This window comes from Trichomycterus rosablanca, chromosome 13 (assembly GCF_030014385.1).
Source record: "Trichomycterus rosablanca isolate fTriRos1 chromosome 13, fTriRos1.hap1, whole genome shotgun sequence".
NCBI classification, from domain to species: Eukaryota; Metazoa; Chordata; class Actinopteri; order Siluriformes; family Trichomycteridae; genus Trichomycterus; species Trichomycterus rosablanca.
In genome coordinates this window covers 32,587,119-32,838,412 of record NC_086000.1, presented here as the reverse complement: position 1 = coordinate 32,838,412, position 251,294 = coordinate 32,587,119, and the positions used below count along the sequence as shown (strand labels likewise).

The 251,294-nt window shown below is 40.7% G+C and overlaps 2 protein-coding genes and 1 non-coding gene across 5 annotated transcripts; 2 read left to right on the top strand and 1 right to left on the bottom strand.

The window, feature by feature from the left end:
* Positions 1-27,088: 27,088 nt before the first annotated feature.
* On the bottom strand, positions 27,089-181,166 carry efcab11 (EF-hand calcium binding domain 11). Its single transcript, XM_063007266.1, has 6 exons — positions 181,078-181,166; positions 176,630-176,725; positions 176,396-176,444; positions 159,614-159,715; positions 140,796-140,886; positions 27,089-27,646 (listed from the first exon to the last, which is right to left on the bottom strand). The coding sequence occupies exons 1-6, from the start codon at positions 181,153-181,155 to the stop codon at positions 27,565-27,567; spliced, it is 498 nt and encodes a 165-aa protein (XP_062863336.1). The 5' UTR covers positions 181,156-181,166; the 3' UTR covers positions 27,089-27,564.
* On the top strand, positions 178,559-178,631 carry trnak-uuu (transfer RNA lysine (anticodon UUU)). The gene has a single exon. It is a non-coding gene; the product is annotated as a tRNA-Lys (tRNA).
* Positions 181,167-183,113: 1,947 nt separating the features above from the next.
* On the top strand, positions 183,114-241,674 carry tdp1 (tyrosyl-DNA phosphodiesterase 1). Of its 3 annotated transcripts, none has more exons than XM_063007024.1 (17): positions 183,114-183,130; positions 186,478-187,090; positions 187,228-187,271; positions 188,436-188,491; positions 189,713-189,809; positions 190,099-190,133; positions 194,305-194,397; positions 199,488-199,658; positions 199,741-199,819; positions 201,558-201,743; positions 203,892-203,940; positions 204,325-204,391; positions 205,805-205,912; positions 213,326-213,428; positions 229,480-229,585; positions 238,539-238,607; positions 241,364-241,674. In XM_063007024.1, the coding sequence occupies exons 1-17, from the start codon at positions 183,128-183,130 to the stop codon at positions 241,435-241,437; spliced, it is 1,953 nt and encodes a 650-aa protein (XP_062863094.1). In that variant the 5' UTR covers positions 183,114-183,127; the 3' UTR covers positions 241,438-241,674. The 3 variants fall into 3 exon arrangements, with proteins under 3 accessions (XP_062863094.1, XP_062863095.1, XP_062863096.1); XM_063007025.1 differs by lacking the exon at positions 183,114-183,130 and adding an exon at positions 184,063-184,236; XM_063007026.1 differs by lacking the exons at positions 183,114-183,130; positions 238,539-238,607.
* Positions 241,675-251,294: the final 9,620 nt, after the last annotated feature.

The following is a 251,294-nucleotide window of genomic DNA, read 5'->3' as shown; positions in this document are numbered from 1 at the left end:
CTTATGTGCAAACTGATGGCACTTTTGGGGGTGGACAGGTGGATGATGCACACATGCCCTGCTGTTTACATGATGTTTAAGAAAACAGGATTCGCAGGACGCTGCCCACAGGGCGCTGTTGGCTGGATATATTTTTGGTTGGTGGACTATTCTCAGTCCATCAGTGACAGTGAGGTGTTAAACTCCATCAGCGCTGCTGTGTCTTATCCACTCAAACCAGCACAACACACACTAACACACCACCACCATGTCAGTGTCACTGCAGTGCTGAGAATGACCTGCCACCCAAATAATACCTGCTCTGTGATGGTTCTGTGGGGGTCCTGACCATTAAAGAACAGCATGAAAGGGGGCTAACAAAGCATGCAGAGAAACAGATGGACTACAGTCAGTAATTGTAGAACTACAAAGTGCTTCTACATGGTAAGTGGAGCTGATAAAATGGACAGTGAGTGTAGAGACAAGGAGGTGGTCATAATGTTATTCCTGTTCGGTGTATCTCAACTCCATGAACTCTAGGTAAGCATCCACATCCAGCAAGCACAAGGATGCGGCTTCACATGTGTGGGAAGAACATGTGCTAGCCTGTAGATATTCTTACCAAGCATAGCCGTCATGTAGTAGGCAGAGGTCACCTGAGTGCACAGACAGAATTAATGATATCTAAATAAAAAATAGAAAAAAATCTAAATCAATAAATAAAGTATAAACCTTTACTTTTACTTTTAAAGTCCCGCATGGTTTTCCTTTCACCAACCTGTCAGAACTTTTTTATATCCAGAGTCGATTCTCGCATCCAGAACCTCGGGCACTGAACTACTGATCTGTCCCCCACACCACACTCACGTCTGTGAGTGGCAGGTTGGACAAAGAAACAGCACTCAAACTCTGAGTGCTGAGAAATTTTCTGCCCCAATTCGTCGAGTACTGATGAATTAAAATCAAAACTCTGAGGTTTTTCCACTTTGATTTAAAGTATCAGTGGGTTTTGTGGACTACACAAATAAAGCATCTGTAAGCATCTTAATACACTCATTAAACACTTTAATATGTTCACCTATCTGGTACGTACATTTGTTATTTTATAAGCTACACCTACCATACATAAACTTGTGTGTAAACAATATGAAAGGGACCTTATTCTGAGCTCCACAATTACACTAACATTGAAATGGGGGCGGCACGGTGGCTCAGTGGGTAGCACTGTAGCTTCACAGCAAGAAGGTCCTGGGTTCGATCCACAGGTGGGGTGGGCCGGGTCCTTTCTGTGTGGAGTTTGCATGTGTCTGTGTGGGTTTCCTCTGGGAGCTCCGGTTTCCCAGAGCAAGTGAGGTGAATTGAAGATACAAAATTGTCCATGACTGTGTTTGACATTAAACTTGTGAACCTTGATGAATCTTGTGTAACTAGAACGAGTAACTACCGTTTCTGTCATGAATGTAACCAAAAGAGTGTAAACCATGTTTATGTGTTGATTGGGTATGAGTGATTTAGGTGCAGCAGTGTTGTTGGGATTTTGAAATAGTGTTTAAACTTACTGGCTTTTTTACTGGGGACACACATTCTGTTAAAACCTGTTAGTCGTAGGTGTATGGTTAGACTAGAGCTATAATCTTTTATCAATGGACACGTTTTGATTGCAGGATGCACATGGCTTTATATTATTGATTGTAGCAATGAGTTGTTTAACAATCCCAACAACACTGCTGCACCTGCTGCACTTATACAACACACAGTAATGTCATTACCACAATAGTGTCATAGCATTTCTGAAAATAGTCTACCACCCAAATAGTATGTGGTAGTGGTGGTGGTGGTGGTGTGTGTGGGGGAAAGGGGGGGTCCTTTGGGTTTCTGCCAAAATTGCTAAAATTGTTTGATATTTGGAACTGTATATAATACCCTCCACCCCTCTGATTAATTTCTAATTAATTTAATCTACAGAGACACTGAAAGCACATGCACAACTTTTCACAGACACTAAACAGAGGTGTAGAATTAAACCTGTGGCCCCAAGATCCATGTTGCTGTGCAACACCTTCTACATCAGCTTTGTCATCAAGTTCCCCCATGCATCAGTGAGTAGATAAATGTGCTAGATATAAATAGTAGCATGTCAACTGATCCTTAAATTTTTTTTGTTATTTGACAAATTGCTGACAAATTACACTTCACTCTGTACAGAGCGGCGAAATCACTGTACAGACTACAGCACACGTTTGATTGATATTATTAGATACACCGATCAGCCATAACATTAAAACCATCTCCTTGTTTCTACACTCACTGTCCATTTTATCAGCTCCACTTACCATATAGAAGCACTTTGTAGTTCTACAATTACTGACAGTAGTCCATCTGTTTCTCTACAAGCTTTGTTATCCCCCCTTTCACCCTGTTCTTCAATGGTCAGGACTCTCCCAGGACCACTACAGAGCAGGTATTATTTAGGTGGAGGATCATTCTCAGCACTGCAGTGACACTGACATGGTGGTGGTGTGTTAGTGTGTGTTGTGCTGGTATGAGTGGATCAGACACAGCAGTGCTTCTGGAGTTTTTAGACACCTCACTGTCACCTTTGAACTGAGAATAGTCCACCAACCAAAAATATCCAGCCCACAGCGCCTCGTTGGCAGTGGCCTGTGACCACTCTAGAAGATGACCAACTCAAACATCATCAATAGATGAGCGATCGTCTCCGACTTTAAATCTACAAAGTGGACCAACTAGGTAGGAGTGTCTAAAAGAGTGGACAGTGAGTGGACACTGTATTTAAAAACTCCAGCAGCGCTGCTGTGTCTGATCCACTCATACCAGCACAACACACACTAACACACCACCACCATGTCAGTGTCACTGCAGTGCTGAGAATGATCCACCACCTAAATAATACCTGCTCTGTGGTGGTCCTGTGGGGGTCCTGACCATTGAAGAACAGAGTGAAAGCAGGCTAAAAAGGTATGTAGAGAAACAGATGGACTACAGTTAGTAATTGTAGAACTATAAAGGGCTTCTATATAGTAAGTGGAGCTGGTAAAATGGACAGTGAGTATAGAAACAAGGAGGTGGTTTTAATGTTATGGCTGATCAGTGTATATATTTTTAAAAGGGGCTGTGACAAAAGTTTCTTTCAGGTCCTGTCAAACAGAGCCTTCATTCATTCATTGTGGTAGGAGATCAGCAAGGATTGTTGCGGCTGATCTTTGCGGTACACACTCAGATAAACAAGTCTGTCTTAGCATGTCCTAAACAGTTCATCTATTTGTCTTTGTCACCACTTAGTCAACTTCAGTAAGTAGAGTAAGCTGGTTAATCTTGACGTCCAGCTGGAACATGGACGGTGGTAATTAGTGGGCTCCGGTGCCATGAATCACAAACCAGTAGACAGAGCTCAGAGGGGACAGACAGGCCAAATCAATCTGCACTGGCGTCCCATTCGTAGGGCCATGTAGTGGAATTAATATAATTGACCTTTGGCAGAAAACTGACAACATGCTAAAGTGCTGAGCAGCGGCCGAGTCACACATCATTAGAGCTGACTGGTACCGCCGCGGTGCCTTGTTTATCTCAATGACATTACAATGTATGAACCCATTTTCAAAAGACAAATTGTGTGCAAAACACAAGTCCACACCACCACACTAGTTCAATATTTATGCTAAATGACATTTAGCACGGCACTGGTATTGGATGCCACCTTTTTAAATCAGTGTGTCAAATTTGTGTCAAAGCTCAGAGAACAGTACTTAAAAATACATAGTTGCAACCAAGTTTGCTGAACAGTTAATGGAATAGGCATAATGACTTTGAAAAGTTTGGGGCTGGTAAATAGGGGATGTCCAGTCTTATCAGCAGCTTTGGGCTATCAATCGAAAGGTTGAGATTTTGAATCCCAGCTCTGCCATGTAGGGACAGTTCGGTCCTTGAGCAAGGCCCTTAACTCTCTCTGCTCCAGGAGCGCCGTACAATGGCTGACCCTGTGCTCAGACCCAGCTTCCAAACTAACTGGGATATGCAAGAAAAAAATTTTTTACCCTACACCTGTATATGTATATAAGACAAATAAAGGCATTCTATTCTAATTTCGCTGCAGGTTTTTGTACCAACCAGGCAGAAGTAACACCTAATGCAACTAAGCAGCTATTTGAAGACTAAGACCAAGTAATTAATTCAAGTGTAGATCATGCCTGGTTGATATGAACATCTGGACACATCTGGACACTATCTGACCGTTGTGCCCCTCCTGCACTGTGTGTACTCCTGACCTATAGAAATGGCTTTAAGCCGGTTTTAGGTAAAATAAAACACTGTTCCATTAAAATCCATGGTCAGAGTGTTTCATAATCCTAATCCTGATCTCTTAATTAAAATGTAAAAGCTTTAATACACACTACAACCAAAATTATGTTGTTGCTTGATCAAACGTGCTTAAAATCACATTCCAATATGATTGGCAACGATGTGTGCCCCCCCCCCCCCCATTGAAACTATAACAGTTTCCACTCTTTTGTGAAGACCTACTATTTTATTTTAGTGTTAGTGAAAATTTTTGTCAAATGAGTCAAGAATGTGAGGTCAAGCGCTGTAGTTAAAAAAACTTGCTCCGACTTGCAGTCGTTGTTTTAATTCATTACCGAGGTGCATGGGCTTTAAGGTCAGGAACAAACTTGTAAACCAGGTCCTTTGTGTGCATAAAAACATAATAACAGAAAAGGACCTTCCTCAAACTGTTTCTACAAAGTTGGCAGCATTTTATATTTATATGTCTTTTTGTCAATCATACCATTAATCGTATAATTGTACATATAAAAATCACTCATCTTTTAGGCACTGAGACACACCCATGCAATGACAGATTTTGGCTTTTGAATGTTTAGCTGCTAACATTTATGGATTATGGCTTTTTGTTATTGGCACAGAAAACTTAATCTTCTTTCTTCCTAAAAACAAACTGAAACATGGAACCAAGAATTAAATTATTTGAAATCTTGCATTGAAAAAAATGTTTTGAACTGAACGGTATTCTCACAAAGTAGTGAGCCACAATCCATTGTTGCTTGCAAAAAATGAGCATTTGGTGGATCCTGTTACAAACCCAAATCAGAAAAAGTTGGGACAGTATGGAAAATGCTAATAAAATAAAAACACAGTGTTCCTTACATTTACTTTGACTTTTATTTGATTGCAGACAGTTTGATCCCAAGACATTTCATTTGTTAATAAACATCCATTCCTGCATTTTAGGCCTACAACACATTTAAAAAAAAGTTGGAACGGGGGCAATTTAGGATTAGTAATGAGGTGAAAACACTAAATAATGATGTGATTCCAATCAGGTGATATCAACAGGTGATTGTAATCATGCTTTGTTACAAAAACAGCATCCAGGTAAGGCTGAGTCTTTGATGAGCAAAGATGATCAGAGGATCCAGTTTGTCAACAAATGCATGAGAAAATTATTCAAATGTTTAAAAACAATGTACCTCTAAAAAGATTGGAAGGAATTTGCATATTTCTCCCTCTACAGTGCAAAATATCACCAAACGATTCAAGAAATCGGGAGGAATTTCAGTGCGTAAAAGCCAAGGACACAAGCTTAAGCTGAACACCCGTAATCTTTGATCCCTCAGATGGCACTGCATCAAGAACCGCCACTCAACAATATCTGATATAACCACATGGGTGAGGGATTACTTTGGCAAACCTTTGTCAAGCTCTACAATACAGAGTTACATGCACTAATGCCACTTAAAACTTTACTGTGCAAAAAGAAACCTTATGTTAACCATGTCCAGAAGCAGCGTCGACTTCTCTGGGCTTGGAGGCATCTAGGATGGACCATCACACAGTGGAATCGTGTATTGTGGTCAAATGAATCAGCATTCCAGGTCTTGTTTGGAAAAAAAATGGATGGCGTGTTCTCTGGGCAAAAGACGAAAATGACCATCCAGACTGCTATCAGCAAAGTCCAAAAGCCAGGCTCTGTCATGGTATGGGGTTGTGTCAGTGCCCTTGGCAAAGGTCATTTACACTTCTGTGATGGCAGCATTAATGCAGAAAAGTACATTGAGATCTTAGAACTTGAGAATTATGGGGAGTCTTCACACACCTTTGGGCATAAAGATTATTTTACTTAGAAATGAACTTTTAAGTCAAAAAAGGTACAACAGCATTTAATTTACTTTATTGAGATTAAAGGTTCAGTAATTTACCTTTATATTTTAAAATAGTTACAAAAAAAGCCACATGACACCCATGTATAAATGTCACTCCACCGACAAGCCAACGTACGTTTTTAGTTCTTCCAGTTTTAAGCGTGTGAGTACAAGAGCTATTTTAGCCCAAAGAAAATACAGTGTCAGAAAATAGCAACACATCCGTTAGATGAGAAGACATGAAGTCACAACAACCCTGATATAAATCAAACGCTACAGTACAACAAAAGTCAAGGCGGTTTACTGGAGACTGAAATACTAGAGGAACAGTGTGTCCTTGAGCCAGCATGAATGAACACACTTACTGTGTGAATGAACGCGCGGTGTGAAATAATGAATGAGCCGCATGGATCTGATGAATAGACCTTTACCTTCAGTGTGCAAATTACACCTCAGCCTCTTCAAACACACAGCAGCAAAAGTGCCTTAAATAAAATGCTTTAACCAGTTCTTTTTTTATTCTACCTGTAATTATGTACGGATGCTTGAAAAAGCAAGCAGCACCTTTTAATGTGCCGGGAGTATTAAAACCAGCACTAAGAGGCTCTTCAGAGGTCGTCGGTGCCATTTACTCAGGCTAACTCTAATACTGTAACATGGATTTCAACAGGTTGTGCTCTGTTTGCACATATAATTAGAGCTCTGTGAGTGAACTCTCAAGAAATGACAAAGAAGGAAAGAAAAACCTGGTGTGTGTGTGTGTGTGTGTGTGTGTGTGTGTGTGTAAAGGCTGAAGTATGCATCCTTAGAAATATGTCCAAAAAAGAATGCTTGGGTGATTCTGCTAAGTTAGCCCACTGTTCCTGAAATCTGTGTATCTGAGAGGTGCACTTGTCATTCAAATAATCATGGGCCTTTCAGTAAAAGACATCACCTTGATGGCAGCATGTGTCTCACTAATATCTCAATATATGCCTCTGTGTCAATCATAACTTCAAACATATACAAGTCACTTATGTCGAGGGCGCTGAGACACACCCATGCCACGACAGATTTTGGCTTGTGCATGTTTAGCTGATAATAGTTATGGATAGTGGCTTTTTGGCTTTGGCATTTAATCGGCTTTTTTCTGAATACAAACTGAAACACAGTAGTAAAAATGGTAAATTATTAAATTATTTATTAAATGGTAATATTAAATTAATGGTGAATCTTGCATTGAAAAATGTTTTGAACTGATTGACAGTATTCTCACAAAGTGGCACAAAGAAGTGAGCCACAACCCATCATTGCTTGCAAAAAAAATACGCCTTTGGTGAATCCTTTTATATCCAATTATGATTCCCTAAACTGCTACCACGGAATAAAATAGAATAGAATGCCTTTATTTGTCATATATACATATACAGGTGTACAGTACAACAAAATTCTATCTTCGCATATCCCAGCTTGTTTGGAAGCTGAGGTCAGAGCGCAAGGTCAGCCATTGTATGCCGCCCCTGGAGCAGACAGGGTTAAGGGCCTTTCTTAAGGACCCAACAGTGGCTGCATGGCAGATATGGGATTTGAACTCTCAACCTTTCAAAGCTCTACTCACTAGGCTACTACTGTCCCATTCACCTGCTTAACTTTTACTCTTTTACTCTTACTTAACATAACTCTTAATTTACCCCTGTCCCAACTTACACATGACTGTGCTGCAGACATATAGACTTACATTTAGACTTACAAAATTCAGTTAAGTGGGTTAGTCAAAACATCAAAGTCATTTCAGTTTTAATAGAAGTTCAAGAAAATTAACAGAGCACTTTCAGTGCCGGTGCCAAACCCAGACACAAATAGTAGGGTTGAGTCAGGAAGGTCACCCAATGTAAAAACTGTAAACAATTCTGGGATGAAGACTAGATCCACTGTGGTGACGCCTAAAAATATGCCAGAGCAACCGAAAAAAACATTAAGCATGTCAGAAAACAGTCCAAAATGAATCTTGGCAAGCATTCTTATGCCTAGTTCACACTACACGATTTTTGGCCAGATTTCGCTCGGCGACCGGTCGGCGCTTGATTTTCCGGGTCGGGAGCAACTCAGCGTTCGCTCGGCGATCAAAACTCGGCTCTCAGTCGCTAAGTGTGAACTATCCAACAACTCGACCCGACCGGCTCGCCGACCGCTCGGCGACTGGATCGAGTTTTCTAGCAAGCCAGATATCTGATCTCAGATGTACGACTGGAAATGAGTGACATGTCGAACAGCCAATGAGAACGCAGGATACAGTGCGAGGGGAAATGCAGGAGAGGATATAGTTTATATCAGGATACACCGGCACACACACGTTTTACAGTATTTCTGATTTGATCCTCTACAAAACATAACACCCACGCTGCATTACAAAATTATTAATTAACCTCCAACTTACTACAGAACGATCTATACTGTTTGTGTTGCCAAATCCACTCAGATTCATTTATTTTCCTCTTTGATTTTACGCTGCACATCAGCTCACAAACTTTGATCACTCGCTACTTGTTGACGTGCATTTTTGGACGTGGTATCATTAAACCATTAGTCACTTCTCGCGTTTGTTCTCGTGACTAAACGTAGTTTGGGAGACCAGAGAAGCTCACCCGCGATTCCAGTTGGTGATGGATCGTGTAGTGTGAAACCCCCTATCGCCGATCAGTCGTGTAGTGTGAAATATACACTGACTGAAAGACTCCCGAGTGCAAGAGATTCAGTCGTGTAGTGTGAACTGTACAGCGACCTGACGACTGGGAAAGTCGTGTAGTGTGAACTTGGCATTAGCTGTCCATCAAAGTAAATACACAGTGGTAATGAGTGAAATGAAAATTTACTGAAACCACAAGCGGGTCCAAACAACAAACAGTATTAGCAAGAACAAAATAAATGGAAACAGTTCCTTATGAGGCAGCACAGCTCAGTGGGTAGCACTGTCGCCTCACAGCAAGAAGGTCCTGGGTTCGAGGTGGGGCGGTTCGGGTACTTTCTGTGTGGAGTTTGCATGTTCTTCCCGTGTCTGTGTGGGTTTCCTCCAGGAGCTCCGGTTTCCTCCCACAGTCCAAAAACATGCAGTCAAGTTAATTGGAGACAGTGAATTGCCCTCTAGGTGAATGTGTGTGTGTGTGTGTGTGTGTCTGCCCTGTGATGGACTGGCGCCCCGTCCAGTGTGTTACTGTGTGCCTTGCGCTCATTAAAAAGCTGGGATTGGCTCCAGCCCCCCCGCGACCCTAATTGGATAAGCGGTTAAGTGAGTGAGTGAGTTCCTTATGAGTATGAGATAGTGTTGCCTTTAAAATGTGATTGACTTCTCATAATGAAGCAGCTTACCAGAACCTGCAGCTGAAAAGGCTTCCATATCATAACACCACTTCCTTACAGTGACGTATTAGGGCCACTGTAAAAAAATAGTTTTAAGTTTTGTTTATGAGAATAAAGAGAAGCGTGGGTCTCAGTACCTGGATCGGTCTCCAATGCACGTTACTGTGGTTATCCAATAACTCACGATTATTTTGGGGTGGTTGTTTGTATTGTACGCCTCCATATACATGACATGACGACTAAACCGTCAATGCAACCATTTATTGCGATGCCATACGGCTTTAGTTTATCGATACGAAAGTATAACTTTACCAAATCATGAACATCCCTCATTTAACACAAGAAGGTTATATGGCCGTAATATTTCCACTTTAATCTCAAAATCATTTCAACTTTATTCTCGAAATCGGAACTTAAAAAAAATAAATTATTTAAAGTGGCCCTAATACGCCGTCGTACTTCCTTTATACTGAACGGTGGTAAAGATACACTGACTTCGTCAGACAGTAGTTGTCATTTTTTGTCTTGTTTTTTGAGGTTTTTAATTTTTTTAATGACAAGCCATCCATGCATGACATGATTTTAGGCCTTACAGGTCCTTCCTTTCTAGAAACTTCATTTTTGGAAACCTATATTAAACATATATATTTAATTATATCAGAATTTTACTTTTGTGCACAATATGACTAGAAATTTAATTTATAAAAGGTTAAGTAAAAAAAAAAAAAATCTTGGACATTTCATTTCAATCTGATCGACCGCTTTATCCTGGACCGAGATGCGGCAGGTTCTCTTAAGACTAGTGACTGAGGAGGAACCTCAAAAGGCTAACAGAGAAGGACACCATGTCCCCATTCTGCATTGTTATATTACAAAGAGGCTTCGCAGTGCCACCTCATTAAAAGTGACTTTAAGGAGTAATTGCCTCATTAATGCAACTTCAAAGACTAATCAGCAGTAAATTTCCAACTGACTGATGACTAGTGTGCCGTTTACCTTGGGCACACATTAGTCTAATTGATTCATCATACAAGAAGTTGGATCATCCGTGCTAAATTAATGGTTTTCAATCAGTGATTTTCATCAATAATTCTATCAGTTGAGGATGTCACTGTGGCACAGCGGGTAGAGAACTGGGTTTCTTAGAGAACTGGGTGTGAACCTAACCATCCGTCAATGGCTAAAGAATTTCACATGTACTTCTATGGTCTGTAACAAGTTTCTTTAATTTTCTCCTAAGCTAGTCAGAAAATATGCAAGGACAGTATAGAAACTAATAATAATAAAATAAAAATAACAGGAGTATTACAGAGAACTTTTTAAATTTGGTGTTTGCTAAAAGGTAGATAAGATTATTGTGCAACCTGTTAAAAAAATAAACTTCATTTAAAATATTACCTAAATTATTGGGTCGGTTTTTATTGATGCTTTGTTTGTTTGTTTATTAGGATTTTAACATCGTGTTTTACACTTTGGTTACATTCATGACAGGACAGGTAGTTCACACAAGATTATATCGAACACAGTCATGTACAATTTTGTATCTCCAGTTTACCTGACTGACTGTCTTTATACTGTGGGAGGAAACCGGAGCTCCCAGAGTAAACCCACGCAGACAGGGGGAGAACATGCAAACTCCACACAGCCCCCCTGGGGATCAAACCCAGGACCTTCTTGCTGTGAGGCGACAGTGCTACCTACTGATTACACATTTTCAATTATGAAATTCAAAGAGGTATTGCATTGTTCCCACACCAGTAAGAATTTTAACCCAGCAGTCATACAAACAGTCATGCCCACATTTATTTTTTAATACCATTTGAAAATCTCAGCAGTGCTATCGGGTAACCAGGTCTCTACACAGACATAATTGGCTATGTCTGGGTGGAGGGTTGGATGAAGTCCTGAAATGGATTGGTGCCCTGTTCAGGGTATTCATGCCTTGTGTCCAGTGTTTCCTGGTGAAATCGGACCTGTCACAATCCTGACCAGTATAAATTGGTTAATGAAAATGAAATGAAAAATGAAAACATTTACAAAATGACAAAAAGATTTTGATGGTAACATGAATTATTATTAGATTCTTATGTTGCTTTAAATAATAAAGAGGCACAAATGCCTAAACCACTAGGTGAAATGCACCAAGAGACTAGGGCATTATTAGTACAATTCATTAATGTACAGCGATCATCATAAACAATATATAATAGCAATTCATAAAAGCTTCAAGACAAAATTAACAGTAAACCTATATTTCCCCTATTAAACCCAAAACACGGTAAAAGATGAATTATTATAGTTGTGGTAAATATGCACCTGGTGGTGTGAACTTAGGGCAGCATAGTTTCATTAGTGTGTAAATCAATTCATAGAGGTTCCAGTGAAATCCTTTCCATTACATTCTAGTTCCTGGGTGACTGTAAGCTTAAGGCTGAAACAAGAAGAAACATATCTATAAATTATGTTTAATAAGCTCCCCATAGAAAGATCAATAGCTCACAGGACCCCAAAACCTGCCGCCAGAGTTCACATTCGTCAGTGACAACCGGTCTCTGAGTAACATTTGCTCGGAGGGGATATTTTTATAAAATGCTGTAGATGGTGGAAAAGTGGGCAAACAAGGAAAACGTAGGCTCCCATTTATAAGTTAGCGATATCTTGCTCGTGCATTAATCATGACCAAACGTTTTCCACTTGTTTTATGTAGGTGGTTCCAGAGCAATTGAAAATAATCGTTACCTAAGAGAACATACTTTTTTTTCTGTTTTATTTATGCATTTTCTACCATTTTCTCCCAAATTAGCGTAGTCAATTTGTCTTCCGCTGCTGGGGGATCCCTGACTGCAGTGGAGGTGGGTATATTGCTGCTAACGCCTTCTCCGACCAGCGCTCAGCCCTTAGAGGAAACCTTTGTCACCCATGCAGTCTGTACAGGTGCCTTTCTATCTGCTAATCAGGGTCCTTACATAGCGTTTGAAGACCCCACCCACATAGTTCGGTCATCCCGCTCTAGCAGAAACGTGTCTGCTGCAGGCACTGCCAATTATGCCTGCTAGATGCTAGTTCAGAATCTCGGCGCTGGTGTGCTAGCAGAATATCCCGCTGCACCACCTGGGCGCCTAGGAGAACGTACTTTGAGCAATATTTCAGATCTTAGTTCTGTTTAGATGTAAAATTTGAGGAGCTTAAAAAATGAAAAGTTTTTTCCAGTAGAACTGTCACTCATGAGCACAGTAAACATTTCCATGAGCTACAAGAGCGATAGTTTAAGTCACAGGACATGTCATTTTAACTTCAAGTTGCAGTAACCCAGCAGAACTCTCTAATCACGGAAACTGAGCTGAACTGTGACTGACAAATTTTGTTGTATATTATTTTCACTTACCAATGTCTTCCCACGGTGAGGGATAATAAACATTGGGTTGATGGTAGTTACTCGCTGATAACAGTCAGTATGGTCTTTTTGTTTTTACACAGAAAACTCAATGTCAACGTGTTCACCGAAAAAAGAGCTGATACAAGAACTCTTCTGACCACAGCACACATTTCCTCTGTTTTTTAGTCCATCTGTAATAATACTTGGTGGTGTTTCTGAATAGAATTGAAGTTTGGCTTACTTTTTGTGTCATAGATTTGTAGGTTTATTTTTATAATTATTCCTCTTTGCTAATGGTTTACTGCTTTATTGTTCTAAACATATAAATGTTCATTTGTATTTTACTCATGAAAATCATTCAATAATGTTTGTTTATTAGAATTTTAAGGTCATGTTTTACACCAGGGGTGGGCAAAATTTTCCAAGGGGCCACATAAGCAACTGTTACTGTTGTGGAGGGCCGGACCAACAGGGTGAATTTCATTCTGCTCAATATTAATAACATTTCTTTTTATTGCCTACATTTTACAGTTCTGATAAGCTGTTACTGCTAAAAGTAAATGTTACAACCAGAAAAAAAAGCAGGCTGAGTAAAAAAATCAACATTATTTCACTATTTAATTAACTTTCTTGAAAACAAATGTGAACAAAAATGTGCATTAACTTTACACAAAGTGCTACTGCTGTTTGAAGATCACAAAGCTGATCTTAACTGCTCCAGTCCTGGATGTGTAAAACTTTATAAAGTCTGTGTTGGTTTGCAGTTTAGTTAGTAAAGCTTTAGTTAGTGTATTAGATGGTGTACAAAGTTCTTGTATTTCTCTGTGTTTAGTACCGTAACGGCGATATAAACCCTAGATTTAAATCGTGATCTCTAAACAGCTTTACACTGGACTTTTGAAGTTCATGTCTCGTTAAAAACTCTATCTGACTGCCTCTGTCAGTCGCGCTCAGTTCTGTTCGCCGACACGTTGCGGTGAAGCTGGATACACTCGTCTTGCACACACGTAAATCAAGACTTATGTAAATGTAAAGAAATAGCGCTCCCGTCAAAATAAAAACAATCCTGTTATATGGCATGTGTGATGTACATTTATTTACGTCTGATTTTTAATTGTCACTGTCCTCATGCGGGCCGGTTGGGGATGGCTCGCGGGCCGGATGTGGCTAATATACATGTGTTTGGACTGTGAGAGGAAACCCACATAGACACGGGGAGAACATGCAAACTCCACACAGAAAGAACCCAGATTGCTCCACATAGGAATCAAACCCAGGACCTTCTCACTGTGAGGTAACAGTGTTACCCACTGAGCCACTGTGAAGCCCTAAATCATTCCACAAACAAGAGTATATTTACCCACATGGTTCTGCTCCCCTTAAGTTTTTCTTATTCACATTATTTATGTTCCTGCTGTAAATTCAGGCAGTGGTCAACCTCACTGGTCCCCGGTTAGCTGGACACATTTCTAATCTTCTCAACACCCTTTAAACAGAGCCACTTTACACAGCTCAGTCTGACTGAGGACAGAGAACAGAAAGACTCTCTCGCTCGGCAGATGGGACGCTCTGTAGCAATGCTGCGTATCTGCGAGCAGGTAGAGCAGAGAGCAAGGTCCCTCATTTGTATCTGTCAGGTCTGATTAATGATATTTCATACTCTCCATGTTCTCCTTTTCTTGTCTGTGCTTCTCTTTCTCTTCCTCTCTTTATCCACCTGCTCAGTGCAGCAGTGAGCATGCATGCTGAGAATAACTTTATTTAGTAGGGCAGAACAAACGAGCAAGAAAACACAAACAGGCACAAACGCAGCAGCTTCGTGTTCTTACACGTTCTACATACTGTCCTGAACCTTATAGTAAACATATACTTTAAGTTGCCAGTTTATTAGGTACAATACATAAAGAATATACACTGATTAGGCATAACATTATGACCACCTTCCTAATATTGTGTTGGTCCCCCTTTTGCTGCCAAAACAGCCCTGCAACTGGGATGCCCTGTGTATTCTGACACCTTTCTATCAGAACCAGCATTAACTTCTTCAGCAATTTGAGTTACAGTAGCTTGTCTGTTGGATCGGACCACATGGACCAGCCTTCGCTCCCCACGTGCATCAATGAGCCTTGGCTGCCCATGAACCTGTCTCCGGTTTACCACTGTTCCATCCTTGGACCACTTTTGATAGATACTGACCACTGCAGATCGGGAACACCACACAAGAGCTGCAGTTTTGGAGATGCTCTGACCCAGTCGTCTAGCCATCACAATTTTGCCCTTGTCAAACTCGCTCAAATCCTCACACTTGCTGATTTTTCCTGCTTCTAACATCAACTTTGAGGATAAAATGTTCACTTGCTGCCTAATATATCCCCCCCACTAACAGGTGCCATGATGAAGAGATAATCAGTGTTATTCACTTCACCTGTCAGTGGTCATAATGTTATGCCTAATTGGTGTAAGGCCAAAATAATTTATCTCTCCTAATTAGTGGGTTTAAGTGTTTCAGCCACACACATTACTAACAGGTGTATATAATCAATTATATAAAATAAATGTTATGCATCCAACTTGGCAACAGTTTGTAGAAGACCCTTCCTGTTCCTGCATGACTGTACTCATGTGCACAAAACAAGGTGCATAAAGACAGAGCTTGGCAGGTTTTGTGTGGAAAAATTCCTGCGGTCTGCACAGAGTCCTGACTAGAACCCCAGTGAACACCTTTGGTATTAAATGGATCATAATCGTGACCCAAGTTTTCTCTTAAATAATCAAATGTTGTGTCATTAGCGTCATTTTGTCCTTTTCAGGGTCATAGTAGGTCCAGGTTCCCTGATAACATTGGGTACAAGGCAGGAATACACAGAGGACAGGGCTACACATCAGTATATTATTTATTTATTAGGATTTTATCGTCATGTTTTACACACCTTGGTTACATTCATGACAGGACAGGTTACACAAGATTCATCAGTTCACAAGTTTAATATCAAACACAATCATGGACAGTTTTGTATCTCTAATTAACCTGACTGCATGTCTTTGGACTGTGGGAGGAAACCAGAGCTCCCGGGGGAAACCCACGCAGACAAGGGGAGAACATGCAAACTCCACACAGAAAGGACCAAGACCACTCCACCTAGGAATCGAACCCAAAACCCACTTTAGTATATATATATATATATATACTGTATATATTACAGTGTCTACAATCCTCAGTACACCTTCTTTGTTTTGGATGAGATTATTGTAGACTAGTTAGCTAAAGCAATACTGTGGATTATGAATGAGTTTACAAGCTTTGGGTACCAAAGAATTAAGACATTTAATTATTATTCTCCATTTTGTACGTGGAGGCAACAATATTGTAGCACATCTGTTATGCATTTGTCGGTCCCTCCCTAACTCATCCATCAGTGGAAAGAACACAGTTACCATGACTGCTGACCAGACAGAACCTGTGTGATGGATCATTTTCAGTACTGACGCTGACATTGTAGTGCCAGTGTAGTGTCTTTGACTGGTATGACTTTATTAGGTTCAGAAGAGTTGCCTGATTTTTAAACACTTGCCACTTGTACCTTGTTGATGCGATCTGTAGGTGGGCAGTAAGAGCACTGGTAGCCAGTCTGTGAGCTGCAAAGGAGAATTAGCAAAATGTGTTTTTAGCTGAGCTTAGCCTTTTCTCAAGATAAAAGAAATATGTACATAGAGTGTTCACAAGATATAATTCCTGAACCCCACAGCTTCAATAATGTTCATAATTTAATTCAATTTAAAATATATTTGTCACATACCCAGTTACAACCTGCAGTGAAATTTAAACCAGGACCAACTATATATATATATATATATATATACATACAGTGTATCACAAAAGTGAGTACACCCCTCACATTTCTGCAGATATTTAAGTATATCTTTTCATGGGACAACACTGACAAAATGACACTTTGACACAATGAAAAGTAGTCTGTGTGCAGCTTATATAACAGTGTAAATTTATTCTTCCCTCAAAATAACTCAATATACAGCCATTAATGTCTAAACCACCGGCAACAAAAGTGAGTACACCCCTTAGTGAAAGTTCATGAAGTGTCAATATTTTGTGTGGCCACCATTATTTCCCAGAACTGCCTTAACTCTCCTGGGCATGGAGTTTACCAGAGCTTCACAGGTTGCCACTGGAATGCTTTTCCACTCCTCCATGACGACATCACGGAGCTGGCGGATATTCGAGACTTTGCGCTCCTCCACCTTCCGCTTGAGGATGCCCCAAAGATGTTCTATTGGGTTTAGGTCTGGAGACATGCTTGGCCAGTCCATCACCTTTACCCTCAGCCTCTTCAATAAAGCAGTGGTCGTCTTAGAGGTGTGTTTGGGGTCATTATCATGCTGGAACACTGCCCTGCGACCCAGTTTCCGGAGGGAGGGGATCATGCTCTGCTTCAGTATTTCACAGTACATATTGGAGTTCATGTGTCCCTCAATGAAATGTAACTCCCCAACACCTGCTGCACTCATGCAGCCCCAGACCATGGCATTCCCACCACCATGCTTGACTGTAGGCATGACACACTTATCTTTGTACTCCTCACCTGATTGCCGCCACACATGCTTGAGACCATCTGAACCAAACAAATTAATCTTGGTCTCATCAGACCATAGGACATGGTTCCAGTAATCCATGTCCTTTGTTGACATGTCTTCAGCAAACTGTTTGCGGGCTTTCTTGTGTAGAGACTTCAGAAGAGGCTTCCTTCTGGGGTGACAGCCATGCAGACCAATTTGATGTAGTGTGCGGCGTATGGTCTGAGCACTGACAGGCTGACCCCCCACCTTTTCAATCTCTGCAGCAATGCTGACAGCACTCCTGCGCCTATCTTTCAAAGACAGCAGTTTGTCAGGATGTGACGCTGAGCACGTGTACTCAGCTTCTTTGGACGACCAACGGTCTGTTCTGAGTGGACCCTGCTCTTTTAAAACGCTGGATGATCTTGGCCACTGTGCTGCAGCTCAGTTTCAGGGTGTTGGCAATCTTCTTGTAGCCTTGGCCATCTTCATGTAGTGCAACAATTCGTCTTTTAAGATCCTCAGAGAGTTCTTTGCCATGAGGTGCCATGTTGGAATTTTCAGTGACCAGTATGAGAGAGTGTGAGAGCTGTACTACTAAATTGAACACACCTGCTCCCTATGCACACCTGAGACCTAGTAACACTAACAAATCACATGACATTTTGGAGGGAAAATGACAAGCAGTGCTCAATTTGGACATTTAGGGGTGTAGTCTCTTAGGGGTGTACTCACTTTTGTTGCCGGTGGTTTAGACATTAATGGCTGTATATTGAGTTATTTTGAGGAAAGAATAAATTTACACTGTTATATAAGCTGCACACAGACTACTTTTCATTGTGTCAAAGTGTCATTTTGTCAGTGTTGTCCCATGAAAAGATATACTTAAATATCTGCAGAAATGTGAGGGGTGTACTCACTTTTGTGATACACTGTATATACAGTGTATCACAAAAGTGAGTATACCCCTCACATTTCTGCAAATATTTCATTATATCTTTTCATGGGACAACACTATAGACATGAAACTTGGATATAACTTAGAGTAGTCAGTGTACAGCTTGTATAGCAGTGTAGATTTACTGTCTTCTGAAAATAACTCAACACACAGCCATTAATGTCTAAATAGCTGGCAACATAAGTGAGTACACCCCACAGTGAACATGTCCAAATTGTGCCCAAATGTGTCGTTGTCCCTCCCTGGTGTCATGTGTCAAGGTCCCAGGTGTAAATGGGGAGCAGGGCTGTTAAATTTGGTGTTTTGGGTACAATTCTCTCATACTGGCCACTGGATATTCAACATGGCACCTCATGGCAAAGAACTCTCTGAGGATGTGAGAAATAGAATTGTTGCTCTCCACAAAGATGGCCTGGGCTATAAGAAGATAGCTAACACCCTGAAACTGAGCTACAGCATGGTGGCCAAGGTCATACAGCGGTTTTCCAGGACAGGTTCCACTCGGAACAGGCTTCGCCAGGGTCGACCAAAGAAGTTGAGTCCACGTGTTCGGCGTCATATCCAGAGGTTGGCTTTAAAAAATAGACACATGAGTGCTGCCAGCATTGCTGCAGAGGTTGAACACGTGGGAGGTCAGCCTGTCAGTGCTCAGACCATACACCGCACACTGCATCAACTCGGTCTGCATGGTCGTCATCCCAGAAGGAAGCTGACGCACAAGAAAGCCCGCAAACAGTTTGCTGAAGACAAGCAGTCCAAGAACATGGATTACTGGAATGCCCTGTGGTCTGACGAGACCAAGATATACTTGTTTGGCTCAGATGGTGTCCAGCATGTGTGGCGGCGCCCTGGTGAGAAGTACCAAGACAACTGTAACTAGCCTACAGTCAAGCATGGTGGTGGTAGCATCATGGTCTTGGGCTGCATGAGTGTTGCTGGCACTGGGGAGCTGCAGTTCACTGAGGGAAACATGAATTCCAACATGTACTGTGACATTCTGAAACAGAGCATGATCCCCTCCCTTCGAAAACTGGGCCTCATGGCAGTTTTCCAACAGGATAACGACCCCAAACACAACCTCCAAGAGTACAACTGCCTTGCTGAGGAAGCTGAAGGTAAAGGTGATGGACTAAACCCAATTGAGCACCTGTGGCGCATCCTCAAGTGGAAGGTGGAGGAGTTCAAGGTGTCTAACATCCACCAGCTCCGTGATGTCATCATGGAGGAGTGGAAGAGGATTCCAGTAGCAACCTGTGCAGCTCTGGTGAATTCCATGCCCAGGAGGGTTAAGGCAGTGCTGGATAATAATGGTGGTCACACAAAATATTGACACATTTGGGCACAATTTGGACATGTTCACTGTGGGGTGTACTCACTTATGTTGCCAGCTATTTAGACATTAATGGCTGTGTGTTGAGTTATTTTCAGAAGACAGTAAATCTACACTGCTATACAAGCTGTACACTGACTACTCTAAGTTATATCCAAGTTTTATTTCTATAGTGTTGTCCCATGAAAAGATATAATAAAATATTTGCAGAAATGTGAGGGGTGGCTGGCTATGTCTGACTCACTTTTGTGATATACTGTATATAATGAGTAGATAAATAATAAAGGAAATAGATAAAAGAAATGTGCAAGTAACATCAAAACAGTTACATTAGTAAAGTCTTAAGATTGGTGTGGTGTGCATGACCCTCATGAGAAGTCTAAAGACCTGAGAAAGAAGCTCTTATTATCATAAGTACAGTATCATAAGTACAGTTTCATAAGTACAGTATTGTATACAGTATAAATTGCTTATGCTGGTTTTTAAATCTTTACATGCCCTCGCACCCTCTTATCTTGGTAGTCTATTTAAGTATCATTCTCCAGCTCGGCCTCTTCGCTCTTCAAACTTGTTTCTGCTCAAAGTTCCTCCCTTGAAGCTGCGTACCCTTGGTGACAGGGCATTCAGTGTCGCTGGTCCCGAGCTGTGGAAGAGTCTCCTTTTTGAATTGCATGCTTGTTTGTCTGCAGCCTTGTTCAAAACTCGTCTCAAAATCCATCTTTCCCATCTGGCTTTTGGGTGACACAGAACTGTGCTATGTGTATTGTGTATTTCAGTGTCTGTAAATGTTTACTCTTACTTTTATTTGTACTTTTATTTTTCTTTATTTTTATTGTACAGTGCCCGTCGGTGTCTTGAAAGGTGCTTTTTAAATGAAATTGTATTACCATATTTATCAGCTTAGATTTGGCAACCCTGATCAGAGTGACTCTGCCTTTAAAGTTGCGCTTAAAGGAATTTAGATTCAAATGTAACTGAGTCCCCAGTTGCTAAAAATAGATCTGTGACATGTTACAGCTCTTCTCTCTCCAAAAGCTCTGATAACTTACTAATTATACCTCTGACTTCATGAAGTAGCAAAATCTGAAATCTCCATAAGGAAGCTAAAATCAGGCTTGGGTTGGATGTTCCAAAAAGATGATCCAAACACGTCTTGTAATCCATACAAAGATTTAACTGATTGGGCATCTATACAAACATGACTGGCTATGTCTGACAGAAGGGGGGTGACCAAAGCCCTTTGATGTATTGGCACCCTGTCCAGGATAATGCGGTTGATGAAAATGAAATGACAAGGAATGTTTTCATTGTTTATTTTTTTTCTAGAATAAATGTATTTCTATTAAAGACTCAATTTACTAAATTTTTATTTAATGTGAGTAATTTTATGAACGACAAAATTTTTTATGACATTATTTACCAAGGGTGCCATTCATTCTGGAGCTGCCTGTACACCAATCAGCCGTAACATTAAAACCACCTCCTTGTTTCTACACTCACTGTCCATTTTATCAGCTCCACTTACCATATAGAAGCACTTTGTAGTTCTACAATTACTGACTGTAATCCATCTGTTTCTCTACATACCTTTTTTAGCCTGCTTTCACCCTGTTCTTCAATGGCCAGGACCCCCAAAGGACCACCACAGAGCAGGTATTATTTAGGTGGTGGATCATTCTCAGCACTGCTGTGACACTGACATAGTGGTGGTGAGTGGATCAGACACAGCAGTGCTGCTGGAGTTTTTAAATACTGTGTACACCCACTGTCCACTCTATTAGACACTCCTACCTAGTTGGTCCACCTTGTAGCTGTAAAGTCAGAGACGATCACTCATCTATTGCTGCTGTTTGAGTTGGTCATCTTCTAGACCTTCATCAGTGGTCACAGGACGCTGCCCATGGGGCGCTGTTGGCTAGATGTTTTTGGTTGGTGGACTATTCTCAGGCCAGCATGGACAGTGAGGTGTTTAAAAACTCCAGCAGCGCTGCTGTGTCTGATCCACTCATACCAGCACAACACACACTAACACACCACCACCATGTCAGTGTCACTGCAGTGCTGAGAATGATCCACCACCCAAATAATACCTGCTCTGTAGTGGTCCTGTGGGGGTCCTGACCATTGAAGAACAGCATGAAAGGGGGCTAACAAAGCATGTAGAGAAACAGATGGACTACAGTCAGTAATTGTAAAACTACAAAGTGCTTCTATAAGGTAAGTGGAGCTGATAAAATGGACAGTGAGTATAGAAACAAGGAGGTGGTTTTAATGTTATGGCTGATCAGTGTATATGGTAGGTTTACCTGCTAAAGCAGCAGCTCTGCTTAGTTATCTAACCCTGATAAAGTTTTTCTACTGCTGATTCATCAAACCTTGCTTTAACACACGCACACACGCGCACACACACGCACACACACGCACACACACTGCTGTTATGAGAACATACGTGGGCTCTCATGTTGCTGCAGTAGCTATAAAGCCTCCTCTGTTTACCGCAGTGAAAACAATTTCATTTCTCTGTGTGCGATTGTTCTGATGAATAAATGAGTCCTGGTCACTCTGGATCTGGTCAGTCACTGTCAGCTGCGGCATTATTTAATTCACTGTCACTTCACAGCAAGATTAAGTAAAAAGCTTCAGTGACAGAAAAAGGGCACGATGAAACCCGCACTACACCTTCACCAGGCTCGCTCAGACAGCAGATACACTGCTTTATTTTGTTGCTTTTCATTTTATTGTCAGGGCTTAAATTGAACCAGCATTGCAATATAATCCTGCGTTCTTTCGCCTACGGGGTTTGGCCTCGAGCATTACTCACGCAGTTCCACTTACACACACACCACACACACTACACATCAATTAAATAGCAGGATTAACTTAATTAGCTTCAAAGAGGAAGGTAAAGATTAAACCAGTGCACTCTTGATCATTTCTGAACGAGAGACCATTTTTGAAATGAGCTGTGTGTGGATTAAACACGTATTTGATTAAAACTATTTGATTATTTCTCCTACGAGTCTCCGAGCCCCCGACGGATGAGGACTCAGGACTGATTACAAAAACAAATTAATTTTTATTCAGATGGGAGTGCGGTAAATCTCAGCAACAAAAAAAAGACAAACAAACAAGTATTTACAGTCCTGTAATCATGTGTAACAAGAGTCACATAAAATCCCCTGGAAGAGCATGCACAGGCTTTTTAATGCCGTTTTGTGCAAAACTCATTAAAAATGCAATCTGATCCCAGTGCTCAGGTGTAAAAGCAACCCTCATGCTTCTCAGGTTTAAATGGTTTTAGTGAGGAGGATTAGAAGACATTCAGCCCTCGACACGCTGCCTAATGGGTTCGAAGTGACTAAACAGCAGGTACACGGGAGCGCCCAGTAAATACAGTAAGAGCGGGAACAATACGACCCACGCTCATCTGCTTCCTGATCCGCTCATCTCCGCTATAAATCCGCGAGTAAGCAGTGCACTAGTCAGGCTCGTGAATTAGACCTAACAGGACTGGGTTTATCCTTAATGCAGCCTGTAAGACAACTGGACAATAGAAACGTGCAACTCCCTATTACACAGCACAGCCTCACACTGAGTGGATCGATAAAAAACATCAAAGCTCATCATCAAACTCTCAGGCGCTGAAGTTAGCCTGGTTTTCAATAGAGAGGACCAGAGTGCGCCCACTAATACCTGACCACCATCTTTCAGGGAGTGAGCAGGGGCAGACTATCCTAGCAACGGCTTAAAAATATCTGGAAACTGAAACGCACTAAATTGGGATGAATAGTGTCCTAAAACCGAAATCCTTTTCAAACAAGCATGTCTGTCCGTCCGTCCGTCCGTCCGTCCGTCCGTCTATCTATCTATCTATCTATCTATCTATCTATCTATCTATCTATCTATCTATCTATCTATCTATCTATCAGTCTACCTATCTGTCTGTCTGTCATCTATCATCTATCATGTCTGTCTATCTGTCTGTCTATCTATCTATCAGTCTGTCTGTCTGTCTATCTATCTGTATATCTGTCTGTCTTTCTGTCTGTCATCTATCATCTATCATGTCTATCTATCATCTGTTTGTCTGTCTATCATCTATGTTTGTCTGTCTGTCTATCTATCTCTGTCTGTCTGCCTGTGTATCTATCAATCTATCTGTCTGTCCATCCGTCAGTCCATTTGTCTGTCCATCCATCTATCTGTCTGTCTATCTATGTACGTATCTATGTCTGTCTGTCTATCTATCATCTCTGTCTGTCTGTCTGTCTATCTATCTATCATCTCTGTCTGTCTGTCTGTCTGTCTGTCTATCTGTCTGCGTGTGTATCTGTCTATCTAGCTGTCCATCCATCTATCTATCTGTCTGTCTATGTATGTCTATCTATCTATCTATCTATCTGTCTGTCTGTCTGTCTGTCCGTCCGTCCGTCTATGTATGTATGTCTATCTATCTATCTATCTATCTATCTATCTATCTATCTATCTATCTATCTATCTATCTATCTATCTATCTATCTATCATTTAGATTTAGATTTTAAAAAGAAATGTATTAGGTTGGCGCTACGTGCTAAACCTCCCCCCAGTGCCCCAGTTTCTTGTGCGTCCCTTTGAATTGCCTATCTAAAATTAAACAGAAATGTGTGCGGCACGGTGGCTTGGTGGGTAGCACTGTCGCCTCACAGCAAGAAGGTCCTGGGTTCGATTTAAAAATGAAGCGATGTGGGTCCTTTCTGTGTGGAGTTTGCATGTTCTCCCTTTGTCTGTGTGGGTTTTCTCCAGGTGTTCAGGTTTCCTCCAACAAGTCTAAAGACATGCAGTCAGGTTAATTGGAGCACTTAATTGCTTTAATGTTTGAATGTGTGTGTGTGTGCTCTTTGATAGACTGGCGACCTGTATGGGGTGTTTCCTAATTTTTGCCCAGTGAATAAGACCTGCTGTGACGCTAAATAGGATAAATTGGTGGCAAAACAGACAAAAAGTGAAAGAATGAACAAAATATAATAATTTTATTTCATTTTTATGATTTACCACTAGTCAGGGACACAGTGGGTCCGGTTTCAGATCTGATCTCAGTGTTCAAGTGTAAAAGCAACCATCATGCTTTTCAGGTTCAAATGGTTTTTGTGAGGAGGATTAGAAGACATTCAGCCCTCGACATGCTGCGTAATGGGTTTGAAGTGACTAAACAGCAGGTACACAGGAGCGTAACACAGTAAGAGCAAGAACAATACGACCCACGCTCATCTGCTTCCTGATCCGCTCATCTCCGCTGTAAACCCGCGAGTAAGCAGTGCACCAGTCAGGCTCGTGAATTAGACCTGGCAGGACTGGGTTTATCCTTAATGCAGCCTGCAAGACAACTGGACAATATTTACCACTAGTCAGGGTCACAATGGGTCCCCCCAGACGAGTCACCAGGGGACAGCCAATCATGTATATATGTAGACAGGTCGATAGCACAGCTAGGAATACAAACTTAGGACCCTAGTAGTAGTGAGCTAGTGTAATATATTATTTTGGAGTTTTTTTATTATCATACTGGGAGAAGATCCAGTACCGTTGGCAGGTAAATACAGGGATATTGTAGGTGTGAAGAAAAGCTGATACATACCTCTGTACAACACCTACTAATGTCAGTGATTTAAAATATTAATAAGATGAAGAGATCTCAGGAGGAAGTTGTTATGAAGGTTAAGTTTCCTGGACACGTTTCTCTTAAATAATGTTACTACAGGGCTTCTGTAATGATTCTAACATCAGCAATTGGGCTACGTGCACATAATACATGTAGACTGTTATACACACTATACTAAAAAGTGTACAGAAGTATTGGACACCCCTTCAAATTATTAACTTTATATGTTTTAGTCACAGCAGTTGTTAACAGTTGTAATAAATCAGCTATTTAAAGTAAATTATATGCATCTAACTTTGCAGCAACAGTTTAGGGAAGGCCCCTTTCTGTTCCAGCATGACTGAACTCCTGTGCACAAAGCAAGCTTTATAAAGACATGAAGAAAAGCTTGGTTTAAAGAAACTCCAGAATTCTGCACCTCAGCCCCAGTTAATAGCTTTAGAATGAACTGGAACATCAACTGAGGGTTTCCTGACCAACATTAGTGCCCAGCCGTACAAACTGTCTTTTGACTAAATGGGCACAAATTCTTACAGACATACTTCAAAGCATTGTGAGAAGCCTTCTGTTTATAGCTGTAAAGATCACATAGAGGTAACTCTATTTAATACCATTTGTTTTTGAAATGTGATGTTGGGCAAGCTCATGGTCAGGTGCCCAGATACTTTCACCCATACAGTGTATGTACGTATGTAGAAACTGTTTTCACACTCCTAAAAACAGAAGTACTGAAATGCATCTTTCTTGTCGTTGAGAGGGTACATTAAACGGTACAATATTTTACTAAACTCACATAATGTACATAATACCAGTTATAGCACACAACTGGCTTTTGTTAGTTCCTTAGGTAAGATATACACCCTAGAGTTCAAGGTACCAATAGATACCGCTGAGATTGGAACCCAGATCACGGTGGTTTGGCTAGCATAATAGACTGCTGCGACACCTGAACGCCAATAATCTATATTTTTAATTTCATTTGTATGTTTTACCACCGCTTTAAGCTGGTCAGTGGGTGGGTCACTGTGGGTCTGTTTTTTTCTAGTATAACTGGGCTCAATGCAGTAAGACACTAAGACAGGACGCCAATCCATCATGGGGTCTAAAACACCCCCCTCTCAGACATAGCCAAACATGTGACATAGCGCCACTGGGGAATCAAACCCTGGATGACAGCGGTAGTGGGCTTGTGTAATTTACTGCAGCACCACCCAAGCACCCACCAATAACTAATAATAATAATAATAATAATAATAATAATAATAATAATAATAATAATAAGGAACAACAGTTTTTTTTAATAAAGAGAAAATGTCTTTGTCTTATAGTGCAACCAGGATGTTTAGCATAGTGAGTGAGGTGACATTTATGACCCGGTTCGTTGGCTCTGATTTTTAATATAATAATAATAATAATAATAATAATAATCATAATAAACAACAGTTACAACAGTTATTTTAATAAACGGAAATTTTCATTGTCTTATAGTGCAACCAGGATGTTTAGCATAGTGAGTCAGGTGACATTTATGACCCAGTTCGTTGGATAAAATTTTTATATAATAATAATAATAATAATAATATTATGGAACAACAGTTATTTTAATAAAGAGACTCATAGTGCAATCAGGATTTTTAGCAAAGTGAGGTGACATTTATGACCCAGTTCGTTGGCTCTGATTTTAATATAATAATAATAATAATAATAATGATAATGATGAACAACAGTTTTTAGTCATTTTAATAAACAGAAATTTTCTTTGTCTTATAGTGCAATCAGGATTTTTTGCAAAGTGACCCAGTTTGTTGGCTCTGATTTTTTTTTACCCAGACATGCCCACAACCCAGTGACATTCTCTTTCCAGGACCAGTACCAGTGCTTTCTGGTGACAGTTACAGAATGATAATGTGGAAACACCTCAGAAATGTATTTTACAAAACCACCATGTTTACTACCATGTCTTACTATACAAAGAATAGCTAGAATGGCCCTTTGCATTGATTGATTGGGTAAGAGGGCGCTGACAAATATCCATAGCTAAAGAGCTACAGTCAGTATTTGTATACACAAAAGAATGCAGGTACAAGCTACCAGAGGTGTAAATAACAAAACAGTAAATCTATGAATATTTACTGGCTTCAGATGAACATAAGCTCCTACTGCTTATTTCCACAGACTTTCCATTTCCTCACAGCACCTCAGCTGTTGGCCTGCGCAAAACTGATAATGTCTTCAAAGTCCTTGAAGCTAATATGTCCATCCCAGTCGTGGTCGACATGTCTGTCAGGAAAAAAAAAAAAAACAGAAAATTATAAATGGCAAAAAGGGGGAATCTCAATTATAATGAGCAAAGCGTTTTTATATTCAGGCTTCTGGCGCAGACAAAGAACCACATTCAGTCCTGTAGGCAAGAGCGTAATCTTGTTAGTTGATGGATCTTAAGTGCTAGTGCAGAGTAGCCTGGGACACAATGGGACAGCCAGAATGCCACCAATAAATAATCCCCAGCAGAACACTGTATTGAAGGCTGTATTGAGTGACTGTTGATGACTGATATTAACTCAAAGAGAAAACAGGAAAACCAATAAACATGTCAATTTTCTTAAATTCAGGATGGCATTTTGTCTTTAAATTAGATGCAGGTCATCTTCATTAGTAGCACTCTCACAAATTCAAACCATATACATAACCAAAATGTCCGTAAACAAACAGCGGGCACTTACTTTTGGGTTTTAAACATGACTTACAGGACCATTCACTCCCGCTGGTGCTGTATCAGGTAATATATTAAAAAGGGTCACATTTAGAATCAGAAGTTACATGTAATAAAAGGGACATTTGGGGATTTGGGATTTTTTTAAACCCCACTACCGGCCACTGTTGGGTCTCTGGGCAAGGCCCCTGAACCTCAATCGTCAGTATATTATATTAATTAATTAATTTATTAGGATTTTAGTGTCATGTTTTACACACTTTGATTACATTCATGACAGGACAGGTAATTACTGGTTACACAAGATTCATCAGTTCAAGTTTTTAATATTAAACACAGTCATGGACAATTTTGTATCTCCAATTCACCTCACTTGCACGTCTTTGAATTGTGGGAGGAACCCCATGCAGACATGGGGAGAACATGCAAACTCCACACAGAAAGGACCTGGAATTAAAACCCAGGACCTTCTTGCTGTGAGGTGACAGTGCTACCCACCGAGCCACCGTTATGCCCCACTATATTATACTGTCACAATTGTAACTTCATGGATAAAAATGCCAAATGTAAAAAGCAAATAAAACTAGAGCTGACTGACATTCAGCTTTTTTGTTGGTGATCTGACAACAAATAATCAGTCTGTTTGTGGAAAGACTTCTTCCAGATCCTTTACTCTTTTAGAAAAACGAGTGTGTCTGTGGAAGAAAGAGTAAGGTCAGGCATTGTTGTTCAGTTAAAAGGCCTGGCTTGCGATCAGTGTTCCAATAATTTCCTAATGTGTTCATGGCTCTGTGCCGTACCTCTACACCAAACTAACACACTAAACCTTTGCTTTGTGCACATGGGCATAATAATTCTGGAATAGAAAGGACCTTTTCCAAACTGGTATTAAATACTGGAAGTATAGCATGTAATTTATATCATTTATTTCATCCGCCTGGTGTGGCAGTGGATGTACAGTAGCTGACATACATGAACTCAATATTTTGGTATGGGGTTGGTCTATATATTTTTGGCCATACAGTGTACATCCTGACAGATGGTAAGTAGTGCTCCTACACTCCTACTGAGGCATTAAGTTGCTCTGTAAAGCAATAAGTGGGGTCAGTTTGATTGAACCAAGTGAGCCAGTGCTTGACTTAATTCACATCCTGATGGAGGTCAGGTTCAGCTGACTGAGCCTTTTATCAGGATGAAAGGTGATGACATGGAGAGGGAAAGGAACCCCAGGAGCAGGGTGCAGTTTTATCATTTTCTCTCTGCACGTCCTGGATGTAGGTTAAAAGGTCAGTCAACAGTAGTACACTGCTGAACATTAACAGGAAATGCTCACGTCTCAAAGACCTCCCATCAGAGTTTCTAATTTTAGTCTTAATAAAAGCCCCAATGTTGCACATACAGCTCAGGCCTCAGTGGATTCACAGATCCAATAAACACTCTCCAATATTAAATACATTCATGGCAATTGGCAGATGCTTTTATCCAGAGTGATTTACACAACTTGGGGCCTTGGGGCTCAAACCAGTGACCTTATGATTACTAGTCCAGTAGCATATGTGCTGAGCTACCACAATAAGGCTAATAGATTAAATTGGACATTGTAATCAATGCACTTTGAAGAAGACTGTACAGCTGGGTGATCATCACATGCAAAAGTAATATATTAATTGGGGTTTTTCACTAAAAGGGCCAAACATATGGTGACATCCCAATTCAAAACCATGGGCATTTAAACAGAGTCATCATAGCACAAACACCAATTTATCTTCTATGATTGATTATCTACACCTATATATATATATATATATATAAAGTGTATCACAAAAGTGAGTACACCCCTCACATTTCTGCAAATATTTCATTATATCTTTTCATGGGACAACACTATAGACATGAAACTTGGATATAACTTAGAGTAGTCAGTGTACAATTTGTATAGCAGTGTAGATTTACTGTCTTCTGAAAATAACTCAACACACAGCCATTAATGTCTAAATAGCTGCAACATAAGTGAGTACACCCCACAGTGAACATGTCCAAATTGTGCCCAAATGTGTCGTTGTCCCTCCCTGGTGTCATGTGTCAAGGTCCCAGGTGTAAATGGGGAGCAGGGCTGTTAAATTTGGTGTTTTGGGTACAATTCTCTCATACTGGCCACTGGATATTCAACATGGCACCTCATGGCAAAAAACTCTCTGAGGATGTGAGAAATAGAATTGTTGCTCTCCACAAAGATGGCCTGGGCTATAAGAAGATTGCTAACACCCTGAAACTGAGCTACAGCATGGTGGCCAAGGTCATACAGTGGTTTTCCAGGACAGGTTCCACTCGGAACAGGCTTCGCCAGGGTCGACCAAAGAAGTTGAGTCCACGTGTTCGACGTCATATCCAGAGGTTGGCTTTAAAAAATAGACACATGAGTGCTGCCAGCATTGCTGCAGAGGTTGAAGACGTGGGAGGTCAGCCTGTCAGTGCTCAGACCATACGCCGCACACTGCATCAACTCGGTCTGCATGGTCGTCATCCCAGAAGGAAGCTGACGCACAAGAAAGCCAGCAAACAGTTTGCTGAAGACAAGCAGTCCAAGAACATGGATTACTGGAATGCCCTGTGGTCTGACGAGACCAAGATAAACTTGTTTGGCTCAGATGGTGTCCAGCATGTGTGGCGGCGCCCTGGTGAGAAGTACCAAGACAACTGTATCTTGCCTACAGTCAAGCATGGTGGTGGTAGCATCATGGTCTTGGGCTGCATGAGTGTTGCTGGCACTGGGGAGCTGCAGTTCATTGAGGGAAACATGAATTCCAACATGTACAGTGACATTCTGAAACAGAGCATGATCCCCTCCCTTCGAAAACTGGGCCTCATGGCAGTTTTCCAACAGGATAACGACCCCAAACACAACCTCCAAGATGACAACTGCCTTGCTGAGGAAGCTGAAGGTAAAGGTGATGGACTAAACCCAATTGAGCACCTGTGGCGCATCCTCATGTGGAAGGTGGAGGAGTTCAAGGTGTCTAACATCCACCAGCTCCGTGATGTCATCATGGAGGAGTGGAAGAGGATTCCAGTAGCAACCTGTGCAGCTCTGGTGAATTCCATGCCCAGGAGGGTTAAGGCAGTGCTGGATAATAATGGTGGTCACACAAAATATTGACACTTTGGGCACAATTTGGACATGTTCACTGTGGGGTGTACTCACTTATGTTGCCAGCCATTTAGACATTAATGGCTGTGTGTTGAGTTATTTTCAGAAGACAGTAAATCTACACTGCTATACAAGCTGTACACTGACTACTCTAAGTTATATCCAAGTTTTATTTCTATAGTGTTGTCCCATAAAAAGATATAATAAAATATTTGCAGAAATGTGAGGGGTGTACTCACTTTTGTGATACACTGTATATATACTGTATATATATAGGCATAACATTATGACCTCCTTGTTTCTATACTCAATGTCAATTTCATCAGCTCCACTTACCATATAGAAGCACTTTGAAGTTCTACAATTACTGAATGTAGTCCATCGGTTTCTCTACATACGTTTTTAACCTGCTTTCACCCTGTTCTTCAATGGTCAGGACCCCCACAGGACCACCACAGAGCAGATATTATTTGGGTGGTGGATCATTCTCAGCACTGCAGTGACACTGATATGGTGGTGGTGTGTTAGTGTATGTTGTGCTGGTATGAGTGTATAAGACACAGCAGCGCTGCTGGAGTTTTTAAACACCTCACTGTCACTGCTGGACTGAGAATTGTCCACCACCCAAAAATATCCAGCCAACAGCGCCCCTTGGGCAGCGTCCTGTGACAACTGATGAAGGTCTAGAAGATGACCAACTCAAACAGCAGCAATAGATGAGCGATCGTCTCTGACTTTACATCTACAAGATGGACCAACTAGGTAGGAGTGTCTAATAGAGTGGACAGTGAGTGGATATGGTATTCATAGTGCTGCTGTGTCTGATCCACTCATACCAGCACAACACACACTAACATGACACAACCATGTCAGTGTCACTGCAGTGCTGAGAATGATCCACACCTAAATAATACCTGCTCTGTGGTGGTCCTGTGGGGGTCCTGATGGACTACAGTCAGTAATTGTAGAACTATAAAGTGCTTCTATATGGTACGTGTAGCTGATAAAATGGACAGTGATATATATAAAGTAGGCTGAAAATGTAGTTCTGTTCTGTGTTATGAAAGAATCCCTAAAACCAATTATAGAAGCAATTATCCAAATGATTCCCAAGAGACTGAAAATTTAATTCCAGCCACATCTGTGGTCCAAAGTTCAGCAGAAAGTTGGTTCTGCTATCTGGGTGGGAAGAATGGCATTCAGGTATCCCGACTCTGTCAGAATAGCACTAGCCAATCGCTGTTATCTGAAAGGCATGATTACAGAAGGGAGGTGTAATACACTCCTCCAAGACCAGTAATCTGCATGTGCTTACATGTGCTGTTGTCTCAGGAGTAAGCTGTTGTGTATCAGGTGGGTAGAAGTGAGTAGGATCTGGCAGTGACTAAACTGGGAGCAATAACAAATTGTCTTCATCAGGTGTGTAAAACAAAGAGAGTAAAATTGAACATCCAGGCAGGAAGGTTCTTAATCAGAAGGGTAAGAAGAAACCTAATGGCCCCTCTAAACAAGCTCAAAAGGTCCTGTGAGATCTCTGCCATAACACTTTATTTCACACAAAGCATAGAGGGTCCTGAAAGCCAATTGATTGGCCAAATCATGTAGAAGAAGAATCCCTTTGTCATATTTACATATACAGACAATTCTTTCTTCACGTATCCCAGCTTGTTTGGAAGCTGGGATCAAAGCACAGGGTCAGCCTTCATATGGCACCTCTGGAGCAGAGAGGGTTAAGGGCCTTGCTCAAGGGCCCAACAGTGGCTGCATGACAGAGCTGGGATTCAAACTCAAAAGTCCAAAGCTCTACCTACTAGGCTACTATTGTCTGACAATGTAGAACTTGATCATGAATTTTTTTCTGGATTTCCTTTTGGATACCCCCCCTTTATCTCCCAGTGTAGTCATATCCAATTCCCCATTGTGAATACACTGCTGCTTACACAACTCCCAAACTGATCAAGGAGAGCCAGATCACCACACACCCCCTCTGACACGTGTTCAATCTGCAGCCGGTTCTTATCATCTGCCAGTTTTGGGTTCCCACACAGAGCTGTGTTGCGAACGCAGAGCCACGCTAAGCTCCATGTGACCCCAACCACACGACACACACACTCATGGAACAGCCTGGACCAGACCGGCAGTAGGAAGAGTAGCAGGAAGGCAGCAGAAATGTCTATGTTATCCAATTCTCAAATATTATTATGTCCTGTCTGAGTGAAATAAGCCATCAGTGAAAATCCCCATCTGCTGTTCCCAGGTTACTTTGATGTTTACTGATGCGTGTGTGTAATGTACAGAATGTGTTACTAATATAGACCTAATTACAGTCAGAGGATATGTTGCAATACACTGATGAGCACAAACATTAGGACCATTTACCTAATATGCTGTCAAAACAGCTCTGACTCCACAAAACATCTGGAGGAGTCCTGTAGTATCTGAAACCAGCAGGTCATTCAGTCTCTGTACAAGATTTAATATCCCTGACCATGTCATCCACTTTTTTTTTCCTAATGTTTTGGTTTATCTGTGGTTATTATAGATTACTTATGTGTACAATCAAAGGGCAGAATATTTTAGACAAGTACTTGTGAATTAATGGAATGAATGAAGCAGTTCAGTGTCATAAACACACCAGGGTATTCCAATTAATTAAAATTAAAAAACACAAATAATTAATGTTAAAATTCATCTATGGGGTTCAAATCTCAACAGTGCTATCAGCCAGTCAGAGGTTTACACAGGCACGATTAGCTATGTCTGCGGAAAAGAGCTGATGGCCAAACAGCCTAGCCATCGGAAACTTTTTAATGCGCTCTTAGTGCCCATCCCAATCCTGGATAAAATAAGGAGGGTTGGGTCAGGAAAAGCATCCGGTGTAAAAACTGTGCCAAATCAGGTAGGTCTGGCACCACCTGTAAAAACTGGCTGCAGGACAGAAATGAACCTCGGACAGAGAGGCAGCTCACTGGAGGATAGAGAACACTCACTCGATTACTCCCTCACTCACACATAGGACCAATTTAAAGCTAATTTATCTTCTGCATGTATGTGGAATGAGGGAGAAAATCTGAGTACACAGAAAAACCTCTGCATACAAGAAGAGAACATGCAAAACTTTTGAATCAAATTCCCCAGGACCCATGTTGCTGTGTGGATAAAATCTACCAGGTGTGTCACTATGCTGCCCCTGTGTTGTATCTGGAAAGGCCATTTGGAGTTATTTTGGGGGAAAAATGCTTGAAAATATATCAAACAGTCCACTGGGCATTTAAAAGCAGCCAAATCAGTCCTGCTCAGAGTCTAAATCTGAAGGCAAACCATGCACCTGGCAACCCTATATGGAGTGCTGGAAGGATAAGACCCATACTTTGTTTTTCTGCTAGTTATACCTTTTAGTTTAACTTAATTTTGTGTATGTATGATTTGTGTAAATTCTATTCATTCAAATTAATCTCCCTGCTGAGTCTGGTTCCTCACAAGGTATCTTCCTGTACTTTTAAGGGAGTTTTTTCTTGCCACTGTCACCCTTGGTTTGCTCAACAGGGGTTTTAGGTCTGTCGTTCCTGGATTTTGTAAAGTTGCTTTGAGACTATGTTGGCAGCATGTTGGCTCAATAGATAGCACTGTCGCCTTACAGCAAGAAGGCTTTGGGTTCGATCCCCAGGTTTGGGTCCTTTCTGTTTGAAGTTTGCATGTTCTCCCCGTGTCTCTGTGGGTTTCCTCCGGGAGCTCTGGTTTCTTCCCACAGTCCAAAGACGTGCAAGTGAGGTGAATTGGAGATACGAAATTGTCCATAATTGTACTGATGAATCTTGTGTAACCAGTAACTACCGTTCCTGTCATGAATGTAACCAAAGTGTAAAACATGATGTTAAAATCCTAATAAGTAAATAACATGAGACAATGTCCATTGTAAAAACGTTATACAAATAAATTTGATTTGATTTTGAAGAGATTAGATAACTAATATAATAACTTCCAAATACATTATTTTCACTTCGAACATACATATTCTGGACATTCGTATTCTGTTGCTGTCCAGTCATGTCTGATTTCAGAGCTGTAGGCGAGTTGATCCACTATCAGAACCTACCACACACTCCCACAGCCATTTCTGTGTGGAGCAGATGCTCAATTACTTTGTCATTGAGCGTGGATGAACAAGCCGATAAAGATGATTCACAAACAAACTGAATTGCATCAGCGTAGGGAAAAGGGTGCGTTCGAGAGCTCTGGCTTTCACTCAGTGCACACTTCCTGCTCAGATGAAATTGAATTGGCCATTTCATAGCGGGAGTGGAATCTCCTATTTCCTGCTCATTGGATCTTCCTCCCTGTTGAGCCTTTTACTGCCAAATAGTATCACGCACGTTTGAGAGCATCACGCCGCACCATCTGATAAGAGCGTTCCTGTAATCAGAACACACTGGACACTTTAACTAATGGCAGAATCAACGTGGATAAAAGCTGCTTTAAAAACTCCCTCCTGTGGGTGAAGATTAGACAGGAGAAAAAACGTAGATGAAGATATTTGTCAGCAGGTTGTGTGTTTTCTTCTCTCGTTCTCTCACTAGGTGATTTCTTCATTATTGCGAGCAGCAGACTGATCGAGTGCACACACACCAGATGTGAGGAAAATTTGCTAGCAACATGGAGGAAAATTAAAACAACATTAAGTATCCAGCAAGTGGAAAATCACGCTTTCCTGTTCCGTGCTGGTGACTCTCGCTCAAATGGAAGTGTGCTACCGGTCTAATTAGATTCTAATGCTGTCCTCCCCATGGAGGAGGACCAGTGAGAAATCTTGCGTACCCCCTTTTCAGAGCCCTTACACCTCTCCAGTGCTCTCTCAGAAGATGCATAACGTACCAGGCTGTGCGACAGACCTGGCACAACTGACGCACAGTCATTAACAAACTGGCATGAAATCTAGATTAAAGAGAGCAGATACTCGACTGACTGTTTATCAGGTACATCAGTGTACCAGTTTGTCCTTTGATATGCACAATTTGGCAACAAACCCAGAGCGACTCGACCAGGATAAAACAGTTATTGTAAATAAATGAATAGCCACATTAATATAACTGCAAACTATATAGCTTGAAATATGTGAAAATTCGAACACTAGATTGTTGGACACCCCCACTTCTTTGTACAAGATTTTTAAGTGTGTCTGTGGGAATTTGTAAATATTCAGTCAAAAAAGCATCTTTTTTCCCCAAAAGTGTTTAACAGGGTTGTAGGCAACTGGAGTTCCTCTATGCCAAACTCATCTAAGCCTAACCATGTCTTTGTATAACTTGTATAACACCTGTTAACAATCAGTGTTACTCAATAATTAGTCTACTTAGCTGTGCCTGTCTATTTACAATGTACATACACTGATCAGCCATAACATTAAAACCACCTCCTTGTTTCTACACACACTGTCTATTTTATCAGCTCCACTTACCATATAGAAGCACTTTGTAGTTCTACTTACCATTACTGATGGTAGTCCATCTGTTTCTCTGCATGCTTTGTTAGCCCCCTTTCATGCTGTTCTTCAACAGTCAGGACCCCTACAGCACCACCACAGAACAGGTATTATTTAGGTGGTGGATCATTCTCAGCACTACAGTGACTGACATGGTGGTGGTGTGTTAGTGTGTGTTGTGCTGGTATGAGTGGATCAGACACAGCAATGCTCACTGTCCCTGCTGGACTGAGAATAGTCCACCAACCAAAAATATATCCAGCCAACAGCACCCCGTGGGCAGCGTCCTGTGACCACTGATGAAGGTCTAGAAGATGACCAACTCAAACAGCAGCAATAGATGAGCGATCGTCTCTGACTTTACATCTACAAGGTGGACCAACTAGGTAGGAGTGTCTAATAGAGTGGACAGTGAGTGGACACGGTATTTAAAAACTCCAGCAGTGCTGCTGTGTCTGATCCACTCATACCAGCACAATTTACACTAACACACCACCACCATGTCAGTGTCACAGCAGTGCTGAGAATGATCCACCACCCAAATAATACCTGCTCTGTGGTGGTCCTGTGGGGATCCTGACCATTGAAGAGCAAGGGGAAAGCAGGTTAAAAAGGTATGTAGAGAAACAGATGGGCTACAGTCAGTAATTGTAATTGTAGTAAACTTCAAAGTGCTCCTATATGGTAAGTGGAGCTGATAAAATTAACAGTGAGTGTAGAAACAAGGAGGTGGTTTTAATGTTGTGGCTGATCAGTGTATATGGTAGATCATTTTAGATTAAATTATTGGGACCCTTGGTAGAAAAAAATAGGACTAACATCTTTATGAGACAACCTGGACTGTTTATGTAATTTCCTGTCTGAGTTGCAGCATTCCTGACAGGGACACCAAAGCTGGTTCCCAGGATGCTCAGTGCTAAGGCTTTGTCAAGCCTTTTTTTTTTTATCATTTTGAGGCATAACACCAGTAGACTGGCAACTCAGTGTGGTCAGACGTCTGAAGAGAACCGTGCACCCAGAAACAATTACAGTAATGGTGACCGCTTCACATAATTCAGCGTTTGACTGACTGGTCTGATATTAACGTTGAGGCAACACGTCAAGCAGCCTGGAAAGTTATCAGATCAGTAAAAGTGCTGGAGGGACTTTGCTGTCCCCACTGTCTTTACCATGCTGAGTAAAAACACACAAAGAACCGACTCTTCAGGCTATGCTTGGTCTGATACCCTGCCAGACATTATGATGGCACTGTCATTCAAAACACCACCACGGCGTTAACTGTTTACCAATAAAAAACACAGGCCAGACAGTCAGTGGTTCCTGTCGGAAAGCATTTGTATGGGTTGTAGCAGGCTGTCCTGCTAGGGAAGGTGATGTAACTGGTAAACATGCATCAAATATAGTGAGAGGATCTTGTATTATACTTGTCTGCAGACGCCGACTGCACTAACTGAGTTAAATAAGGGGAAGAGTAGCTGAGAAGAGTTTTGTAAATAAACATGAACCAGTGGATATTACGACGCATATGCAGAGGTCATTTATCCAGGGAATACAGCAAACAATGATGTGTTTTATTAAGAGCATTGGTGGCAAATCAAATAGCTGAATGATAAAAAGCATCAAGCTTGTGAAGGGTGGTTTTGCAGGGATATCTGTAGATCGTGTCACCATGGTCAAACCATGGTATGTTTTATGTACGTTTTAACAATCGTTCGTTTAGCAGCAGGAGTAACAGAGGAATGTTAATTAATATTAATATAAGTTTATTAATATAAAGAAAATGCCATTTTCCTAGGTATTTGTGAACTGTAACCTGCTCCAGAATAAAACCACCCTAGGTGGTAATGTTAGCCTTGGCTGAATTTAAAAATAGATTAAGGCTAGTAAAGACCTGCTGAATTTGGAGGAAGATATCCTGCAACATATGTAGCACAGCCTCAGGAGAAGAACCAGAAACATACAAGATCAGCATGTGAGAGTCTATGAAAGGCTTTGCCAACCTGAAAAATATAAAAAAAATACAATAAAAAAGAATAGGACCAAGTATTGAACTTTGGGGGACACACAAAGACATGTTCCCACTGCCATGGTGCCAGTGCTGGTGCCAAGATCCCAAATAGTTTGATAGTTTTATGCTGCAAAACCTTTATGATCTGAAACCAGCAAACCTGCGATGCAAGCAGCTAATGGGGGGTGAGGGGGTGTCTTTCCTGCTATTTACATATAAAAGCAAGAACAGCGCAGCACAAACAGCAGTAATGAATCATTATTGGTATGCAGAAAAAAACAAAAGCATTACTTGCAATCTGGTCCTCATGAGAAATACAAGATAAACAGGATAAGAAATAGTGCAGCTACATAAACCTGATGTGTGTAACCACATGAAATATGCAGAAAATGCTCATGCACATGAATAGAAATCACAGAAAGTGCCCACTGAGGTCACATAATTTGACGGTCACAGATGTTGGTGCAACACTCTGTGTAATAACTGTACACAATCACAGATAAAGCAAACAAAGCACTTGTCTTTTCTCTTGGATGTAATTTATGTTCATGACAATCAATTAGTGCCAGACACAGACACTAAAAAAGTTGATTCTGAACCCTCAGCAGAAAAATTTAGGGCAAGCCGTAGCCTAGTGTTTAAGGTACTGGACTAGTAATCAAAAGGTCACTGGTTCAAGTCCCACCACTGCCAGGTTGCTGCTGTTGAGCCCTTGAGCAAGGCCCTTAACCCTTAATTGCTTAGATTGTATACTGTAACTGTAATGTAAGTTGCTTTGGATAAAGGCGTCTGCTAAAAATGTGTGTTCCAGCATGTTGTTCTGACTTCTGTTTTTTGATGATGGAACGCCCACATCCACATACGCAAACTTTGGGCTCTCAAACTGGAGTAAACATGGGCCTGTACCACCACCAGCACTGTGTTGGTAAAAAAGAGGTCACATTGAGGGGCTGAGAAGCAACAAAACCACTTTTGGGCTGGTTGTGCCATTGTTTTCTATGGAGTGTGGTGCTATTTGCCGCATTGTGGAGTTTGCTGCGATTTTTTAACAACATGAACTTTTTTTTGTTCGTAGAGACACACCCTAAGAGCACTCTTTCCTCATCTCTGTGTAGGCACCTCTAATCAGCCAGCAGAGGTCGTAATTGCACCAGTCTGACATAGAGACCCATATCCGGCTTAGTCCCGCCCATCTGAACAACAGGCCAATCGCTGTTCATGTGACCGCTCAGCCTCAGCCGGCAAGGCAGAGCTGAGATTCGATACGATGTATTCGAGATCCCAGCTCTGGTTGCAGCGTGTGTTTTTACCGCTGCGCCACCTGAGCGGCAAGACATGGACTTCTAAGTATTTTACTGACGTCAGATGTAAAGCTGTTTAAGGATCACAATTTAAATCTAGGTTTAAATCGCCATTACGGTACTAAACACTGAGAAATACAATAGTAATTTAACAGCTTATCAGAACTGTACAATTTACTGCATTTTATCACAGAGATACAACTAATATTGAGCAGAATGAAGTTCACCCTATTAGTCCGGCCCTCCACAACAGTCCCAGTTTCTTAAGTGGCCCCTTGGAAAAGTGAATTGCCCACCTCTGGTTTAATCAAAGGAGAAGATCTACAGAGTCAAAAGCTTTCAGTGTATGGTTCAGTGTAGAAGTCATTCACAACTTTTATAATAGCGGTCATACAACTATAGCCTTAACAAAAACCAGAATGAGCATTAGAAAATTGTTTATACACATTTAAAAAAATGTAAAATGTAATAATAAATTAATATCACTATCATACAGACCTGTCGTCAGACGGTGTGTACTGTCATACCTCCAAGCCATAGAGAAAACTGTATCTGTGTAACAGATCCAACGACCCAGTAAAATCGTAAAATTATGACACCTGAAGTGTGTAATCGTTGTTGTTTCACATAACGCTGTAAAGAAGAAACTGGAACCTGAGTAAAGAGAACTGCAGGAACACCAGCCTACTTAGACAAGCAGCATTTCTGCTGGGACAAGAATCACCATGCAAGCGTGAATAAGAGGGAATAAGATTGGGCAACATGTCTCCAGAAAAATGTGTTGGACAACCCTAACTGAGATAAATATTGCCCGGCCGATGTACTGCTCTCATTTCTCTGTGCCAGAATTCGACTTGGGAGGACGCAGTGGTCTTCCCGGGAGACGCAGCCTGGTAATGACATCATCAGTGTGCACCAGAGGCACAGCTATATTAATCTGAGAGCTGCTCGGCACTTTTTTCTGCTTTTTATTTATTTTTTTTCCAGTATGGAGCACTGGGAAAAGAGGAATGGCAGAACGTAAGCGCTACTCTGTCATTGTCAGGAAAAGCTCACTAATACTGACTCTGCAGAAAAGTGCAAAAATATATGCTCTGCTGGTTTTATTCTGCTGGCACTGCCTCTGCACTAACACTGTTTTTACACACAGTCCAAATGTTTAGGTCAGTAACCAGAATCAGTTCTGAGCTTGTTTTAAGAATGGTGTTATCACTGTAGATTTATTAACACAGAAACAATCCGTCCAAACCCTGAACTAACTGAGTGGTTTATATTCATCAACTTTATCCTGGTCAGGAAACACTGGACACAAGGCAGGAATACCCTGGACATGGTGCCAATCCATCGCAGGGCTTTGTCTGTCCCCCCAAGACACAGCTAATCACTGCTGTGTGAACGACCAGCCAGTGGTGTACTAGCGTAATAGACCCCTGTGCCACCTGAGCACCATCATGGCAGGAATTAAGGAGTGTACAGAAAATCTTTAGAAGATAGGATAAACAAGGTAAACCAATGTATTATTTTTATCACTGGTAATGGAGACGCTCAGGTAGCCCAGGGATAAACTGCACTAGCTCACCTCTGTGTGAATTTGGGGTTGGAATCCCTAGCGGTGCTATCAGTCGGTTAGGCGTGTACATACAAACAAGATTTGCTGTGTCTGAGGGGGTTGATGGACAGTGAGGATCCACTGCAGTGATAAAAAATTAAATCACTGGTAATTAAATCAACGCATTGCGGCATTTTGTCAACCATTTGGATCAAGACTTTTAGTCGAAGTTGCACTCTTACATAATAATTATTCACTTTTATTTATTTTATTTTATTTATATTATTAAAGATTTCCAGGGTGGCTTAGTAGTGCACCAGGTAGTGTGTGTCGCACAGCCTCAGCGTTCAGCTGGTGTAGGTTCTGAACTATTTCCCTCATGCCTGGATGGGTTAATTACTACAGTTTAGGCAGACATTCCAAGTTGCAAAAACTCATTTCAGGGAGGTACCCCCGGACCCGGACCTCGACCCCCCAAGCCCAAAAAAAAAAAAAAGATATGGGTAATAAACTTTTAGAACTTTAGAACTTTTAGGAGCTGCTAACTGAGCTACTAATCTAACTGTTCGCATCACAAACACATTAATGTGTACTACATAGTGCACTAGATAGTGTGAAAGATAATAGATTTATGTTTCTTACATAATGCTTTAGGTAGCGTATTAGTTAACGGATTTAGGTTCCCTACATAGTGCACTAAATTGTATATCAGATAACGGATTTATGTTCCCTACATAGTGCACTAGATTGTATATTAGACAATTGATTTATGTTCCCTATTAGTGCACTAGACAGTATATTAGACAAATGATTTATGTTCCCTACACAGTGCGCTAGATTGTATATCAGATAACGGATTTAATACACGATCAGGGAAAAAATTCTGTCGCCTGCGTGCGTGCGTGCGTGTGTGTGTGTGCACTCTTGGCCGCTCGTTCTAGATTCCAGGAGATTTTATCTGACTTGCGGGCATCAGGGAGCCGCTATGTATATACGGGAGACTCCCGGAACTTCCCGGAGACTTGGAATGTCTGGTTTAGGGTACCAATAGGGTAACTGGCTACTCTAAATTGTCTCTCAAATTGTAGGTAAGTAGGTAACTGCATCCACAAAATTGGTTGGGAATTTTCCAAACTAATTTACCTGAGTCGTGTTTTTAGCTGCTTTAGACTTTGACATCTTGGAAATTTTGAATAACTGATTGCTAACTGAATTGCTGTATGATTGCTAGGACCACCTCATAGTGCAAATTAACCAGTAAATGTAAAACACTTGAACGCTATGCAAATGAAAATGTAAAATCACTAAACACAAACCTTCAGTTTTAAATTTCACAGCAAATTGCTTATTATATGGGAAAAGGCTCATTTCAAGGTCCGTGGCGCGATTTTAACACCCATGAATTAGGCATTTATATTTATAAGGTATAAAATTAGGGAAAATCTATTTCTGTCTCTTTTTTGATCTTCAGAAGCGTGTCTGAAAAGGAGCATAAACCAAGCAAATGGCGTGTGAGGTTTATAGGTCTTGCATATGGTGCCATGGCATGGGGACCCCACAAGCAATCAGAGCCCATCACTCAGATGAAAGCGTTCCTCTCCGGCAGGTTGAGAGGCAGTGGGAGAGCAATCGCGTTACTGAGCCGTGCTCTGATTGTGTCTTAATTGGGGCGCTTTACTGGTCTCAGAGCGCTTCTGCTTTTCATTCTCCCCCATCCTTCCGGGAGAGCAGAGCGAACTGCAGCCCTAGTGCTCTGTGTTCTCACCGCTGATCGATGGAGATCTGCCTCGCCGCGGGAGAGATGTTACGGCTACAGCCTCCTTTTTAGATTAACTAAATCACTTCCATTAAAAGCAGAACGGCGCGCTGTCATGGCAACCACTGTAAGCATTGATGGGAGTTGTGAAATGTGCAGCAGAAAGCGCTTCTCTGCCTCCAGCACCCAGACGGGATATTGATGCCGATGTAATGGGTGGCTGGCTTTCGCTTGCCTGAGCTACCTGCTGAGCCTACAAACAAGATCACGGTTAGGCTGGGACGCATGCCACGGGCGTCCATACATCTAATCCCACTGCATACACACTAAATCCCAAAGCTGCTTAAATACACACACCATTACACTCGTCTGTTGTTACGCAGGGTTCTTTTCTTTAAATACAGAGCAAGTCAACAAACGGCATGATTGGTGCTCTGGGTTACGGCTGCACTGTGCTTTTGAAATGCTGTTGGACACCAGCCCAAACCGGACGTCAAAAAGCGATAAGATTTTATGGTTTAACACAACTGTAAGAGGTTCCCACTGTTCATCAAACAAAAGAGGCAGGTAGCCAACACGCCATAGCAATCTAAATAAAAAGCATAATTTCCGAGTACATTTTCTATATACATAAGGTAAATAAACAGCTCAACATGATTTACTAAACCCGCAATCTATAAATACACTATACAACCAAAAAATACGTGGACACCACTTATTATTATTCAGTTCTTTATTGGTTTTTTTTTCCATTCCATTTCACCCAATTCAGTCATGGCCAATTGGAACTTATCTCTCTTTCGTTAATGCCGCCACCCCCACCCCTAATCAAGGTAGGCCATGGCTGTCAGGCGCTCTCTCCAACACATGTACACCACACAGTATCCACGATCAGCTATCCCCAATGCAGGCCACTGTAGACTGGTCAGCAAAGAGCAGCACTTGCCGCAGAAACTCGTTATCTCTCAGTCATTTGTTCAGCCATTGTCCCTCCCCCTACAGACACACAGCCAATAAGTGGTCTGTGCAGGCGCCTGGTCAGCTGATAGCAAAGCTTACATTAAATATCAAGACCACAGTTCTTACACCTATTGCTCTTCTATTGGTCAGCATACCCGACGGCACTGTTCTTACTTCCATTGCTCTTCTATTGGTCAGCATACCCGACATCACAGTTCTTACACCCATTGCTCTTATATTGGTCAGCATACCTGACAGCACAGTTCTCATGTCTATTGCTCTTCTATTGGTCAGCATACATGACGGAACAGTTCTTACTCCTATTGCTCTTCTATTGGTCAGCATACCTGACATCACAGATCTTACACCCATTGCTCTTCTATTGGTCAGCATACCTGACATCACAGTTCTTACACCCATTGCTCTTCTATTGGTCAGCATACCTGACATCACAGTTCTTATACCCATTGCTCTTCTATTGGTCAGCATACCTGACAGCACAGTTCTCATGTCTGTTGCTCTTCTATTGGTCAGCATACATGAAGGAACAGTTCTTACTCCAATTGCTCTTCTATTGGTCAGCATACCTGACATCACAGTTCTTACACCCATTGCTCTTTTATTGGTCAGCATACCTGACAGCACAGTTCTCATGTCTATTGCTCTTCTATTGGTCAGCATACCTGACATCACAATTCTTACGCCCATTGCTCTTCTATTGGTCAGCATACCTGACATCACAGTTCTTACACCCATTGCTCTTCTATTGGTCAGCATACCTGACATCACAGTTCTTACGCCCATTGCTCTTCTATTGGTCAGCATACATGACGGAACAGTTCTTACACCCATTGCTTTTCTATTGGTCAGCATACCTGACATCACAGTTCTTACACCCATTGCTCTTCTATTGGTCAGCATACATGACGGAACAGTTCTCACACCCATTGCTCTTCTATTGGTCAGCATACCTGATCACACAGTTCTTACACCCATTGCTCTTCTAGGCTGTTCAGAGCACACCCCAGACAGCCAATTCTGTGTAGATGCCCGACCAGGCAGTAGGTGTTGCAGTTGTAGCAGCAACATGCACCACAAGGATCATTCTGGTCAGCATTGCTCTTCTATTGGTCAGCATACCTGACATCACAATTCTTACCCCTATTGGTCCTCTATTGGTCAGCATACCTGACATCACAATTCTTACGTCTATTGCGCCTTTATTGGTCAGCGTACCTGATCACCCAATTCTTACACCCATTGCTCTTCTATTGGTCAGCATACGTCAACATGTCACCACTCTCAAAGGCCTTCCCTCCCTTAGTTGAACACCTACAGCCTACAGTACCCATTTACCACCTTCTGAGGCTGGTGTCGAGTCTAAGTGGCGGTAGGCTAGCGTAATAAAATGCTGAACCACCCAAGTGCTCTTAGAGATGGTTTGATTTGTTGATGAGTTTGGTGTGAAGAAATTCCAGTGACTGATTATAACCCAGTTAAAACTCTTTGGAATCAATGAAACCTTCTCATCCAGCATCAGTGCCTGACCTTACTGGAGGCTGTTATAGCTACAAAGGGAGAGAGCATGTTTTGGAAATGGCATGTTCAACAAGGTCATGGTCAGATGTCCACATATTATTAATCTTCTCACAAACTAACCAATTAGTGCAAAGGTGGGTGGATTTTCAGATGCATCTGGTTCAAAAAGTGAGATTTAAGAGTTGCCTTCCCCCATACAACATTCCTTGCTCACTGTCTATAACTATCTTATACATTTCTGTTTAAAAGGTGTAGCCCCCACCACCACCACCACCACCACCACAGTGTCCAAGCAATATTTGAGAACCCCCCCCCCCCCCACACACACACACACCCACACACAAACACAGGCTATAAGGGGGGTTGTTGCGGATGCCAGGGCGTGACCCTCTGTACACTATACTGTGGTCTAGCAGGTGAAAAGAAGCGGTTGGTGGCAGAAGTGGGAGCAAGGATGTAACTGAATATAGAATTAACAGAAATTGGCTGATTAATGTTGTTTTATTTTATTTTATTTATTATTTTTTTTCTCCCTCTTTAGCGCATCCAATTTCTGCCTGTCAATCATCCTCTCTCTGATGCTGGTCCCTGCTCCTGATTGGGGAGGACAAGGCTGCTCCACGCCCCCTCTGACACGTGCACAGCAATCGAACATCTTATCGCCTACACTTGACGAGTGCAGTGCAGTACATCGCTGTGTATGGAGAGCCACACCCTCTACTGCACTCCTTTCCTATCTCTGTGCGGGCGCCACCAACTAGCCAGCAGAGGTTGTAATCGCACTAGTCTGGGAGAGAGTCCCCATCCGGCTTAATCCCGCCCCTTATCTGAACAACAGGCCAGTCGTTGTTCATGTTGCCGCTCAGCCTCAGCCGGCAAGGCAGAGCCGAGATTCGATACGATGTATTCGAGATCTCATCTCTGGTGAACAGCGTGTGTTTTACCGCTGCACCACCTGAGCTATTTAATTTTTTAGAAAAATTTAAACCAATTACTCTTTTACAATACCATCTTTCCACATAATGGACAATATTATATTTATTTATTTAATTTTTGGACAAAGAGGTGAGTGTATCAATTGTTTTGCCACACAAATTGCCGTGACCTGCACGTCCCTGACAGGAGTACGTAAACTTTTGAACAGCATGAATGGAAAAAGCAGAGAAATGCTGAAGGCTAAAAGAGGAAAAAGTGCTACACTGAAAGCCTGACACTTTCTCAGCACAAAGCCACAAACGCGCAGCTTGCAGTTATAAATTAGAATGTGCTTACGGGAAGGAAAGATTGATGACTACACGGTGCGCATCTCATGACTCTATGACTCTCCTGCTTAGTTATTAAGGGATTGCAGTGACTTCTCACATCTGCAGCCTTCCAAGTTACTGAGGAAGCAGGTTTGTAAAGGGAATTAAAAGAGATGTCTGGGAGACGTCTTCGAGAAACCTTAGGGCTGATCGGAGGATGAGGCACATTTCGCAGGTGGTAAATGGATTTTCTAACTGGCAAAGAGAGCCGTGCTGGTTGAACTAAACAAAGTGGGCGCGTTTCTTCCGAGGCTAAGGATGTCAGATAAATGTTTACCCAACACTCTTAACAGCAGAAGTCACAGAATGGAAAAGAATTCATTTGTTTAAACACTGTTCTCACTCAATAAAGCCGTACAGACTCACACGTCGTCCCAAGTTACTGACTGTAACTGGAATTGTTGTCATCTTATGAAAACTCTGTGTTTTAACCCTCTCCTCAATTCCTGTTGCAGTGACACTGATATTTATCTTAACATGTCCAGTTCAGCTCATGATATGGACTAGCTCAAGCCAGAGATGTAAAAAACAACAACGGATTAGCAACTGTATTTTGCTCTTTTATTTAGTGCCTTTACTTTCCTAGTCATTGTGCAAATAAATGTAATTTCCGTAACAAGAAGGTACCAGTTAAAAACTTAAACTGAAACGTTTTATTTTCATTGCAAAACAAAAGCGCGCGATAAATCACGACACAGCGGCCAAAATCCAAAACACAGCAAAAAAATCATAACCACTGCTTACCTTAGCTTCTGTTTTTCCAGATGCTATTAAATTTATAAGCGTGTGTCCCATTAGGAATATAATGCGTTATTTTCGAAATGTGTGCTTTTAATTAAAAACCTCCAAACTTTTCTCAGTTGTGAAGTAAAACACGAACTCATTAGAAAGCCGATCCGGCGTTTCATTGACACGTCATCTGTGTGACGCAAATTAAATAAATGAAAATAACAGCATTTCTTACTAACAATTAAAATCAGAAGGTCTGATTTGTTCAGAAAGCGCTCTTTCAACCATTAGCGCCAATTCTGTAGGAGCGTTTCATTTACCCCAGTTGTTCCTGTGAAGTGCACTACGTAGGGTATTCTACCATTTTATGATGAGTCACAAGAAGAGGCTATATATAATTATATATAATTGTCACACGTAACTAATGTTAACACATGCTGACGCTAGGGACTCTTGTTGTTTACGAGTCATGAGTCGAGTCCAAGTCATTTGAAACGATTCCGAGTCAATTCTGAAGTTGCTTACATGCGACTCGGACTCAAGTCCCCATCTCTGGCTCAAGCTGATCAAGCTATTCACTTTCTATCCTACCTTACTAAGTGACTCAGTAGGAAGCTAAATTTGCCCTACCATCAATTTCTGCTTTTCTGAACAAACATGATTTTCATACAGTTACCACACATTATCATGCAGGTACCACAGACAGGACATAGAACTAGAGGAAGAACTAGAAAGTTTGATCATATTAGTCATGTACTCTCCTCTCTACACTGGCTGCCAATTAAATTCTGCATTAATTACAAAATACTTTTACTAACCTATAAAGCGTGACATGGTCTGGCTCCACAGTATCTGAGTAAACTTACTGAGCACTACAACCCAGCACGTTCACAAAGTCCAGTCTCAATGTTCAAGTCTAGTTTAAAAACATATTCATTTATTCAGGCTTTTAATTAGTCCTTCAAAACCAGGGCTGTGTGGCTCCAGTCCTGGGGGTCTGAGGTCTGGGCAGTCTGGTGCTTTGTCAGATTTGTTGGCCACTACATGTTGGCTTCTGGCTGTGCCTGATTTCTGACCCCAAGGTCCGTAACTGCCCACCCCAATTATAGACAAAGACGCAGAGCTTGGGGGTTCTAAGTCATTGAAACCTGTGGTGATCAAAGATGTTAAGTTGCTGTCGTTCTGTCTCTCCTCTCCGATCACTCAGGTTTGATGACGATGGGGGAGGTGGGCGATGACGTCCAGTGAAAGCCTTCATCACTGAGCTCTCTATTTTAGTTACGCTGTAATAATAAGGAGTGCCGGAGTCTCATGCTTCTCTCTGCAAAATTTACATTTTACTTTTAATAACTTCACAATTTAAGTACATTTTCTGTTGTTTTACAACAAGGTGGTTCTGATGGAAACCTGTTTACCCCACCCAAGGTTGAAGCCTGCAAGTCGAGACTGCTGTGCCAACAATGCTGCTCCTGCTAGATATGAAGGGAAAATGGCGTGTTTGCACTGAAAATGTTCAGAACGCACTACAGACTACTAGACTGAATAATGAAGAACTTCAATTGTTTACATTATTATTATTATTTTTGCTAGTTATAACTTTTTGGGCTATACATATAATTTCAACTTGACTTGACATAACCATCATGTCTGCAGATAGATGCCCATCCGGCTGATAGCACAGATGGGGATTTGAACCCTGAATACCATCACTAGTGGGGTAGCACGATTTACCGCTGTGTCACCTGAGCGCCATCCCTCAATACGTAATAAAAAAGAATGAGAGTGTGATGCATGACATAATTAAGCAGCCGACATAATGCCTTGTAGCATGCTAATCAGGCCTGGTTAACTTCTGAACAACTATAACTGTAAAGGTTCATTATTGGGGCTCAGATGGCAATGGGAAGCTGGTAATGTGTCATGTGAGGTGTACACCAAGAAAACAGGCCAAAACAGTCGAGCATCACAGTGAAGGGGTCACATGACTTTGCTTTGCACTTCTCAAGCCTGAACAACAAAGCTTCTAATAACACGCATGTCCACAAGACCAGCAGCTTCTCTGACAGCCAAGGACTTATTCAGTCTACGGCGTGTGCAGCTCGTACTGATACCACTGCTCCTGAATGGTGCCATGCCAGCATTGTTCTTCTTCTGGCTCGGAACACAGAGCTGCAAAGGAAACAAAATCCAGCCTCCTGGAGCAATCAATCTTTTTTATCTCCCTGAAGGGATGCCACCTGCTGCTTCATACGAAAAAGCAGAATGTTTGGCAGATGAGCAAGCATTCCTCAGGACCAGGGATTCTCAGTAGTGTATTGTATATATTTTTTAAATAATTCTGCACACAGCAGGTACCAGTGTGACGGTGCAAAAGCTGGACTAATAGACCTAATCACTGAGGAAAAGTCTTAGCACAGGTTCTGGTTAATTTCATTTAACCAGTAAAAGATGAGATCCTATATCCACTAATCCAGGGTTTTTCAAACTTCTTTTCAATCAACTCAAATTTTTTCCATGATTTTTATCACGACCCAGGCAAAACAAACAAAACAAAAACGAAACACAAAACGAAATATACTTCATTAATGAAAATGGTGACAATCTGGTCCCACTGTGGTTAACAAGGTGTAACGTAAAGCCTCCACAAGGTTTCTTCTTTTCATGTTTATGTGATGTTAAAATGTATTTATGTAATTACTATAATTATTTTTTCTTTGCAACCCATTTTTTCTTTGCACCCAAGGGTCGCGACCTAGTGTTTGAAAAACCTGCACTAATCCACTAGGTGACAAGGATCTTGATGACTTGACTTGATCTTTCCTTTCAGTCTTAAAATACACAGAAGACCCAAACAACTAATTAAAGATTGTAATAACTGCAAGTCCCATCAGTCCTGACCATCCCCACATCACTTGATTCCCCCACACCTGGAGCTCATCCCATACTGCTATAACTGTATAGGACTGCTATAAATAACTCTTGGTACAGCATTGCACCTGATCCATGTGTTCTTACTCCTCCTTGATCTATTGTTTTCTTAATTTCCTAGTGTTTTCCTTATCTTAATATTCTGTAGTTTGTATTGTGTGTATCTCTGTTTTTGTACATTTGTACATTTTGTACATGTTTTTGTACAGTTAAGCCTGTATTAAGAGTTTTTGTTAGCAGTTAACTTAGGTAGTTAGCTTTCCTATTAGCATAGCATGGAGCTTAGTAATTAGTGTCTGTTAGTTCAGCCCTAGTATTCCTACTAGTTTAGTGATGTATTCTATTTATGTTTCTCATTTTCTCCAATGATTCATTTATATACTTGGTTTTAGCATAGTGGTAAGCATTTCTTAGTTCAGTGTTTAGTCTGTATTACTTTTAGTCTCTCCTTCCTTGTTCAAGCGATTTCAGAGTGTTTTAATATTCGTCGCTATAGCAGTCGCAGTGTTTTCAATAGTTACATGATGGTGGGTTTATTGTGCTTGGTGTGTGTATTGTATTTATTTATTTTTTGTAAAACTAGTGTTTGATAACCTGTTTTCAAGTGTTTTATTCTTACAAAGGTTTTCGATTGACAAGACGTTACACAATATGTTTAGCACTTTTAAATACACTCGCTAAGCTGGATTTCTGTTCATCTTATATAAAACATCAGAGATCATATGAACAAGAGTCGTGTGATTTTGACTCGAGGTAAACCTACTCTAAAACTTTATGCCACATAGATGTTTCAATAACAGTTTTGGTTGTTTTAACTTTGGTTATTTTAAGCACTGTGTATTGAAGTCTTTACTGTTGTTTCTTTGTAGCAACTCTCAAGAAAGGCTGAATCTTAAACTAATCCCTAATGCCATCAGTGCACTATATTCTCTACAGTAAATACAACAATGTGGCTGAGTTTAGTTCTTCTGGCTTTTAGGATTCATTTTCTTCAGTGTTAATAAAAACAAAGATAAAGTAAAGCAATATGAATACCATGTTGTTATACTCTCTTCCATTCATATTTCAACCAAAGCGCTGTCTGTACCTATAACATCTTTAATGATAAAAATACTTGATTGAAGTAATCTGTAATGTATTACAGTGGTACCTTGAAACTCAACGTCAATTGGTTCTGGGAGTGATGTTGAGTTTAAAAGATGTTGAGTTTCAAGGTATTTTTTCCATAAGGATGTTTGGGAAACCTGTTAATGTGTTCCATGGTCCCATGGACTTGCATATATATTTTAGGCTTATGTAAATTAATGAGGTTGTTTTTGTCACTTATACACTAAAAATAACACAAATATAATATAATATAGAAACACTGAAATAAAAAGCTGATTCTTACAATTTCTCAGAACCCTAAACTATAACACAAGTTTAAAAGTGAAACAGTGAGGAAAATCGATAAACAGATAAACACAGACACACGTGGAGCTTTCAGAGTGAATCTGACGGTTATTCCACACAAATGCAGATTCGTCTCATATTCACACTTTGATGATGTTTTATCGCACCGCTCAAGCCAAACGCTGAACAAAGAGGCTGTTCATTGTTAATTTGAAATTAAATTAATAAATACATTTAAAAAACAGAACAAATGTAAAATGTGTAGTATATTACTTATATTGCTTAGAGTCTGTAATATATATATATAAATTTTTTTTTATTTATTTAAATCCACTGATTTAGCCGAATGCTTCTGACACAAACCACCTTATTTTCTATCTGGGCTTGGAGCTGGCACTGAGAGCGCACTGACAAGTGCACCTCACAATGTCTAGGCTGTTCAGCTACCCCCCCCCCCCCCCCCCTGCTTAAAACATAGCCAATTATCTATGTGTAAAAATCTAAGTACACAATTTTCGAACCCCAGATCTCAGCTGTACAAATCTACGTTTGTGTGGAATAACCGTCAAATCCAGACCAAAAGCTCCACATGTACCTGTGTTTATCTGGATTTTCCTCCTGTTTCACTTTTAAACTTGTGTTACAGTTCGGGGTTCTGAGAAAAGCTTAATGTGACTTAATGTATTGAAAAAACGACATAGAAACACTAAACCTCTCTTAATTATTACTGCTCATAAGTGTCTCCACTAATGACAATTCTCGCTTGTTGTTTAAGTACAATAAGTCACGTTAAGCTTTGTGCACCGCCACACTCCTTAGGAAATAACATGTGGCGATTTTGCCACTTCTCATGTGAATGCACCTTTACTGAACGGAATACGGTATTCCAAGTTCAAGTATCTCCGTGATTAAGAAGCATAAGGAAACAATAAAGAAGTAAAGGTAAGTGCAGCTTTTACTGTATGTTTTTTAATTGTATTTTAGTGTTTTTATATTATATTTGTGTCAAAAACAACCCCATTATTTTACATTAGCCAAAAATATATGCAGTTCCATGGACCATGGGACACATTAACAGGTTTTCCAAACATACTTATGGGAAAAAATACCTTGAAACTCAACGTCTTTTAAACTTGACGCCAACAGGGCAACCCACCTGGACAAGGTGCTAACCCAGGGGCTCGGCCATCACCTTCATCCTCCTCAGACATAGCCAACCATGTACATATGTGGGTGTCCAGCTGGCCAATGTGGTAGGCTAGTGTAATAGACCACTGTGCCACCCGAGTGCCCCTATTTGGAGTCGCTTCTTCTGAACTGGTAGCTACGAAACATTTGGTTTTGGACTATGGGAGGAAACCAGGGCTTCTGGAGAAAACACACATAGACATGGGGAGAACATGCAAACTCCGCACAGAAAGGAGTTGTTGTGAGGTAACAGTGCTACCCACCAAGCCACCTGGCTGATTAACTACATTTAAAATAAAGAGAAAATTGTTGTAATTGTTGGCAAAGCTACAGTATATCTCATCAAAGAACAAGTTCATTAGATGCTTCATCCACTAGAGCTGGGGATTTATAGCTCTGGCAATCCGTAAATCAGCAAATCTAATATAAAAAGCACAGTCCTCACACCTAGAAATGCCGCATGGTCAAAATCAAGCGTGGAAAAAAAATGATAGCACTAGTAAAAATGCTAATACCCCAGAGGCGAGGACAGGTGTTCCATATCAGGTCTCAGCGTTGGGCAGAGATGAGAACTCCTGAGCAGAATTGAGGTAACATATGAGGAAGCCATGCTGGGGATGAAATGACCCCATCTATCGATAAGGTAAGAATGGTACCTCGCTACACACACCGCTCTGTTTGCGGATTAGTGGGAGCGGGGCTCTCCTGCCTGAGCCGGGCTGGTGGGCCGGTGGGCTGATGGGACGTCGCCGGGGTTCTTCGCTGCTTTCATTAACACTCCATCTCGTTCACCTGAGGGGAGCCGAAATATGAAATCGAATATAAAAATATAAAAAGCAGAGAGGAGAGCGAATCTCAGAGAGTGGCTCAGACGTAGGTGGAATCTCTCGGGCGGCGGGGCGGCATCGGGCACGTCCAAAACTAGGGACATGTGTTCTTTTCCGAACACAAGGATTCTTTAAGTGAGACTCGTTTCAGTGAAACACTCCAATGGGTTTTTCAGTTGCATATTAAGATCACATGCATTACAGCATTTTCCTAAGCCAGCTGTATTTCAGCTGGAAAATGCTGTAATGCATGTGATCTTAATATGCAACTGAAACACCACTGGAACACCAGGAGAACATGGAAACTCCACACAGAAATGACCTGGGAATCGAACCCATGACCTTCTTGCTGGGTTCTTGTCAAATGTTCCTCTGCGCTTTGTGGCTGATAAGGTGCTTTGTTTTGGTATCTCGAATTTGCCTGAGCCCCCATTTCTTCTGTCACATACGGCTGGATGTGAGCCCTTCATGTTTAAAGGAAGCCCACTGAGAGACGTCCCGTGCATTTCTGTCAGGATCAATGAGAATGTAGGGTGCTGCTGGGAATTTGTTATTTTAATTCGATTTCTCTTTGTTGTCTGGATGCTAACTGAAAGATGTCATTGTAACAGCGCACCAGACTTGAAATATAGAGTGGATTCAGAAAGTATGGATTGAGGTGAGTGAGTCGAACCTTAGTACAGTTGTCCGTCCGACCACACTGGGCATCCAGGCAAGAATGACCTTGGTCAGGGGGCGACCTGAGTTCGAATCTCAGCTCTGTTACCTCTAGCAGGCACAACTGGCATTGCCTGCAGCAGACAAAATTGCCCACTAGTCTGTTAGGTGGGAAAGACAACTAATAATTGAGCGGGGTCTTCAAACACTGTGTAGGGACCCTGGTTAGCAGCCCGAGGCGCCTGTACAGAAGTGGAGGAGCATGGAGATACAAATGTTCCTCTGCTTTTTTGATTCTTTACTGAGCCCCTATTTCTTCTGTCACATACGGCTGGATGTGAGCCCTTCATGTTTAAAGGAAGCCTACTGAGAGACGTCACATGAATTTCTGTCAGGATCAATGAGCATTTAGGCAAAAATGACCTTGGTCAAAGAGGTAAAAAACCAACAATCACTCCAAAAGAGCTCTAAAAGTCCTGTACAGTGACATTTGTATGGTAAAACATAGTGGTGGTAGCATCATGCCATGGGAGTGCTTGTCAGCAGGGACAAGGAGACTGGTAAGAATTAAATGCTGGATAAATGCAGTCATATACAAGACATATACTAGTGTGGATGCAAACTCAGACTGGGGTAACAGTTTGCTTTTCGACAGCCAAAACAAGAATGTTTGAGTGGCTCAGACAAAGCCCAGATTTAAACCTTGTTGAACATTCATGAAAAGATCGGATGATGGCAGTTTACATATACGTTTGTCATCCAGTCTGATGGAGCGACCTACGGTACCGAGACAGTACACCTGAGGGTTGAGGGCCTTGCCATCAGCAGGGCCATCAGCAACCTGGCAGTGGTGGGTCTTGAACCAGTGACTATTTGATTACTAATCCAGCACCTTAACCACTAGGCTACAACTGCCTATTACCTAGATTAAAGATTATAAACTCAAATCTCTGCAAAGAATGATGGGATAAACCGCCCAAATCCAGGTGTGGAGATGGTAGAGATGCTTGTACAGATGTAACTAAGATGACTAGATGGTCTGTTAATACTGCCATAGAGACTGCTTAAAAGTATTAAAGGTAATAAAGGGTCTGAATACTTTTGTGAGTACGAGATTTGAGAATTTGATCTTTAATCTACTGTAGGTAACTGGCAGTTGTAGCCCAATGGTTAAAGTGCTGGATTAGTAATCAAAAATTCACTGGTTCAAGCCTTGAGCAAAGCCCTTAACCCTTAATTGCTTAGAATGTGTACTGTCACGGTACTGTAAGTCACTCTGGAAAAAGGAGTCTGCTAAGTGTTAAAAATGTAAAAAAAAGTGGTAATTAATAATGGTTAATTGATTGAAATGATGGCAGCACGGTGGCTCGGTGGGTAGCACTGTCACCTCACAGCAAGACGGTTCTGAGTTCGATCCCCAGGCGGGGCGGTCCGGGTCCTTTCTGTGTGGAGTTTGCATGTTCTCCCCGTGTCTGCATGGGTTTCCTCCGGGAGCTCCGGTTTCCTCCCACAGTCCAAAAACATGCAGTCAAAGTTATTTGGAGACACTGAATTGCCCTATAGATGAATGGGAGTGTGTGTATAAGTGTCTGCCCTGTGATGGACTGACGCCCCATCCAGGGTGTTACTGTGTGCCCTGCGCCTATTGAAAAGCTGGGATAGGCTTCAGCACCCCCCAAGTGACCCTAATTGGATAAGCGGTTAAGAAAGTGAGTGACTGAGTGATTAAAATGATGGACTGATGGGTAACTATCAATTATGTCCATTTAAAATCAAATACACAACACACACACACACATAAAGTACTTAAAGAACATAAAGAATATTGTTTCAACAATGATACATCATTTCTACTATTACTGTCACTAACAAACTCAGAGAACTGAATTAGGCTGCGTCCTTTAAAGGTCCACTGAGAGCCTGCCAACAGTGGGCCGCAGGAAGTCTTGCGGGAACTCTACAGTGGACACATCATGTTGAACATCATCTCCGAGCTGTTTCTTTCTCTAAAGCTGGTGGCATTTTTAATTTACGCCATTGTCTGCGCACATTCACACGGGCTGTTCTGTCCTCCCTTTTCAAACTCGGCCTCAAAAAGTCAACAAACGCTGGGGAGGAAATTTAAATGTGGAGCAGTGCAGTAAATGTCATGAACAATGTGAGTCTTTGAGATCAGTGATGTGAGTGCAGGGGTTGTCAGAGATGAAGGCTGGCGACGCTTTGAGATAAGCATGCCCTTCAACCCATGGGGCTCCGCACATGACCACGAGGAAGGTGTGCAATCCAGAGAGAACATGACACATTAAAAGTCATCACAGTAAAAGTTTCAAAGTTACGAAAAAGATGGAAATATTTTATATTCTTTTCATTTTATTAAAGAATATAATTTAAAGAATTAATTTAGCACAGCCAATCTTCTGCTGCTGGGGATCCCAACGGCATCCAAGAAGGGTGTATATTCGTCGACGTGTGCGCAGTCCACCAATCCCTACTTATTCTCCCATACTTTGGTGGATTTGCATGTAAGGTCAACTTTGCGTATGGAGAGCCACGCCCCGATCTCTGTGTCCCTCCACTTTCTGTACAGTCGCCCTGGGCAACCAAGGTCCTTACACAGCGTTGATAACCCCACCCCTTAGTTCGGTCGTTTCTACCCAGCAGACTGGAAGCCAATTTTGTGTGCTGCAGGCATTAGCCAATTATGCCTGCAATAAGGCGCCCAGCCGACCGGTAGCAGAGTCGAGATTCTAACCTGGGAGCCCAGAATCTCAGCGCTGGTGTGCTAGCGGATTATCCTGTCGCACTAGGTCCGGATCCACCAGGAAACCAGGAATACCCTGGACAGAGTGCCAATCACAGGGCTTTGACCATCCTCCTTTTCCTCAGACATAGTTAATAATTTCTGTGTAGACGCCTGGCTGGCAGATAGCACAGCTGACCCAGATCTCAGCAGTGGTGGAATGGCACAACAGAATGCTGTGACACCCGAGTGCCCAAGTGGAAATATTATTAATGTAAAAACATTCCTTCAGAAGTCCTTTGATAAAAAAAACAAGTGAGCCCTTTTTTAGTTTTCTTTCCCATTTATGTTCCAGACAGGCCTTAAACAGCCCTTCACTTTACCACAATCTTTACTGCTCACAACTAAAAACATGGCAGACCTCCATGCTAAACAGCACTACTTGTTATAATAGGCCCAGATGTAAGCATTAAATTTGGGCCCTACTTACTTTACCTCTTCTAATTCTAATTCTGTAATGTTTTTCCACCTGACACTCCCACAGTCACATTATTTTATTACCTGCTGGCCTGTATGGAAAGTAATACTATCAATCAAACACTGCTTACAATTACCCAGCATTCATGGCAGAAAACAAGCAATCAATTCATTTACCCAGACACAAATGAATGGATTTACACCTTCTGCACTTTCAGGTGTGGCCAAAAATATCAGGATCCCTCCAACCTCTTATAAAAGGAAGAAAAAAACACAATTCCTCTATATTAAGTTGAAGTGTCAGAAGTTTACTGAATCCATTATTCTTTATTTTCCATAAGTTTTGATTTACGACTGAAGATATTTTAAATATTAAAACAAAGAAAAATGGCATGGACAAAAATATTGCCACCCTTAATACACAAAATGGCCAAAAGTATTTGAACACCTGAGCATGAACTTGTTGAACGTCCTATTTCTAAAACAAATGTTATTAAAACACAGTGACCTCTATGTGATCTTTTCAGCTATAACAACAGCCGCTCTTCTGAGGAGGCTTCTTACAAGATGTTGAAGTATGTCTGTGGAAATTTGTGCCTTTTCAGCCAAAAGAGCATTTTTATCGCTGGGCACTGATATTGCTCAAGAAAGTTTCTTTAAACCACCAAAACATCTGGCCAGTGGTGGTCGTATGGGGTTCATCTTCAACAGACAAAAAAGGGACAAAGTAACATATGGGCTACAGTCAGTTATTGTATACCCATGGAGTTTATCTACACAGTGAGTGTAGCTTATAAAACAATGAATAAGGCCGCTCAGGTGGCGCAGCGGTAAAAACACGCTAGCACACCAGAGGGGGATTTGGAATGCATCGTATCAAATCTCAGCTCTGCCATCCGGCTGGGCTGGGTGGCCACATGAACAACGATTGGCTGTTGTTCACAGTGGAATGAGCTGGACCAGGGTTCCTCATAACTGGTGCAATTGCGACCTCTGCTGGCTGATTGATGGCGCCTGCACAGAGTTGGGGAATAATGCTAATCAGGGTGTGGCTCTCCATGCACAAGGCTGATCCGCCTATGAACTTGCTTCGTGTAGGTAAAAAGAGGCAGTCGGTACTGCGCATGTGTCGGAGGGGGCATGTGTCAGTTGCAAAGCTCCTCAGTCAGCAGTGGAGGGTTGTAAAATAGAGGTGAAGCGTAATGCAATCAGGGTGATTGGATAAGACTAGATTAGGAGAGGAAATTGGGGGAAAAAACAACTAATAAATGTATGTACCTGACAGGTGTACCTAATAAACTGCTTAATAAGTCTTGGGATTTTAATGATTGTTCCTTTTCAGCAACTTAAAGATTTAAATATACATTTGTAAATACCTCATTTAAACATTTTTATAATTGTATTGTGGAATTTCCAAATATATACATAAAAGGACATAGAATATGAATTCAGTGTTGTATTTAGTTCAGTAATGTCATGTAAAATCTGGTTGTGCAGTTCTTCTCACAGGTCACACAGATTTTGTGAGTCACGCCGCACAGTAAAATTTTGTGCTGGCCGCATTACCTATAGCACAAATAAATATATATCCTGAGCCGTGCTCCCCTGAGGGTCGTGTCTCTGTACTCAGCAATCTGTGCTGGGACATTATTACAGGTCAAGGCTGCATTTTATTCTTGGTTAGGGCAGTTTATTTTATTTTTGGCTGGTTTTACTTCCCATTTGGTGTTGTTACTATGAGGATGTTAGACTTAATAATAATAAGTTAAATTTATAAAGTGCCTGTCTTATACCCAGAGTCACTTTACATACAAATCACAAAAAATGACAGAGGAGGAGGAAAGAAGTGCTGAGAGAAAAAAATGTTTTTTAGATGAGTTTTAAAAGAATAACATGTAGAGCAGAGGCGAAGAGTTTGTGGTAATGCGTTCCATAGCTTTGGTGCCACAACGCTGAATGATCTGCCACCAACAGTAACTAATCTGAATTTTAAAACTGACAAAAGACCACTATCTGAGGACCTAAGAGAATGCAGGAGAATAGGGGTGTAAAAGCTCTGATGAATACGAGGAATCTTCAAAAAGTTTCTGCACTTTTATATTTTGATTATAAGCGGTGAGGGTGGGAGGAGAAGTAATCGGACGCTAATAGTCCGGATTTAGCGCCATCTGATTTCCACATTTTTGGACGCTTAAAGAAGCTTAATGAGGAAGAAGTTTTTCATGTGATGATGAAAAGCAGCGCTCCATCAGTGGCTACACGTTCAACCAAAAACATTTTTGCTGATGGCATTAAGAAGTTGGTACGACACTGGAAAAATGCATGGGAAGGTGATTATGTAGAAAAGTGATGTCATTTGTTCTTTAAATTTTTAATAGATAGAGTTTTAAAAAATGCAGAAACTTTTTGAAGAACCCTCCTAGACTGGGGCAAGACCATTGAGGGATTTGTATGTAAGCAGTAGAATATGAAGTGGGACAGGTAGCGAGTAAAGGTGATAAAAAATTAGATTTATAACAGGTGATAATGGCCAGAATTTAAAGCTTTGATTGGATCAAATGTCACAGGCATTCAGTATGGGTCTTTGGCCTTGCCTTTTATTCACAGAGATTGTCCTGGATATGAAGCTTTTAGTAATATTATAAACTGTAGATGGTGAAATGTGTTAATTCCTTGCAGTTGTTCATTAAGAAACAATGTTCTTAAACTGGGCGGCACAATGGCTTGGTGGGTAGCACTGTTTCGAGGGGTTCGATCCCCAGGCGGGGTGGTCCTGGTCCTTTCTGTGAGGAGTTTGCATGTTCTCCCTGTGTCTGTGTGGGTTTCCTCCGGGAGCTCCGGTTTCTTTCCACAGCCCAAAAAACACGCAGTCAGGATAATTGAAGACACTGAATTGCCCTATAGGTGAATGGGTGTATGTGTGTGTGTGTGTGTCTGCCCTACGATAGACTGGCGCCCCGTCCAGGGTGTTACTGTGTGCCTTTGCACCCATTAAAAAGCTGGAATAGGCTCCAGCACCCCCCGCGACCCTGATTGGATAAGTGGTTAGGAAAGTAAGTGTGAGTGAGTGAGTGAGTGAGTGAGAGTGAGTGTTCTTAAACTGTTAAACTGTTGGACTATTTACACATGCAGTTCTTTTGCCAGATGGTGAACGATGATGCATCCTTTCTCATAATCAAATGGGCCTAGCGGTTAAGATACTGAACTAGAAACCAGAAGGACGCTGGTTCAAGCCCCATCACTGCCAGATTGCTGTTGTTACTGTCACAGTACTGTAAGTTGCTTTGGATAAAGGTCTCTGCAAATTGCAGCAAATAAAATGTAAAATGCTCTTGCTATGTCCTGGTCTTAAATGGCTTATTTTTCAATCTTTTGGGAATGTGTTATACACATGAATTTATGAATTACCATATATTTGCAAAAATCAGTAAAGTTAACTAGATAAAATGTAACATGTTTTTAATTACCAGGAAATATGGTTTTCAAATCACACATTTTATTTGCATTTTTTATTTGAATCCACTGTTTAAACCTTTTTGGTATTAAGGTTTGCACTAAATAAAGGGAAACAGTAACAATGCTCAATGTGTAATATGAGCTTGTTTAATAAAAAGAAAATCTTAAATATTCACTTTAATTATTATTAAGAATTATTTAGACCACAGTTTACAAAAAAAGGGTTGGAAAAATAAATAATATCTTTAGTTAATAAGAAGCAAAACATACTGTCCAATCCTGCTCCTAAAGTTGAAAGCTAAGCATGAGTCCGGTTCTCATCGTCTCTCGTCTCTGAAGACTGATGGTAATGAGGTACAATGGGGGTACAACCCACAGACTTATAGCCTATATTAGAGCACTGAAATGCCTCTTTATGTTTACAGAGTCAGCTACCGTGTGATTTCTTTAAGTGTTTCTATAAAGTAGATAAATGCAAAAGATACATTCGTCAGTACCTGCCAGTGAAACACCAGCGAGATAATCTCTTTTCCAATCACTTAAGAGAAACGACTAAAGTAAATGACTCTGAGCTTGCTCTTGATAAAAGGAGAAAATAAGGAGCCGGGCTCTGTAGCCATACTCTATTCTCTCCCAACAAGTCAAGTGTAATCTCGTTTAATGGCAAGTGGATGCATTACATCTTATTATAATGGCCCTCCAAAAAAGTGCGCCTGCATTTTGTTGGGTTCTGGTCCAGCACCATTAAAAAAAATCCAGGACAACTTGAGCCTTTAACAGAAAAAAAAGAGTATTGGATAAAAATCAAAGCCATGCTGGAGTGTCCTTGAAGTAAAGACAAAAGACAAACTTTAAAAAGAGAGTAAAGAGGACCTAAGACCCCCTAGAGAGTAGCATCAAGCCCTTCATGTATCTGGGTGAACATCAGACACGTCTTCTGGCTGGTGTCCCCCCAATAACACATGGCACTTCTTTTAAAGTCAAACAGAAAGGGCAGATAAACATACACAGCCGTACATAAAAGGGATTCGAGTTGTCCTGGTTTGATACTATTTTTAAACAAGGACAAGTGTGGTGACAAATATTTACACATTAGAAATCACAGTCGCTTTAACAAGTCATGAATAAAAGGGGAAGAGTGGAGGCAGGAAGTGGAGGAAATGCCACGGCGGGATACATCCCCACTCCACTATAGCAGTATAAGAGATGCCGTGACAACTCTTTCAAAGACGACTCCAGTGTGCTCGGTGCGGGTGTGTCGTGGAGAAGAGCCGAGTTATTCTGACAGGTGGGGTTCAGAGGAGGTGAGCTTATAGAAAACAGAAAACGAGATTTCGATGGCATTTTTCTTCTGCAGTGTCACATTTTTCTGAGAGAAACGACATATTTGGGTGGAAGTGATGGAAGGTGTGGCTTTGGTTTTATCTGTGAGGATTTCAATACAGAAGACTGTGATGCTGTTAACCAGTTATTTACATAGCATGCATTAAAGCCTAGACTGCATATACACTGATCAGCCATAACATTAAAACCACCTCCTTGTTTCTACACTCACTGTCCATTTTATCAGCTCCACTTACCATATAGAAGCACTTTGTAGTTTCTACAATGACTGACTGTAGTCCATCTGTTTCTCTGCATGGTCAGGACCCCCACAGGACCACCACAGATCAGGTATTATTTAGGTGGTGGATCATTCTCAGCACTGCAGTGACACTGACATGGTGATGGTGTGTTAGTGTGTGTTGTGCTGGTATGAGTGGATCAGACACAGCAGTGCTGCTGGAGTTTTTAAATACCGTGACCACTCACTGTCCACTCTATTAGACACTCCTACCTAGTTGGTCCACCTTGTAGATGTAAGGTCAGAGACGATCGCTCATCTATTGCTGCTGTTTGAGTTGGTCATCTTCTAGACCTTCATCAGTGGTCACAGGACGCTGCCCATGGGGTGCTGTTGGCTGGATATATTTTTGGTTGCTGGACTATTCTCAATCCAGCAGTGACAGTGAGGTGTTTAAAAACTCCATCAGCATTGCTGTCACTGCAGTGCTGAGAATGATCCACCACCTAAATAATATCTGCTCTGTGGTGGTCCTGTGGGGGTCCTGACCATTGAAGAACAGCATGAAAGGGGGCTAACAAAGCATGCAGAGCAACAGATGGACTACAGTCAGTAATTGTAGAACTACAGAGTGCTTCTATATGGTAAGTGGAGCTGATAAAATGGACAGTGAGTGTAGAAACAAGGAGGTGGTTTTAATGGTATGGCTGATCAGTGTATACTACATGGACAAAAGTAATAAGATATCCCTTTTATTTATTTTATTTGTGTTTCAGCCATGACAATTGCTAACAGCTTTAATAAATCATTTATATGCTTCTAACTTTGCAGCACCAGTTTAGGGAAGGTCCTTTCCTGTTCCAGCATGACTGTGTCCCTGTGCACAAAGCAGGTTTAATAAAGACATGATGAAAGGCTTGGTTTAAAGAAACTTCAGTGTCCTGCACAGAGCTCTGATCTTAGTCCTACTGAACAGCCTTGGAATGGACTAGAACATCAGTTGAGGCTTTCTTGACCAAGCATCAGTGGCCAACCATACACATGCTATTTTAATAGAATAGAATGTCGTTGTCATATATACATACAGTATACAGTTGTACAGTACAATGAAATTCTTTTTTCGCATATCTCAGCTTTTTTGGAAGCTGGGATCAAAGCACAGGGTCAGTCATTGCACGATGCCCCTGGAGCCGAGAGGGTTAAGGACCTTGCTCAAGGACCCAACAGTGGCTGCATGGCAGAGATGTGATTGAAACTCTCAACCTTTTCATTGACAGCCAAAAGCTCTACCCACTAGGCTACCACTGTTCCCAAATGTGTACAAATTCCCAAAGACATCTTGTGAGAAGCCTTCTCAGCTGGACAGCCTGTTATAGCTGGACAGATCACATGAAGGTCACTCTATGTTAATAGAATTTGTTTTCAAATGGGGTGTCCAACAAGCTCATGTACAGGTGTCTAAATACTGTTGGCCATTTAGTGTTTTATGTACAGTCTTTGCATCAGATCCACAAAAGAGAATACATACTTTTCCTCTAACATTGGCGCTTTCCATCAGATCCATCAAACCAGAGCTACCATTGTGCACCAACCAGCAAGTGTACCCACGGTAGTTAAAAGACAAGTTTTATTTTGATAGTTATTAATTATACTTAGCACGGTTATACGCACGGGGAGGTTTTCAACTTCTTCTGTAAGATGATTGAGGTACCAGCTTTAAAGCCACAAGTCAACAGGTGGGGGTGGGAGGGGGGGGGGGCCTGGGGAGAGGTTCAACACACTTTTGTGGAAGATAACAGATCCAAAATAAATTCTAGAGTCTTCTAAGAATTAAAAAACTTAATATAGTATTAGTATTATAAAACTGGAAAAAGAGAGTAACCACATTTTGAACACAACACTCTCACAAACATCTTTGGCTGGGCGTCCACAAGTGCTCTCTGGGCGCCAACGATTGGCGTTTCTCTCTTTCACAACAGAATGATGTCTGCTGATGACGGACATCTGTGAACTCACGGATACAGCATGGCGCTGCTCTACGAGTGAGTTCAGCTGCCTTATAATGCCACATAACCAACAGATGCTAGTGCAATGTTACGAAGCAGCTGAAGACTCATATGAGAGCAGTTTAGTTCATTCTGTATTCATGAGCCCAGTGTAGTTCTTCCCCCTCCAGATGGGCAGCAGTCATGCAACAGAAGAAGAAATACAGGCGGGTGTCCAGAAAGGTTTTACTGAGGTTTTGGGCTACCCAGACATATCAGACCAAATTTAATGAAGCTTGGTATAGATTCTACATTCCTCTTGAACTGTACTAAAGAAATAAGACACCATTCTATATTCTATGACTATATTTTCTCAGTTGGGGGTAATGATGGTGGATGAAGAGTGATACGTCCTAAATCTCCTATAGGTCTTTAATTGGGATAGGATGTTGTGACTGAGGCTATAGCTAGGGCTCTACTCTAATGATGTCCGTGTTTTGACATGCCCCCATTTGTGTCCACATAATTGAGTCGTGTTTTTAGCTGCATTAGACTTCGACATCTTGAACATTGACTAACCGATTGCTGGTGTAACCGAGCGTCTTTAGTTTGCTGAGTTTATAAAGAAAAAATAAACTGTACATAGACAAACTATCTGGAGCATACTACTTTACTGATGATCACGTGTGTAGAAAATCACACTTTTCCATTGATTATGGAATCCACAATGGGACAAAATGCACTCAATATGTAAACACATACATTAAACATTGTCAGCAGACTACACCACAGAAAAGTCTGTTATGTCAGCAGTCCCCAATGTTTTTTGCACCAAACCGGATTCATATAGGATATAACTTGACGAACCGGCGTGGGCGAGAGGATTTAAAATAAAATTATACAACAAGCATAATAAAAACACAAAGTGCATCACAAAACTATTTACCAATGATGGAAAATCAGTGGGAACCCCTGAGCTTTTTTTTTTTTTTGCTGCAATGAGACGCTCCCACCTAGGGGTGATAGGAGACAATAACACCCAAAGTGTGTTCCATATGTCCAGTCTACTCTGTAACTTTGTTTTGGTTGCTGTCACTATAGAAAATCCCGCTTCACAAAGATAGGATGTTGGAAATGGAAGCAGTGTTTTCATTGCTTTTGTAGCGACCTCTCATTATTTATTCTTTCTGTGTGGCCCAGTAGTTAATGACACACGGACCAGTACCGGTCTGTGGCCCGGTGGTTGGGGACCACTGTGTTACACTAACGTAATTGCTGTATAATTGCTAGGACCGCCTCTTATTGCATATTGCGCCTCTTGCATACGCTACACAAATGAAAAAAGTTGAATCACTAAATACAGACCTTAAATTCTGAATTTCACAGCAAATTGTATATTACACAAGAAATGGCTCATTTCATGGACCGTGGCACGATTTTTATGGTCGTGAATTAGGTATGGCCTTAACTATAGCACATAATTTACATTATTTTCACCCAATTGCACCCAATTCAGTCATGTGCCAAGTGGAAATGATCTCTCCTGCCTCTGCCACCACTCCCATTTTTGATGGAGGTGAGGCGAGGCTGTCACGTGTCCCCTTCGACATGTGCTCTTCAAATCACTTCTTTTTACCTTCCAGGGGCGGGGTCTCAGAGAGCGCATTATTGCATGTGGAGAGCAACGTACTGCCATCCATGATCAGCCCTTGACTAGTCAGAAGATGCTGCACTTACACCAGTGACAAGAAACCCTGCTCAGCCATTGTCACACCCCTACAGACACACAGCTAATCGTGTGTCGTTGTAGGTGCTCGGCGGCTGGGAGCAGCACCGTGGGCTAGTACATTTATCACTATATCACCCAAGTACTCTTTTTTTTATATATTTTTATATATTGTTTGTATTTCACATTTCAGTGGTCCCTTGTGACACATTATTTATAAAAGAGAGATAACTTGTACCGGATAGCAATGTTCCATTTTAATAATAATATTTCTTATTATTTATAGCTTCCTTTTCTCTGCTGGTACAAGTGAATCTCGAACCATGCCAGCAAAATGCCGCACACAGCATAAAAAGTCACTAGACCCCAACAAGCACCAGCCAGTTGTGCAGTGCAGTCTCTATAACTAAAGCTTCCACCATGATGTAACAAATAAACCCTCGTTAAATCACTTAGATCTTATTTATTCTTGATATCTTGATCCAAAATCAAGGTCACCTTGATCTTTCTTTTCTTTATTAATGTAGTTTTTAACCTGTATCTGTGAGCATGTCACTGGTTGGTGAAAAAAAGTGACTTCTCTGCACCTCTCCCAATCCATAACAGGGGTGGTACAAGCACCAAGAAATTGGAGAATGAGTAACAGAAATAGGTATTTACATTACATTTACAGCATTAAGCAGATGCTTTTATCCAAAGCAACGTACATATCTGTGACAGTGTATTGTCTAAGCAATTGAGGGTTAAGGGCCTTGCTCAGGAGCCCAACAGTGACAACCTGGCAGTGGTGGGGCTTGAACCAGCGACCTTTTGATTACTAGTCCAGTACCTAAACCACTAAGCTACAACTGCCCCTTTTATAGGCTGAATGTAATATTTGCTTTTTACACATTTTTACTTTATAACATGTTTTACTACCATTTTTTCCTGGTCAGGGTCACACCGGGGGGCCTGTTTTTTTTCTGGAATCACTGGGCACAATGCAGTAACAGTCCCCAGACAGAGCCAATCATGGCTGCATGTAGACGCCCAACTCACCAATAGCATGGCTGAGCTTCAAACCCTGGGCCACACGCCACACAAGCATCAAGTGTACACAAAAAATAACAAATAATTTAACATAAATGATATTCTGCTAGCACACCAGCACCGAGATTCTGAACTCCTCGGTTCAAAACTCGGTGTTGACACTGGTCGGCTGGGCCCCATCTGGCGGGCATAATTGGCAGTGCCTGCAGCAGATACTAACTAGCCACCGTATCTGCAGGGTGGGGGCCGGACTATGTGTGGGTGGGTGGGTCTTCATATGCTGTGTAAGGACCCTGATTGGCAGAAGAGAGGCCTGTGCAGAATGCAGGGGTGAGAAGAGGAGGGCTGTGCACGTGTCGGAAAAGGCGTGTACAGCGACGTGCTCTCCTCGGATGCAATCTGGTATCTCTCAGCAGCGGAAGACAAAACTGAGTGCGCTAAATCAGGAGGAAAATATATATATATATATATATAAAAAAAATAAAAAAAAATAAATAAATAAATAAACAAACAAATCCATGAATGTGTAATTTTGCACCCACATGTACTCAGCATGATTCTAGGTATTAAACCTACAAGCAATATTGAATTAAACATTTAAAAAATAAAACTTGGCATGTCAGGTTACGACTGAGAATCAGAGCAACAAACACTGATGGTGGAAACGCTAAACATTCCAATCAAACCTCAGTCCTGTGTTATCCACAGCCTTCTCTAACATATTCACATTTTCAACACAAATAAGAATCCAGACATGGCAGAGAGGGGGTAAACATGCCCTGCTAGAGAAAAAAACACAGCTGATTGAGCCCTTGTCTTATCTGATTACAGGTTTTATATATCAGCCATGAGAGCGAGACCGGCTAGCAACTCTGCTCCGAGATGCAAAAGCTGTGAAATCCTGCACTGCAATTCATTCATTAGCATGCTAATTACACCCATTCACAAACCAAAATACCCAGAAATATCCAAAGCCGTGTCAAGCCGCAACAGAGAGCAAAAATCCATCTACTACGCCTCTCGGAGGTAAACTGCTGGAGGCTTCTTCGGGTCAGATTTGGGACTCAATTACAAACATCCGAACTGGATTTAAATGAGCTGCTGAACGCTGTGGAAACGACTCTGATCGTTTGATTAGCGCTCTGTGTAAATGATGTTGATACTTGGATAGGATTTGTCAAATTTCTGCTGATAACAACATCTAAATAGCAGGCTGCATTTTTGGATCTTGTCCATGTTTGTATTTGAGAGCAATTCAGCTAAATAAGAAACATCGTTATCAGAATGTTTACTGATGTATTTGACATCAGCCAGGATCAAACGACTGTTGCTGATGCTGTCATAGCCATCCAGGATCTAGAGTCCAGTGTTATACTGTTTTTTCCTATACTATAAAAAGTAACACTGAGCAATCTTAGGCAATTGTGAGTCCATGTTTACAAAATGAAGCGTCATCTCTTCTATTGTTTGTTTGTTTGTTTATTAGGATTTTAACGTCATGTTTTACACTTTGGCTACATTTATGACAGGACAGATAGTTACGCACCACACACGGTTCATCACTACACAAGGTTATATCAAACACAGTCTTGGACAATTTAGTGTGTCAAATTCACCTCACTTGCATGTCTTTGGACTGTGGGAGGAAACCGGAGCACCCTGAGGAAACCCACACGGACACGGGGAGAACATGCAAACTCCACACAGAAAGGACCCGGACCACCCCACCTGGGGATCGAACCCAGGACCTTCTTGCTGTGAAGCAACAGTGTTACCCACTGAGCCACCCTCATCTCTTCTGTTAAATATGGTAGCATTGTATTATGAGGATGCATTTAAGCAACAGAGACAGACAATAAAGCAAAAAGGAATAGTGTCCAGAATTGAGAGATCTTAGATGAAACTCTGCCAGGAAGCTCAAACTGGAAAGAAAGCGTGTCTTTCATCAAGGTGATGACCCAAAGCACACTGCCAAAACAACACTGGAGTGGTCTGTGATGAAGAGCAATTCATTTTATTGACTCAAGCAAGGTCTTGATCCCCTGTGGCTACAACAGCCTCCACACTTCTGGTAAGACTTTCCGAAAGAATTTGAAGTGTGCACGTGGGAATTTCTAGCCTTTCAGTGCATTTGTGATAAAAAAAAAAAACCTCAGCTGTCCTCATGAACATTGCTTCGTGCACAGGAGCACAGTCATGCTGGGAAATAAAAGGGCCTTTCCTAAAGTGTAGCCAAAAAGTTGGAAGCATAATATTTACACTTAATGCACCTGTTAGCCATGGGTGTGGCTAAAACTCACTATATAGGGGGGTTGTTCACATACACCAATCAGGCATAAGATTAACTGACCAACTTCCTAATATTGTGTTGGTCCCCCTTTTGCTGCCAAAACAGCCCTGCAACTGTGCTGCACTGTGTATTCTGACACCTTTCTATCAGAACCAGCATTAACTTCTTCAGCAGTTTGAGCTACAGTAGCTCGTCTGTTGGATTGGACCACACGGGCCAGCCTTCGCTCCACAAGTGCATCAATAAGCCTTGCCCATGACCCTGTCGCCGGTTTACCACTGTTCCTTCCTTGGACCACTTTTGATAGATACTGACCACTGCAGACCGGAAACACCCCACAAGAGCTGCAGTTTTGGCCATTGTCAAATTCGCTCGCCCATTTTTTCTCCTTCTAACACGTCAACTTTGAGGATAAAATGTTCACTTGCTGCCTAATATATCCCACCCACTAATCAGTGTTATTCACTTCACCTGTCAGTGGTCATAATGTTATGCCTGGTTGGTGTATGTCTACATTTTTATATGTACAACTTTATTTAAAACACTGTGGTGATGATGAGAAGGAGGAAGACATGTCTGCTCTTTTAAACTGTAGGAGGCAGCACTCTTTATTCAGTTGCTTTTGAAGCACCAACAAAAGGCTAGATCTAAATACACTGACTACTCCCACTATGCTCAAACCAGCACAGAACGGGTACACGCCACCAAACACAAAAGCACATCTGAAAACGTTAACTTACAATTTTTATCTCCCGATTTTTAGCACGTTCAATTTTTACCCAATTGCATTATGCTTCCTCTCTACTGGTGCTGACCCCCGGCCCTGATCGAGGAAAGCAAACTGACACACGCCCCGTCCGACACGTGAGCAGTAGCCGACTGCATCTTTTCACCTGCACCAGCCGAGTTCATATGCGAATCAGCCTTGTGCACGGAGAGCCGCACCCTGATCAGCACCATTCCTCTACTCTGTGCAGACGCCATCAATCAGCCAGCAGAGGTCATAACTGCATCAGTTCTGAGGTCGCTCTCTGGCTCCCTAACCCTGTATGAACAACAGCCAAACGTTGTTCATATAGCCGCCCAGCCCAGCCGGATGGCAGAGCTGAGATTCGATATGGTGTAAGTTAGATAGTCTGAATGTAATTTCAGTGTTTGTAAGGCTGTGCATCACTACTCTGAACCAGCCTGTGAAAGCTCATCTGTAAGGTTAGTTAACTTTAGATAATCACACCAATACTACAGTCAGCCATGCATGATATTATAATGTTCCTTATAACACCATTCGTTTATCACCCCTGTGTGAAGGTAAAATGATCAGCCGAGAATACACACAGCTTCAATATTCCTCATATCAGTCCCTCATAACACTAAATCTGTATCCGTTTGACAGGCTGCTTAGCTGTGCACATCCTGTACTAGGAGATTTAAATGCCTGGTTTTCTGCTAGTATCCCCACATTCGAGCTCCTCCTGCTATTCTTCGGTCATCATTAGGAGACGGAGAGAGCGGGCACTGCTACTGTTTTAGCGGATTACCTCAAATTGATCATGACACATGCAATGCAAGGTGCGCAGTGCATGATCCTGCCTTCCAGAAGCATTGCCTTCAGGCACACAGCGTGTTCAAAGGCTTCTGATTAGAAAGTAAGTGATGGTGACATGGGCTGCCTGTTCCGCTGGATGAGACTATGCTTATGAGAGCTCAGGGAGGCTTACTTTCTAAACCACAGAGACACTACAAAGCGAATTGAGGGCTTTAAAATCCGCAATTAATTAAAGTCATAAAACTCAAATGCAAAACCCAATTCGAAAAAAAAAGATTCCCTAATGTACATTCATCAAACTACGATTTTCTAAATCATTTCTCATTTAACTAAAGCTGTGCATTAATGCAAAAACCCTCTCCACTAAAATCCAGTAAAGAACAAACAAAAGACAAAAAAAACTGTTTGTTTACAGCTCGGCAGCACAGAAGCTTTACAGACGGCCCGGGTCCTTCCCCTTTTTGTTCTTATTTTTGGCTTCATATTACAGTTTAAGCACACTGTGGCCTGAAAAAGAGATTTAAAAAGAAAATATGTAGCAGGGCAGCCATGGCTTAGCGGGAGGGCTTTAGCATGGACACAGAGATGCATAATCCTCTGTTGCCAGGCCAAAGAAAGCAGACAAATATCACAGGCTGTTAGCTGCTTCAAAATGTGAAGCCTCCATCAGTAAAGTCACTATATCCAGTCAGCCTCCACAAACTCCCCTTTTTATTTTTGTACACTTTAATTGTTTAAAATCTTTAAATTCAACATAAGGTCAGGATGCCTTAATTAAAGATTTAACCTTTATACACCCAATAAAAATGTGCCTACTCTCAGAAATCCGAATAAATTACTCAAAGCCAGTTTATAAACAGATACAAGGAGGACACACTTTGCGTTATTGATCGTATGGGCCAGCAGCAATGGCATATAGATAAATAAGTAGGAAGTTGCCCCAAATGCCAGCCATGCTGGGTAAAAGATTTCAACGACATTTCGGTCCGGGTCAGCGGGGGACAGAAAAAAAGTTCAGATTACCAGTAATTGCTCACTTACTTACCCAAATAACCAATTCACTAAGTGTAATTGATAATTGGGATGAAGGTTTGATTCCTGGAGCTCTGCTGAATCTAAAAATCACCTAAACAAAACCTAATGATTTAAAGTAAGTAAAATATCATAACAAGCAGCACATTATGCAGCAATTAAAAGATATTCAGGTGGACATAAAAAGAAAATGATTAAATTATTAGTGTGAAAAGAGGTGCTCGGGTGGCACAGCGGTCTATTATGCTAACCCACCAGCGCTGAGATCTCGGTTCGGCTGACTGAATGAGGTGCCTCAATGTTAGCAACTTTACTCAAACCGAGATCTCAGCGCTGAGGTCTCAGTTCGAGTTTCAGCAATGAGACATGGTATTCTGGTATATGGTATATAACAGAATACTGTGGTATACAGAGACATGGTATTTCTGTCTTGTGCCCAGGGATTCCTAGTGGAGCCGGACTTGCCGTGGCCCTGGTCAGGATACATTTACAATTTCGGCATTTAGCAGATGCTCTTATCAAAAGCGGAAGAAGTTCGTTCCACCATTTGGGTGCCAGAACAGAGAAGAGCCTTGATATGTTTGGGAACGATTAAAATGAAATGAGGAAAGGGCTACCAAACCACAGTGAGAGCCATTATCTCCAAATGAATACAACCGGAAACGGTACAGAAATTCTAAAATTCATCTGGGTGTGCATTACCGACTTATGTACAAAAGTCACAAAACAAAATGATATCCACTGGATACCATTAAAAGTTGTAATGCAAAAGCAATGGCTAACCAGCAGGAACATGAAGGCTTGACTTAAACACTTTGACATTTTAACTTTTTGGAGGAAATAAGTCCTGTTATGCACTTTAGGCTGCTAGGATCCAGGGTTTGAATTCCCACAGGTGATACTGGCTGGTTGAGCATCTACACACAGACATGATGTATTTAATGTACAATGTAAATTTACTTAAGCAGAGTGTAAAAAATGAATTTAATTTTTTTTAATGTAAATAATTTTTGTGATTTTACTACTCCTATTTTTTCTCTACTGCTGCTACTCTATTGGAGAGATGCCATTCGAAATTTAATTGTACCTGTGTATAGTGACAATGGGTGTGTTCGAAAACCTAGTGCACTCTCTACATACACAGCATTTTACGTCATCCTGTGCACGCTCCCGAGAAGGAGGCTGTTTCAAAACCAAACCGAGTTATTTTCAAAAGTAAATAAATTATTATTGATTTTTAATGTGTATAAACTTGTACAAGTGTATTTAGTTGCAAGTTGGGGTTTGTCAGGGACAGTTTAACCGTTTTTGGTACGCGGAGGGAGATTTATTTGTTATTTGACACGCTAGCGCATTGTGCCACCTCATCCCACTGGTTTGAATGACATGATGCTAACTGTGTTATCGCTGTCTACGTAGTGCGTTTGAATAACCTGCCTTATGAGTCGATGACTTATTAGAACTCTACTGACAATCTCTACTGAGGCAGCTGCCTATGTAGACAGTAAGACAGCAAGGCAGTTCCCTATAGGTTTTCGAACACACCCAATAAAGATTCTATTCTATTCTATTCTATTCTATTATATTCTATTTGATTGCCTATGTCTGAGGAAGGGGGTGGTTAAGGCCCCATGAAGAATTGGCTTCCTGTCCAGAATGTGTGACTACATTGCATCCAATGATTTCGGGAAAGCTGGGCCAACTGGGATCCTGACCACGAAAAAGTGGTGAATATGAAAGAATTTAGTAGGACAAGTCTGCAAAAAATAAAGAAAACGAGGAGAAGGACAGATACTTTTTTCCCAGCAGTATACTACCAGCTCCATTAGGCTGAAGGAGGCACATCTGTGGCAGAGCCCTAATCACTTCAGCAGAGGTTGCTTGTGCCGTTCTGAACTTGATTATAAGATCAGGAGCATTGTGAGATGGTAATCATTTAATCCTCTCAGAACACACAGGAGCCTGATTTCTCCAGCGCTCCACAATTTCCCCTTAATGCATGCAGGACGAAACCAAGCACAGAAAACAATTTAAAGATAGAAGTAGAATATGCATATGATGTCTGCTCTGAAAATAAACATTTTATTTTAAACACGCATCAGGCTGTTATTTGTTTTTGATGAATATGAGCAAGGCATTTTCTTTCATAGAAGAAAATCCTCTGCTAACTCAGAACAGAAAATAATAAGGAACTAAAATAGCAAACAGAGCATACATTGGAGCAATGACAGTTGGGCAGTTATAACCGAGCAGTTAATGTACTGGACTAGTAATCAGAAGATCACTGACTTAAGCCCTACTACTGCCAGGTTGCCACTGTTGGGCCATTAAGCAAGGTCCTCAACCCTTCATTGCTTAGATTATATACTGTCACAGTACTGTAAGTCACTTTGGATAAAAGCGTCTGTTAGACACTGAAATATAAAGTATTGATCAAAATGTAAACCAAGATTCTGAATTCCACGGTTCAAAACTCGGCATTGCCACCGGTCGACTGGGCGCCATCTGGCGGGCATAATTGGCAGTGCCTGCAGCAGATACTAATTGGCCACAATATCTGCTAGGGTGGGACGACCGGACTATGTGTGGGTGGGGTCTTCACATGCTGTGTAAGGACCCTGATTGGTGAAGGAGACGCATGTGAGACGCCTGTGTGTCGGAAGCGACATGAGCAGTGACGTGCTCTCCTCGGATGCAATCGGGTATCCCTTAGCAGCAAAAGACAAAATTGACTGTGCTAAATCAGGAGAAAATGGGAAAAAATGCATTAAAAAAAATGTGAACTTGGACCACTCAAGAATATTCTAATGTTATTATTGTTTTGTCTCTGTTAGGTAAAAAAAGTGGTTGGCAACTGCTCATGTGTTGGTGGTTGTGTGTGTGTGTGTGTGTGTGTGTGAGTGTTAGATACAGTCCTCCTCAATCAAGGGAGGTCTGCATCAGTGGAGAAAACATAACTGGGTCATTACAACTACATTGAGAGAAGAAAATAATGCATAAACATTAAAATAAAAAAGTTATAGATATCCTGTTTGGCGAATTTTAGACCTTTCTTCAAATGATAACATCCGAGTTATAAGACCTCTATCAAACTGCCAGTAGGTATGCTCACATTGGGATTTCAGTTAGTCTTGTAGCCAAACACTTCAATGGAAAGACATTCAGCATTTGCAAAGTGAACACAGATAAAAATACAAAGTGAAGGAGTAAGTACGAAAAGAACTTGTGAAGAGACCACAGCTCAAACTAAATGGTAAATGTATAATAAGATACCAAGGGTTACCATGGCAGGGAACATAGAGCCATACATAAAGGGAACATAGAGACACGCAGAGAGCAATGCCTACAATCATCTAGACAATAGGGGCAGACTGCTTTAAAGAGGAGGAAAAGCAATCAGAGGCATTCACCAGACCTGCAGAAAACAGCCATACATGACAGAAACCTACAAATTGACCAACGTAGATTGTGAAAAGCATTTTTTGACCATAAAGGATGAAAAACTGCTCTTAAAGAGATATGGTCCAACCTAAGAGAGTGTCGGGTGAAATGTTACCATAGTGCCAGTTAGAAGCAGCCAATGAAAGAATAAGGTTTATCTACAATCACTCCAAGTTCCTACCAAACTCACTAGGTACCAAATCTATTATTCTTAATTTCTCTGCTGTGTATATACCTAAAACTGATAATTGTATATCAAAATATGTTTTTATCATTTCGTATCATTTACTCAGGACCATGTACTGGCCAACACTACACTTGTCTTGGTCCTGCCCCCCTCAATTACTTTTAGATTAGAAATGTCTCTTGTATTTATTGTACTGTTCTTTTTTATCTGTGTTTATTGTGTTGTTTGCACTTTTGTTGTGTTGCACCATGGTCCTGGAGGACCATCGTTTGGTTTCTTGTACTTGTATATAGCTGAAATGACAATAAAGCTATGCATTTTCTCCCCTTTTTCTCCCTTTTAGCGCGTCCAATTGCCCGATTGCGTCATGCTTCCTCTCCACCAATGCCGATCCCTGCTCTGATTGAGGAGAACAAAGCTAACCTACACCCCCTCCGACACGTAGGCAGCAGCTGTATGCATCTTGTCACCTACACTTTGACGAGTGCACTGTGTACGGAGAGACACACCCTGACAGCACTCTTTCCTTGTCTCTGTGCAGGCACCATCAATCAGCCAGCAGAGGTCGTAGTTGCATTAGTTATGAGAGAAGCCCTTTCTGGCTTTTTAATATCTCACCCCTATCTGAACAACAGGCCAATCATTCTCACTGTGGCCGCTCAGCCCAGCCGGCAGGCAGAGCTGAGATTCGATACGATGTATTCGAGATCCCAGCTCTGGTGTTTTTCTGGTGTGTTTTACCGCTGCGCCACCTGAGCGGCTTACAATAAAGCCTCTTGACTTGACTCTTGAAACTCAATGAGGACAAAAGAAACATTTTGAGACAATAATGAAAGAGAAGTAGGAAGTGTGCAGTAGGAAGTGCTAGAACTGAGGGTCTGTCTCAAAACCTAGTGAGCTTTCTACATACACAGCATTTTATGTCATCCTCAGTGCCGAAGAGGGCTGCCTCAATTCTTAGATGCCTCAAAATTATGCCTGCTTAGATGCCTTAGTCTGACCATTTTTGACTGAATAACGAGGGAGAACCCAATGCTACCTCAACAATGAAGGCAATCCCAGAATTCAGTGCAGCACAACCTTTCTCACAAAAAAATTTAAATATGACAAATGGAAACTTACAAATGTAAGTAATTCATAAACATTTTTAATTTTCATAAATGTGTACAAGTGTAATTTATTGAAAATCTTGGGCTTGTCAATAATAACGTAACAGTTTTAGAGAGAGATGTTAGCTGGCATGCTAGTGGGCTGTGTTGCCTCAGTCTATTGGTTTGAATGGCCTGAGGCTAAATGTGTTAGCTTTGTAAGCTAAAACACAATCACTGTTTAATAAAGTTTGATGTCTGTTAGAATCCTCTCTATTTAGGCAGCTGCTGAGGTAGGCACTAGGCAGCAAGGCAGCTCACTAGGTTTTGAGACAGAGCCTAGGAAAAGAACTCAATCAACATCAAACCTAACAAATCATCCACCCAGGTGTCAGAGGTTTATGATTTTATTGAGAAGGCCATGAAAAGATCTGCTAAGGGCTTCATGGAACTCCACTTCTCCACACCAGAAATTCATAGCAGTGTAACGTGTTGCGAGTGGCTGAGGAAGAGGGTCGTCTCATGAGCTGCTGAATGTGGCTTAGAGTAAGAAACTCCATAAGAGGTGGTTACAATGCTTCATCAATCAACTCAATACACATCAAACAGTTTCAACCCATATCACAACTAAATGTGGAGGAGAAAGCTTTTATCTTATGCCTAGTGATTCCTGGAAAACTGGACCCAGTGTGATCCTGACCAGGATAAACTTGTAAAACATGAAAATAAAATGAATATTTCAATGTTAACATACACTGATCAGCCATAACATTAAAACCACCTCCTTGTTTCTACTGTACATTCACTTCATTTTATCAGCTCCACTTACCATATAGAAGCACTTTGCAGTTCTACAATTACTGACTGTAGTCCATCTATTTCTCTGCATACTTTTTAACCCCACAGGACCACCACAGAGCAGGTATTATTTGGGTGGTGGATCATTCTCAGCACTGCAGTGACACTGACATGGTGGTGGTGTGTTAGTGTGTGTTGTGCTGGTATGAGTGGATCAGACACAGCAGCGCTGCTGGAGTTTTGGAGACCTTCATCAGTGGTCACAAGACACTGCACATGGGGCACTGCTGGATGGATATTTTTGGTTGGTGGACTATTCTCAGTCCAGCAGTGACAGTGAGGTGTTTAAAAACTCCAGCAGCGCTGCTGTGTCTGATCCACTCGTACCAGCACAACACACATTAACACACCACCACCATGTCAGTGTCACTGCAGTGCTGAGAATGATCCACCACCCAAATAATACCTACTTTATGGTGGTCCTTGAAGAGTCCTGACCATTGAAGAACAGCATGAAAGGGGGCTAACAAAGCATGCAGAGAAACAGATGGACTACAGTCAGTAATTGTAGAACTACAAAGTTCTTTTGTATGATAAGTAGAGCTGATAATATGAACTGTGAGTGTAAAAACAAGAAGGTGGTTTTAAATGTTAATGATGTCTGGGTTCGATTCCTAGATGGAGCAGTCCAGGTCCTTTCCGTGTGGAGTTTGCATGTTCTCCCCATGTCTGCGTGGGTTTCCTCCGGGTGCTCCGGTTTCCTCCCACAGTCCAAAAACGTGCAAGTGAGGTGAATTAGAGATACAAAATTGTCCAAGAATGTGTTTGACATTAAATATTTAAACTGATGAATCTTGTGTAACCAGTAACTACCTGTCCTGTCATGAATGTAACTAAAGACTGTGGAACATGACGTTAAAATTCTAATAAACAAATAAATATGATGTCTGTGCCTGAAGAAACATTTCTATTACAGTTTTTCTTGATCATAATGAGCGTTTAAAAAATTTGAATCATTTTTACAATACGGTTTGCAAGCCAGTCAGGAACAGATTGTGCTCTATTTGCAGACGCAGAGCGGTATATTCTTTATAACACTCAGCACCATGCGGTCCCGGTGACTGGTCGAAAAAGTAGCACTTTACACTGAGAGCCCATCTGCTCCTGTGCAAAATAACACAATGGGGGAGAGCGAAGTCGTGAAAAACACACATACACCAAGCATGAGCTCTGACCACCACGCTGTCAGGAAAAAAGGATGACTCGAGAATGTGTCCAAGCTACTCAGTGCCTAAAGGCCATTTTTAAAATTCTGTGTGGAAAATCTGTCCCTCCTGCCATGAGAGCAGTTAATGACGTCTGTGTGTACCTGAGGACCTTGAAACTGAAGTCTAATTGCTCCCAACATCCAGATCTGAGCCTGGAAGCCCATACGTGCCATTTTCAGGTGGGACAGAATCCTAATACTCTCCGACAGCTCCATCAGCCTGTCAGTAGAGTGCTGCACGTAACCCACACTCTTTTAGTCTCGGCCTACCACCGTGAGGAACTCCGTTAGTTTCAAAGACCCGTCAGAGAAGAAGGAAGTCTGTTCAGAGTCTGCTCCGAGCGAGGGAAAGACAGGTAGTTAAAAAGAGTGAAGCAGTTGAAGAGCAGTGCTTCTCCTCCCAAGTTAGGAGTACAACCAAAATGTCAACAGCAGATAAACACAAGCGATGTTTGTTTCTGCTCAACCTGAACTCAAGCACTTCAGATCGAAGTGAAACAATCTCCTGCTTTTTTGTTTACCGTCTCCCAGCAGGAGGTCTGTGGCATAGTCATGATGCTCTCGCTTCCTCTGCAAAATGTGAAGAGCCGGTCTAGTCGACACCACAGAAATGGAAAACGAACTGTCTGTGCTTCATGATAACCTGTGCCCTTGCTCAAGGCGCTCTCACTGAAGAATCTGCCTCAGATCTCACCGTAGTAAGTTCAGCTGATAGGGAGGCTTGTGTGGCACCATACCAGGTCAACAATCGCAAAAAAAGAAATCACATCCCTTAAAATGACAGTTTAATGAATAATTTCACCCTTACTGCAAATGTAGTCGCTCAGTATAGACATGTTTGGTGACTGATGTTTGCTTCTGTAGGTCTGAACTGGATCTAAAAGGCTTATGTATAAATGTAAATACATAAATACAGTACAGGTGCTCCTCCACAAGCTGAAAATACCGTAAATTGAAAACAGTACTACGGTAGCCTAACCATTGACAGATCGTAACTAAATTATTGAGATCAGCCAAAACCACCTCCTGCTTTCTACATTCACTGTCCATTTTATCAGCTCAGCTTACCATATAGAAGTACTTACAGACTGTAGTCCATCTGTTTCTTTGCATACTTTGTTAGCCCCCATTCACCCTATCCTTAAGTGGTCAGAACCCTCACAGGACCACCACACAGCCGGGATTATTTGGGTGGTGGATCATTCTCAGCACTGCAGTGACATTGACATGATGGTGGTATGTTGGGGTGTTTTGTGTTGGTACGAGTGGATCAGACACAGCAGTGCTGCTGGAGTTCAGTGTCTGTCAGCAGGCAGCACCTGATGGATTCTCTCTTTTTCTAAATAAATCTGTAAATATATGTCATGAGAAACGATTTCAGATCCTCATACCAAATCTGATATTACACAAAATAAACTTGAGAAAAAAACACAACATACTCTGGAAAATGAATCATATTTATTTCCCAAACAAATGTTTCCAACTGCCTGATACTTAATTAACCAGTTTACCAAATCGATAAGCCAGTTTAGCAAACGGAGCACATCCAGGCTTGATTTTAGCCTCGTACAACCTCAAATCAGAAAAAGTTGGGAAGGTATGGACAATGCCCCAAATTAGAAGAAAAATGCATTTTATTTACATTTACTTTGACTTTTATTTCATTGCAGACAGTTTGAAACCAAAATATTTTATGTTTGGTCTGGTCAACTTCATTTCATTTATTAATTTCACATTCCAAAAATGTTGGAATGGGGGCAATTTAGAGCTAGTAATAAGGTAAAAATATATAAATAATGATGTGATTTCAAACAGGTGACGTCAGCACGTGTACAAATACTGGACTGGTCTGTCTGCAGCCCTGTCCTGTGTGGAGAATTTTGAAATAAAAAATGTGACAATGACAACCCCGTACTATTACACACCTTAAGACGTGTTTGCAGAAAGAATGGAACAAAACGTTTCATCAGTACCATCCGTGTCGAAATGTCTTTTCATTCTTGTGAGAAGGAATGGCAACATTACCAAGTGGTAAATGCTTTACCGTCTCAACTTTTTTTTGGAATGTTTTGCAGGCCTGAAATGCAGGAATAGATGTATATTAACAAATAAAATGAAGTTGATCAAAAATCTTGGGTTTATACTGTCTGCAGTAAAATAAAAGTCAAAGTTAATGTAATAAACACTGGTTTTTTTAATTTGCATTTTTTATACTGTCCCAATTTTTTTTCTGATTTGGGGTTGTAGAATATAAATCTTCATCAGCTTAACGTCTGCTAAAATAATTTTATATTTAATCTACATTTAAATAAAATGTAGGAACTTTATAGATTTTGTTGTTGTTTTGAATATTTAGATTTATTTTAGTTCATGTAGCTACATGCAAGAATTTTGTTGTTTTTGACGTTAGAATTTGTGCTTCTAGGGTTTTTTTCATGCTGCAAACTGAGATTGATTTGTCACATTCTTCTTAAGTTATTGTCACTGATAACACATGATCCGCTGTAACATCCTCAGCAAATATTTCCTCAGTCTATTACAAGAAGACAGTTGTCTAAGCTGATGAAACTCTGTTAGAACAAAACATATATAGGTACAAAAGAAAGGGTTTTTAAGCTCGAGGGCACATCGGCCTCCACCTCTGAGATCTGGGTTCAAATCTCAGTGGTGGCATCTGCAGGTTGGGCATCTACACAGACATTATTGGCTATGTCTGGAGGGGGTGGATTGGCACCTTGTCCAGGGTATCCCTGCCTTGCGCCCAGTGTTTTCTGTTGGAATCAGACCTGCTGCGAACCTGGCCATGATGGAATAATACACTCAATATGTAAACACACACATTAAACACTACCAGCACACTACACCACAGAAAAGTCTCTTACATCAGCAATCCTCCGGCAATTCAGTTAGCAATCGTTAGTCAAAATGTTCAAGATGTCAATTAAGTGTAAAACAGCTAACAACATGACTTGGGTAACTGGGTTTGGAAAACTCCCAAACAATTCTGTGGACGCAGAGGGGAGTTAAAACACGGACGAGAATTTTCATCTTTGAGACAGAACATAAAGCCTTGCACCGTTGCTGGACGTTCTAGGTTTACATTTAACTATTAAGGTAGCTGTGCTGTGTTTTGTAGCTTCAATTTATTCTATGATCTAATTTATGAGTGTAATTTATTGACTGCCGTGAAAATAATTTATTGACTGCTCTTTTCTTTAAAAATCCATGAAATGTGTGATTTTTGAAAAACGAGGTCTGTGAAATTAAGCACATTTTAGGGCCCTAGCTATTTGTGATGCCCATGTGGTTGGATGCAGCACCACTGGTTCTTCTGCTTCTGTTAACAAACCACGACGACCATGCCCTACTCGCATGAACACACACACACATCCCTTCCACAGGGGCCAACATCTTTATTATCACAACTCAGCAGCTTACTGTTTCCATGGTTCTGTGAGATGGATTAATCACACCATTTAATGTGTTTACTTCTTGCTGTCCAGAAGGCAGAGCCGGGCATGCTTTAACTGGTTTGGTGCACTCTTTAATTGGCATTAGATGGGGTTTGTTGTGAAATGACCCTTGAGTGAGGTGCACCCACAAAGGTGTCTGAGCCTTGAGGTGCTGCCTCACCCGAGTTCCTCCTTTCGTAAACCTCCTCCGTGGATGTGCTAAATTAAATCCCTCCAAACAGCAAGAGTGATAGAATGTCATATCTACAAATGGCTGGACTTCTGTTTCCAAGACAACGGGCTGAGAAGGACCACTGAGCGTGTGGAGGAGAGACCGCTGCTAAACATTTTCCTTTACACTTGCCTTGAAGGGAACTAGGGCTGGGTGTGCACCTTCAAATCACCTTGAAAGAGCAATCAGAAGAGCTGTCATACATGCACATAGGGAGACCCCCACATCCACCCACAGGTTCACTGAACAAGGACGTTCACACTGAGGTCCTGTGCTGACTCCATGACTGGGGGGGGGGTGAAAAAGTAATTGCCCCTCTAATTCCATCGTATGTATTTTTGTTACACCAAATAATTTCAGATTAATTAAGAAAGCATTATAGAGCACAAGACCACTGAAACCAGTAAGACCACTGAGACCACTAAAACCACTGAGACCACTAAAACCACTGAGACCACTCAAACCACTGAGACCACCACTGAGACCACTAAAACCACTGAGACCACTAACATCACCGAGACCACTAAAACCACTGAGACCACTCAAACCACTGAGACCACTAAAACCACTGAGACCACTCAAACCACTGAGACCACCACTGAGACCACTAAAACCACTGAGACCATTAAAATGACCGAGACCACTAAAACCACTGAGACCACTCAAACCACTGAGACCACTGAAACCAGTAAGACCACTGAGACCACTGAAACCACTAAGACCACTGAAACCACTGAGACCAATAACAACACAGAGACCACTGAAACCACTGAGACCAATAAAACCACTGAGATCACTCAAACCACTGAGACTACTGAGACCACTAAAACCATTAAAAACACTGAGACCACTAAAACCACTGAAACCAGTAAGAACAAAGAGGCCACTGAAACCACTAAAACCACTGAAACCAGTAAGAACAAAGAGGCCACTGAAACCACTAAAACCACTGAAACCAGTAAGAACAAAGAGGCCACTGAAACCACTAAAACCACTGAGACCACTCAAACCAATGAGACCAATAACAACACAGAGACCACTGAAACCAGTAAGAACAAAGAGGCCACTAAGGCCACTGAAACCACTGAGACCAGTAAGACCACTGAAACTAGTGAAGCCGGTAAAACCACTGAGACTACTTAGAACACAGGGACCACTTAGAACCAGGATACCAGTGAGATCACTGATACCAGTAGGAACACTGCTACCACTGAGACCAGTGAGACCACTGACACTCACACACTTATTTACTCACTCACTCACTCACACATTGACTCACATTGTCATTCCATCATTCACTCACTCGTGTATTTACTTACACACTCTGACACACTTTTTCAGTTATTTACTCACTCACTCACGTTATGGTGCAAACTAAGAGATGAATTCAGTAACGGCCTGACAGCTCTGAGATCTGAGAATCTGTGAGCTTTTAAACATGTATAAAAAACAGATCTGCTTGGATATTGCACCATTCAATTTCTAGTTCGTAACTAAAAGAAAAATAAGGTGCCATGTCTAAGAACAACTTTGACTTTCCTTGGCTCATGTTTAATTTATATGTGTAAAGCTGCCCTTACTGGTGTAGAGCCAGAGAAATGTAATCCGGTCAAAGTCATTTTTCTTCCAACAACTCCCAGAACAGTCTGCAGCAGGATTGTAAGCACGGTTTTAAACCATCCTGTACTTATGTAGCTCATTTAAAAGTCAGTCTGCTATTCTCAGTCGGCCTGTTCTGCTAGTCTTAACTAGATGCTGTTCTGAGAGCACAATGTAGCTTTACCCTAACATGAATCTTTCAGATATGGGGCAGCGTACGTAGGGCTTTATGAAACCTGTGATCTGGAAAGCACAGACAGAATAGCAGATTGGACCGAATAAAACAAGGATTTCAGAAATAATCACACATATGCATGACATTTGGTCATTTGGGGAAGAAGATTTCTTTAACAGATGCATCATGTCAAGTCAAGTCAAATTTATTTGTATAGAGCTTTTTACAATAGACATTGCCTCAAAGAAACTTTACAGAAACCGGGACCGATAGACCAAAAACCCCTGTTGAGCAAGCTGAGGGCGACAGTAGCAAATAAAAACTGCCTTAAAATTACAGGAATGAACCCTGAGAGGAACCAGACTCAGCAGGGACCTCCGTCCTCCTTGGGTAAAATCAATTCAGATGGATTAATTCAGGCATGTATTTATCATGTTGTTCCACCCTAATCACTTGTTCACTGTGTAGAATTAGTGTTTGTTTGTTTATTAGGATTTTAATGTCATGTTTTACGCTTTGGTTACATTCATGACAGAAACGGTGGTTACTCATTACACAAGATTCAGTTCACAAGGTTATATCGAACACAGTCACGGACAATTTTGTATCTCCAATTCACCTCACTTGCATATCTTTGGACTGTGGGAGGAAACCGGAGCACCCGGAGGAAACCACACAGAAAGGACTCCACACAGAAAGGACCCAGACCACCCCACCTGGGGATCGAACCCAGGACCTTCTTGCTGTGAGGTGACAGTGCTACCCACTTAGCCACCGTGCGCCCCTGTAGAATTAGTGTAAATGGAAGAGTGGCCCACTGAGTTTACACTAAGAGTACGCGGCACGGTGGCCCAGTGGGTAGCACTGTAGCCTCACAGCAAGAAGGTCCTGGGTTTAATTCCTAGGTGGAGTAGTCCAGGTCCTTTCTGTGTGGTGTTTGCATGTTCTCCTCGTGTTTGCATGGGTTTCCTCTGAGAGCTTCAGTTTCCTCCAACAGTCCAAAGACGTGCAAGTGAGGTGAATTGGAGATACAAAATTGTCCATGACTGTGTTTGACATTAAAAGACATTAAAAGAATCTTGTGTAACTAATAACTACCTGTCCAGTCATGAATGTAACTAAAGTGTGTAAAACATGATGTTACAAATCCTAATAAATAAATAAACACTAGAGGTAAGTGATCAATCCCCAAATTGAAAGTGAGTCTCTGTTGATACTTACAGCGCAGTACCAATATGACAGTAAAGCGCTGAGGATTACTGAGTAAATGAATGAATTGAAATCATTTTAAAACTATCACCACCAGACACGTTCTTTAATGTACCTGATTGATTCTGACGTCTCATGCTGTTTCCAAACCACAAAGCTAAAAATGCTTCATAAAAAAAAAAAAAAAGCAAAAAGATAACACAAAACAATCCTGATAAATTCATTGCTATTATTCGTTTTATGAATGAACAATAGAACAGTCAAATGACTCTCAACCATTGAATCAGTCATTCTGATTAATAATAAACAGAGCTACACACTCAGGCCCAATAAAAAACTGATCATCACTGTTGTGGACAAAATGTGGACACCTCTCATTATTATTATCATTATTATTATTATTATCATTATTATTATTAGGTTCGGTAGATTCAGCCACATGCTTTGCTAGCATAGTATAAAACTAATTATTTACTAATTTATTTCAATTCGGGCTTCACAGTGGCTCAGTGGGTAGCACTGCCACCTCACAGCAAGAAGGTCCTGGGTTCGATTCCCCGATGAAGCGGTATGGCTCCTTTCTGTATGCATGTCCTCCCAGTGTCTGTGTGGGTTTTCTCCGGGAGCTCCGGTTTACTCCCACAGTACAAAGACGTGCAGGTGAGGTGAAAATCCTGATAAATAAATTAATAAATTTTATCTCCATCCACCGCTTTATCCTGGTCAGGATCACTGTGGGTCTGGTTCCACTGGAAAACACTGAGTCCAAGGAAGAAATAGCATAGACAAGGTGCAAATTTATCACAGGGCTTCTCCCCCCTTCTTCCCCAGCCAATAATGTCTGAGTAGATGCCTAGCCAGCTAAAAGCACAGTTGAGATTCAAACCCGGGCTAATTTAATTGACCACACACCTGAGCACCTTACTGCTAAGATTTAAGGTTTATAATGCAAAATAGATCACTAAACCACCTTAGCACTCAAAATTAAAAAATGAAATCTTTCTGGCAATAGTTTGGGAAAGTCCTTTTCTGCATTCCTGCATAACTGTGCCCATGGGCACAAACACAGAGTTTGACAAGTTTAATGTAAAGGACCTCCAGTGTCCTGCTCAGAGCCCTGACTTTAACTGTACTGAAATGTTTTAAAATGAATTAGAAGGTCGGTTCCTTCACTGAAGCTTGCCTATAATTAAGGCTGTTTAGTCTGAGGGAAGAATTATTATTAGTATTAAGTGCTGTCAAGTAAATCCCAAATCCTGGCAACCTTATGGATGGTGTTTCTCCAGAACATCCTGTCTAATGTTTGGATCTTCAGGCTTCCTAATGGCTCGTCCATTGTTCCTCTAATTGCATCCATTCATCTTGTTGCTGACTTTTCTCACTTCTTGTTTTAAAACCCCTTGAAGCATTATTGTCTTTTCCAATGTGTTTGTTGTTCTTGTAATGTGTCCAAATTAACAGAGCTTCAGTTTGGTTATCTGGACTAGTAGTGAGAGGTTTGGTTTGATTTGGTCCAGGATCCATCTGTTTGTCTTCTTTGTCATCCAAAACTTTTTGCCAGCACCAAAGTTTAAAGGTAGTGATATTCTTCCTGTCTGGCTTTTTACCGCCCAGCTTTTACGTCTATAAAGAACCACAGAGAAGACCACAGTCTGGATAATCTTAGGTCCCTTCATTCAGTCTGAGTTCTATTTCCTGAATGACCAAGTAAAAGCGAAAGCTGTCCACCACTTGGATATCTTCTCCATGAATGGTAGAGTGAGTGGTGTTTTCTTTTGTTGAGACTTTTGTCTTCATCACATCATGAGGAGTCAGAAAATCAAAGCTTCTCCCACTTTGTTTTAAAAATATTTAAATGGGAAAAATATCACACACTGGCTGTGTCCGAAATCACATCCTTCCATACTGAACAGTACGTGAAAGCAGATAGTGGGTAGTGTGTCCGAATATGTAGTATTCATTAAACAGTACACGAAAAGTACCCAAATGACCTACTGCATGGGCAGTCATGTTTGAGTATGCAAACACAGCACACTGCAGTCTGATAATCTATCCCATAATTAAACTGGAGCTTTGAAGGCATTGAAAGTGGAAGAAGAAAGATGGTGGGAAGCAAAGAGTCGAAGCAAGACTAATACAATTTTTATAATATCATAAAGTAATACCACTGGTCCAACTAAAATTATAATAAAAAATTTTATAATTACACATTTAAAGTCATTTTTCAGGACCTACATTTTATTGTTGTGCATTTTGCGAAAATAAAAAATTATATTGAGCAAAATAAAATGCACTGAATGCATTGTGTTAATACAACTCTTCCTAGGTAAGTCAGAAATACACCATATGGTCAAAAGTATGTGGACATCTTATAATAGGCTCTTTGGATGTCCCATTCCAAAATCAAGGGCATTAATAAAGAGACCCCCCATCTAAAACAGTCTCAAGTCTTATGAAAAGTCCTGAACAATATTTTGGAGTGTGTCTGCAGAAATGTGTGCCTATTCAATCAAAAGAGCATTTGTAGGGTCAGCAATAGATGGGTTAAGGTCAGGGCTCTGCACCGGCCACAGGAGTTACTCCACATTAAACTTTTAACTTTGTGCACAGCATATAGTCAGGAAAAAGGAAAGGGACTTCCCCAAACTTTAATCAGGAAGTTGGAAACATAATATATTTTATATAATTGCATGTAGGTGCTCAGATTTGTTTCGCTAGCCCAGATTCAGGTTAGCGTTCTACTGGCTGACGGGCATGTACACAGACTTGGTGTTTCTGCCTTGCGTCCAGTGTTTCCTGGCAGAACCAGACCCATCGTGACCCTGACCAGGATAAAACCGTTGATGAAAATAAATAAATTAACAAATATATATATATATATATACTGTATATACTGTATATACACTGATCAGCCATAACATTAAAACCACCTCCTTGTTTCTACACTCACTGTCCATTTTATCAGCTCCACTTACCATATAAAAGAACTTTGTAGTTCTACAATTATTGACTGTAGTCCATCTGTTTCTCTACATACCTTTTAGCCTGCTTTCACCTTGTTCTTTAATGGTCAGGACCAACACAGAGCAGGTATTATTTGAGTGGTGGATCATTCTCAGCACTGCAGTGACACTGACATGGTGGTGGCGTGTTAGTGTGTGTTGTGCTGGTATGAGTGGATCAGACACAGCAGCGCTGCTGGAGTTCTTAAATACCGTGTCTACTCACTGTCCACTCTATTAGACTCTCCTACCTAGTTGGTCCACCTTGTAGATGTAAAGTCAGAGACGATCGCTCATCTATTGCTGCTCTTTGAGTTGATCATCTTCTAGACCTTCATCAGTGGTCACAGGCTGCCTACGTGGCGCCGTTGGCTGGATATTTTTGGTTGGTGGACTATTCCTCAATCCAGCAGTGACAGTGAGGTGTTTAAAAACTCCATCAGTGCTGCTGTGTCTGATCCACTCATACCAGCACAACACACATTAACACACCACCACCATGTCAGTGTCACTGCAGTGCTGAGAATGAGCAACCGCCTAAATAATACCTGCTCTGTGGTGGTCCTGTGGGGGTCCTGACCATTGAAGAACAGCACAAAAGGGGGCTAACAAAGCATGCAGAGAAACAGATGGACTACAGTCAGTAATTGTAGAACTACAAAGTGCTTCTATATGGTGAGTGGAGCTAATAAAATGGACAGTGTACTGAATATATGTATTCAATAATTAAAGGCGTGTCAAAATACTTCTGGCCATAAAGTGTATGTTGTTTAGGTGTGTATTAGTTATTAGTTACCTATCAAATATTGCTGAATCTTTAAAAGCTTTACAGTTTTGTGGGCTATGATTTGCAAAAGGTTAGAAACCTTTGAGATAGACCAGTGTGATTAATGTGACTGGTGTATCATGATTATCAGATTAATTATCAGTGTTGATTAAAATATTGCCATGTGATTTCTATCACAGTTTTCCACAAAAATCTGAGGTTTTTTTTCTCTAATGTCTTTCTCCTCAGGGGTAAGTCAGACTCAAGCTTACCCAATCTGTGTCAGACACTCTCCCTTTAATCCCAAGTGCAGAGGAGTTAATGGCCTGTGGCTTTAAGCAGACCCTACATGTGGAGGATGTTTAATAATAAAAAGGTGAAAGCGAAAAGGCTGATGAGAGAAAGCTCTTCCTGAAGTTCCCTGGAGTCCACGCTCCCCGACAGCCAATCACAAGACAGGATCCTACAGCTCGGGGCATGGACTCTCTTAAAGAAATGCTCTGCTTTGTCAGCTCCCGGCTATATCTTACCAAAGACCTCCTGAAGCTAAAGCAGCCCGTCCAGCAGCAGCTCTCATCCCATCGTTTCATCCAGCACGTTGGAGTAAAATAAAGAAGGAAAGGAGAAAACTACAGTTACACTGAACTCCTCTCTGCACTGTGGTCAAAAGCTGGTGACTGAGCTTTGCTCTGCAGCTCTTTGTATCATTTTATGAGTTGTGTAATTGGGACAGTGGTAGGCTAGTGGGTCGAGCTTTGGGCTATTAACTGAAAGGTTGAGAGTTCGAATCCCGGCTCTGCCATGCAGCCACTGTTGGGCCCTTGAGCAAGGCCCTTAACCCTCTCTGCTCCAGGGGCACCATACAATGGCCGACCCTGCACTCTGACACCAGCTTTCAATCAAGCATGGATATGCAAAAAAAGAATTTCGTTGTATTGTACATCCGTATATGTACACTGATTAGGCATAACATTATGACCACCTTCCTAATATTGTGTTGGTCTCCCTTTTACTGTCAAAACAGCCCTGACCCTGAAGGTGTGCTGTAGTATCTGGCACCATGATGTTAGCAGCAGATCCTTTAACTCCTGTAAGATGTGAGGTGGGGCCTCCATGGATCAGACTTGTTTGTTCAGCACATCCCACAGATGCTCAATTGGATTGAGATCTGGGGAATTTGGGGGCCAACTCAACAAAACTTGTTGTGCTCCTCAGACCATTTCTGATCATTCATGTGGATGTTACTTTGACACGTACCACCTACTTAAGCATTGTTATTCCTGTTGCATAATGTTATGCCTATTGTTATGCCAAAGTTTCCCAGCAGAACGTTGCCCAAAGCATCACACTGTGGTCATAATGTTATGCCTGGTCGGTGTATCCTAACAGGTTTAACTGAGGATTGATTTGTGTTAGCTCTGGTAGTCAAACAGTTTAAAATCCCTTCTAAAGGATAAACATATATTCTAATTGACTGATGTAAAACCAGCAGCATTGTCTCACAATGATTTTCAATATTCCAGTCTCTGTGTGTTTGTGTTCTGTGTGCACTTGCGGTCCTGGAGGAACGTTCTCGTTTCGTTTTAACATGTACTTGTTTAGAGCTGAAATGACACTAAAGCCTCTTGAATATTAAATCTAGAATGGCAACAGGTTAAAGCACAGACTGTGCCCACCATCCGTCTACACAAACGTGTTGGGCTATGTCCGGGGGTTGGCCTAAGCCCTGCGATGGATTGGCACACTGTCTAAGGTATTCCTGCCTTGAGGTCGAGTGTTTCCCAAGAGAACCAGATCCACTGCAACCCTGACCAGAAAAATGCGGTTGCTAAAAATGATACAAAAAAACAGAGCAGCTGCTAATGATGCCCTGTTCACTTACACTTACCATCCAAATATATTTTTACTGATACAATTAAGTACACAGTTTTGATCTACAAATCAAACCCTTTTTTTTCCTTTTACTCAATCAGTTCATCCTGGTCAGGGTCGTGGTGGGTTTGGTGGTTTTCCTAAAAAAACATTTAGGTTAAGAGGGGGAGTCGTGGCCGAACCGGCTAACCATTGGGAGATGCATGTCAGTGCGCTCTCAGTGTCGGTCCCAAGCCCGGATAAGATAAGGAGGTCTAATTTGCATGGTTGCGCCTCACTACTGAATCCAAAGGGAATAGAACCAAGGTAGAACAATACTGTGGCTAGAAAAGCACTAACAAAAAGGGGACAATCACAAATAAATACAGTGCTCAAAATAACAGACACAAAGCACAAAGCCATCAGAAAGCCAGACCGGATGCATCCCAGTATCACAGTTTCACAGAAAAAAAGCAGGTTTGCCAGACAGAGAAACTGTCAAACCTAAGAGGTGGAAGAACTTCCACTTGGAGCAAATTAATGCTCACAAGGCACAAGCAGTTAAAAGGAACCAATACATCAATCATCCGCGCTGTCATACCCCCTCTGCCAGCCCCATATTGCATGGTTGCTTGTTCATGTTTTAATATTTAATTAAAACAGCGGAATTTTAATTTGGAGAAACAAATCAACCCCCACACGTGTATACAAAGAAAATTCAATAAAAAAGAATTGTGGTCTGGCAACATCCAAGAAGGCAGCAGATGATTTTTACATCTGATTTAGGAGTGAATTTGGTTTAAAACCATCAATAACCTTAGTAGGTAGGTAGATAGATGGATGGATGGATGGGTTGGGCTGGGTTGGGTGGATGGATGGATGATGGATGGATGGATGATGGATGGATGGATGGATGGGTTGGGCTGGGTTGGGTGGATGGATGGATGGATGATGGATGGATGGATGGATGGATGATGGATGGGTTGGGTGGATGGATGGATGATGGATGGATGGGTTGGGTGGATGGATGGATGGATGGATGATGGATGAATGGTTGGATGGTTTGGGTGGATGGATGGATGGATGGATGATGGATGAATGGTTGGATGGGTGGGTTGGGTGGATGGATGGATGGACGGATGGATGGACGGACAGACGAATGGGTTGGGTGGATGGATGGATGATGGATGGATGGATGGATGGATGAATGGTTGGATGGGTGGGTTGGGTGGATGGACGGACAGACGAATGGGTTGGGTGGATGGATGGATGATGGATGGATGGATGTGATGGGTTGGGTGGATGGATGGATGGGTTGGGTTGGGTTGGGTTGGGTGGATGGATGGATGGATGGATGGGTTGGGTTGGGTTGGGTTGGGTGGATGGATGGATAGATAATAGGTAGTAGAAGAGATCTCTGTATATTAGATAGTAGCACATATCTCTGCATATTTCCTGCTTTTTGAGCATTCCTTCATAATTTGCATAAATACAAGAGAGAGATGCACAACTTGCATCTTGCAACGTACATGGTGTGTTAACTTTGCCTTTAGGCTCTCGTGCCAGTTCCACACAAATCAAGCAAATGTTTTTCAAGCATAACAAGGCCAAATAAAATCTTTGTGCATCTAGACCTCAGTGTGTTTTATTACATGAGCTTTTTTGTGGTTATGTTGGGGATGCACACGAAGCATTAAATGAGCACTTTTTGTTTTCTCAGCATTTAAATCTGATGAGTCACTTGGTTTACCGCTTTAAATGTTGGTGTCTCTAGGAGGGAGGATTTATGACCCTAAGATTGTCGTGCTTGTGAATTTTGTTTTTAGGTACACAACAACACTAAACAAATATTATTGAAAATGACATCTCCGACATTTAGCTTACACTTTTATCCAAGGTGACCTACAATTGTTACCAAATGCAATGCAAGCATTTATTTACTTATTTATTAGGATTTTAACGTCATGTTTTTTTTCTTTTTCTTTTGTTTTGTTTTTTAATGCATTTTCTCCCTATTTTCCTCCTGATTTAGCAGACTCAATTTTGTCTTCCGCTGCTGAGAGTTACCTGATTGCATCCGAGGAGAGTATGTCACTGTACCCGCCTGTTCCGACACGTGCACAGCCCTCCTCTTCTTGCCCCTGCATTCTGCACAGGCGTTTCTTCCGCTAATCAGGGTCCTTACACAGTGTATGAAGACCCACCCACTCACACATAGTCCGGCCCCCACCCAGAAGATACGTTGGCTAATTAGTATCTGCTGCAGGCACTGCCAATTGTGCTCGCCAGATGGCGCCCAGCCGACCGGTGGCAACGCCGAGTTTCGAACCGGAACTGGTGTGCTAGCGGAATATCCCGCTGTGCCACCTGGGCGCCTTTAACGTCATGTTTTACACAATTTGGTTACATTCATGACAGGACAGGTAGTTATCTGTTACACAAGATTTATCAGTTAAACTTTTTTTAAAGCACAGTCATCTCCAGTTCACCTCCTTGCACGTCTTTGGACTGTGTGAGGAAACCAGAGCTCCAGGAGGAAACCCACACAGACACGGGAAGAACATGCAAACTCCACACAGAAATTACCTGAACCGCTCCACCTGGGAATTAAACCCAGGACCTTCTTGCTGTGAGGTGACAATGCTACCCACCGAGCCACAGTGCCACCCTAATGCAAGCAATTGAGGGTTAAACACTGGCAGTCAGGCAGCAGCTTTCTGATCACTAGTCCAGTGCCTAAACCACAAAGCTACCACTGTCTTCAGTCCTACTAATTGCTTCAAGGGTCTAACCATGAAAAAAATTTGTGCCAAAACTCAGTTCTGGCACTCAAACATCACAGGCAGCTCATTAATAATACATAACTTTAATAATTAATAACAATAATAACTTGTGTACTCCAACAACATAAAAATGCATTGCTTTTTAACTCAACATCAGCAGTACAAATTACCATCAGAGAATTTGGAGTACAACAGAATCCAAAACCATGTCTGATACATGAGCTGATGCATATGGGTAAAAACATTAAAGCTCATAAATCTGCAAGTAAGCAGCCAAACCAATAATGTGAAACAGTTCTTGTAATAACCAGCAAAGCAAACTTTACTTTCTGACCCGAGACCATTTGTAATATTTGGGTATTCTATTTTAAAAATGTAGCGTCTGTTAAATGCCAGTATCATTACTGAAGCTGCAGATGCACTAGATGGCCAAAAGTGTGTAACACTGTCGTCATTAATATAGAGTCACTTCCAACCTGCAGCTTTAGAAGCCACCACTTATCTGTAAAGACTTTCCACAAGGTAAAAAGCATCTGACAAGCCTTTACGAGGTCAAGTACTGATGCTCATCAATGATCCAGTTCATCTATTAATTCATTTATTGTCTGTTTTAGGGAGAACATGCAAACTCCACACTGAAAGGACTGAAAAGGAATCAAACCCAGGTCCTATCCGCCTATCAACGATCAAATTCATCCAAAAGGTGTCGAGTGTGGTTCAGGGCTTTGTGCAAGTCACTGTTTCTCAGTGTGTATGTGTGTATGTGTGTGTGTGTGTGTGTGTGTGTACACGTGGGCACAATCATGCTAAAAAAAAAAGGAAAGAGCCAAACTTCAGCAACAAAATTAGAAGCATTTAACTTTTTAATATAACTGATTTTATACTTCTTTTAGTTGTGGGTGGCACTGGCACTAAGTAATTAGAAGGGGTGTCCACTTACTTCTGGACATATAATGTATTTTGGTCAGCTAAGGCCCTACCTAATTCACGGCCATGAAAATTGCATTACGGACCATAAAATTTGCAGCGAAATTCAACATTTAAGGTTTGTGTTTAGAAATTGAATGTGGCGTTCAAGTGTCTCATGTTTACTGGTTAATTTGCACTATGAGGTGGTCCTAGCAATCCTACAGCAATTCAGTTAGCAATCAGTTAGTCAAAAATATCCAAGATGTCGAAGTGTCAAGCAGCTAAAAACACGACTCAGGTAAGGACAAGTATTTCTGTATTTGAGATGGAGCCTCACACCATCGCTGCTATTCTAGGTTTACATTCAGCTATTAAGGTAGCTGTGTTGTGTATTGTGGCTTCCATTGATTCAATCATTTAATGTATGAGTGTTATTTAATGACCAGTGAAATGTGGCACTTTATTTTAAAAATCTGTGAAATATGTGATTTTTGAAAAATGAGGTCTGTGAACTTAAGCACATTTTCCCATGAATTTAGTAGGGCTCTAGTTATAGTATTAGATATATTTCAATAAAATCACATCATGAACTGTAGCTGAGCGCTTGTGTTTTTGTTAGGGTGGGAGGTGAGGCTGGAGGGTTAGCAAGGTTTGAGTTCTTTAGAGTAAAGATGAATGATTAGCAGTTTCTAACAACCTTAACGGCACACTGGGCACTGAAGTTTGAGTCCAGACTGTTCTGAAATAAACAATGAACATACAGTATATACAGCAGAGATAAAAAAAAAAAAAGCTCCTTTGTCCCTTTATATGGAAATTGAAGTAAAAAAAAATCCTGCAAAAGTTCACAGGTAGGTCACGCGGTCCTGCGGTGAACAGAAATAAAAAACCAAGAATAAAACAAAAGATGAAAAAGAAAAAAAAACCTCGGTCCTCAGTCACACTGCTTGATCTGGAGAGGCTTTTTCTGGCTGTGTAAGTTTACCAAGGATAAAATAAAACCTTTGGAAAGTAAAAGTTGCTGTAAGGACTTTTTACTGTACCGTCCCTGTGTTAGAAAGTTGGATTTAAGACTAAGTAACTAAATTAATACAGAAAAAGTATTTGGACACCACATTTACATTTTCAGCAGATGCCTTTATCTAAAGTGACTTACAACTGAGAGTATACATTGCAAGCAATTGAGGGTTGACCTAATTAACCGCTGAGCTACTCCTGCCCTTCACATACACCAATCAGGCATAACATTATGACCACCTTCCTAACTGACTGCTCTGCGGCTGTGCAGCCCCATACGCAACAAACTGTGATGCACTGTGTATCTGTCACCTTTCTATCAGAACCAGCATTAACTTCTTCAGCAATATGAGCTACAGTAGCTCGTCTGTTGGATCGGACCACACGGACCAGCCTTCGCACCCACGTGCATCAATGAGCCTCGGCCGCCCATGACCCCGTCACCGGTTTACCACTGTTATTTTCTTAGACCACTTTTGATACTGACCACTGCAGACCGGGAACACCCCACAAGAGCTGCAGTTTTGGAGATGCTCTGAGCCAGTCATCTAGCCATTACAATTTGGCCCTTGTCAAACTCGCTCAAATCCTTACGCTCGCCCATTTTTCCTGCCTCTAACATCAACTTTGAGGATAAAATGTTCACTTGCTACATAATATATCCCACCCACTAACAGGTGCTATGATGAAGAGATAATCAGTGTTATTCACTTCACCTGGCAGTGGTCATAATGTTATGCCTGATCGGTGTATAGTACCAGGTTTCACATTTACATCACATTGCAATTGCACCATTTGGCTAAAACTTATGCAAGCAATTTCAAGTTCAAGCAATTAAGGGTTAAGGGCCATGCTCAATGGGACCAACTATGTCAACTTGGCAGTGGTGGGGCTTGAACCGGTAACCTTCTGATTACTTAACCAGTAAATCAACCACTGAGTCAGCACTGCCCCACAAATATAACATCAGTACTTTGTTGCAAAGTCGATAGAAGAGGTGCTATCGGCTGGCCGGGCCTCTGCACAGACACAATTAAAAACCCTCCAATAGATTGGCACCATGTTCACGGTGTGTTCATGCCTTGCACCCAGTGATTTAGAAAGAAACAGGACTTGCCACCACACCAGGATGATGCTATTTATGAAAAGTCCCAAATCATCTTTAATTTATGGTATAATTTCAGGTTATGAGGGTCCTTCCAGTGCTGTAAGGTACGCTAGCTCACTACTGCTAAGATCCATGGTTTGAATCTCAGAGGTGCTATCAGCCAGTCAGGCTCATGCATGGTCATTGGGAGGTGCAGTTGTCATTGTGTTCTCAGTGCTGGTCCCACGCCCGGATAGAAATAAAATGGTTGCGTCAGAAAGGGAATGCGGCCTAAAAACAATGCCAAGCCTGGTATGCAGACCAAATCTGCTGTTGCATGGGAGAATGTATGGGAGAATAATGAGGGTCCATCAGGTGACTCACGTTTTAAAAATCCTCTATAAACAATCAAGTCAGGAGATACAACAGTTTGTGTAAGCACCTGTTTTTTATCTTTTCTTTTTTAATTAGAAGCCAGTCACCTTGACTTTAAACACTTTTGACATTTTTAATTTTCATTCTGATTCATTTTAAACACCCACTATTTGGCTTTTTACAGAATTGTTAGTTACCTCATATTGCTATTAAATGTTAAATATCAAAGTGCTAAATGTCAGAGATCTAATATAAATAATACATGTGATTAATCGGCGTGTGTGGTGTTTGCTACTTTGTTTGATCTCTGTATGTTTTACAGCAATAGACTTTATTTTTTTTCCCTCAGAACAATGAGATGAGTAGAAATGATCGATCATGGTGAGCATGTACTACAGCTTCAGTACATAATGATACTTCTGAAACCGTTTAACTTTAGATATCATTATATTCACATTATGGGGCAAGGGTAAACCAGCAGTCTATTAGCCGACCACCTCTGAGATCCGGGGTCAAATCCCAGCGATGCTATCAGCCAGTGCCTGTACAGATGTGATAGTTTATGTCTGAAGGGGTGGTGGAAGCCCTGCGATGGATTGGCACCCTGTCAAGGTTATTACTGCCCTGCGACCAGTGATTCCGGTCGAAGCGGAACAACAGAAACCCTAACCAGGATAAAATGGTTGATAAAATGAAAATTGAATGAAAGCTTGTGGTAAAGGACTATAAAGCATATAAGATGGATGAATGGATGGATGGATAGATAGATGTACCAGAGCCTGTAGTTCCCAGTAGTCCCAGAGTCTTACATACACCAATCAGCCATAACATTAAAACCACATCCTTGTTTCTACACTCTTATCAGCTCCACTTACCATATTAAAGCACTTTGTAGTTCTACAATTACTGACTGTAGTCCATCTGTTTCTCTACATACTTTTTTACCCCCATTTACTTTGTTCTTCAATGGTCAGGACCCCAACAGGACCACCACAGAGCAGGTATTATTTAGGTGGTGGATCATTCTCAGCACTGCAGTGACACTGACATGGTGGTGGTGTGTTAGTGTGTGTTGTGCTGGTATGAGTGGATCAGACACAGCAGTGCTGATTGAGTTTTTTAAACACCTCACTGTCACTGCTGGACTGAGAATAGTCCACCAACCAAAAATATATCCAGCCAACAGCGCCCCGTGGGCAGCGTCCTGTGACCACTAATGAAGGTCTAGAAGATGACCAGCTCAAACAGCAGCAATAGATGAGCTGTCTCTGACTTTACATCTACAAGGTTTACCAACTAGGTAGGAGCGTCTAATAGAGTGGACATGGTGTTTAAAAACTCCAGCAGCACTGCTGTGTCTGATCCACTCATACCAGCACAACACACACTAACACACCACCATCATGTCATTGTAACTGCAGTGCTGAATAATACCTGCTCTGTGGTGGTCCTGACCATTGAAGAACAGGGTAAAAGGAGGTTAAAAAAGTATGTAGAGAAATAAATGGACTACAGTCAGTAATTGTAGAACTACAAAGTGCTTTTATATGGTAGGTGGAGCTGATAAAACGGACAATGTGTGTAGAAACAAGGAGATGGTTTTAATGTTATGGCTGATCAGTGTACATTGAGGCTACAGTGCAGTTATTAATGATGAGGAAGGATTAGAGTGAAAAATGAAGAAATGAAAGTAAAAGTACAAGTGCAGTGAGGTGCAGTTCCAAGTATACAGTGTATGTTAAATATAGATTAAATATTAAATAGTAAAGTGTGGCGAGTATTGCACATTGAATTGGGTCAATATAGCCATATCTATATATACATCAACAAACCTGTCAATAAAACCTGATTATAATGTAGATCATTTTTTCTATAGTTTAGATGTAGGACTTCTGGGTGTTTGGGGCTTTGCAATGCTTTTTACTGCGGACTTCAGTCCTACGAATGGCTGAAGCACAAGCCTCCATTTGCAGAGCCTCCTTGAAGACTGTGATTTTAAGTGATTTAGACAGCCCTTATCTACTCTCCACTGCTCTCCATCACAGACTCAGAAGGACTACTTACTCAAATCAAAATAATGGGCCATGTCAAAATCAAGTACCATAATCATACTTTTGTTTGGGAAACAGCGGTATAATGAAACGGAAAAAATATTCAGAGATGCTCTTCGGCTTAATGGGGTCAGGAGGATACAGAGACTAAGAGACGGAACACAACAGAGGACCAACGGTAGGTTCCATGTGTGTCAAGCGTCCATGAAAAACAAAGATAATAATCGTGAATATAGAATTGTTGTTTCTATCAGAGTAACACAAACCAATGTGCTTACAAACACACACAGTTTGTTTTCACAGATTTTCCCTCATTAGTTTGCATTTAGTGTGCAGTGTGCCATGCTCCCATATTCTGCTGTTCAGTGGAGTAATGGAATTAAACAAAGCTTTTTATGTACAGAAAAGAAATCAAAAATAGCCTGTATAAATGTTATTTTATTGAATTTTTGAGCATGTGATAAATCATTCTCATGGTTTTCTGCCACTTTATCCTGGTCGTGGTGAGTTTGGTTACCCCAGAATCACCAAGCGTAATCTATCACATGGATTTGATCAACCCTAGCAACTAAAGATTCAAACCCTGGAGCCCAGAGATAGTAGGCTAGCATACTTTACTGCTGTGTCACCCAAGTGACCACTTATGAAAACTTTTGACTGCATGTCTTTGGACTGTTGGTAGAAACTGGAGCACCCAGTGGAAACCCACGCAGACACTAGGAGAATATGCAAATTCCACACAGAAAGGTATTTGCCCACACGGAAATGTAATATATGACATATGTGCCCCTATATCAATAATATATTTTCCACATATGTTACCTGAGGGTTGATATATTATTATAACATACAGACTTCAAAACAATATCGACTGAGTTGGTGCAACTTATATTTGTTCAGTTTAAATTTGGGCAAAGAGACATGCAAGCAACACAAACCTTGTTTTTAGTTGCAAAGACGTTGACTTTGTAGTTTTAAAAGACCGTATTTAGGGCGCTCAGGTGCCGCAGCGTGATAATCCGCTAGCACACCAGCGCAGAGATTCTCCCAAGATCGAACCTCAGCTCTGCTACGGGTCGGCTGGGCACCCTCTAGCAGCCACAATTGGCAAATGCCTGCAGCATGCAAAATTGGCTTCCAGCCTGCTGCGTGGTAAAAACCGGACTAAGGGGGTGGGGTTATTTTATATATTTGAGTAACTTATATATAAAAATAAGCATTCTTTGACATATGTTATATATATATATATATATATATACTGTATATATATATATATATATATATATATATATATATATATATATACAGTATATATGTCAAAAAATGTATTACACGTACGTGAGCACACATATTTCTATGGGCCAAACATATATGCAATCCAACATATATGCAATATCCAATTTCTAATAGGTTTCATATGTAGTTTGCACAAATATGGGCATATATTTTATATATAAAAATGTTACATATGTACATGTATTACATTTGCGTATGGGTGACTATCCAGCTGGGGAATCGAACCCAGGCCATTCTTGCTGTAAGTCGACAGCTCTATCCACTGCTCCAAAAGGAAAATAACATATTACTATTTTATAACAGCTGATATGGCTTTTGATGAGTTTTTTTCCAGACTAGGGGTGTGTGGCTCCGGTGCTGGAGATCTGGGGTCTGGGCGGTCTGGTGCTCGCATGTTTTGTCAGATTTGCTGGCGCTGCGTGTTGGCTTCTGGCTGCGTCCAGCTTCTGGACTCTGGGACCGGAGCTGTCCACCCCGAATATAGACAAAGGTGCAGATTTTGGGGGTTCTAGGTCATAGAAACTTGTGGTGATCAGGGATGTTGGGTTGCTGTCGTTCTGCCTCCCACTCAGGTTTGATGACGGTGGGGGAGGTGGGTGCTGATGTCCTGTGAAAGCCTTCATGACCATGGTACCTGCTCACTCTCCCTTTTAGTTATGCTGTAATAATTAGGGGTGCCGGAGTCTAAAGCTACTCTCTGTAAAACTGACATTTTACTTAATTCACATTTTACATTTTTAACAATTTTTTTGTTGTTTTACCCCGAGGTGGTTCCAATGGAAATCTGTTTCCCACCCGAGGTTAAGGAATGAAGTTGAGACTGCCGTGCCAACAATGTTGCTCCTGCCAGATATGACGGGAACCTGACATGTTTGCACCAAGAATGTCAAGAACTCACTACACACTTTATTACAGACTGGACTGAATAAGAACTCCAATTATTTTTGCTAGTTATAACTTTTAGTTCCTTTTAATTTTGTGTTTGTATGATTTGTGTAAATCTTATTTATTTGAAGTATCCTCCAGGCCACCCAAGAAGGATGGAGGTCCCTACTGAGTCTGGTTCCTCTCAAGGTTTCTTCCTGTAATTTTAAAGGGAATTTTTCCTTGCCACTGTCACCCTCTGCTTGCTCAACAGGGGTTTTGGTCTGTTGGTCCTGGATTCTGTAAAGTTGCTTTGAGACCATGTCTATTGTAAGAAGCGCTATATAAATAAAGTTGACTTGACTTGATATTTGTATTATAACCTAAGCAACACAAAAGCTGAAATTTCAAACAGTTCTACATTAATGCTTCCTTCAGACTGTAACCATGACAGCCAGCATGAGTAATGAGCAGGTTTGGTCGATATTTACTCAACACACTCACCGATATTGTTGCACTTCTCAATGCAACAAATTTTAGGCAGCAGGTAGTTCGACAGCTGCCTAAAAGCAGGGCCTGGGTTTAAACCTCAGCTCTGGTCACTGCCTGTTTTCCAGTGTGTACAAGGGTTTAATCACAATACTCTTGAGTTCCTTCCACCTTTAAAAAACATTTACGCATGTCAGGATTTGCTTGTGAAAAGGAGCACATGTCCAGGATAAAGCAATCATTAAAAATAAATCATTTAATTAAGAAACTCAGATTTTCTTTCCACTTTCCTACAATGAATGTCAGCAGGGGTATGCTGCCCCTGTAATTGAGTGGCTGGCACATGCTCTGGATGGGGGGCACCATTTAATGCTTTCTAGCTTTAAATGCTTCTTTAAAAAGCACATCACCCTACAAAAACACCACATTTAATGTCTGTTTGGTTTCACTGACCCTTCACTTTATTGTGTACGCTTTTGTGCATGCCAGGAGAACTCCAGCAGCATGTCACTGGCCTGGCTCTTTACTGTGAGCGCAGCAAAGAATGGCAGGTCATTTATTAGCACTTTAATTACCTTGGAGGTAACCGGCCTTTACAGCGCCAGAATGAATAAAGTCAGCTGTACAAGCAGACCAACACGTTTACGAGCCTGGCAGCTTTTCACACTTCTGTCTGAAAGCATCTCATGCTAGTTCGAGGCTGTGAAACTCTTGGAAAGAGGCGAGTTAGAGCTGTATTGAGAAAACCAGTTCCAAAATGACACTCACAGAGAATGACACGTCTACTGTCTCTGCCCCGAGCTGCAGAGATTCTTTCTACTCGCTCAGAAAAAAATGAACGGCTATTTTCAAAACTACGTAGCTTTGTGCTCACAGACGAGTAAAAGAGTAAATCCCAATTCACAACAAGAGCTGTGGTGGAAGTGGAGAAAAAAAACTGCGTAAAATGAACTGGCTGTGTTTACATGCAAAGATTTTCTCCATTCCGACTGAATTCATTCTGATTCTAGACGAGAACTGAGGTGTTAATATTTACACTCTACTCAACGATCTGATACTGATAAAACAATCTCTGTTTACATGCACACTACTACTCCCTTCCAAAATTAGATGCATATGTAGAGTATCACTTAGTGTATACGTTACCATTACAAGCATCACGTGAGTCCAGTCAGAGTAATGCCAAGTTCACACTACACGACTTTCCAAGTCATCAGGTCACTGTACAGTTCACACTACACGACTGGATCTCTTGTAATCGGGAGTCTTTCAAGTGGGTGTGGCTTTCACACTACACGACAGATTGGCGATAGGGGGTTTCACACTACACGATCTATCACCAATTGGAATTGCAGGCGAGTCTATCTGGTCTATGAAAACAAACATGAGAAGTGACGAGGGGTTTAATGATACCACGTCTACACGTCAACAAGAAGGAAGCGGTCAAAGTTGTTTAGGCGCTGATGTGCAGCGTAAAAAGCAAGTCGGAAAAATTAATGAATCCGAGTGGATTTGGCAACATGACCAGCAGGGATTGTTCTGTTCTGTAGTGAGTTGGAGGTTAATAAATATTTTTTGCAATCCAGTGTTGGTATTATGGTTTGCCGTGGACGATAACGTTACAAATACTGTAAAATTTAATTCTATGTCGATCTATATATTATGCCTCTGTCCCACCTTTTTACAACTCCTTCCCCGGGTTTCCAAACCCTGTATCTTGCATTATAATTGGCTGTAGTTCGACACCGCACTCACTGCCAGTCGGCCGACTGATATGCAGATATTTAACATGCTAGATATTTTTCTTCAGTTGGCGAGTGCCGAGTTTCGATTGCCGAGCGAACACCGAGTTGCCTCAGAGCCGGCAAATCTAGTGCCGACCAGTTGGTGAGGGAAATTCAGGGCAAAAATGGTGTAGTGTGAACTTGGCATAAGAGGAGCAGTAGTATGTTACCTGAGTTTTAAGTTGCTGTATTTGTTTTTAAACTGCTTTAAAATGTCCTTCACATTCACTTACTAAAATAATTGCAGCATCTTCCACTATGATGCAAATGCACAGGTGCAGAATGTATTTAACCTTTCTGATTGAGAAATTGATGGATACAGGTGTTTACATCACTGTTATTCTTCAATTTAATGGATTATGTAAAGGATTACCCACCTCATTCAATCAGATAGAAATTGTCCTCGGAATGGCCTGAACTGGACAAGTTTATTTCAATAAAGGTGTATACATGGACATATTCTATTCGGGAATGAGCTATTAGTCTGATTATTCGCGGATCATAAGGCTGCATGTAAACGTGCCTATTAAATAATTCATCCACTCACACCCACCATAGCATATGGGGGTAAATCAATCGAATCATACATACGGCACTTGGGTAGAGCAGTGCTCTACTGGGTGACTTGCACTCAGTGTCTTTTGGTGAAACCAGACCCACCACAACCCTGACCAGGATAAATGGTGGACAAAAATGGAATAAATTAATGATTTGTAGGTCAAAATTGGTTTTGTATTATAAAATCAAGGCTTGTGCTTTACAGCAGCTGCTCTGTTTTTTTTTTGTTTCATTTTTAGCAACCAGCAACTTTTTCCTGGGCAGGGCTGTGGCAGGGGCAGTAATACCATGAACAGGGTGCCAATCCATTGCAGGGTTTGGGCCAGCCCCCTGCATCAGAAATACAGTAGCCAATCATGTCAGTGTAGACACCTGGCCGAGCAATAGCTCAAGTTTTGAGATTTGAACCTGGATCTCAGTGATGCTGCTGCGTCCAGCTGCTCTTAACCACGGACACAATCAAGCCTGACAAAAACGAGTTAGTGTAAGAACTGTGGATACACTGATGCAAAGACAAACACCAGGGTTTGTTTTTGAGATAAACATTGTATTCTCACCCAAGAGAGAGAATGTAAAAAGAACTCCAAAGCGTCAAACACACTGAACTAAATGTCCCATCATAACTGTACAGATTAATGTTTACATAAAGTCAAAGTATGTCTTTAACCCTCAATGTCAGCTGCAAACTGTTGAGTACAATGAGGGATTCATAATGGTAAGGATACCTGGTAAAATAGGTATTACATTTACATTTTCGGCATTTAGCAAACGCTCTTATCCAGAGCAACTTACAGAAGTGCTTCCACAGGTTCAACACTAGGTTGCAAAGTTCCATAATATCAAACAATTTTACAGAACTAGATGTGTTCTAGGGTGCAAACACTCTGTGCTGATGACGTCCCCATATTCCAGGATAAAATGAATCCAGAACAGTTAAGGTCTCCTCTGCTCCCCAGTCACCAGATTTCCATGTCACTGAATCTTCATGAACCTTCAAGTTCTGAAGCACAGAATATGAAGTGGACCTATGAAATGGATGTGAAGTCCATTGATGTTTGTGTACAGACTGTGTTGCATGTGTTTGGCATCAACATACTGTGGAAAAGTAACTACTTCTCCTATTGCAGAGTTATTCTTACAGAATTATTTCATTTATTCATTTAAGAAATACAATTATTTAGCAACCACGTCACCCTTGTAAAGAACACATCTGACATCAACGACTGCAACATAATGCTCTGTAGTAAGGCTGGGCAGTATGCCCAAAAATTTGTATCACGGTATTTTTTCATGGTATATTATGGTACAGTGGGGCAAAAAAATATTTAGTCAGCCACTGATTGTGCAGGTTCTCCTACTTAGAAAGATGAGAGAGGTCTGTAATTTTCATCATAGGTACACTTCAACTATGAGAGACAAAATGAGAAAAAAAAATCCAGGAAATCACATTGTAGGATTTTTAAAGAATTTATTTGTAAATTATGGTGGAAAATAAGTATTTGGTCAATAACAAAAGTTCAACTCAATACTTTGTAACATAACCTTTGTTTGCAATGACAGAGGTCAAACGTTTCCTGTAAGTCTTCACCAGGTTTGCACACACTGTAGCTGGTATTTTGGCCCATTCCTCCATGCAGATCATCGACTTATAAGGCAGGTTTATTTGAACGCACTACTTAGACAGCAATAACATGAGTTTTCGCTTAATAAGCTAACACAGTTAGCATCATGCCATTCAAACCAATGGGATGGGGTGGCACAACGCGCTAGCATGTCAACTAGCATGTCTCCCTCCGTGTACCAAAAACAGTTAAATTCACTGACAAGCCAGAATTAGCAAATAAATACACTTGCACACCTTTATACAAATTAAAAATCAATAATAATTTATTTACGTTTGAAAATAACTCGTTTGTTTCTCCGCACCGTCCACCATGTTTTTTATTTTTCTGTGAGAAAAGTTATGTCACATTGAATGCTGGGATTGCCTTCACTGTTAAGGTAGCATCGGATGCTCACTCAATCTTGAGTCAAAATAGTGTTAAAATTTTAAGATATCTTACTAGTGAGCATATTAAGGCATCTAGGATTTCGAACAGCCTCCTTCTCTGGAGCGCACACAGGATGACGTAAAATGCCGTCTATGTAGAGAGCTCACTAGGTTTTTGAACACACTCAATATATGATGGAATCAGTATGTGTGAAACAGGTGCAATATATACAATGTTTATTATTAATATAATATTTAAGTATTATACAATTACCGTTAGCTCTCCCTTTAACAAATAAAATGATGTTTGCAGTCTCCCAGTCATCACTGATGAAGTGCTCAGTTATACTGTTATACTAAGGTGCGACTCCATTGATTGTACAACTCGATCACAGGTCTGTTGTAGAAAAGTAGACGACTTTATATATCTACGCTTCCAGCTTGCTTCGTTGTTGTTGGTATAATGTCAGTTATTAAACTGAAGTATTTTCGTCCTGGTAGTAACCTCTCATCTGTTAACAATGTTATGCTAACGCTACCTGGTTAACAGGTGAGCTGTACTTAATTTTCACAGCGCTCCATAGTGCTTTTAGCGGAAAACAATATTATATGATCCGCTGCCTATTGAAGCCTACAGCTGTTATATATATGAAAAATCCATACCGTACGAGGAATCAAAACCGGTAAACCGAATGTACCGCCATACCACCCAACTCTACTCTGTGGAATGTAATAATAGTCTAATAGTTAAATTGTAGCCTGTTGTTTTTGCAGAACACTGCTGGGTTTACAGTCAAGAACTGCTTGTTTGAGTTCTCTTACATCACTTCTATTGGGATCAACTCAAAACATTAACTAGGTCACTTCAAAAACATATTTTTTCCTTAGTTAACACACTTTCAAAACAAATGATTTTACCCTTACATGCACACAGACACAAAAGCAGCTAACGATTGGGATTAATTTAGTGCCCTTTCTTAAGTTTGCTAAGCCTTATATCTGGCACACATCCTGTATTATTTACTTCTCTCAAACCCTGAAGACCATTTGCTCATGTGGTGGCTTTGGACCAAGTAAACATCTTGATGTAGCACCAGGAGAGAAATAATCATCAATAAACAGCAGCTTATGAGGCTCACAACTACCAGGAGACGGAGCATTAGCACCACGGCAGACTTTTCTCTTCCAAACACACAGCACAGAGACGCTCAGAGACAGACTGCAGCTTGTCTTTAAAATGGATTGTTAAAACCACTGCTGTACTGCTCTTGAAACTTTTGAGGTCACGGCAGGGAAAATTTATGATCCTAAAGCACTGATACACATTCAAGACACAAAAAACAACCCAGCAAACCAACAAACACTCGTAAAAAAAATAAATTCAATTCCGTTGGACATAAATCCCCTGGTTTTTAGCAGTTTTGTACATGGAGAAGAGATATTTTCAGTTGATTGACCAAAGTAACGTGTAAATCTGACATTTTGGGAGAAAAATCACATTGTTCTTGCTTGACGTGCAGTAAACATTCAGACAGTGTTGAAATAAATTTGACTTGCTAGGAACTTCTGTGAATGACAAGTTCCCCTCAGCTACGAAACAGAACTAAAATACTGTCCAAAGTACAAAGTCTGCAGAAATTCTGAATGTGAATCCAGAAAGTAATATGGCAGCATCATATTTATTTCAGCTCAAATTTAGACACAAGCGAATAGTTTACAAACAATATGCAACAAAAGAAATTTATTTATTTATTAGGATATTAATGTTATGTTTTACTTACTTTGGTTACAGAACATGCAAACTCCACACAGAAAGGACCCGTACCACTCCACCTGGGAACTGAACCCAGGACCTTCTAGCTGTGAGACGACAGCGCTACCCACTGAGCCATCGTGCCGCCCCAACAGAAGACAATCATCAAAAATGCTGTTGTTTTGATCTAAAGGTTCATTCCTTCATTTAACTTCCGTAACTGCTGCGTCTTGGTACCTTTCTAACACACTAGCCCACCACTGTTAAGATCTCAATCTCTTGAGTTAAAATCTCAGCTCTGCTACAGACCAGCAGGGTGCCTACACAGACATGATTGGCTATGTCTGAGGGTGGGTGAATTGCTGCTGCAATTGCAGCCTCTGCTGGCTGGTTGAAGGTGCCTGCACAGAGACGGGGGATAATAGAGATCAGTGCGTGTCTCTCCGTAAGCAATACTGATCCCTGTGTGAACCCTCCTCAGGCAGATGAAAAGAAGCGATTGGCTACTACACACATGTCGGAGGGGGATGTCTTAGGTTTGGCCCTACTTGGTCAGGGTAGGGGTCTGCAGCAGTGGAGGAGAGATACAACTAGGTATATGGATTCAATTAGATTGTGGAAAAAGGAAAAATGCATTAAGTGATTGTTTTTAGACTGGCTAATCCACCTACTGTTAGGTTTTTAGGATGTGGAACAAAAGCAGACTTCTGGGAGGTAAGTGGCTTGTATCTACGATTTAAACATAAATAGGTATAACAATCTAATATCCACTATATGGCCAGAAGTATGTGGTCCCATCTATGGCTATAACAGCTCCAGCTGCTGCTTACGCCTTCACCCACCTGCGCACAGCCCTTAGCAGAACCCTTTTTCCACCTATGAACTCTGCACAGCCTCTCTATCTGCCAGTCAGGGTCCTTACACAGCGTTTGAAGACCCCACCCACATAGTCCGGTCATCCCGCTCTAGCAGAACCGTGTCTGCTGCAGGCACTGCTATTTATGCCCGCTAGATGGCGCCCAGCCGACTGATGGCAATGGCGAGTTTCAAACTGAGGAGTTCAGAATCTCGGCGCTGGTGTGCTAGTGTAATATCCCACTGCGCCACCTGGGCACTTCAAAAGAGCATTTGTAATGTCACTGATACTGGACTAAAAATCCAATTCAAAGATTTTCAGTTGGGCTAATGTCAGAACTTCTGAAGTTCCTTCACACCAAACTCATCAAATCAGTGGAAAAGGGTCTTCCCAAGCTGTTGCCACAAAGTTTAAAAGCATCTGATTATTCACACTTGGTAGCAATGTGTGTGTCTAAAGCATGCAAACTTAATACAGTGGACCCTTGACTTACGAATTTAATTGGTTCCGAAGGGCTGTTCTTAAGTCAAAATGTTCGTTAGTTATTTTTCCCATAAGAAATAATGTAAATAGAATTAATCTGTGCCAGACCTCCCAACCCCCCCCCCCCCCTCACCTAAGCTCTCTAGTGTCTGAAATGGTCTCTTTTGTTATAAATACAAGTATATTTTCCCTTAAATCTTAAATTATAGAATATACATTCCTGTAAAAAAAAACAATAATAAACAACAATACACGGTAGTACTGTACTGTACATAAACACACATCACATTTCAGTACAGTACGTGTGCTGTACCATACACCATAATACGTACATTGTATCTACCAGAAACAACAATAACTCTTATTCTTATCTATTATTTCCTTCTTTATTTGAATAGTGTATTTTGTAGGTGTAATTTCACGAAAAAATAACTTCTTCTCTCTTACTCACTGTCCCCTCTGTCTGATACACAGTGACAGCTACTGGCAGGAGTAATTATACAACAACAAAAAACTGCGCTTTCTCTGCACCTTCTCTGGGGACATTTTAATATAGAATTTTACAAAATATAAAGAAAACACAAGAAAAACAACGTCAGCTGTGCGAATGATTGCTCACTGTATATATATAGAGACAGAGACGGTTGGAGCCAACTTGTTTGTGACGTCACGTGTTTCGCAAATTTCGGTTCGTAATCCGAAATGTGTTCGTACGTTAAGTTGAAAAAGATCGTTCGTAACCCAAAATGTTCGTATGGTAAACCGTTCATAACTCAAGGGTCTACTGTAACTGAAACAGGGGTAACGGGCATTAATATATAATTGGCTAGAAAGAGAATCTGTGATGAAAATTTTAAATGCATATTAAATAAAAAATAACTGATTAAAAAATCACTAGCTCATTTAATTTCATTGTCATAACTGACAATGATTAAGATCTTTGTGTTAAACCTGATAAGCATAATACAAGTCTTTTGTGGCGTGTCAAACTGCCTGCAGGTGACAATTTAATATACTGTATAAATTATGTCTGGCATTAGACAGAGCAATAAACAGCATCCTGGTGGAACACACGAGTGTCATGCTCATTTCCGTCCCATCCTTTTGAGGCAAAGTAGAAAAAGGATAAAACAACCAGCAAGTGAACAAAATTCTCCAGGTGTTATCACACGTGCTTATCTACCCGCCTCAGGGAAATTTAAGCCAGTGCTTCTAAGAACGCTGCACGACGATTGTGTTCTTCCTCCACAAAAAAGCTTTTCCTAGACGAGTGTCTGACGGACGTATCGGCTCATCTTTATTAGTCTGAGTACGCCCACCCCCTGCAGCCCAGCAGCCAGTCACTAACTCCATCAGACAGCAAAGCGCTGAACTTTCTGTGGTCCTATTAAAAAGACATTTATATTTTTACTTCTCTGCTATCAGAGATCTATGATCACCAGGAGCACCAAAAAAGAAAAAAGTAAGAAAACCAAATCAGTGTAGAATTCAAGCTGCAAATACACCGATCAGCCATAACATTATGACCACCTCCTTGATTTTACACTCACTGTCCATTATATCAGTTTCACTTACCATATAGAAGCACTACATCTGTTTCTCTACATACTTCGCCCTGTTCTTCAATGGTCAGGACCCCCACAGGACCGCCACAGATCAGGTATTATTTAGGTGGTGGATCATTCTCAGCACTGCAGTAACACTGACATGGTGGTGGTGTTAGTGTGTGTTGTGCTGGTATGAGTGGATCAGACAGAGCAGCGCCGCTGGAGTTTTTAAAAATCGTGTCCACTCACTGTCCACTCTATTAGACACTCCTACCTAGTTGGTCCACCTTGTAGATGTAAAGTCAGAGACGATCGCTCATCTATTGCTGCTGTTTGAGTGTGTCATCTTCTAGACTTTCATCAGTGGTCACAGGATGCTGCACACAGGGCGCTGTTGGCTGGAAATATTTTTGGTTGGTGGACTATTCTCAGTCCAGCAGTGACAGTGAGGTGTTTAAAAACTCCATCAGCATTGCTGCTGTGTCTTATCCACTCATACCAGCACAACACACACTAACACACCACCACCATGTCAGTGTCACTGCAGTGCTGAGAATGATCCACCACCCAAATAATACCTGCTCTGTAGTGGTCCTGTGGGGGTCCTGACCATTGAGGAACAGCATGAATGGGGACTAACAAAGCATGTAGAGAAACAGATGGACTACAGTCAGTAATTGTAGAACTACAAAGTGCTTCTATATGGTAAGTGGAGCTGATGAAATGGACAGTGAGTGTAGAAACAAGGAGATGGTTTTAATGTTATGGCTGATCAGTGTATGTCGGCGGAGTCCAGTATAACTGTCATGGCAACTACACGCAGTACGAAAGATCCCGAGTGAATTCCTCCCCCAGCATTCACACCATCTCCTACATTAGAGGTAAAAAGACGTGGAGAAAACGACTACTCCAAGACTTACATGATAGATGATTACTGATGATACATTCGTGTAAATGATAATAAACAAGAACGTAATGCTAAACAAACTAATCCAAATTTAGCTTTTCATTAAAACAACCCAACTGCCAAGCCATTATGGCCGGCAGGGGGCATGGAGAGGCGTTTCCCTTAGTCAGGCTCTGTGCCTTATCAGTGTTAATTGCTGCAGCTGGAAGAGCCCTTTAAATACCAGCTTTGTTTAGTTTCAGGCTCTTCTGAATGATGTTTATTATTTATTTTATAGGATTTTAACGTCATGTTTTACACACTTTGGTTACATTCATGACAGAAACAGTAGTTGCTCGTTATACCAGGTTCATCAGTTCACAAGTTTTATATCAAACACAGTCATGGAGAATTTTGTATCTCCAGTTCACCTCACTTGCATGTTTTTGGACTGTTGGAGGAAACCGGAGCTCCAGGAGGAAAACTCACACAGACACAAGGGGAGAATATGCAAACCACACAGAATGGACCCAGAATGCTCAACCTGGGGATCGAACCCAGGACCTTCTTGTTGTGGGACGACAGTGCTACCCTCTGAGCCACCGTGTCACCCATATGCTGTTTATGTTTCTGACATCTGCATGTGGTGCACCGGCTCATGTGCAGCCATTCTTTGATGCAGCAATAATTTAGCTTGTCATGTTTGGAGAACGAAGGGTTTCATGCATAGTCCATAAACACCAAGCCCAGAGTGAAGTATGGATGTGGGGGTATTATGATTTAACATGAACAGAGAGCTGTACTGTGACAAATAAGAAAAAATGGATTTAATTGGGCATAAGAGATGGTTAATGTTCTTTCCTGGCTTATTAAATCTCCTGACCTTTCATTTATAAAGGATTTTAAAACTGAAAGTCCATCAGAAGGACCCTTACACTGAGAGTCCATCAGAGGAACTGGTGAAAGCTCAGGAAATTAAACACTGGGTGGGTTCGAAAACCTAGTGAGCTACCTTGCTGTCTTACTGCCTACATAAGCAGCTGCCTAAGTAGAGAGGATTCTAATAAGTCATTGACTTGGACAGCGATTCCATCAGTTTTCGCTTACTAAGCTAACACAGTTAGCCGCATGCTATTTAAACCAATGGGATGGGGTGGCACAACGCGCTAACATCTCCCTCCTTGTACCGAAAACGGTTAAATTAGCTGACAAACCCGAATTTGCAAATAAATACACTTGTGCACGTTTATACAAATTAAAAATAAATAAGAATTTATTTACATTTGAAAATAACTCCGTTCGTTTCTCCGCACCGTCCACCATGTTTTTTATTTTTCTGTGAGAAAAGTTGTGCCGCATTGAATGCTGGGATTGCCTTCACCGCTAAGGCAGCATCGGATGCTCCCTCGTACTTAAGTCAAAATAGCGTTGAAATTTTAAGGTACCTTACTAGTGAGTGTATTAAGGCATCTAGGATTTCGAACAGCCTCCTTCTCTGGAGCGCACACAGGATGACGTAAAATGCCGTCTACGTAGAGAGCTCACTAGGTTTTCGAATACACCCACTGTTGGCCAGGATGAATGGGTCAAAATGTAATTAAATTAATGTAATTAAATTAAATAGGGCAGTTGTAGACTAGTGGTTAAGGTACTGGATTAGTGATTGAAAGGTCGCTGGTTCAAGCCCCATTACTGCCAGGTTGCCACTGTTGGGCCCTTGAGCAAGGCTCTTAACCCTCAATCGCTTAGACAATATACTGTCACAGTACTGTACATCACTTTGAAAAAAAGCATCTGCTAAATGCCCAACATGTAAATGTAAATTACACTACTGCAAAAAAAAGCTCATTATTTATTACATGACTCAAATCTGTTTATTAGGATTTTAACGTCATGTTTTACACTTTGGTTACATTCATGACAGAAACGGTAGTTATTACACAAGGTTCATCAGTTCACAGGTTTAATGTTAAACACAGTCATGGACAATTTAGTGTCTTCAGTTCACCTGAATGCACGTCTTTGGACTATGGAAGGAAACCGGAGCACCCGGAGGAAACCCACGCAGACACAGGGAGAACATGCAAACTCCACACACAAAAAAGACCTGGACCGCCCCACCTGGGGAACTAACCCAGGACCTTCTTGCTGTGAGTGCTACCCACTGAGCCACTGTGCCACCTCTGTAAATATGTATAAGTACAATTTTAAAAAGCATGTTAATATAGGGGCGGGACAGTGGCTTGGTGGGTAGCACTGACACCTCAGAGCAAGAAGGTCCCGGGTTTGATTAGATAGATGGATAGATAGATAGATGATGGATGGATGGATGGATGGATGGATGGATGGATGGATGGATGGATGGATGGATGGATGGATGGATGGATGGATGGATGGATGGATGGATGGATGGATGGATGGATGGATGGATGGATGGATGGATGGATGGATGGATGGATGGATGGATGGATAGATAGATAGATAGATAGATAGATAGATAGATAGATAGATAGATAGATAGATAGATAGATAGATAGATAGATAACTTTATTAATCTCATAGGGAAAGTCAGTTATTACAGCAGCTCCAGGTACGTTAAAGCAAAAAGTATTAAAGTACAAAGAATTTAAGTACACAAGTAATGTTGTACACACTATGTAATTGAAAAAATAGAATAAAATAAAATAAAAAACTTAAGAAGTCTTCTAGAATTAAAATTGTAGATGAGAGATGTAATATGTGATATACTAAGCTGTTGTAAGTGTTAAATAATAACAGACATGTAGTACAGTCTTTATGAAGAGAGTGCTAGAACATGCTCCATGAGTCTGTCCTGATAGTACTTTAGTGTTCGATGATGTCCCGAACCAGTGAAGACATATACAGCGTGATCGCCGCTGGTATAAACGATCTTCTGTACCTTCCCTGATTCCTAGGTGAAGTGATCTTGATCTTTTCTGTGTGGAGTTTACATGTTCTGCATGTGTCTGTGTGAGTTTCCTCCCACAGTACAAAAACATGCAGACAGCTGAGACTGTGTGTGTGGGAGTTTGCCCTGTGATGGAGTGGTGGCCTATCCAGGGTGTTTCCTCCCTTTCACCCGGTAAATTTGACCCACTGCGACCCTGACCAGGATAAAGCGGTGGTAAAACAGACAATGAATGAATGAATGATAATGTAAGACACAAATTGACCTGATGTAGTGGTTACTTGAGGTAAATAAATGAATTATGATTTTAATACAAAAACAATATAATGTTAAATTTAACAAAATAATTAATGTGCATCCCTATTTAAATAGAAAAATGAAACACAAAGTCAGGGTCACACACACACACACACACACACACACATCAGTGATTAAAATCAAGCACTGAATGCATAAATGAAAACTGACAGTCCTCACCAAATGAACAGACACACAGAGGACAAATCCGATGTGCCATTTCTGTCTGTGTAAAATATGCTGTCCTTAGTTACACTGTGTGTGTATACGTGTGTTCTGTATTTGTGTGTGTGTGTGTGTGTGTGTGTGTGTGTGTGTGTGTGTGTGTGTACTCTCTCACTCTCACTAGGCAGTGTGGTGTGCAGACAGCCAGCCCTCTCTAGTGTAGCAGCTTGGGGAGCAGCCACAGGCAGAGGGCAGCACTCTGCTAACCCGCTCGCCCACTCCAAGGGGAACCAATGTGATTACTGCATTACCCTCTGGCGGTCCAGTCTGCCCTCGCCCAACTCCTTCTCTTAAAATCAAAAAGAGCCTGCAGAGAAGCACATTGCCAGATGCCGAGCTAACATTCAATGAATTACATTTTTTTTAAAAACGCTGAGCAGATTGAAGGAACCTTTAAAATGCTGTTTTAACAAGATCATTCTCGCAAAGAAACCAAATAAAAACCTGAAAAGCAGCTGATGTAGGAAATAAGTTCAAAAAGACTGCTCAGTCTTTTTTAGGTTTACCTGATGGATACACAACACAACTGATCCCTGAGAAGAACTCAAGCTTTTAAATTCTGTGTACATGACTGTGGAAGAAAGTATATTGGTCCTCAAATAGTCAGAGCTAAGTTTTGAGGTGAATCATTATCCTGCTGCAGTATGAATAGGGTGACCATACACCGACCAAACCACCTCCTTGTTCCTACACACACTGTCCATGTTTTCAGCTCCACTCACCATATAGAAGCACTTTGTAGTTCTACAATTACTGATTGTAGTCCATCTGTTTCTCTGCATGCTTTATTATCCCCCTTTCATGCTGTTCTGCAATGGTCAGGACTCACACAGGACCACTACAGAGTAGATATTATTTGGGTGGTGGATGATTCTCAGCACTGCAGCGACACTGACATGGTGGTGGTGTGTTAGTGTGTGTTGTGCTGGTATGAGTGGATCAGACACAGCACTGCTGATGGAGTTTTTAAATACCTCACTGTCACTGCTGGACTGAGAATAGTCCACCAACCAAAAAATATCTAGCCAACAGCGCCCCGTGGGCAGCGTCCTGTGACCACTGATGAAGGTCTAGAAGATGACCAACTCAGACAGCAGCAATAGATGAGCGATCGTCTCTGACTTTACATCTACAAGGTGGACCAACTAGGTAGAAGTGTCTGATAGAGTGGACAGTGAGTGGACACGGTATTTAAAAACTCCAGCAGTGCTGCTGTGTCTGATCCACTCACACCAGCACAACACACACTAACACACCACCACCATGTCAGTGTCACTGCAGTGCTGAGTATGATCCACCACCCAAATAATACCTCCTCTGTAGTGGTCCTGTCTGGGTCCTGACCATTGAAGAACAGGGTAAAAGCAGGTTTAAAAAGTATGCAGAGAAACAGATGGACTACAGTCAGTAATTGTACAACTTCAAAGTGCTTCTACAGTATATGGTAGATGGAGCTGATAAAATGGACAGTGAGTGTAGAAACAAGGAGGTGGTTTTAATGTTATGGCTGATCAGTGCATTTTGGTCTTCTAAAAAGTGGACACTTGGTCCGGGGAGGAGGCGGGGGGAGTAATTTCATGTAATGGGTGGCACCATGACAATGTGTATGGGGTAGAGGTTTAAATATTTGACAAATGCATCAATAATGCAACTATGATATTGAACTTCAATAAACAAATAGTTACTCTTTAACAAGACAACTAACAAATGCTTTTATGGTCAGATAATCTTATTCCCGTCCATTCTGCATCTAGCATTTAGCCCTAAATAATAATAATAATTAAAAAAAAAATACTAAATAAAAATCCCTTTTTTAGTTTATTTGATGTATTGCGCAATCGTATCAGCTGACTTATCTGTAGTGTTTTAAGTGTAATTTAATTTAGTTTAATTTACTTGCTCCCATCAGTAAAAACCCATAGTAAGGTGTGTCTTTTAGTGCTTGGTGAGCAGTTTTGACAGAATGCAGTGCTATCACGGTGATGACAAGAGCCTCTGTGTCCGTACATGTGCATGAAAATGTTTACGCTGTTTCAGAATCAGGGAAATAAGTATACAATTCAAGATGGGTGCCTCACAGCAACAAAGCTCCAGATGTCCCGGGTTTCATTCTTACTCTGTGAGAAGTTTATTATTTGTGCTTCCTTAAAGTACTCATGCAGAAGCAAAGTGCAAAGTGGCTGATTTTAAAAATACTCCAAATGAAGTCTATAAAGCAAGCAATCTGAAGAAAGTAAATGTATTTGCTCTTAAACAACCCCGTAAGGTCCACTGGACTCAAACAGTCCATTCTGCATCTAGCATTTAGACAATAATAATAATAATAAATAAAAATCCATTTTTTTAGTTTCTTTGATGTATTGCGCAATTGTATCAGACTTATTTGGAGTGTTTTAAGTGTAATTTAATTTAGTTTAATTTACTTGCTCCCATCAGTAAAAACCCATAATAAGGTGTGTCTTTTAGTGCTTGGTGAGCAGTTTTGACAGAATGCAGTGCCATCACGGTGATGACAAGAGCCTCTGTGTCCGTACATGTGCATGAAAATGCTCGCGCTGTTTCAGAATCAGGGAAATAAGTATACAATTCAAGATGGGTGCCTCACAGCAACAAAGCTCCAGATGTCCCGTATTTGTGCTTCCCTAAAGTAGTCATGCAGAGGCAAAGTGGCTGATTTTAAAAATAGCCCAAGGTGTAAGTGAGAAGATGCATTAATGTGTTTGTCCTGTCCGAGGGTCTTCGTGGTGCCCATTGTTTCCAATAGCGCCACATCTTCGGCGACCCTAATCAGAATTAAGCAGTTTGTGGAAAGTAAAGAAAGGAAAAGCAGTTGGGCCTCTACATGCCAAGTGCTCCTCCGGGCACTACATCTTGTGGCAAACCCTACTCCAAATGAAGTCTATAAAACAAACAATCTGAAGAAAGTAAATGTATTTGCTCTTAAACAACCCCGTAAGGTCCACTGGACTCAAACAGCTGGCAACTTAGTGACTGTGCATTAGTGTGTTCATGACACCACTCCGTCAACAATGACACGGCTCCCAACAGCCACATTTCAATTATCAATTTTTTTGCAATCCGTCTGCATCTTTGTGTTTTTATTAAGCGCATTGTGTCAGCAGGGGATGGAGGAAAAAAGAGCTACTTTAAGAGATTTATGCGCTCCGAGCTTCTATGGGCAGGCAGTAAAACTGCAGGCCGGTGATGCTTAAATTCCACAGTGCTACAAAAGGAAATGTAATTACCTTGATATGGTGGCGAAAGAAAAGGGCAAACTCTCAATATGCAGTAAACGCACTCACGCTGGGAGCAAGCAAGGCTAATTATGAAGCTGATCTGTAGGAGACTCTCACATTCTCACAGTCTCCCCGGTGAAAAACTGCTCATGACTGATCACGACCTCACTCCAGGCCCACGTGTCTTGCACAAGGCCAGACCCTTTAAAAGAAACTGTTCAGACTGCAGGGCACATCTGATTTTATTCTCAAAAGATATTCAGCTACTTTTGGAAATAACTGACTAGTTCCCCAGGGCAAAGAAGAGGAGAACAATTCTGATTGTTACAACCGCAAAGGTCAAAAGCCAGGGTCTGTCATGCTGAATTGTTTTAATTCGGCTATGTTTGAGGGTTTTCGAGCATGAACAGCCCATTTAAGGTCTTGCTACAGAATCTCAGTAGGAAGTCAGGACTTTGACCTGGTAACTTCAAAAGCTTTATTTTGAGGTGGTCCGGTTGCGCAGCAGTAAAACACACTAGAACACCAGAGCTGACATCTAGAACTCGTTGGTTTGAATCTCAGCTCTGCTACCGGCAGGCTGAGCGCCTACACAAACAACGATTGGCTTGTTGTTCAGGGAGGTGAGCCAGAGGGGATTCCTCATAACTGATGCAATTACGACCTCTGCTGGCTGATTGATGCCACCTGCACAGAGGCGAGGGATACTGTGTGATCAGGGTGTGACTCTCTGTGCACAAAGCTGATCCGCATATGAACTCGCCTCATGCAGGTGAAATAGATGCAGTCGGCTACTGCACACATGTCGGAGGGGGCGTGTGTTAGTCACGGCTCTCCTCAGTCAGAGTGGTGGTCAACATCAGAAGAGAGGCCGCTCAGGTGGCGCAGCGGTAAGAAGACACGCTGCAACCAGAGCTGGATTCTGAGTACCTCGTATCGAATCCAGCTCTGCCTCACCGGTTCGAGGCTGAGTGGCTGTATGAGCTACGATTGGCCGGTTGCTCAGTTGGGGGGTGGGACAAAGAACCGGATGTGGGTCTCTCTCTGTCAGAATGCGATTGCGACCTCTGCCGGCTGATTGGAGGTGCCTGCACAGAGATGAGGAAGAGTGCCCTTAGGGTGTGTCTCTCCGCACGCAACGCTGGGTGGCGCCAAACTCGTCAATGTGCGGGTGGCAAAAATGCATCTGGCTGCTGCCCATGTTTCGGAGGGGATATGGGTTAGCTTCGATCTCCTCGGTCAGGGCAGGGTTCGGCATAGACAGAGAGGAAGCACGATGAAAATTGAACAATTGGATGCGCTAAAGGGGGAGAAAAAGGGGAAAAATTAAAAAAAAAAAAAAAAACATCAGAAGAGAGGAAGCAAAATGCATTAAGGTAATTGGATACGACTAGAAATGAACACCTTCATTTTGTTTCTTTTGAGCCAGTCTAGAGATAAACATGCTTGTGTGCTTCAGATAGTTGCCCTGCTGCATAACCCAACTGTGCATGAGCTTGAGGTCACAAACTGATGGAAAGACCTTCTTCAGGATTTTCTGACAGAGAGCAGAATTCAGGGTTCCATCAATTATGACAAGCAGCTCCAGACCATCACATTATCACCAACATACAGTATATGACTGTTGGTATGATGTTATAATGGTGGAATGCGGTGTTATCTTTATGCCAGATGTCTTTCAAAAAGTTCCACCTTTGAATCATCAGTCTACAGAATATTACCCTCAAAGTCTTGGAGGTCGTGTAGATGTTTTTTTCTGGCAAATGCGAGATGAGTCCTTGGTTCTTTTTAGTCAGCAGTGATTTGCAGACTGCAGCTCGCCCATGGAAGCCATTTTCAGCCAGTGTCTTTCTTATTATATAGTTGTGTACATTGGACCTGCAGCTCTTTAGATGTTTGTCTGGCTTCTTTTGTGACCACCTGAGTCGTGATGCATTCTGTTCCAAGTTTTCTCCATTTGTAAATAATTGCTCCCACTGTGGTTTGCCGGAGACCTAAAGATTTAGCATTGGCTTTGTAGCTCTTTTCAGACTGGTAGATTTTAATGACTTTATTTCACATCTGTAACAGGGCATCGTGTGCTGCTTTTTGAGACCTTCTAACCTGTTTCACATGGCCAGACAGGTTCTTTTTAAGTGATGTTTAGATTCAGCAGGTCTGGCAGTAATCATCTCTGGGTGTGGCTAGTGAAATCGAACCAAGAATTTGATGAAGTTAATTTAGTATCTACACGTAGAGGCAGGAAAGCCTAAAGAGCATTTTTTCCTTCAATAACTACAATCATTGAAAAAACATTTTGTGTTTAATTGGCTTCTCTTTGTCTAATATTAAAAGTAGTTTGATGATCTGAAAGTGTCTACAAGGGCAGTTGTAGCCTAGTGGTTATGGTACTGGACTAGTAATCGAATGGTCGCTGGTTCAAGCCCCAGCACTGCCAGGTTGCCACTGTTGGGCCCTTGAGCAAGGCCCTTAACCCTCAATTGCTTAGGCAATATAATATCACAGTACTGTAAGTCACTTTGGATAAAAGCATCTGCTAAATGCCAAAAATGTAAATGTAAATAAGTGTGACAAATATGCAAATAAAAAATGGTAAGTTTAGTTTAGTTCTAGTATAGTCTGAAGAAATGTTTCGGGACATTGTCTTGCTGTAAGCTGAATCCCTGAACAACCAGACATAGACCTCAGGTTACTGCTTGCCGCTGCAGAATCCTGTGGTAGCCTCTTTAGGTCAAGATTTGAGTCTCTCTGTGCAAATTACAGACTCTTCACGCTTATCACGCTTCCTCTTCGATGTTTGACAGTTGGTGTTACACACTGAGAAACCGTCCCTTCACTCACTCAGCGCCGGACAGAAACCCTGTATGATCAACTAAAGAGTTCAAATTTTATTTATTCGTCCAAGACCCTCCAGCTGTCAGCAGCCCACTGGCGGTGCTGCATGGCCCAGATAAGCAGCTTTATATTATTTTGCCCTCTTATCAATGACAGTTTCAACTGTTAAAGAGAAGATCTTTTTGTTTAAAACAAAGACTTGTTTACTTTGACCAGTGTTTGACGTTATTATCCTTTAAGTTGCCTATTGCGCAAGCTGCTGACCCTTAGAAACATTTAGTCTCAAGCTTCTGTGGCTTTGTGTCTACCAGACCTCTTGCACCCAGAGATCTAGCATCCAGGTGTCTCTTCGTGTAGGAAACTGTACTGACACCGAGGCTTTCTTTGTAACTTTTAAGGGTTCTAATAAAGGCCCTACCTAATTCACGCCTGTGAAAATCGTGTCACGGCTGTGAAATTAGACGTTTCCTGTGTGATATGCAATTTGCTGTGAAATTTAAAATTTAAGGTTTGTGTTTAGCAATTTAACGTTTTTCATTCACGTAGCATTCAAGTGCCTCATGTTTACTGGTTAATTTGCACTAGGAGGCTGTCCTAGCCATCCTACGGCAATTCAGTTAGCAACCATTTGGTCAAAATGTCAGAGATGTCGAAGTATAAAGCAGCTAAAAACACGACTCGGGTAACTGAGTTTGGAAAACTACTGACCAATATTGTGTACACATAGGGGTGTGTCAAAACACAGACCAGTACTTTTGCACATTGTTGGATGTTCTGGGTTTTCATTCAACTATTAAGGTAAATATGCTCTGTATTGTAGCTTTCGTTTATTCTATCATTCAGTTTATGAGAGTTATTTAATGACTGCTGTGAAATGTGACACTTTTCTTTAAAAATCTGTGATTTTTGAAAAACGAGGTCTGTGAAATTAAGCACATTTTCCCGTGAATTTAGTAGGGCTCTAGTTATAATGGTCTGCCTCTCTTTTTTGTTAGATGCCTTTTCTTATCATTACAATAGCAGACAGGGGTTAAGAGGTAACAAACAAAATTTGGGACGCCTTAATTTTTTTCTATAGCTGTGACAAAGCTGTAAATTGTTATAAATACCTTTTGTTATTACTCTGAAATTATTTTTATTAGTGTTTTAGTATCTTTGTACATTTTCAGGTTATTTACTGGACTTTTAAATACCATTTAAAACTGGACTTTCAAATACCATAAATACCATACCAATAATTCTTTTTGTATATAAATGTATATAAAGAAAACTTTTCTCTAATAAGGTCAAGTGATTTTAAATGTAGCTTTCTTATGTTGTTCTGGCTTAGTGGGTAGCACTGTCACCTCACAGCAAGAAAAGGTCCTGGGTTCGATCCCCAGGTGGGGCGGTCCAGGTCCTTTCTGTGTGGAGTTTGCATATTCTCCCCGTGTCCGTGTGGGTTTCCTCCGGGAGCTCCGGTTTCCTCCCACAGTCCAAAGACATGCAAGTGAGGTGAATTGGAGATACAAAATTGTCCATGACTGTGTTGGATATAACCTTGTGAACTGATGAACCTTGTGTAACCAGTAACTATCTGTCCTGTCATGAATGTAACCAAAGTGTAAAACATGACGTTAAAATCCTAATAAACAAACGTTAAAATCCTATTAAACAAACTAATAAACAAACTTATGCTGTTCTTTTCAGTGTTTACTCAGTTTCTGTGGCTGAAGCAATTTGACAGAGACAAATGTGATACTTTATGATCAATATCTGTAATAAAGCAGCATTAAACCACAACTGACCTTAAAAGAAGTCTACTACTACAGACTTCTACCAATATTATCACAGTACAGTCTGACTCTTCACTACCACGAGACAACTAAAGAGAAAACCCAGAACAACTGATAAATATCAGAAAGGTAACAAGGTATTTGGGTGGCAGAGAGTTAAACTGCGCTAACCCACTACTGCTGGGATTCCAGGTTTCAATCCACAGCGGCACTATCAGCCGGTCGGGCATCTACATACAGACACGATTGGCTAAGTTTGGGGGGCAGGGTATCCGAGGCCCCACGATGGATTGACATCCTGTCCCGGGGTGTGTTACTGCATTGTGCCCAGTGATTCCAGTGAAATAAGACTCACCACAACCCTGACCAGGATTAAGACGTGGTAAAACAAGTGAAATAAATAAAACAGGAGTAAAGCCACTGTATTCCCACCCAATATCCTTTTTTTAAAATCTTTTTGGTTTTGCAAATGACTATTCCTGCATTGCTTGCACACCCCCGTGCTGGCTGGGAAAAGATGCAGACTAGCACTTTTACCCTCCAACACATGTGAAGTCACTGACCACTTTACACCAGCCAGAGAAGTTCCTACAATAATAGTGCCAACACTTCAAGCAGACAGCGGGAGTTTATTGGATATTTTTATCCTGAGACATGGTCAGTTGGGTCAGACATGGTCATGTTAAGAGCTGGTCGCACCGCTGAGACATAAACTCTCTGCTGTGGTGGGACAGTGTATTAGACAGCTATGCAACCAGAGCACACCAAGACTGAAATATAACAACGCATCATTTTTTTTGCTTGGTCCAGACCAAGAGAACCGAACCAAAAGTACACCATCTTCGTGTACATAAAACAAGTTATTTATGTTTTTGTTATATCAATTTACACCGGTCAGCCATACCATTAAAACCACCTCCTTGTTTTACCATTTCTACACTCACTGTCCATTTAATCAGCTCCACTTAGCATATAGAAGCACTTTGTAGTTCTACAATTACTGACTGTAGTCTATCTGTTTCTCTACATGCTTTTTTAGCCTGCTTTCATGCTGTTCTTCAATGGTATTATTTGGGTGGTGGATCATTCTCAGCACTGCAGTGACACTGACATGGTGGTGGTGTGTTAGTGTGTGTTGTGCTGGTATGAGTGGATCAGACACAGCAATGCTGCTGGAGTTTTTAAACACCTCACTGTCCCTGCTGGACTGAGAATAGTACACCAACCAAAAGTATCCATCTAACAGCACCCCGTAGGCAGCGTTCTGTGACCACTGATGAAGGTCTAGAAGATGACCAACTCAAACAGCAGCAATAGATGAGATCTACAAGGTGGACCAACCAGGTAGGAGTGTCTAATAGAGTGGACAGTGAGTGGACACGGTATTTAAAAACTCCAGCAGCGCTGCTGTGTCTGATCCACTCATACCAGCACAACACACACTAACACACCACCACCATGTCAGTGTCACTGCAGTGCTGAGAATGATTCACCACCTAAATAATACCTGCTCTGTGGTGGTCCTGTGGGGGTCCTGACCATTGAAGAACAGCATGAAAGGGGGCTAACAGAGTATGCAGAGAAACAGATGGACTACAGTCAGTAATTGTAGAACATCTATATGGTAAGTGGAGCAGATAAAATGGACAGTGAGTGTAGAAACAAGAAGGTGGTTTTAATGTCATGGCTGATCAGTGGATCTATATCTATTTATATGTATAAACATACAGTGTATCACAAAAGTGAGTACACCCCTCACATTTCTGCAGATATTTAAGTATATCTTTTCATGGGACAACACTGACAAAATGACACTTTGACACAATGAAAAGTAGTCTGTGTGCAGCTTATATAACAGTGTAAATTTATTCTTCCCTCAAAATAACTCAATATACAGCCATTAATGTCTAAACCACCGGCAACAAAAGTGAGTACACCCCTTAGTGAAAGTTCCTGAAGTGTCAATATTTTGTGTGGCCACCATTATTTCCCAGAACTGCCTTAACTCTCCTGGGCATGGAGTTTACCAGAGCTTCACAGGTTGCCACTGGAATGCTTTTCCACTCCTCCATGACGACATCACGGAGCTGGCGGATATTCGAGACTTTGCGCTCCTCCACCTTCCGCTTGAGGATGCCCCAAAGATGTTCTATTGGGTTTAGGTCTGGAGACATGCTTGGCCAGTCCATCACCTTTACCCTCAGCCTCTTCAATAAAGCAGTGGTCGTCTTAGAGGTGTGTTTGGGGTCATTATCATGCTGGAACACTGCCCTGCGACCCAGTTTCCGGAGGGAGGGGATCATGCTCTGCTTCAGTATTTCACAGTACATATTGGAGTTCATGTGTCCCTCAATGGAATGTAACTCCCCAACACCTGCTGCACTCATGCAGCCCCAGACCATGGCATTCCCACCACCATGCTTGACTGTAGGCATGACACACTTATCTTTGTACTCCTCACCTGATTGCTGCCACACATGCTTGAGACCATCTGAACCAAACAAATTAATCTTGGTCTCATCAGACCATAGGACATGGTTCCAGTAATCCATGTCCTTTGTTGACATGTCTTCAGCAAACTGTTTGCGGACTTTCTTGTGTAGAGACTTCAGAAGAGGCTTCCTTCTGGGGTGACAGCCATGCAGACCAATTTGATGTAGTGTGCGGCGTATGGTCTGAGCACTGACAGGCTGACCCCCCACCTTTTCAATCTCTGCAGCAATGCTGACAGCACTCCTGCGCCTATCTTTCAAAGACAGCAGTTGGATGTGACGCTGAGCACGTGCACTCAGCTTCTTTGGACGACCAACGCGAGGTCTGTTCTGAGTGGACCCTGCTCTTTTAAAACGCTGGATGATCTTGGCCACTGTGCTGCAGCTCAGTTTCAGGGTGTTGGCAATCTTCTTGTAGCCTTGGCCATCTTCATGTAGCGCAACAATTCGTCTTTTAAGATCCTCAGAGAGTTCTTTGCCATGAGGTGCCATGTTGGAACTTTCAGTGACCAGTATGAGAGAGTGTGAGAGCTGTACTACTAAATTGAACACACCTGCTCCCTATGCACACCTGAGACCTAGTAACACTAACAAATCACATGACATTTTGGAGGGAAAATGACAAGCAGTGCTCAATTTGGACATTTAGGGGTGTAGTCTCTTAGGGGTGTACTCACTTTTGTTGCCGGTGGTTTAGACATTAATGGCTGTATATTGAGTTATTTTGAGGGAAGAATAAATTTACACTGTTATATAAGCTGCACACAGACTACTTTTCATTGTGTCAAAGTGTCATTTTGTCAGTGTTGTCCCATGAAAAGATATACTTAAATATCTGCAGAAATGTGAGGGGTGTACTCACTTTTGTGATACACTGTACATATATGGGCGGCACGGTGGCTAAGTGGGTAGCACTGTCGCCTCACAGCAAGCAGGTCCTGGGTTCGATCCACTGGTGGGGCGGTCCGGGTCCTTTCTGTGTGCGTTGCATGTTCTCCCCGTGTCCGCGTGGGTTTCCCAAAGACATGCAAGTGAGGTAAATTGGGGAAAATTAATTGTCCATGACTGTGTTCAATATAACCTTGTGAACTGATGAATCTTGAACTACCGTTCCTGTCATGAATGTAACCAAAGTGTAAAACATGACGTTAAAATCCTAATAAACAAAACAAACAAACAAACAAACATACATATATAGGAGGCTTCATATTTCTAAAATTACGGGAAAAAATGTAGGGCTGCACCTGGTCCTGCATAATAATTGTTGGCTGTTATGCAACAATCCAAAGCCTAAACTGATTTTTCACAATATGACTGCCAAAACCATTATGTATCACCCAATGTACTAAACAGCTGGCAGAACAGATTAGGGGCAAAATTCAACGACTGGCTTTCTCTGAATATAATCTCATTTAAATGTAGAAAATAAGTAAAAATTAACTTAGATTATCAGACAATATTTTACTGTTCTGTTGCTTATAACTAATAATTATGGGTTTTCATGCATCGTCCTTTAATACCAAAGTTTTTACTAATGGCAACCCTGGCATAAGTTCCAGCTATAACACATCTGGTTAAGACTCGATCACAGAGATCACAGAGGTAGTTTTCAGCAAAGATTAATGAAACATCAGTCCGACATAATCCCGCTCGTACCATTTGCTGCTCTCAGATAATGTGCCAGCTGTCTTATCCCACAAGACGATCGTGATGATTGATGAGTAAACTTTACTGTCAACTTTGTGCATGGTGGTAAATCATCACTCACTACTCCCTACTCAGTTTAAAGCTCCATTCAAACTAAACACTTTCACTCCCTATGGTTTTAAATCGAACTAAAAATGTCTGAATTCCAACTGGAGTGACTAGAATGTACCTGTGATCAGTAACAGGATGCTAATTGCAAGGCAACACACACACACTGACTCACCCATCTAAGGCTAATGTAGTGTAACCAAGTTACTCTCTGCATGTCTGAGAAAACTAGAGTTGTTGGACAAAACCCAAAACATAGTCACGTGGAGAAGATGTAAAACTGCAAATGCTTAAAGGAGGTGCGGAAAAAACCTGGGAGCTTAAAAACTGTTGAACTGTTTAAGTTGTCTAATGCCTAGTTCACACTAGATAATTTTTGCCCTGGTCGGCGCTAGATTTTCCGGCTCTGGAGCAACTCAGCATTCGCTCTGCGATAGAAACTCGGCTCTCAATCGCTATGTGTGAACTACCCAACAACTTGATCCGAAGAGAGATATCTAGCTTGTCAAATATCTGGATTTGAGTTACCCGACTGGCAATGAGTGCTATGTCGAACAGCCAATGAGAACGCAAGATACGGTGTGAGGGAAAACGCAGGGAGTTTGAAACCCCCTATCACCGATCAGTCGTGTAGTGTGAAAGCCACACCCACTTGAAGGATTCCCGATTACAAGAGATCGAGTTGTGTAGTGTGAACTGTATAGCGACCTGACAACTTGGAAAGTCGTGTGGTGTGAACTTGGCATAAGGCAATGATGATCAACAATAACCATGCTTATTCAGGTAGTGTAATCTTTGTTACATTATCTTTAGCATTTTCATTCAAATGCAGTCGATAAAACACAGATTATAAAACGGATAGTTCCGGTCCTAAAATCTGATTGGCTGAGCCGCGTTCGAAGCCGTTGTAAAATCCCCGATATACGCACACCTATGACCATCTCACATCATTCCATATTAATACGCCACTGAAAAGAAAAAGTACAAACTTGGTTGAACACTATTTTAAGTCAAGTACTATACATGGAAATGTCCAGATTAATATAAACAGGATTCCTAATCATTAAGCGGGTGTTTCGTCCAAGAAATAGTAATAATGTTTGTGGAGGAATGTTTATTGCGAACATGTTGGGTGTGTTCGAAAACCTGGGGAGCTGCCTTGCTGTCTTACTGCCTACATAGGCAGCTGCCTTAGTAGAGAGGATTCTAATAAGTCAATGACTTATAAGGCAGGTTATTCGAACGCACTGCTTAGACAGCGATTCCATCGGGTTTCGCATTTCGCGTTTAGCATTTAGCATCTTGCCATTAAAACCAATAAACGGAGGTAGCACAGCACGCTAACATCAATATAACATCCTCCTTCATGTACCGATAACGGTTAAATTTCCTGACAAGCCCGAACTTGCAAATAAAAACACTCGGTACAAGTTTATACAAGTTCAAAATCAGTAATATTTTATTTACGTTTGAAAATAACTCTATAACATTCGTTTCTCCGCCCCGTCAGCCATGTTTATTTTTCTGTGGGAGAAGAGCACCCGACCCGCAATGAATGCTGGGATTGCCTTGATCACTAAGGCAGCGTCGGATGCTCACTCGTTCTTGAGCCAAAATAACACTGAAATATTAAGATGCCTCAGTAGTGAGGATTTTAAGGCATCTAGGATTTCGAACAGCCTCCTTCTCGGGAGCGCGCACAGGTAAAATGCTGCCTATGTAGAGAGCTCACTAGCTTTTCGAACACACCCGTTATGTTCGCCCTCATGTTGCCTAGCAACACTGTTAACGGACTACCTGATTTCGCGGAAGAATGCTTTAAAAACATTTATAAATTGAACATTGTTGTATTTTATTATATTTTATGTTGACCGCCGTTTTATAAAAGCAATAAGCCACTCGGGACCGTGCATTAGTGCTATGATTTTATCACGGGGAAAGACGTTTTAAGCAAAACATCCTTCCCCGTGATAAAATCACAGTAACACACGGTCTCTCGTGGCTTATTACTTTATTCATTTACATTTTGATTTGCTGGCTTTGCAAAATGTTTCAATTTAAACCCAGAAAATGAAAGTACAGTGGAGATTTAGCACTAAACCTTAAATTAACATTGCCACCACTGAAATCATAAAAATTTAATACTGACCAAATCACTGCTGCTGTTTAATCCATTTTAATTATAATAATGCACTTGCCAACAGAAACCGTACAGAAAACCAATTGGATATTACATTTAGTGATGTTTAGTAACCAAAACCTATCCTGCTAACACTAATGAACAGGCCAGCAGTCCACTACAAAGGATCACACACCATGGGTCTGTCTGAAAACCTAGTGAACTCTCTACATAGATGCTTTTTACATCGCCCTATACTCACTCCTGAAAAGAAGGCTGTCCGAATTCTTAGATGCCTTAAATGCTGCCTACTCAGGAGCCTTAATTCTAAGTGATAATCTGACTGACTAATGAGGTTTTCTTAGCGATAAAGACAATCCCAGCATTCAGTGCGGCACAACTTTTCTCACAAAAAAATTACAAATATGGAGGACGAATGCAGAGCAATGAATGAGTTCTTTTTAAATGTAAATAAACTCACACTGACGGCACGGTGGCTAAGTGGGTAGCACTGTTGCCTCACAGCAATAGGGTCCTGGGTTTGGGTACACGGAGGGAGAAGTTAGCTGGCGTGCAAGCAGGTTGTGCCGCCTCAGCCCTTCGGTTTGAATGGCCTGAGGCTAACTGTGTTAGCTTAGTAAGCGAAAACTGCAGTGCCGTAATCGCCATAATCACTGTCTAAGTAATGTGTCTAAATAATCTCCCTTATAAGTTCGATATCTTATTAGTATCCTCTCTAGTTAGGCAGCTGCCCAGGTAGGCAGTAGGCAGCAAGGCAGCTCACTAGGTTTTCAAACAGACCCCATATCATCTGCTTTCTAACATAATGGAGCAATTAAGCGAAGCAAAATCAATTACTGAAATGTTTTAAAAAGGAAACCAAAGTAGCCATAAATGACCTACACAGACACAAGGAGAACACTGTAGACAGGCAGTAGACAGAGACAGGAATCAAACATGGGGTGTGATTGATTGATTAAGGGACAGTGGTAGCCTAGAGGGTGAAACTTTAGGCTATCAATCAAAAAAGGTTGACAGTTTGAATCCCGGCTCTGCCATGCTGCCACTTTTGGGCCCTTGAGCAAGGCCCTTAACCCTCTCTGCTCAGCATCCAAAACCGAGTTGGGATATGTGGAAAAAGAATTTCCTTGTACTGTACAACTGTATATGTATACACCGATGAGGCATAACATTATGACCACTGACAGGTGAAGTTTGACAAGGGCCAAATTGTGATGGCTAGACGACTGGGTCAGAGCATCTCCAAAACTGCAGCTCTTGTGGGGTGTTCCCGGTGCAGTGGTCAGTATCTATCAAAAGTGGTCTAAGGAAGGAACAGTGGTAAACCGGCGACAGGGTCATGGGCGGCCAAGGCTCATTGATGCACATGGGGAGCGAAAGCTGGCACGTGTGGTCCGATCCAACAGACGAGCTACTGTAGCTCAAATTGCTGAAGAAGTTAATGCTGGTTCTGATAGAAAGGTTTCAGAGTACACAGAGCATCACAGTTGCAGGGCTGTTTTGGCAGCAAATGGGGGACAACACAATACAATATAAGTAAGGTGGTCGTGATGTTATTCCTGATCGGTGTATATGACAACTAAAGGCATTCTATCCTATTGATTTGTGAGGCACTGACGCTACTTGCTGCACCTCAGTCTTGACCCAATTCTGAACAGCCAATGAGAAAAATAAATAAAATATCATATTTAATGCACTAAAGTGCACCTAAACTATAATACAGAGCTTTGTGAGGATGTTGCCCTTGTGCAACACTTGACTTCTGTCTGCACGCTTTAATTAAAGCAGCGGATACTCCGAGCAGACAATGTGAAAGCTGAGCTTGCCATTCCTCAAGCGCCTGAAGGAATGTGTGCGGCGAGTATTTATGGAAAGAAGATGACAGATAGTTGCTCTGGAAACCCCGAACAACAAAGGAGAAAGCGAGCAGAAGGAGAAGACAAGATGCAAAGGGAAGGAGGGAAAAAAAAAAGGAAAAACAACTGCAGGCGCTGCTCAAGGTGCGACGGGCCCGGCTCTGCGTACGCCGTCACTATGGAAACAACCCAGGCAGCAGACGAAAGATGGCGGTGTTAACATTTGTTTGGGGGGTGAAGCAGGCGTGCGCCCATAAATCTGCCGAGCATAAAAAGGTACCAGCCTCCCTGATAATGGTGTGAAGCCTGCAGGGCGCTCCATTCTTCTGCTATAATTATGATAAAAAGGACAGGACAAGGGTGTTGCTCTTTTCAGCACAACAAACTGCAAACATGCACACACACACACACACACACACACAAAATTTAAAACAGTGGCTATAGCATGTCTCAAGGTGCATATGAAGAACGAATCTGACCAAACACACACACACGCACGCACGCAGGTGTGTTCGACAGTCTAAAGGAGACACTGGAGGCGAACGTTCTCATTTATCACTCTGTTGTAATAATCTGTCCAAAACGCAGCCCTGGGCTTGCAGATAAACTCTGAACATAACAGTCAAGCTGGGCCTTATATCTCATATTCCTCTTTTTTTATTTTTTAAATTTTTTTCTGTCACGCCCAGCTTTTGGCTGGCAGACGGGTTAACAGCAAGACGACAGCAAGACAGAAGACAGAGAGATGAGACGGGAACGTAGGGGCAACAAGATGAGAAGGCAGTGGCGTGAAGGGTATGACTTTGAGTGTGCTTCCTGGTGCTGGCAGGGGATTCACACACACACACACACACACACACACACACACACACACACACACACATCCATACACATAATGGCTTAATGGTTCTGAAGGAGGGCAGTGGTGGCTCTTTGGTTAAGCCCCACCACTGCTAGGTTTCCACTGTTGGACCCTTGAGCAAGGAGATAAACCCTCGATTGCTTTAATTGTGTTTAGTTGTTGGTCTATGTGGATAAAAGATTCATTCATTTATTCTCATGTTTTACCACTGCTTTATCCTGGTCAGGGTCGTGGTGGGTCTGGTTTCCCGGAATCACTAGGCACAATGCAGTAACACACATGGAATAAGACGCCAATGTATCGTGTAGCCTTGGCGAATCATGTCTGTATGTGGACACCCGACCGGCCATTAGCACCGTTTAGGAATCAAACCCTGGATCCCAGCACTATTGTGCTAGTGTAATTTATTGCTGCACCACCTGAGCAGATCCTGCTAAAATGTCAAATGTAAATGTGAGCTAAGGAAGGTTCCCTTATACCAGTAAATAGTTCCAAGTTAAGAGTTGCGATTTCTGTAACTGTCTGGACGACTCCTCCTTATCGCTTACAATTAAGGCACCTCGGTAATCAGCATTTTAAGGCATTTAAGAATTTAGACATGGGCGGGATATTCCGCTAGCACACCAGCGCCGAGATTATGAACTCCTTGGTTCAAAACTCGCCGTTGCCACAGATCGGCTCGGCGCCATCTAGCGGGCATAATTGGCAAGGCCTGCAGCAGGGCGGGCTGACCGGACTATGGGGGTGGGGGTCTTCAAACACTGTGTAGGGACTCTGATTAGCAGATAGAGAGGCGCCTGTGCAGAGTGCATGGGTGAAAAAGGGTTCCGCTAAGGGCAGCGCGCGGGGCGGAGAAGGCGTGAGCAGCAATATACCCACCTCGACTGCGATCAGGGATCACCCAGCAGCGGAAGACAAATTGACTACGCTAAATTGGGAGAAAATGGAAAAAAGAATTTAGACATGACTTAAAACGCATCTATATATAGAGCTCACTGGGTTTTCAGACAGACCCACAGATATTTAGAAAGGAAAGTTAGACATTTGCTTGGTAACAGAGCTCTGAACACGGCGCTGGTGTTCTCAGCAGCGACTGCACCACCGTATCCTAACTGCAGTGGATGACTCACAGCCATCACAGCACTAAATCTCCACACACACACACATACACACACACATACACAGTACCGTCTGTATGGTGAGGCCCACGTCACACCTAGGAGAATTTCCAGGGCTTCTCCTCACGCAGAGGGAAAAGACAGCATGGCCTCTCAGCGCTCCAGCCAGCACTTGTATCCTCTCACCAAAACAGAAAAGAGGTGGTAATAATGTGTGACAAAAACTGCAGATACAAGCAGACAGCTCAAACCTCTTGGTACACCACACAGGGAACAAACACATGGGTAGATAAGGTACCGAGAGCTTAGCGGGAGATACTGCGTCTTATATTGGCTGGGATTCGGTAAGAAATCACGGCCTGGTGATAAATGTTTGGAATGGGCGTGAGCACACAGTGAGAACACAGGAGGAGGTTCCACCAGGGGTGTAAAGATTTGCCTATTTGAATAAGTGCCCCTGTCTTAATATTTGAGATGCAAATACACTAGGGAATAACGGCATTCGTTGGTCAAAACTAGAGCAGGATAGAGAGACTAAATCGATCTGGGTGTCTTTATATCAGTGAAGCTTGGTAACACAAGAACAGCTTAGATCAGGATCTCACTCTGCTCGCAGTGCCACCGTGCTGCCCTCTTTTTCCATACATCCAATAATTTGGATGTCACCGTGCTGCCCCACGATACATCCAATAATTTCCTTCGGGATAAATAAAGTATCTATCTATCTATCTATCTATCTATCTATCTATCTATCTATCTATCTATCTATCTATCTATCTATCTTTTATATTAGATGTATAATATTATTAGCATTAATACAGAAAAATATGTATAACAGCAGAATTATGGCTTTAATACTTATATATTTATATTATTTTCATTTTTCCCTCTATTTTATTTTACTTCTCACTGTTTGTTATGCCTAGTCCTGATTTTTACTCACCGAAAGGATCACCACTAGATGTGCCAGCTCAGAAACAAATTGGCATTCGCTCGGGGTTTGAAAATCGGCTCTTGATCACTATGTGTGAACTCGATCCAAGTGGATCACCGATTGCTCGCAGACTCAAGAAAAATATCTAACTTGTTAAATATCTGGACCTGTCGGTGACTCAAAATCATGTAGCGTGAAAGGTGTTGCGATCAGCTTGTGACTAGCAGTGAGTGCGCTGTCGAACTCCACCCAAGGAGAACGCAAGATAGGGGGTGAGGGAAAACCCGAGGGAGGAGTTGTAAATGTGTGGTTCAGAGGCATAATATAGTTCCTATTAGAATACAACGGCACACACACAAGCTTTACAGTATTTGTGACTTATCATTTCACCAGAGGTTGAAGCCTGCAGATCGAGAATGCTGTGCCAACAATGCTGCTCCTGCTAGATGTGATGGGTAACGGATGTGTTTGCACCGAAAATGTCCAGAACTCACTATGGACGTTATTACAGACTGGACTGAATAATGAAGAACTCCGAATGTTTACATAATTTTTTTTCTGCTAGTTATAATTTTTAATTCAATTTCATTTTGTGTTTGTATGATTTGTGTAAATCATATTCATTCTAATTATTCTCCAGGTCACCCATGGAGGATGGAGGTCCCTGATGAGTCTGGTTCCTCTTAAGGTTTCTTCCTGTAATTTTAAGCGAGTTTTTCCTTGCCACTATCGCCCTCAGCTTGCTCAACAAAGGTTTTTGGTCTGTCAGCCCTGGATCCTGAAAAGTTGCTTTGAGACAATATTGTAAAAAGCGCTATACAAATACATTTGATTTGACTTGAAAAGACAGTCCCTGCTGGTCACGTAGCCAAATCCACTCCTTTACCCAGATTCATTTCTTTTTCCTTATTGTTTTCACACTGTATATCTGCACACAAACATTTTTGATCGCTCGCTTCTTGTTGTCATGCACTTTTGGACATAGTATCATTAAACCCCTCGTCACTTCTTGCATGTGTTTAGTGGCAAAACGTAGTTTGGGGGACCAGACAGACTCCTCTGAGATATCTCCTGGTGAGAGATGGTGTAGTGTGTGACCTCCTATCACTGATTAATCGTGTAGTGTGACAACCACGATGACCTAAAAGACTCCTCATTACAAGAGATCAGAGGTGGAAAGAGTACTAAAATATTGTACTCAAGTAAAAGTACTATTACTTTAATTAATTTTTACTTCAGTACGAGTAAAATTACTAGTCTAAAAATCTACTCAAGTAAAAAGTAACTAATTTAAAATGTACTCAGAGTAAATGTTACTTAGTTACTTTTTTAACAGGAGAGGGGGGGGTCTCTCCTGTGTAATGCAAACAGGACAAGTGGATAAAAATCTCACAATAGTTGTTTTTTATTGAAATATAATAGAAAAAAGATGTTGATACAACATTTAAAACTTTTAGGGATGTGTAATGTGTCATTTCAGTACAGGCCATCCCATAAAACTTTTTCAAACTGTATAACCACTGAAGTTGGCATTAATTGTGGATTCTATAGACCAGCCTTCTTTTCATCACTAAACTTTTTTTAAACTTTTAAAATCGCCCTTCCTATACCTAGATTACTCTATACCTAGATTACAACTCCTTTATTTTAGCACCAGTTTATTTTCCATCGCAGAATTCACTGCAGCAGTTTCCCAGATGCGATTTTTTTGCTTTTTCTTTTTTACTCAGTAACGGATGTTATTTAAAATGTAGCGAATTACAATTCTTAATACAAAACATACTTAAATAAAAGTGAAATTACAGGTTACAGTACACAAAAAAACTACTCAATTACAGTAACACGAGTAAATTCATTACTTTCCACCTCTGCAAGAGATCCAGTTGTGCAGTGTGAACTTAGCATTAGTCTCAGTGAAGAAGAAGCATCTGTGCATCAATTTGACCTAACACGTTATAATTTGTACATTTTCTGCTTTTTGTTTTGTCCATATACTGTATCGTCTGCATATCGTAGAGAGCTGCCAACAGCCGGAAACAAATTCCTTGTATGTGCAAACATATTTGGCGAATAAAGCTGATTCTGATTCTGATGTTGGTCCCATTGAAGGATGCAGGTCCTCCTCTTTTAGTGTAGATGGCAGTGAGCGTGTATGCCTGTCTAGTTGTTGCATGCCCTCTGTGTCAGTCCCAATAAAAAAGGTCTGGCCTGTTCTCCTGTCAGTCTTAGTATAAGAGGCAATGCTTTTGTACCTGTTGTTTCTAGTAAAGAAAACATGGCCTTAGTACCCATCAGTCTGAGTAAAGTGGGCATGTCCATTGTGACTGTCAATGCCAGTTAGACAGGCAAGGTTCCTCTGTCTGTCAGGTTCGGTGAAAAAGACCTGGTTCCTGTACTGGTCAGTTTCAGTAAACGAGCTGTGGACTGTATCTGTCAGTCTCACTGAGAGGGGTTTGTACTGTGTGCCAGTAAGTTCTAGCGATGAAGGCTGGCGTCTGTACCTGTCAGTCCTAGTGAAGGAGGTGTGGGTTCTGTACACGTCACTTATATTGAAGGAGGCGTTCCACCCCTGCCTGTATGACTCACTAAAATAGACGTGCCATTGTGCCTTTCAGTTTCAGTACAGAAAGTGTGGCATGTGTGCCTGTCAGTCCCAGTGTAGGAGGCATATAAATAGTACAGGCTCGGCGGTTAAGGCGCTGAATTACTAATTAGCAAGTTGTAGGCTTGAATCCCAACTCTGTGCTGCCCTTGCTGGACACTTGAGCAAGGCCCTTAACCGTTAACTGTTACTTTAAATAAAAAAAAATTCTGCCTATGAATGAATCTAAATGTGTGTTCTGAACCTTATTAAAAATGTGGCCGAAATTTCTTTGAGCGTTTCTTTACTTTCTGAACTATCAAACTAATTAAGCTCAGCCTTCTATCATATTGTGTTGTCATCTGGGAATAAACCTGATTTAATCATTGTACAGCCGTTTTGTGATGTCATCACGTGGTGTTTTATTGTTTGTGATTAACGGTGTAAAAGTTAATGGGGTACATTTGTGTTTTTGGTGGATTGTGCAGCATTTCTGGACATTCACTGGTTATTCTCACATTACTGCTAGTTTTTATTAAAGTTAATGAAGCGTCGATCCGACATCATTCTGATCGTGTCGTTTTCTGCTCTCTAACAACTCTCCGGCCGCCTTAACCGGCAATACACGCAATGAGTAAATGTTACAGCCGGCTTCTGGTGTAGTGATACAGCGTCGCTCCCTAATCCCTACACAGTCTGAAGTTCACTGCATTTGAACATTTTCGTTACCTTTGGATTGGAATCTCACTTAAAATGGTGGAATACCCTATGTAGTGCACTTCACAGGAACAACTGGGGTGAATGAAACGCTCCTACAGAATTGGTGCTTTCTGAACCAATCATACCTTCTGATTTTAATTTTTAGTAAGAAATGCTGTTATTTGCATTTATTCAGTTTGCGTCACACAGATGACGTGTCAGTGAAACCCTTGATCGGCTTTCTAACGAGTTCGTGTTTTACTTCACAACTGGGAAAAGTTTGGAGGTTTTTAATTATAAGCACATTTACAAAATAACGGATTATATTCCTAATGGGACACACGGTTATAAATTTAATAGCATCTGGAAGAACAGAAGCTAAGGTAAGCAGTGGTTATGATTTTTTTGCTGTGTGATTTTGGCCGCTGTGCCGTGATTTATCGTGCGCTTTTGATTTGAAATGAAAACAAAATGTATCAGTTTAAGCTTTTAATCGGTACCCTCTTGTTACAGAAATTACATTTATTTGCACAATGACTAGGAAAATAAAGGCACAAAGTAAAACAGCAAACTAGCTTGGACTCTAGCCTAAAGACTCATGACTTGACTCAGACTCTAGCCTAAAGACTTGTGACGACTCGGACTCTAGCCTAAAGACTTGTGACGACTCGGACTCTAGCCTAAAGACTCATGACTTGACTCAGACTCTAGCCTAAAGACTTGTGACGACTCGGACTCTAGCCTAAAGACTTGTGACGACTCGGACTCTAGCCTAAAGACTTGTGACGACTCGGACTCTAGCCTAAAGACTTGTGACGACTCGGACTCTAGCCTAAAGACTTGTGACGACTCGGACTCTAGCCTAAAGACTTGTGACGACTCAGACTCTAGCCTAAAGACTTGTGACGACTTGGACTCTAGCCTAAAGGCTTGTGACGACTCGGACTCTAGCCTAAAGACTTGTGACGACTTGGACTCTAGCCTAAAGACTTGTGACGACTTGGACTCTAGCCTAAAGACTCATGACTTGACTCAGACTCTAGCCTAAAGACTTGTGACGACTTGGACTCTAGCCTAAAGACTCATGACTTGACTCAGACTCTAGCCTAAAGACTTGTGATGACTCGGACTCTAGCCTAAAGACTTGTGACGACTTGGACTCTAGCCTAAAGGCTTGTGACGACTCGGACTCTAGCCTAAAGACTTGTGACGACTCGGACTCTAGCCTAAAGACTTGTGACGACTTGGACTCTAGCCTAAAGACTCATGACTTGACTCAGACTCTAGCCTAAAGACTTGTGACGACTCGGACTCTAGCCTAAAGACTTGTGACGACTCGGACTCTAGCCTAAAGACTTGTGAGGACTCGGACTCTAGCCTAAAGACTTGTGACGACTTGGACTCTAGCCTAAAGACTTGTGACGACTTGGACTCTAGCCTAAAGACTCATGACGTGACGACTTGGACTCTAGCCTAAAGACTTGTGACGACTCGGACTCTAGCCTAAAGACTTGTGAGGACTCGGACTCTAGCCTAAAGACTTGTGAGGACTCGGACTCTAGCCTAAAGACTTGTGAGGACTCGGACTCTAGCCTAAAGACTTGTGACGACTCGGACTCTAGCCTAAAGACTTGTGACGACTCGGACTCTAGCCTAAAGACTTGTGACGACTCGGACTCTAGCCTAAAGACTTGTGACGACTCGGACTCTAGCCTAAAGACTTGTGACGACTTGGACTCTAGCCTAAAGACTCATGACTTGACTCAGACTCTAGCCTAAAGACTTGTGACGACTCGGACTCTAGCCTAAAGACTTGTGACGACTCGGACTCTAGCCTAAAGACTTGTGACGACTTGGACTCTAGCCTAAAGACTCATGACTTGACTCGGACTCTAGCCTAAAGACTTGTGACGACTCGGACTCTAGCCTAAAGACTTGTGACGACTTGGACTCTAGTCTAAAGACTCATGACTTGACTCAGACTCTAGCCTAAAGACTTGTGACGACTCGGACTCTAGCCTAAAGACTTGTGAGTACTCGGACTCTAGCCTAAAGACTTGTGATGACTCGGACTCTAGCCTAAAGACTTGTGACGACTTGGACTCTAGCCTAAAGACTTGTGACGACTTGGACTCTAGCCTAAAGACTTGTGACGACTTGGACTATAGTCTAAAGACTCATGACTTGACTCAAGATTCTAGCCTAAAGACTCGTGACTTGACTGATATTTTGTGACTCTGGTTCTGATCACTGAACCCATATCAATACACACATAATCCTGTAACTAGAAACCTTAAAGTTCCACTTAATAAGTGCTGCTGATGTTGATTAATTGGTAACATGAATGGAAAGCAAAACAAACCCGGTGTCAGTGTTAATAGCATAATGAGGGATCAACTTGTTGCAATTGGAGCAGAAACTCTGACAAACAACAAATCTACACATATGAAGTCTGGAAAAAACAGATGTTCCAAAAGTGGAGTTGATTTCTTAGATTCTGATTAAGCAAAAGTAAAACATGCAGCAGAGAAAATGAAGAAGAATTCATCGCTCGCTGAGTGATGGCCATTTTCCTACCGAAAAGCCTCCAGCACAGTTCGCTCAGGCAGGCGGGGAGCCACACGTGCAAACACACTTCTGAAGTCCTCCAACTTCAGGAATCCACGACCTGCAGTAAAAGCACAGACTTTATTAACTCAGTGTTGAGACTCAGCAATAAAAAAACACATTTAATAGGAGTAACTGTTCGTATTCCTGAGAAGCTTGAGTGTTCAAAATGCTAGAACTGCTTAAGCACCATTTCAGGATTTTTTCCCTCCAGGGATCGGCAATACGCTTCGCTTTTATTTTAACGTACTTGTGAATAAACTGATAATAAAATGAATAAATGAATACGCAGAACCCTAATACAGAGTCTCTTATTTTCCAGAATAAATTGACTTTCCAATTTTCTCTTCTCACAGGCTGCTGAGTGTTTGTTATTTCGGCTGAGAGGGCTGATGGGAACAGATGGCAGGTCTGCTCCAGTCACGGCGAGCATCGGGGAGCTGTATCCTGAGAGCTCGTAGGGGCCGCTTTCTGCTCGTCATTCTCAACGGCCGTCACCGAGGGCTTTGATTCGCCAGGAATAGCTCCCCTGAGAAGGTTTAGAGCGCTGGCATCTAAAGTCCGGGCTGAAAGTGGAATATGTTTAGCGCGTCTGCTGAACTGATGAGGGATCAGAGGGATAAGGGGAAACACGGCTCTGCGCATATCAATTTGCGGGGCTGACCATACCGTACGATTTCCCTTCGCCTTTAGTGGGATCACCAATAATCACGCGATCATCTCAAATCGACTCGGTGGAGGAGAAAAGCACCTGGCTGTACAGACTATAGCATATTAGAATCGCGAGCTAGTAAAGCTGCATACATGCCTTATTTTAGTATCATTTCATTGTATCTGTGTTGTATCAGGCTGATGCTGATACTGACTGCAAATAGTAACCAAGGCTCCCAACAAGCATCTGTTGCCAAGTAACATCAAATGTTCACGTGTGGGATCTGCATTAGTGGATCGGATTGAAAAATTTGGCAAATCCAGTCTCATACAGCTCTAGCATTTCATAGCCATTTCTGACATTTATACTCAGTGTAGCTTTGATGAATCTCTACACAAAAACAAAGATGACAGTAGTGCTGTAGATGAACATTACACGATTACACGAACATGCCCTATGTTACAAGGAATGATAGTGGAATGATAGCTTTCTCGTGTAGACTTTAATCGTGATTGACAGGAGGGAATTCCTTGCACGTGTTGCCGGACACTCTTGTTTACGCTTGACTTCATTTTGCCGAAAAGCGGAGATGCAGATGGATCCAATAACCACGCTGCTGGCTACTGGGTGCTTCGTTGTGGAAAAGAAAGTGGTGGGCGTGTTCACCTCCCGCTGGTTTTGCTCTTGTCAACACAACTTTTCGGATTTCCTGACCTTTGATAAAAGCATAAATTCTCCCGGGGAGCCCAGGAATCCTCCCATATCTCGCTGACCCGCTTTGCATCCGCTCCAAGTGGCGACTTGTGGCTTCTTTTTCTTATTCGCTCTCACGTTCTTTGGTCCGATTAAACGGAATTTTGGTCCAAATAAGCGGATAACATTACACGTACATAATAGGATTTGTTTCGGTACTTTAGGATTCGGTCCGAATAAGCGGCTGGTCCGATTAACCGGTGGTCCAATTAACCGGATTCGACTGTATTTAAAAACTTTCCTTTATGCATCACATTTAAGAACTATGAGGGTTACTTCATAAAGTTTCCACAATTTTTTACCTCTATTTATTAAGAATTCCAAAAACAAATGACACTTTTCTACATAGTCGCCTTCCAATGCATTTTACTCAGCGTCATACCAACTTCTTAATGCCATCAGCAAAAAAAAGCTTCTTTGAGTGTCCAAAAAGGTGGAAATCAGATGGTACTAAATCCGTACTATAAGCGTCTCTCAGTCTCTCAGACACAACCAATTACTACTCCTCCCACCCTCACCGTTTACAACCAAATTAGTGCAGAAACTTTTTGAAGAACCCTCGTATTAGTTTTGACTTTACTGGCCCATTTTTATTCAATTTTAATTGAATTCTGAGCTAAAACTTTGTATATCAACTAATGTGTGTGAGGCACGTTTATATAGAGATATGAATCATGCAAGGAGAGTCATGCACACTCTCAATTATACCCTGTCTCCGTGTAGATGCCATCGACCAGCCAGAAGAGGTCATAACTGCAGCAGTTATGAGAAATCCCCTCCAGCAATCCCACTCTCGAACGAACCAATCATTGTCCGTATAGGAGCTTGGCCTACCGGTAGCAGAGCTGAGATTTGAACTTGAGAGTTTGATTTCAAACGTCAGCACTGGTGGGCTAGTGTGTTTTACCGCAGTTGAGGGGTCCATTCTCACTTGTGCTTTTGGGATGTTCTCAACACGACCCCCTCTCCTTAGGGGAGTAGAAACAGCCCTTAATTTTCTCTATTTGTAGACAATTTGTCTTACTGTGAATTGATGTACACACAGGTCTTACACAGTGCTGTTGTAGCTTTTCCAGCTTCATGTGTCTCTATAACACGTCTGCTGAGGTCTTCAGAAAGCTGCTTGCCTCGAGCATGGTTCACACTTCCAATCCTGAGAAGAGCAGATTTGTCTGAAACTAGGTTTTGTGTGCCTTTATTAAATGGGCAAAGCACCTGTGAAACCCACATTTCAGCTCCTTCATTAAAACACCTTTTGCCAATTAGTTCTTGGAGAAGTCATGAAGTTCACTTGCTATTTTCTCAACACACTGTAGCTGTTTACACAATGTGTTCCAAAAAAGACATGGACAGTACAGTACAGCAGGGTTTTTCCAACTTTTTTCAAGCGACATTTTGTCCATGATTTTTATCGCAACCCAGGCAATACAAACACTGCATCAAAATGAAACACAAAACAAAATATACTTAATTAATAACATTGGTGGCAATTTGATCCCACTGTGGTTAACAAGGTGTAACGTGAGGCCTCCACAAGGGGGCGTTCAGTACAAGTTCATTTCGTGTTTATGCGCCTGTTAAAATTAGTTTATTTAATTACTATAATTTTTCTCTGTGACCCAATTTTTTGGCTCTGGACCCAGGGTTTGAGAAGCCCTGCAGTAAAGTTGGTCTGTAGTTGTATCTCAGATAACAATTAGACATACATTTTATAAGTAATCAATGCAGAAATCCAGGTCATTCCAAAGGGTTCACTTACTTTCTCTGGCAAGTTTGTGCAATATAATTAAGCAAAAAAGTAAGTGGTGACATGACTACACAACATCCAAGTACAAGTATAATTACAGCACAGAAACACTGTATTTGTATAGAATGTGTATAAGTCTAAACAAAGTGAGTACATGTGTAAAAATGTGTTGCCCTGCGATACACAGCACCCTGTCCTGGGTGCACCCAGTGTTAGGGTGACACGAGAACCACTACAACTATGACCAAAATAAAAGCCTTAGTGAAACTCATTTATTGTCTGTTTATCCACCGCTTTGTTTTGGTCGGGGTTGTGGTGAGTCTGATTCATTGGGCGAAAGGTAGAAAAAAATCCCAGACAGGATGCCAGGACACACACTTAGGGCAATTTTCAGTAGTTCCAATCAGAATCAAATTCAGATTTATTGGCCAAGTATGTGGATACACACAAGGAATTTGGTTCCGGCTGATGGTACCTCTCTAGTATAAATCCAGTATACAAGCAATGTAGAAGTTGCAGACAATGCACAAGAACATTAAACATAAAACACAAAAATATACAAACTATAAGACTATATACAGGCAATATATAGTGTGCATCTATGTATGTACAGTATTCAGTGACCAATGTATGTATGTACATATAAGCAGAGGTACACAATATATGGTAACACACCGATGGCAATATACAGCGATGGAATATTTAAAAAATAACAGTGAAGTGCACAGCATGTAGGATGAGTACTACAATATTTAGTCAATTGGCAGCAGGTGAATATTGAAATTATCCTGACTGCATGTCAAACCCATACAGACACAGGAAGAACATGCAAACTCTACACAGAAAGAAACCTGGCCCGGCTGGTGAATCAAACCCAGGCCCTTATTGCTGTGAGATGACAGCTGTACCCACTGCGCCACCGTGCCACCCCCCAAAGTGAAACTGTATTTTAAAAATGCATTATGTACTACCCACCTGACTCAGTGCAAGCAAATCCTACAAACATCAAACACATGATGGTGACACATACTAAAATATTAAAGCTCTTGTTTATGTGGATGATCTGTGACGTTAGTGGAATCCACACACCTTCAGGGTATAACATGAGTCACTGAATTAAAATAGAAAATAAAATCTGTTCGATCAAATCCAAATTAAATCTGTGTAGAATTTATTCCACGTTAGAAACGTAATGTAAGGCCAGTATCAGCCTTAATAGAGAAACTGGTATCAGATTAGAATATTTATAATCAACACATGAATATTTAACAGGGCGCTTGGGTGGCGCAGTGGTAAATTACACTAGCCCGCTACAGCTGGGATCAAGGGTTCGAATCCTCAGCAGTGCTATCGATTGGTCAGGTGTCTACACTCGGACATGATTGGTTACGTCTGAGGGAGAAGCGGTGGCAAAGGCCCTTTGATGGACTGCAATCCTATCAGGGTGCATTACTGAACTGTGCCCAGTGATTCTGAGTAAACTGGACCTGGTGATAACATATAAAATGAACTCACTGTGCCTTGTACATAGCTTCAGTCTAACAGAAAAGCCTGATCAGATAAATGAGACTGAAAGCTCAAGTCAATGTGGTATGTGGCCTGTTTTGATGGAGAGGAGGAGCCTGCATGTGAAAATGACAGGTTTTCTGCCAGTGCCAAGCACACTTCATCACTGGGCGCGCTGCCACATCATCTGAAGATGGAAATGGCCCACTTAAGAGTGCTGCTCCCCTCAATTTGTTCCTATTGAAGAAAAGGACAGGGTAACAGTCGCTGACGAAGCCCTCAAACAACCCACCCAGCTGCGGCCGGCAGGCTGCAGACTGTAGAGGACTGGTCGGCACTGGTATCTTTGTAGCTTGTGTCTTCTCACAAGCAATAGCCAGACAGAAGTTTTGAGCCTAGGTGGCAGAGGAACAAGATCAAACTACCTCTAAGACAGGGTTTTTTAAACCCTGGATCGCGACCCTTGAGTGGGCCACGAGCTGAAATATGGGCCACGAGCCAAAAAAATGATCTGAAGGTGAATGATTTACAGCTTCTGAATTCTGGGTGTTTCCTGAGAGGGTGGAGTCACTAAAGTTCATTAAATGAAACTTCCCAGCACTAAAACAGCATGACCTCAAACATCATTTTACTAAAACATACTTTCAACCCCTCCATGATCTTACTGACTTTTCCTTTATCCTGGTCAGGGTCACAGTGGGTTTGATAAATTGAGCAAAAGGCAGAAAACATTTTAGAAAGGTCACCAGTCCATCATAGGGCAGACACACACACACACATATACACTCAATTTGTAATAGCTCCCTTTAACCTGACAGCATGTTTTTGGACTTGTGGGAGGAAACCGGAGCTCGCAAAGAAAACCTATGCAGCCATAGGGAGAACATGCAAACTTGACATAGAAAGGCCACTGGCTGGGAAATCAAACCCAGGCCTTCTGGCTGTGAAGCGACAGAGCTACCCACTGCGTCGTGATTGCTTTGAACTGAAGTGAATATGCAACAGCTTTTGTCAAAATATTTGCAGCCCTTTTTGGAAGGGGAGGGGTGTGGTGGATCTGGGATCTGTTGCGATAAGACTGTAAAACATTGTAATTGATTCGTTTTAGTGGCAATAATGATCAAATAAATTCTGGCTAACTTCAGACATCCCAAGTTGCAAAAACTCATTTCCGGGAGGTACCCCCGGACCACGCCCACCCCCGACCACAAAAAAAAAGCTAAAAAAAGCTCTCGCACACATCAAAGGATATGGGTGATTACAGAACTTTTAGAAGCTGCTAACTGAGCTACTTAGCTAACTGTTCGCATCACTATGTGTACTACATAGTGCACTAAGTTGTATATCAGATAACGGATTTATGTTCCCTACATAGTGCACTAGATAGTATTTTAGATATGAATTCATGTTCCCTACGTAGTGCACTAGACAGTATATTAAACAATTGTTTTATGTTCCCTACACAGTGCGCTAGATTGTATATCAGATACCGGATTTAATACGCGATCGGGAAAAAAGTCTGTGTCCCTGCGTGTGCGTGTGTGTGTGCACTCTTGGCCGCTCGTTCTAGATTCCGGGAGATTTTATCTGACTTGCGGGCATCAGGGAGCCGCTATGTATATGCAGGAGACTCCCGGAACTTCCCAGAGACTTGGAATGTCTGTAACTTAGATGTTTGTTGTGGTAATAGTACAGTAATTGGTTTAAAGTTGTACAAATTTAAGGTTGTGCTTTTAGGTGTTCCTAACACACCTTCTTCTTATTTGCATCTAGCACCGTCAATGTAGGTATATATAACGAGGTTATAAAAAGCATGCTAGTTTGGTTTATACGGATACTCATAGAAGAGCAATTGTCTTATTAATTTTTGTTCATTTTTTTTTAAATACCCACAGACATAGCCAATCATGTCTGTACACAGATGCCCGACGGGCTGATAGCACCAGTGGGGATTAAAACCCTGGATCCCAGCAGTAGTGCACTAGCGTAATTTACTGCAGCTGTACCGAAGTGCCTGATGAAATGATAATTATGATAAAGTGTCTCAGAATTGTTTAAAAGTCATTTTTTGATAAATCCTCCTACTGTTCTGATAAACTATAAATATCCCAGGCTATTTAAAGCACTTCTGACGAAGCATGAAGCACTCTTTAGACAAAATGCTGATGTGACACTACACCTGTAATTAGGTCTGTGATTTTTTGTGTAAAGTTTTGTGCTTTATAATGAATCACAGTCATTATCATAAGGAATAGAAGGACGAGCTGGACTAAAAATGGTTCACAAGCTGTTTTCCTTCTTTTGTTTCACATTTTGATGACAAGATAGAGATAGAGACTTAAGTTAGGGTGACCATAAGTCCTCTTTTTCCTGAACTTCTTTTTGGACCTAGAAAATGCATCCAGGATTTTTAAATCACCAAAAATGTTCAGGATTCGGCTTTTGTAGTCTGTGTGTGCTGTTCTTTGTGTGTTTTTGCACTGATTTCACCTTTCTCTTTAGGTCCTGCTTTCTCACACTTATTTATAAGATTATCTGACGATAAAGGAATTTGTCAGTTGTCTTGTTAAAAAGTAGCTGTTTATTAATTTAAGTTCAATAATATAAATGCATGGCTATTGATGCACTTGTCAAATATTTAAACCCCTACTTTATACACACTGCCATGGTGCCACCAATTACATGAAATTACTTTGCCAGTGTAAACCACCCTCTTCCCCCGGAAGTGTCCGTCTGGCCCATGCTGCCATCCTGCCAAGTGTCCTCTTTTTTGCAAACCAAAATATGGTCACCCTACTTAAGTTTTTTGTTTTACAGGCTTATAACCAAGCTGTGTAAATTGTACAGCTCAAATACAGACAGCATGAAACAATCCTACATCTAAAACTCACATACACTCACACAGATAAGAGATAACATAACACACCTTCTGGATTAATAAGTAAAGGTTTAGTACACAACTTTGTTTCAGAGCAAACATTTAATGGTGGTGAAGATTAGTTCAGTAAAAGAAACCCACAATGTTATTATTGTTATCGAAGCAGCTTATTCAGGCTACACTAAACGACCCTTGTGATTTAGGACTGGTCCTTACATTGGTTAAACTGTACAAGTATTGTAAAATTGCATTATTGTCTCCCAAAAAGAACAGGTCCTGGGCATTAAATCATTCGTTCATGGAGCTCTCACTTTGCATGTTGATTTTGTGACCCTCGAGGTAACTACATCCCGCATTCCACAACTAGATTACAGTGTTTCCACATCAGCGTTTAACTAAGGCGGTTTTCCAACAAGTGGAGTTGAGAAATATCTACAAATAATCCCAGAATGTCCAAAAAGAGAAAAATTGATGCAGAAGGAAGGAAATTTAATGAAAAACGTAAAAGTTAAAAGTTTGTGCTTCAAGGAGAAAAAACGGCATGTGTTATGTGTTATGAGACAGTGTTGTCTTTAATTTCCTACAGGATCAATAAAGTATCTATCTATCTATTTATCTATATATCGATTTATCTGACTATCTACAGTAACTATCTATCTATGTATCTATCTAGCTATCTGTCTATCTATCTATCTATCATTGGCAAAGAAGTACAATATACAGTACATCAGTATTTTGACACCAAACATATCAATGGATGAGGATGGTGAGTAATATGCTGTCTCAGGTTATTTATCAGTATGTTAAGGAGTAGTTATATTTATACAGTCTTACAGTTACAAACGGCCCTTTGAGGGCAACCATAATGCTAATGTGGCCCTTGGTGAAAATGAGTTTGACACCCCTGGTCTAATGGGTTCCTTATTCATTCATTCCTTCATTCCTTCATTTATTCCTTTTGCTGTAAGCACTTGATCCTAATCAGGGTTGAGCCACCTGGAAACACTACACAATAAACAGGAACAGGACCAGGACGTGGCATTCTATCTCTGCAGGGCATCACATGCTAAGCCATCCACTCACTCACCCGCTCAACTAACTGCAGTTCTTTAGGCCAATTATTTAAGATCACTGCAATTAACTGTCTGATTATACAATCCTACATTATAATGCATTTAAAAACATAAGGCTCGTTCTCGTTAGCTTTTATTAGTATAATTAAATCATTACAACGTCATTTAAATCCCATTTCCAGAAAAGTTGGGACAGTTTGTAAAATGCAATAACAACAGAAATCTGTATAACAACAAAAATTTGATAGTTATTCTGAATCTTTATTAACTCACAGAAGTACAGTTTTTAAAATGTAATTGCTTTTAATGTTTGATTGACCAAATTGCCTCCAAAACACTTAGTTGGAACAGGGCAATTTTTTTTTTTGCAATGAGTCTTATAAAGAACAGATTCAACACAGTCCAAATGGAGGCATTTTTAAGAAGCGCTGCCATCTGTGTTTCTTTGTTGCTGTTGTTACTTTCTGGTCTTTTTTCACAAATCAGATCTGATATTTGCTTAAATACGGCAGCTTTTGTTTTTTATAAAAAGGCACCCAGTGCAAACAGACTCTAAGGCTGCTTTCCCATGATTATCGCTTTGCGTTCTGTTTACAGCGAGGCTGTGCACATATCGCCGCTTACCATGACGTTTATGTCTTTCACTGATTGAATGACTGTAATGACTTTATTCACATGTAGTTTTTTATCAAATGTATTTTAGTTTAAAACAAGAACGCTCTGACAGTGTCGTCATTTGGAGAAACTGGTTGATAAAACTTTATTGGTTTAATCAAAGGATGCATTAAATCTTATTAAAGAGCTACAAAGCAACAACTGATTCCTGGATCAGTAAACGTGGGATTGTTGTGCGATCTAAAATGCAAACCAGGTCTCAACGTTTTGCAGTTTACTAGTTTCTTACAATGTTATGTTGAATCAACAGTTTTGTGAAACAGTGAGAATGAATTTCACTTAACCATGTCTGTGCTTCACTCTTTGACTACGTCATATTAACAGTTTGTCTCATTGGTGGTGCTTTGAGAAGGTCAGTGGCAAACTGGGTCAAAGTTTAATCAGACATCATGTGCAGCGACAAGCAGTAAAAAAAAAAGTGTCAAAGAAGTGTCAAATCCGCGTGGTGTCACTTATATTAGGGGACACTGCCTCCATAGGAAACAACAGCACAGCCAGCGCAAAACCGTTTTGCTGCATATAATAAATGCAGTTAAAGACATGTTGATTAGCCATAGTAACGTGGTTGATCTTTTTTTCCTATTTAGTAATTTCCAAGTCCTTACTGCAGTTTCTCTGCAGCTAGCGCCATTCTCTTGCTGGCAGAGGAGAACCACAGACTAGCACACACTCCTCTAAAATGCTTCTTTTCACCTGCCAGCAGCAGATTTTCATAGAGGCTGTATAAGGGATGCCATGCTATGCCATCCCTGAATCACTCACCACGAGTGCACACGACACTACAGCAGCAACTTTACCCCCCTTTTGTGTCTGTTGTGCATGTTAAATGCCCAGCCAGGTCGATACCATTGCTGTCCTTGAGCTCTCTGTGGTGGTGAGCAAGAGGACTAGACCACTGTACCACCCGAAATTCCACAGAGAAATACTATATCTTTTCTTTGTTAGTTTGTTTTTAATGATTATATTTACATTTACATTTTCGACATTTAGCAGATGCTTTTTTTCCCAAAGCAACTTGCAGTACTGTGACAGTATACATTGTCTAAGCAAATGAAGGTTAAGGGCCTTTCTCAAGGGCCCAACAGTGGCAATCTGGCAGTGGTGGGGCTTGAACCAGCAACCTTTCAATTACTAGTGCAGTACGTTAACCACTAGGTTACAACTAGGCTATAGACTGATACAGTATTAGTGCTGGTGCTGCACAGTTTCAGGAAGATGGGTTTTATCCATTATATCTGATTTTTGTCTGAGTGTAGTCAAGGATGCCCCAGTTTTCATGTGGGTTTTGTCCAGGTGCTCTAGTTTTCCTGCCACCTCTCAAGCATGCCAGTTACTCTAATTTACCCCTAAGTGTCAAGAAGGTCCTGGGTTCGATCCCCAGATGGGGCGGTCCGGTTCCTTTCTGTGTGGAGTTTGCATGTTCTCCCCGTGTCCATGTGGGTTTCCTCCAGGAGCTCCGGTTTCCTCCCACAGTCCAAAGACATGCAAGTGAGGTGAATTGGAGATACTAAATTGTCCATGACTGTGTTCGATATAAGCTTGTGAACTGATGAATCTTGTGTAATGAGTAACTACCGTTCCTGTCATGAATGTAGCCAAAGTGTAAAAATGACGTTAAAATCCTAATAAACAAACAACAACAACGACCCCCTAAGTGTGAGTGAGTGAATGTGTGTTGCCCTGTGATAAAGTGGCACCTGTCAAGTGTGCACTCCAGCCTTGTGTCTAGCGTTTCTGAAATAAGCTCTGGAGCCACCATGATTCTGACCAGGCTAATTCATTTACTAAACATAATAAAATTTTATGAAATGTATGTATTTGTAACACAGACATAATGAACACATCACTTATTTTCAAACAGACCTGCAATAATCAGTGGCAAACTTCTGTACACTAATTTTGGATATAACCAAGTGCTCTGTTTGGGAAACATTCTGCACCCCTGAGATCACCCAAATATAAGCAAAAATAAAAGTTATTTTAACTGGATTGTTGGTATTCAAACGCTTTTCTTGCTACAAGGTTAAAAGGAACCCACAATGTTGTTCCAACTAGAGCTAATTGTGAAACTTTGACTCAAACTTCTAATCACGTCTTTAATGAGCTGTTTTCAGGTTCCTAATAATTCAGAGAATAGATAAATGAACTCTCCAAAAACAATTTGGCTTCTAAGATTAATTTGATGGTTCACTGGTAATCTCATTCAAAATCAGCACCCGCTAACAACAGAACTTGTTGCTCGTTCTTGTACTACACAGCTATTCTGCATTCAATCATTATTCATCTTCAGTAACCACTTTATCCTGCCCAGGGCTGCGGTGGGTTTTGTATAAAAACACAATACAGCACGGGTAATCAACTTAATGTTTCTAAATAGTAAAAAAAATTGTGCCTGAAGAACAGAAATACAAACATGGTTCAGGATTTTGTAACACAGTCATTGTGCTATAAAAATACAATAGTGTGAAAAAGTAATTTCCACCTTCCTGATTGCTTCTGTTATTGCTTATTTGTCACACGGAATGATTTTAGATCATTAAATGAAATATATTACACAAAAAAACTTGAGTGAAAACAACATGTCTATTTGATTTTGAGGCACATAACTGAGGCATTACAGAAAATTGCAATTTATGTGATGACACTATTTCAAAGACACATTGCGTTTTGATTGGAAATGCTTTATACTATAGATAAAGTATTTTCTTCAGTGTGCTGAATGCCAGTAACAGCATACTATAAATGCATCAAGTAGGGATACAGTCTAGTTGTATTTCGATTACCCCATAACATTTTGCTTCCTCTACTCCTGCTGACCTCCACTCCTGACCGAGAGGAGCTGTGACCAACACACGCTCCCTCTGACACGTGTGCAGTAGCACAAGGAAAGTTCACATGGAGATCCGTATCACGTACGGAGAGTCAGGCACCAATCCTTACTATTCCTTGTCTCTGTGCACGCACCACTGATCAGCCAGCAGAGGTCATAACTGCAGCAGTTATGAGGAATCCCCCTCCAGCACCCACACCATAAATTTCTCCACAGCAATAAGAAAAACTAATATCAAAAAAGAGAAACTATTCTGTTGTGATTATTGTTGCTGAAGAAGGTTTAGCAGTTAATAAGTGACCAATTATTATTACGTTAAAGTAAATTAAATTATTGAAATTAATTTTTTTTTTTTTTTTTTTTTTTACCCCTTTTTCTCCCCTTTTTAGCGCATCCAATTGTTCAATTAGCATCGTGCTTCCTCTCTGTCTATGCCGAACCCTGCCCTGACGGAGGTGATTGAAGCTAACCCGTATCCCCTCCGAAACACGAGCAGCAGCCAGATGCATCTTTGCCACCCACACATTGACGAGTTTGGCGCCACCTAGCGTTGCATGCGGAGAGACACACCCTAAGGGCACCCTCTCCCATCTCTGTGTAAGCGCCTCCAATCAGCCGGCAGAGAACGCAATCGCATTCTGACAGAGAGAGACCCACATCCGGTTCTTTGTCCCACCCCCCACATGAGCAACCGGCCAATCGTTGCTCATATAGCCACTCAGCTTCGAACCGGTAAAGCAAGACTGGATTCGATACCACGCTTCTCAGAATCCAGCCCTGGTTGCAGCACGTTTCTTTTTACCGCTGCGCCACCTGAGCGGCTAATTTTAATTTTTTACGTCTGCCTTGTCCTGGTTGGGGTCACAGTGGATCCAGCTTCCCCAAAATCACTGGGCACAATGCAGTAACACACCCTGAGTGATCTATTGCTTGTATAAATACCGGCACTTAATGTGAACAATTTCCTCTGTAAGACGTAGTGTAAAAAGTCTTTTTTTCCAATTTATTTAATATGATATGATATTTAATATGATTCATTTATATGATATTTACTTTTAAGAATAATATTCATAATTAAACTACTACTAATAAAACATGAGTTATTACATTCATCTAGTTAAAAAAAGATATAACAAGCTACATCATTAAACACTAAAAAGCAAAAATCATAAAAACAGACTATTAGGTGTAAAAAGATTTATTATTGATTGTAGATGTAAATCTGTGCACTTTGGTTTAAGCAAAAAGAAAAAAAAGGCTCTACGTGTTCTGGGTTGAGCGTAGCAATCAAACAGAAAAATTCAACTTGCAAAACTGCAACAATTAGTGTCCTCAGTTACCAAACAATTAAAAAGTCTCAGTAATAGGAAAGCTGATAAAACACAGTGATAAACATGTCTTCGTCCCAACTTTTTTGTTTGTTCAGTGCAAAGATGGGAAATCGTTTCTATGTACTTTCGTCAGTTGAATAAAGGTTCGAGAGATTAACAAATCACAGTTTTATTGCATTTACAAAATGGTTTCAACTTTTTTGGATTGAACATCTATCACATTAAGGAATACCAAATAAATATTTCCAGAGTGAGCAGGGACGATACCCAGAGACTGCACAACCCATGTTATAAGCTGTCCTCAAGCAGCCTTTTTTATTTTAATACTGTCAGTTTCTCTTTTTTTTCTTTTTCTACAATCCCCCCCCACCAATTTTCTCCCCTAATCTAGTCGTACCCAATCACCCTGATTGCGCAACACTTCACCTCTACCGATACAACCCTCCACTGCTGACTGAGGAGCTTCGCAACTGACACACCCCCCTCCGACACGTGTGCAGTATTGACTGCATCATTTCATTTGCATGAGGCCTTGTGCACGGAGAGCCACACCCTGATCAGCATTATTCCTCAACTCTGCGCAGACGCCATCAATCAGCCAGCAGAGGTCGTAATTGCACCAGTTATGAGGAACCCTTGTCCGGCTAATCCCACCCTGTGAACGACAGCCAATCGTTGTTCATGTAGCCACCCAGCTGGATGGCAGAGCTGAGATTCGATACAATGTATTCGAAATCCTAGCTCTGGTGTGCTAGCGTATTTTACCGATGTGCCACCTGAATACTGTCAGTTTCTGATAATACCATAATTTAAAGTACAAACTATTTTAAGAACACAGATAAATAAAAAATAAATAGTTGTGTCATAGTCTTAATAACCTACATTGCACTATTTAGGGGCCTGCTGCTGTACTGGCCCTTTTAGATTTAAAGTGATCACTCAAGCAGTAACAATGAGCTCACATAGTAATTTAATAATAGTTTATAATAAATACCTAACATTATGCATACACCAACTTATATTCCTGTGATTTTTTTAGCTTGTTTTTTATACTGTCACTGGATGTTGTATGTATATAACAAGTGTATGTCTGATGTGAGCTGCTGCACCAAAGACATTTCCTGCAAAGGATCAATAAAGTATCTAAAGTGAAGTACATGGTGGACAGGGCTAAAAAGGGAAATATTAAACTGAACTGGAAAAGCACCCTACTGAAATAGGACCTGGACGCGCAAGAAGTGGCTCGGATCAAAGGCCCGTTAGCGGTTGTGAGTGGAGGAGACAAACAGCGCCCTCTACTGAGTGACCACTGCAGTGCTGCTGTCTCTTTACAGCAAAAAACCAGACTGCACTTACTGTATGTTTGAATTACTACATCAATATATCTGAGCTTATGACCTAAATCACAGCAGTAAACTGAGCCAAACTTTAAGCTCTTAACTTGTCTGGCTTACACACATTCTGAACGCATTTACATGTGGGAATCCCATCCGAGAAGACCTTTTATTATTTTCTGGATTATTGAGTTATGGGGAGAATAAATATATACTTTAAAAAATTTCAACAATTAACAGCAATGTTTCTGTACAGTTGTGGGTTCTGAATTACATTGGGGGCCACTTGCACTGCAACTAGCTAGCTAACAATAAACAAAGCACCAAGTCTTCTTCTTTCTTCTTCTTTCGGCTTTTTCCCTTTTTTTCAGGGGTCGCCACAGCGAGTCATCCTCATGATCGCTCATTGATTTGGCACAATTTTTACGCCGGATGCCCTTCCTGACACAACCCTCCCTAATTTATCTGGGCTTGGGACCGGCACTACAATGCACTAGTGCATCTAGCGGCTAGGTATCTATAGGACAATTCAGTGTTTCCAATTAACCTGGTGGCATGTTTTTGGACTGTGGGAGGAAACCGGAGAACCCGGAGGAAACCCACGCGGACACGGGGAGAACATGCAAACTCCGCACAGAAAGGACCCGGATCGCCCCACCTGGGGATTGAACCCAGGACCTTCTTGTTGTGAGGCGACAGTGCTACCCACTAAGCCACCGTGCCGCCCCAAACAAAGCACCAAGTCTAACATAGTTTATATTAAAAGAATGAAAAGTTACCAAGTCTTCTGTCTTTTCTAATCATTTGTTTCCTTCATGCTTGGAACATAAACCAGATCTGACACACACAATACACAGAATCTTGGTAAAATCATTTACAGAATAGTAGAGACTTATAGCCACTGTAATATGGGGCAAACTAATACCCCCTTCTTTTTTTGGAATGTGTTGCAGGCCTGAAATGCAGGAATGAATGTATATTAACAAATGAAATAAAGTTGACCAGACAGAACATGAAATATTTTGGGTTTATGCTGTCAGCAATGAAATAAAAGTCAAAGTAAGCATCAGTGTGTTTTTATTTTATTTGCATTTTCCATACTGTCCCAACTTTTTCTGCTTTGGGGTTGTATTTTTCTCCAAAATGTAAGAATTTTTAGGGCTAGCTTAATTCTAGTCATGGATGTGCACTGTCCCAAAACCTCGGCAAAAACAGGGTGCCAATCCATGGTGGAGCAACACACAAAAACTCACTTAAAACTAGGGGCACTTAAAACTACCGCTCAGGTGGTGCAGCGGTAAAAACACACGCTGGAACCAGAGCTGGGATCTCGAATACATCGTATCGAATCTCAGCTCTGCCTGCCGGTTAGGCTGAGCGGCCACATGAACAATGATTGGCCTGTTGTTCACATATGGGCGGGACTAAGCCGGATGGGGTCTCTCTCTCTCATGACTGGTGCAATTACGACCTCTGCTGGCTGATTGATGGCGCCTGCACAGAGATGAGAAAAGAGTGCTCTCAGGGTGTGTCTCTCCGTACCCAACGCTGAGCTGCACTGCACTCGTCACAGTGTAGGCGATAAGATGCATACGGCATGCTGCCCACGTGTCGGAGCGGGCGTGGGTTAGCTTCGTTCTCCTCAATCAGAGCGGGTATCGGCATTGGTGGAGAGGAAGCATGACACAATCGGGCAATTGGGCACGCTAAAAAGGGAGAAAAAAGGGGAGAAAAATGCATTAACTATATATACAGTGTATCACAAAAGTGAGTACACCCCTCACATTTCTGCAGATATTTAAGTATATCTTTTCATGGGACAACACTGACAAAATGACACTTTGACACAATGAAAAGTAGTCTGTTTGCAGCTTATATAACAGTGTCAATTTATTCTTCCCTCAAAATAACTCAATATACAGCCATTAATGTCTAAACCACCGGCAACAAAAGTGAGTACACCCCTTAGTGAAAGTTCCTGAAGTGTCAATATTTTGTGTGGCCACCATTATTTCCCAGAACTGCCTTAACTCTCCTGGGCATGGAGTTTACCAGAGCTTCACAGGTTGCCACTGGAATGCTTTTCCACTCCTCCATGACGACATCACGGAGCTGGCGGATATTCGAGACTTTGCGCTCCTCCACCTTCCGCTTGAGGATGCCCCAAAGATGTTCTATTGGGTTTAGGTCTGGAGACATGCTTGGCCAGTCCATCACCTTTACCCTCAGCCTCTTCAATAAAGCAGTGGTCGTCTTAGAGGTGTGTTTGGGGTCATTATCATGCTGGAACACTGCCCTGCGACCCAGTTTCCGGAGGGAGGGGATCATGCTCTGCTTCAGTATTTCACAGTACATATTGGAGTTCATGTGTCCCTCAATGAAATGTAACTCCCCAACACCTGCTGCACTCATGCAGCCCCAGACCATGGCATTCCCACCACCATGCTTGACTGTAGGCATGACACACTTATCTTTGTACTCCTCACCTGATTGCTGCCACACATGCTTGAGACCATCTGAACCAAACAAATTAATCTTGGTCTCATCAGACCATAGGACATGGTTCCAGTAATCCATGTCCTTTGTTGACATGTCTTCAGCAAACTGTTTGCGGGCTTTCTTGTGTAGAGACTTCAGAAGAGGCTTCCTTCTGGGGTGACAGCCATGCAGACCAATTTGATGTAGTGTGCGGCGTATGGTCTGAGCACTGACAGGCTGACCCCCCACCTTTTCAATCTCTGCAGCAATGCTGACAGCACTCCTGCGCCTATCTTTCAAAGACAGCAGTTGGATGTGACGCTGAGCACGTGCACTCAGCTTCTTTGGACGACCAACGCGAGGTCTGTTCTGAGTGGACCCTGCTCTTTTAAAACGCTGGATGATCTTGGCCACTGTGCTGCAGCTCAGTTTCAGGGTGTTGGCAATCTTCTTGTAGCCTTGGCCATCTTCATGTAGCGCAACAATTCGTCTTTTAAGATCCTCAGAGAGTTCTTTGCCATGAGGTGCCATGTTGGAACTTTCAGTGACCAGTATGAGAGAGTGTGAGAGCTGTACTACTAAATTGAACACACCTGCACCCTATGCACACCTGAGACCTAGTAACACTAACGAGTCACATGACATTTTGGAGGGAAAATGACAAGCAGTGCTCAATTTGGACATTTAGGGGTGTAGTCTCTTAGGGGTGTACTCACTTTTGTTGCCGGTGGTTTAGACATTAATGGCTGTATATTGAGTTATTTTGAGGGAAGAATAAATTTACACTGTTATATAAGCTGCACACAGACTACTTTTCATTGTGTCAAAGTGTCATTTTGTCAGTGTTGTCCCATGAAAAGATATACTTAAATATCTGCAGAAATGTGAGGGGTGTACTCACTTTTGTGATACACTGTATATAAAAACTAGGGGCAATTAAGAATAGCCAATCCACCCTTTGGGCAGCATGGTGGTGCGATGGGGGTAGCACAGTTGCCTCACAGCAAGAAGGGCCTGAGCCAGGATCCTTTCTGGAAGGAGTTTGCTTATTCTATCTGTGTTCATGTGGGTTTCCTCCAGGTGCTCCGGTTTCCTCCCAAGAGTTCAAAGACATGCGATCAGGCCAACTGGAGCTATTAGAAAGTGTCCTAAGTGTGTGCGTGTGTGTGCGTGTGGACAACTGTGGACTGTGGACTGCACAATGAATCAGATCCACCACAACCCTGACCAGGATGAAGCAAAAAACATTATGATAAAATGGACAGTGAATGAATGAATGAATGAATGAATTGTTTCCAAAAACTGCATGTTTTTGGTAAGTGGCAGAAAACTGGAAAACACTTATGCAAACACAGGGAGAACATACAAAACTCTGCACTGAAGTAACCAGAGGCAAGAATCGAACCCAGGCACAAAGGGCCCAGTGTTATGTGCAGCACCCGCTCTTCTATCCGCACCACAAAAATAGATCTGGTGAAAGCTGTACAACATACAGAGGACAGACAGAAAGACACATACAGCCGGAACTTACAATGTACATCGAATGCGCTGAAGATCTGTCTGGTCTTCTCATACGAGTCCTCTGCTGATAACTTCCTCCCCATGAGAGACACAAACTGCTCCACAGAGACCCCTGTTCAGAGAGAACGAGGAGACAGAAGTCACGTTTATTACGGAGCTCTCTTCAGAAACGCCCGCACTTACTTTACATGGTAGTCATCGGAAAGCACTGTGTTTAAAGCAGTAATACATCTCCCTGCTGGCCTCAGGGTAGTCATTTTTCTCTGAGTGCTGTTATTGAGATGAAAAACCGAGTCTGCAGGGCTCTAGACAGCATTCACTGGAAAAACATTCATTGAGCTTGTTCCAGGCAGGCTGTTCTGACAGGGATGCTTGTGAGACTGGAAAGAAACGTCATTTGGGATGGGGAGTGATTAATTAAGAGGTAAGAGTAGACATGAAGGTCCCTACTGGAACATAATTCAAGACAAAACTGAATGTAGTGATCAATATAATGAACGACATAACAAACAACACCCATCTGAAAGCCAAGTCAGTAAACTGAAGAAATAATATTTTATTCACTAGAAATGCCTACGGAAAGTGCCATGGGACTGTAGTTGAGTGTAGAGCTGTGCAGTGATGTGGAATGGGTATGATGGAATAAATGAATGGATATTTTGGGTTTCCAATAGTTTGTTTTTTATTTTATGGTTTAACGCCATGTTAACACATTGGTTACATTAATGGCAGGATCATTGATATTTTTTTTTTATCAAGTCATAGTCTTTCTTGTTTTATCTATCTTCATATGTGAGTCCTCAGTTTTATATTCGTGAATGATTGGTTGATTAGAGGGTTTAACGTCATGTCTACACAAAGTCAACAGATTTCCAATAGTAACTGAAAACTTAAAGTTGTCCAAGTAGTACTTGTGTGGCACAGTGGTCTTTTGCAGGGTTTTTCAAACTCTGGGTCGCGAGCATGCCTAAAAGAGGATCGCAGAGAAAAATGATAATAATTAAATAAACAAATTTTACCAGGCACAAAACACAAATTGAACACGAACGCCCTCTTGTGGAAGCTTTACGTTACATATTGTAAACCACAGTGGGATCAGATTGCCACCAATTTCATTAATTAAGTATAGTTTGTTTTGATGTGTTGTTTGTGTTGCGGTAAAAATCATGAACAAATTGTGGGTCGCTTGAAAAAAGTTCGAGAAACGCCCGTCTATTGCACTAGGCCACCATCTCAGATATCCTGGCTCTAATCCTAGCAGTGTTATCAATTTTCTACTTTGCGTCCTTTTTTCCCAGGTGGAGCTGGACCTGCCATGAACATTACCAGGATAAATTGACGATGAAACTAAAAACTAAACTATTTTTTTCCAATTTTCCTCCCAATATAGTCATATCTAATTACCTGATTTCATTACGCTTCCTCTCTTCCAATGGTGATCTCCAAATCTGATTGAGGAGAGCAAGACTGACATATGCCCCCTCCGACACGTGCACAGTAGCCGACTGCATCTTTTGACCTGCACAGGGCGAGTTCATTTGCGGATCAGCTTTGTGTACGGAGAGCCACACCCTGATCAACGCATTTTTCAATTCTGTGCAGATGCCCTCAATCAACCAGTGGAGGTCATACTTGCATCAGTTATGAGGTCCATATCTGGCTTCCCACCTTGTATGAACAACAGCCAATCATTGTTCATGTAGTCGCCCAGCTCAGCCAGATGGCAGAGCTGAGTTTTGAACCTACGAGTTCGAAATGTCAGCTCTGGAGCAGTGGTGTATAAAGTACCTGAAGGCCATATCTGAGTAAAAGTACAAGTATCTTACCAGAAATTTACTTTGATAGAAGTACAAGTCACCTTTAAGAATATTACTTAAGTAAAAGTCTAAAAGTATCAGATGTTTAATGTACTTAAGTATTAAAAGTAATTTTTTTATATTAAATGTACTTAAGTATTAAAAGTAAAAGTACAAGTAAATGATGTTAGTATACACAGAAGTGGTCAGAATTCCAACTTTTCTAGAATGTGTTGTAGGTTTAAAATGCATGTATGTGTATGTTAAGAACTGAAATGAAGTTGACCAGACAAAACATGAAATATTTTGGGTTCATATAAGATGAAATAAGAGTCGATGTAAATTTAAGAAACATGGCATCTATTTTATTTAAATTTTCTATACTGTTCCTATTTTTTATTTTGGGTAGTACGTTCAAGTCATAGATACAGTATATCCCAATAACCATGAAACAACAGAATTTTGGCAGAATTCATTTGAAGCAAAACTCGAGAGAGTTTAACAAAATGTGCGGCACTTTTAACCCTTTAATGGTCTGCTCAACCAACTATTTGTTTAAATCGAAATATTTGAGTAAAAATAAGCTGTATTTAAATAATCTTGTTTGGGCCATATACAGTGTATCACAAAAGTGAGTACACCCCTCACATTTCTGCAAATATTTCATTATATCTTTTCATGGGACAACACTATAGACATGAAACTTGGATATAACTTAGAGTAGTCAGTGTACAACTTGTATAGCAGTGTAGATTTACTGTCTTCTGAAAATAACTCAACACACAGCCATTAATGTCTAAATAGCTGGCAACATAAGTGAGTACACCCCACAGTGAACATGTCCAAATTGTGCCCAAAGTGTCAATATTTTGTGTGACCACCATTATTATCCAGCACTGCCTTAACTCTCCTGGGCATGGAATTCACCAGAGCTGCACAGGTTGCTACTGGAATCCTCTTCCACTCCTCCATGATGACATCACGGAGCTGGTGGATGTTAGACACCTTGAACTTCTCCACCTTCCACTTGAGGATGCGCCACAGGTGCTCAATTGGGTTTAGTCCATCACCTTTACCTTCAGCTTCCTCAGCAAGGCAGTTGTCATCTTGGAGGTTGTGTTTGGGGTCGTTATCCTGTTGGAAAACTGCCATGAGGCCCAGTTTTCGAAGGGAGGGGATCATGCTCTGTTTCAGAATGTCACAGTACATGTTGGAATTCATGTTTCCCTCAATGAACTGCAGCTCCCCAGTGCCAGCAACACTCATGCAGCCCAAGACCATGATGCTTCCACCACCATGCTTGACTGTAGGCAAGATACAGTTGTCTTGGTACTTCTCACCAGGTCGCCGCCACACATGCTGGACACCATCTGAGCCAAACAAGTTTATCTTGGTCTCGTCAGACCACAGGGCATTCCAGTAATCCATGTTCTTGGACTGCTTGTCTTCAGCAAACTGTTTGCTGGCTTTCTTGTGCATCCGCTTCCTTCTGGGATGACGAACATGCAGACCGAGTTGATGCAGTGTGCGGCGTATGGTCTGAGCACTGACAGGCTGACCTCCCACGTCTTCAACCTCTGCAGCAATGCTGGCAGCACTCATGTGTCTATTTTTTAAAGCCAACCTCTGGATATGACGCCGAACACGTGGACTCAACTTCTTTGGTCGACCCTGGCGAAGCCTGTTCCGAGTGGAACCTGTCCTGGAAAACCGCTGTATGACCTTGGCCACCATGCTGTAGCTCAGTTTCAGGGTGTTAGCAATCTTCTTATAGCCCAGGCCATCTTTGTGGAGAGCAACAATTCTATTTCTCACATCCTCAGAGAGTTCTTTGCCATGAGGTGCCATGTTGAATATCCAGTGGCCAGTATGAGAGAATTGTACCCAAAACACCAAATTTAACAGCCCTGCTCCCCATTTACACCTGGGACCTTGACACATGACACCAGGGAGGGACAACGACACATTTGGGCACAATTTGGACATGTTCACTGTGGGGTGTACTCACTTATGTTGCCAGCTATTTAGACATTAATGGCTGTGTGTTGAGTTATTTTCAGAAGACAGTAAATCTACACTGCTATACAAGCTGTACACTGACTACTCTAAGTTATATCCAAGTTTCATGTCTATAGTGTCGTCCCATGAAAAGATATAATGAAATATTTGCAGAAATGTGAGGGGTGTACTCACTTTTGTGATACACTGTATACTCCCTGATTGGCATGTGTTAAACTAAAAAAATATAGGTATTCTTATTTTAAGCAAACACCATTTCTAACGTATATGTCAACTTGAAGCAGCAGCTTCAAATCATCCATGAAAAGTTGGAAAACTAGAAAAAGCAAATAAATAATTTGCAAACATTATTTTCTTGTTGAGACCATTAAAGGGTTAAAGACGTGCATTTTCCTCAACACCATGAATCTTTCATCTGTCTGTGTTATACAGAAGTTAGTTGAAGAAATATTTGTCGGCAGGTGAGTTTTTGAAAATGATGGACACGTCTTCATGTCTGCACTGAATTAATTCCAAAGTTAGTGAAAAGTGAGCGGCAAAAAATATTAACTTTTAATGTTTCATTTCATTGTATTCGTTCGTAATCGCTGTAAAAGTAGTGTCTGAATAATCTGCCTTATAAGTTCGATGTCTTATTAGAATCCTCTCTACTTAGGCAGCTAGGTAGGCAGTAGACAGCAAAGCAGATTACTAAATTTTCAAACAGACCCAGGTGTTACTATGTGGCGACATAATTTATTTTATTTTCATATTTTACCATTGCTTTATCTCTGTCAGGGTCGAAATGGGTCATGCTTCCCTGGAAACACTGGGCACTATGCAGTTACACACCCCTGACAGGACACCAATCCCCCCGGGCCTCGACCACCCGCCACCAGATAAAGCCAATCCATACTGTATGTAGATGCCCAACCAGGATCCCAGTGGCAGTGGGCTAGCATAATTTATCACTGCACCACCCAAACGCCAACTTTGTAATGTTATTTATTCTATATCACAAGCATCCAGCTGAGGCCACTGATAAATTATTTTAAATGTAGGCAACAGTAATAAATCAGAAGTGTTGCCACATAACGTGTGTTTGTAATTCTTGTAAAACAAGCATGTAAACATATGCAGTCACTCGGCGTGAATGGTACAGCTGATGAGCCATCCAGCAGTGCAAAACATCTCTTTCTGCCACAGGGTAAATGACAGGGATGGCCAAGATCTTTCTGGCTATTCTGCTCAGTTTCCTGTTTTTTATTGTCTTGCCACTATAAAATGTATTTTTTATCAGGTAAGATGCATGACATCTTGAAAAACAAACCCACTTTACTCCAGCGCTGCCTGCGATGTCGTAAAAACACCTAAGCACAGTGCTGATTGCAGAGTGGCCTGTAAAATCACTCGGTTCTTCCTCGCTACCTCGTTGTGCCGAACCTCAGTGAACATTTATTGATGCGGTGCTGCGCGGTGAACGCCTCCTCTAATAAAAATAGACTGCAATTGTAAACCAGACCATGAATTCATTATCCAAACATTGTATTGTTCATTTTTCATTTCGTTTTTATCAACTGCTTTAATCTGGTCTGGATGCTGGTGGGTCTGGTTCCACTGGAAAGGAACTGGGAACTAGGAAGAAATAACCTGGACATAGCACCATACACCGATCAACCATAACATTAAAACCACCTCCTTGTTTCTACACTCACTGTCCATTTTATCAGCTCCACTTACCATATAGAAGCACTTTGTAGTTCTACAATTACTGACTGTAGTCCATCTGTTTCTCTACATACTTTTTTAGCCTGCTTTCACCCTGTTCTTCAATGGTCAGAACCCCTACAAGACCACTACAGAGCAGGTATTATTTAGGTGGTGGATCATTCTTAGCACTGCAGTTACACTGACATGGTGGTGGTGTGTTAGTGTGTGTTGTGCTGGTATGAGTGGATCAGACACAGCAGCGCTGCTGGAGTTTTCAAATACAGTGTCCACTCACTGTCCACTTTGTTAGACACTCCTACCTAGTTGGTCCACCTTGTAGATGTAAAGTCAGAGACGCTTGCTCATTTATTGCTGCTGTTTGAGTTGGTCATCTTCTAGACCTTCATCAGTGGTCACAGGACGCTGCCCACGGGGCGCTGTTGGCTGGATATTTTTGGTTGGTAGACTATTTTCAGTTTAGCAGTGACAGTGAGGTGTTTAAAAACTCCATCAGCATTGCTGCTAATACCAGCACAACACACACTAACACACCACCACCATGTCAGTGTCACTGCAGTGCTGAGAATCACCCACCACCTAAATAATACCTACTCTGTGGTGGTCCTGACCATTGAAGAACAGCATGAAAGGGGGCTAACAAAGCATGCAGGAAAACAGATGGACTACAGTCAGTAATTGTAGAACTACAAAGTGCTTCTATATGGTAAGTGGAGCTGATAAAAAGGACAGTGAGTGTAGAAACGAGGAGGTGGTTTTACTGTTATGGCTGATCGGTGTATCACAGGCCTTCGCCCACTCACAAGTTATAGCCAGTCATGTCTGTGTAGATGCCCAGCCGGCATTGCACTGCTGGTGCGAGCTCGTGTAATAGACCGCTGCGCCAACCAAAGCGCCACATTGTGTTGCTGGCTTTCAAAATCCATTAATAATAAATATGATCCAAATGTAACTTAGTAAATTACTTTGCATTTATTTTGTCCAATCAATTATTCTCTAATAAACAGACCATCACACTAATTTTGTGATTATACGTTACAAGTTGCCAATTTATGTAAAATGTTTTATTGCACTTTATAAATTGCATTTAAAGCTCTTAGTCTTTTTAAGGCTGTTTATCACTCACTAAACGAGCATCTTTAAAAAGCTAAATATAATTGAAATTGGATTAAACAGACAGCCATACAAGCAGAAGAAAAAGCATTCAGGCAGGCAGCCAGACAGAAGGACATGCAAGCGGACAAGCAAGCGGCAAACAGAAAGGTGAATAGTTCCAATCAAGAAAGCAATTAAAACATCAGTATAGAGAGCTTGTGGTTTAATGTATCATCTTCTATCTAATTATTTATTATCTAACGTTAGCCAATAAAAAACTTCCAGCTCGCCAATACTGTGACCACAGTTTCAATGTGACTAATTGTACAGCCTTAGGAGGCGGAGTGAAAATAACAGATAAAGCCCATCCATTCCTGCTCTCACCGCCTCTAACAGTGAGAGAAATTAGGGCAGCCGCAGCCTCGGGGGGTCTGAAGGACCTCCAAGAGAAAAGGGACTATCACTTTCCAAATCAGGAACATGCACAGATCATTTCATTTCAATTTCATCAAACGTTTATCCTGGTCAGGGTCACGGCATGTCTGGTTCCACCAAGAAACATTGGGCGCAAGGCAGGAATACCCTGGACAGGGCACCAATCCATGTCAGGGCTTCGGCCACTCCCCCCAGACATATTGAATCACGTCTGTGATGCCCAGACAGCTGATAGCACTGCCAAGCTTCAAACCTTGATCTTAGTGGTGCTGGGCTAGCTTAATAGAGCGCTGCACCACTCGAGCGCTCTGTACACACTTCTAACCCTACACTCAGACTGGCAGCAGTTTTTCGCTTCTTGTTGCCCAAATCACTCATTGACTTGCGTTCACAATGAAAGTGTCATCATTGCCTGTGGGCATTTGATTGCCAGGGTTTAACGAACTTCTAGACAAAAAAAGCCATGCCATTGCAGTACAGCGTAATTAACTGACTAGTAGAGGGTATAAACAAAACAATTTGCACTGTCGCCTCACAGCAAGAAGGTCCTGGGTTCAATTCCCAGGTGAAGCGGTCTGGGTCCTTTCTGTGTGGAGTTTGCATGTTCTCCCCGTGTCTGTGTGGGTTTCCTCCGGGAGCTTCGGTTTCATCCCACAATCCAAAGATGCAAGTGAGGTGAATTGGAGATACAAAATTGTCCAAGACTGTGTTTGATATTAAACTTGAACTGATGAATCTGGTGTACCCAGTGATTACCTGTTCTGTCATTAATGTAAAACATAACGTTAAAATCCTAATAAAATAAAATAAATAAATAAACCACTAATATAAATCTATAAATCCCTGAACGGTGCGTCACTGTCTGTGCAGTCAACATGACAAGAAAATTGTGTTTGTTCTTTGCGTTCGCTGCTGTGTTTATTTGTCAAGTTTGACAATGTGTTTCTCTTCCATCTCTAGTAGGAACCAAAAACGGTGCATAACCACATCACTTCGCTCCTAATTTGCATAAAGTTAAACTTTTTTACGTCATCGACTTCACCCTTCACTTTGTGTCGCTAACGTTTGTCTCCGAAACAACTCCGGCTTCTGTCTCCGAAAATCACCAACTGTAATTAAAAATGAATGAGAACCAGTCACTTTGTCGCAACGCTGCCAGTCCGAGTGTACCTTAATAAATCAATATTTTAATATATTAAAATACTTATTTTCACTAAAGTCCTGCATCTATCTTGCCATCTAGTCAGTCTTTTCAGCTGCACCTCTTTTAAAACACAATTTTCAGGGTTTTTTTTACACACACACTATTTTTGAGCGTTCATATGCCAGGCAGTGTGTTTGGCAGAAAATAAAAGACTGCAATCTGTGCAGGCTTCCTTAAAATCCCTTCCCTCCTCTCTCTTTTTTACTCAGTGCTGCTGAGAAGAGCCAGTAGAGGGCTGGCTGCCATTCTCTCAGATTCTGAGCCCATAAGTCACAGGGAGGTGTCATCTGGATGTCCTCAGCTTCTTGCCTTTTCTCATCCTCATTTTTCTTTTTTTCTTCGGGTTGTCCTTTTTCTTCCAGTCTACTGAAGGTGTTGACAACCCAAATGTCTGAAAGGAATGCTTCTAAAATCTAATTTTCACAATTATCCACATACTTCAAATGTATTTGACCAGCCCAGATATATTTAGCTTTAACACTGCACCAGCTTTTACACAGGAACCAACATACACAGATCAGCCATAACAATAAAACCACCTCCTTTTTTCTACACTCACTGTCCATTTTAATAGCTCCACTTACCATATAGAAGCATTTTGTAGTTCTACAATTACTGACTGTAGCCCATCTGTTTCTCTGCATGCTTTGTTACCCCCCTTTCATGCTGTTCTTCAGTGATCAGGACCCTCCCAGGACCACCACAGAGTAAGTATTATTTGGGTGGTGGATCATTCTCAGCACTGCAGTGACACTGACATGGTGGTGGTGTGTTAGTGTGTGTTGTGCTGGTATGAGTGGATCAGACACAGCAGCACTGCTGGAGTTTTTAAACAGTTTTTTAAACACCTCACTGTCACTGCTGGACTGAGAATAGTCCACCAACCACCAGCGCTGCTGGAGTTTTTAAATACTGTGCCCACTCACTGTCCACTCTATTAGACACTCCTACCTAGTTGGTCCACCTTGTAGATGTAAAGTCAGAGACGATCTCTCATCTATTGCTGCTGTTTGAGTTGGTCATCTTCTAGACCTTCATCAGTGGTCACAGGACGCTGCCCACGGGGCGCTGTTGGCTGGATATATTTTTGGTTGGTGGATTATTCTCAGTCCAGCAGTGACAGTGAGGTGTTTAAAAACTCCATCAGCATTGCTGTGTCTGATCCACTCATACCAGCACAACACACACTAACACACCACCACCATGTCAGTGTCACTGCAGTGCTGACAATGATCCACCACCTAAATAATACCTGCTCTGTGGTGGTCCTGGGAGAGTCCTGACCATTGAGGAACAGCATGAATGGGGACTAACAAAGCATGCAGAGAAACAGACGAACTACAGTCAGTAATTGTAGAACTACAAAGTGCTTCTATATGGTAAGTGGAGCCGATAACATGGACAGTGTGTGTAGAAATAAGGAGGTGGTTTTAATGTTATGGCTGATTGGTGTATATTACTCATAGCTATTAACTCATCCCTGATATTTGATTATTATCAGAAACCATCTAGCTTGTCCCTGTGCAGCGTTTTGTGGAGGTGCCCAGCATTTGATGCTTGAATACTGTACAAACAACACAAAATCAGATCTTGTTGGTGCTGTTGATGAGGCTTAAATATAAATGAGAAGAGTCTTTGACTGTCTCTCGAGACCTTTGAGAGATACATATGTAGAGCTTCTGATCTAATCAGCTGGCCTGTTTTTGTGAGCCACGTGTTTATTCAGGAATTACCATGTGCAGGGTGGCTGTTTAAACAAGAGACACAATAAATAAGTCCATCTGCAAATTAAAGCCTGGACATAATCTGTTTTTTTATGTTCGGCTTTTTTAATGTGGAGACCATCAAACTTCTAAAACAAATAAGATGACCAACTTTTAGTATTTTGTAAAAATAAACAAATATAGAATTTAATGCCTGGTTAAGGCATGTTTACTATTTAGTTACATCATCTTTGTTATGAATTACACTTTTTAGTCATCAGGGAAATAAGGATAATAATTGTTGCATTTTTGCAAGTGGAATTTTTGCCCATTCTTGCTTGAAAGAAGACAGTTGATTCTGATGTCTGATTCTTCTCTTCATGATGTGGCACACAATTTCATGCCAGTCAAGCACACACTCTCAACTTTCACTGGTTACAGTTTGGATGGTCACAGAGAACCTAAAACAGGGACTCATCTGACCACAGCACACATTTCCACTGTCTACTGGTCCATCCTAGATGAGCTCGGTCACACAGAAATTGCAGTATTTTTTTTGGCATTGTTTCCTCCCCAATTTAGTCGTATCCAATTACCCGATTGCATTACGCTTCCTCTTTACTGTTGCTGACCTCCACTACTCCACTACTGACCAAGGAGAGCCGTGACTAACACACACCCCATCCCACATGTGTGCAGTAGCCGACTGCATCGTTACACTTGTACAAGGTGAGTTCAAATGTGGATCTGCTTTGTGTACTGAGAGTCGAGCCCTGATCACACAAGCGTCATCAATCAGCCAGTAGTAGTAGGCGCTCAGTCTGCCGGTAGCATAGCCGAGATTTGAACTAAGGAGTCTGGCTACAACTTGTAGTGTTTCTGCATATAAATGTATGGTGTGGCTTTTTTTTTTTTTGCAGAGCAGATTTTTAGGTTGCATTTCTTTATGCAGCGGTGGACTGGGTTAAGTGACAATAGTTTTCTGAAGTACTCCTGATGTGACTTTCTTTGTGGCTATATTTATTACAATAGTATAAGAGTTTCTTATGCAATGCCGTCTAAGGGCTCGAAGATCAAAATCTAGAATTCATTGAGAAACGATCTTTTTGAAATGAGTGACAATTCTCTCAAGATGTTTGGCTCACAGTGCTTGCAAAGGAGGTGGATCCTCCTGTTACACCCAATCACTATGTATAACACTGTAACCTGAATATTTTATAAACTTTTCACTCTTATTTATCTTTTGGATGAGTGTGTTGCAGCCATGACTTTCAGAATTTGAAAGTTTAGGAAGCCGTTCTCAGTGCTTGTTTCATTAAGGCAGGAGGGATGCTGCCGGAGGTCTAAAACCAATGTTAATCATGCATAAGCTTTGAGCTTATGCATGGGAAACTACCATACTACTGTGATAAATACAGCCACATGGGCTTGGCAGCAGTAAAACATGCTAGCACACCAGAGCTGCCATTTCAAACTCATCAGTTTAAAACTCAGCTCTGCCATCTGGGAGCCTACATGAACAACGGTTGGCTGTTGTTTATACAGATGGAAGCCGGATAGGGACCTCATAACTGATGCAAGTATGACCTCTGCTGGCTGATTGATGGTGCCTGCACAGGGTCAAGGAAAAATGCATTGATCAGGGTGTGGTTCTTCGTACACAAAGCTGATCCGCATATGAACTCGCCTGTTGCAGGTGAAAAGATTCAGTCGGCTATTGCACGTGTCGGAGGGGGCATATGCTAGTTTTGTTCTCCTCAATCAGAGCGGGTATCGGCATCAGTAGAGAGGAAGCGTAATGCAATCGAGTATTTGGACGCGCTAAAAGTCGGGAGAATAAAAGGGGAGAAAATGCATTAAAATAAAAATAAAAGTAAATAAAATAAAAGTATATTGAACTCATAGGTGTATCTTGGCATTATAAAGAAGCACGCTGCCATCAATGCAAAGTTTGTCCCAAGAAGTCCATGGTTAATTCAGCAAGACAATTCAGCAAGACACAGATTTCGTGTGTGTTTGATAAGCATGCATTAAAAAAAAGCTTTTCTGTTCAGATTAGAACAGCGCTCTTTCTCTAAATGAGTTAGCACCCCTACCAGGCTCTTAACCACTGAGAGTGGCCTCACTCCCAAATCAACAGTCTGAACATTAACTTTGTTCAAGACAATCATCCACTGCTGAAACTGAATTTAAATTATCTTTTTTGAACTGACAGCTTTAATCAAACGATGATTTTTTTGTAATTTATTCATTAAAATCCCTAAATCTTATGACAATATTCTTTTGTGGGACCAAATTTAGAAAGGACAAAAATCAGTCAGACTAGTTCAAATAAGTCAGGTTTAGTGAGCTAGAACAGCTCCTAGGTTTACAAGATGGAAGAAATAAGGTGCAAGACCAGTTAGCACTGCATTAAATCATGAACTAATCAAACATGATGTAATAAGCTGCACTTTTAATAGCATACTGTTAGCTCTTGTATGACAGAGACGATATTATACATAATGTCACGTACATGAGGAGTAAATACTTGTGCACCAGTTTTATACACAAGATACACAAGGTCTTTTTGGGCTAAAATGTGATGATATTGTGCTTCCTTATGTCAGCTCAGATTTTACAGGATCTCCCCAAAGTAATAATGCATCCAACGATTTTACATTAAATAAGCAGAAAAAAATGATTAGCGATGTATTTACCAGGGCATAATTATCCCCAAAACAAAATAGCTAATTACAACACTTGTTTAATATGCTGTCTATTTTGTACAAGGTATTTATCATCTTTAATCTGGTGGGGAACAGTGGATTCAAAAAGTGTTCGAACCCTATGACTTTTTGAGCACTTCATTGTGTTGTTTATTTGATTTTGAATCGACATAATTGTTATTTTTACCCACCAATCTACACTTAATTAGCCAAAGTGACAAAGTAAAAACATTTTAATTTTTTACAAAGATCAACCAAAACAAGCATCTAGCAACATGCCTGCAAGTCCCTAAATATGAAAGCAACTTTCAAGCAACAATCTAGCAACCACCTGAGATACCATAGGTACCATTTAGCAACACCCAACTTGCTAATTACATCTCTTGTTTAATATGCTGTCTATTTCCATTAAAGGGACTGATCTGGTCTATTTATCAAAACGCAAAAAAGTTTGATAATTGATGCCACTTGATGAACACAAACAGCATCTGGGATGCAGACAGTCCGTTTACATTATGTATAAACAGCGCTCTAGAATGTCAAAGCAGAGAAAACCTTCTCCTTTGAAACATTAGAGTTTATTCACTCTTTTCATTGCATGTGCTTTACCAGAACTTGTTTAGTTATTATTGTTGTTATTCTATTTGTCCAGTTGGATCAATATGGCTAGTACATCTGTTAACCATTTAAAAACAAGTGTTGTTTTCATTGGCACCAACTAGCACAACCCAAAACCAAAAATTTTATATAACATTTTGATAATAAAACACCAGACCGTGGGTTAAAATGATGTAATTTACAAAATAACACTACGCTACACACTCTTATAAAAAAAGAACGAAAAAGTGAATGGTCTTTCAAGAGATGTCTGTGTTGTAAGGATTGTGGTACGGTTTAGACGCCTTCAGTGTACGAGAGTCAGCCTGAGGGAACCTGCTGCTCAGTCTAGTCAATTCTTCCCCATTACCAGCAGCAACCCACTCTCTCCTGCCATCACTAATTTAGTAATCATATGAAATTCAGAACAGGGGCAATTTAATACGCTGCTTGCTCTGAGCAAGATTTAATGCTGGGGTATTTCATCAAACTGAGCAAAGCACTGTTAACTCATTTTTCTTGTGCTTTCCTTTGGGGCAGTACACAAAAGCAATTTGCTTGTGGCGTAAAACACGAGACAAATTACCTACTAATCTAGGTCTTCAACCATTTAATGTCTCGCCTTAAAAATGTCTTTCCAACCCTCTTATCTTAAGTGTTACTGCCTTTCAGACAGCCTTTAAAAAGCCTATCTGCATTTTGTGCCAAAATTGTTTTGTGCCTTTTGTGAAGGATTCTTTCATTTCCAGCAATGTGTAAAGGGATTACACAAAATCAAATCAAGCTCCCTTTTTCATTCACTTCGCTCAAATGGTATAAAGCATGATTTTCTGCATAAAAATCAGAAGAAACGTTGTGCAGCATGGTTGGGCTCAGTGCAGCACATGCTGCGGAGCATCTTCCTCAGCTAGAGATGAGTCATGTCTTAATGTCTTAATGTTCTGATGAACAGCACATAAGAAGAGGACTGACACCACAAATACACCAGAAGAAGCAAAACCGAGCCATAGTCAATTTAAGCCACAAAAATATTTAAAACCAAATCATTTATAATAAACATATTAGCCCAGTTATTGCAGCAGTCTATTATAAGCACTATTTTTCTTCCAATCTATTTTACGATAAATACATCTGAACTCATAAGTCAACAATAAAACTAACTGGCCGCTCAGGTGGCGCAGCGGTAAAAACACACGCTGGAACCAGAGCTGGGATCTCGAATACATCGTTTCGAATCTCAGCTCTGCCTACCGGCAAAGGCTAAGCGGCCACATGAACAACGATTGGCCTGTTGTTCAGATATGGGCGGGACTAAGCCGGATAGGGTCTCTCTCCCATGACTGGTGCAATTACGACCTCTGCTGGCTGATTGATGGCGCCTGCACAGAGTTGAGAAAAGAGTGCTCTCAGGGTGTGTCCTCTCCGTACACAACGTTGAGCTGCACTGCACTCGTCAGAGTGTAGGTGACAAGATGCATACGGCATGCTGCCCACGTGTCGGAGGGGGCGTGGGTTAGCTTTGTTCTCTTCGATCAGAGTGGGGATCGGCATTGGTGGAGAGGAAGCATGACACAATAGGGCAATTGAACACGCTAAAGGGGAGAAAATGCATAAACAAAAATATTTTTTTTTAAACAATAAAACTAACTGTATCTCTATAAAAAAATACAACAATCATAAACAATAAGTGAATTATAAACATTTTGTAAAATGCAATACAGACAACAAAGTACTTTGTTAATTCTCTTGAACCTTTATCTGCCTGACAAAAGCAAAAAAACATTTCCAATGTTTTCACTGATCAACTTCATTAAATTTTGTAATATAAAATATAAACATAATTCAAATTTGATGCCTGCAGCATACTCAAAAAGTTAATTACTGTTACACCACCTTGCCTATTTATCACATATCTTAATGGTTTGAGAACTAAGAATGTTAATTATTAATGCCTAGTTCACACTACATGATTTTGCCCTGATTTTCGCTCGCCGACTGGTCGTCGCTAGATTTGCCGGCTCGGAAGCAACTCGGCGTTCACTCGGCGATCGAAACTCGGCTCTCAATCGCTATGTGTGAACTACTCAACAACTCGATCCAAGTGGCTCGCCGAACGCTCGGCTGAAGAGAGATATCTAGCTTGTCAAATATCTGGATCTGAGTTGCCCAACTGGGAATGAGTGCAGTGTCGAACAGCCAATGAGAATGCAAGATACGGTGTGAGGGGAAACGCAGGAGAGGAGTTGTAAAAAGGTGGAACGGGGCATAATATAGTTTATATCAAAATATATCGGCACACACACAAGTTTTATACAGTATTTCTGACCTTATCGTTCTCTACAAAACATAACACCCACGTTGCATTGCAAAAAATATTTATTACCCTCCAACTCACTACAGAACAATCCATGCTGTTCGCGTAGCCAAATCCCCTCAGATTCATTTATTTTTCTCCTTAATTTTACGCTGCACATCAGCGCACAAACTTTGATCGCTCGCTACTTGTTGACGTGCATTTTTGGACGTGGTATCATTAAACCCCTCGTCACTTCTCGTGTATGTTTTTGTGACAAAACGTAGTTTGGGAGACCAGAGAAGCTCGCCTGCGATTCCAGTTGGTGATAGATGGTGTAGTGTGAAACCCCCTATCACTGATCAATCGTGTAGTGTGAAAGCCACACCGACTTGAAAGACTCCCGATTACAAGAGATCCAGTTGTGTAGTGTGAACTGTACAGCGACCTGATGACTTGGAAAGTCGTGTAGTGTGAACTTGGCATAAAGTGCAAGTGGAACTTCAGCAGCTCAACAGTCTGTGGTCCCCGTTTTTGGTCATCTCTTAATGATGTGCCATACATTTATATATGACATAACTGACCAGTTTAACCCTATTCGATTATTGTATCCTTATTCTATTTATCTTTATATTAGTGTTGAACTTAAACAATTAGTGTTCTAAAACATTCTAAGACAGTCTAGGTATGTTTGTTATTTTTGAGGGAGAAGCACCCATCACATTTGTATCATTTTACCATCAACTGGACCAACTGAGGCTGCAACTTGTCTTAAAGCCAAAGCTTGAATACAAAATGTTTACTCACTTGATAGAGTTTGTTTGGATTTTAACGATGGAACAATAGTTACTCATTACACAAGATTCATCAGTTCACAAGGTTATATCGAACACAGTCATGGACAATTTTGTACCTTCAATTCACCTCACTTGCACGTCTTTGGACTGTGGGAGGAAATCCACGCAGACAACATGCAAACTCCACACAGAAAGGACCCGGACGGCCTCACCTTGGGATCGAACCCAGGACCTTCTTGCTGTGAGTCAACAGTGCTACCCACTTAACCACCGTGCTGCCCTCACTTGAGAGAGAGAGAGAGAAATTGAACCATAATGATGGTGTTTTTTACCAATACGTTAGAGGAACTTATTGTAGCAGATACAGAACCTATATGAGTGCAATGACATAACAAATAATAATAAATATGTTGATGTGACATGACATTCTCTTCTTACCTGGGCTGTCTGGTACAGTGCCAGTCTCCATCATCATACTTGTTTCAGACTGTAAATAGGAATAAATAAGTAAATACCTGAACATCTACACAAAAGCACAACATTAAAACACTACAAAAGCACAATCAAACAAAAAAGCTTTTTTAGACATAACTTGGAAAGATTTACCAACAAAGCACATTAAAATCCAGAATTGACACAATGCCGCCCTCTAGAGGCCTGAGAATGACCCACCTTTGAGGGCTTGTATCCAAACAGCATGACGACTGCTATCTTTAAATCTTCTCTGGACAAGTAACCCTTGTTTTCCACATCACACTGCTCGAAAACCTGAGAATCATGAGGAGAAAGTATTTTAAAAACTGCACATACCACTGTAGGTAGGAAATAATGCATATACATATACAGTATATACTGTATATATCAATGGCCCAAATTCAATGTGCAATAATCGTCACTTATCACTTTATATTTAATAAATAAATATATATTTAACCTGTATCATATACTGTATACTTGGAACTGCACCTTCCTGCACTTTTAATTCCATTCCATTTGTTTATTTACACTCAATCCATCCTCATCATTAATAACGGCTCTGTAGTTATTCAATATATGTTATTCATTTTATGTAAAACTCAGGTCTTTTAATCTTGGTTATGTTTGTGCTGGGGTTTTTTTTATTTATTTATATTGTCGAATTTTGATAGTGTGTATTTGATGTGTAATGCTACTGGGACCTTAATTTCCTTTGGGATCAATAAAGTATCTATCTATCTATCTATCTATCTGTCTATCTATCTATCTATCTGTCTATCTGTCTATCTATCTGTCTATCTATCTATCTGTCTATCTATCTGTCTATCTGTCTATCTGTCTATCTATCTATCTGTCTATCTATCTGTCTATCTGTCTATCTGTCTATCTGTCTGTCTATCTGTCTATCTATCTATCTATCTGTCTATCTATCTGTCTATCTGTCTATCTGTCTATCTATCTGTCTATCTGTCTATCTGTCTATCTATCTGTCTATCTGTCTATCTGTCTATCTGTCTATCTATCTGTCTATCTATCTATCTATCTGTCTATCTATCTATCTATCTATCTATCTATCTATCTGTCTATCTATCTATCTATCTGTCTATCTGTCTATCTGTCTATCTATCTGTCTATCTGTCTATCTATCTATCTATCTATCTGTCTATCTGTCTATCTGTCTGTCTATCTGTCTATCTGTCTATCTGTCTATCTGTCTATCTATCTATCTATCTGTCTATCTATCTATCTATCTGTCTATCTGTCTATCTGTCTATCTATCTGTCTATCTATCTGTCTATCTGTCTATCTGTCTATCTGTCTATCTGTCTATCTATCTGTCTATCTGTCTATCTGTCTATCTATCTATCTATCTGTCTATCTATCTATCTATCTGTCTATCTATCTATCTATCTATCTATCTATCTATCTATCTATCTATCTGTCTATCTATCTATCTGTCTATCTGTCTATCTGTCTGTCTATCTATCTATCTATCTGTCTATCTGTCTATCTATCTATCTATCTATCTATCTGTCTATCTGTCTATCTGTCTATCTATCTATCTATCTATCTATCTAATCCATCTATCACAAAACTGGCATGTATTAATAAAACCCTATTCCAACAAATGTTAGAACATTTTGTAAAAGGTAAAACAAAATCACAAGAATATGCTTAAAATATAAAACACTGCATTTTCACCTTTTTTACTTTTTATTTGCATTTTCTATACTGTCCCAACTTTTGTCTTATTTGAGGTTGTAGTAGTGCGGTGATACAATACAGTACTTGTATGCATGCACATGCACACTAATAAACTAAATATACAATATAATTAAAAAAAAATAAACAATTACTGGTACAGTTTTTGCAGTTAGTTTGCATATTACCCACTCCTACATAAAATTGCTGATCAGTCCAGCATGTCTAAGCGTTGTATTGTAATTGAAACACAAGTTACTGTTACTACAAGAGCAAAGAGAAATAGATTCAATGTAAATAACCCGTCTAGAGAAACTTAATTCTTGATTAAGTGATTTATTAAATGCGATTAATGTGATTTGTTTTATACTGTTCTCAGCTGATCAATAGCATACATGTATAGATGGCTCGCCTGCACTCAGAGCCCGGATAGCTCAGTCGGTAGAGCATCAGACTTTTAATCTGAGGGTCCAGGGTTCAAGTCCCTGTTCGGGCGGAACCATTTTTGGACAGTATTAGTGTTTCTTTAAACATTCCATGTTCAGATTGAATAGATATTCAACACAAAACACATTTGTGTCGCTGTTTCGTTAATAAAACCCTTTCAGATGATGAGCTACCGACTCAACATTACCTACTTCCACACGGTTATTACTGAGCTCCGTTTCATTCTTCTGTTTGTAATGTACACTGTTCCAAAATGTTTTTAAGAATGAACGTTCAAAGCACAAATGTATTACAAAGGTCGAATGAATGTTTATTTCAAGCGATGATCATGTCGACTCTAACTCAGATTCAAACACACTGTTGTGAATCAGTGGAATCGGTTCCAAGGCGGAAGACAACAACTCTTAGGTAGTATCGAGTCATTTGGAATCGACTCCCAACTCCAAGCTCACAAACTAGACAATTACTCTAAAAAATCTATTATGATCGTTATATAATAGTATGGACACAAATATAGAGACTAAACATGATTTCAGTTTGTATTTAAAAGGCACAGAAGCCACCTCAACAAGCTTAATCTGAAACACAAGTGGATATGACTATTATTAGCTGCTTTTACCCACAAGCATGTGCTTAATTTATCCTGTTAACATTGTATTTCTACAAAAATACTCATCCATATAAGGAGGATTCTGGCTGGACTGAGGTCACTCAGAAATTACATACAATGGCAGAGAATTGTGCCTATGTTTCCAATCCCAAATTTTAATACCATACACACTATGAGGAAAAACTTATTCATTAGAAAAGACAATTACGCTTGGAAAAGTTGGAAGTAACCCTAGATTAACCAATAACAGTTAACCTATAACTGACCAAGAAGTATTTGTTTGCTGAATGCTGTTGGTTAATGTTCATTATTCATATTCATGTCATTTCCAACAGCTGATGCTTAAGTTGTATAAAGAGCAGACTTGAAGAGCTCTTTCTTTCTTGCCAAATTTTGACTCTCGGTGTGCATGCTGTCCTTCTGTAGCCTAGAGGTTAAAGTTCATGCCTAGTATTTGAAAGGTCACTGGTTCAAGCCCCACTACTGCTAGGTTGCCACTGTTGGACCATTGAGCAAAGCCCTTAGGCCTCAATTTCTCAAACTGTATACCGTCATAGTATTGTAAGTTGTTTTAAATAAATGCCGAAAATGTAAATGGGGACAACTTTAAAGATAATATTGAAACTTTTTAAAGGAATTCCTAAATTCATATATATTATTTTTTCCCAATTAATTTTTATTAACCTCCTCATTCTGGTCAGGGCCACTTCCACCAGGAAACACTGGGTGCAAGGCAGTCATACCCTTGACAGGATTTCAATCCTTCACAGGGTTACATCCCCCAAACATAGCCGATCATGTCTATGCAGACGCCTGGCTGGCCGATAGCACCGCTAAGATTCTGCTAACAAACCGCTGTACCACTTGAATTTTCCATTTTGTAGCTTTATTGTGTAATAAATAAATAAATAGTTCTATGTGCAAGAGCTTTACACTTTGATGGATCGCTCTGAGCTTATCTGTTACTGACTAATCGACTAATGAAGACTGGGTATCGGTTAAAAGAAATTGGCAAAGAATCAATTTGACTGCACTAAATAGCACTAAACAAGCAAGCTGTAGCCTAGTGGTTAAGGTAAAGGACTACTAATCCAAAGGTTGCTGGTTCAAGCCCCACCACTGCCAGGTTGCAGCTGTTGGGTCCTTGAGCAAGACCATTAACCCTCAATTGCTCAGACTGTATAATGTAACTGAAATGTAAGTCGCTGTGGATAAAGGCGTCTGCTAAATGCTGAAAATGTAAATGTAAATAATAGAGCCGAATCACTGCGAGAAAGCGACACCAAAGCTTACGAGCCGACTCTGACTTTACAATGCCTGCAATTGAAGTATCGACTCCTTTGAGGATTCAAACTGTGTTAAGCACTTGTTATTAGACATATTTACAATTTATTCTTCTTTAAAAATCGTTTGGGACTGGTATCACACAATAAGTACTTTTATCGGTAGAAATTCCAATCCCAATAGTTAAAAAATAATGCCAAATATCACCAGACCTTCGGTGTTTTCAGGTTACCTGTAGTCGACTATTTCTTGTAAAGCCATAATCGAGTGACTCGAGAATCTGAGTATCGACTCATCAGAAATAGACTCCTAACTGATACTTAGCTGGCTAAATTAACAATAACTTTAAACAGTTGTTCTATAATAGTATGGACACGTATAACTCATCAACGTTAACCCACATTAATGGTTCGTGGCAGTTACAATATCGAATGTTTACTTCTGTTTAAAGAGTCGAGTTAAAAGAGTCGAGTTAAAAGAGTTGAGCTTAGGTGGAAACATTAAGTGCGGTTAGCTCGTATCATTAACTTGAATTACACTGGGTCTAAACAATTCAGAGAAACTAAAATGTCTTTAATCAGCTACAATTCTACGCTCTTACCGAAACAAACTTCTTTCTGTCACCGTCTGTCATTTCTCTATTACTCTTATAATACACAGATCCGCTCCGAAACGCCATTTCTAACCGACTCCTGTTTTAAACAGTTGACATGGTAACCGCAGGTTCACATGATAGGCTTTTACAACTTTCACCACAATGGATGAGTCCAAAATAACCTAATGTGCCCTACATACGTGCACTATATAGGGTATGAAATAACATCCAATAGCTGCATGATCTTGATTATGCAGTGCACTATATATAATTGAGAGAGCCATTTGGGATTCTTCCAAAGTCAGTTTCTCTTGGAGGTGGGTAGGTGGCTGCAAATGAGTTAGAAAAATACGTTTTTTAAATCGAATAAATCAGAATAAATGTCACAAAACAGCAATATAAACACCAAAGCTAGTTATTATACATTAAAATATTAACATTTATTTATTTATTAGGATTTTAACATCATGTTTTACACTGATTACTTTCATGACAGCAGGTAGTTACTGGTTACACAAGATTCATCAGTTCACAAGTTTAATGTCAAACACAGCCATGAACAATTTTGTATCTCCAATTCACCTCACTTGCATGTCTTTGGACTGTGGGGGGGAAACTGGAGCTCCCAGAGGAAACCCACACAGACATGGGGAGAACATGCAAACTCCACACAGAAAGGACCCAGACTTCCCCACTTGGGGAACTAGCCCAGGACCTACTTGCTGTGAGCCGACAGTGCTACCCACTGAGCCACCGTGCCGCCTTATTTATTTTTACTAATCTAATCTAAAAAGCGATTAAAAACCCACCTCTTTACTAAGCACTTAAACTGACTTGTACTTATTTACTAACATCTTGTTCCATCCTTTTCCATTTCCAAAAAAACAAAAAAAAACACTTTGGTTCTAACAGGTTTTAGCAGATTTGTGTTCTTCGACTGTTGTTTACCTAAACTTGAGAAATGAAATGTTCACTTTGGAAGCACTTCTGTAAGTCGCTCTGGATAAGAGCGTCTGCTAGATGCTGAAAATGTAAATGTAATCTCTGTGTCAGGACATCATAGCCCACTGAGTCACTACCAGGACTATCAGGACACCTGAAGCATGATGTGTCCCTCTGTTTTTGAAACCTACATTGCACATCTGTAAATATTTACTGCACAGGGCACTTTTATAACTGTCTATTATTTCACATATTACATATCTTTATTATATTTATTACTTACAAGTATTGTACAGTGATAACTACTTTTTTTTTCTAACGTACCTTGAGCTGCAGTACTGCTTGAATTTCCCTTTGGGATTTATAAAGTGATCTATCTATCTATCTATCTATCTATCTGTCTGTCTGTCTGTCTGTCTGTCTGTCTGTCTGTCTGTCTGTCTGTCTATCTATCTATCTATCTATCTATCTATCTATCTATCTATCTATCTATCTATCTATCTATCTATCTATCAATTAATTTCCTCAGTGCTCTGGTGAGCCAAGTGGTACGTGGAAATACTTGGTGCAAGTCAGGAATAAACCCTGATCTGGGTGCCAAGCCAACACAGACGTTGTTCCAAGTAAGAGCAGTCAGGTCATTTTGTGGCAGGTGGGAGGAAACCAGAATACCCAGATAAACCCACATGGACCTGTCCTGTGTTGTTGTGTGGTATTCACTCTGTGTGCTACTGTGCAGCTGTCGAAAAAGTTTCATTATTTTTCAACTGCCATTTGAATGCCATGTGGCAAGGTTAGCTCTAGTAGATTAGCCCAGAGACTTCCAAAAAAAATCCTTGAAAATAATTTCTGGATCAAATGAAATGATAGAAACAACTTTAAATGTCTCTCTGTGGTTCCAAAATTCCATATTGAACACTTGAATGTCTGGATAAAAGGAAACAAAGGAAGGGTGGTTATTGGTTTATTCCTGTTGTGTCCCAACTTTAGGTCAAGCTGACTAGCTCAAAGAAGCTTTAAGGGGAAGAAGATTTTCATGTGATGATGATGTGAAAGCAGTGCTGCATCAGTGGCTACGGGGTCAACCAAAAACATTTTTGCTGATGGCATTAAAATGGTACGATGCTTGGAAATATGCATCACAAAGGAAGGTGACTGTGTAGAACAGTGATGTCATTTGGTTTTTACATTTTTTTTTAAATACATTTTTTAATTAATTTTTTATTGTTTAGCGCGTCCAATTGCCCGATTGCGTCATGCTTCCTCTCCAACAATGTCGATCCCTGCTCCGATTGAGGAGAACGAAGCTAACCCACGCCCCCTCTGTCACGTGGGCAGCAGCAGTATGCATCTTATTACCTGCACTTTGACGAGTGCAGTGCAGCTCAGCGTTGTGTACGGAGAGACACACCCTGACAGCACTCTTTTCTCATCTCTGTGCAGGCGCCATCAATCAGAGGTCGTAATTGCATTAGTTATGAGAGAGAGAGAGACCCTATCTGGTTTATTCCCACCCATATCTGAACAACAGGCCAATCGTTGTTCATGTGGCCGCTCGTCCTTAGCTGGCAGACAGAGCTGAGATTCGATATGCTGTATTCGAGATCCCAGCTCTGGTTCCAGCGTGTGTTTTTTACCGCTGCGCCACCTGAGCGGCCTGGTTTTGAAATTCTTAATAGAGATTTTTAAATGCATAAACTTTTTGAAGAACCCTTGTTCTCTTAACAAATATTAACAAAATATTAACAGAATAACAAAATATTCTTCTATTCTATCATTAAACTAATAAAGACTTTAAAATCTTGCTCTGCTAAAATGTTTAAAGTTACCCTATATACTCTGTATTCATGCCTTAAGATCATTGTTTACGGATGCCTCCGGGCCCACTGCGACCCTAATCAGAATGTCAGAATGAGGCGTTTAGGAAAAAACACAGCCTCTTTGTCCGTTAGGCTAAAACGGACTTTTATTTTGAAATCTGCACTCTCTGTGTTGCTGCAGAGTCGCACAAAGTTTGCACAACGTGCACCGAGCTCAAAAACAAACAACGTTCAGTTCTGCTCAGACTGACCTGATTCACTTATAATTTTATATACATATTTATATTAGATATTTAATCTACAGTCACTCTCACTTTGGTGTTTTGTTTTATTTTAATGTCGTCTATTTATTATACACACATTTAATCTGCAGAATATCTGGGACATCTCAGCTCCCATCACAGTAAGTCAGTCGTTTTATAAATAATTTCTAAACAAAACAGCTCATGAATTCTTAATTATTAACATTTTAATTTATAACAGTAGAATTATTTAAGCACTTCTGATTTTAACTTGATTTATTAACATATATTACGGGCTGATAGTAAAACTAGAGCTTTGCTAGAGCTTTGAAATAAATTGCATAAACACATAACAGTAGATAAAAGTTCATCTGCTTTGATAAAAATAGCTGTAAGAGCTTTGGGTAGAAATTCACATGTACATTGTCAGCATTTAGCAGATGCTTTTATTCAAAAGGACTTACAGTATACAGTCTAAGCAACTGAGGGTTCAGGGCCTTGCTCAAGGGCCCAACAGTGGTAACCTGGCAGTGGAGGGGTTTGAACCAGCAACCTTCTACTTACTAGTCCAGTACCTTTACAGCTAGGATGTAAACTGCCCTTGAATGCATAATGCATAATTTTTTTAAATCTTGCTCTCCTAAATTCATTTATGAAGAAAAAAACAGAAAAGTTGAGTGTTAAGGTACTGGACAATTAATCAGAAGATCACTTGTTTAAGCTCCACTACCACGTTGCAACGGTTGGACCCCTGAGCAAGGCCCTTAACCCTCATTTGCTTGCATTGTATTCAATCACAGTGATAGGGCAAAAATTTTGTTCAGTCATAACTGTAAGTCGCTTTGGATAAAAGCGTCTACTAAATGCTGAAAATGTAAATCACAGTTCTAAGTCGCTTTAGATAGACCAGTTCATCAGTGTAGATACAGTGTAGATTAAGATCAGACCAGTTCATCAGTGTAGATACAGTGTAGATTAAGATCAGACCAGTTCATCAGTGTAGATACAGTGTAGATTAAGCTCAGACCAGTTCATCAGTGTAGATACAGTGTAGATTAAGATCAGACCAGTTCATCAGTGTAGATACAGTGTAGATTAAGATCAGACCAGTTCATCAGTGTAGATACAGTGTAGATTAAGATCAGACCAGTTCATCAGTGTAGATACAGTGTAGATTAAGATCAGACCAGTTCATCAGTGTAGATACAGTGTAGATTAAGATCAGACCAGTTCATCAGTGTAGATATAGAGTCTGATTAAGATCAGACCAGTTCATCAGTGTAGATACAGTGTAGATTAAGATCAGACCAGTTCATCAGTGTAGATACAGTGTAGATTAAGATCAGACCAGTTCATCAGTGTAGATACAGTGTAGATTAAGATCAGACCAGTTCATCAGTGTAGATACAGTGTAGATTAAGATCAGACCAGTTCATCAGTGTAGATACAGTGTAGATTAAGATCAGACCAGTTCATCAGTGTAGATACAGTGTAGATTAAGATCAGACCAGTTCATCAGTGTAGATACAGTGTAGATTAAGATTACACCAGTTACGTCAATGTGTCTGTATCGAGAAGGGAAAGAACTTACATATATTCCACAGACAGCATGTTCACTAATAAATTATGAATCATTTTCCTACTAGATTTATACACAGCAAGAAGGTCCTGGGTTTGATTCCCTGGTTGAGCGGTCCAGGTCCTTTCTGTGTGGAGTTTGCATGTTCTCCCTGTGTCTGTGTGGGTTTCCTCCCACAGTCCAAAGACGTGCAATTTTGTACTGGAGATACAAAATTGTCCATGACTGTGTTCATCATTAAAGACTTGAACTGATGAATCTTGTAACTACCTGTCCTGTCATAATTGTAACCAAAGTGTGAAAAACATGATCTTAAAATCCTAAAAAAATAAATAAATACTTTTGGCTTTTTACTTACGTTTGGGTTGAAGAAAAAAAAAATTCCTTTTTTCTTTAAAGCTCTGATGCGTCATTAGATTAAACTAATTAACTCTACCAGTTTATTAATTACTCTTACCTTGTGTCTACAGTTAAAGTAATTGTTTATATTCACATGAAAGAGAAATGTAAAGGGTTGCATTCTTGGGATCGTGTCCCAAAGGTGCTTGGATGGTGTAGAGGTCTATTATGCAAGCCCACCACTGCTGAGATCTGTGTACAAATCTCTGCAGTGCTACCAGCCAGGCTGGTCTTCTACACTGACATGATTGGCTATGTCTAAATGGTGGGAAGTGCTTCAAAAGGATTGACCCCCTGTCCAGTGTATTACTGCTTTGCATCCACTGTCCAGCGACCTTCTGATTACTAGTCTAGTACCTCAACCACTAGGCTTGCCTAACAGTTTTAAGTTGTTGACTGACTAATATTCTTGTTTTCCCTGTAGAACAGAATGTCCCAGGAAAGTCAACATGGCAAGTGGACTCTGTCTGACAGCGATGATGATGATGACATTGTACCACCAACACCCCCAAAAGATATAAAGAATCCAGTTGTAAAACCTGATCCAGTGTTTAAATCCAGTACAGCAAATACAGTCCTAAAACCAAAGCCCAGCCCTGAGCCCAGCAGAGAAAACAAGATGAAGTCTGAGCCATTAATTAAGACTGAAACACTGTCAGCACCCTCAATGGGTTCTGAGGCCAGACAAGCCACGCACCTAAATCAGAGTAATCCTGTGAAATATGAAAACAGTCCGTCTCCAGCAGTGAAAAGAAAAAGGGAAACAGATGAGGGAGGCTGGAACCTCTCAAGCAGTGATGATGAAGCTCCTTCCTCAGCTCCCCAAATCAAACCTAAACAATCGCGCCCAAGTCCTCCTAAAAAGAAGCTGGAGAAAAGTCGACCACCCAGCCCACACGGTGCTTCTTATTATAAAGAGGAACCCAGTGACTTCTTTGAAGCGAATTTATCTGCAATGAATGACACGTATCGCTTTTATTTAAATAAAGTCAGTGGAATAGAAAAGAAGTTCAACACTGGAGCTTTGCACATCAGAGGTAATGAAAACAATAATATATGCCAGATTTTAAATTATTATCAAGGTTTTTTTTCTATACATTTGAACATACATACATAGACTAATGTGTATTTTTTACTTTGTATTCATTTCTTTTATCATTTTTTTCCAAATTAGAAATCCTTTCCCCAATGTTTGGCACACTGAAGGAATCAGTCCAGGTAAGTTACTATATAGACCAGACTATAGTGTGTGAGGGGCTTATAACACTGCAGCAGCATCAAGAGTTAAAGTGAAATAAAGTGACTACTAGACAAATATCTGTAACAATGACTTACCCGGTTCTTAAAAGAAATCTGGCTTGGTTTCTAAAAGCAAAACATATCTAAAACCATAGATCTTTATGACATATTACAGGTAATACCAGCTTGTTTATGTTATCAAAACGAAATACAGTAGGATAATTAAAAAATCATATTAATTTTAGCTTAATGCTGCAGCTTTTAAAGAGCTGCCTATAGCAGCTTGTGTCCTGAAGACTTAAAGGTTTGATACCCGCCTCAGGTTACTGTCTGTAAAATGGCATCATGCTCTTCCTGTGTCTGCATCGGTTTGCTTTTAGACATATGCGGAAGGGGAATTGGCTGTTCTAAAATGCCCATGGGTGTGAGTAAGTAAATATGTGAGTGTCTTGCCACTTGATCAAGAAAATTGTCACATTGATCAGATAAATGAAATTTGTTGTTTACTGAAGTTTGGTGGCCAACCGGAAAATGAATAATGAGAGAAAAAAACCTATAACATATAAAGTGTAAATCTGACAGTAATTGTATAATTAATTATACTATCATGTTGTTAAAAACCAAGGCCACCAACCTGTAATATCTGCCAAACAACTGTTACAATAAAACACATTTTAATAGAATGTCCCAAATACACCAAGGAAAGTGAACAAGTACACATGCCTGAAACCATAAAATAAACTCTTATACAAGACAACACAGGAACAGTTTTAAGCTGCCTTGCAGCCATAAAAATGAAAATATAAAATAGACTAAAATATAAAGACAAGATAAAATAAACAGACAGAAACATTATACCTATTGTTTGCCATGAAATGACACGTGTTAAATATGGTGTTAAAACCCAAATAAATAAATAAATATAAAGCAACGTGGCAGGAACAGTAGATGGTTAAAACAGGCTCAACACTTAATAAACTGTGATGATGAAGTGAACATATAATCAGAATCCATGCTAACAAACCAGGGCAGATCAGTTCTACAGAACCAACTTAAAGCCAATCCAAACACTGTTTGCTGTCTGTTTCATTAATTCCCTGTTAGAGGCACACATTGATTTTTGTGCTGGCTTTGTTGTCACAGTTTAACTACTGCTTTGATATTCCATGGATGGTGAAACAGTATCCACCAGAGTTCAGGTAAGTGTGAATATATTATACAGTATTGGGGGAGAGTTCAATATTCCTTGACAAATCGATTTGGTTTAAGATAAGGAGCATTTGTGACATTTATATTAATATTTACACATTTGTAGGGTTTTATAGTATAAATAGGTATAAATGTTTTTTATTGATTGAAGAAGTTTAAGTGCAATTTAATTTTCATCAACCACTTTTTCTAGTCATGGTGCCAATCCATCGCAAAGCTTTGGCCAAATGACCTGCTTGACAATTGCGCAGTTGAAGACTTGCATAACTAAATAAAATGGCAAGAAAAATACAAGTAGTGTCATGGTAAAAAGATAGTTGATCTAAAACAGTGATAAACACGCTCATTTATTAAATTCTGAATACAATCTATCTTAAATAGATTTGTATTTACTAAAAAACCCAAACACACATAAGTATATGGGGTCAAACTTTAAAAATGGGTTTTATGCTGATTTATTTTTAATTCAGGTCAAACCAATTTACAAACAACCACTTTCTGCTGGTTAAAGATTTATTTACTGTCCCAACATTTCTGGTATTGAGGTTTGTACTGTATATTAAGCAAAATTATTGGCATTATTATTTAAGTATATATTGTACTGCCCTAATAAGCTCAGGTGTTGCAGTGGTAAAGTAGGCTAGCACACTAAGCTGAGATCTGGGATCCAGGGTTTAAATTTCAGTGGTGCTATTGACCGGTCAGGCATCTGCATGGACGTTATTGGCTAACGTCAATCTAGCCTAGCAATTGAGAGGTGCACTTGTCAGTTGCTCTCAGTGCAGGTTTCAAGCCCAAATACAAATAGGAGAGTTGTGTCGGGAATGGAATCCAGCATAAAAACTGTTCCAAGCCTGATATGTTGTAGCCTAGTGGTTAAGGTACTGGACTAGTAATCCAAAGGTCGCTGATTCAAGCTCCACCACTGCCAGGTTGCCACTGTTGGACCCTTGAGCAAGGTCCTTAACCCTGAATTGCTTAGACAATATACTGTCACAGTACTGTAAGTCGCTTTGGATAAAAGCGTCTGCTAAATGCCATAAATGTAAATATGTCGACCAGATCCACTGTAGCAGCTGCTATATACAGGGAGCAGCCAAAGGAAAAAAATTCTTAAGCCCTAATAAGTGTAAATATACAATAAGAAAAGACTCTTTTAGCTTATTACTTTTCACAGATAATTATTTCTGTTCTCTTGCTGTATGTTTCAGGGATAAACCTGTAATAATTGTTCATGGAGAGAAACGGGAGTCAAAGGCTCGACTGATCCAACAGGCTCAACCCTACAGTCACATTCGTTTTTGTCAGGTAATGTTCTGTTATTGTTTCGTTATGCAAATATGTGCAAACTTATGCGATTATTTTTGGCATTATTTTAACATCACAGCATTTTTAAAAGTGTAATAATGTTCTCCACCACTTGGTGGTTGTACACGGCTGTAGAATAATCTACTTGGCTCTTCGCTCTTTTTCAGTTATGACTGTAAATGTCAGATGGACACAAAATAATTGTTGTTGCATTAAAAATGTTGTAAGTTTTTTTTATTAATCTGAATTTCATCAGAATCAGAAAGTTTTTACTTTTTTTCTTTAACAGGCCAAGTTGGATATTGCTTTTGGGACTCATCATACGTAAGTTTTACTTGACAATTTAGTTTCTCTTTTAATTTTTACTTTTCAAAGAAATAAAATAAAGGTTATAGCATCTTTACAGAACAGTCATGTTCAGATGTGTGTTGACTGTAGTCAAACGTTACAGTGAGGGAATTTTTAAATACATCAAGTTAACATTTATGGCATTTAAACACTTTTATCTAAAGTGAACTACAATTTTGACATTATGACTGTATACAGTTTGAGCAAATGAGAACTAAGGCTCTTGTTCAGGGGCCCAACAGTGGCAACTTTATGGTGGTGGTGATTGAACCGGCAACCTTCTGATTATCCAGTACCTTTACCGCAGAGCTACCATGGCCCTGTGCCCCATCTACATTGCCCTATAAATTATTATGTTTGTTTTTGGATGATATCTATGTGGTTTGCAGTGGTAGCTCAATGTTTAAGTAATCTGCTAGTAGTCTGGGCTAGATTCATTCCAACCACTTCCAGGTTTTTACTCTTGGGCCGTTGAGCAAGGCCCTTAACCCTAATAAGTTGCTTTAGACAAAAGCATCTGCTAAATACCATACGTGTAAATAAAGGTTCATAATACTTAAAATAACTGATAAATATCTGAACAAACCTTAATATTCCACTTTTTGATGGCTGTGGTATTTCAGTGGATAGGGTACTAACCTAGTTCAAGCCCCACCACAACCACCAAGTTGCCCCTGTTGGGCCTCCTGAGCAAGGCCCTTAACCTCTAATTGCTTACAATTGTAAGTCGCTTTGGATAAAAGCATCTGCTAAATACTGTGAATGTAGATATGGCATGTACTTGATTCGGGCAGGTAACTTCTTGATATGTTTTCCCCAATGCAAGAAATGAAAATAATTTAGCTCGCAGAAACTACCAGTATTACTATACAGGTGGTTCCTCTTTTCTTGTCTCTCTTTTTAAAATATAACCATAAGGATTAACTGCATTTTAGCCACAAGAGCATGAGCATGCAAACTTTTGTATTAAACTAGTGTTCTCAACTAATCCAAACCTTTTAGATCAGATTTAGTGGTCAGTGCTCTGTGCTGGCCAGGTTAAAGGAGTTATTTCACACAAATAAAAAAAATTGCACCTTTTTGAGCTTGTGTGACCCTGTTTAGCCTATTCATAACTGCAATCTGTCGTACATGTATATGATAGAGCGACTTTGATAGATACTGAGCTCTTCAGTCCAGCCCATTTGACTACCAGTGACCGTGGAGATTACATGGCCGGTGTTGATTTTTATTTGTTTTGTTTTGTTTTTTTATTTACATGTTAGCTAAAAGTGCTGAATCTACTTGTAAGAAATGATGTTTGCTTATGTTCTGCCATGCAGTGAGTTTTTTACTATAATTAAAATATTTTATCATAAATTGATAGTGAGGTCGACTCAGGGGTGGCACAGGGGCAGTGTAGCGCACAACAAAAATGAAACCGATCTTCTCTTGCGGTCATTGTCTGTCCGAAGTTTCTCTGGGTAAACTTTGCTCATCATCCCATGCTGGGTTTCTGGGTGGTGCTGGACCAACTGTGGTCTAGCTAGGTCCAGTTGTGATGTTTGGTTGGTCAATACATATTAGAGTATTTCTCTCTACCGGCTATTTAAACGTGCTCACTCACTTGACCGAAACCCTTGATTTGTCATTAGATTTCTATACTTGATTGGAATTGCGTTGCACCCTGTAAAACCTTCTTCTTTTTTCTGCAATCAGCTTCATATTATAACAGCACCTGATAGATTGCAACGAGGAGCATATTATTCACCTCTTAGGAGTGTTTAACCTCTGTCTTCCAATTTGTGGTTGAGCTATACATCTGTACCTTACACTTTAGTGATTTTTAATGACATCTGAAGCATGGACGGCACTGGATAGTAATGCTTTACATTCCCAGTTTATCATGTGGAAGGGTCATCATGTTTTATTCAGGAGCAGTGAGTAGGAGGTAGCCAGCTTTATCCCCCTGTCTACTGCCTGGCCTTAATGAACTAAATAAAACATTAACGCTGTGATCACACCTGCGTCAGGTTGCTGAAGCTGCTCTCGGGTGATTTATACCTGTGATCTCCTGATGCACAGGAGATTTATTTTTAAAGGTAATAATAATAATAATGTTTTGCCAAAAATAAAGTGTAATTAACACTGCAGTGAGACAAGCATTCGACCGCTAGTTTCCATTATTAAATATACTTTCAGTACATGTATCATTCCGGATTTTGTATATTTTAAATATGAACAAAATATAAATTTTTAAGCTTAAAAAGGGATCTGGAATTTATAGGGCGGTGTATTGCCAGTATTTACAAAAGGTGTCAAAGCAATTAAAGTAAATGGCAGGTTAGATATTAATGCTATTAATATTAAAAATAAGAATTGTTCTGGGCGGCACAGTGGCTCGGTGGGTAGCTCTGGCGCCTCACAGCAGGAAGGTCCTGGGTTCGATCCCCAGGCGGAGTAATCCGGGTTTCCTCCGGGAGCTCTGGTTTCCTCCCACATTCTAAAAACATGCAGTCAGGTTAATTGGAGACACTGAATTGCCCTATAGGTGAATGTGTGTGTATGTGTGTGTCTGTGTCTGCCCTGCAATGGACTGGCGCCCTGTCCAGGGTGTTACTGTGTGCCTTGCAGTGTTCTATTGATTTGACCCTTCTCTGTAGCCTCCGCCTTCTCGCATGTCTTGACTAGTCACGTACATGCAACTCTTGGTCAAACTGCTTTTCAGTCATTCTTCCCAGCGTGTGTGTAGGCGCAGAGCTTTAATAATGTCCAAACTCAAATGTGCATTCACAGTTTAGTTCTAAAAACCATGAAAAATTATTCTGAGCTGCAGAAAATTGTACAGTAAGGGATCATTGTCTGTCACCAAGGGGCTTCATTGTTTTGAATAGAGTTATTAAGTAAAGACTTTTTGCAATGGTTGGATCTTCAGGAAAGTTAATGTAGACGCATTAGGATGACTCAAAATTGTCTAGTGTAATAGTGGATTTTAACTTATTAATTATTTCTTATTAAATTGGCATGAAAAGAAATAGTTGTGTAAATGTGGTAATTATTATTGTTATGTTCTAGCATTATTATTTAATTTGTAAGATAATTTTTTACAAATTATCTGCTTATAAGCTATAAAGGCATTTTTATTGTGTGTATTGTGTGTTATGTGATTAACACATTGTGCGCCTGGGTGACTCGGAGGTCTAATGCTCTATCCCATTACTGCTGAGGGGCGGCATGGTGGCTAAGTGGGTAGCACTGTCGCCTCACAGCAAGAAGGTCCTGGGTTCGATCCCCAGGTGGGGCGGAATTGGAGATACTGAATTGTCCATGACTGTGTTTGATGTAACCTTATGAACTGATGAATCTTGTGTAATGAGTAACTACCATTCCTGTCATGAATGTAACCAAAGTGTAAAACATGATGTTAAAATTTCAATAAACAAACAAACTACTGCTGAGATCTCTCGAATTCTAATCTTAGCTTTGCGGTCATCCAGTCAGGCACCTATATAGACAAAAATGTGTCTGAGGGAGGGAGTGGTCAACAGATGGCTGCTGCAATTGAGCCTGTAATGGCTGGTCGAGGTGCCTGCACCAGAGATTGAATATTTATACATAAAATTGCTGTCTATGCAACCAAGTCTCTGGCTGGTGAAAAGAAGTGGTAGGCGACTGCACCTGCCCAAGGAAGCATGTGATAGTCTGCAGCTCTCCTGAATCAGTGTTGGGCTCTGCCACAGCAGAGAAATTTACAATTGGGGAACTGGATACGGTTGTATTGGGAAGAAAAGGAAAAATGCAAACATGGAATACATTTAAAAAAGACCTCATTTTTTTTTTAGATGAAATTAAAATAATACAGTTGTAAGGTTTTAAAGGTTTTCCACCCCCACTAGGTTCTACATACATACACTTACACACACCCACATACACCCAACCTTTCACCCACCACTGTCTGCCTTGTTCTGCCCATCTTTAGCCTTTATGACTTGTTAGTATTGTAGCTTCTGTGTAAAAGTGTCAGATAAAAAGAAGCTCCTGATATTAATCATCTGTATTTCGGTTCAGCAATATAAGACATTTAATAATGTAAGAAATTAGATGATTGTTGAGGTACAAATATTTTCTCCAGACAACGTCAGTTCTGAAGAATGTTTTTCATTTTCAGGAAGATGATGCTGCTCTGGTATGAGGAGGGCTTCAGAGTCATCATTCTGACATCCAACATGATCCAGGCTGACTGGTACCAGAAGACACAGGGGTATGAGTGCCTTATATACATACTTAAGAGATTTCCATTACTGAGTGATGAAACAATTCAATTAAAAGCTCAGTGTGATCTCTTTGACTATTCTTCCTACTCTGATTATTAAAAAAGCCTTTTTTTATATATCTAATGGTTTCATGTTTAAAGCTATAAATATTTTTGGCCAGTTTCCATGACAACACGATGAGCAAATGCCTTCAGGAAATTGAAATGAAGCTGATTTATTCTAAAAAGGTTTTAATAGAGTTAAACTTGAGCTTTGTTAGTCTGCATAAATCAGTCACACTTTTACAAATGTTGGTAGTTTTAAGTCAGTAGTGGGAATTAATGAACCGGGAACTACATTTCTTCATTTTTGTTTATGTTCATTTACATTTTACATGATTGAAAGCAGCCTGACTTTTAAAGTAACCTTATAAAGTCAATGGGTTAAAACATGAAATATCTCATATGTGCTTTTGTTATTTAAAAAAGGGTGGCACGGTGGCTAGTACTGTCACCTCACATCAAGAAGGTCCTGGGTTTGATCGGTCTGGGTCCTTTCTGTGCAGAGTTTGCATGTTCTCCCCATGTCTGCGTGGGTTTTTTCCGGGAGCTCCAGTTTCCTCCCACAGTACAAAGACGTGCAAGTGAGGTGAATTGGAGATACAAAATTGTTCATGACTGTGTTTCACATTAAACTTGTGAACTGATTAATCTTGTGTAACCAGTAACTACCTGCTGTCATGAAAGTAATCAAAGAGTGTAAAAGACGACGTTAAAATTCTACCTCTTTGTTTCTACACTCACTGTCCATTTTATCAGCTCCACTTACCATATAGAAGTACTTTGTAGTTCTACAATTACTGACTGTAGTCCATCTGTTTCTCTCATACTATTTTAAGACTGCTTTCACCCTGTTCTTCAATGGTCAGGACCCCCACAGGACCACCACAGAGCAGGTATTATTTGGGTGGTGGATCATTCTCAGCACTGCAGTGACACTGACATGGTGGTGGCATGTTAGTGTGTGTTGTGCTGGTATGAGTGGATCAGACACAGCAGCGCTGCTGGAGTTTTTAAATACCATGTCCACTCACTGTCCACTCTATTAAGACACTCCTACCTAGTTGGTCCACCTTGTAGATGTGAAGTCAGAGACGAATGCTCATCTATTGCTGCTGCTTGAGTTGGTCATCTTCTAGACCTTCATCAGTGGTCACAGGATGCTGCCTACGGGGCGCTCTAGGCTGGATATGTTTTTGGTTGGTGGACTATTCTCAGTCCAGCAGGGGCAAAGAGGTGTTTAAAAACTCCATCAGCATTGCTGTGTCTGATCCACTCATACCAGCACAACACTCACTAACACACCACCACCATGTCAGTGTCACTGCAGTGCTGAGAATGATCCACCACCTAAATAATACCTGCTCTGTGGTGGTCCTGTGGGGGTCCTGACCATTGAAGAACAGGGTGAAAGCAGGCTAAAAAAAAAGGTATGAAGAGAAATAGATGGACTACAGTCAGTAATTGTAGAACTACAAAGTGCTTTTGTATGGTAAGTGGAGCTGATAAAATCTACAGTGAGTGTAAAATCAAGGATGTGTTTCTACACTCACATAATGTTATGGCTGATCAGTCTATATAAGGATTGTAAAAACACTCATGGCTTTACTCTATAGAAGGCTGTATACTGTAGATTTGACCTTGTAGCAGAGTGAGGGAGCAGAAGATGGCTAGCATCTGTGTCTTTTTTTCTTATGTCAAAATAGTATTACGTAACTGGGAAAAGTAATAAAGAATTGTATATAATATACAATATAAAGCCTAAAGAAAAGAACTGTTAAAGTAAAAGAAATTGTAAGTCAGTGTAAGAGAGTTTATAGGATTGATTCTGACTGTTCTGACTCCCATCCTCCATCCTCTTAAAGTCCTCACATCTCTCAAGTGCTGAGAAAAAGCTGCCTGCTTGTCCGCCACATTTTCCTTTCAGATATTTTGCACAAAGACGTACAAGGACCCTCACTGACGTCCTGCTGTTCCCCCATCAGGTTGCCTCTAATCCCATGTGTCCTCTGATTATTTCAGCCTCATATTTAGCTCATTGATATTCATGTAGCCATCGGCTTGTTTTTCAGGTTTGCCAAGAGAAGACTTTTTGACTTTTTCTTATTTTTTTAATCATGCTAATCACAGTTCATATTTATTTGAGCTGAAAACAAGTGATTTTTTATGAAATGTTTATTTAAATTAGATTTAAATATCTCTATACTTTAATATCTGTGATATTATGTGTATTGTGTGTAATACTATGTGGACTATTATGTGTATTACTGTGTGTATCACCAAAGCAAATTCCTTGTATGTGTAACATACCTGGCAAAATAAAGTGATTCTGATTAAAAGGATATTTGAATAGGACATGAAGGCAGTGATAAAAAACTATATGATCTAAATAGTATCTGCTGATTATTGAGTTATATTGGTGTTTCAGCCACACCCATAAAGAGGTGTTTCAGGTAAATGTTACAGTTTCCATAAAGATATGTATGGTTTGATGAGTTTGGTGTGGAGAAACTTAGGAAGCCTGCGCAATGACCTGACCTCAACCCCCCTGATCACTACTGGAAGACAAACTTTAGAATTATCTGGAAAGCTTTCCCAGAACAGTAGAGACTTATAGCCATTAACAGTGTTCAAACACCACAGTTTTGGAATTGGGTGCCCAATCGGCTCATGATAGGATGTCCACATATTTTGGCCATGTAGCATATTCAACATATTTTGGCCATGTAGCATATTCAAAGGAGGGTTTAAGGCAGCATCATCTCGTAACTGATATTTTTTTGGACTTGACGACAGCCTTATCTCATCATTGTAAATTCCAGACAGGAACACCCAGGTAGCGCAGCAGGATATTCCACTAGCACACCAACGCTAGCGTGTGTTTTTACCGCTGCACCACCTGAGTGGCTTAAAAGCATATTTTAAAATGACATGAAGGCACCACTAGTGATGATAAACTATAGTCTAAATATTGAGTCTTCTGCTAAATATTGACTTTAGGTGTTTCAGCCACACTTGTTACGAGGTGTTTAATATCAATTATATAAAATAAATTATATGCTTGTAACTTTGTGACAACAGTTTAGGGAAGGCCTTTTATGTTTCAGCATGACTGGCCTCCCATGCACAAAACCGTTTCTATAAAGATATGTATGGTTTGATGAGTTTGGAAGCCTGCACAATGACCTAACCTCAACATCACTGATCACTACTGGGATGAATTGGACTTAAAATATACAAATTCCCAGAGACACACTTCAAAATTATCTGGAAAGCTTTTCCAGAATAGTAGAGACTTTTCTAGCCTGACTCTCCATGCTCGAGACTGGCCTCATGCGTGAAACAATCAAAGTGTGGTTGAATAAGAAGGGGTCAGTGAACTGTGCATGCATCTGAGGGAGTGTGTGTCAGGCAAAATATACCTTTCTCAGGCACAATCGGGGTCACTAGCAGCAGAAGACTGATTGGCAACTCTACATTTGGAGAAAAAGTAAATAAAATCATTTTTAAAATAATCATTTTCCAGACAGGACTTTAATACAGAAGCATTGTGTAGTTATTACATTAGACAGAAATAAAATGCCAAACAGGACTTAAAGGCAGCATTGTTTCTCACTTTCTAGACAGAGCTCAGCAGCAGCATTTATTCTAAGTTCAGAAAAATAAACAAAAATCAATTGCAATTATTTGTATGACTATCTGGGGCTAAATGTCATTATTGTGATGTATTGGCTAACACTGTCTTTATACCAACAAAGATTTGATGTATCAAAATGTGATCCGGCATCCTTATCCAAAATTACTCTGGCCAAGCTTCATACTTTATACTTGGTGTAATGCTGGTTAAGTCTACTGAGAACTGCTTTCATGCTAAAAAAGCACAGCAACACAGTTTCTAAAGACCTGGGCTTGGTCTTTACCTCAGGTCACTGTCTGTGGAAAGTTTGAAATGTTCTCCTAGTGTCTACCTGTTAAATGAACATCATTTATGACACTTTCTCACTCTTTCCTAGAAGAAAACCATGAAAGATTATTGTAAAAAAAAGCATCAGTTACATTTAGGGATGTAACGATGCACCACAAGACAGTTAAAAATCGGTGCACATGTGCCACGATTCGAATCGGTTATTCATTTGTTTGTTCATTAGGATTTTAACGTCATGTTTTACACTTTTGGTTACATTCATGACAGGAACGGTAGTTACTCATTACACAAGATTCATCAGTTCACAAGGTTATATCAAACACAGTCATGGACAATTTTGTATCTCCAATAAAAGTCATAATTTGTCTTCAATTTCATTTTGTTTAAAAAAAAACGTATCACATCATGGGTATCGTTACATCCCTAGTTGCAGTACCAGGATTTTCTTATTTGACTTGCTTAGTCAGTCACTAATGCACTTTTTGGAGGAATTTTTGGTGGGCTAGAAATTTACCAGTGTTCCAGTTTTTCTTAATTTAATGACAGTGGCTCTAATTGTCGTTCACCTCAGCCCTGCACAGAGCCCCTCTGAACACCGTTGGAATGAACTGGAACATCATTTGATGCTTTCCTGACCATCATTAGTGCAGAGCCATACATGCTCATTTGACTGAGTGGGCACAGATTTTGCAGGGATAAAGACTTTAAAGAATTTTGAGAAGCCCTCTAAGAAGATTGGCTGTTGTTATAGCTAAAATAATCACACAGAGATGACTCTTTTAGTGCCATTTGTTTTTGAAAAGGTATGGCCAACAAGCTCATGGTCAGGTGTCTAAATACTTTTGGCCATACGGCTCTGATGCTGCACAGCATGAAATGTTTGTGTGTGTGCGTGAAAGAGAGATTGAGATGAAAGTATCCTTTGATGATGAACTTTTGATCTCTTAATAATTTACAGTCTTACAGGCTGTAAAAACACAGAACTGTCGATTCCAGCACGCGTGAGAATATGAATCATCAGTCTCGCTGTATTAAACTCTTACTGATTTTTAAATTTGTCTTTATGTACGTTTAAGTAAAAATGTTGTATGTTTTCTGTTTGTGTATTCCACAGACTATGGATGAGTCCTTTGTACCCTCAGTTACCTGAGGGAAGCCCTGATACTGCAGGCGAGTCCCCCACCCATTTCAAACGAGATCTGTTGGAGTATCTGAATTTGTATCGTGCTCCTGAGCTAGCTGAATGGATTCAGCGCATCAAAGGATACGACCTGTCAGAAACCAGGTCAGAAATTTCACTTCCGTTGAACCAGTATAGAAACCCCCTGAGCAATGTGTTTTAAACATCTGCTCTTTTTATTTTACAGGGTGCACCTTATTGGTTCAACTCCTGGAAGATTCCAAGGACCTCAAATGGAGAAGTGGGGTCACTTAAAGTTAAGGAAGGTTAGAGAACGTGTTATGATGGCAGTAATCACATGTAGCGGTTCAGAATTTCTGAGCAAGGTGCCCAGGTGGTGCAGCAGGATATTCAGCTAGCTGGTACAATTGGCAGTGCCTGCAGAAGAGACAAAATTAAACAACGAGTCTGGTGGCCAAGACTGGACCAAGTTGGTGGGGTCTTCAAACACTGTGCATAGACTCTGGTTAGCAGACAAAGGCGCCTGTGCGGATCCACCAGAATGGGTGAAAAAGAAGGGCTTGAGGGACTGCACACGCCTCAAAGGGGGCAATGGAGCAGGCAAATATACTCTCCTCGAACGTAATCCCAGCAGCGGAAGACTAATTGGCTACTCTAAATCGGGAGAAAACAGCAGTCTTACAAGCAGCAATGTCCCTGCCTGTGAAGCCATTTTTATGCAAAGCAATGATGACAGCATGTTTCCTTGGGGGTAACAATGGTTAACAGAAGAAGGCAAAGATTTCAAGTGCACCCCCCTTTTAAACCAGTTAGCAGGTTATTTTGTGGCAGGGCTGAATGACTTTGCAATTAATTGCAATTCATCTGATCACTCTTCATAACAATCTACAGTTAATAAAAATAGCCACCATAAAAACTAAAGCAGCAAACTTTGTAAAAAACAAAATTTTTGTCCGACAAAGTACAGTGGTACCTTGAAACCAGACGTCAATTGGTTCTGGAAGTGGCGTCGAGTTTAAAAAGCATTGAGCTCCAAGGTATTTTGTCCCATAAGGATGTTTGGAAAACCTGTTAATATGTTCCATGGTCCCGTGGAACTGCATGTATTTTAGACTTACGTAAAATAATAGGGGTGTTTTTGACACTTATACACTGAAAATAACACAAATATAATATAAAAACACTGAAATACAATTGAAAACCATAAAAAAATATACAATAAAACCTGCAGTTTATCTTTACTTCTTTATTGTTTCCTTATGCTTCTTAATCGTGGAGATGCTTGATTTTGGAATACCGTTTTCCCTAGCGAGTTCAGTAAGGACACATTCACATGAGAAGTGGCAAAACTGCTTTTGTGCTGCTGTGCTATTATATCCTATGGAGTGTACCAGTCCACAAAGCTTAACGTGACATTGTTCTAAAACAATGAGCAAGGAATTTCATTAGTACAGAAAACTTATGAGCAGTAATAATTAAGAGGTCTTGTGTTCCTATGTCAGTCTTTTAATGCATTAAACCACGTTAAGCTTTTTTAACAATTAGCGTTTTAGACTCTCGTAAAAGCTGATTCTTACAATTTTTCAGAACCCCGAGCTATAACACAAGTTTGAAAGTGAAAAATCCATCGAAACACAGATACATGTGGAGCTTTCAGAGTGAATTTGACTGTTATTCCACACAAATGCAGAATCGTCTCATATTCACACTTGACGTTTTACTGCACCGCTCAAGCCAAGAGCTGAGCAAAGCGATGATCACACAAGGTATCACTGTATTATAAATAATGTCATTCAAATTGTGGCACTGAATCGTAATTTCTCACTGGTAAAAATGATTTACTTTGTGCTGATGTAAATATGGCAAGTTTGACTGTAGTTATTAGACAGAGTTGAAGAAAATTACAGCAGAAAAGTCTAGAAAGCTCTGTACAGATCTCAAACAGCAGGTTAAAGACAGGTCATAGTCCAATGTTAGATTTTCTCATATTTTTTGAAAATCACAATACACATGTTGTTGTTTCCCCTGCCTTGCTTTCCACAGTTGCTGAGAGAACACACATGTCCAGTTCAGAATGCAGAACGGTGGCCAGTGATTGGACAGTTTTCAAGTATCGGCTCGATGGGGCTTGACAAGACCAAATGGCTGGCGTCAGAGTTCCAGCGTACTCTGATGACGTTGGGGAAGACCACGAACTCATTACCCAGTCCAGAGACACCACTTCTCCTGGTAAGTATTTTAAAAGGTCCGATTAATGGTCCTTTTTCTGTTTCTGCTGTTGACCCGTGTCTTGAGAGATGTTAGGATGAACAGAACATTTCCCCTTCAACCCCGTCGGCTCATTAGGATAAATGAGTAATTAGTTTTCCCTGTTGATGTAATTAGAGCAGAATCAGGTGGAACTGAATGTTTACCCCCACTGAGCGGTGGAATGATTCTGTGTAGTTTACAGCAAAGTGATTTTCATTCCATTTTCCCTCCTGCGACAAACTAGATTTCTTCTGAATGCCGTCACTGGAGTTCCTTCTGTGCTTGTGTAAATTAGCTTAAATTATGAGGTGGCACAGTGCTGTTTAACAGGAGACCAAATTCTTGGCAGGTTTTCACCTCTTGTGGCCTTTATAGACAGAAAGCACAGCAGCCTTTCACCTTTTGTAATTTGTGGGTTGCAGACTGTGTTAAGTGACAGCTGTTTTCCGAAACCCACTTGACTATATTTCACAGTAGCATGGCGTTTTTTTTTAATGCCATCATGTCTTAGGGCTTGCCACACATTTAAAGGTGGTTTCCAGCCTTGACCTACACTTCGGATTCTTTGAGTCTTTTCACAATATTAGGTACAGTATATTGTGAAAGACCTAAATTATTTGCAGTTAATGTTAATTGTCAACTGATTTACAGTTCACCCTTATAGTTTGGTACAAGAAATGACCCATCTGTGCTTAAAAAGATGGAACCTTTTTTCATACCTGATCATGATTCCCTCACCTGTTACCAATTACCTGCTTATTGTGGAATGTTTCAAATGGTATAACTTGAATATCCTATAAACGTTTATACACCGATCAGCCATAACATTAAAACCACCTCCTGGTTTCAATTACTGACTGTAATTGAAACTGTTTCTCTACATACTTTTGCCTTCTTTCACCCTGTTCTTCAATGGTCAGGACCCCCACAGGACCACTACAGAGCAGGTATTATTTAGGTGGTGGATGATTCTCAGCACTGCAGTGACACTGACATGGTGGTGGTGTGTTAGTGTGTGTTGTGCTGGTATGAGTGGATCAGACACAGCAGCACTGCTGGAGTTTGTAAATACTGTGTCCACTCACTGTCCACTCTGTTAGACACTCCTACCTAGTTGGTTTACCTTGTAGATGTAAAGACGATCGCTCATCTATTGCTGCTGTTTGAGTTGGTCATCTTCTAGACCTTCATCAGTGGTCACAAGATGCTGCCCACAGGGCGCTGTTGATTGGATGTTTTTTGTTGGTGGACTATTTTCAGTCCAGCAGGGACAGTGAGGTGTTTAAAAACTCCATCAGCATTGATGTGTCTTATCCACCCATACCAGCACAACACACACTAACACACCACCACCATGTCAGTGTCACTGCAGTGCTGAGAATGATCCACCACCTAAATAATACCTGCTCTGTGGGGGTCCTGTTGGGGTCCTGACCATTGAAGAACAGCATGAAAGGGGGCTAACAAAGCATGTAGAAAAGTAATTGTAGAAAGTGCTCCTATATGGTAAGTACTCTTACAGAGTGGTGAGAAATGACCCATCTGTGCTTAAAAAGACAGAACCTTTTTCATACCTGATCATGATTCCCTCACCTGTTACCAATTACCTGCTTATTGTGGAATGTTTCAAATGGTGTAACTTGAACTTTCTCCTCAACCTTCCAATTTCCATACCTGTTAATCCTTAACGACTTTAACACTGGGCATTTACTAAGTGTCTCAGACCACATTTTACATTTACTTTTACCGCATCTTGCAGACGCTTTTGTCCAAAGCAACTTACAGTATACAGTTTAAGCAATTTAGAGTTAAGGGCCTTGCCCAAGGGCCTAACAGTGGCAACCTGGCAGTGGTGGGGTTTGAACCAGCAACCTTCGGCTTACTTGTCCAATACCTTAACCGTCAGGCTACAACTGACCACCATGAACAGTGCACTGTTTAACAGATTAGAATTAGTGGGTTCTTTAAATGTGACAAAAAATATTTAAATTATTGTATTATACTAGATTAAAAAATTAATACATACTTTTAATCTGCCTAATACTTTTAAACTAATTAATTTCTTACACTTAAGTCATTTATAACCATGCTTGCATTAATAGCAATACTTTTACCCTCCTCTTTTAGGTTTATCCATCAGTAGACAACGTGAGAACCAGTTTAGAAGGCTACCCAGGTATCAATTTTTTTTTTATCCATAAAAGATTTTAATCCTTAAATCATTTAGTGAATAAAGTAATTGACACAGTCCAGATAGTGATCTTTCAAACATTAAATTTAGCACATTTTATTAAATAAATGCCCTAAAAAGTGATGTATGCTTTTATTTCTTTAGTTATCAACCCTCCCTCATTTTACTTCCAGTAGTTTCTCAAAAAAATCTAAATTCACTATTAAAATCACTTTTACTTAAAGCCTTGTCATGCCTTATTTTGGTATGTGACGAGTGTAGAAATTCTTGAAAAAGAAACTTTTAAACACAAACTAATATTAGGGATGAAAGAAGTGTTGATGTCTGAAGAAGTGTTAGATGACTAAATCTTATGATTTCTTTCTGCAGCTGGAGGTTCGTTGCCCTACAGTATACAGACGTCGCAGAAGCAGATCTGGCTTCATTCTTATTTCCAGTGAGTTCTCCACATTCACACCTCTGTCTGCATTTTTTCCAGATAATGAGGAGCCATTATTTAGCAAAAAGTTGAGGGCTTGTGTTATTAGTTCTGTGCAGATTTCTCAGAAGTACCCTTAACTTTGATCTCTACAGCTTCTAAGAGCCCCACGAAAGAGCCATCCACAGTCATCAGTGTCTTTTGGGGAAACTCAAAAGGCATTTATTCCTCTTCACTCTCTCCCTCAGTATAAATAATAGCTGTGAATTGCTTTGGTACGGTTGGCCTGATTTTGCCTGAAGAATTAGAAATGCCACTTTAGGGATCAGATTTTGTTAAACTGTCTTTTCTGAGCTTCATGCTTCAGTTGGCCATGTGCAGCTGCCTGTCACTGATGTTGAACAGGGTGCAGAGATGAAATTGATATTTCAATATGCTGTTCCTGGTACATTTCTGGATTCATCTCTTGGCTGTATCATTGTTGTCATGCCAGATGCCATTCCTGACATAACCTGTACTGTACACATATATGTATACCTGTACTATTATGTGTATTGTTTGTACTACTATGTGGACTATTGTGTGTATTATTGTGTGTATCACCAAAGCAAATTCCTCGTATGTGTAGCATACCTGGCGAAATAAAGTGATTCTGATTCTGATTCTGATTCTGAAACTAAAAAGGTATCCAGCAGCTAATGACAGCAGCAGTTTTTCTCTTTTTTGCGTACATGGTTTGAGTATAAGTTACAAGCCCCAGAAAATTATCCAGTAACCTTGCGACAACTCATTCTCACCTAAGGTCAGTGTTTAAAAATTTAAATGTCAGTGCTGGTACAATGTACAAATGTTCACAAAAATGATAGAGACTAGACACAAAGAAGATTTATGGGAGGACAGAAATGTGGAAACCATTGGTTACCAAGAAAAACATTATTGCTTGTCTGACAACTGACAACGCACCAAGATGATCCCCACCCTTCTTGGGATAATGTTCTATTGTTAGATGAATTCAAATGTAAACTTTTTAGGCTTACATTGGTTTCGTTTAAGCCGTCTTAAAGCATATACAAAATTTCAAATGAAGAACATCAGGACAGCTGTTATTGAGCGTGTAGTAGCAGTCAGTGCTTTTAGCGCTTTGATGGTTAAGCGATAAAACGAGGTTCAAATATCAGCTATGCTATCGGCCAGTCGGCTGTATGCAGACCAGAATTATCCACTTTGGCAACCTTTAAAATGGGAGCAGCCGAAAGAAGAAAAAAAAGTTGCATTTATTGCAGCTATTGTTTAACAAGCGTGATAAGGGTGTTGAGTTAATGAGTGTATTGTGTGTTGTTTTGACTGGACTCCTAAAAAGGGTTTTCTTTACATTTAATTCTGATGTATTTAAGACTAAATGTTTTCTCTGTGTCCTGCTACCGAGATCAGCTGCTGGAAAGCTGAGACTTCAGGCAGAAACAACGCCATGCCCCACATCAAGACCTACATGAGGGTCTCACCAGACTTCTCTCAGCTTGCCTGGTTTCTCGTTACAAGGTTAGACAGCAACGTATACACTTCTGTAAACAGTTTTTATATACCTAATCCACTATAAATCAGGGAAATAGATAAATATATATACTGTATATACAGTATGTGCTACTGTGAGAACCCCGCAAACAACAATACTTTTACATTTCCAAAACGATACACTATGGGTATTATAGAGATGGGCTTTCTGGTTCATGGTCACGCATAACCCAAGTCAGCATTAAATCAGAGACTGAAAGAGGGAGTAGACATTTGTAGTGTTAATGCATCTGCTTTTACATATGCAAAAGATGCAACACAGGATTACTGGACTGACTGAACTAATTAGTTGGCCAAAAATTTATGAATTGCATGATTAAGTGGGTGTCAAAAACATGCTCTGGAGCCAACGTTCTATCCTTGTCTCTGGTTATTGTCTGAGGTGTTTTGTATGTTCTACACATGTCTACATGGATTCCTCAGGGTACTTAAGTTTACTCCCACCTCCTAAAAATACTGAACAGACATGAAGAATGTAGAACATACAAAACATCTCACAGACAATGACCAGAATCAAAGATTGAACTCAGGTTCCCAGGACCATTGTTGCTGTATGCTATCCACTCTTTATCCAATGTCTCTGTCAAGCATTCGTGTTTTACATTTAAATTTCCTTAATCTATTTGTACCTTATCTGAAAAAGCTGAGACATGTTCTGAGCAGTTGTAGCTGGGAAAAGGTCACTGTATGTTCAATCATACATTATTAATCAGATTATCAGTCCCAATAGATTTATTGATAATGCAGGTGGACAAGTGGGTCAAAACTTCTTCTTTTGGCTGTTCCTGTTAGGGGTCATCACAGCAAAGCAGCAGATAATTCCTCACAAATCTCTTGAGCATCCTCCTCTGTCACCCCAACCACCTGCATGTCCTTCCTCATCACATCTGTCTTACTCTCGCCTCCACCTTCTTACCCTTCGGCCTCCCTCTCGATGTAGAACATTCTCTCTCCTCCTACTTCTCCTTGTCCTTCTAGGCCCAGCTGTAGCATAGTTTCCACCAGTACCCTGCTGACCAATAATAATAAGACGTTGTTAACACGTTGTTAACTCTAGGCCTCGACTGATCCCGTATGTAAATTTGACTTTTGATCCACTTACTTGATTTGTCACAGTTTTTATGCTGGATGCCCTTTCTGACATACAACAAGTGGGCCAAAACTATAAGAGCATCCTCCTCTGTCACCCCAACCACCTGCATGTCCCTTCTCATCACATCTGTCTTACTCTCGCCTCCACCTTCTTACCCTTCTGCCTCTCTCTTCCTCCCTCTCCTCCTTCTTGTCCTCCTACTTCTCCTTGTCCTTCTTGTTCCCACCAGTACTCTGCTGACCAATAGTACTGTAGGCAGGCGTTGTTAACCCAGGTGTTAACCCTGTGTTATCACAGGTTATGGTTCCTGTAGAATTTTCTGTTAAAGCAGAATGTGGTCCATTAATCCCCTCTTGCCTTGATATCCTCTTGATTTTGATTTGAAATTGTGGTCAGCTTGACCTGCTTAACATTTTTTACATCACAGAGCATGGTAGGGTGTTAGCAGCATCTTGTACCTCTGCACTCATTCTATTTCTTTTTTAATTTCTCCAGTCTTATTGGCATAGAAGGAAACTTTTTCTTTTACCAACGTGTCTGTATTTGTAGTGTGTTAATACAGGGACTCCTTGAGGGCTGAATCCACCTGTCCATATTTACTAAAAATATACCAGGTTTATTTGTTTATAGTGCGATTAAAGATGAGCTAATATCTTTTTTCCATTACCTAGCAGCAGCGTAATAACTGCTTTGTTTATAGTGCAGTTTTGAAGCTCAGGTGATTATAGTTATTGAGGATTTATTGTGTTATGTTAGCATCATGGACTCTGGACCAGGAAAGGAATGGTTTCCATGCTAACTTGCTTTTACAGTTGTCTATGCAATATAGCACACTGACCCATAATCAGAAGAACAGTGTCTGTATGAACATGAAGGCATCAGTGCTGCCCAGCTTCTACCAAAAAAGACCAGACTTGGTTCTGGCTACTGTCATAATTATTTAGATCAAGTGTGAAAAAGAACATAGTCCACTACCTAGAACAATTTAGCAGTTTTACTTGTGTTTTATTATTTGTATTTTTTTAGAATAAACATGTTACATCCAGGTATAAAGACTGTAACTCTCAGCTCAAATAACATAGATTGATCTTCGGACAGTTCTTTTCATTTTACTGTTATGCCTACTCGAGAACAGTCACAAGCATGGTAGCACACCAGAGCTGACAATTCAAACTCATCGGTTTGAAACTCAGCTTTGCCATCCAGATGGGCTGGGCGGATATATGAACAACGATTGGTTTGTTGTTCAGGGTGGGAAAAGCCGGATAGGGACTCATCATGGCTGATGCAATTACGACATCTGTTGGCTGATTGATGGCACCTGCACAGAGACATGTAAAGAGTGCGTTGATCAGGGTGTGGCTCTCTGCACACAAAGCTGATCCGCAGATGAACTCGCCTAGTGCGGGTAAAAAGATGCAGTCGGCTGCTGCACACGAGTTGGAGGGGGTTGAGTGTTAGCTTCGTTCTCCTCAATCAGAGTGGGGATCGGCATCAGTGGAGAAGAAGTATAATGCAATTGGATGCTCTAAAAGTCGGGAAAAATAGGAAGAAAATGCATAAAACAAAAAATATATTTAAAAAAATATATCGAACACCTGGGCTAGACAACTCTTCTAGGTGTTTTTATATATCTGTCTCACCTGATTCAACATCCCAGGACTATGATATTCAAAGCAAAACGACGTCATTTCTTGGTGCCTCCAACTCAAGATAGTCAGTTCTCTGTCTCCAATAATAAATAAACAAGAACACTAAACTGAAATATTGATTTATAGCAGAATTATTAAGCAGTCTGAAGTGCCATTTTGACTCCTGCATGGAAACAACCTTCATGACTGTGTATACAAATAAAATCATTGTAAGAATTTTCAGTGTTCACTGTGATCCAGGTTTTTAGAAGAGAGCATCTCATCCATGTCTTGCTCAAAAAAGACTCCTTTACACTGGATACTCTTGAGTATAATAATAATAGCATTTCAGAGTCTTGGGGCTGTGGTGCTAAAGGATCTGGCTCCAACCGTGCAGAATTTGATGATAGGTGTGGTAATAGAGCCAGTATATGAAAGAAAATCTAAGTGTATTGGTCTGTGTACAGGGAAGAAGGATTTCAAAGCTGTAAGGTGCATTAAGTCCCTTAAGTGCCTTGTATACAAGAGTGAGAATTTTAAACTGAATAAGGGTGGAGGCAGGGAGCCTGTGCAGCTGTTAAGGTACTTTGGGAGATGTGTGAATATTTTGTAGTTTGTGCAAGCAGTGTAGTAGCACATTTTGAGGATACTGGAGTTTTTTTTTTAAGGATTAAGAAGAAAAACCTGAAAAAATTGCAATAATCAAGACGAGATGTAATGAATGCATGGATCAGTACTGGTAGAGGATGAATCCGTGCAATATTGTGAAGGTGGAAAAAGGCAGATTTGGTTACAGAATTAATGTGTGACTGGAAGGAAAGTGTGGAGTCAAGGGTAACTGTGATTCAGAACAGTGTGGGAGTTCATTTAATGTCATTTATATTAAGACTAAAATGATTCACTTTGGGGAGGGCAGTTCTAGATACAACCAGCATGAGTTCTGTCTTGTCATTGTTTAACTTGCCAAAAATTAAATGCCATCCACTGTTTCATTTTTTTTTTTACTGTTATAGCAGCAAGGCTCCATTGGGTTGGGTACTGAAAGATATTTGAGACTTAAATTTGAGATAAAAATAATACTTTACTATTTTGACCATTTGGCAAATGATGTGACCAAGGAGAAGCATGTATGTTGTAAATAAAAGAGAACCCAGAACTAAATCTTGTGGCACTCCATGAAAAAATAGTAGTACTGGATTTAAATTTGCCAAGAGAAATGAAGTGCTGCCTTTTACTAAGAGATGATTTAAACCATGCCAGTAAATCCCAAGCAGTCCAGCAGTTTTAGAGTTGCATGGTAATCCGATCTCAAGCAAAGGAAGATAAAAAATGAAGTGCGAGGTAAATGGTAATGCCTTCTTTCTAGAAAGGATTTTAACTCATCGTCACCAAAGATATCTCTTAAATGATGAATACCTGTCAATTTCCATTGAGAACAGACAAAGGTCAGCAAGTTATAGCTACAAAAAAGTGTGGAACCTCATTTATTTTAATGCCTTCATGTCATCTTCAGATGTCTTAGCGATCCCTTGGTTGTTAATAGGTAAAGCAGAATTATTGGAACGAAATATAACTTACAATATCTGTTAGGGACCTCACAAAAAATCCAATGCAGAAATTGTATGGGCTTACCAGGGATTCATCCACTTTACGCCATGAGTTTTGATTGTTGGGGTTCAGCCAGCTTAAGAGTAAAAAGTAAAGAACTGGGCAGTTTGGACAGTTTGATACAACCGGCATATACTACAGGGAAAACCGTTAGTTGGGTTCAACTGAAACGAGACCTGATTTATTTTCAATTTATTTTGTAAAACCCTTAGTCAGTTGTAGCAAGGGTGGTACAGAGATAATAGGGTTATTTGAGAATAACAGAATACCATCCACATATAAAGATATGTGATGCTGGGACTTTTAATTGTTATAGGTATACTAGGGGATAGCTGGTGTATAGCCTGGGCAAGAGGTTCTAAGGAGAGAGTAAACAATAGAGGTGATAGGGGACATCCCTTGTGGGTGCCGCATTCCAGTAGAAACTGTCAACTCGACCACTATGGGATTTGCGTATAGCACTCTTTTACAAATTTGTGAAACCAGGGCTTCATGGCATTTAAAGACTAAATGGCCCACTGGGATTTACTTACATTTTTAGAATAAATGATGTGCAGTAACCGTCTAATGCTGTCGGCAGCTAAGCGAGATTTTATGAATCCACTTTTTCTGTGAATGAGTTCTTGTGGAGTATCTCCATCTGTAGTTCCAACACTTTGCATAGTTAAATCTACATGTTAATTAGGGATACAGCTCGATCATTTATAAGCAATAGCGATATAATGGCAGTGTTAGCATCCTTGTGAAATGCTCCCTTCTTTATTAAATTGTCATGTCTATCAGAAAGGAGCCATGTTCCGACCAGAGGCTCAAGTAGAATTTTACTAGTATGCCGTCCCAACCCGGACATTTGCTTTTATTCAATTTTTTAAGAGCATCACATAACGGAAGGTCTTTGTTCTAGATAAACATGGTAATTTGGGAAAGTATAATTGATTTGTAGATGGTCCATATGTAGTCTTTCTTTTAGGGATTTATTGCCTGTGATATTTGAGTGTTTCTTAATGTTGCAAAGTGTTTTGCTAACAGCAACTAGCTCTGCTTTCATTGATTTAGTAGTTATATCTTACTTTCTAAAATAAATTATGTCTTTTCTCTTATGCCTAGTTCACACTACACGATTTTTGCTCGCCGACTGCTAGATTTGCCGACTCGGGAGCAACTCTGCATTCCCTCTGCGATCGAAACTCGGCTCTCAATCACTATGTGTATATTACTCAACTGTTCAATCCGAGCGGCTCACCGAGCACTCGCCGGCCACTCAGCGACCGAAGAGAGATATCTAGCTTGTCAAATATCTGGATCTGAGTTGCCCGACTGACAGTGAGTGCTGTGTCGAACAGCCAATGAGAACGCAAGATACGGTGTGAGGGGAAACGCAGGGGAGGTGTGTTAAAAGTTGGGACAGGGGCATAATATAGTTTATATCAGAATACATCAGCACACACACAAGTTTTATACAGTATTTCTGACCTTATCGTTCTCTACAAAACATAACACCCACGCTACGCTGCATTGCAAAAATATATTTATTAACCTCCAACTGGCTGTAGAACAATCCATGCTGTTCACGTAGCCAAATCCACACAGATTCATTTATTTTTTCTTCTTGATTTTACGCTGCACATCAGCGCACAAACTTTGATCACTCGCTACTTGTTGACGTCACTTCTCGCGTTTGTTTTTGTGACAAAACGTAGTTTGGGAGACCTGCGATTCCAGTTGGTGATAGATGGTGTAGTGTGAAACCCCCTATTGCTGATCAGTTGTGTAGTGTGAAATTAACACCGACTTGAAAGACTCCCGATTACAAGAGATCCTGTTGTGTAGTGTAAACTGTACAGCGACCTGACGACCTGGAAAGTCGTGTAGTGTGAGCTTAGCATAAGGAGCAAATTAAGTTCATGCTTAATTTGATTTGTCTTTGACATAGAATCTTCAGAATAGAATAGTAGATTAGAGTTTTCTAGTATTATTAGCTTTGATTCCAATTCCAATACCTTCTGACGGTGTGAATTCTCTAGTATAGTTGCATATGCGAGCTTTAATTACTTCCCATAGAGACCTTATGTCTTCAGCTGATTTCTGGATAGAGCGGATAGATGTGTTAACCAAACCTTGAAGCAGAGTGAGCAAAGTGAATAGACAATCAATTTTCAAAAAGGTTTTATGTCTTGCTGAGAAAAAGATGTACTTTGTAATGGTTGAATTGAAATGATGCCAGCAGACTATCAAAGACTCAGAGTGTTAATACATTATTCGAGTTTCCTAGAAGAGTTTCCTAGAACGCGGAGTGCTCACTCTATCTCTATCTTCCGGCTTGCCAGCCTTGGTAACCACACGGGGAACTTGTCTTCTGATGCCCCTTTCACCCCTAAGAACTCTCATACCTCCTTTGCTCATGTCCAAACTATCTCAATCTCCAAAACATCCTACCAGCACTGTCCATCTAAAAAACTGTTTCCTAATCCTGTTCACTGCTAATAAGAATTTTAGGATCACCTCTGCCGCCTCCAGCTCCCTCTCCTGTCTTGTAGTCAGTTCCAACTCCTTCAAGCCATACAACACAGCAGGCCTCCCTCTTACTCTGACAGACACGCTTTTATCACAAATTGTGCTGGAAAGTAGGGTGGATTTGGCTCGTGTCTGCAGGTCAGCTCAAAAAGTTCCTTATTCTCTTTCAAAAAGATTAAAGCCTTGTGAGTCATGAGAGGCCTTGAGCTGCAGCCTGACATGTTTACTCCTACATCTCAATTCAATACCCAGGCTCCCCAAGCCCTGGGAGGCTTCCATCCATGTTTTCTCTGTCATATTTGAAGCTTTACCATGTTTGTTTTCCTATTGATTGTACTGGAGAATGAAAGGAGATGCAGATGAATACAGGCAATTTTGTTTGCAGGAATGTGAAAGATGAACATGTTGTACTTGACTTTTGAAACTGAATAAATTGGATGGATAGCAAATATCAATGTATGTCATGCTCCTCATGATCTGTTTTATTTAAACCTGAAAAAAAGATTTTATTTTTCCTGTTTCTTTAATCCACAGTGCCAATTTGTCAAAAGCTGCCTGGGGTGCTTTGGAGAAAAACAATACTCAGATGATGGTTCGTTCCTATGAGTTGGGAGTTCTTTACCTGCCTACAGCTTTTGTAAGTATTAAACTTTATGAGTGCATACACCGATCAGGCATAACATTAAAACCACCTCCTTGTTTCTACACTCACTGTCCATTTTATCAGCCCCACTTACCATATAGAAACACTTTGTAGTTTTACAATTACTGACTGTAGTCCATCTGTTTCTCTACATACTTTTTTAGCCTGCTTTCACCCTGTTCTTCAATGGTCAGGACCCCCACAGAACAGGTATTATTTAGGTGGTGGATCATTCTAAACACTGCAGTGATCATGACATGGTGGTGGTGTGTTAGTGTGTGTTGTGCTGGTATGAGTGGATCAGACACAGCAGCACTGCTGGAGTTTTTAAATACCGTGTCCACTCACTGTCCAATCTATTAGACACTCCTACCTGGTTGGTAAACCTTGTAGATGTAAAGTCAGAGACGATCGCTCATCTATTGCTGCTGTTTGAGTCGGTCATTTTCTAGACCTTCATCAGTGGTCACAGGACGCTGCCCACGGGGCGCTGTTGGCTGGATATTTGTCAGTGTCACTGCAGTGCCAAGAATGATCCACCACCTAAATAATACCTGCTCTGTAGTGGTCCTGACCACAGATGACAGATGAACTACCGTCAGTAATTGTAGAACTACAAAGTGCTTCTATATGGTAAGTGGAGCTGATAAAATGGACAATGTGTGTAGAAAATAGGAGGTGGTTTTAATGTTATGGCTGATTGGTGTATATATACAGTACTTTAGGAATCAGATTTTCCAAAACATCTCGTCTGAGTCAGGTCAGGCAGCAGGTATTTTAGTCAAAGGCCACAATACTGAGGCTGTAAGGAGATGAGGCTTTCTGCAAGACCATGATCCAAGAAATGTATTTGTTATTTTAAGGACAATTAGCTCACACAGCAGTTCATCTCAGTACTTTTAACAATGCTTTTTAAACGTCGCACTCAGTGGAACTGACTAGCCTGTAATGTTAGGCTATCGACCAGAGCTAGAACATTTGTGATGCAGTAAAAACACATCAGAGTGCCATCAGAAGTTTATCAAAACTGGCTTACAGTTAAAATCAAATACCATGCAAGCAGTTGCAGATTAGGGGTCTGACAGTGGTTACTTGCCGATAGCAGGGATTGAACCAGCATTTTTCTAAATCTCCTGGGTCTTATAATTTTTGATATGTTTAACTTCAGGTGGTCTTTTTTTTTGTTGAGTTTAACAAGGACACAGTTTGAAATCATGAACCCAGCAGGACTTAAATCTTTAAACCTTTAATCTTCTAATCCAAAGTCAGACTTTTATCCATTAGGCCACAAGGGCTAATCACTGAAGTAATAGTTATAAAAAATCAAGTGGAAAGAACAAAGGTCGTGTACTTCCTACATGGCACATTATGTACTTATTGGCACATAATCAGCTTAAATAAACGAGTTTTACTGACGATAAGTAACACTGTTGCTGTGGTGACTCCTACTGTGGATTGAGGCGCTGGTACAGAAGGTAGGAAATACATGTATACTTGAGCAATAGAACACGAGAGGGAGTGGGTTATCGCGAATAACATCACGGCTGTGTAGGGAACATACAGGGGTTGGACAAAATAACTGAAACACCTGGTTTTAGACCACAATAATTTATTAGTATGGTGTAGGGCCTCCTTTTGCGGCCAATACAGCGTCAATTCGTCTTGGAAATGACATATACAAGTCCTGCACAGTGGTCAGAGGGATTTTAAGCGATTCTTCTTGCAGGATAGTGGCCAGGTCACTACGTGATGCTGGTGGAGGAAAACGTTTCCTGACTCGCTTCTCCAAAACACCCCAAAGTGGCTCAATAATATTTAGATCTGGTGACTGTGCAGGCCATGGGAGATGTTCAACTTCACTTTCATGTTCATCAAACCAATCTTTCACCAGTCTTGCTGTGTGTATTGGTGCATTGTCATCCTGATACACGGAACCGCCTTCAGGATACAATGTTTGAACCACTGGATGCACATGGTCCTCCAGAATGGTTCGGTAGTCCTTGGCAGTGACGCGCCCATCTAGCACAAGTATTGGGCCAAGGGAATGCCATGAAATGGCAGCCCAAACCATCACTGACCCACCCCCATGCTTCACTCTGGGCATGCAACAGTCTGGGTGGTACGCTTCTTTGGGGCTTCTCCACACCGTAACTCTCCCGGATGTGGGGAAAACAGTAAAGGTGGACTCATCAGAGAACAATACATGTTTCACATTGTCCACAGCCCAAGATTTGCGCTCCTTGCACCATTGAAACCGACGTTTGGCATTGGTACGAGTGACCAAAGGTTTGGCTATAGCAGCCCGGCCGTGTATATCGACCCTGTGGAGCTCCCGACGGACAGTTCTGGTGGAAACAGGAGAGTTGAGGTGCACATTTAATTCTGCCGTGATTTGGGCAGCCGTGGTTTTATGTTTTTTGGATACAATCCGGGTTAGCACCCGAACATCCCTTTCAGACAGCTTCCTCTTGCGTCCACAGTTAATCCTGTTGGATGTGGTTTGTCCTTCTTGGTGGTATGCTGACATTATCCTGGATACCGTGGCTCTTGATACATCACAAAGACTTGCTGTCTTGGTCACAGATGCGCCAGCAAGACGTGCACCAACAATTTGTCCTCTTTTGAACTCTGGTATGTCACCCATAATGTTGTGTGCATTGCAATATTTTGAGCAAAACTGTGCTCTTACCCTACTAATTGAACCTTCACACTCTGCTCTTACTGGTGCAATGTGCAATTAATGAAGATTGGCCACCAGACTGGTCCAATTTAGCCATGAAACCTCCCACACTAAAATGACAGGTGTTTCAGTTATTTTGTCCAACCCCTGTAAATCCGCGATCTGATACACAATCTAGTGCACTATGTAGGGAACATAAATCCGCGATCTGATACACAATCTAGCACACTATGTAGGGAACATAAATCCGCGATCTGATACACAATCTAGTGCACTATGTAGGGAACATAAATCCGTGATCTGATACACAATCTAGCACACTATGTAGGGAACATAAATCCGCGATCTGATACACAATCTAGTGCACTATGTAGGGAACATTAATGTGTTTGTAACGTGAACAGTTAGCTTAATAGCCCAGTTAGCAGCTCCTAAGAGTTCTGTTATCATCCATATACTTTGGTGTGTGCGAGAGGTTTTTTATTTCCTTTTTTCCCTTCGGAGGTTCTTGCCTTTTTCTTCTTGTTGTTCTTACCTCCCTAAAATGAGTTTTTGCAACTTGGGATGTCTGCTTTGTAGTGTTAAACTTTATATTCGTTGTGGAACTACTTTTTGGCGGAAGGTATTGTCAATATTAAAGCATATTTATTATTAAATTCAGGGCTTCTTTGATTTATTTTCTTTCTTTATTTTGTAAAAACTGTTGTATAAAAGCAATAGAACACTTGAGGTTGTGTGTTATCGCGAATAACATCACGGCTGTGATGATCTACGAATCACAGCCGTGATGTTATTCGCGATAACACACTCCTTCTCGTGTTCTATTGCTTAAATACACACCGATCAGCCATAACATTAAAACCACCTCCTTGTTTCTACACTCACTGTCCATTTTATCAGCTCCAGTTACCATATAGACAGTTACTACTATTACTGACTGTAGTCCATCTGTTTCTCTACATGCTTTGTTAGCCCCCTTTCATGCTGTTCTTCAATGGTCAGGACTCACACAGGACCATTACAGAGCAGGTACTATTTAGGTGGTGGATCATTTTCAGCACTGCAGTGACACTGACATGGTGGTGGTGTGTTAGTGTGTGTTGTGCTGGTATGAGTGGATCAGACACAGCAGTGCTGCTGGCGTTTTTAAACACCTCACTGTCACTGCTGGACTGCAGTCCACCAACCAAAAATATCCAGCCAACAGCACCCCATGGGCAGCGTCACTGCAGTGTAGAGAATCATCCACCACCTAAATAATACCTGCTCTGTAGTGGTCCTGTGGGGGTCCTGACCATTGACAAACATGGTAAAAGCAGGTTAAAAAAGTATGTAGAGAAACAGATGGACTGTAGTCAGTAATTGTAGAACTACAAAGTGCTTCTATATGGTAAGTGGAGCCGATAAAATGGACAGTGAGTGTAGAAACAAGGAGGTGGTTTTAAAATATGTATATATATATATATATATATATATATATATATATATATATATATATATATATACATGCACCAGTTTTCACAGTTATCATTTTAATCATTTAATCATGCAGCTTACCATAGTAACAAAACAGCCACAGACTGCTGGTGGATTTGGTTTTAGCTGATAATTTCAAAGTGCAGTTAATTCTTAGACTCTTTCAACCTTTTAATTAAAGCCAATTACAGCCTTTAAAGCAGAGGAAGACTGTAAAAAAACAAGTGCTTCTAGCTCACAGTTTTCAGTCTGAAACGTCATTTTAATGCATTTTAGAAGAACGGGAGCGCTGTGCATTCTCAGTGCATTCTCAAGCAAGTTTGAATCTCAGCTGTGCTATCAATCCGACCAGGCATCTAACAGGGTACAGTTGGCTGAGGGATTGTTTTGATTTAGTACTGTGATTAAACTTGTGACCCGATCTGCCTGCATTAATACTCACCTGCCAGTCAGTAAGAACCCAGTGTTCCAGTGACCGTGGTACGAATACCTTTAAGTCAATGTTGAAAAGATAATACATTGCATTCAGCTCTACATTATTTTCTTGGTGCAGTCTGAACATTTTCACTGTGTAATCTGTCCTTGTGGATGACTTGAAAAGTTGCTATGCAACAGTGTAGCTCAGTTGACTAGCTGTGGTGAGAAGGAGAGATCGTGGGTTCGAAGGAGGGCAGATATTGTTTGTGCTGTTACACTGAATAAGGATTTTTGGGAAGATGTTGCTGATTTTATAATGACATTATTGATTCTTCCCAAAAGGCAGAAGTAAACATCATCAGCATGTATTAGTCATCTGCATTATTTGCAGTTTAAAGCATTGTTGTAGGTTATTTACTAAAGAATATGACATTAACAAAATGATGTGGACACAAACATCCCATTCATACATATTTATTATACTATTTGCTGTTCGGACATCCTCTACTCTTCTAAAAAGGCTTTTCACTAGATTTTGCAACAGGACACAAAGGGATACAGATCTTTAGTGAGGTCAGAGCTGTTTTTGCCCTGTTTCTCTTTGTCTCTGCTGCTACTTATATGTAAAACCATTAAAAAACCATGTTTAGCGACAATGACTGACACTTATTTAATTAAAAGTGTTGCTGTTTTGACATTTTAAATTTCATTCAACGTTTTATACAGAACTGCTTCACATCAGACACACGGCTTAGTTTTCAGGCATATCACAAAATCATGTTTTTACCCCAATGTTAAACTGGTTGTATAATGTTCTTACTATAAAATCATGTCATTTGCTTCTCGCCAAATATAATATTTATTTAATTATTTATTAGAATTTTTAGGTCATGATTTACACTTTGGTTACATTTATGATAGGGCAGGTAATTACTGGTGACACAAGATTCATCAGTTCAAGTTCAGAGTCAAACACCATCACGGCCTAATTTGTATCTCCAGTTCACCTTACTTGCATGTGTTTGGAGTGTGGGAAGAAACCGGAGCTCCCAGCAGAAACCCACGTGGACAGGGAAACATGCAAACTCCACACAAAAATGACCTGAACTGCTACACTTGGGAATCGAACCCAGGACCTTCTTTCTGTGAGGTGACAGTGCTACCAATTGAGCCACCATGCCATCCCACCAGATATAAGAATACACTATTCAAAAACATTTCCCATTTTTGTTCCTTTAAAAATTTTGCATACTTATAGAGCTAACATTACCTGCAGGTGCAGTTTGGAACTTAGTAGAAGGTGCTGCATCAGATGTTTCTTTTAGCACATTAGTCCTTGCATTTCCATTCTGTAAGGAGTGGCTTTACAGAATGCAACTAAGCTTTGGTTGCTTGTAGACTTTTTAAAATAATCTGTACAGTTGAATTTACACTGGATGCATCATGTCAACAGTGCATCACAATCTCATCAAGTGTTCCATAAAATCTAAAAGTTAATAGTATGGCTGTCACGCGTTTAAATTTTTAATTGCTATTAATCGTGATTACATTTACATTTACATTTTTGGCATTTAGCAGACGCTTTTATCCAAAGCGACTTACAGTTGTGACGGTATACAGTCTAAGCAATTGAGGGTTAAGGGCCTTGCTCAAGGGCCCAACAGTGGCAACCTGGTAGGGGTGAGGCTTGAACCGGCAACCTTCTGAATACTGGACCAGTACCTTAACCACTAGGCTACACTGCCGTGATTAAAGAACCAAATTAATCACGATTAATCAACTGCAAAAATAACTAAGCAAAATTTGAAGTTATGCAAATTTTTATTGCAAGAAAATGTTTTTCAATAAAAAAAAATAAGGCAAAACAAGGCAAGGCAAGCTTATTTGTGTAGCACCTTTCAAACACAGTGGCAATTCAAAGTGCTTTACATAAGGATAAATTTAAAGCATTAAAACATTCCTGAGATCTAGAACCTCAAAAAATAATATATAAAATAATAAATAAAATTATGATAAAATTATTAATTATAAATTATCTTTAGAAAGCCAGCCAATGCCTATATAGAGTTGTAAACAGCTACCCATCTTTCAGCCAGTTTATAACCTTGCCACTGAAAACAGGCGCTCAGGGTACTACAGTGAACCATTTCTAGATGCAACACGTATAACGTCATGTAGACCCACATTGTTAACTATGTTAAAGCATCTACAGTCCATTGTGATCCATTTAACACCAGTGTTTGTAATGTTCCCACGATGTGTACAGTCCATGAGCTTTCCATCCAAATTCATCTGAAATAAAGTTAGACTGAAAAAATATGTTTTAAAAACATGCTATATTTCACAATATGTAGCAGCAGCAGCTGGAGTAATTTGTAACTCACGACCGCAAACTGGAAAAGAGCCATGTCATCGTTATACAGTATAAACACAATGTTGCTGTGTTAAAGCAGCGCAGATTACCACAGTGACGTATGTTTAAAGTGGCACAAACATAGCCCAATAAAAATCATTTGATTAAAAATGTTATTCTCGATAAATTTTTTTAATCGTGATTAAATTTTTAACATGTTAATCGCTTTAATTATTGCAATTAACGACAGCCCTAGTTAATACACACTGAGCACATCTCAGACTTTTTATGCAGTCTTTTTATGCAGTGGATATAAAAGGTTGACACACCCCCTTTAAGAAAAAGAAGGTTGGAATCAGACCAGGATAAATAATTTCAGATTTATTTTCACCTTTAATGTGACCTATAACTTATACAATTCAAATTTGAAAGGGAAAAAAACTAAAATAATTTGCTTGCATAAGTTTGCCCACTCTTTTATAACCATGGATGTGGCTTTGTTCAGAATGAATTAATCACATTCAAGCTCAGGTTAAATATTAGTCAGTGACACCTACCATTAATTAAAGTGACTCTAATTAATCTCATATAAAGTTCAGCTCTTCTAGTAGGATTTTCCTGACATTTACTTAGTTGCATTTAAAGCTAAATCTGTGGTCTGCAAAGAGTTTACAAAGCACCAAAGGGATCTTATTGTTGAAAGATATCAGTCAAGACAAGGCAGATTACAAGGCATTACATATACCATGGAACACAGTGAAGATCGTGATCAACAAGTGAATAAATTATGGTAATTACAGTTACATGAACAAGAAATTGACGAGACAAGAAGAAAACTGATTCTGGAAGCTGCCAAAAAGCCTACAGCAACATTAAAGGGAATTTCTGGCACTTAGTGTTTGTGTACTACTTTGTGACAACAATCCCTTGTGTTCCTCATAAGTAGGGCCCTACTAAATTCATGGGAAAATGTGCTTACTTTCACTAACCTTGTTTTTAAAAAATCACAGATTTCATGGATTTTCCTTCAATTACTCTCATAAATTATATTGTCTGTGTTTTGACCCCGACCTGTTATACTAACTCAATAACCATCAGATTGCTAGGACCGCCTCTTATTGCGCCTCAATGAAAAATGTTAAATCGCTAAACATGAACCATTTTGAATTTTACAGCAAATTACGTATTACACAGGTAACGGCTCATTTCACGGCCTGTGAAACGATTTTCACGGCTGTAAATTAGGTAGGGCTTTTCTTACTCGACCTCAAATTTTAATAAGAATGTAACCACTTAATGTTTAGTTTAAATAGAAGTTTGTTTTTAAAGCTACATGCAAGTTGCATTGAGTAGACACGTGGCATAAAATTAGTGCAGCGTGCCGTTTTCCCTGACAGACTAGCTGAAAAACCTTTGATAACAGAACAGCCTGATGCTCACAGGATCCGGCCGGATAGGTGGGAGGGAGGGAGCACTGCAGAAGAACCTCTGATGTGCTCTGATAATTACTGTAGTAGATGTGTGAGAGCTGGAACAGGTGCTGGCAGAAACTTTTCTGGGAAAAACTGAAATATTGTTAGGTACACAATACATAACCAATACAGAAGCCAGCCGCATGAACCTCCTGCTGCTGCAGAAAGAACATTAGTTCACTGGATGACAGCAAGCTGAATAACATTACACACGAAACAACAAGCAATTACAGCTTTCTGACAGATTTAAGTTACATTAATGGTTGTATGAGCAAGGACAGAATCACTCATACACTCACTCAGTACAGCATATGATGCATGTACAAGCTCAATTTTCATGTTTTTACTTACAAACCTAATTGTATTTTGTATATATAAAAAAACAATGGGGCACTCAGGTGGCACAGTGGTAAACCATGCTCTGCTACAGGTAGGCCCGGCTACATGGACAATGATTGGCTCGCCCATCGGGTTGGTTGTCGGATGCTATTTTTTAAAATTGATGCAATTACGACCTCTGCTGGCTGATTAATGGTGCTTGCATCAGGGGCGAGGGATAATTGAGATCAGTCCGTCACTCTCCATGCACAAGACCAAGCCCCACATTATCTCATCTTGATGAAAAGATGCAGTCGGCTGCTGCACGTGTCGGAGCGGGCGTGTGTTTGTCATGGCTCCCCTCGGTCAGAGTGGAGGTCAGCAGCAATAGAGAGGAAGGAGTTGCAAAGAGTTTAGGTCTTTCACCATCTACAGTTCATAATATTGTAAAAAGATATCCAGAATCAGGAAAAATCAGAAACCACTTCTGAATGTGCATAACAATTAAACCCTCAGGCATAAAGTATATAGCCACATGGGCTCAAAAGTACTTTGGAAAATCATCATCACTGAACACAGTCTGCCTCTACGTCAAGAAATGCAACCTGAAACTGTACAGGTCCTTCTCAAAAAATTAGCATATTGTGATAAAGTTCATTATTTTCCATAATGTAATGATAAAAATTTAACTTTCATATATTTTAGATTCATTGCACACCAACTGAAATATTTCAGGTCTTTTATTGTTTTAATACTGATGATTTTGGCATACAGCTCATGAAAACCCAAAATTCCTATCTAAAAAAATTAGCATATCATGAAAAGGTTCTCTAAACGAGCTATTAACCTAATCATCTGAATCAACGAATTAACTCTAAACACCTGCAAAAGATTCCTGAGGCTTTTAAAAACTCCCAGCCTGGTTCATTACTCAAAACTGCAATCATGGGTAAGACTGCCGACCTGACTGCTGTCCAGAAGGCCATCATTGACACCCTCAAGCAAGAGGGTAAGACACAGAAAGAAATTTCTGAACGAATAGGCTGTTCCCAGAGTGCTGTATCAAGGCACCTCAGTGGGAAGTCTGTGGGAAGGAAAAAGTGTGGCAGAAAACGCTGCACAACGAGAAGAGGTGACCGGACCCTGAGGAAGATTGTGGAGAAGGGCCGATTCCAGACCTTGGGGGACCTGCGGAAGCAGTGGACTGAGTCTGGAGTAGAAACATCCAGAGCCACCGTGCACAGGCGTGTGCAGGAAATGGGCTACAGGTGCCGCATTCCCCAGGTCAAGCCACTTTTGAACCAGAGAAGCAGCACTGGACTGTTGCTCAGTGGTCCAAAGTACTGTTTTCGGATGAAAGCAAATTTTGCATGTCATTCGGAAATCAAGGTGCCAGAGTCTGGAGGAAGACTGGGGAGAAGGAAATGCCAAAATGCCTGAAGTCCAGTGTCAAGTACCCACAGTCAGTGATGGTCTGGGGTGCCATGTCAGCTGCTGGTGTTGGTCCACTGTGTTTTATCAAGGGCAGGGTCAATGCAGCTAGCTATCAGGAGATTTTGGAGCACTTCATGCTTCCATCTGCTGAAAAGCTTTATGGAGATGAAGATTTCATTTTTCAGCACGACCTGGCACCTGCTCACAGTGCCAAAACCACTGGTGAATGGTTTACTGACCATGGTATTACTGTGCTCAATTGGCCTGCCAACTCTCCTGACCTGAACCCCATAGAGAATCTGTGGGATATTGTGAAGAGAAAGTTGAGAGACACAAGACCCAACACTCTGGATGAGCTTAAGGCCGCTATCGAAGCATCCTGGGCCTCCATAACACCTCAGCAGTGCCACAGGCTGATTGCATCCATGCCACGCCGCATTGAAGCAGTCATTTCTGCAAAAGGATTCCCGACCAAGTATTGAGTGCATAACTGAACATAATTATTTGAAGGTTGACTTTTTTTGTATTAAAAACACTTTTCTTTTATTGGTCGGATGAAATATGCTAATTTTTTGAGATAGGAATTTTGGGTTTTCATGAGCTGTATGCCAAAATCATCAGTATTAAAACAATAAAAGACCTGAAATATTTCAGTTGGTGTGCAATGAATCTAAAATATATGAAAGTTTAATTTTTATCATTACATTATGGAAAATAATGAACTTTATCACAATATGCTAATTTTTTGAGAAGGACCTGTATTATGCAAAGAGGAAGCCATATATTGTTTTTGCACAGAGTTCTATTAGCCCAAAGTCAACTGAGACCATCAAGACAAAAACAGCACCTGTGATGGTATGGAGTTGCCCATGGCATTGGTGATCTCCATATTTTTTTGCAGCATTTAGCAGACACTTTTATCCAAAGTGACTTACAGTAGTGTGACAGTATACAGTCTTAGCAATTGAGGCTTGAACCAGCAACCTCGATTACTAGTCCAGTAACTTAACCACTAGGCTACCACTGCCCAACTGCCCAATATTTGTCCACTTATCCAGAGCGACTTACAGAAGTGCTTCCAAAGTAAACATTTCATTTCTCAAGTTTAAGTAAACAACAGTCAAAGAACACAAATCTGCTGAAACCTGTTAGAACCAAAGTGGTTTTTTTTGTTTGTTTGTTTGTTTGTTTTTTTTGGAAATGGAAAAAAAAATATTAGTGAATAGGTACAAGTCAGTTTAAGTGTTTAGTAAAAAGGTGATGAAGGTTTTTAATCGTTTTTTAAAGACAGCAAGAGACTCAGATGTTCGGACAGACAGAGGAAGTTCATTCCACCACTTGGGTGCTAGAACAGAGAAGAGCCTTGATGCTTGTCTTCCTTTAGTCCTGGGTGGAGGCTGAAGTCGAGCGAGACTAGTGGCTCGGAGGTTGCGTGGTACAGAGCGGGGTTTGATTAGGCCTCGAAGGTAGCTTGGGGCTGGTCCATTTCTGGCTTTGTAGGCGCGCATCAGAGTTTTAAACTGAATGCGTGCAGCTACAGGAAGCCAGTGAAGAGAACGCAAGGGTTTAATAGTGGACATGGGAGCTCCTGCCAGGAGGGAGTTGCAGATGCTTATATTGGTATTTTTGGAAATACATACATTGTTGTCAAGACAGTATGATGAGGAACTCCATCTCAATCTCTATTACAGCAGGACAATGCCAGGCCTCGTTTTGTATATGTCACAACAGCTTTGTAGACATAGAGTGTGTGTGTGCGTGTCTGTCTGGCCTGCCTGCAGTCTAGATCTGTCTCCTATTGAAAATGTATGACACATGAAGTGGCGAATCAGAAAACAGTGACTTCGTCTCTTCTCTGAAATAATAAATAATGCAGAATAACAAATAGGCAAATTATAAAATGCTTTATTTTTCAATTAACTTTCTTATTAACTGCTTGGATTTATGTGCAACATTTTGAGTAAACAGGTTTTTATTCTTGTTTTAATACAGGCAAACATCGAAATGATTGTGGTAATCACACCTACCGTACGGATGTGATAGCATTTTAGACTATTCCCTTCAATGCTGAATGACAGGAATGGGGTCTGTTTCAATATTTTTGTATCTGTCATTGATCTATTTTAGCTGTGACTCCAACTGAAATACACAAAAAGAGTGAGTTTATAAGCAGACAAACCCCTGAAGTGCTTTTACTCAGCAGCATTTATACACAGTGCCAGGTTAAGATGACTGAGAACTGAGAGCCACCCTGACTCATCTAATGGGTTTGGCCTTAATAATGTAACTACATCTAGCATTTTCAGTTAAGCCTGTAGTTTGTAAATTCACCTGTCTCATCTGCCCCTTAAGCTATGACTAAGCTGCATGCTTTATGTCTGAGATGTTCTTTTTGCCCATTAAATGCACCTGCTCCCAAATCCCTGCACTTGACAGTAATGAGGCTCATACCTTTTGCTCTAAAGTGATGGTCACAGGCTTACAGGATACACGGCTCGTTATTTTAGCAGGTTTTTTTTTTTTTTACTTTATCCTCCATTCTATTGTTTGGGTGTGCAGTAGCATTGCATCAGTCTGGTCTAAAGATAAGTCTACAGTTTGCTAACCCATGGTGGCATGGAGAAGTAATTGTCTCCTCTGATATAGCGTATCTGTAAGGCTTAATCTTTGTAGTCTTTAAAACATCATATAAAACAACAGAGAATTTAAAATAAATATATTTTGTTAAATGTTCAGTTGTTCAACACACATCACCCAAGTTTGTAATTGTATAGAATTTTTTTATTTTACTGTTTTACCATTGTTTTCACTGACCAAATTGATTTTTTTAATCTAAACAAACTTAGAATTTGATGTCTTCAACACACTTAAATAAAGCTGTGACATTCTTGCTTGATACGAGACTTCGCTCAACAGCCCGTGGTCTTTTCTGATTCTTCTTTTCATGAGGCAGCATGCATTTTCAATAGGACTGGAGACAGGCCATTCAAACACACTCACTCTGTGTCTACACTGAAATAACTATGAACTTCCCGGTAAGACGTCACCTTAATGGCAGCATACATCTCTCTAAAATTCTAATATACACTGATCAGCCATAACATTAAAACCACCTCCTTGTTTCTACACTCACTGTCCATTTTATCAGCTCCACTTACCATATAGAAGCACTTTGTAGTTCTACAATTACTGACTGTCGTCCCACATGACCACCACAGAGTAGGTATTATTTAGGTGGTGGATCATTCTCAGCACTGCAGTGACACTGACATGGTGGTGGTGTGTTAGTGTGTGTTGTGCTGGTATCAGTGGATAAGACACAGCAGCACTGATGCATTTCGTTGCCTTGTACTTGTACATGTGTAATGACAAAAAAAATGAATCTAACCTAAACAAATGGAGTTTTTAAACACCTCACTGCTGAGAATAGTCCACCAACCAAAAATATCCAGCCAACAGCACCCCATGGGCAGCGTCCTGTGACCACTGATGAAGGTCTAGAAAATGACCAACTCAAACAGCAGCAATAGATGAGTGAGCGTCTTTGACTTTACATCTACAAGGTGGCCCAACCAGGTAGGATTGTCTAATAGAGTGGACAGTGAGTACATGGTATTTAAAAACTCCAGCAACGCTGCTGTGATCCACTCATACCAGCACACACCACCACCATGTCAGTGTCACTGCAGTGCTGAGAATGCTCTGTGGTGGTCCTGTGGGGGTCCTGACCATTGAAGAACAGCATGAAAGGGGGCTAAAAAAAAAAAAAAGCATGCAGAGAAACAGATGGACTACAGTCAGTAATTGTAGAACTACAAAGTGCTTCTATATGGTAAGTGAAGCTGATAAAATGGACAGTGAGTGTAGAAATGAGGAGGTGGTTTTAATGTTATAGCTGATCAGTGTACATGAATTGTTTGTATTTAATCAATCAGCTCACCAAATTTCATTTCTAAGAAAATGTAGTTAATTAAACACGTGTTAAACCTCACTATTAAAGTCTAGAAATCACCCTAACATTTGTACAGGAAGACTGGCGCTGTCAGTGGCATTTAAGTGGCATTTAATATAGAACATTTATAATACAATTTACATGCTGTGTGTTGTGTTTTTCCTGTTTAATCCGATCTTAGCGTTTGATGTAAAGCACATTGGCAGGTAGCAGGTGTTTTCTACAAATGTTAAGCCATACTAATGTTACACCATTATGTGTGGCTGTCACGTTAACTTAAGCTTGCCAGGAAATTAAATGTACTGGCAGTGGTTGCCTGGAGTTCCTCTACGCTTCTTTTCTTTAGACTGCTTTCGTATTTTGGGGTTGCTACAGCAGATCTGGTCTGTGTAACAGACTTTGCAGTTTATATGCAAGATGCGTTTCCTGACTCATCCCTCATATTTGTTTCTGGGCTTGGGAATGGCACTATGAGTGCCCTGACAAACCAATTGCTAGGCTCTTTCAGCAACCCCCACCCTCAAGTTCAATTTGGAGAATGGGCACTCAATATCATCCACTTATTTTGTAGTGAAGACCATTTCCACTATTACACAGACATTGTTTTTGTTTATGCAGCCTTACCTCTGATGACTTCTGATGATTTTGTATGCAAATTGTACTAGTCTTTATAGAACAATCTGACACAGAGAACACATCCTACATGAAAGCTGGCCAAAATGTAATTGGCATTGTCATACAGTTGTTGTAACTTCATAAGGTCACTAAAATCACACAGGAGTAGAGTAGTTTATTAACACATACAGATGTATGGGCACAGCTTGAAAGACCAACAGAATCTAACTAGACATTTTTGGGGACACTTTATCTACACTAGAAATGAGGGGAGATATTAAGAAAAAGAGGAGGAGATTAAGGGAAAAATGAAATGGGAATAAAGGAGGGGACTACAAAGTTCTGGTGAGCGAAGATTGGGGTAGTGTGATAAAAAGGGTGTTGGTTTTATAGCGGGTAATACAGGATACAGGATCAAACAGGAGGGTTCATTTCAATTTATAAAAAGGTGTGAGGAGACAGGATTTAGTGGTATGTTGGAGACAGGAAAAGGGAGCAGGTGAGGGGTGAATCTCTCAATCCCCAGGTGGGGCGGTCCAGGTCCTTTCTGTGTGGAGTTTGCTTGTTCTCCCCGTGTCTGTGTGGGTTTCCTTCCACAGTCCAAAGAGTGTGAGGTGAATTAAAGACACAAATTGTCCATGACTGTGTTTGACATTAAACTTGTGAACTGGTGAATCTTGTGTAACAAATAACTACCATTTCTGTCATGAATGTAAGCAAAGTGTGTAAAACATGACGTTAAAATCATAATGAATAAAATAAATAAATAGAAATTGCACAGACTGTAACTGGCTTTAGATTCGGACCAAAGCTCTGTCAACTAAGTGTACAGTACATATGCAAATCAACATCAATATTTTACTAAAATGTCGAAAGTGCATTCATGTCTGTGTGAAAACTTTCCGAGGCCAAGTGACAAATATTATAAGTAGAAGAATTTTAGCTTGTAGTCCTCTTATCCTAAAAAGTCATAATTTATTATAGGCAGAATTTATTATAGGCCTCAATTCACTGAAACCAGCATCTCTTTCACTCCTACATACAGGTGCTTACAGAGTCAATCACAGTTTCATATACACTCCACACAGCCAAAACTCACACAGTCACTCACACGAGTGCACTTAACAGAAAGTGATTCCAATTCAGAGTAAAAATCACTTTTACCAGAAGTATTTTAACTTTAGTGGTGGTCTGTGTTCTGCTGGAGAAAATCAGATATTTTAGCTTAGGAATGCTGTTAGGTGCCTGCTGTTCCAAATTGGAAAAGCTTAAAGAACCTGAAAGTGCTTTTCATATTATAATGGAACTTTTTTTCTGCCTTTCTGAAGAATATGAGCACATTTCCTGTTGAGAAGAATATCTTCCCTGCCTCAAGCTCTTCCACAGGGTTCCCTGTACCTTTTGATTTGCCACCTCATCGCTACTCCAGTAAAGGTGAGACTGTTTTACACAACTTTTTATTCCAGTCTCTGATGTAATATAGCAAATGTAGAAGCTTCATAAAGCTGCACTTTAAAACCTGCAGTATGATCATAAACAACTAAATAGAGTAAAGCTATTTGAATGGTATTGGATCTCTCTATGTACATTATGATATAATATTTGCTTTTGTGTCTGGTATCTGCTGCACAGTTACATATACTAGTAAGAATGAGGTGTGGGGTGAATAGATATAACTTTGCCTAAAAACAAATTTATTAATCTATTTTAATAAGCTAGTAAGAACCTATTACTAAAGTTCTGGATTGGTAGCCCGTGTTAATCAATAACAGTTTTCCGAAGCACTCCAGAACCTGTGCTGTATTTATTACAGTAGACACAGCCAGATTATAACTATTAATTGTGTGCATCAATAATCAAAACTAGTTTAAGATATTGTATGATGCATCTATCAGCAGAAAGAGATTATTTATTGTAAACATAGTGATTGCAAAAAAAAAAAACCGCTAAAAGTATTGTTTATAACCATCAATAAATTTGTGTGAGAAATGTGAGTAAAAGTGGTGAATGTAGTGAAATGATTAGGTCACAGCACGACTTTTTTTGGTCTGTTGGTCCTGGATTTTGTAAAGTTGCTTTGAGACAATGTCTGTTGTAAAAAGCTCTATACAAACACATCTGACATGACTTGACATGAGTAATATAAAAGTTGCTGTTAATTTTTTATCCATCAGACTTGGCCAAGAACCATGATGTTGTGCGTCACCCACTCAGTATTTCAACCAGAAAACAGTTTTACTTTCTGCTGCTCAGGTGGCGCAGCGCTAAAACAAGCTAATGCAAGCCGGAGCTGACATTTCGAACTCGTCAGTTCAAAACTCAGCTCTGCCATCTGGCTGGGCTGGGTGCCTACATGAACAACCATTGGCTGTTGTTCATACAAGGTGGGAGCCGGATAGGGACCTCATAACTGATGCAATTACGACCTCTGCTGGCTGATTGATGGCGCCTGCACAGAGTCGAGGAATAATGTGGACAGTGTGTGGCTCTCCGTACACAAGGCTGATCCGCATATGAACTCGCCTTGTGCAGGTGTCAGAGGGGGCGTGCGTCAGTCTTGCTCTCCTCAATCAGGGTGGGGATCGGCATCAGTAGAGAGGAAGCGTAATGCAATTGGGCAATTGGGTAATTGGATTAGCTAAAAAGGGGAGAATATATAATATATAATTTCTATATCTTTCCATTTTTTTTCTAGATTTTCACTTTCAAGATTGAATTCTTTCATTTTAGTTTGCCAGGCAAAATATTTTTGCCAAACAGACTAGCATATTTTAATATGAATCTCTGGTTCAGTCTAAAATAACAGGTTCTAAAATGGTCCATCAATCATATGAACTGAGAGGTGATGCCAAGCAATCTGGTTGTCTTCATACAACCAGCAATCAGCATGTCTCAAAAAATTCTGATTAAGTTTTCTCCTATATATTTATATTTTTCATTATTTGACCCACTAGACAAACTATCACTGACGTTTGCGTGGTATTTCCAAGATTCTTTAAACATTTGATTGCTCATTCCTGAACTGTAGAGGAATCATGACTGTCCACACATTTTTCTTGTAAGAGATAATAACAGGTTTATATGTGTTTGCCTGATGCTCTCCCTGCATGACCCCTAATCACCCTGAAAATGAGTGTTGTAATAATCAATGGCTTTTCTTGACGCAGACACCATGGTCAGTTTACAAATCGAAGAAGAAACCCTGTGGTTGCCATGGCATTGCACATCTTTAATAACGGGCCGGCTAGTGTGAAAGCCGTTAGCCATGTCAGTGAGATGAGTGGGTTGAGCCGGGGCATCGACAGCGCAATCTATAATTCTCAAACATACTTGGAGACATAATTGTCTTTTCTGTTATTACATTTGTTGTGTTTGTTTTCTGCAGTAAGCTTATCGCTGCAGTAGGATCCTGCTTTTATCTGTAGACTCACTGTACAATTCACTGTGTAAAAGCTAAATAATGCACTATTGAAGGTATCCCGTCACAAACGGTGACCAGACGTTATTCAGTTTAAAGTTATCAAGGATCTGTGTTCTTAAACTTCTGTGGCGCAACAATCAGTCTTATCATCTCTTTATTTTTTCTTTATGAGCTGCTTACTGTTTCTCTCACAACTGTTTGCCTTGTTACATTTATTGCACTGAACACACAGCTGCTGTTTTGCCCTTGAGCGAAGCTTTTATTGTTCAGTTGCTTAATGTTTCTGATAGATCAGCAAATTAGCTTCCTTATGCAAACAAAACAACAGTTCATAAACTTTTTGAAAGGAAATGGAAATTGAATTGTGGGTCTTTCTATAGCAGTTAAAGGTGGGCAATATGGCAAAATTATTGTATCATGGGTCCTGAAATCATCTCCAGTGAAATCTCACTCACTCACTTTCTTAACCGCTTATCCAATCAGGGTCGCGGGTTTCTATTCCAATTTTTCAATGGGCGCAAGGCACACAGTAACACCCTGGACGGGGCGCCAGTCCATCACAGGGCAGACACACATACATACACTCTTACACACACCCATTCACCTAGAGGGCAATTCAGTGTCATCAACTAACCTGACTGCATGTTTTTGGACTGTGGGATGAAAACCGGAGCTCCCGGAGGAAACCCACACAGACATGGGGAGAACATGCAAACTCCACACAGAAAGGACCCGGACCGCCCCACCTGGGGATCGAACCCAGGACCTTCTTGCTGTGAGGCGACAGTGCTAGCCACCGTGCCGCCCTCCAATCAAATGTAATAAATCGTTTTATTTAGATTTGCTAAAAATGCGAATCAAAAAGCTTTACATTTTAGAAGCTCGGGGAAATGTAAATATTCATTGGTAATTGTACTTAATTGAAGAGCTCAAAATCATTCCTCTCACCCCCAGGAAAATAATTGCAGTCAGTTTTACCCACAGCTAGCTCGGGTCATTGAGTTAACATGCTCTTATCACTTTGTTCTGTTTTGAAAATGCATTTGACTTTTGAACAAAAGCTGAATAAATGTGCGTGCCATAGGTGATCAAAGCCATATGTTAAATATTTTGTTTAAGTAGAAAAAGGAATATAACAAACCATAATATTCTTTACAGTATCTGCATTTAATGTAAACATTTCTACAAGGTTCTTGTTGCTAAGCAACAAAACAACATGGATCAGGAGCGTGGATCTTGTGCCATTTTTCTTTTGTCTTAACATCTCATTCCTTTCTCCAATTATCCTAAACTACAAATTAAATCAAGATGCAAATTAACTGCTACAAAAATAGCAGATTTAGTTTAGCATGATTTATTTTTGGCTGTAGATGTAAATTTGTACACTTGTTTTGATTGTGCAGTAGAGAGAATTAAGGCTACATGTACGTTAGTATTAAACTGAATTATAAATTCTTCACTGTCAGAGTCCATTGTGCATTGTCCTCTTCAGTTTGTTGGGACAAAGGCAAAAGCAGATCTGTCACGACAAACAGGTTATAGTGGGCAGTTCACTTATGACAGAATCTGGCTTCACAAATTACTCCTTTTTTTGCAAGTTCTGCCCAGAAGAAAATACTAATTTAAATGGTACAGCAAACCTTGAGGGGAAAAAGCTGCAGAATTAAACCTTTTAATCTGCAGCATTTGAGGTATTTTATGCATTTTATTTATTTTAGTTATATTATGACTACACACATTCCTTAAAAGCATCTGTACCCTAAATGTGTAGCAGATAAACACACCAAAAATGTCTCCCAGTAATATTCTAAATCGTATCGTATAATGTTATTTGTTTATGTAATGAAGATTGGGTTTCATTGCATATTATATAATTTGCTATTAATATTAGTCCTATAAATCCCTAAATATACTGTAGAGTGAACATCTATTTCCACAGTTGTGGTAGCAAGTATGTTGTCCAGGAATACCACAGTACCACAAACACATTTAAAGAAAAGACAGTTAAAGAAAAACAATCAGAGCTTTGAGGAAACAAATGGAAAATCTAAGCACTATGGCAACTAAACAGCACTTCCTGCATGTTAAGCTTCTCCGACCTCCTCAATACATTTCCGCCACTGTCGTGACACTGAAGGTAATTAAACCTCGTCACTATGAACTGGAAAATTCCACTTTGGAATAAATTGGACGCTATAATGTATCATTGTATGTTTAAACAAGCAAGCAGTTCAAAGAATAGGGCTTGGGGGAGGTGTGGTCAGGTGGGTGTGGGAGCGTGGGGACGTTAACAATTGTATACATCCCTGACCAGTTAACATTTTGTAACATTTTTAAATTTAAAGTAGACACAATTCTTGCAGCATCTTTTTTCTCCAGTGGTTCTTCACCTTTCCTTTATATAATAATAAAATAATAAAATTTTGCTATTAAATATTTCTTTAGTTACCAAGGTCATAGTGAAATTAATGGGCTTATAGCTTTCCAAAATCGTAAGAAATTTTACGTTTATTAATTTGGGTAATTTCGAGTTAACAAAAAAAGTCATTTTAATCACTATTGTTTCCATTAGTTTGTTTCCTTAAACATTTTGTTTTCCTGACTTGCATGTGCAGAGGTGTGGGTGGGTGGATGTGGGAGCGTGGGGACGTTAACAATTGTATACATCCCTGATTATTAACATTTTCTTCATTTCTGAATGTAAAAGAAGTAAACACTATCTTTGCAGCATCTTTTTTTTTTGCAGTTGTTCTCCACCTTTCCTTTACATAATAATAACATTGTGCCATTTAAAATATTGCTATTAAATGTTTGGGTTTAAAGCCTACCAAGGGTCATAGTGAAATAATTGGGCTTTGTGCTTTCCAAAATCCAAAGAAATCATTTTAATCACGATTGTTTCCACTTGCATGTGCAGAGGTGTGGGTGGGTGTGGTGGGTGGGTTGTGAGAGCATTGGGATGTCAACAGTTGTATACATCCCTGATTATTTAACATTTTGTTCAATTTAAAAGAAGTAAACACAGTCTTTGTTCTCTAACTTACCTTTATATAATAATAAAATAATAAAATTGTGCCATTTAAAATCTAGCTATTAAATGTTTGGGTTTAAATCTTACCAAGGGTCATAGTGAAATATTTGGGCTTTGTGCTTTCCAAAATCATAATAAAATTTACATTTATTAATTTGAGTTTAAAGAAATGAATTAAAATGCATGTGCAGTGAAGAATGCAGATCGTCACCCTGGCCGCTATTAAAAGGCTGTAACACATTATCATATTTCACTGAGCTTTTGCACCGAACACGACTGAAACTGTTTGTTCCAAGCGTCTCTTTATATGCATATTTATGGCTGTGGTGAGCGATGAAAGAAAAAATGCATAAAAGGAGCTTGTTTTTAAAGAGACTAAATCACAGTTACAAACACTTTAATTCTCTTTATTTACTTTAGGTAGGGCGGCTCAGTGGGTAGCACTGTCGCCTCACAGCAAGAAGGTCCTGGGTTTGATTCCCAGGTGGAGCGGTCCGGGTCCGAGTTTGCATGGAGTTTGTATGTCTGCGTGGGTTTCCTCCGGGAGCTCCAGTCGTTTTTGTGTGCTTTTTTCTCCATTGCTTTGTCTCAGTTTGGATATTTTAAATTCCTCTGTGCATTCTGGCAGCCTTTTTTTTACTTGCATAACAGCCCTGCAGGTAGAGAAGTGCTGCAGGCTAGCAAATCTTCCTTAAACAAGGGTAAATCCACTGGCGACTTACAGAGAGCCCTGTTATGCACAGTGGATCAGTCTCTGCTCTCATTCTGGCTCCTCAACCAGTTGCTGTTGTAGGAGTTGCTGTTGAAGGATTCATATGCTTCACTTCACTTAAATGCCTTCTTTATATGCTGTTTTTATGCTTGTGTGTGTCTTCCAGGATAATATCGCTTCTAGAAGCAGTTTGGACTTTAATAGTAAAAGTTGCTTCTGAGAGCATGTTGACTTCCTGCTTTATGTTATATGGAAACTTTACATTAGATGAAAACTGGGATCCTTTTCTGCTCCCTCATATTTCGCATTAGCACACTCATACATATTTCATGCCTGTCCATATGTAAAAAATTAAGCATTGCACTTTGCATACTTTCTTCACTGGACTATTTGTATATATTTATTCTATTTTCTAAGTAGAGCACACTGAATCTCGCTGTACTTGTACAATGACAGTATTCCATGATATTCATATTTGTCTCAGTGTTGATTCTCTTGATTTTCCTGAGCACTCTGCCAGGCTGCATGACACCCTCACTGCCCAAGCGGTGCCACAGGCTCAGACACGCCTTCTTTAAATAGTGTGAAGTCACTAGCCGTGTCTTTACATCAAAACTGGGTTTCAGCAGTGGTGAGCTTGTGTATAAAACTGCTGTGCCACCCGAGCATACTGACAGGATTTGTCTGTGGAGATTGTATAGCTGTATGATTGGTTTTGTGCATATGTAAGCAGTGTGTGTGTATGTGTGTTAAGGTGTAAATGTGGGTGTGTATTTCTGCCCTGCGATGGACTGGCGCCCTGTCCAGGGTGTTGTGTGTGTCTTGCGCCCATTGAGAGCTGGGATACGCTGCAGCACCACCCTCCCTCCACCCCATCTCACAACCCTGATTAAGTGGTATAAATAGAGAGTGAGATTGCATGGCTGTATGATTGATTTTGTGCATATGTAAGAAGTGCGTGCGAGCCACCAATCCACCAATTAAAATTGGTTAGGGCAGATCTGTGTACTATTTATATAGTGTATTTATTACAAGCAAATAATGTAGCAGCTGTACCAGGTTTACAGAAGGCAAACATCCTACGTAAATGTGAGAAAGTTAATTTATATTCCAAGTGCAGTAAATATAAAGACATAAAAATCTGTTAGTGCTGAAAGTCAAATATTTCTGATCTCTTTAATCTCACCTCACATTTCGGTGATAAAAAAAGTTAAAAGACCGGGTTTAATTGCTGTCTAATTCACTATGGGAGCTTTTCCTCACATAATGTTACACTCACACACACATTAGCAGAAATGTCAGAGGAGCAGCGGGGTTTGAATTACAGTTAGAAAGGCGGCCTGCTGGTGGATGAATTAACTGTGCGATTTCACCGGCTACAAAAATATTGACAAATAATAGTCACAATGTGCCTTACATCAAAATAATCCAAACTAATTATGGCAAAATATATGAATTAATCTACATCTTTTACATTTACTGAGAAGAGAAGTGAATAGGCCGGATTGGAAAAGGTATGTTTTAGATTTACATTTACATTTTCGGCATTTAACAGACGCCTTTAACCAAACCGACTTACATTATAGTTAGAGTATACAGTCTGAGCAACTAAGGGTTAAGGGCCTTGCTCAAGGGCCCAACAGCAGCAACCGGCAGGTGGGGCTTGATCCAGCAACCTTTGGATTACTAGTTCTGTGCCTTAACCACTAGGCTACGGCTTGCCCCATATATCTAGACATAGATCTAGACAGAGTTTGCAACACATATAATCTGAAACCCTTTTCTAGATTTAGGCAACACAGTGGCGCAGTGGGTAGCGTTGTCGCCTCATAGCAGGAAGGGCCTGGGTTAATTTCCCCAGCCTTTCTCTGTGGAGTTTGCATGTTCCTCCTGCATCTGCGTGGGTTTTCTCTGGATGAGCAAAGCAGCTATGGCAGCGCATAGCTCATAAAGGAAGTCACGTTTTGTGAGCTGACTTGGTGGGTATATAAGGTGGGCGATAGGCTTTTTGCACATACATCCCTCGTTGCTGTCATGGGTAAAAGTACCATGGGTAAGTTGTCTTCCCTGGGGCGGATGGGATCTTCCAGCAACACAATGCGACATGTCACAATGCTAGAAATGCCCAACATTGGTTGGAAGAGCATGACCGAGACTTCCAAGTACTACCCTGGCCCCCTAATTCCCCAGAGCATCTGTGGGACCACCTCAATTGTCATGTTCGCTCTATCCTTCCCCACGCCCCCTCCTGCAGCTGTGGGATGCACTGCAGTCAACATGGCTCCAGATACCTGCGACAACCTACCAGGACCTTATTGAATCACTCCCAGCCCGTCAACAGTTTTTTCTGGACTTGCCCTACACGGACTGAGATTTCTCCTCATTCCCTAAACATTTGTACAATATTATGTATGGAAACTGGTAAAAGACCTACATTATTTGCAGTCTTTCACTGAGAAATGTTTCTTTTTAACTTTCAAATGAAATTTAGCACAAAGTGGTCGGCCACAATTCATCATGACTACAGCTGGTGACTTCTGTGACCATAAACATGGGTAGTTTTGTGAACCTATTAATTTGTCAGGATAGTTATGTCATTTAAGAATCACAAAAGCCTCTAAATGGGTAATACTGTCTACAGTAAAGCTAGAATTTTAGATGCTGCTAATGATATCTAACTTCTAAATGGTTAAAAATGATGTATAATAATAATACTAATAATGCCTAAAACAGCATGGAAATTAATCAACTATGAATAAAAATAATAATTAAAGGACAGCAGACAAGGGCCGCTCAGGTAGTGCAGTGGTAAAACACACGCTAGAACTGGGATCTCGAATACATCGTATCGAGTCTCAGCTCTGCCTGCTAGGTGACAAAATGCATACGGCTGCTGCCCACGTGTCGGAGAGGGCGTGTGTTAGCTTCGTTCTCCTTAATCAGAGCGGGGATTGGCATTGGTGGAGAGGAAGCATGATATAATTGGACGCGCGCTACAAGTCAGGAGGAAAAGGGAGAAAATGCATAAAAAAGACATAGCAATCAATTTGAAATAAAGGAAAAAACTTAAGCAAATTAAAATTACTTATCAGGAACAACATTAAGAAAAAGTTGGGTCTTTAGCTGTTTTTGAATGAGGTGACTGATGAGCACGCCTAAAGGTGCAGGGGTAAGGAGTTACAAAGTTTTGGACCTGCTAAACTAAAAGCTTTATCACTGACAGTGCTTATCCTAGAGGGAGGGACAAAAAGGAGATGGGACTCAAAAGACCGGAGAGAGCAGGAAGGTGAAGGTGAGTGCTTAGCCAACAAATTCAGTGAGATAAGGGGGAGCCAGACCATGGAGAGAACTGAATAACAGAGGAAGGATTTTGTACTTGATGCGAAAATGAACCGGGAGCCAAATCATAAACTGGTGCAGAGGTTTTATTGTTAGTTTAGCTGTATACAAGTACAAATGACACAATGTTCCACCAGGACCAGGGTGCAACACAGAACACAAGTGCAAAACAACAGAATATACACTGATCAGCCATAACAAACCAGTTCCTTGTTTCTACACTCACTGCCCATTTTATCGGCTCCACTTACCATATAGAAGCACTTTGTAGTTGTACAATTACTGACTGTAGTCTATCTGTTTCTCTACATACTTTTTTAGCCTGCCTTCACCCTGTTCTTCAATGGCCAGGACCTCCACAGGACCACCACAGAGCAGGTATTATTTAGGTGATGGATCATTCTCAGCACTGCAGTGACACTGACATGGTGGTGGTGTGTTAGTGTGTGTTGTGCTGGTATGAGTGGATCAGACACAGCAGCGCTGCTGGAGTTTCTAAACACCATGTCCACTCACTGTCCACTCAAACTCTTTTTGAGTTGGTAATCTTCTAGACCTTCATCAGTGGTCACAGGACGCTGCACACAGGGCGCTGTTGGCTGGATATTTTTGGTTGGTGGACTATTCTCAGTTCAGCAGGGACAGTGAGGTATTTAAAAACTCCAGCAGTATTGCTGCGCTCATACCAGCACAACACACAGTAACACATCACCACCATGTCAGTGTCACTGCTGTGCTGAGAATGATCCACCAACCAAATAATACCTGCTCTGAGGTGGTCCTGTGGGGGTCCTGACCATTGAAGAACAGCATGAAAGGGGGCTAACAAAGCTTGTAGAGAAACAGATGTACTACAGTCAGTAATTGTAGTACTACAAAGTGCTTCTATATGGTAAGTGGAGCTGATAAAATGGACAGTGAGTGTAGAAACAAGGAGGTGGTTTTAATGTTATGGCTGATCAGTGTACACAGTGCAGATAAACACAAGGACCTACAATAAATACAGTTTTCCACTTTAATAGCCATGATTACCATCATTCCGCTTCCTTGGAAAGCAGTAAATTAATTTCCTCTATGATATGTTGTCCTGGATGTAGATATATCAGACTAATAGAGCTTTGCTTCCTCCGCTGTCAGTAATTAGCGATTATTCATTATTACAGTCGATGTATCCAGTGGTTTGTGTTGACAGCTTGATCACTATCATTTTTGTACATCATGTCGTGTCCTCACTGATGATGACGAGCTTTATCATGAAGCAATTTCCTCTGTCAGCAGTATTATTTTAAACCCGAATCATTTTAACAGCGCAGTGATTCATGGGCTGTGTTGGATTTGTAATGCATTTATGGATGTCGTGTGCTCGACTGCGGGTTCGGATTTCATGGTTCACTTTGTGTTGGCTGGTTACCATGGATACCAGTGCTCGGCCTAGGTGCTCGGTGAAATCTGGATCTTCAGTTTTAAGTGAATGTGATGGGGCACATCACCGAGTCCCTCAAAGCAGCACTGGGTCATCCTCAAATTGTTTATCCTCTGACCCGCGCATGATCATGTTTCAGAATAATGGCTAAAAAGCCTGATATTAAAATCACAAGCATTTATTAAGAGTGCATTAGTCAGTTAGTCTAGGAGCAAAATCTTTTGAACTTGCTTTATATTTTATTCTTCATATTTGCAGTCATTTATACACTGATCAGCCATAACATTAAAACCACCTCCTTGTTTCTACACTCACTGTCCATGTTATCAGCTCCACTTACCATATAGAAGCACTTTGTAGTTCTACAATTACTGACTGTAGTCCATCTGTTTCTCTACATACCTGTTTAACCTGCTTTCACCCTGTTCTTCACTGGTCAGGACCCCCACAGGACCACTACAGAGTAGGTATTATTTAGGTGGTGGATCATTCTCAGCACTGCAGTGACACTGACACGGTGGTGGTGTGTTAGTGTGTGTTGTGCCGGTATTAGCGGATCAGACACAGCAGCGCTGCTGGAGTTTTCAAATACTGTGTCCACTGACTAACCACTCTATTAGACACTCCTACCTAGTTGGTCCACCTTGTAGATGTAAAGTCAGAGATGATCGCTCATCTATTGCTGCTGTTTGAGTTGGTCATCTTCTAGGCTTTCATCAGCGGTCGCAGGACGCTTCCCACGGGGCGCCGTTGGCTGGATATTTTTGGTTGGTGGACTATTCTCAGTCCAGCAGTGACAGTGAGGTGTTTAAAAACTCCATTAGCATTACTGTATCTGATCCACTCATACCAGCATAACACACACTAACACACCACCACCATGTCAGTGTCACTGCAGTGCTGAGAATGATCCACCACCCAAATAATACCTACTCTGTGGTGGTCCTGTGGTGGTCCTGACCATTGCAGAACAGCATGAAAGGGGGCTAACAAAGCATGCAGAGAAACAGATGGACTACAGTCAGTAATTGTACAGTAGAACTACAAAGTGCTTCTATATGGTAAGTGAAGCTGATAAAATGGACAGTGAGTGTAGAAACAAGGAGGTGGTTTTAATGTTATGACTGATCAGTGTATTGTATTGTATGTAATAAGCCTTGATGTACAGTTAAACTATATAAATAAAAAGTGCAAGAAGTAGCTTAAGTAATGTTAAATTTTAACATTTGAAATATTAAATAAATGCATGTCTTGATTAATAGTATTCTATTCATATATCATTTTAGATCAGCCATGGATTTGGAATATCCCATACACACAATGGCCGGACACTCATGGAAATATTTGGGTCCCATCCTAAAATCCTGAATGCTTGGAGTCTGGAGGGTGCTTGGTAATAAGGGGCCAAACAGTGGAAGTACACAAGAAGTATCTGCTGTTTTTACTGTATTGACTGGACTATATAATATTTGTAGACAATAAAACTGTAGGCCTGCAAACATGGTGCAAAAAAGTGGAAAAGCTGTGAAAGTACTATTTCGATTCATTATTAACTGTAGTTATTCATAGTGCTACATAATAAATGAAATGAATAAATTATGTGTTTACTGTTTTTTTTATTCATTCATATTATTATTAATCCTTTTTATGTTTGTAAGATTTTATTACATGGATAGTTTTTGCACTAAACAGTCATTGTCTTTAAAATAAAATCTTTCCAAATTAAATGGGCGGGCCGCTCAGGTGGTGCAGTGGTAAAACACACTACAGCTAGAACACTAGAGCTGGGACCTTGAATACATCGTATCGAATCTCAGCTCTGCCTGCCGGCTGGGCTGAGCAGCCACATGAACAACGATTGGTCTGTTGTTCAGATAGGAGTGGGATATTTAAAAAAAAAAGCCGTATAGGGTCTCTCTCATGACTGGTGCAATTACGACCTCTGCTGGCTGATTGATGGAGCCTGCACAGAGATGGGAAAAGAGTGCTCTCAGGGTGTGTCTCTCCGTACACAGTGCTAATCCGCATTGCACTCGTCAAAGTGTAGGTGATAAGATGCATACAGCATGCTGCCCCTGTGTCGGAGGGGGTGTAGGTTAGCTTCGTTCTCCTCAATCAGAGCGGGGATCGGCATTGGTGGAAAGGAAGCATGATGCAATCGGGCAATCTCTAAAAGGGAGAAAGTGCATAAACAAAATAATTGAAGAAAAAAAAATTAATCGGGTGGCACGGTGGCTCAGTGGGTAGCGCTGTTGCCTCACAGAAAGAAGGTCATGAATTCGATTTCCAGGTGAAGCAGTCTGGGTCCTTTCTGTGTGGAGTTTGCATGTTCTTGCCGTGTCTGTGTGGGTTTCCTCCCACAGTCCAAAGACATTCAAGTGAGGTGAACTGGAGATACAAAATTGTCCATGACTGTGTTTGACATTAAACTTCTGAACTGGTGAATCTGTGTAACCAGTAATTATCTGTCCTGTCATGAATGTAACCAAAGTGTTTAAGACATGATGTTAAAATCCAAATAAATAAATTGAACAGATTTTACTGTCCAATTAGTGCATTTTCCAGGGAAGTGCTGCTTTTTGTATGAATGGCATTTGCAAGCAATAAGACTAAAATAATGACCTTTCAGCCTGAACCTAAGAAGTGAGAATTAGGTTTTGTCCAGACCTAACAATCATTTCAGGCAGTGTTTAGTGTGTTATTTTACATTTCATAGTGAGGGCACCTTTCACAGCACTCTGGTGTTCACACTGGTCTCTTATGCTAGACGGCTGTGAAAGGTGACAGTCTGTCTGAGGTGAAAACAGTACCGAAATGATGTGGGTAACAAAAAAAAAGTCTAGATCTGGATGTAGAACGGTGCTTAGCATAAATAGGTGTTAAATGGTTCTGTTGAGGACTGGATTCTCACTTCATGCTTCCATGGTGTTATAATGTGCATTATGTACACCAACCGTCACTGAAACCTTAAGCCAACGAGTACATCTGTGTTCATTTAGTTGATCTACACAGAAATTGGCATGTTGCCTGGCAACAGTGGTTAAAATGTTTACTCTGCATTGGTAATGCTGTGTTTTTGATTAGGCTACATGGTCTCATACATCTCTGGCAACTTCCACTTGTTTGGTAACGTCTTGCTCACAAAAGTACATCTCGGATGTGCATACATTAACAGAGACAGGAGTAGAGTGCATGGCACTTGAGGAAGCAATATGAATAATGGATGTCACTCAAAGCCTACGTGGACATTTGTGACATTTGCGGATCCCATTTTAGTATTTGACAGAATTCTGTCTTTCATCCTAAAAAGGTCATTTGCTATTGATCTCGAACCATTTTGGGTATTTCTAAACATGAGCAGAGAGCAGCCAAATAGTGAGGAGATCTCATGCTTCCCAGTCACTGTGACCCTATGAAAAGGTGACGAAGCAAATGGCTAAAAAGTTTGTGGACACTGAAAAGTAGGGCTGCAACAACTACTTTCTTAAAGTTATAAAACAATTTGATAATGAAAATACAAACTCATCTCCATAAAAGTTAGAACTGCAGGTAAAATGTCATTTTTAACAGACACAAAGCTGATGTATTTTACATCTTTATGATTGTTGTAAATGTATGTTCATTTTAAATTTAATTTCTGCAACACATTTCAAAAATGTTGGGACAGGGGCAATATACACAGATCAGCCATAACATTAAAACCACCTCCTTGTTTCTACACTTACTGTCTATTTTATCAGCTCCACTTACAATATAGAAGCACTTTGTAGTTCTACAATTACTGACTGTAGTCCATCTGTTTCTCTGCATACTTTTTAGGCTGCTTTCACCCTGTTCTTCAATGATCAGGACCCTCACTACAGAGTAGGTATTATTTGGGTGGTGGATCATTCTCAGCACTGCTGTGACAATGACATGGTGGTGGTGTGTTAGTGTGTGTTGTGCTGGTATGAGTGGATCAGACACAGCAGCGCTGCTGGAGTTTTTAAATACCGAGTCCACTCACTGTCCACTCTATTAGACACTCCTACCTAGTTGGTCCACCGTGTAGATGTAAAGTCAGAGACGATCGCTCATCTATTGCTGCTGTTTGAGTTGGTCATCTTCTAGACCTTCATCAGTGGTCACAGGACTCTGCCCACGGGGCGCTGTTGGCTGGATATTTTTGGTTGTTGGACTATTCTCAGTCCAGAAGGGACAGTGAGGTGTTTAAAAACTCCATCAGCGCTGCCATGTCTTATTCACTCATACCAGCATAACACACACTAACACACCACCACCATGTCAATGTCACTGCAGTGCTGAGAACAACCCACCAACCAAATAATACCTGCTCTTTGGTGGTCCAGGGAGAGTCCTGACCACTGAAGAACAGCATGAAAGGGGGCTAATAAAGTATGCAACGAAACAAATGGACTACAGTCAGTAATTGTAGAACTACAAAGTGCTTCTATATGGTAGGTGGAGCTGATAAAATGGACAATGTGTGTAGAAACAAGGAGATGGTTTTAATGTTATGGCTGATCGATGTAAAACTTAAGAGTTTATGGGGCGTCTCTAATTAAAAATGTGAAAATAGTTTGTCAACAGATGACAACAGAGACCATGGACTGTTACTGTTGTGTTACAGTGGATTCAGAAAGTATTCAGACCCCTTGACTTTGTACACTTTGTGATGTGGATTTCATTTTAATGGATATAATTGCCATGTTTTCCCATCAGTCTACACATAATTACCTATAATAATGAAGTGAAAACATGTTTTTCTGAAGTGTTTTAAAAATCAAAAACTTAAGTACTTTTTGATTACTACCCTTGTCTGTGGCAATTTATATTGTGGTCAGGTGTGTTAGTTATCCATGAGATGTGGCTTAATTGCAGTCAACCTGTTGCAATTTGAAATGATTGGAAATAGTTTAGAAATGCACACCTGGTCCGTAAGACCCCACAGTTTATACTACATTCTTAGGATTCAAACCCCAGGTGGAGCGATCCGGGTCCTTTCTGTGTGGAGTTTGCATGTTCTCCCCGTGTCTGTGTGGGTTTACTCCGGGTGCTCCAGTTTCCTCCCACAGTCCAAAGACTTGCAGGTGAGGTGAATTGGAGATACTAAATTGTCCAAGACTGTTCGATATAACCTCGTGAACTGATGAATCTTGTGTAATGAGTAACTACCGTTTCTGTCATGAATGTAAACAAAGTGTAAAACGACGTTAAAATCCTAATAAAACAAAACAAACAAACATTGTTAGGATGGAAACCACTGTCTAAAGGTCTTCACGATAAAACTGTGGTAAGGCGTAGATCAGGACAAGGATATAAGACCATAGCTAAGGCTTTAAGTGTTCCCAGAATCCTGAACTATTCTAGAGTTTTGGGCATCTGAGTAAGAAGGGCCTTGGACAGGGAGGTTATGAAATAACCCAACCATTAGTATAAGAAAGCTCCAAAGATCCTTTGCAGAGATGAGAGAACCTGTTGGATGGACAATGTTGGGAATAAAACATATAACCGCCTGCTTAACAGCATGTAAATAACTTTGGCAACATGGGAAAAAAAAGATTCAGAATGCATCATGTTTGGCAGAAAAACTGGTATTGTATATTACCTGACTAATAGCATCCCTACAGAAAAACATGGTGGTGTCAGCATCGAACTATGGGGTTGCTCTCCAGGGCCCAAACCTTCTCCACACTACACACAAGCACTCACGCACTCACTTTCTTAACCGCTTATCCAACTAGGGGGGGTGTGCTGGAGCCTATCCCACCTTTTAAATGGGCGCAAGGCACACAGTAACATCCTGGACAGGGGGACCAGACCATCGCAGGGAAGACACACATACACCTATAGGGCAATTCAGTGTCTCCAATAAATCTGACTGCACGTCTTTGGACTGTGGGAGGAAACCGGAGCTCCCAGAAGAAACCCAAGCAGACACGGGGAGAACATGCAAATTCCACACAGAAAGGACCTGGACCGCCACGCCTGGGGATCAAACCCAGGAACTTCTTGCTGTGAGGCGACAGTGCTACCCACCGAGCCACCGTGCCGCCCACACACAAACAGCAAAGGGCAAAATAGTTACTGCCAAAAGATAGGGTTGCAGTATTTTGAATATAGCAAATGATACTCACAGACAGAAATGATGAGTGCCCACTGCTCAGTGGAGGGAGAAACCACGAACTGCTGACAAGCTGTTGGGTGGCCAAGATTTATTAATGCTAGAAGGCTAATTACCAAGCCTTTCATGAGTCAGAAAAACTTTAAATCAAAAAGTGCAGTGTGACTTTAGCATCAGGACAAAAAAACATGAGTTATGGAGTGATTCATACAAATAAATAGAACAGGTTAGAACATGCCAGCCTATTTTCTTGTTTAGCCACCTGGTACCCATTCAAGAGCATGCAAAATAAAAACAACATCATAAAAATAAATGGAAATGGACAAATATTGTTTTTACTCTACTGCTTATACATTTTTTATTAGCTTGGCTGTAATATTGGCTAAAATTCAGTGTGGCAGGTAACACATAGTGCTGGTCGCATAATAATGTTTTCAGGCTGTTAAGCATAGCTGTAACTGAACAGTGACACAGACACATATATTGACCCCTTGACTTTTTGCACACTTTATTGTGCTGTGGATTTGATTTTGAATAAATATGTTGTAAAAAACCACCTTCTGGTTTCTACATTCACTGTCCATTTTATCAGCTCCACTTACCATATAAAAGCACTTTGTAGTTCTACAATTACTGACTGTAGTCCATCTGTTTCTCTACATACTTTTTTTAGTGTGTGTTGTGCTGGTATGAGTGGATCAGACACAGCAGCGCTGCTGGAGTTTTTAAATACCGTGTCCACTCACTGTCCACTCTATTAGACACTCCTACCTAGTTGGTCCACCTTGTAGATGTAAAGTCAGAGACGATCGCTCATCTATTGCTGCTGTTTGAGTTGGTCTTCTTCTAGACCATCAGTGTCTGGATATTTTTGGTTGGTGGACTATTCTCAGTCCAGCAGTGACAGTGAGGTGTTTAAAAACTCCATCAGCACTGCTGTGTTTTATCCACTCATACCAGCACAACACACACTCACACACCACCACCATGTCAGTGTCACTGCAGTGCTGAGAATGATCCACCAACTAAATAAAACCTGCTCTGTGGTGGTCCTGTGGGGGTCCTGACCATTGACGAACAGGGTGAAAGCAAGCTAAAAGAGTATGTAGAGAAACTGATGGACTACAGTCAGTAATTGTAGAACTAAAAAGTGCTCCTATATGGTAAGTGGAGCTGGACAGTGGACAGTGAGTGTAGAAACAAGGAGGTGGTCATAATGTTATGCCTGATCGGTGTATACATGTTTCAGATCTTCCAGTTAATTTTACTATAAAATAAAGACAAAACAAGTAAACACAAAATGCAGCTTTTAAATGACCGTTCCATAAACTGAAGACAAAGATTTATTCAAAACCTATATCAACCTTGTGAAAAAGTAATCCCTTCTACCCAAACCTAATAACGGATATTCTTCACCCTTTTTCAAACCCTTTGTAGAGCCACTCCAAATTGGGATCAGGTGCATCCTGTTTGCTTTAATTATCCACAGATGTGTCCAGAAATCAACTGGATTTCACCTCTTGCAATTTAATTTAACTGGACATAGTGACCAAGAGAACTCAACAGTCAAGCTAAAAGACCTTCAAAAATCCTGTGCAGAACTGTATGAAGTATAACACAAATGACAATATGACTGGAGTTTGCTAGATGGACCCTCACAGGCTCATGTAATGATGAAATAGATTCTCTGGTCTAATGATATGAAAACTGAGTTCACTGGGCAAAACAACAAGCACAATTCAGTGAAAACAGACACTGCACATTTACTGGCTAATACCATCCTTATGGTAAAACATGGTGGTGGCACCATCATATGTTGGATAAGTTTCTTGGCACCATGGACAGGGAGACTGATAAAAATGTAGAGATGGGCAAAACATACAGCCAGATCAATATTTGAGTGCCTTCAGGTCAAGTATCTGACTAAATAGCCCTGCCAAAGCCCAGACCCCACCTACAACCCCAAATCAGAAAAAGTTGGGACAGTATGGAAAATGCAAATAAAATAAAAAGTGCAGTGTTCCTTACATTTACTTTGACTTTTATTTGATTGCAGACAGTTTGAACCCAAAATATTTCATGTTTTGTCTGCTCAACTTCATTTCATTTGTTAATAAACATTCATTCCTGCATTTTAGGCTTGCAACACGTTCCAAAAAAGTTTGGACAGGGGCAATGTAGCTAGTAATGAGGTGATAAAACTAATTAAAGATGATTCCAAACAGGTGATGTCAACAGGTGATTGTAATCATGGTTTGGTACAAAAGCAGCATCCAGGAAAGGCTGAGTCTTTGATGAGCAAAGATGATCAGAGGATCTCCAGTTTGTCAACAAATGTGTGAGAAAATTATTGAAATGTTTAAAAACAATGAACCTCAAAGAAAGATTGGAAGGGATTTGCATATTTCTCCCTCTACAGTGCAAAATATCACTAAACGATTCAAGAATTACAGTGCGTAAAGGCCAAGGGCACAAGCTTAAGATGAACGCTCATGATCTTCGATCCCTCAGACGGCACTGCATCAAGAACCGCCACTCAACAATATCTGATATAACCACATGGGTGAGGGATTACTTTGGCAAACCTTTGTCAGACACTACAATACAGAGTTACTGCACAAATGTCACTTAAAACTTGACTGTGCAAAAAAGAAGCCTTATGTTAACCATGTCCAGAAGCGGCGTCGACTTCTTCGGGCTCGGAGGCATCTAAGATGGACCATCACACAGTGGAAACATGTATTGTAGTCAGATAAATCAGCTTTCCAGGTCTTTTTTGGAAAAAATGACCTACTTTTTCTGATTCGGGGTTGTAACATCTGTGGAGAGATCAGAACATGATGGTTCACAGATGTTTGCTATCTAACCTGATGGAGCTTGAGATAATCTGCCATGAAGAATGAGATAAACTGCCCAAAACCAGTTGTGTAAAGTCATGTTCAAGTAGACTTTTAGCTGGGTCTGATTAATGAGACCCTTTGTGAATAAGACATTTTAGTCTCTAATTTGTTATACATTTCTGAAAAAACTTTAAAGATGTTTTCACTTCTTCATTACGAATGATTAAGTGTAAAATTGAGGGGTAACCATGGCAATTACAGTATATCCATTCAAAATGAAATCCACGCACAGTAAAGTGTGCATCAGGAGTTTTTGAGAACACCTGATATGCAAATGTGTGCTTTTATGAGGGATTCTATTCGGAAGCTTGAGTAATTTTACAACAGGTATTATTTACAGTGGCTTTTTGTGTTTTATTTGGAGAATTTACTTCTTATATTAGTAGTTTTGAGCTACATAAATAGTTCTTGTTTGACTGGTTTATTGCATTTGCTATTAAATCTAATTTACAATGGGGTTGAATAATTTTGACTGCAACTATATATAGAGCAATCTGAACATAACAGAATAGTGACACTTTTTTTTTTTTTATGTTTTATGTTAAGCAGATTAAACCAGATTTAAAATCAAAAAGTGGAACGTGTCCCCTTCTATACAAGCGTATACATTAGCACATCAGCTAAACTGCCTCAGTCACAGCTCTTTTTAATATTTTGCATGTAATTGGACACAGGACTGATGAGTGGTTTTTAACCAGCTGTGTGTTGTTCGATCATTAATTCATGCTCAAGAGAGTGACAGTCTGTAATTATGTCTGCGGAACAAATAAGCCTCAGTGTTTTTGTGCTTGTGTGATCAGTTTATAGAGATTTTGAAATAAGACAGGATGGTTATAAATGTATTAGGTTAAAAAAGTTGATATATTCCCTTGTAAGGATACTTAATATCAAATAAGATAACCAGACCAACAACAATGCCGTTTCGTTGTCTTGTGGAAAAGCTTTCCAAATGTTGAGGGAATTACCTTAATGTTTATTTATTTATTCACTTAACCATTTCACCTATCTTGCATGTGAGGAAACCCACACGGATACAGGGACAACATGCAAACCACACAGAAAGAAACCAAACCACTCAACCTGGGAATCAAACCCAGGATTTTCTCGATGTGAGGCTACCATGCTGGTTGCTAAGTACATATTATTGTCCATTGTTTTGAAATGTACACCAATCAGCCATAATATTAAAACCACCTCCTTATTTCTACACTCACTGTCCATTTTATCAGCTCCACTTACCACGTTGAGCACGTTGTAGTTCTACAATTACTGACTGTAGTCCATCTGTTTCTCTGCATGCTTTGTTAGCCCCCTTTTATGCTGTTCTTCAATGGTCAGGACCCCCACAGGACCACTACAGAGTAGGTATTATTTAGGTGGTGGATCATTCTCAGCACTGCAGTGACACTGACATGGTGGTGGTGTGTTAGTGTGTGTTGTGCTGGTATGAGTGGATAGGACACAGCAATGCTGATGAAGTTTGTAAACACCTCACTGTCCCTGCTGGACTGAGAATAGTCCACCAACAAAAAACATCCAGCCAACAGCACCCCGTGGGCAGCGTCCTGTGACCACTGATGAAGGTCTAGAAGATGACTAACTCAAACAGCAGCAATAGATGAGCGATCGTCTCTTACATCTACAAGGTGGACCAACTAGGTAGGAGTGTCTAATAGAGTGGACAGTGAGTGAACACGGTATTTAAAAACTCACAATACACACTAACACACCATCACCATGTCAGTGTTACTGCAGTGCTGAGAATGATCCACCACATAAATAATACCTGCCCTGGTGGTGGTCCTGTGGGGGTCCTGACCATTGAAGAACAGGGTGAAAGCAGGCTGAAAAAGTATGTAGAGAAATAAATGGACTACAGTCAGTAATTGTAGAACTACAAAATGCTTCTATATGGTAAGTGGAGCTAAAAAATGGACAGTGAGTGTAGAAACAAGGAGGTGGTTTTAATGTTATGGCTGATCAGTGTATATGTCTGTCAAGAGCATAAAAAATGTTGGCTCAGCAGTAAAGCTGCTGAACAATTTATTTAAAGGTTGATAGATCAAACTACACGACTGCCAAGCTGCCATTTTTTGGTCTGTTAAGTAAAGCCCTTAACTCTCAGTTACCTGAAGTGTTTCCTTTTTCAGTTGAAACTCCTTTTGGATAAACCATTTATATAAGCCAAGTACT

Coding starts and splice junctions, on each gene's coding strand:
- efcab11 (XM_063007266.1), bottom strand. CDS start 181,155: ATGGCGTTTCGGAGCGGATCTGTGTATTATAAGAGTAATAGAGAAATG. Junction 140,887..159,613: donor CAGCGCATTCGATGTACATT/GTAAGTTCCGGC, acceptor CTTTTACTGCAG/GTCGTGGATTCCTGAAGTTG. Junction 27,647..140,795: donor ACTGTGCTGGAGGCTTTTCG/GTAGGAAAATGG, acceptor TTTTCCTGACAG/ACATGTCGACCACGACTGGG.
- tdp1 (XM_063007024.1), top strand. Junction 194,398..199,487: donor TGGTACCAGAAGACACAGGG/GTATGAGTGCCT, acceptor TGTATTCCACAG/ACTATGGATGAGTCCTTTGT. Junction 238,608..241,363: donor GAGAGAGCAGGAAGGTGAAG/GTGAGTGCTTAG, acceptor ATATCATTTTAG/ATCAGCCATGGATTTGGAAT.